The sequence below is a fragment of the Lepidochelys olivacea genome, assembly GCF_965140295.1.
Source record: "Lepidochelys olivacea isolate rLepOli2 genome assembly, chromosome: 1".
In the NCBI taxonomy this organism is placed as follows: Eukaryota; Metazoa; Chordata; order Testudines; family Cheloniidae; genus Lepidochelys; species Lepidochelys olivacea.
In genome coordinates, this window is record NC_140411.1 from 117519042 (window position 1) to 117807399 (window position 288358).

General features: G+C 40.3%; 1 long non-coding RNA gene across 3 annotated transcripts; it reads right to left on the minus strand.

Annotated features, from left to right (window-relative positions):
• Nucleotides 1-37394: 37394 nt before the first annotated feature.
• On the minus strand, nucleotides 37395-236098 carry LOC311514932. Of its 3 annotated transcripts, XR_014709983.1 has the most exons (8): nucleotides 236014-236098; nucleotides 202180-202349; nucleotides 192710-192926; nucleotides 185203-185260; nucleotides 119773-120083; nucleotides 116078-116189; nucleotides 44596-44725; nucleotides 37395-37685 (listed from the first exon to the last, which is right to left on the minus strand). It is a non-coding gene; the product is annotated as an uncharacterized lncRNA (long non-coding RNA). The 3 variants fall into 3 exon arrangements; XR_014709984.1 differs by lacking the exons at nucleotides 44596-44725; nucleotides 202180-202349 and having other exon boundaries at nucleotides 236014-236097; XR_014709985.1 differs by lacking the exons at nucleotides 37395-37685; nucleotides 44596-44725; nucleotides 202180-202349 and adding an exon at nucleotides 109680-110203 and having other exon boundaries at nucleotides 236014-236097.
• Between the last annotated feature and the right edge of the window lie 52260 nt (nucleotides 236099-288358).

Here is a 288358-nt window from a genome sequence, read left to right on the forward strand (position 1 = left end):
TATTCCAAGGAGAATGTTGCATTCACAAGGTCATCAAACATCTGAATCCGATGTTTGTCAGCCTGCATTTAAAAATACTTCAGTGTTCAAAATGCTGTAGGTTATTTCTTTATAATTTCATATATGCTTAAATATACATGTCACACATAAGGAAAACATTATACATATAGATCAAATACATTTTTGGTTCCCTCTAAGCTAGTTTGTTTTCTTTCTTTCTCCCGCCCCCCACCAATGAAAAACATTTTTCTTATAAGTACATACTTGAGCACATTCTATGGTATTTTTCACAGCTTCTACATTTTTGACATTTCAGCCAAAGTTGCCAATAGTAGAAAGCAGAATGAAGAAGGTAAAACTACAATATTTAACTTTCTTCATACTGCACTACACTAAACAAAGAAGAAAGTCAGATAGCCACTCACTTAAAAAAGCACACACATTTTAAAAAAAACCCACCACAACTAAAAATGTTATTAAAAATCATAGTGATACAATGAGTTAAGAAAAAATGAATCACTGTAAGGTATAGATTTGTTCATTTCTTTTTCTTTCAAAATTGCCAACAAAAAATAAGCATTTGGAAGGAATACCTAAGGGAAAAATAAAGTCCTTTACTGGAAAGTCTTTCACTGAACATGGAGACTCACTGTGGATATTGTATGTGCAATGTATTGAAACAACTTGTGACTTGCATTCTGCTCTACTCAAAATAAAGTTTAACTAAAGCTAAATTCACCTTAAGTATGCTCCACTATATTAAAAAGATTTTACATTGCAAGCAAATGTAAAATATCCTTAAAACACTAATCATATTGTTCATACTGCCTTGAGCTCACCTTACAATAAACTTCTTGCAAATTATTACTTTGTGATTTTGCTTGCTTCTACCAGCATATGTTATTTGTCAAAGTATTCTGATTTATCGATTTGGTTTGAACAGCAAAGCACACAAGAGACTATAAGGAGTTAATATAATGTTTCTTGTTGTAGAATTAATCAGATTCATATTAGCAGTAGTAAATGTCATGTTGGCACCTTTTCTTTCTCACACATTACAGTTTCAAGTCTTTGCTATGAGGAAATAATGAAGTAAAGATATGCAGTGCCATATACCATGCATCTTTTTTGTCAGTCTGCATAAGAAATGAATTGTATCTGCTACTAAGGGGGTCATGGGGGCAGCAAGTTAAGAAGGATGCTTAAAGAAAGGACATGTCAAAGGAAACAAGAACTTATTTTTTTCAATACTTTCTAACAGTACTGCAGTTTTGGAATTGAAATGTTCATAATAAATACCCACCTATACTGAAACAGTTTATTGCTTTTCATTACTGCAAAGTTAACCCTGGTGACCAAATAACCTTGAAGTCCCCAATGCAAACTCATGAAGATCAATAAAAAAAAAAGGTCTAATGTTACAAGCCCTAAAATTCATGCTCCAGGAGGAGAGTGATCAGTGGGGAAAATGCTACTTTATTGGGAAGATAAAAAACTGAGGACTGGAAAAAGATCATGCCAAACGAGACCTGTATCTCATAAGGCTATCTCAGAGTATGCTTTTCTTTTTCGTAATGCCATTCTTCATGGTTAATCACGAAAGGCAAAAGATGAGCAAAAAAAATCCTAATTTGCCATTGACAGCAGTAAGAAAAACCATGTCTTAGACAGGCGAATGAAGAGGAAAACGTTTTGCTGTCTTGTGTGAAAACTTTAGATTTCCCCCAAACAAGTGCCTTTTGTCTCAGTAAATACGGCTACATAAGAGTGGAGGGAGGTTTCCCTTAGTTCAGGCAGAAGCAAGCTATCAGTCTGCAAAAAAATGCAGCTGACATTTGTGAAATGACAATGAACTGAAGCCCAGGATACTGAAGGTATGCAGTCCTACCTCTCTCTAATCACAGTGACATGAAATGCATGCTCAGGATACAGCAGCTTCTGCTGCTTTCCATCCTGTAGGTGACCCTTCTCCTAAGTGGAGCTCCTGATTCAACAGAGAGAAAGAAAAGAACCGCCGATAGCTAGAAATGGATGATGAAACAAGACTGAGTATTTTAAAAACTAAAGACCTTCAGGTTTGCATGGACACGCCCATTTGAAACAATAGTAGGTCAAAGAGCACTACAGAACTTTTAGGGCACGGTAGCAGGGTCCACATTGTGACTTAGTGCACGGCAGGCTACAGCACGGTAGATTTATACCCCAAATTTCTGCACACTAAGGTTATGTGTATACTACAAATTACTTCAGTATAATTTATGTCACTCGGGGTGTGAATAATCCACACCCCTGAGCTATGTAAGTTATACTTCTGCCGCTGATAAAGCTACCGCCTCTTGAGGAGGCGGGAGTTATTAAGTAGATGGGAGAGAGCTCTCCCATTAGCTTAGAGCAGGGATCGGCAACCTTTGGCACGCGGCCTGCCAGGCCAAGCCCCCTGGAGGGCCAGGCCAGTTTATTTACCTGCCGTGTCCACATGTTCAGCTGATCGTGGCTCCCACTGGCCGTGGTTTGCCGTTCCAGGCCAATGGGGACTGCGGGAAGCGGTGCAGGCCAAGGGATGTGCTGGTCGCCACTTCCCGCAGCCCCCATTGGCCTGGAGTGGTGAACCATGGCTAGTGGGAGCCACGATTGGCCAAACCTATGGATGCGGCAGGTAAACAAACCAGCCCAGCCCCCCAGGGGGCTTACCCTGGAGGGCTCCGTGCCAAAGGTTGCCGATCCCTGGCTTAGAGAGTCTTTACCAGGAGCATTGCTGTACATGATATAGTGCAGACATAGCCTAACTCTCCACGTAGATAAACTCCTCAGATCACTTTACAACACTCTAGCACTGTTAAAGAGCTTGTTATTTACACCAATATTAAGGCAACTTTACCTCTCAGGAACAGTGTAAAGATACCTTAGTGTAAATAAGAATCTTAGAGCTTTTTTAGAGGTTCATAGAAATCTTAGAGCTATTTTTAGAGGTTAACAGAAAAAGAGAACAGAGAAAATAATCCTCCTTGTTATATTTAAAAAAAAATATTGGAATAAACAGATTTTGATGAAGTTACCCCATGGATGAATCTGGCCCCTTATAACTCCCCAAGTTGATTTGGGCACAGAGCAGAAGCAGGCTAGAGCATATGGGCTCACACCCTGATCCAGTCCCCTTATGCTGAAGTAGTGGTTTCTTTGCCTTGCTTCTACCTCATGACCTGAATGGCTAGATTTCTCCTTTCATTCTCACCTACGCATCTCCAGCTCAGAGCCACTCAGGCTGGGAAGGGACGTTTGGCTTTATTTAAATTACCACTCTACAGGTATGATACAGGTATGTTTTCTGGCAATAAACAATGGGCACTCTGTATGCAATAGAACAGTATTTGGTAAGGATGTACTAAGTTCCCTGGACCTTTTATGTTCTCACTATATTTAATGGCTCCACATGACAGTGGCCATCCCTCACATTAAAGAAACTGTGAATTTCTCCAGCTGCTCCAAGTGTTGGCTAGAGAGAATTGCTCAAGAATGTCAAAAGCTGTGCTCCCTTTCCCCCAAATGTGCAGGATGGCATAGTTTCTCAAATGTAGCCATCGGGGCTTTTCTTGTGACCACAGCCTCCTGGCTGTGAGGGGGGGAGGACAAAGTAGCACCCCCTCCCCAGCCCTGTTGTTCATGGATGTTCTGCCTTGGTGTTGGTTGCTGGGGCCACCATCAGGGTTTGCCGGAGACACCAGGCGGGTGGCAGGCTTTAGCAGCGCAATTTCAGGTTCCAGTCCCAGGCTCCGGCTGCACGGCGGCAGGCCCCAGACTCCGGCCACATGGCTTTGAGCTGTGTTCCTGGGCCCTGTCCTCCAGCTGCAGGGCTTCGGGCTCTGGCCACAGGACTTCGGGCTCCAGCCCCCCTCTGCCTCCCCCAGCCCCCTTGGCCCCCATTACCTCCCGCAACCCTGCATCCAGGGCTTAATTTTCCCCTAAGCTTGCCAGGGCAGATTAAGTCTGCTGTGAAAAGTGATACTTGTATATTTGTTCATGTTACTTTTCCACAACAGACTTACTAGCTAGCAATAAATAGATTAATGATTTAGATGTGTATATGTGCATATTTATTTGGTTTTCCTGAAGCTAATTAAGTATTTTAGGGAAAAGTGTAAAAGCAGCCACCAGCAGCCACCAGCATGATTTGGTGGCCACACTCTAAGGCCACCAAAAATGTGTCTTAAGAACCCCATAGGGTATAATGCAAGGTCACTAGGTCAGCTATATTAAGTTCTCAAAAGTTATGCATTTTCCTTTGCCATCTACAAAATCTGCACACTAATATAACTGAGTATAATGTGGAGAAGCCAAAACGTGAAGTTACCATATACCATCTTTATTTTAAAAGCTGACATGTTTTCAAATCTTCCTCACTACCTATGCTGCCCACTTGCCAAAAAAGTGTTAAAGAAAGTGTAAAGAGGGGGCACTCTTGTGGTGATCATCTCTCAAACAAAGCAGAAGACTTTCAGTATCTTGTCCTTTCTCAGTCTGTGCTTTTATCTCAATAAATTGAGCATGGATAAATTTGTATCCCTGCTGTCTACTTCTAAAAACAGTCCACCTACAATTGGCTAGTGCTCATTACTGATACTGGGCCAGATTTTAGGTCTGGTCCTCCCTGCTCTCCATGCTGTCACTGCAACCCTCACCTACAGCGGCAAACTGTGGCCAGTGGGAACTGCAATCGGCTGAACCTACAGATGCAGCAGGTAAACAAACCAGCCCGGGCTGCTGGGGCTTCCCCTGAACAAGCAGCGTCCCAAGTTTGGGAAACACTGCATTAGTGGATAGAGATAGTTGGAAAACAGATTTTTCTGTACTGCAAAAAATTTGAGATTTCTGAATTTTTGCCCCCTGAATTGGAATGAGACACCAAAATTCTGAAATGTTCTACCAAACAAAATCCAGAAAAAAATCATTTTTGGGTTAAGCAAAGAGTTGTTTCAATAAACTAAAAATGTTTTTGTTTTGATTTTGACTATTTAAAAATATTCAAATATAAAATATATTAAATTTCAAACTGCAAAGTTGTTTCAAAGTGAAAAATCAACTTTTCATCCAAAAATGTCAAAATAGGATATCAATTTTTTCCCCAAATTTCATTTAAATGAAATTCTTTTGAAATCAATACAATTTAATGAAAAAAAATGTTTTGTCAGAAGAGGTTTTTCAAGAAATTTTGCTGAAACTTTTGTGCCCAGCTCTAGTAGTCGTTCTGAAAATCAGACCTAAAGGCCTTTCTTTCCAGAAATTGTAACTAGGTTAAACCAAACGAACTGCTGAATCACAAGTCAATGAATTACCTACAATTTATGGTCAAAGGTTCTGTCAGCTATATAGGGTCACAACCATTATGTAATAAAATTTGAAATTATTAAGGAATTTGCTGGGGAACCAATGTAAAGATTTTTAAACATAGAATATTGTGTTGAATCAGCATGGTATTGGTTAGAACAGAGTGCTGTGTTCCCTACATACTGCATGGTATGCAAAATCTAATAGAGTTAACCAGAAAAAAAAAGTACCCACTGTTAAGATAAATGAAAGCATTTATCAGTCACCTCAAGTCTTTCTTGAACAAAAGTCACCCTAGTGATATGCCAGTCATATCTTCTAATTACTAAATTTGAAGACAAAATAGTTGATAAATCAGATGTCACTGCAGCACCCAAACTCTTTATACTAGGAGATAGTCTCAAGGAAATATTATCAAAAGTAACTGCCAGGATGGTAGTCACATTCTGCATGCACTTGGTTTTATTTGGCTTTAAGTTAATGTCTAATAATTTTATTCATAACAGAATATAACATGAACAGTCAGAGCAGAAATCTTAGCTTGATAATTTGATGGCAACATGAGGCAGATTTTGGTGTTATATGCATAACAATAAAGCCCTGAAAATTAACACCTAATAGTCATGTAAATACAGAAAAACAAATAATCATAGCACTGTTAAGAAGAGTGTTTGAAACCTTCACTCATTCCTGGAATGAAACTTGAACCAAACCTCCTTCAAAGTTCTGAAATGTTCTGATAGATCCTACTCCCTCCCTCCCTCTACCCGCCCACCCCAATAGATATACACTTCTGGTTCTAGTGGAAATACAAAGAGAAAGGCTGTTATTGGGTTATTATGTGGCTTGGACTAGAGGCAGAAATGTTGGGAATCTTGCAAGGAAGCCTGTTATACAGTGTCAGGGAATTCAGATAATGATCCAAGAATTCAAACCAAACCCAAACTCTGAACCTCTTGAGATTGCACTGTACTTTGAAGGTGAGTGACTATATTCTGTCAGATGGGTCTTTGAAATGCTCTGCAGTGCACACATGACTCAAGAACAAAATGTATTTGGCCAAAGTAGTAGTCGGGGAATATACTGTACTGTACATGGCCCTCCTGGGTATTTCCAGCTGGAGCCTTAGGCAAGGTTTATGGAAATGAAAATCTTAGGAGCCTTTGCATTTTCCCCCCCCCATCTCATTTACAATATCAATGAAATGTTTGCCTCTGATCCTAGCGTGGGAAGGCAAAATTCATTTGTTGATTGAGGGCTGCACAAGGCGTTCTGTACCACAGAACCCACAGTAAGAGCGGCTGCATGGGTTGGACTCCATACCCCCAGCACACCGGAGAACTGAGGTCCGTAGGGTTTCAGAACAGGCTACTGCAGGGCAGCAACCTTCAGGAGAGCTGGGAACAGGTGACCAAAATGACAACAACATTGCACAAGTGAGTTCTGCTACATTGTATCAAGAGTGTGGGGAAATGGCTATATGGTATTTTCCCCCCTCACCTCCATTATAAAGGTCTCTGAAACATCAATGCGCGCCATATTGTTCCCCCACAAAAATTCACCAATCTTTCTGTGCCTTGTCCTTTTTGACCCACTATGGTTCTTCATGCCCAGCACCCCTGGAGGCTCCTCTATCTGGCAACTGTTCCTCTCAGCAAGAGTGGTGATAGCATGCTTTCCTGAAGCTTCAGTTGGCAGCAGATGAGTTGTCTTCAGGCCTCTGAGTAGGAAATGGGCAGGTTGGGTCTAGAATGGGTCCAGAATGGGTCCCTTTTGACTTTGAGATAGATGAGGTCTTCCATGATGGTTGTCAGTCTACCCAACCCCTGTGGTGCTAAGGGAAAAGGGAGAGTCAATCTAGTGAAGGGTGTTAAGTGATTAGGTCTCTCCTGGTTGATAGTGGAGCAGGGCTTCAGGTCCCCTCTCAGTGCCAGCTCATGAAACAGCAAGATGGACCTGGGTAGGAAGGAAAAGATGGCAAGGAAAAGAGGTGGCTGCAGCTCTCCCCCTCAGTGCACCAGCAGTTTTTCCCTATCTGTTTGCCTTTGCCTGTGATGCTAGAGGGGCCTACAGCAGGGAAATCAGGGGTAAAGAGTACATGACACACCTAGACATCTGCAGTATGGCAGCTGCCAGAGTGAGCACCCAGCTAGTCCCAGCCTCAGAGAAGGCTGAGAACTTTAGCAAACTGAGGCTGTGTGCTTAGTACTTGGGGCGCAGGCTGAGAATGTTTTTTTTCCCCACATTCTCCGATATAATCATTTCCTGTCCATTGTGAGCACACTACTAAAGATAATACCAGGCTGAGGATTTGGGGGTAGACACCCAGACTTAACTGAGTTGTTTAATAAAAAAATGGTTTTTGTTTGATTGCTTGTTTGTTTTGGGGAAAAATGAAGGAGGAAATAATATATTATTGTGTGGGAGGATCTATACATCCCTCTCAGCCTTTTGATAAAGAATTGGAGTCCAGATGTGTTTCTCTACAATCCTAGCAATTGGTTTATATCAGTTCATACTTTCCAAGATCTCACTGAAAGGAAAAGGGATGGAAATTTACTTAAAAGTTAAAAAAGAAAGCTGGGATCCTCCTTCACAGACTCAATGGGCAGCTCTTATCACAAGAGGTGCAGATGAACTCCCTCCAGCTCCTCAGTCCCTCTCACCCTGCAACTATTTAATGTACTTAGTAGCCTCTTCTGATCGGCATCGTCATAGCTTTTTTTTTGACTGTTCAAATAAGCTATATCAATTGGTTAAGTATTGTTTCAACCACATCTCTTCATCTGTTATTCCCTGGATCACCCTACTGCCGTTAAAAAAGAAAAAAAAAGAAGAAGAAGATGGATGCAATATTCACTTCCTTCCACTGTTCCATGGCAAATTCCACTGAAGTTATCAGTTCAGTCTCTTCATCAGTAAATTTCTTTTAGCATTCTTAATTAATGCTATATGGTCTTAGTGACTGTGTTATTCTTTAGTTTACCAGTTTGTTCCAACACCTGCTTTGAACACTATCTAGATTCATAGATATTAAGGCAAGAAGGGACCGTTATAATCATCTAGTCCGACCTCCTGCACAACGCAGGCCACAGAATCTCACCCACCCACTGCTGCGATAAACCTCTCACCTATGTCTGAGCTATTGAAGTCCTCAAATCATGGTTTAAAGACTTGAAGGTGCAGAGAATCCTCCAGCAAGTGACCCTTGCCCCATGCTACAGAGGAAGCTGAAAAACCTCCAGGGCCTCTTCCAATCTGCCCTGGAGGAAAATTCCTTCCTGACCCCAAATATGGCGATCAGCTGAACCCTGAGCATATGGGCAAGATTCACCAGCCAGATACCCAGGAAAGAATTCTCTGTAGTAACTCAGATCCCACCCCATCTAACATCCCATCACAGGCCATTGGGCCTATTTACCAGGAATAGTTAAAGATCAATTAATTGCCAAAATCATGTTATCCCATCATACCATCTCTCCAATAAACTTATCGAGTTTAATCTTGAAGCCAGATAGGTCTTTTGCCCCCACTGCTTCCCTTGGAAGGCTATTCCAAAACTTCACTCCTCTGATGGTTAGAAACCTTCATCTAATTTCAAGTCTAAACTTCCTGATGGCCAGTTTATATGCATTTGTTCTTGTGCCCACATTGGTACTGAGCTTAAATAATTCCTCTCCCTCTCTGGTATTTATCCCTCTGATATATTTATAGAGAGCAATCATATCTCCCCTCAACCTTCTTTTAGTTAGGCTAAACAAGCCAAACTCCTTGAGTCTCCTTTCATAAGACAGGTTTTCCATTCCTTGGATCATCCTAGTAGCCCTTCTCTGTACCTGTTCCAGTTTGAATTCATCCTTCTTAAACATGGGAGACCAGAACTGTGCACAGTTCTATGATAGTACCTTGTCTTTATTACCTGAAAATAGGAGGTCTGAGGTAGGTATCTTCTCATTGTTCTCTGTGGTGAAGACTGATGCAGAAGAATCATTTAGTTTCGCTGCAATGGCCTTATTCTCCTTAACTGCTCCCTTAACTTCATGGTCCAGAGGACCCACTGATTATTGTCAAAGCTTCTAGTTTTTTCATTACTAGTTATTTATTATTATTCACAGTTATTTGTGTTTCAATAGCACCTAGAGGCCCCAATGTGCTAGGCACATAGCAAGGGGCATCCCTTGCCCATAAGAATATACATTCTAAATATATTAGAACAACAAAGAGTAAGAGAATAAATAATGGCTCAGAGAGGGGAAGTGTCTTGCCTAAGATCACAGAGCAAGTGAACAGCACAACTGTGAGGAGAACCAGCTCTCTTGAATTTCCAAGCCATTGCCCTATTCACTAGATCACACTGTCTCCTCATAGATTAAAAAAATCAAAAAACGTTATTTAAATTGATTTTTAAAATCTTTTATTACATGTTCAAATTCCCTCTTTACTCTCCTAATTTACACGTTAAATTTACATGTTCAATTTCCATTTTCTGAAGGACACCTGTTTAGATCAAATAACCTTGAAACCCTTGGTATTTAACACCCCTTCTCTTTGTCTTCCTGACTTTTCCCCCCCCCCCCAAAAAGGGGTTAAATACATTCTGTGTTTGAGATTCATAAGTAGCTTTCATGCTGAGCCTAAGGATTTTAATTTACTCACTTTTGACCTCAGATTTTTTAAAATTCATCTTTATTGGGTTACGTAGGTCTCAGTTGAGAATGGCTTCTTCTCTTTTATGCTCTAGAACTAGCTCTTCCATGAAACAGTTAAATACTTCTCCAAACCTTCTCCCAGTCTGACATCTGATCAACTGGTAAATCACCTCTGAAAAATCAGGCCTTTAGGTACGTCAGACTGAGCCCCTAATACCTGAGGCATACAAAATCAGTGGTCATTACTGAAAATGTTAGTGTAGTTTTATACCCTTTGATCTCTTTGAACATTGTGCACCTAATATCTTTTTTGAGGGGGGAAGGGTGACGGATGAAGGAAGAGTCTGGTAGTATAATCCGATAGTACTACTTGTATATTTTAATTTTTATGATCGGGGTTTTTCTATCCATACAAATTGTACTATAGGGACTGCTATACTCAGAAATTTTATTGCATTGGATTCTATGGAAGCATTCAGGCATAGTGCTACACACCTACCTTTACAACCTAATCAGTCCTTCCTATATAGTTGAGCACTAGATATTACATTATCCCTTTTTATTGCCATACCACCATGGTTCGGGGGGGGGGGGCAGGGGAAAGACTATATCAAGTTTCTCTTCCACTGTCAGTTATTTTAATAGCTCTTTTATTTGAAGCTTCCAGCAAAATGATCAGCTTCCTCTACTTCTTTTGGAACATGAGTGCCACCTAAATATATTTTCTTCCCTTTCTGCTTTGTTTCCCTCCAGCCATGACACCACCTTTCTTGGCAGGAGGATTGGACAGGCAGTTCTGAAGAGGGCTTATTCTTCAATGTCCAAATATGTGCATCAAAGAATTCGTTCACAACAATATCACCGCTCACAATAACCACGTCTCCACTGACAATCATAATCAAAAAGAATCATCTGACTGGACACCCAGGAGTGGACAAAACCACACTCTTGATCATCGAATTGGATTGCTTCAGAGAAAAAAAAATGGACTGAGAAATTCTTAAACACCATATCCACTATAATTTCTCCTCTGCTGAGAGGACAGCCATACAGTCCCTGAAATCTAACCACCAGATAGTGATCAAACCAGTAGACCAAGTTGGTGCCATTGTAGTCCTCAACCACAATGATGATGTTAACAAGGACAACAGATGACTCTCTGGCAGACTGTCTGGTAAAGAATGTAAAGAAGATTCCACACCACAATTTACCCAGGAATGTAAGGGATATCAAATCTTTCCCTAAATGACCACAAGAAAAATTCTACAAACTCATTCCCCATGAACCCACCCCAGGGACCATCTACATGATTCCCAAGATACTCAGACAAGGGAATGCAGGCAGAACCATCATATCTGACCATGGCACGATTACTGAATGAATACTGGGACTCATAGAAGTCATCCTCAAACCACTCAACATTCAAATGGCCAGCTTCCTCCAGGACACAATTGACTTCCTCCACAAACTCCACGGTATTAACCACCTCCTTCAGAACACCAGTCTCTCTCTGAATACCATGGATGTCACTTCCCAATACACCAACATCCATCACAAGGATGGCATAACTACCTGCTTCAAATATTTACGAGACAGACAATGGACAGCCCCCCAGATATCCACCCCAAACACATCGCCAAATTCATCCATTTCATCCTCACCCATTACAATTTTACATTAAACAACACACACTTTGTCCAAGTATGCCAACCTCTTTATGGGCCACCTTGAAGAAGAATTTCTGGACAAACGCATCATGAAACCAATGAAATACCTGTGATTCATTGATGATATTTTCATCCTCTGGACAGATGACTTAAACTCACTCAGATTTCCACCACAACTACAACGACCACCACCCATCCATTAAGCTCCCTCTGGAACACTCCCACACTAGCATCAACTTCCTGGGCACCACAATCAGCTTCAACAATGGAACACAACAGACAACCTTGTACAAGAAACTCACAAATTACCACACCTACCTTCATAGACCCAGTATTCATCCCAAACACACTAAGAAATCTGTTATCAACAACCAAACACTCAGATTCCATAGAATATGCTCTGAGGAGACCACCTGGACTATGCACCTTAACACACTTAAAACTTCTTTTACCAAACAAGGACACTCCACCAAGGAAGTAGATCACATCATGGAATGGGCCACCCAAATACCCTGAGAGAACCTGCTTCAATACAGAAATAAACCCCCCTCTGACCTCACACCCCTAGTTGTCAGCTACCACCCCACACTTGGAACCCATATGGGTATCATCAAACAGCTACAACCAGTGGTGGGCTGGAGCTGGTTCACACCGGTTCGCTAGAACTGGTTATTAAATTTAGAAGCCCTTTTAGAACCGGTTGTCCCTCGTGGGACAACCGGTTCTAAAAGGGCTTCTAAATTTAACAATCGGCCAAAAATGGCGCCTTAGGCGCCGTCTCCGTGGGTGCTCCGGGGTTGGAGCACCCATGGGGAAAATTTGATGGGTACAGAGCACCCACTGGCAGCTCCCTGCCCTGCCTCATGCCCGGCCCCAGCTCACCTCCGCTCCACCTCCACCTCCTCCCCTGAATGCGCTGCCCTGCTTTGCTTCTCCACCCCCCCACAGCTTCCCACGAATCAGCTGTTTGTGCGGGAAGCTGGGGGTGGGGACTGAGAAGCAAGTGGCGGCTTCGCGCTCAGGCCCAGGGAGGCGGAGCAGAGGTGAGCTGAGTGGGGGGAGGGTGCGAGGAGGGCTGCCTGCGCCACAGCAGGTAACCCGAGGAGGGAGGACACAGGGGAACCGCTCCCTGCCCCAGCTCACCTCCACACCCTGGGCCTGAGCACAAAGCAGCCGCCTGCTTCTCAGCCCTCCCAGGCTTCCCGTGAGAACAGCCGATTTGCGGGAAGCCGGGGCAGGGGGCAGAGAAGCAGAGCGGGGCAGTGCGTTCAGGGGAGGAGGCGGAGGTGGAGCAGAGGTGAGCTGGGGCCAGGTGTGGGGGTGTGAACTGCCAGTGGGGGCTCTGCACCCATGAAATTTTCCCTGTGGGTGCTCCAGCCCCGGAGCACCTACGGAGTCGGTGCCTAAGGTGCCACTTTTGATGTGATCAGTGGGGGGAGTGGCTGCTCCCCCTGTTCCCCCCCCAGCTTTGCTACCCCGCCCCTAGGAGCCAGAGGTACCTGCTGGATGCTTCCTGGGAGCTGCCTCAGGTAAGCACCGCCAGGACTCCCCACCTCGCCCCCCAGAAAGTCCCTCTGGCTCTTAGGGGTGGGGTGGGCACCCATTACGTTGGCCCACGAGACCCTCCTGCCCAGTTCTGTGGGCAGTTAGGGGACAGGGGAGGGAGGTGGATGGGGCAAGGGTCTTGGGGGGGGTGTCAAGGAACGCGGGGGGTTGGATGGGGCAGGAGTCCCAGGAGGCAGGGGTGGGCCACGACCCCCTCGTGGGGTGAGGAGGGAACCGGTTGTTAAGATTTTGGAAGCTCATGACTGGCTGCAAACCATACTCGACGGGGACCCCATCCTGAAAGAAGCATTTCCTGTACCCCACTTCTGGCCTTTCAAACAACCCCCAACCTCTCCAAGCTCATCATCAGAAGAAAATTCCCCACAGACCAGGAAACACCAACTCACAGCATCACGAAACTCTGCCAGAACAGATGCAAAACCTGTAGACTTATCTCAATTGCTACAATGATCAACAATGTACCTTTCAAGATCCATGGATCCTGGCAGTATAAAACTGTCACAACATGTGGTGTACCTCATCCAGTGCACTAAATGCCTCAACAACAAGTATGTGGACAATCATTGTGCTCTCAAATAAACTCACACAAGACAGTCACAAAAGACAAAACACCCTGTCATGTGTGGGTGAACACTTTTCACAAAGTGATCACTCTATAGCTGACCTAGCAGTTCTTATCCTCAAAGGAAACCTGCACAACAATTTCAAAAGATGAGCCTGGGAGCTTACATTCATTACTCTGCTAGACACTAAAAATCATGGACTGAACAGAAACACTGGATTTATGGCTTATTACACAATCTGCAACTCACAAAATCCTCTCTATTTGTCCCATGACTGCAGAGTTGTTAATGGGCAACTTTACCTTGAATGGTCCCTGTCAAGGTTCCTTCCCCACTCTGAACTCTAGGGTACAGATGTGGAGACTTGCATGAAAGACCGCTTAAGCTTATTCTTACCAGTTTAGGTTAAAAACTTCCTCAAGGTACAAACTTTGCCTTGTCCTTGAACCCTATGCTGCCACCACCAAGCATGTTAAACAAAGAACAGGGAAAGAGCCCACTTGGAGATGTCTTCCCTCCAAAATATCCCCCCCAAGCCTTACACCCCCTTTCCTGGGGAAGGCTTGATAAAAATCCTCACCAATTTGCATAGGTGAACACAGACTCAAACCCTTGGATCTTAAGAACAATGAAAAAGCAATCAGGATCTTTAAAGAAAAATTTTAAATTAAAGAAAAAGTAAAAGAATCACCTCTGTAAAATCAGGATGGTAAATACCTTACAGGGTAATCAGATTCAAAACACAGAGAATCCCTCTAGGCAAAACCTTAAGTTACAAAAGGACACAAAAACAGGAATATACATTCCATTCAGCACAGCTTACTTAGCAGCCATTTAAACAAAAGGAAATCTAACGCATTTCTAGCTAGATTACTTACTAACAAGTTCTAATACTCCATTTCTGTTCTGTTCCTGGCAAAAGCCTCACACAGACAGACAGACCCTTTGTTTCCCCGCCTCCAGCTTTGAAAGTATCTTGTCTCCTCATTGGTCATTTTGGTCAGGTGCCAGCGAGGTTATCTTAGCTTCTTAACCCTTTACAGGTGAAGGGGTTTTGCCTCTGGCCAGGAGGGATTTTATAGTTCTGTATACAGAAAGGTGGTTACTCTTCCCTTTATATTTATGACAGTCCCTTACAATATGTGCTAAGTACTTATGCTAAACAATCTGTTCTACCCTGCACTGAGTTGTGGCACTGGGACTGCCTTTCCTAGACCAGAAGAAGAGCTCTGTGTGGCTTGAAAGCTTGTCTCTCTCACAAACAGAAACTGGTCCAATAAATATTACCACCATAATGACCTTGTCTGTCTCTCTATTCCCCACCCCCGCCACTCCTATGACTTCCAGGGACCTGAAAACATGCATCTCAGAGGTCAGAAATGGGGCACGATATGCTTACAGTATAAAACTACTGGAATAGGAAAGTGAGGAAATACTGCATTGTTTTAGGCAAGGAAAACAGTAAATAGTCTTATCTTTTCATGAAGAAAACAAAAAAGAATGTTCTTTAATCTGAGACAAAATGATGAAGTACAATATATTGTTTAAAAATAACATATTATATTGAAAGTGCTAGACAGAGAAAATACTAGATAATAGTATTTTGTGATATTCTATAGTACCTCCTCTGGAATGACTCATGATGTGGTCAGAGTCAGGTGCAAGTACTAGTGACTGACATTGTAGCTCAGTAACAAGTAGGGCAATTTAAACACCCTTCTTTTTTATTTATTAATTTTTTTTTTTTACAACACTGGTATTCAGTTGCTTGCCTACTATATATAAATGAGAAGGAAAACTGTTTCAGAGGTTAAGTGATATATTTTACAACATGAAGAATTAGGAAATACCTGGGTTTATTTTACATTTTATCTGATGGCATCTGTGATCCAAATGCCTAATTCCAATGAACGTGGAAGGAATTTCTGAGAGTCCATGGGAAATGCTCTAGCACTGAGAAGAGAATTCTAATAGAGTATAACACAAATGAACAGAGATCAAAAGTTTACAGTGTATGTGATAATACACTTTAGTTTTTGACAAGATACTAAATAAATAAAGGTCTTTTTAGGCCTAGTAAAAAGGGACTTTTTTCTTTGAGTTTGATTTAAAGTATCTCTGGTCTGTCTATTGTCTTCATGTAAACTTTTAATCTGCAGTGCCTCCAGCAAATTATGTCTATAGGATGTTTTCCAAACTGAACAATTCTAGAGGGATTCTGAAATGTCTTTATCCAAATAATATATGGGAGAAATCTGTTACTCGGGAAAGATTCAAACAGAGACATAAAAACATTAGAAAAACATTTTAAGTAAAAAGCCCTTTGAAAAAAAAATGGAGATTTTTTTCCCCAAAAAAGATCTAAATAATCTAAATCATTGCTGACTCTATAAAACATGTGTACAGAGGGAGTGGGAGAACATGAGGGAAGAGGAATGTCTAAACAACATATTAAAAAGAAACTACTAGACATGATTATCCCTAAGGCCATATTTTCAAAACTTTACCAACCCTTCAGTAAAACAATAAAATATGTATTCTAGATACTTTACTACATTCAATGCAACTTCTTAGTTTAGGATTTGGGGGAAAAAATAAACAGAACCCAAAAGCTTTAAACCCAGTTGTGATAAGCACCCCCCTACAAAATTTTTATTTCTTTTTTCCTATCCACCTCCATTCCCCAGATTCTCCCTTTAGCAGCATTTTCCATCTTTTTCAGCCCTCTCAGTTATTTCTTTCTTTATGCCCTTGTTTTCTTTCTTTGGTTTAAAATGTACGCACTTCGGGCTGCTCCCCCACCAGGAGTCAAGCTTGCTTAGAAAAATAATACAAACTACAGGCTATTTTCAGAATTACATAAAATAATTATGGTGAAAGAGCATTACTGAAGTCAGAAAGTACTCAAGAGTTAGGAAATGTCAGATTTATGGTTGCCCGGGCCCACTTGTGTGTCCATCCTGTGGAAAAAAGTAATATGTGATTAAAGATAAGCAAATCAATTTTTTTCAGTTCAATGACTGAACTGAAATTTTAAAAAAAAGTTTCAGGTCAAATGAAGCATTTTGTTTAACTTGATTTTGGGGGGGGGGGTAAGAAGAATGGGACTGTTTTGTTTTATTACATTTTCAGTTATTTTTCGCCCTTTAAAAAAAAATTAATCTACCTAAATTTGGGGCTCCATCTGGGCAGATCTCTGTGCCAGGTGGAGATCGAATAAAGTCAGTAGGGCTGCATATTGGTGCAGGAATCTGCTTGCATGGAATAAATTGCAGGTTTGGGGCCTTATTAGTTAAGTTTGTACCATCGAATATTGATACTAGTTGGTTTTTCTGTACAATAGCAGAACAGAATCTTAATTATGGTCTCAGAAATGCATTACTGCTTATATATAGGGATGTATTAAAAGAATGAGAACTCTTTTGTAAGTTTCAGAGTAGCAGCCTGTTAGTCTGTATTCACAAAAAGAAAAGGAGGACTAGTGGCACCTTAGAGACAAATAAACTCTTTTGTAGTGAGTAGTGTCTTTTTATGATTCGTTTGCACAGTGCTTAGCACAATTGGCCCCTGATCCTTGATTTGGCTCTCTGGGTGCCACCACAGTACAAATAATAAATGCTATTAGTATTCTTGCTCTATCTCCAGAAGAATATCCATTACAAAAAGTAAATACACTCATCAGTAATTACCATTGTTAAAATTCTAAAAAATGAAAAACAACAATAGTATTATGTATAGGGAGAGACGTAGCTTTGGCAATATTTTGTTAAGCATTGCTTTACTACAAAGCTCCGCATTGTGAGAATGGGTCATTTAAATTGCTTTTGATAAGAAATAAACTTGAAACAAAACTCTGTCTCCAAATGTTGTTTATTTTGGGTAAAGTTTGTGTCTAGATCTTAATTTTGGGGCCTAACTATTTTAAATGCCTCTTTCCATCTGTGCTGAAAATTGTCAAAAACTATTGTGTATGAAACATGAACCTAATATAGCTATTGTCTTATCTGAATTCTGATTAGCTTTTGGTTTGTACAAAAAACTATGGTTTCATATATACCTCTTTCTGGAGTCCACCTTGAATGCAGCATGTGTAATCTAAGCAGAGATGCACAATATAAGTACAGTATATCTACCTACATGATTTCAACCATTTATTTTTAGGCCTGGTGGTCTGAACTTGTAAAGTTTGGAAAACTAGAGCTTTGGAATACAAAAGTTAAATTAAGTGGGTTTGGTGGCAGAGCAATGGGATTTCCAATACTATTTAAAGTACTTATGAAGACTAAGTAATAATTTAGAGAGCCACTTTCTTACACAGACTATTTCAAATTTAATAAAATTCAACTATTTTAACTACAGTACTGTACATTAGAATGAAAAACTAGAGCTACTACAGCTCATTAGATGAATGATGCTTTAATACTTAACATAGTAAAATTATAGTGTACTACCATTAAAATATCAGTGAATTAGTTCAGTGTAATAATATAAACTGTACCACAACTGAAATTAGTTTACAGTAATGTAAAAGGCAGTAATCAATGACCCTCCCCCCGAAAAAATCTTAACCAGATTCACCATTTAGTCATCTTTTTTCATATCTAATAACCAATGTTTGCAAAATAGTATTTAATTATTATTATTTCTCTCCTTTTGGAACTAACGTAATCCTCAACACCATCAATAACTCATTTCCTTTTTCTAAAGTTTCTAGTGCACTGCAGAGCTCAAGTGGTCTCAAAGTGGCAAGTCTGACTTTGCCAGATCATGGAATTTCATTAAATTGTAACAAAAATTTTAGTTCTTGTGCAGCTAAAAGTAACTTTTAAAGCTATGCTTCTTTTGAAAGCATTACTTTCAACAGACAGTAGAAGCAGAGTGGTTACCATAATGAAATTGACTGATTTTGCCAATTAGGGGCTGTTGTGTGACTGTATCTGTCCATTTGCAGGCTAGCCAAGGATGGACCCAGAGTGCAGACACAGCAGTGTTTGATGTGGTGCTCCACAAATAGCAAATGGCCACTGCCATCCTCAAGAATTCAAAAGCCAAACCAATTTAACCAGGATATGTATTTTCAACCTGCAACATACAAAAACCTGTTGTCAGTGCATGCTCCCATCCCCTGTATGTGTACAGTATTATGGAGTATTGTAGTAGCCTTGCTGGTCCCAGGATAGTAGAGAGGCAAAGTGGGTGAGGTAATATTTTTTGTTGGACCAACTTCTGTTGGTGGGAGAGACAATCTTCTGAGCTTCACAGAGCTCTTCCTCCTCAGGTCTGAGAAAGTATATTTTAAGTACCTCTATATAGCTCGAAAGCATCTCTCTCATCAACAGAAGTTGGTCCAATAAAAGATATTACCTCACCTAGAGAATATATATATTTTCATTCTACATTCTCATGGTGCTATTACTGGCAGCAGGAAACCTATAGAAAATTCTATGATAGACAGATGAGTAACATCACTCTCCTTTTTGACTAATGGAAAAATGCTACTTCAGAATGCCATGACACTCTCTTCCCTTCCCACCCTCCCAGAAAAACAACTGACCAAAATGCTCCCAATTTTTGTGTAAGTTCTATTGGCTCAGACTACTTGAAACCTTGTAACAAGTAAGATACATTGGGAAGGAAACAGAAATAGTTTAAAAGTGAAGGTTTTCACTAGATAGCATTTTGTTAAGTAATTCTAATGGCTACTCTGGTCAACTTTTCCCTTAAACACTTTTGTGCAAGAGTTGGTTAGAATATATACATATATTAAAACAAATAATGGATTTTTGACCAAAAGGAAAAATTTGCAGAAAATATTCATTTTAGTTGAATTTTTTTTTAAGTAACGCCAAAAACTGAAAATCAAAAATTTTGGTTGGTAAAATTTTAGTTTCTAAAATTGATTTTTTTAACTTAAAACCAGAACATTGTTACTGAAAACTAATTCTGAAAATACAATTTTGTTGCTTTCATTTGTTCACTGAAAAACCAAAACATTTTTATGGGAATTTTTAAAAAAAATTATGTATTTAGAAGCCCCACAAAAAATAAGTGGCATATTTCAACGAGGTCTATTTTGTGCTTCTCTCAAGCTGCCCCATATGCATGGGAAAATTATTCTGACTAAATTCAATACACCTAACCACTTCTTTCAGAACCCTTCTAAAGACTGACCTCTGCCATGATGACATAACTGCACCTGCTGTTTAACAGGACAGCTGATGGCAGAGGAAGGATGGTCTAGTAGTTAGAGTATTACCCTGGATCCTGGAAGTTCAAGGTTCAATTCTCTACTCTGCTACAGACTTCCTGTGTGACCTCAGGCATGTAACTTAGTCTCCCTGTATCTCAGTTCCCCATTTGTAAAATAGGGATGATCATAATACCTCCTTACCGCAAAGAAGTGTTGTGAGGATAATACATTATAGACTGTGAGGCACTCAGATGCTATGAGAAAGTGGGAGCACATAAGTACCTAAGATAGATAGAGCTGTGATGGTCTCTCTTCCTTTTTCCTTCTACTTTATTCTTAATATCTCCCTTATGCCTATTTCCCCATTCCTTTTCCCAACCCATCTCTATCCCAGATAAAAATCAAAATCCCCATCCCATACTCTTCATCTCTTTAAGATTGTAAGTGGGGCAGGAATCATCTCTTATCTATGTTTGAACAGAATGCAACTCCATGAAGCTCCCAGCCTGACAGAAGCCTTTGAGTACTGCCATATTATAAATATTTTCTACTACTACATTATGGCAGCTGTGTGGTAAATGGACTTTTTCTCTGCATATTCTATCCTCCTATCAGGGTAAATAATGCTATATACTGGTAGTGTGACAAATTGCTGCCACGTCTATGTGTTCTTTTATCAGGTACCAGTATGCTTATCTTTTTATAACCTCATTTGTCAGAGAAGATTTGTTTCTTAACAAGTTTGCAATCTTCCAGATAGTGTTCTAAAAAAGTGAATTTCTATTGTATTTAAAAGAGTACCCTCCAGTATAATAACTAAATTATCTTACAGAGCTAACGAAGCCAGGCTGAGAGGGATTGTCAAAAGAGCCTAAAGGAATTAGGCATGCAAATCCCATTAGCTTTCCCCTTTAGCAATCCCAGCTCCAGTGTCTACAGATGAGTCATAGGGTTTAATTCCAGAAGGGACCACCAGATCATCTAGTCTTACTGACTATATATTACAGGTCACCAATGCCTCCCAGTACCCTTACACTAAATAAAAGAACTGCCATATTGGGTCAGACCAATGGTCCATCTAGTGCAGGATTCTGTCTCCAAGAATGTCCAGTATCAGAACTTCAGGGGGAGTGTGCAGAACAGGGCAATTCTGGAACGATTCACCCATCTTCCCCTCATGGCTTCTGGTAGTCAGAGATTCGGGTTGCCCCAAGCATGGGTTTACATCCCTAACCATCTTGGCTAATAGCCGTTGATGGACCTATCCTCCATGATCGTATCTAGTTCTTTTTTGAACCCAGGATATTTTTGGCAATCACAACATCCCATGGCAATGAGTTCCACTTTGATCATGTGTTGTATGAAAAATACTTCCTCTTGCTTGTATTCAATCTGCTAATTAATCTAATTAAATTAATTAGATGACCCCTGGTATTTGTATTTTGGGAAAGGGACATAACATATATGTTTATTCACCTGTTCTACATCATTCATGGTTTATTAGACCTCTATCATATCCTCTCTTAATTGTCTCTTTTCTAAGATGAACACCCATAATCTTTTTAGTTTCTTCTTGTATAGAAGATGTTCTATACCCTTGGTCATACTTGTTGCCCTTTTCTGAACCTTTTCCAGTTCCACACTATTGATTTTGAGATGGGGCAATGAGAACTGGATCCAGTATTCCAGGTCTGGGTGCACCATGGGTTTTTATAGAGAAATTATGATATTTTCTGTCTTATTTTCTATTCCCTTCCTACAAATTCCTAACATTCTGTTAGCCTTTTTGCCACTGCTGCACATTGAGCTGAAGTTTTCAGAGAACTTTCTAGGATGACTCCAAGAGCTTTGTCTTGAGTGGGAACAGTGTATTTAGAACCCATCATTATATATGTGTAGTTAGGGTTATTTTTTCGCAATATGCATTACTTTGTACTTCTCTCCACTAAATTCATCTGCCATTTCGTTGCTCAGTCACCCAGTTTTGTGAGATCCCCCTGTAGGTCTTTGCAGTCAGCTCTGAACTTAACTATCTTGAATAATTTTGCATTATCTGCAAACTTTTCCACTTCACTGTTCACTCCCTTGTCCAAATGATGAATGAGTATCTTGAACAGCACAGGTTTCAGTTCAGATCCTTGGGGGAACCCACTGTTTACCTCTCTCCATTGTGAAATCTGATAATTTATTCCTACCCTTTGTTTCCTATCTTCTAACCAGTTACTGATCCATGAGAGGACTTTCCTTGTTATCCCATGACTACTTAGTTTCCTTAAGAGCCTCTGGTGAGGGACTTTGTCAAAAGTTTTCTGAAAATCCAAGTACACTATATTGATTAGATCACACCCTTATCCATGAGCTTGTCGTCACCTTCAAAGAATTCTAATAGATTGGTGAGGTATGACTTCTTTACAAAAGCTATGTTGACTTTTCTGCAACAAATAATGTTAATCTATGTGTCTGATACTTCTGTTCTTTATTATAGTTTCTACCAATTTGTTTGGTACTGAAGTCAGGCTCACCAGCCTGTAATTGCCAAGACCTCCTCTGGCATTATGTTAGCTACTAGTCATCTGGTACACAGACTTGCTTCAGCAATAGGATGCATACCACCGTTAGTTCTACAATTTTTATCAATTTATTCTAAAGCCTCTTCTATTGACACATCAGTGTGGGACAGTTCTTCAGATTTGTCACCCAAAAAGAATAGCTCTGATGTAAGTATCTCCCCACATCCTTTGCAATGAAGGCTGATGCAAAGAATTTGTTTAGTTTCTTTGAAATGGCCTGGTCTTCCTTGAGTGCTCCTTTAGCACCTCAGCCATCTAGTGGCCCCATTGCCTGATTCTGATATACTTTAAAAAATTCTTAGTTAGTTTTTGCATCTTTAGCAAATTGCTTCTCAAATTCTTTCTTGGCCTGCCTTATCATACTTTTATGCAACCTGCCAGAGTTTATACTCGTTGCTATTATCCTCATTAGGTTTTCACTTCCAAATTTTAAAGGATGCCTTTTTGCCTCTAATGGAGGCGAACTCCAGAACTCTACTGTTTAGCCATGGTGGCATTCTTTTAGTCCTTTTACTGTCTTTTCTGATTTGAGCAGGGGGTTGGACTAGATGACTTCCTGAGGTCTCTTCCAACCCTAATCTTCCATGATTCTATGAGGTATACATTTAGTCAGAGCCTCTTTATGGTGTTTTTAAATAGTCCCCATGCAGTTTGCAGGCATTTAACCCTTATGGCAGCTCCTTTTAATGTCCATCTAACAAGCATCTTCATTTTTCTGTAGTTCCTCTTTCTAAAGTTAAATGTTACTGTTTTTTTTTAAAATATTATCCCTCCGCAAGGATGTTTAAATTTAATGATGTTATTGTTACTATTATCAAGTGGTTCAGCTATGTTCTCCTCTTGGACCAGATCCTGTGCTCCACTTACAGCTACATTAATTGCCTCTCCCCTTGTGGGTTCCAGACTAGCTGCTCCAAGAAGCAGTCATTTATAATGTCTATAAATTTTATCTCTGAGGTGACACTTACCCAGTCATTATGAGGGTGGTTGAAATCAACTATTATGATTACACTTTCTGTTTTTGTAGCCTCTCTAACCTCCCTTGGCATTTCACAATCACTGTCACTATTCTGGTTAGCAATATATTTCTACCGCTGTACTCTTTTTGTTCATGGAACAAAGCATGGAATTTCTATCTATAGAGATTATGCGGTACAGTTTGATTAATTTAAAGATTCTTACCTTATTTGACTCAATGCTTTAACATTTAGTGCCACTCCCCCACTAATATGACCTATATATTTTATACCCTGGTATCACCATGTCCCATTGATTATTATCAATCCGTCAAGTTTCCAGGATGCCTTTTGTATCAATATCCTCATTTAATGTCAGCAACTGGAGTTCACACATCTTAGTATTTAGACTTCTAGCATTTGTACAAAAGCATTTGCTCAATAGTGCCTATCTCTACTTTACCAGCTTCTTTAGTGGAATATAGAGGTCCCCTTTAATAAATTCATCCCTAAGGGATGCCTCTGACTGAACCATGTGCTCCTCTGAACCTGTCGGCTTTCCCCCAGCCTTTAGTTTAAAAAAATCCTCTACAGTCTTTTAAATTTTATTATGTACCAGTAGTCTGGTTCCACTTTGGTTTAGGTGGAGCCCATCCCTCCTGTATAGGCCACTCCTTTGCCAAAAAGGTTACCAAGTTCCTAATAAATCTAAATCCATCCTCCTTATACCATTGTCTCATCCATGCATTGATACTCTACAGTTCTGCCTAACTGGCCCTCCGCATGGAACTGGAAGCATTTCAGAGAATGCTACCATGGAGGTCCTGGATTTTAATATCTTACCTAGCAGACTAAATTTGGCCTGCAGGACCACTTTCCTAATGTCATTGGTACCTACCGTACCATGACCACCAGCTCCCCCCCAGCACTATCTACAAGGCTATCTAGATGTCTTGTGAGATCTGCTACCTTTATACCCATCAGACAATTCACCATGCAGTTCTCCTGGTCATCACAAAGCCAACTATCTATATTTCTAATAATTGAATCCCCCATTACCATTGCTTGTCATTTCCTAATAACTGGAGTCCCTGCCTCAGTGCAAGAGGATACCATGACATCTGGAAGGTGTGTCCCAACTATTATTTTCTTCTGCTCTAGCTTGGTGCTTTGCTGCCCGAAGACTTTCATCCTGGACAGGAGATGGAACTGCTCTACTATGTCCCTAAAAGTCTCCTCTACGTACCTCTGTCTCCCTTTGCTCAGTTCAGCCACTCTGACCTCCAGAGCTCGCAGTATGCATTAAGGGTTGTGAGTTGCTTGCATGGCATGCACATATTGCACCTGTTTGGAAGGCAGATAATCATCCATGTTGTACTCATTGGAATTAACTAGGTAGCCCCCACACTGCTGCTGGTCTTCTGTCCCCATTTTTACTCTTGGGACTTTTTTATTTAGCCTACTTCTAGGTATATTTGTTAAGTGGATTGATTTTCTGTATTTTATCAGTTGCTTTTCTTGGGGACTTGGTGCCTTTCTAATTGTTAAATCCCTCAGACTCCTATGCCTGCAGCCAAACTCTCCTTATCTTGGCACTCAGTCACTATGCTCTGCCTCACTCTGTCGGGGGCTCTCTCTGTTTGAGAAGGGGCATTTGCAGGCAGCCTCCCAATTTATAGCTGTAGCTAGGCCACATGCCCCTCCCCACTTACTATTTATTATTTGGGTCCTGACCTCTACAGGCTATCACTAAAGAGTGATTTACTCAGATGCCACAGTGCCTCGCACCTTCATGGGGGCTTTGAGTCACCAGTGCAGCCTCTCTGACCAAGCTTTGAAATTAAGTTTTCGATCTGGGTAAGCTTTTAAATTTCAAACTAAGCCTTTAAAATGCTTAGCCTGTAAAACGCTATACTAATAACAGAGAATGCTCAGTGCCACCCAATGCAGAGATCCAGATTTTGAACATTTCATAAAGCAGAAGTGTTCAAATATATAGTTTTTATTGACTCCAGGATCAAGATAGAAACCATTAGTTAAATTTGGATCCACATCTAAGATTGATTTTCAAACACCCCTAAAATTTGGGAATCTTCCAATCTGAAATTGTGACTCAGGCCCAGATTGAGTAATGTCTTATTAAACACATGTGTTTTTTAATGTGCTGTATAGGACAGAGTGGAAGAGAAGTGGTGTCAATAATTTTATAAGGCGAGGTGCTGATGCAACTCCAGTCAGTCAAAGATTTTGATACGTGATTCATTATTAGAAGTGTTTATTAAGGTGTGTTATGATTGTAGGGAAAAGTGCTGGTCCTGGTCCCAGAGAAAGCTATTAAGTCCCATGCACTGTCCCCCGTCCCATGTCTATGACACCACCCCTTCGTATTCCTGCAATTTCCTCAGACTCGGGCAAACCCATTCCCCTTCCTGTTGGAAAGGCTCTCTGGTCATGCCTTCCAAATAGTTGGGGAAGCCTGTAAGTAAAAACGAAGCACAATTCTCCAAATAGATAATGGAGGACAGTGCAGCCCACTGGCACCAGTTATATGGGCCCACAGAGGAAATCTGGTATGCCATTCTGGCTAGCAGTCTGGTTTTGTCCAGGTATATAGTGCTCTCTGGAAGAGTGGTCTCGTATAGCTCCAAACACGGAATGTGTTTAAGTCAGTGGTTAGGATAGTCTGTATAGCCTATTAGTTATACAACCTGCTCATATTTGAATCCAGCACACTAACTTGCCTTCATCAGGTACCAGACTGGAAGACTAAGTGTCCCAGGATACAGAAAAAAGCCCTTCACAATGATTATCCTTGTATGGAAGGGCAATAGTGTGACCAGACATCCTGATATTATTGGGACCATCCCAATATTAGGGGTTATGTCTTACATATGCAACTATACCACGGCCATTCCCCTCAAACAAAAGTATCTCAGTTTTTCCACACTTGCTTTGTGCTCACCCTAAGTGGCAGAATATTTATGAAGTTTTCAAACTGGCTAATTAAATACTTAATCAGGCTATTTATATGTTGGGTCTGGGCTCAGCAGTAGTTAATATTCACAAGCCAGAAAAATACATTATTAAATTTTACACCATCATATGCTATCAAAATTCTGGTAAGTGTGATATTAAAACTTTCACTTGGAAGGATACCTGTGATGCTAGTATATAATGAATATCTAACAGGATTCTGCAGTAAGTTTGAAAAAAGTACTAGTAAGGCTTTTGTATGTAATGGTCCATAGGAGGTTTACATGAAAGTTTATGTTGTGTCTGTGTGTGTGGTATTTCATTTTCATTAAAAAAAAAAATACAAAGGGCCTAATCTGAAACCCACCGCAGTCAATAGAAAGAGGCCCATTTTGTTCAGTGGGCTTCAGATCAGGTCCAAAATGAGGAGGTTCATTCTTGATGGAGTCCTGCATGTGGCTTATGGTGCTGTGTATCAGAATGTAGTGACATCATTCAAAGAAGAATATCCCTGAAGCAGTCAAAAGGCTCAGAATCATTCTTGTCTTTAATGTTCAGAGTAATCTAAACACTTGGGTGAATAATCCAAGGAAAGAATCTGTATTTACACTTCTCTAATTAGTAATTTATCTAGTCAATAGAATGTATTTTCAAAACTAATTTTTTTTTTACTGTAGGTATTTACATCATAGTAATGGCTGTACAGCAAACTACAGGGCAAATAGAGAATAAGACTTTCAGCAAGATTTATATTGTAATTCATATATTAGACAGACAGACACTCTCTCTCACTCTCTCTGGAGGGAGTACGTTTGGAAAACATGGTCCAAACAGAAGTAAATGAGACCTTAATCAAATGTAATTCTTTTAACAAAGTATTACCGATACAAATGTTGATAAAGTCAGGCCAGATTCTGGCCCAAAATGAGTTTAACTACCTAAATTATGTTAAAGTAATGATAGGAATCACAATGAAGTGAATATGCAGACTTTGCCATTGACTTCGATGGGAGCAGGATCAGACCCTCAAAAAGAAAGGAAATTAAGAGTAAAAATAAGGTTTTTTCCAGCCTTAGTTCACACTGCCCTGTACAACTTTGAACATGGGGAAGGGCCTGATCCAAAACCCATTGAAGTTAATGAGAATCTTTCCATTCAGTTCAATGGACTTTGGAGCAGACCCATAGTGAGGGAAGATAAGCCAAGGTAGCTGTCCAGCCTTTACTTTACATTTCTGTGCTTTTGGGAAATTTTAATGTTCTTCAGTGGTTAAATTTAATCTTACCTGATGCAGAGTTTTGCATTAAAAATGCTTAAAAGATTGAGAATTTAACTTATTTTGATCACAGCAAAAGTGGTAATATGTCTTCAGGAACTGAGAAGATGACACACCTGTTTCTGGAAATGTAGCACTTCATGACTATCAAAGCCAAGACAGATTGTCTACTAATCATCACTCTTCCATAACACAGTTTGAAGCATGGGTGTCAAAGAAAACTGGAGATGTGAAATAAAATTCACATGAATTACAAATTTTATTTTATAAGGTATATTGGCTTACCTTGAAATTGATTTGTATCATCGGTGTGTGTGTGTGTATGTATTTTTAGGGTGCTCAATATTTTGGTGCAGTATATGTGGTCAGTCACTACATAGTTACAATATACACTGAGTTATGACCTGTTCTCATCTATCTGAATTTCTTGTCTACAATAGAGAGCATATTAAACTGTAGTATAACATGTGTTCCTTTCCATTAATGTATCTGACTAGTAATCTGCCCATCCATGACTTCCAAACATCTGACATTCATGCTTTGGATATGTATTTGTATGCAGACCTGTATGAAAAAACTTCAGTGTTTGTCCTCTGCATAATTGGTATCTAACACTTTTTTTTGCGCTTTTGTGGTAGTTTGATAAAGGTATTCATTTCATTCATCCCCATCTTTTGTATACTTCATAACCATCTCCAAAACTTAATGTTTTCATTCATAGAAGAGCTACTACTGAGTAAAATGAAATGTTTTCCCCATGATTCCTATAAGGCAGAACCTTGAGTGGGGGGCAGTATAACACTAACCCTGTCCGACAGAGGTGTCCTGGCTCAAGGAAGCAGAACATCTCTCAGAGCTTGCAGATGCACACAAATAGTTTGCCTGCTGCTATTCCCTTCATGAGTTCAGCTTATTTCTTTGTGCTGACCAGTGCATCAGGAGGAGGAAGGCAAAGCCTACCTAACCCTTTTATATGGACTCTATTGCCATAGTTGTAATGGAATGCTAAACTGTATTATACCATTCACCCATTAGGGGTAACAAACCTAATTTAAACTCATAATGGTCATTCTTGATAGTGCATTAAAGATTCTTATAGCAAACATCTGCTCTTGCTCTCTTTGAAGGAAGCTCTGTAGTCAGTCCGTATCTGGTAGGAGAGTCTGACGCCATGTCATACATGACATGGCGTCAAAAGAAAACTAGTTCCAGAGGAGAACAGAAATAAAAGGAAAACAAAGGTTGCAGACAGAAGAAAAAAAGCAAGATTGCCAGATCTCATCAATATGCTACTCTTCAATGCCCCAGAGAACATCAGCTTTAACAAACCTTCAGAATGGACAGAGTGGAAGCAGTACTTTGCAAGAATTCATATTGCAATTAGGGCTGTCGCTTAATCATAGTTAACTCACATGATTAACTCAAAAAAGAATTGCTTAATTTTTTTTAATCGCAGTTAAATCACACTGTTAAACAATAGAATACCAATTGAAATGCATTAAATATTTCTGGATGTTTTTCTATGTTTTCAAATATATTGATTTCTATTTGATCACAGAATACAAAGGGTACAGTGCTCAATTTTCATTTATTACAAATATTTACACTGTAAAAATGATAAACCAAAGAAATAGTATTTTTCAGTTCACCTCATACAATTACTGTAGTGCAATATCTATTGTGAATATGCAATTTACAAATGTAGATTTTTGGTTATATAACTACACTCAAAAACAAAACAATGTAAAACTTCAAAGTCTACAAGTCCACTCAGTCCCACTTCTTGCTCAGCCAATCGCTAAGACAAACAAGTTTACATTTACGGGAGATACTGCTGCCTGCTTCTTATTTACAATGTCACCTGAAAGTGAGAACAGACATTTGCATGGCACTTTCAAAGCCGGCATTGCAAGGTATTTATATGCCAGATATACTAAACATTCATATGCTCCTTCATGCTTCAGCCACCATTCTAGGGGACATGCGTCCACGCTGATGATGTTCTTAAAAGAAGTGCATTAAATTTGTGACTGAACTCCTTGGGGGAGAACTGTAGGTCTCCAGTTCTGTTTTACCTGCATTCTGCCATATATTTCATGTTATAGCAGTCTTGGATGATGATTCAGCACATGTTGTTTCATTTATGAACCTTGTCACTGAAGATTTGACAAAATGCAAAGAAGGTACCAATGTGAGATTTCTAAAAATAGCTACAGCACTCGACCCAAGGTTTAAGAATCTGAAGTGCCTTCCAAAATTTGAGAGGGACGAGGTGTGGAGAATGCTTTCAGAAGTCTTAAAAGAGCAATATTTCTATGCAGAAACTACAGAACCCAAACCACCAAAAAAGAAAAATCAACCTTCTGCTGGTGGCATCTGACTGAAATGATAAAAATGAACATGCATCGGTCTACTCTGCTATGGATCATTATTGAGCAGAACCCGTCATCAGTATGGATGCATGTCCTCTGGAATGATGGTCGAAGCATCAAGGGATCTATGAATCTTTAGCGCATCTGGCACGTAAATAATCTTGCAACGCCAGTTACAACAGTGCCATGTGAACACCTGTTCTCACTTTCAGGTGACATTGTAAATAAGAAGTGGGCAGCATTATCTCCTGCTAATGTAAACAAACTTGTTTGTCTGAAGTAGGACCAAGTGGACTTGTAGGTTCTAAAGTCTTACATGGTTTTATTTTTGAATGCATTTTTTGTATACAATTCTACATTTTCAAGTTCAACTTTCATGATAAAGAGATTGCACTACAGCACTTATATTGGTGAATTGAAATATAGGATCTCTTGGTTTTTTACAGTGCAAATATTTGTAATAAAAAATATAAAGTGAGCACTGTACACTTTGTATTCTGTGTTGTAATTGAAATCAATATTTGAAAATGTAGAAAACAACCAAAATATTTAAATAAATGGTATTCCATTATTGTTTAACAGTGCGATTTTTTTTAAATTGTTCAATTAATCATGATTAATTTTTTTAATTGCTTGACAGCCCTAATTGCAATCAAACTCCACAAGAAAACGGGAGATATGCAGATATCTTCAATTTATGCAATGGGGAAGCAGGCAGAGCATCTCTTTAAGTCTTTGACTTTACTGAAGTCAGTCACAAAGATGGCTATGAAAGGGTTCTGGCTATGTTTGATGCATACTTTATACCTCTGAGAGATGTAGTTTTTGAAAAAGCATGTTTTCACTAGATAATGCAGGAACCAAGAGAAAATGTTGACTCTTTTATAAGAGATTTGCATGCGTTGTCTGAACATTACGATTTGGGGGCTGCAAAACATGAAAATATCAGAGACAGGCTGGTTATTGGGTTAACAGACAGAAACCTCCCACAGCAACTAAAATTTAAGACAGACTTAAATCTATCCAGAGCTATACAGGTAGCAAAGCAATCTGAACTAGTCAAACAGCAGAACAAAAAGGCAGGAATGTAACACCAATGTAATGCCAATATTTAAGAAGGGCTCTAGAGGTGATCCTGGCAATTACAGACAAGTCAGTCTAACGTCAGTACCGGGCAAATTAGTTGAAACAATAGTAAAGAATAAAATTGTCAGACACAGAACAACAAAAATTTTTGTGCAAATGTCAACTTGGTTTCTGTAAAGAGAGATCATGTCTTATTAATCTATTAGAGTTCTTTGAGGGGGGGTCCACAAACATGTGGACAAGGGGGATCCAGTGGATATAGTGGACTTAGATTTCCAGAAAGCCTTTGACAAGGTCCCCCACCAAAGGCTCTTACGTAAACTAAATTGTCATGGGATAAGAGGGAAGATCCTTTCATGGATTGAGACTTGGTAAAAGACAGGGAACAAAGGGTAGGAATAAATGGTAAATTTTCAGAATGGAGATGGCTAAATAGAGGTGTTCCCCAAGGGTCAGTCCTAGGACCAATTCTATTCAACTAATTCATAAATGATCTGTAGAAAGGGGTAAACAGTGAAGTGGCAAAGTTTGCAGATACTCATAGTTATGCTCAACTGCTCAAGGTAGTTAAGACCAAAGCAGTGTGTGAAGAACTTCAAAAAGATCTCACAAAACTAAGTGGTTGGGCAACTAAATGGCAAATGAAATTTAATGTGGATAAATGGAAAGTAATGCACATTGGAAAAAATAACCCCAACTATATGTACAATATGATGGGGACTAATTTAGATACAACTAATCAGGAGAAAGATCTTGGAGTCATCGTGGATAGTTCTCTGAAGACATCCACCCAGTGTGCAGCGACAGACAAAAAAGCAAACGGGATGATAGGAATCATTAAAAAAGGGATAGAGAATAAGACAGAATATCTTATTGCCCTTATATAAATCCCTGGTATGCCCACATCTTGAATTCTGTGTACAGATGTGGTCCCCTCATCTCAAAAAAGATATACTGGCATTAGAAAAGTTTCAGAAAAGGACAACTAAAATGATGAGGGGTTTGGAACAGGTCCCATATGAGGAGAGATTAAAGAGGCTAGGACTTTTCATTTTGAAAAAGGAGACTAAGGGGGGATATGATAGAGGTATATAAAATCATGAGTGGTGTGGAGAAAGTGAAAAAGGAAAAAGTTATTTACTTGTTCCCATAATATAAGAATTGGGGGGTCACCAAATGAAATTAATAGGCAGCAGGTTTAAAATAAATAAAAGGAAGTTCTTCTTCACTCAGCGCACAGTTAACCTATGGAACTTCCTTGCCTGAGGAAGTTGTGAAGGCTAGGACTATAACAGGGTTTAAAAGAGAACTGGATAAATTCATGGAGGTTAAGTCCATTAATGGCTATTAGCCAGGATGGGTAAGGAATGGTGTCCCTAGCCTCTGTTTGTCAGAGGGTGGAGATGGATTGCAGGAGAGAGATCACTTATCATTAAGTGTTAGGTTCACTCCCTCTGGGGCACCTGGCATTGGCCACTGTCGGTAGACAGGTTTCAGAGTAACAGCCGTGTTAGTCTGTATTTGCAAAAAGAAAAGGAGTACTTGTGGCACCTTAGAGACTAACCAATTTATTTGAGCATAAGCTTTCGTGAGCTACAGCTCACTTCATCGGATGCATACTGTGGAAACTGCAGAAGACATTATATACACAGAGACCATGAAACAATACCTCCTCCCCCCCCACTCTCCTGCTGGATACTGGGCTGGATGGACCTTTGGTCTGACCCAGTATGGCCATTCTTATGTTCTTAGGAACAACCTGAAATAACATGAAACTAGTTTAGAAGCTGTAAACAGACAAAACATCAGTGCTAAAAGTCACTACCAGAAGACCCTTGAGGCAAAGAGAAACAAATTTCAGGCAACCTACAAAGCATTTCAGACTAAATAAACAAGATGTGGAAAAATTCATAGTCCAATAGGTGTATGTTAGCCAAAGGTGCAAGGTGTAATACATGCACAAAATATGGACTTTTTGCAGATGTTTGCCATACCAAGGCAGTCAAGGAGTTGACTGATATTACATATCATGAAGAAGCATTGTTTCTGGGATCTATCACATGTGATAACAGAGAGCCTACTTGGAGAGTGAAATTGAATATTCATGAAAAGACTATTGACTTTAAAACTGACCGAGAAGCAGATGTGAGTCATCTCAGCAGGGATTTACAATCACCTATAATGCCTCCCAAAGTGGAAATCCCCTGACAGCTCTGCCTAGCCCTGGAGGTATTTTGAACGCATGGGACAGTTCACTACAGAAACAACTTACAGATACAGAAGCTATGCATTCAGAGCGCACGTGGTCAAAGAAACAAAGACTAAATCTTTTCAGCTGCAGCATGGCAGGTGTGATGGGCCTAATAAGAAAGGTGAAAGAATTCAATGGAATATTTCATGATATTGGACTTTTGAAGGGAGACCCAGTAAAAAACTTGAGACAATACTGAACCTTACAGTGTACAAACACCTCTGCCAGATAGATCCTGGAAGAGACTAGCTGCAGACTTATGTGAATTCAGAGGTCATCATTACCTGGTCATAATGGTCTTTTTTCCAGGTATACAGAAATAATGCACTTGAAAGACATAACATGTTGCAGTGCTATAGAGAAACTGAACTTTTGTTCATTTTGGTACTCCAGATCAACTAGCGATGGACAACAGACCACAATTCACACAGCAGAATTTAAGTCACACCAAATCAAATATGATTTTTATCATATTACTAGTAGCACACATTAGCCACAAGCAAAGAGTAGTTGATAGAGCTGTACAGACAGTCAAGAAAATCCTACAGAAAGAAGAGTAGGGAATGGATCTTCCAAGTTGCAGATTGACACCAATAACAGCTATTGGGGATAGTCTAGCACAATTCCTGATGGGAAAGCAACTCAGAACTACTGTGCTGATTCTGGAGAAGAACCTATCTCCAAAGTGGCCAAACATGAAGAGAATAGCCAAATCAGATGAAAAGGCAAAAAGAACTTACGCACACTTTAATAGCTGTCAGAGAACTTTCAAGTCTAGAACCTGGTGACCATGTTTATGCCAGATGACCAAGTTGTTACATGTATGGGTCATGTAATTAGAAAACCAGTATGATTCAGAGATACTTAACACACTGATCTGTACTGAACATTAAACACAGCATGATAGTGTAAATTTGTAAGTGGTAGGAATGTAAAACAAAAGGGGGCGATCTAATGGAATGCTAAACCATTTTATATTCTTCAACCACTAGGTGGTATAATGAACCATAAGCTCACAACAGCCATTCCTGGCAGTGCATTAGAGGCTCTTATAGTAAACACCTCTGGTGTCTCTCTCTGGGAAGGAAGCTCTGTAGCCAGAGCTTCTACAAGAACCTGACCTACTAGCAGCCCTGTACCTACTGGGTACAAGTTGTACATGGCAATAGTAATACAGCCTCCTTACTCTCCTTGGGGTGCCAAGCACCCCAGTGGAACAGAGATAGAGCAGTCCCAGGTTCCTTCCAGTGTAGGGACTGAAATTACAGTTGGCTCTTATGCAAGCTCTACAAGGGGGGTCATGCAGAAAGCTCCTTGCATGCTCTTCTCCCTGTACACTCAGCTAAGCACCTCGCACCATCTGGCCCCAAATGAGGAGAAAGTGCAGACTCTTTGATTGATGGTGTATATCAATGCACAGTGAATCCCTTTGTTATGGAAGCTTAAAATTGCACAGGAAAGTAATAATTCCTACGCAGTTCCTCCGGGAGACCATTTATCTAACTAGGTTTAGGTCAATAAAGAAAAGTATGGCACTGGAGTAAGAGGTGAGTCCTTACACAGACAGTCTGGTCATATGACTTTTAGAGAGATTGCCTTTGATCTAAGAATGGTACCCATCAGCCAGGAGGTTTCTGACCAATGGAGAGTGACAGCTGTTTAAAAGAATGTAGATCAACTGTGCCTGATCTCCCCTTCAGTTATGCTAGCGCAAATCTAGAACTTATCTGTAGAAATCTATGGAGTTCAAATGGTGTAAAACCAATGGAGAGAAGAGAAACATGATCATTGTTTGAAAATATTAGCAAAAGAATTCTAGCAAGATTTGACAGATATTTTGGTCAGGGAGACTAATGAAAATGAGCAATTTTCCTAAATATTCTGTTTTCTTGTGTAATAAAGTAATTTAATTTACTTACAGGAAAAAAGTGATACAGAAAAAATTTTTAGATGCATAATTATTTCTCTAAGGAATACAATAATTGTGGGATCTCCTTTTATGTGTTTAAAAAGAATGCCCTATTTTACCTAGTAGTTCAACTTCAAGAGAACTTTACTCAATAGTTTACTTCAAGCTCACTAGTGCCTCAAATTTACTCTTTCATCACTTTTCATATTTTGTGCCTCTTTAGTCATCATCTCCCCACATCCCTTTCCCATAATGTCTTATGACACATCTGGCCAATAGCTAATTCAGTGTAGGACACCAGGCAACTAGCTCCAGCACATCCTCTTTAAATTGCGTGCCGTCAAATCACTTCTCCTTATTTGTTCCAGAAGGCTGATACGAAAAGACATAATGGGATCTCATCCATTGAAATCATTGGCTAAAACTTAGACTTATGATGTAGCAAACCAAAAAGGAAGGGTGAAGATAGGAAGTGGAAAAGGGGGGCAACCACATCTTCATCTGCTAGAGAGTTAAATGAACAGTTTAAATTCAAATAATGAACATGTACATCACAAACACCTTTTGACTAAACTTTCCTTGTTTCCACTAACTACCATTACTCAAAACTTAAACACTACATATTGTAAGAGCTGGGCAAAAATTTTCAAACAGATTTTTTTCTCATGAAAATACTTATTTGGATTGACTGAAAGCATTCTGCAAATTCATGCCAACTTCACCACATTGTTTTAGCGACAAAAGAAACAATATTCTGAATAAGCTGAACTATTTAATTTTGATATTTTGATTCAAAAGGATTTTCATTTCTAATTTTATCTCCATTTTATTTTAAAAAGTAAAAAATCCGTCAAAAATTAAAAGAAAAAATATTTAGTTTGATCTGAAACTATTTATTTTTGTTTCAATGAAAAGTTTTCATTTTAGGCTGACATGAAACAATTCCTCCTCTACCCCGATTATTTCTTTTAACTGACTAATTGGAAGGGCCAGTCCTCAGCATAAGGGATCAAGTTTTCTAAAGAGTTCATCTCCCATTTCGAGGGATAAATGGGAACCATTGGGTGCTGAGCTGTTTGAAAATCCAGATGAAAATCCACTTACCAAATGCACACACTTACCAAATCCATTCATAAGTCATTAGTGTTAGCATGGTTTAACTACAGAAAAACAGAATCCTGCAACAGAAGTCTTCAAGATTTACTTTTCAATACTATTGGCATTACTTATCTTAATATCCATTGCCCAATGAGATAATGACATAGTTTAGGGCACTATCAGATAGTGATAACTAGCTCTACACTGCTGCAAGTCTATTTCCTAAACACAGCTATAATACAGATTCAGCAGGAAGTTCAGAGTTTTATCAAGTTTTTCCACTAGTGTCTTGTTAGTGTCATAAATCATGAATTATTGGCTCCCAATGCCATTGTTATTATTCTTGGAGTGTGCATTTTGATGTATGTACTACCATTTCTGACAACTCCTCATCTTCACCCTTATTGTCCACTTGTCTTTAGATTTAGCACCAATAATAAAAGGGCTCAATTATGAGCCTTCTTGCATGTCTACATATGGACATAAGGGAGGAAGCGCTCTTACTCCTCTGCTCAGGCTACCGGCATCACTAGAGCCTGTGCATGGAGGAGTATTGGCACTGGGAGGCTGCAAGTTTCCCATGCCATGCAGGTGTTCAGCGAGTAGGGACAGCCTTGGTTCTTCCTCACTCTTCAACATGCTGATCCATGAAGTGGGGGAAGTAATCTGTGCTAGATTCTTTCAAGGTAAGGAGAATGAAGAAATTCAACAAAAGCTGCCGTGGGCCATAAGGAATCTAATCTTCTAGGGAATGATTTTCAAACCCACAAATGGGAGTGAGGAAATGTTTAAAGGGAGCTAGATGTTTGTTCTGTGGTGGGGGCTCTGTAGTCAGTTCCCCCTTGGTGTGGAGACCCTGCCTACTGCCGTGGGGAGAAATGAATTCACCCAGACATCACTGCAATACCTTCTTCAATAACAATGAGATTTAGCAGCAACAGCCACTTTTAACAGCAAGCACACAGTCCCAGTGCACCCCCCCACACACACACACCCCAGTCCCTCAGTAACCAATCAGGGGCTTCTTTCCCATTGGACTCTGGCCGATTCTCACATGCTGTGCAGGGGCAGAGGGACACATGCTCAGGCTGCCCTCTGGTTGCTGCCTCTTTTCTTAGCCTGCTGTGCCCCATCTGCAGTCCAAACAGTCTCTTCCGCATCCCATCCTCCAGTCCAAGGATAGTCTATTTTTTGTCAACGTCCAGATTTCTTGGTCAAGGTATAGTCAAGGTCCAGACTAGAGAAAATAATAAAAACCAACAATAATGAGTAAACATGATTTTGTGGTGCATTCAAAATCTGGCAGTCTGGATTTGGCCCGCAGTCTGCCTATCGACTATCCCTGTTCCAGTCCTAGGGTAGCTGCAGGGATGAAAGTCAGTCTAGGGACTTACCAGTACAGGGCTGGGCTGGGGCTGACTCTGCCCCCAGAAGGGGCGTGGCCTCAGGCAGAAGGGGCGGGGCTGGGGGAGGTCAGAGCCAGCCCCGGCCCACCCTGTACCAGCAACTGCCTCCTTCCCCCTCCCGGGGTAAGGGCAGCAGCTGGGGGCTGTGGCAGTGGTTTAAAGGGCCCGGGGCGGTAGCCGGAGCCCTGGGCCGTTTAAATCATCCCCAGAGTCCTGCTGCCGCTTCCCCAGGGCTCCGGCAGCAGGGCTCTGGGGACTGGGCTGCGGCCGCCACCACCACTACTGGAGCCATGGGGAAGCAGTGGCAGGGCTCCGGGGATGATTTAAATGGCCCAGGGCTTGGCCGCTGCTACCGCCCCGGGCCCTTTAAATCGCTGCCCCAGGGCTCCGGCAGCAGGGCTCTGGCAGCAATGTAAAGGGCTGGGGGCTCCAGCTGCTGCTGGGAGCCGCAGGCTCTTTAAATAACCGATCCACCCTGGTACGGCGCACCAGCTCTTGCTGGTACACCGTACAGGGCGTACCGGCTTACTTTCACCTCTGGGTAGCTGGTAGCAGAAAGTAAATATGGGATTTCCTGCCAGCTTCCTAGCCAACCAGGGTTCTGTGGGGATGGAGATGGAGAGACCCGTTTCTCCACTTTGCCCATCACTAGGGCTTATGGTCAGCCTTGACAGCACTACTGTTATCTGAAGTGAAAGTTTCATGCATTCCATAGTACCTATGAAAATTTGCCCACTAAATGTTTGGTTTAAGTTTGATGAATCATGGTAAAAGTATTTTAAAATGGTGGGGAGTGAAGACTTATACATTCACACTGAAAACACAGAAAAAAATAAAATAAAATTCATCATGCAATTAGACATTATTGACTGTCTCTATAAAAGAGAGACTCGAGGCTGGAATAGTGGGTGTGTTGCACATCTGAATTATAGTTCTTCAGCAGAACTATATGGGAACACCTGTCTACATTTTGCCTGGCTCAAGCTGTTAGATAGTTTTTCCACTGAAATGAGCATTGACTTCACTCCTTTTTCTCTAAAAGAAAAATTTCAAGAACACCTTCAACCATACAAAAATTCTCTATGCAAAAGAATAAATGAACACAATCCGATATCAGGAATTACAACATTCAAAAACCAGTAGGAGAATACTTCAACCTCCCTGGTCACTCAATAACAAACTTAAAAGTAGCAATTCTTCAACAAAAAAAACTTCAAAACCTGACTCCAGCGTGAAACTGCAGAACTGGAATTAATTTGCAAACAAGACACCATCAAATTAGGCCTGAATAAAGACTGAGAGTGGATGAGTCATTACAAAACCTAATTTTACAATACGAATTTCCCCCTACTGTTTCTCACACCTTCTTGTCAACTGTTTGAAATGGGCCACCCTCACTACCACTATAAAAGTGATTTTTTCCTCCCTTGGTATTCTACAGTTAATTGAATTGTCTCGTTACACTTACCCCCGACCTGATGAGGCAACTCCCATCTTTTCATGTACTATGTATAAATATAACTGCTACTGTATTTTCCACTCCATGCATCTGAGGAAGTGGGTTCTAACCCACGAAAGCTTAAGCCCAAATAAATTTGTTAGTCTCTAAGGTGCCACAAGGACTCCTCGTTGTTCATACAATATAGTAATTAATACAAAAGTATCATAAACCCTTTACTGCTAATTATACATGTGTAATCTGTCACATACATATGGAATTTCTTCCTCCAAATGGGGAACTGAGCAAACCACCTTCCTTAGTCTGACTCCTCTATGCATGTTATTGTTGATTAAAGTGATTCCCCCCCCCCCGCACAATTCAAGGGAATAGAAGCCATCAGAAAGATGCTGTCAGACTAGTCCAGATAGACCCTATGGGGTCTCGGCAGAGAAATCTGCCATGGACACATGCTATGCACCTGGAGCACAGGGCCTTGAGAAACAGATCAAACACATTGTCATAGGCTATGGTAGGCCAATTTCAGATGCTATTGAATCTGAAGCAGAGATATTTGATGTAAGCATCTCCTATAGGGAAGCCAGAAAGTTTTACCTCATAAGTGACCCAGGGAAAGTCTACACCTGTGTCAGCTGACTTGGGCTTGCAGTCTATGGGGCTGAAAAACTGATGTAGACATTTGAGCTTGGACTGGAGCCTAAGCTCTGGGACCCCATGAGTCCTCCGAGCCCAAATGTCTACACCTCAACTTTATAGCCCTGCAGCCCGAGTCAGCTGACAAGGGCTAGCTGTAGGCATTTAATTGCAATGTAAACATACCCCCAAAGTCCTTTACCAAAAGGAGGAGAGGGTGAGAAACTTAGAATTCAATGGTGGTGAAACCAAGTAGAGACATAATAAAGAAATGGAGGTACCTCTGCTACCAATGTTGTAAGGATTCCTCAACTGTGAAAACTGATACATCTGATGCAAATATGAGATGCAAAGAATGTGGGCATTTTATTGCCGATACAGTCTTGATGACCTTACTCTAAATTGTGCTTAAGATAGGATCCCACAGATGAATCTACCCATAGGTGAAATAAACTTGCTCTATAAACCACACAAGGGCATAACCTCGGCTCTAGGTAATTCAGGGGTTAAAATACAAATAGTGTTTGAACCTACAATTAAAAAACTCTAAAGGTTACTGGAATATGTTTCCTACCATCATCATCATGGCAAATGAATCCTAAACGAACGTAGTCTCCTTGCAGATCAAGCACCAGCTGGATCAATCTCGAGTTAGGTCCTTAAGGTGTCTGGCTGGATATTCAGTTTATGTCCATCATTGCCAATCTTATCATGCTATTATGGGATAGGCTAAAATACCACTTCATCACAAAAAGAAAAGGAGTACTTGTGGCACCTTAGAGACTAACCAATTTATTAGAGCATAAGCTTTCGTGAGCTACAGCTCACTTCCTCAGATGCATATCGTGGAAACTGCAGCAGGCTTTATATATACACAGAGAATATGAAACAATACCTATTCCCACCCCACTGTCCTGCTGGTAATAGCTTATCTAAAGTGATCATCAGGTGGGCCATTTCCAGCACAAATCCAGGTTTTCTCACCCTCCACCCCCACACACAAATTCACTCTCCTGCTGGTGATAGCCCATCCAAAGTGACAACTCTTTACACAATGTGCATGACAATCAAGTTGGGCTATTTCCTGCACAAATCCAGGCCCCACAGTATGCCAACATTTTTATGGCTGATTTAGAACAACGCTTCCTCAGCTCTCGTCCCTTAAAGCCCCTACTCTACTTGCGCTATATTGATGACATCTTCATCATCTGGACCCATGGAAAAGAAGCCCTTGAGGAATTCCACCATGATTTCAACAATTTCCATCCCACCACCAACCTCAGCCTGGTCCAGTCCACACAAGAGATCCACTTCCTGGACACTACAGTGCTAATAAACAATGGTCACATAAACACCACCCTATACCGGAAACCTACTGACCGCTATTCCTACCTGCATGCCTCCAGCTTTCACCCTGACCACACCACACGATCCATCGTCTACAGCCAAGCTCTGCGATACAACCGCATTTGCTCCAACCCCTCAGACAGAGACAAACGCCTACAAGATCTCGGTCAAGCTTTCTTACAACTACAATACCCACCTGCAGAAGTAAAGAAACAGATTGATAGAGCCAGAAGAGTTCCCAGAAGTTACCTACTACAGGACAGGCCTAACAAAGAAAACAACAGAACGCCACTAGCCGTCACCTTCAGCCCCCAACTAAAACCCCTCCAACGCATTATTAAGGATCTACAACCTATCCTAAAGGATGACCCAACACTCTCACAAATCTTGGGAGACAGGCCAGTCCTTGCCTACAGACAGCCCCGCAACCTGAAGCAAATACTCACCAACAACCGCATACCACACAACAGAACCACTAACCCAGGAACTTATCCTTGCAACAAAGCCCGTTGCCAATTGTGCCCACATATCTATTCAGGGGACACCATCACAGGGCCTAATAACATCAGCCACACTATCAGAGGCTCGTTCACCTGCACATCCACCAATGTGATATATGCCATCAATGCCCCTCTGCCATGTACATTGGTCAAACTGGACAGTCTCTACGTAAAAGAATAAATGGACACAAATCAGATGTCAAGAATTATAACATTCATAAACCAGTCGGAGAACACTTCAATCTCTCTGGTGACGCAATCACAGACATGAAGGTCGCTATCTTAAAACAAAAAAACTTCAAATCTAGACTCCAGCGAGAAACTGCTGAATTGGAATTCATTTGCAAATTGGATACTATTAATTTAGGCTTAAATAGAGACTGGGAGTGGCTAAGTCATTATGCAAGGTAGTCTGTTTCCTCTTGTTTTTTCCTCCCCCCCTGATGTTCTGGTTTAACTTGGATTTTAACTTGAAGAGTGGTCAGTTTGGATGAGCTATTACCAGCAGGAGAGTGAATTTGTGTGGGGGGTGGAGGGTGAGAAAACCTGGATTTGTGCTGGAAATGGCCCACCTGATGATCACTTTAGATAAGCTATTACCAGCAGGACAGTGGGGTGGGAATAGGTATTGTTTCATATTCTCTGTGTATATATAAAGCCTGCTGCAGTTTCCACGATATGCATCTGAGGAAGTGAGCTGTAGCTCACGAAAGCTTATGCTCTAATAAATTGGTTAGTCTCTAAGGTGCCACAAGTACTCCTTTTCTTTTTGCGAATACAGACTAACACGGCTGTTACTCTGAAACACTTCATCACAGATGCTCACACTGGAGGAGGTGGCAGGGGGAGGAAGGAAGGGTATGTTACAAGCTGATATTAATATTTTAAAGTTATAAGGACAGAAATGGCATGGATTTTTTTCCTGCTATAAAGAATAAACTATGCTCCCTGCTGGTCAAAGGAAGCCCCCCCCCACCTCCTTCATAACAGCAGTAGACTCAGCTACAGCCCCATTTCTGTTCACATCAATAGGTCACATATGTTGACCCTCACTTTCAGATAAAATGAATACGTAATGAAAAACTGAATTCATGCTGTAAAAGGGGTATGCAGGTGGGATGTGTCCACGTGAAAAACTGTATGTAAAGGCATCACCAGGGGGCTATTATTATATATATAGACTATACAAATATATATATAGTCTATTGGTGTGAGCATTCATCAGGAGCTCACAGCAGACCAAGTATATGAACAAGGGACCTACAGTTTCTATATTTGCACTTATTTTAGCAATTACTGTGCTCAAAGGTGCAGAGCTGTTTTTCAGTAGAGATGCTCTGTTAAATGGATAAACACAATCTGTTCTGTGAAGCCAGACAAAGTCCTTGAAGATCACTTTAGATGCAGCACAAGCCTAGTGCAAAGAGTGAGCTGAGGCCTTGATCACTATGCTGAGGGAGTGGTTGAATTAGACTTCACACATATACATTCAAAGTAGGCTGTGCGGATTCTTCATCTCGGTATGGCCAGGGTGAGGAAGATGTTATTGCTGAAACTTGCCTGTTACAATGTGCCCTGAGAAATGGAGAGTCTCAGGGACCTTTGATTATAGCAAAAGTGAATTAGGATTCCTAGGCTGAGGAAAAGACAGGTCTTGAGATGGGATCTGGAAATAGTCAAGAGTAACAACCAAGGAGTTGGCTTCAAAAAGGAGCTACAGAGGAAAAGGTAAAGTTTCTATTTTGAGTGTGCATTTAACATAACCTTTTATTCTGTTTGCAGCCCACATGATGACGCAACAGATTTATATTCCCAGATTTTGAATCACAAAAACATTAATTCATCTTTTAATTATTCATTTAGGAGTTTCTTCGTTGGGCTCTCAGGAGTACTATATTAGGCATTTCTTTTGAAAAATGAAGATTTAGATTGTAAGAAGAATGAAGATTTAGACTCTTTTGTAAAGCTACTGAGGATTTAAAGTGAAAACCACATAGAAATAGACAAATCTTTAATTGGACACTCATATTTGGGGTACAAAAGCACAGATTGAAGTTTCATATTCATTGCACCTATATATTAAAACTCATATAGTCCTTTTAGATTAAAACTGAAATATTACTACTACACATATAATTAGAAGCATTAAAGAAAGATAGTCTCCAACACGATTCTTGTATGCAAATTGAATAGTTGTTTTCTTTACTTAATTCAGAAATATGCAAAAACAAAGGAGTTCTGTCAGGTTTTGAAGTATTTGACTCCCACTTCTGAGCAATCACCAGGAGCCAAACACTGGAAGTGAAGAGCTTTGGTGGTGGTGTTATAAAGAGGGGAACTACAATACAGCTTGATGCTGATGAGCCAGGTGAAGGCAGCTTGCATTGGAGAGACAGTGTTATAATGAAAAGCCTTATGCAGAAAATGGAGAGCATGATCTCTCTTACGTCTGAAGTACTAATGTTAGTTTAGGTTTGTCCCAAATCATAACCCTTTGCATAACAATCCGCTCACTCTTTCTTGTCTGTCCTGGTAAAGAAAACCACTCATCCTCTTCCCTGCTCCAGAGACCTGAATGGCATTAGATTCAAGTGAGGTGTGCAGAAGGGAACAGAACTGGGCAAAATCTGTTGAATAGTTGAATATTCACTGAAAAAAATGCAGTTTCAACCAACTCAAAACTATGTACAAAGTTGACGCAGTAGTTTTGGCTGGGAAAAGTTTGTCACTGCCAGAACACTATGTGTGCGTGTCCCTCTGTATCCCCATTTATAACTTTCACCCTGTGGTTGGGGCGCTCACCTCAGATCTGGGAAACCCAACTTTGAATCCACACTCTGAAACAGGGCCTTGAGCTCAGCTTTCTCTTCTCTCAGTATCATGACCAGACTCAGAAGGTCCATGTTCCCCAAAGAGATTATTGAGGGGACACCTGTTAAATAAGGAATGTGGGGAGTTAGGCTGGAAGAAACTCAGCAACATGAATAGAGCAGTGCACAGCGTTCAATAAAGTTCAACTTCAAGTTAATTAAGCTGAATCCAAGTTCTTTGCTAATGAAACATGATGGCAATGTTTAAGTTATGAGTTCTCTGCAGTGCAGTAGCTGGCAGCATGAGCCATGGAACTCAGCCTGAGGCCCTCCGGCACCCTGGATTTTGCAAACACAAACCTAGCCCAGCAATGGACTGGAGGTGGAGGAGTTCCAGCTATACACAGACCTGGCCATGCAGGAGGAGGATAACAACGGCAAAGTCAAACTATTATTTTACCTTATTGAGGAACAATGGAGAAAGCTCTGCAGCTCTCTGAAGCTCCCCACTGCCTCAAGCCTCACAGAAGTCCTGGGAATCCTGGGGATAAATTGCTCTCCAAAGCAGAACCTGGAGTGACAGTTGTTTCATTCATTTTCATTTCAATCTGGAGGGGAGGGGATAGACTCCTATAGGACTGCTTTATGCACACTGGCTGCTACTTGCCATTCTGGAGACTTGACAGACTCCCTGATTTGGGACAGGATAATCTGTGGCACTTGGGATCACAACCTGTGGGAGCAGCTACTCCAGGAAGGCGATCTCACATCAGACAGATGCTTACACAAGGGGCTTGCAGCAGAAGCCTCAAGAGAAAGGATGAAAGTCCTAGGAGGCACAACAGCCCCAGCAGTACATGCCGTGAGACAACAGCAAAGTAGAGCAGATGGCCAGGGTTCCACACGCATAGCGAGATGAATTTACCATGGCAGACAGCACGAGTGGGTAAAGAAGTGCCCCACCCTAGAACAGCATTGCAAGGAACGTGGCAAGTTGAACCATTTTAGTAGCATGTGCAAGTGCAGAAGGTCTCAGAAATATTCAGTCAGATTTGTACAAGAGGTGGATGGCACATCCCCAAGAGCAAGCATTTGTTGTGCTGAAACAAATGATAATGGGCACCCCTGTCCTGAAGTACTACCACCCAGGAGAGCTACTGACACTCCACTGTGATGCACTGGAGAAAGGATTGGGTACAGCTATTTTGCAGGCTCAGTCACTTATACCAGAAGAACCCTGTTAGAGACTGAGTGTGGGTACTCCCACATAGAAAAAGAGCATCTGGCTGTGGTATTTGGAGTGGAGTGATTCCATCAATACATCTGTGGCCACCTAGACCACAAACCCCTCAAGATAGAAGGGTTTAACATGATTAAGTGCTCCAGAGAAATTGAAGTGCATGTTGATAAGCCTCCAGCACTACTAGGTAGAGATCAGATATTGAGCAGGATGATTACTGGTATTAGCTGACACCCTGATCCTATTGGGATCCAGGAAGCGGGCGGGCGGAGCTCGTCCACTACAAAAAGATCCCCCCCCCAGCCTAAGGGGGAGATCCACAGGGCCTGGAGAGCCAACTAATTACGGGGGACAACTAATGAAAAACAGGGACGGGAGTGCGGTCAAAGGAAGGGAGCTGGGCATATACACTAGCATCAGAGAGTGGGCAGGAAGGGATTGTCACAGGCGTGCACCACTTACTGCTGGTCGGCACCTCCTCCTGGTCACTCTGGGGATTAGCTCTCAAGGACAAATCCACTGTCCACAGTTTGCATGCCATTTACTCTGTCTCTCCCTCTGGTCTCAAGCTCCTCTCTCACTCCAGGACTTCCAGCATCTCCTTTGTGACTTAACCCTCTGGCTAGGTCACTCAGAGTTCCCCCTTCCAGGGTACAATCTATCAGCAGTCCTAGGCAGTCTTCCCATTAATTCCCCGAGTTCTGTGTCACCCCCTCAGTGGCTGATAGGGGAACCCAGGCCTGCCCTCTTCTCCAGGTTCCAGCCCAGGGACCCTCAGCTCAGCAGTTCTGAGCTTCCTCTCTCCACCCTCTCTGCTCCTTCCCACACTTCTGGGTCCCCTCCTTTCTCCGGGCATACCAGCTTCAAACCTTCCTCCCTCTTCCCAGGAAGCGACTACTGGCTGCTGCTTACCTTCCTACCGTGGTTCCCAGAAGCTCCCAAATACACCTTTCTCTTCCCAAGGCATGCCTACCCTTTCTCCCCAGTTGCCCACTCTGTGGGCTGCTACCTGGCTTTATAGGCTCCATGCCACTTGTGCAGCCTGTTCCTAATTAATCTCCTGCTCTCTGGCTCCTGTTCCAGGTGCAGCCTGTGGAGTTAATTGGCTTTCTTGGCTCCCTTAACCCTGCTCAGGCCTGTGTGGGGTGTTCATCTCATCAGAGGGATCAGGACATAGTGCAGCATGTTAATGCAGTTGATCTCCCAGTTTCAATAGTAAAGCTGACAGAAATCAAAGAGGCTACAGAAAAGGACATCCAATGACAGGCAGTCAAGAGAGTGATACTACTGCAGGATGGCTAGAAGACAAAAGCCAAGTCCCAACAGGAACCATGAAACTGACAAGAAAGCTGAGCAGCTGTTCCCTGCTCCCCTGTAGAGCTGGGGGGCTGAACCCTGCTCCAGCTGGGGAGAGAATGGACCCCACTCCCAGTGAAAAGTCCTGGCGGTTTTGGACCCTGCTCCCAGCTGGGAGCCAGGAAGCCTTGTCAATTTCATAGCTCCCTGATTCGTGAAATTGACAAGGCTGTCCAGCTGCTAGCAGGGAGCAGGCATGGGGGCCCAAGAAACTGGGGCAGCTGGACCCCAGTCCCCAGGGGTGAAAAGCCCTGGGGCAACTTCCCCTGGCTCCCAGCAGGGTATGGGGAGGGGAGAAGCCCATAGTGGCTTCCCCGCTCCGAGTGGGGGATGGGGGCAGCCTGTGGGGAGCCCGGGAGCCTGTGGGGTAGCTGGGCTCCCAGCAGAGAGCTGCCAGTGGACCTGAGAGACCAGGTTCTCAGCTCCCCACACTGCCCTTCTTAGGTCAGTGGAAGCATTCCTGGTGAAGATGTGCACCACCATCCCAAACAGAGTGGTGTGGGCATATAGGTCAACTTACTTTTCTAGTGTAGACATATCTTGAGAATGACTCTGTTGTTTGATGATTAAGGCACTCACCTGGGATGTAGGATATGTAATTTCATATCTTCTCTCTGCCCAATGAAGACAAGGGATTTGAATCCACATTCCCTACTTCCCAGGTGAGTGCCTTAATCACCAGGCTACAGAGTTGGTCTCTTTGGCACAATTAACATTTAAGTATTTCTACAAAGTGGAACAGCTTCAAGAGGAGAGTTTGAGAGAAATTCACCCCCGGAATAAATAATAACCTGATGCTAAGGATGCTCCCCTCAGTGGGGAGAGAGTTGACTTCAAGTCCTTGTTCCTGAGTGGGGATTCAAATGTGAGTCTCCTACATCCCAGGCAAATGCCCTAACCACTGGGCTACAAAGGGAGACACAGGTGCATGTATGTACGTTTGCTGGCCCAAATGGACTTTTCCAATTTATTGACAATTTACAAATCTAATTGACTCTTTCCCCTGATTTTTCAGTTTGCTGGCCAACTCGAAACATCAATTATTTACAAAGCCACAGAAGGGAATGAATCAAAGGGTTCTGGTGAGCAGAAAGACAACGAGGTTTGATTTTTAAGTTTTTCCCTCGCCAAGTATCCTTAATCATTAACCTGCGCCCCATCTTCTGAGATCAAGTTAAAAATCTGGACCCTGGCTATGTGAAAAGTATTGGTATACTTGGCTCCTTCAAGTCCCCCATCTCCATATGTGCTTAAAAGCTCATATAATCCAAGCTGCCTCTACACCTCTACAAAGCATTTGATAAATCTGGCTGTGATTAAGGATATATTTCCATTTTAAAATAAACACATTGAGAAATCCCTTTTAAAGATCAAGAGATCTCCAGTTACAAAATAATAATAATAATAAAAAAATCACTTAGATCATCAGTAGTCCCTTTGGATGCCTTAAACAGTATTTACTTACAAGGCTACATAAACTTTAACATCTTTCAGTTTTACTTCCCGAATATGTTTTGCACGGTCTTGCAATATAATTATATAGGTTTAATGTTATGGACAGATGCGGTGTGTGGTAAACCTTTTATTAAATGTTAAAATACATGTTTCTTATATAGTATGAAAATAGAGGAAGGTGTCAAGGTCAAGCATCTCTTATGTGACATCACAATATGGCTATAGTTATAATTTCTTCTTTCCCTGTGGCTAGAGTATTTTGCAAATGTGTTGGACAAAGAAAGCACCCCCATTAGAGAGAAAATTATAGACCAGGCTGAAAGCTCTCTACTTTATACTGTTGTTCAAGCAGACCTAGGTGACCAACTTTTGGTTTTATCACTAATAAAACACAAAGAAAATTACATGGCGCAGTATGAACTCCTGTGTCAGACACCACAGAACAGGCATCTACAGGAAAAATATACAGGCTGTACATATAGTACACACAAGCCTGTGCTGTGTGTATATATATAATATGCTAGATAGATAGATAGATAGATCTATTAGACAGATAGCTGCCCAGAGAGAGAGAGAGAGAGGAAACAATAGAAATATAAAAGGGGAGGGGGAGACCTCCTACCGGCAGTGGTTACAGAAGGAGAAGTGAATAAAGTGGAAATGCTGTGCTTACCAGCTCCCACTGTTAGGGCCAGAGAGGGTCACTGAACTGCAGTTCATTTCCTATTCCACTCTCTGACTCCAACACTTTGAAGACTGCTGTAGGGATGTAATCTTTCTTCTTGCGCTCCAGTGAAAACCACACAGAAAGATCAGTCATTCGCCTACTCTGTAATTTCCCATCTTCCTCTTTTCATTTGTGTGTGTGTTTTAATATGATTGTTCAGACCATTATTGCTTTGAAATAATTTGCCATTCATACATATTTAGTAAAAAAAGAGTAATGTATTAGCTGATCATTCTCTGCATTCTATGTTTTACATGCTTCAATTAAGTAAGTTCCTCCATTTTTCAGTTGCATATTCACCATCTCCTTTTTGGGGGTTCAGTTCCCTAGAAAGGCTATTTTCTAAAAAGTTACATGTTCATTTGAACAGTCAATATTATTTAGCACTAAATCAAGAAATCACCTACCTGTGGAGCACAGCTCCGAGAGTGTAAGAACAAGTAAGACTATGGGGTTCTAATATGGTGAGTGCCACATATTCACTTCTTTTCAATGTTGCCTCCAAACCTTACTTGCACTGAAATTCCAGTTCTCCTTAAATTAAATGAGTTGCAGATCTATTGAGAGACAGAGTAGGTAAGAGCCCGGCCCCTTTTATAGTACTCTGAAGCTGGCCTTCTGAAAAACAAAGGTAATGAAATGGTGGAGCACAAGTAAACCAGAAAAAGAGGTACAATAATGAATCACTCACTTTCTCGCTTGGACTCTCACTTGAAATTCTTACTCTAGAAATGCTAAAATATATAGTGCAATAATGCCCTTCAGTGAGCAAATATTGCACGCTAGACCATTTACCAAAACCAGGGAAAAACATCTTTTTAAAGTATAAACAGTATGCAACAGAAAATGGTATTTAACCAACTAAAGAAATACACAAACAAGATGCTGAAGTAATTATTTAACCACCCCACTTAGATATATTACTTTTACAAAGATATTGCCCTTTTGGCTCTTACTTTAATAATATGCATGGTCTTCCACCCCTGGAATTTAATCCTGCAAAGTGCTGAGCACCCTGACCCAATCCGGCAAAACACTCAAGGCATCTGCTTAACATTAAGCGAGAGTAGTTCCCCTGAAGGTGCTGTGTATATTGTGAACTCTTATGTTCACATTTGAAGTTATGTGAATAATTGCTACTTTAAATAAGAATTGTAGTGATTTTTAGCAACTAGTGAAATAGCTGCTGTGGTGAAGGGAATGTCTCTGGCTCACCGGTTACTTAACTCATGACAGTAGAGTCCTGGATATACAGTTAGGGTGCAATTCACACCGGTGCAGAGGGCTCACTGAAGTTAAGGCCTTAAGGAGAGCATGGAGCTGTGTGCAGACCCCTTGCCCAAAGCCTAGTGAGGTCAATGGGAGTCTTCACATTGACTTCAATGAGATTTGGATCAGGCCTTGTGGAAATTTCTCCCTCCAATGAATTTCACTATATGTGTTTCCAGATTATTTTCAAAAGCAGGAGGAAAACATTAAAGCAATAGAATAAAAACAAAATGTTAGTGGCTTTGGTGCTCACAAATATCCTCAAATAATAGCAAAAGAGCTGCCCCTTTTCTATTTACTCTGAAGTCTTCTCTTGTGCTGCTTTAATTCATTTAGTTACATTAGGAAATCATCTCTGAAACCTCTGGAACACCTGAAATATTCATTCCTGTGGCACAGCAGCAGGCTCTTAAGACAGGTTTAGTAGATGTTCTTAAAGTTTTTACCACCCCTTGTCAAAATAAATCAAATTGTGCTAATCTCCACAAGCACTTTAAAAGGATTAAAATTACGGGGAATCATTTTATATACCAAATTACTTTGTATATTTCTATTCTTTTGAATGAGAGGGGGGAAATGAATTGAAAATCAAAAGAGGGAATTGCTCTTTTGATACAAGCCTTTTCTTTTCTACAGGCATAATTAAATAGATCTTAAAACACAAGAGTGAGGCAGAATGGGGGGGGGGGTAAGGGGAGAGGAAGGATGGAAGGGAGGAAGATGGGGAAAACAGAGAGAGTTCAAAGGCCAGAAATTAAATGTTTACCTCTCACTCTTCTAGGGGTGCTGGAACAGTTTGTGTAGTGGGGGAGCTGAGAGCCATTGAACCAAACTGTAAACCCTGTATATGATGGAAACCACTTCAAGCCAGTACCTATGCACTCTTCTCTTTTAAAGGCACATCAGATCAGATTCTCACCCCAGCTGAGGATTGCCCTAGTTTGGAGGGGTCTCCTGATGATGTAGATCTCTTCTAGTTTGCGTCTACTGGCTGGCTACTCTCTCTCCAGTCCCTGGTGCAACTGAAGGCCTTGCTGTCGAGGCTGGGGGTGGGGGAATGGTCAATTAGAGCACTGCTACAGTCTAGCTAAGGTGGTCTAACTGATACTGGGCCAAGACTACAAGATTAGGGAGCCATGACGGGCTCCACAGCTCAGCTCTACTTAGCACACACTTGGCGCAGCTGAGAATTTGGACCATTGCCAACAACTCTTCTTGTGTTTTACGGCAGTATATATTTAATTGTAAGATGACCTCCTATAAATAGGTACTAACTAAATAGACTTTTCCTTGCATGCAGACTTTTCCTTTTCCTTTGCAGATAATATTTTCCTCATTTTTCTATCCATGGATCTTTCCTGGTGGGTCCAGGTCAAGGGGTTTTGAAATTTCTCCCCCGGTTCATCATGACAAGCACTGATTTCTTGTGCTATAAATATATAGACTATAAATGCTTCTGCCTTCTCTGGCTAATGATAACAGTGCTAGCATGTCCACAGAGGGTAGGAATCTGCATATAGGGCCTACATATAGTACAGCTCTTAATTCACCAAGGAATGATGGCCTAAGAATCTCAAACATATATTCTGTCCAGGCAAACAAACAAAGGGAGTCTCAGAGAGACTTTATTTGAATAGGTTTTATCTGGGCTAAATAAAAAGTAAACACCCTATGTGATTTGCTTGCTTTGACTGTGCAGTTTCTCTGCAAAGGAGAAACTTAGTTAGAAGGGGAAAAAGTAGGAAACTTCAGAGCCAGAGGGACAAGCTGATCCTCCACCCCCCACCCTCCACAAGACTCCAGGACCCTGATATTCACACCACAGGATACAAAGAACTGAGCGCTGGAGTCAGTGGGACTTTCTTATGTCCTACAAGGAAGCAACTGGGTGCTGGAAGGAGAGAGGATTTTCCTTTTGCCTTTGAATCGCTGGAGTATAGCAACCTATCAGGCCTTCCTCAAGCAGGTAGGGGAAAATAGAGACAGTTGATTGGAAGTGTGGTTACATGGGGGAGACTAATGGGGAAGGAGGGACATGATCTGAGAAGCAACATAGATTTGGAGGTCTATCTGAACCATTCATGAACTACAAACTTTTTGAGGCCTCTACATCACAGTTTCTTAGATGAATGTGTGCAGTGTTTCTGCTGTGTTGTGTGCCTGTTCTTATAAGTTTTAGCAGTGTTGATGTTGGGTATCTTTATATACTGTGGGGGGGGGTTCAGCAAATATTTGCTTGAATAAAAACTTCTGAATTCTCTTTGGCTCTGCCCTTTCATGTTTGATTGCCACTAATGTTCTCGTGATTAAGTTTAGTAGAAGGAATGTTTGCGGAAAGAGCAACTTTTAAATGAATATTAGAGAATGTTCACAGGGAGCGAATTTTGAACTTGTAAATGTGAGTAATCACAAGAGAAACCTGATTCTAAGTGTTATAGTTAACCAATCAGGAAAGAGAAACAGAGAAAAAGGCATGAGAAGAGTGGGAGGGGTATGATGTACTATTAGTCATGGCCTGAGAAAACAATAGAGGAAAGTATCATTTAAACAATGACAGGCCTAGATGTCCCTCTACCCATTATTTATTGCAAGATGGAGATGGAGGAGTTGCCCAAACCCCACATACTTGACGAAGAATCCAGAACAGATAGTTAACTGAAGGGACTGGGGAGATGAAAATTTTGAGCAAATGTTGCAGTTCCCGAGGAGCTGAAGGCAGCTAATACAACATATCTGAACCCGTAATGTAGTTGATTCACTGAATCACAACTTCAGCAACATCCACATTTTCTCCACACACATACAGGCCGGTGGAGGTCCAGACTTGAAAAGGGACCTCAGATATTCAGAAAGAAACATCCATGATAGCCCTGTGAAATAGGAAACTGCAACTTCAGTGAAGGTTCATATATTATATATATATATATTCATTTTAGAAATTTCTTTTTAGGGGTCCCACTCTCAGCCATTTTCCTTACTTCTTCCTGCTGATAAACACTGTAGAGGTGGAGTGATAAATAGAAGTGGAGAGCACTGCGCAAATACTCCATGCTTACAGAAAAGGAGGAAAAATCAAATAAAATTTAAGAAGACCAAGGGGAAATGGTTGGAGCTGGTCATTTATACTGCATGTGACTAAAAAGTCCTTGCCTTCTGCTTCTGGGGAGGTAGGGTTATATAGTTCTTGCTGTACTGGAATTTTTATTCTGGCACAGAAGAGGTGATTTATGACAAGTGACAGTTTTATTTTCTTATACAGAAAAACCTTGCCATTTAACCCTTTTCGAAGAACACAGGAAGAAGAAACAGTGACACAGGAATTGTAGCATTATTAATGAAGTACCATATCAGATTAAAGTTGAATCACTTCACACAAAAGAAAAGAGGAAAAAAGACATTCTAAACAAAGTGTCTTAAGCGTGCACATACACCATAAATATGATCAAAATATGAAAAATCTGCCTGGATGCACTAACAAACAAATAACTAAAAAGGCTCTTGCACCCGCTATTTTAAATTAAAACATGCGTGCACACATACACAGAGGAAAAATAAGCAAGGACATTTTTTCCGATAGCCAGTTTCAGGAATACAACTGTTCTCCTGTGCTAGCAGCTATTGCCAGCCAAATAAAATATCACTGTTCCACTAGGAAATGGCTAGCTAAACAGAAAGTGCAATGAATCTGCAGCTGATGAATATAAGGATTTCTCCATGAAGTCCCCTATGTCAAAAATTATTATAGAGGCTTTCTGTAATTTAGGACATTCCCAAGACTGGTTACTCAGTGTTATGTAAATGACAAATGGCCAGAAAGAAATACCTTGGAACAGATGAATAAAGCATTTGGTTCATAGGGAAAGAGATCAATATAAGTTTAATTGGAAGGCTCGAAGTGTTAAAATTATAACACTTTAGTAACCTTCAATTGGACATTATTATTTTAATTAGCAAACACTAAAAAGGTACTTTAAAAATGTAAAAACAAACAAACAAAAAAAGAGCAATTCCCTTGATTCTCCAAGGAGTGAATTTCACCTCCAGTTACAGATAAAAGGTTAAGAAATTGATGGCCAGGTGTGTCAACACAGTAACGGACTAGTATGCTCATCCTTTTTCATTCACACAATATGCTATGCTAGGGGATAGAAAAATAGCATGCGGCATTTTAAAACTGACTCAGCCATGTTCTAGTGCCCCAAACCATGCGGTAGTTTTCTGCTTTTTTCCAGAGATGGAGGACTTAGTGTGTTATGCTTTCCAATGGGGTTACACAGGGCCAAATTTGTATACAGGCTTTCCTCCTCCCTCTCCACCCCCACATCCCCTGTGCAAGGGCCAAACACAACAAGGCTGGGGCGGGGGAGGAAGAGGCAAGGACACTAAGGAATGGTGCTTGTGTGCACTCCCACTGCATGCTGGGAGGGAATTCAGGCTTCTGAGGGAAATAAAACAACTACAGTGTCTCATGACTGAGAATGGAGCTATGGAAGTGGCTACCTCCATCTTCCACATAGGGCAGGAAAAATCTCTCTACAGGGAGGGTCCAAGATGTGCATGGATCTCAAAGGCCTGATTTGACCTTTGTTGTTGTAGCCATGTTAGGCCCAGGGTATTAGAGAGACAAGGTGGGTGGAGTTTTTCTAGCTTGAAGAAGAGCTGTTTGTAAGCTTGAAAGCTTATATCTTAGGCTAACAGCAGTTGTTCCAATAAGATACATTACCTCCCCCACCTTGTGTCTCTGATTTGACTTTTTTTTCATTCCTTATTCAAACAAATGCCCATTGAAATCAGTGGGAGTCTGAATAAAGAGTAAATACCAACAGAGGAAGAATTTGGCCCTGTGGAAGGAAATTCTTTTAAAATTCCTTCAGAAGCCCCATTTCCCTGAGCTTTATTTGTCACATTTGTTTACATGCTATGACTAGCTCATTCACCACTGGAACATCTACCCTCTTTAATTCCTTCAAACTATTATGCATAATACTTGGGTGAGATCCCTTCTCAATAACAGACATTTATTTTATTGTTCTTATTTTACACCTTTTCAGATATCTGTACCTTTGGCCTCTCTGTAGCCTTCTTACTGCCCTCCACGATACTTGCTCCAAAACCCCTTTAATAAAAGATGGCGCAAGCACCATATGGTATTCCAAATGCTGCCTCCCTAGCTTTTCATGTAGTGCTCGGATATTTTCTCTGACTTAGTTTCAATACCTCCATTTATACATAACTCCGCTTTGTTTGCTTTATTTTTTAAAAAACTTCTGTTAAGGCACCAGGTCAAATGCTTTAGAATTTTATCCAAATACCACCCCTATCCCTTTCTACTGAGCATACAGCCATAGAGAGTAGCCTGAGGGAACAAGACGCATTTAGAGCTGCACTGGACTCAAAATCCAAAAAAAGATACTATCTTGTGGACTAGATTATCACTAGAGCTAAGTGAACCATACGTATAAAATAAGACACTTGAATTATACCAAACTTTGTTGGAAGTTGGAAAATGTTCACTTGATTTTTGTTCACCTGCTGTTCACTTCCTGGACTTGGTCAGGAATGGAATGCTGCAGTGTTAGGAGAAATTATGTTCTTTTGACAGTTTCAGCTGAAATGGAAAACAGAAAACTGGAGCTAAAGGATGCTCCTGGGGTTAAGACACTGGATTGGGATTGCAGAGATGTGGGCTTCATTCCTGGTTGTGCCACACACTCCTTCTGTGATTTTGGGCCAGTCATAGGAACAAAGAAAGCATCAAAATGGATCTGTTCAGTCAGTGGTTTATCTAGTCCAGTATTGTATCGCTAAATTGCCCAGTACCAGCTGCTTCAGAAGAATGTGCAAGAAACCCCACAGAAAGCAGTTATAATGTACCCACATTCAAAGTTTCTTTCTTTCTCCATTAGTTAGTCGGTGACTTTTGTGCTGAAGCATGGAGTATTGCGTGCATTCCAAAAAACTCTTGTGTTTTTATGAAACCTAACACATACTGCTTACTTCTTTGGCTGCTATCAAACATTGAGCAGAGGTCTTCACTGAACTGTCAAGTTTTATTTTTTCCTGAGTTGTTACAGCTGTTCTCTCTTGTTCTGCTCTCTTGATCAATGGGAATTTTCTCGACACTGCCATTTTGTCTGGCCATTGCCCAGAACTGAATGGTTTTACAATGTCCCAGAACTCTGTAACTTTGTAAGTCAGAGCATACTGTTGTGATGATGGCACCCAATTCTCATAGTCCTTTTTCTCTCCACACTGGTCACATTAACAGTGACTAAATGTTTTGTTCAAATGCTATTCGTCCAACAAAATATAGTTCTGTGGTCAGGGAATTGTTTCATTGCCTATGTAACACCTTCAGCCCATGGCCACTATGAGCCATGCTGCTGTAAATTGAAGATTAGATTATTGTATGTACCTGTAGCAGGGTGACTACCCTGCTCCTAAAATAGAAGGGGTTGAAAGCAGCCCTGGAGAGGGCTGTGGCTGGGGATGGCTGATTGGGGAAGCAACCACAGCTGGGCCACGCCCCAGTCAGGGCCCCCCCCCCCAGCTGACCTGTATAAAAAGGCTGTGAGCCAGCAGCCCAAGGAGAGAGTAGGGTGTGCCTGACAGACAGGGTACTGAGGGTGGTGCAGTGCTGGGGAAGGAGCAGGCTGAGTGGGGGTGCTCCAGGCTGGGAACTCCCCAGGCTGTAAAGCCTGGTCCAAGGCACTTAGAGGTACTGGGAGGCAGGTCTGAACCCCCTTGCCTATGATGAGTGGCCTTTACACTGCAGTCTGCTCCAGGGAGTGGGGGTTTGGTGATGACTGGCAGTAGCCCAGACTGAGACAAGGTGGGGATAGTGGGTTGGGGGTTCCCCAGGAAGAGGAGACCCAGAGGTAGAGTGTTGGGGTGCTGCCAGGGTACAGAACCCAGAGAAAGGGGCACTGGGGTCTGTGAAGGACAGGGGGCCAGAGCTGTGTGGATCAGTGGCCTGTAGAGGGTGCTCCAGGCTGGAAAAGAGCTAATTCCCAACGACCAGCAGGAGGCGCTGCAGGGGTGAGTCTGCGCTCCTTTACAGTACCTAACAAAAGTTAGGTCCTGGAAAAGTTTCCAGTGGCTACACAATGTTGTTGCTAGAGTTCTCATGCTCATATTGACATCATCCTCCCTTTGATCTTTTCCCAAATCTCTGTTGTTAATAATGGGAGATCTGCACATGGATCAAGGAGAGAACAAAGCCCTTATTATTGTATTGCCTGCCAATAAGTGCCTGCCAACACTCTTCAGCCATCTTTCTTTTAAAGATTGTGGAGCATACAGAGGAATTTCCACTCTACTTACAAGGCCCAAAAGAAATATGCCCCATTTCACCTTGGGGATTTGTCCAGTGTTGCAGAGAAACAGAATTATGGGGAACCATCACCAAACATGTAACTGATTAGGTGCCCGGCTATCACTTTGGGTCACATTTTCATGCCTCGATTCATGTTGAATAGCACCTTCTGCACAAGCAGTCCCCAGGAAGTCAAAGAAGACTCTGGAATACAGTGCTATTCATTGTGTGTAAAAAATATCAGAAAATTGGTCCTTTATTGCTATATCCTTTTCTAACACTCTTCATCCATCTTTGTTTTAAAGATTGTGAACCAGATCCCTGTTCCCAGTCTGGCCACTTTGCATTTTTCAGGTGTCAAAAAGTGGCAGGATTCTTTCTCTACCCAGCCCCTGGAGAATTCCCTTGATGGATGAGAATTCACGGCAGGCATAAAACTGATAGAGGCAACTCCTATACCAGCTGTTTCCCCCAATTTTGGAATAAGGGGTGTGTTATAGAGGGAGGGAACAGGGGAGGTGCCCTAGCATAGCTGTGCTGCACTATATTGATCCTCAGCTGGTATAAGGTCTCTAACAGCCCTTACACCAGGGCATAAATTAGAGCACCCAATGGACTACTCTAACTACTGCCAGGCTGAATGCCACAGAATCAGGGAGAATTGATTCCTCATGTGTTGCGGGCTGTTAGGGGCAGAGCATGTGTCTACTTATCTGTTTGAAAAGCACACGGCATACCGTGGATATTACAACAGTGTAAGCAAAAATTATTATTGATAGTAATATTTTGGTACCCAATGAGCATGAAAAGTAACTTCACTATTGTCACACTAGTTATCCTGAACTTCTTATGCAACAGCCCAGTGCTGCTTGGAATTGTGCTTTATAACGGGGGAAGGAGGAGCTGGAGCCCAGTGTACTCTAGGGTAACAGAGGCGCTCCAGAGGGAACTTTTAAATTCAGTCATGCCAAGGCTCAGAAGACAGGAGTCTGTCATTCCCATGGGGACTCAACAGCTAAGGAACGTGAAAGCATTTTGGGGGTTCACAGTAAAGAGAAGCCTAAAATATCACAATCAACTCAGCCCCATGCACATTCCTATTCCTTATAAAGTTAGCTAACTAATCAGTAACACTGCCCATCAAATCTCTCCAAAGACAGTAAACTCTGGCTGTAGCCTAGTTAAAATCAACAGCTCACAAAGGAGTGAATAACTCAAAACTGCATTTCTCTTCAGGGCTCTTAAAATTATTGTAGAGTTTTTTTGGATTTTAGAAACCAAAACCAGCACACTAAATTTAGACACATAGTAGAACCTGAATGAAATACAATGGATAAACCAAAATTCCCAACTTTTAAACTCCACACTTCAGAGATGGTTACTCCCGCCTCATTTACAAACACAAATTCATAAAGTGCTTTACAGACGTGTCCAAACCAACCTCTGGATACTGGATATTCTTTGAGGGGAAGACCAACAACAATCACTATGGCCTCTCTCTTCCTTCTTTTACCCCATCTCTTCTTTTTCCTGCCCAAACCTTATCTTTTTACCTTTTTCCCGGTCACAGATTCTGAGGTCTCGTACCTTTAATCGTTCCACCTACCATTCAATATCACCCCCCCCTCAATGCTTATGTGCCTGACCCCCCTTTCCCTCCCTTTTTTCTAGCCCCTTTGCCCTCAAACTAGAAGCATGTCCTGCGTTTCCTCATCCTCAAAAAACTGCCCCATGTTCCTATTGCCTCTCTATCTACTGCCCAGTTTCCCCTTTAAATTTAACTTCTAACCTCAACCTCACATAAGGATGGCAGGATCTATCCTTTCTTTCTGATCTCATATTGCTTGCTTGACACTGGAAAACCTTTTACTCAAAAAGTTACTACTAGGGTAGCTGACTGATATCAGACAAAGAATATGAGGATTCAGGAATTTTTGAAGTCTGGATGAGCTAAAAGAGTTACCAGATTATCATCCCTTCTATCAGAATAGAGAGGCAGATGCTGAAATGTTAGTAACTGAACAGCTTTTTAAAGACAGAAAAAAAAAATCAGTGGAATGAGTTAATTAGATAATGAAGGGGATAGATTTAGTAATTAATTCAGGTTATATAAAGCTGTTGAGAAGACGCTGTAGATAACTCATTGAGAAAGGCCCATCAGGGGCCTAAATGCTTCCACCCCCCCACCAGCCCCTCCTCAGTATGAAATCTTTTCTGAAATACTACTAGAAATTTTGAAAGAAAGTCTGTTCTGATATATAGTAATTGGTGTGCAAAGAGATATTTTTCTCATTTATGAACCACCTACTTAAGCCATTTGTTCTGGCAAAGGAGGGTGAAATATCTTTGCTAGAACTGTGCAAAATATAGTACTTGATCAGAACCATGCCGGGGGTATTTGTTGAGGCAAGGAAGGAAATGGAGAAGGGTAAACTTACAGGCCGAGGGGGTGCCCTTAATGTCACTGTGAAGTAGCATATTGGTGCAGGCTTACCCTTTTGGTCATCATACACCTATGTAATGAGCTGTTGGTGACTTGTGTTGGCTGACACATGGGCACCACAACTTCCCCAGCAATAACTTCCATTAGACATGGGTCTCAACCAAACCCCTGCATACTGAGTATTCTTCAATGGTCACCACCGTGCTAGGCATACCTGAAATCAGATCTCACCACCGGAGACACTATGGACATGAGCAAGCCTGCTGCCTTACATTGCAAGGATGACTTCTTTAAATGGAGGAGAGCTGACAGAATGTAACCTTCCCCATGGAGAGAAAAAGGTTACTACAAGTCATGAAGGGATTCAATGTGCCAGGCATGAAATTAGAATCCCAATAATATATATTACTTTGGTAGAATTTTAAATTAAGGTAACCTGTGTAAAATAAAATAATTGAATTGGTTTAAAATAAGTGATCAAATATGTTCCAAGACAGGGAATTATGTATACATACAATACTTTATTTTAATATTGTACATATTGTATTACAAATGTATGCACAGATCTGAAAATGGATTGGAGGCAGGCAGAGTGCTGGGCCCATGGAGAGTCCTCCCCCTGAAGTTAGGGTTGCACCTTTATAAAGCATTAAAAGTAATAAGAAATAAACAGGACTCTTCTAAAGTTATAACTGACTTTATACTAATTCATTACAAAAAAGTTTATCATCTGTTATCAAGTACTTAGGAAGGTTACCTTCATTTAAAGTGTTACCATAATTGAAGTGTAAAAGATCTTGGTTGTTCTGAAATACCTGGTTAGGAAACAAAGTACCTCGTGCATGATAAATCAATGCTTCCAAAACCACATTGTGTCATATGAATCTCAAAGAAGCACAAGCTTTAAAATTCAGATCCCACACTAATGCCAAGAAACCAAGGAAGGCCATTTTTCATGGGATTCCACCACGATAATGACCACAGCAATGGCTGAGAAACTATTACAGATGAGCCACACTGAATGTGATATGAGTTAAATATCTAAAGTACAATTCATCAGCAGTGCATAAATAAATTGCAGAGGGGGAGAGGGAAAAAAGGTATTTTATTCTATTGATACATTTAGTAAGTCTCCATAACCCATTTCCTTTTTCCAGTGATTTTTCTGAGCCAAACATTCAAGACTTAGTTGAAACTGAAGATAATGTTAACACTTTGTCAAGCATTTGAATCGCTTCCAGCATATTGTAGTATAATCCGCTGTCCACAAACATCCCCTTCATTATTGCCTAATTACATGCAAATTTCATAAAATGAATGAGTTTTAAGTACTTGTCAATCTGTCATCCTAGGAACCACTGAAACATTTTGACTGCTAGATAAATAATCAGCAATAATCACACTATGCAAATTTGATATTTTCTGTACAATTATCTGAAACCATAAATAACTGGACACAAAGACATTTGGCATTCTCTCAAAGACTTGACCTACAGGGTTTTTTATTCCCAACAAACATGCTAGCAGAATTTTTAAAACTCTGACTAGATAAATGTGACTAGTAGGAACATTATCAGCACTAAGTGTATTCTTATTTTGTTTTATTTTTATCTAGGGTTGGGTTCCTTTCTTTAAGATTAACTGCATTAACTCATAATTGCATTTGTGTTCAAGCTTCTAGTTCTCTTCCTTTTTGCATTTCTTCTTTATTTCTTAATCTTTATCTTTGTCCTTGTTTAATTTTTCTTTTCAAGTAATCAAGAAAAGAGATGGGAGAGGACCTGTTAATATTTTTTTTCCATTGTAGGGCTTTTATGGTGGTTTTTATCATGATTCATTTTTGACATTTCTAACACACTCCAGGCACTTCAGTAGAACCAGTACCAGGAGACTAATTATCAGCATTATAGACAAGCTTGGAAATGTATAGATAGCCCATGCAGGTGAACTTGCAGAATCTAGAGCTACTTCTATTTTCTATTTACTGTGTGTGTGTGTGTGTGTGTGTGTGTGTATGGATGTGTTTGTGGGTGTGTGTTTTGGATTCTTAAATACTGGCTCAGAAATTGATGTTTTCCTATAAACAGTAATAAAGCTCTCAAAAACAAAACCACGTCAACTAAAAAAAAGAAGACAACTGAAAATCTGAAAAATGAAACATGACTAAGATGTTACCATTAGTAGTGGCATAAACTACTGGCAAAATACTGAGGCCAAGAATTCGGTGAATAATTATAAAAAAATTATTGTGCAGTATTGCCTTGATTTTTTAAAAATGAATTTGCTTTTACTCCATTAACGTGATTACTGTTCATTCCCTAGGGAACCAACTTCACCAGAACAAATATCTGCAAAAATCAAGTTTTAAATTCAAGTGCCTGAATATTTACTGAAAATGAATCTCAAATGTGATAAGTAAATGACTATGTGATTTTCAAAATTTTTGAATTGTTATTTTTATATTTGAATATGCAATACAAAATTCACACTGTTACTGGTTGGATGTACCAGCCATTCAGCTGAGTAGCAGACCCAATGCTGCATTATTTGTGTAACAAACAATACAATACACATTTTGAATTCTCAGTCATCTCATTTAACTGTTCTCAAATTATTCATTAAAGAAATTTGTGATTAATTTTGAATAATGAATAAATTTGAGGATTTCATAGTTTGTTCATGGATAACTCATGATCTGTAAAAGGTGAAATTCATCAAATAATTGATTCTTTACAAAATATTCACTTAGCGTACAGTATGCTATAGGAACATTTGAACAGCCCAATAACTTCCTCTCTTATGCCTCTAATCTAAAAACGTGTCTGTTATATTAATTTTTTGCTTCTCACAAACAAGAAATTAATAATAAAGGTCCCTGAACACAACACTAGACTCATCAACCTCTCTTTTCTGGGAAGATCAGCTTCTAGCAAGACAAATAGGTAATAATACTCTTATTTACACCATGCACAAAATTCTGGCAAATATGTGACAGCTTTATGAGGTAAAGTCTAGTGCACTTGAAATGTAGCTTACAGGTTCAAAATCATCTTACTAAAACCCGCTTTTTATCAGGGATCTTAATGGAATAACTTTCTATCATCTTACCTATTCAGTATTCACATATTTGAATTCAATAGAGGCATGTGGAAATGTGCATCTGCAAACTGTTTCAAGGCTTGCAGTGACAGCAACAAATGCAACCAATAGATGTACACCTGCTGGATAAGAAAAATGAAATACGCATCATAGCTGACTTTCCCAAAATTCTACCAATGCCAATGACCCATTGAATGGTGATTATTTTATAGGATGTACAAAACCACTGCAGACTACATAGCAGTTTATAATGCTGACTGTTTTGGGGTCACCCAAGGTGAATAAATACTGACAATTCTGGATGTAGAAATATTCTTGTGATAAATACTCCTGGGGGAATTCTGCGCCAATGCACAATGCAGAATTTTTCAGAAATCAATATTATGCACACAGAATTTCCTTTCCCCCCACAGAAATAGGCTTCAGAATTGCTGGCTGCCACTAAGGGCTGCTGGACTTGGCAAAACCCAGCTTGCACATAGAAGACACTGCTGGGGGGAGCTAGAGGGTTCCTGGCCACTGCAGGTCTGCGCATGCCCTGGGAGAAGGAGACAGTGGTGCTCAGGAAACTCCACACAAGCCTGGGACTGAGCATCAGGCTGTTTCTTCCTCTGGATCCCTGGGCTCTGAGGGGTAGGGAGATAGGTGTCTGGTCTGGGGAGGCCCTACGACTCTGCCCTGGGGGTGTGGGTATCTGGCTGGGGGGGGACATGGCTGGATTTTGGAGGGGGAGGGGCAGAGAAACAGAAACTGGGCTGTTGTAGGGTTTCTTTAACTCTCTACTCTGTGAATTTTTGTGTGTCTGTATTACAGACATACCTGCTGACTGGTATTTTGAAATAAATTACCAAAATAATTGAAACTGGCATGATTATATAGTATTATTTTGACAAATAGAATTTGCAGAATTTTAAAGTATTGTGTGCAGAATTTTTAATTTTTTGGCGCAGAATTCCCCCAGGAGTAGTTAAGAACTCTTCTGTGCCTTGTGCATATTCCCTATATCAGGGGTTGTTAAACTGTCTCCAGCCTTTACTCCAAGCCTTCATGTGTTTTCTTGTCATGAGCCCAATTCCACAGTCCTTTGCTACTGCATATGTCTAGTTGTATATTTTGTAAGCCTAAAATAAATAGGATCAGTTCAGTCAGGGCATTCCAAAAGTGGGAAGTGGTATGGAAGAAATCAGCAAAGGGAAGGTTAGGGTGTGGTGAGGCTGGCATCACTGGTTGAGCAGATGGGATGGAATAATACAGGGATTGGCAACCTTTGGCATGCGGCCCTCCAGGGTACACTCCCTGGCGGGCCAGGCAGGTTTGTTTATCTGCCACATCCACAGGTTCGGTCAATCGCAGCTCCCACTGGCTGTGGTTCACAACTCCAGGCCAATGGGGGCTGCGGGAAGTGGCGCAGGCCAAGGGATGTGCTGGCTGCTGCTTCCCGCAGACCCCATTGGCCTGGAACGGCGAACCGCAGCCAGTGGGAGCTGCGATCGGCTGAACCTGCAGATGCGGCAGGTAAACAAACCATCCTGGCCAGCCAGGGGTCTTACCCTGGGGGTCCACGGGCCAAAGGTTGCCGATCCCTGGAATAGTGTAAGAGCCAAAAGCACATAATTAGGAAAGGGTGAGTTTTATGAGTCAGTTGAGTCTGAGGTGTTGTGCAGTAAAAAAATCACATGTTGGACTGGTAGGAGGGAGCTCTTTCTTCTCTCATCTGAGTCCTCTGTCATCAAGAAGAATACTTTTTTGAGGGAGGATGGGGGGTAGCTTTTTGTGTGGGTGCAGCCTTAGTTATGGCTCTTTAGCAAATTAGACCAAATTAGACCAAATCTTAGAACAGTGCTCTAGATCAGCAATAATATGACAAAAAATAACCTGTGAGATTCACTGTGAAAATATAATGCTAGGATATTTCAACTTTCACTTACTGTTATGTAGTCAGAAAAAAACAATTGTGTGTAAAATTGATAGAATTTTATTTACATGTTATGGTAGAATTTAAACTGTACTTTTATCACCAGTTGCATGGATGAGCACTATTTTTCAATACTCATTCCTAGTCACCTGGCTTCATTTCAAAATCCAGTCATAGTGTTAACATGCCACCTGCAAACTCTTTTTGCCTTTTCAGCTTCATCAAAAATAATTATATGGGGAAGATCTCTTTCACCAAGAACTGATCTTTGACCTGTGCTTACAAGTCCCTGCCCATTTCTTTCTGACAAGTGAGAAATAGTGTTAAATGAGAGGTTTGGACTGATGTTCTTTTGAAGGCCTTCATCATTACAGTGCTGCGGTTTGTGGCATTATACTTAGCCGTTGGCTAGAATTTCCACCATAACTCCCTAATTCAAAAGGGATTGATAACTCAGAAGATTAACCCTCTTGATTCTGATTCAGACAGCATTCAGCAACCTGGTGGCCTGGTTCACATGTGAATGACACGCTGCAATTTTATAAGCAGTTAACATTCATGTGAGAATATAAAGCATAACACCTTGTCTTCAGTCACATAAGTGTAAGGTTGGTTTATTGTGAACTCATACATGTTGACTCTCCTCCTTCCTGCCCCGCGCTGCTCTAGTTTAGCATCACTCACATCAGTCACGCTAGTGCAACAGAAAACAATAGCAGTAGCATGGTATATTAACAGTTCACTAGGATGACATGGGTTCCTCTCCATTCCTAGTATGTACAACACTCAGGAACTACAACTGACTGCCCCCGCCCCCCCAAAATGGATTTTTTTTTTAAAATGGTGAATTTTTTTTGTAAATAATTGAAACCTGCTGGGAGATGTTTGCCGGGGTTATTCACCTCTGCCTGATCTTCCTGGACAAAAGTGCATGCACAACCAGAATCTGAGTCCCTTGGCTACTGTTCCTCCCAACCTAACTGGTAGTACTCAAGACCGAGCCTTTCCTGCCCATAATAGGCAGCAGGTTTAAAACAAATAAAAGGAAGTATTTTTATACTTCACAATGCACAGTCCACAATGCACAGTCAACCTGTGGAACTCCTTTCCAGAGGATGTTGTAAAGGCCAAGGGTATAAGAGGGTTCCAAAAAGAACTAGATAAATTCATGGAGGATAGGTCCATTAATGGCTATTAACCAGGATGGGCAGGAATGGTGTCCCTATCTTCTGTTTGCCAGAAGCTGGGAATGGGCAACAAGGGATGGATCACTTAACATAAGAATGTAAGAATGGCCATACTGGGTCAGACCAAAGGTCCATCTAACCCAGTATCCTGTCTTCCAACAGTGGCCAATGCCAGGTGCCCCAGAGGGAATGAACAGAACAGGTAATCATCAAGTGATCCACCCCCTGCCGCCCATTCCCAGCTTCTGTTGGAATTATGTTTTCCAATGTGCATTACTTTGATGATTACATGCTCTGTTCATTCCCTCTGGACAGGATATTGGGCTAGATGGACCTTTAGTCTGACCCAGTATGGCCATTCTTATGTTCTAATGGATAGTAGATGATGATAATGAAATAGGGGTACTAGAAAATAGCAGTCTCACAGGTAGCTGGTCCCTGTGAGTAGAACTGGACCCACCTCCCCTGTGTCAGAGTAGGCAAGTCCAACCCAACCAATTAAAAGGAGTTTAGGCTATACCGGGCCTAGAAAGGGCTGCCAGGGGGCAGGAAATGGAAGGTGGAAGGGAGTGATTGAGACAGGCTGTGCCTGGGGAAGGGAAGCTACAGTGGAGTGGAGAGAACTCCCATAGTGGATTCTTGGAGCAGGGCTAGGTGTTCAGGGAAGCAGCCCTGGGGCTACTGCTCCAGGAAGGGAGCAGGGCTGACTAGGACTGGGAAGCTGCCAGGAGCAGAAGGATCAGAGACCTTTGGGAGGAGTGAAGAAATACTTCCTTTTGTTTATTTTAAATCTTCTGCCTATTAATTTCATTTAGTGACCCCTAGTTCTTGTGTTATGAGAAGGAGTAAATAACACTTCCTTATTTACTTTCTCCACACCAGTCATGATTTTATAGACCTCTATCATATGCCTCCATTGTTAAGCTTTTCTCTAGTTACAAGTTCATGATGCATGACTTCCTCTGATTAGCCAGTGGCAAGATGGGGAGAAAGCATGCACAGAAGAAGTGCTACCAGAACCGTAGCCTGGGAAAGTAGCCTATCACATCCATGACTCCCATAACCAGAAGTCCTGAAACTTGATCTGAACCATGAGCATGGTTCAATTTATGTGTGTGTTTGTTTTTTTATTTTGGGTTCTTGACTTCTTCTTAATGGCCTTATTTTCTGAACTCTGTCACGGTTCTTTCTTTCTTTCTTTCTTTCTTTCTTTCTTTCTTTCTTTCTTTCTTTCTTTCTTTCTTTCTTTCTTTCTTTCTTTCTTTCTTTCTTTCTTTCTTTCTTTCTTTCTTTCTTTCTTTCTTTCTTTCTTTCTTTCTGTGTTTGATGTTTTGATGGGCATTCCATAACTGGAGAATCCTTCTGAGTATGTACATATAATTGTTTTCTTTTTGTTAGTCTATTAGTTTTCCCTTACTTTAGATTGCTTCATTTCCTAATGGACACCAGGTCAATCTAATACCATTATGTTGGTTCTGAGTTTTGAATACATGCACGAGACAAAGCATTCCACTTCATGTTGAATTTTTCTTTTCTAGTAGTGATCAGTGTATATGTACGTCTGTGTTATACCCCTCTTCCCACTGCCAACTATATAATATTAAGATCTTGTCAAAACTCAGAATGTTTGTTCCTGCTGTCATTCAACAATGCCACAGGAGCCCCTGGTTCTAGGGAGGTAAAATTGCAGGGAAAATCCTACTTGACCCCTGCAGCTCTAGTCTAGAGCATGGCCTACGGCTCTGCAGGAATAGAGTTTAGTTGCACTTAGAAGCTATGTGGAGATGGGGCATGCTGAGTGCAGAAGGAATCTTCAGAAAATTAAGCTGCTATACTCTAACGTGTTTCTATTTAGAATGTGTGAACTGAGATTCTAGGGAGGATAGAACTTGGCCAAATTTGGGTGGATTTTCTCAGGGATAGCAAAAGACACATCCCTGACACCAGAGTGACGCTCTTGCCAAATTTCAAATCCCTACTGCAAAGCATGAAGGTGGTAGAGCTTCACAAAATGGTTGTCAGATTTTTTTTAAACATTGGCAGAACAATGTATTTGTGCTTAACCTCATTATGAGAAACAATGGAACCATTTTAGTTGAAACTTTCCAAAAATTTCAGCCTGAGGCAGACACACGGCATGGAAAATTTCACCCCAAATGTTTTAAGCCTGCTAAAGTAATAAGTAATTAAAAACAGGATCTTATACTGCAACATTGCAGGCAACCTAAATTGTAGGTTCTCTACCTGATCCACCTATAATAGACATCTTTTGCAATATATACCATGCATTCAGGCCTCTTGCGATAATTTTTCTTAATACTCCCAATATATATTCATAATCTTGATCTCCAACTTCTCATAATATAACATTTTATCAAAACACTGCTTTATATAGGTGGAATTAAATTTTGGTAGGAGATGCTAAGTATGTGCCAACTTAACATGAATTGTCTTTTGTCTAAGAAGGTTTTGATGCCATTTTCTTTTAGTATCCTTTGCTACATTCAGTGATCCACGGAGATACAGGTGGTAATTATTAAAAATGTTTTCTTCTGTTCCTTTTGTATTGCATGCATTTTTTATGAAGCTGTCATTGTTAAATCTCTCAGTGTCCCTCAATTTCTTATGCCCAGTCCTTTTTTGTCACTAGTTAGCCTGTGGAGGCAAATAATATGCACAGAATTATTCTGTCCATCAAGTTTTCTCATAGTCAATATCCTGACAAGGATCACTGAGTGTTTATCAGCTGAGATATGGATAGTCCCATTAAGTAGTCTCCTGGTTACATTATTCAGAAAGTTCTATCTCTCTAGCCACAGTTGACTGGATGTATTTATGAATGCTCTTTAGTTGCATGAAACATTTTTTTGGATATGATACTTGTTGCACACCATATATATATATATATATATATATATCATGTGAATCATGTCAATGCCTTTGTTACTTATAAGTTGTTACGTATTTGAGACTGCAAGAATGAGGTTTGTCCTATGGGCACTGTAATTGTGCACTGTATGTATCACTGTATGGATGATGTAAGACATTATGCACTGTTGCTATAAAGTTTAAGTTTCATTCAGGTGGAACTACATGGATTTTCTATGGAGGAGGATCTGGGCCAATAATGACCTAGACTGAAATACTGATTTCACAGCAAATAACTGGGATTTCTTCTCTTTAATTTCAGCTACTTTTCAGTTGATTTGGCATGACTTTTAAAGGCACACACAGTAGTAGACAAACTGCATTTAGGGACAGTATATCATTATTTATTTGCTCCAGTGTGTATTCCCCAACAAAAGCAAGCAGTTCTTTGTCTTCAGTGGGAAAATTCACAGTGATTCAGCACTTATTGAATGCATTAGGTGACTGTGCGAGAGTAAGAGAATTGTGGTTGTGATGGATAGCCCTCTTTGCTTTAAGTTTTGATGAATTTTTTTCATCAAAATTCAATTTTTGACTAACCATCTCCTCCCCACCATTTTTTTCTGCCCACCTCTAGTCTTGAAAGATTAGATAGACTTTTTCTGCTGCCAGTGTTGAGGAATATGTAAAGACCTACAATATAAGTCTTTACTAAATCATTTCTGTAGTAATTGGGAGATGATGAATGTGAGCTCCCTTTTGTCTGGTGCTCATAGATACTGAAATAAGAGATTGGGTTGAAGTGCCTGATACTGCATTGAAGTCAATGGGCAATTTTACTATTGACTTTAATAGACACAGATTGAAGCCCTAAATTAACAACATGATACTGGAATTTTCTATGGACACAACATTTTAGTCACAGTCCTATGATTTTTAAATTAGGCTATGTATTTTTTTTTTAGTCAACCACTTAGAATGTTCAGGAGGATAAGAAATTCCATTTCACAAAAATATATCTCTAGGATATTATCCACTAAGGAAGGAGACAAATTGTTAATTTAGCACATATTTTCCCACATTTTTTCTAAGGAGAAAAGAGAGGCTGGTGGCATGGAATGATGCATTACTGTTTAATTCTGAAATAAAAAATACATACGGAGAAAGAAAATCTTACTATTTCTTCAGAGGTACACAAAAAACTTGCATCCGATGAAGTGAGCTGTAGCTCATGAAAGCTTATGCTCAAATAAATTTGTTAGTCTCTAAGGTGCTACAAGTACTCCTTTTCTTTTTGTGAATACAGACCAACACGGCTGCTACTCTGAAACCAAAAAAACCCTTTGATGGGCTATGAGCATGGAAACAGGTTAAAAATGAAATATTTGTATATGCAATATCTCATTTTACATTACGAACATTTGTTTCTTCTAAAATAAAAATTTATTTCCTAAGTGGTTTCATTTTTAGTACATTTTTATCAAAATTATATGAACTGCTTTCCATGAGGTCTGTGACATGGCAACTGTAAGCAGCATCTATCCCTTTACCATGGCATTCCATTTTTGAGTCATACTATAAAAAAACCAATAAGATTATTAAAATCACAATGGCCACAATATTAGAGATTTCTTTTTAGACAAGAAAAATGAATGCAATTTACTAATTGATAGAGAATAAATTGATAGAGAATAAAAAGGTATATAGTATTTACAGTATGTCTAATTTGCTTTCATTGCTGAATCCTAGTATGAGAAATGTCCCACCTTCTTATACCAAATACAAACCCGCCCACCCCCTCTGCTCGCATGCACATACCATAATTTTTCTAGAATATCTCTGAAAAATCTATTGCAGGAAATCTGCCTTTGTTACCATTCACTCACATTGGACTGGCCACGGAGGGTGGCCTGGTGCCAGATAAATCAGCTACATTCAGCTTCCACAGTTACTAATAAAACCATGTATTTTTTTATTTTTTATGTTTTTGGAGGGGGGTGGGGGAAGGTTGTCACAGATTCAGAAGCTAATTAAAGTCCATCTTTCAAACAGCTTCCTTTCAAAACTGATCTAAATGTAGTTTCTAGCTGCTAAACCTGTGGGACTTTTGTACTGGAACGGCAGATGAGCTGGGTTATCAATCACATAAACCTCTATTAATTTTATCACAACTCTGATGGCTGTTGACATTAAATGGCACAAATTTGGCCATTGTAGTCTCTGAGGTAGTGCATCTTCACATCCTATCAAATGCTAATTATATTTTTGACCTTAAAGACTAGACAAAAAATTCATCCCCTTATGCAGCCCCCATTCCTTCTCCCCATAGCAGAAACACTTTTGAACAGGCCATTTCTCTGACCACACTGCTTTGCTGGTGGGTTTATTTTTTTAAAAAATGTATTTTAGCATTTGTATAAGATTTCAATAGCTGTTCTAGTGAAAGGGTAGATACACAGTAGTGCGGATATTAGCGTTCGCTGAGATGAAGAGAAGAGACTGCTTGATGATGAAGACATTTCAAGGACACCACTGTTATGGAAGAGCTTTCTCTCTGAGTCAGTCAGTGTTTCAGATTGCTTAATTACAGCAAATTCACGCAGGTAACTGTGATGAACACATGGAAAGCCATTAGGAGGTCTCATCTATTGTTTAATTTCAGAGAGGAAAAAGATAATTGTTGAAATGGTGAAAGAGCATTCTGTACAAGCTTTTCATAGGATATCGCTACTTGTCAGTCACTGAGGAAATCCTAAAATAATTTGTGTCATTTCCATATTAATATTAGACATATTGTTATTCAACAAAAAGGCTTGGACATCTCTGTTCCAAGGTCAGCTGAGGAGTAATTTTAGATGTTCTTGGAATTCAATAGGATATTGTGTGTCTTATTTATTTGGAATTGCTGCTGTTCCTCCTCCTCCTCCGCCCCACCATTGCTGGAATTTTAGTTTCTTTACTATAGTTTTTATTTGACTGACAATTAAGCTTGCAGATATGCAGTGTGTCCCTTACTAGTTAATATGACAGGTGTTTATTACATCCAGCTATTGCTTCTTGTTGATAAAAAGAGTGTGAATATACTGGGTCTGTGTGACAATTTTCCCCCTCAGACAGTCAGGCTAAGCTTTCACTGAAGTAAATGGGAGTTGCAGGCATGGATCTAGGGGAAGAATTTGGCCCTGATTTATCGGGCGGGGGAGATTGGCATAAACCACAAAGTTAGAAGCCAGATGTAAATTAAGATATGAACTCTTCATAGATCAGGACTGCTGAGTCCAAGGATTTGTTTGATAATAAAGATAGGATCCATTTGCAAAATGTGGATCCACATTTTAACAGCCACAAAGGTTGGAGTTGTTCACATTTGGATTGAACATAAGAACAGCCATGCTGGGTCAGACCAATGATCCATCGAGCCCAGTATCTGGTCTTCTGACAGTGGCTAGCGTCAGACACTTCAAAAGAAGTGAACAGAACAGGATAATTTATTGAGGGATACATCCCTGTCATCCAGTCCCAGCTTCTAGCTGTCAGAGGTTTAAGGACACCAAGAGCACGGGGTTGCGCTGCTGACCATCTTAGCTAATAGCCATTGACTGAGTTATCTTCCATGAATTTATCTAATTCTTTTTTTAACCGAATTATATATTTTGGCCTTCCCAACATCTCCTGGCAATGAGTTTCACAGGATGACTGTGTGTTCGTTGTGTGCAGAAGTACTGCTGCCTATTAACTTCACATGGTGACCCCTAGTTCTCATGTTATGTGAAGGGGTAAATAACACTTCCTCATTTATTTTCTCCACCCCATCCATGATTTTATAGACATCTCTCATATCTCTCCTCAGTCAATCTATTTTCCAAGCTGAACAGTCCCAGTCTTTTAAATCTCTTCTCATACGGAAGCTGTTCTATGCCCCTAATCATTTTTGTTTCCCTTCTCTGTACTTTTTCTAAATCTAAACTATATTTTTTGAGTGCAGAATTGCACACAGTATTCAAGATGTGCATGTGTCATGGATTTATATAGAGACATTATGATATTTTCTTATTATCTATCTGTTTCCTAACGGTTCCTAACATTCTATTAGCTTTTTTGACAGTTACTGCACACTGAGTGGATGTTTTCATAGACTGATCCATAATGACTCCAAGATCTTTCTTGAGTTGTAACAGCAAATTCAGACCCCATTATTTTGTATGCATAGTTGTGATTATATTTTCCAATGTGCATTACTTTACATTTATCAACATTGAATTTCATCTGCCATTTTGATTCCCAGTCACTCAGTGTTGTAACACCCTCCCCACCCCCACTCCGTAACTCTCCACAGTCTGTTTTGGACTATCTTGAGTAATTTTGTATCATCTGAAAACTTTGCGACCCCACTGCTTACCACTTTTTCCAGATCATTTATGAATACATTGAACAGCACAGGTCCCAGTACAGATCCTTGGGAGAACCCACTATTTAACTCTCTACCGGGAAAACTGACCATTTATTCTTACCCTTTGTTTACTGTTTTAACTATTCCCTGATCCATGAGAGGACCTTCCTTCTTATCCTATGACTACGTACTTTGCTAAAGAGCTTTTGGTGAGGAACCTTGTCAAAGGCTTTCTGAAAGTCTTAACACACTATACCCACTGGATTACCCTTGTACACATATTCGTTGACCCCCCTCAAAGAATTCAAGTAGATTGGTGAGGCAATATTTCCCTTTATAAAAGCCATGTTGACTCTTCCCCCAACATATTTTGTTTATCTATGTGTCTGATAATTCTGTACTTTAATATAATTTCAACCAATTTGCCTGGAGCTGAAGTTAGGCTTACCGGCCTGTAATTGCCAGGATCGTCTCTGGAGCCTTTTAAAAAAAATCTTTGTCACATCAGCTATCCTACAGTCATTTGGTACAGAGACTGATATAAGTGATAGGCTACAGAAACCTGGAAATCCTGGACATCCCATCATCTCAGGCATTAGCACCCTGACAGCAGGATTGTCTGGCTATGTAGACTCTCTCCTCAGGCCCTACGCTACCAGCACTCCCAGCTATCTTCGAGACACCACTGACTTCCTGAGGAAACTACAATCCATCGGTGATCTTCCTGAAAACACCATCCTGGCCACTATGGATGTAGAAGCCCAACATTCCACACAAAAATGGACTACAAGCCGTCAGGAACAGTACCCCTGATAATGTCACGGCAAACCTGGTGGCTGAACTTTGTGACTTTGTCCTCACCCATAACTATTTCACATTTGGGGACAATGTATACCTTCAAATCAGCGGCACTGCTATGGGTACCCGCATGGCCCCACAGTATGCCAACATTTTTATGGCTGATTTAGAACAACGCTTCCTCAGCTCTCATCACCTAATACCCCTACTCTACTTGCGCTACATTGATGACATCTTCATCATCTGGACCTGTGGAAAAGAAGCCCTTGAGGAATTCCACCATGATTTCAACAATTTCCATTCCACCATCAACTTCAGCCTGGACCAGTCCACACAAGAGATCCACTGCCTGGACACTACAGTGCTAATAAGTGATGGTCACATAAACACCACCCTATACCGGAAACCTACTGAACGCTATTCCTACCTACATGCCTCCAGCTTTCACCCAGATCACACCACACAATCCATTGTCTACAGCCAAGCTCTATGATACAACCACATTTGCTCCAACCCCTCAGACAGAGACAAACACCTACAAGATCTCTATCAAGCATTCTTACAACTACAATACCCACCTGCTGAAGTGAAGAAACAGATTGACAGAGCCAGAAGAGTACCCAGAAGTCACCTAGTACAGGACAGGCCAAACAAAGAAAATAACAGAATGCCACTAGTCGTCACCTTCAGCCCCCAACTAAAACCTCTCCAACACATCATCAAGGATCTACAACCTATCCTGAAGGACAACCCATCACTCTCACAGATCTTGGGAGACAGGCCAGTCCTTGCTTACAGACAGCTCCCCAACCTGAAGCAAATACTCACCAGCAACCACACACCACACAACAGAACCACTAACCCAGGAACCTATCCTTGCAACAAAGTCCATTGCCAACTGTGCCCACATATCTATTCAGGGGACACCATCATAGGGCCTAATCACATCAGCCACACTATCTGAGGCTCGTTCACCTGCACATCTACCAATGTGATACATGCCATCATGTGCCAGCAATGCCCCTCTGCCATGTACATTGGTCAAACTGGACAGTCTCTATGTAAAAGAATAAATGGACACAAATCAGACATCAAGAATTATAACATTCAAAAACCAGTTGGAGAACACTTCAATCTCTTTGGTCACTCGATTACAGACCTAAAAGTGACAATTCTTCAACAAAAAAGCTTCAAAAACAGATTCCAACGAGAGACTGCTGAATTGGAATTAATTTGCAAACTGGATACAATTAACTTAGGCTTGAATAGAGACTGGAAGTGGATGGGTCATTACACAAAGTAAAACTATTTCCCCTTGTTTATTCCCCCCGCCCCCCGCCCCGGCCCACTGTTCCTCAGACATTCTTGTCAACTGCTGGAAATGGCCCACCTCGATTATCACTACAAAAAGCTTCCCTTCCCCCCGCCCCGCACCCGTGCTCTCCTGCTGGTAATAGCTCACCTTAAGTGATCACTCTCGTTACAGTGTATAGGGTAACACCCATTGTTTCATGTTCTCTATGTATATAAATCTCCCCACTGTATTTTCCACTGAATGCATCCGATGAAGTGAACTGTAGCTCACGAAGCTTATGCTCAAATAATTTTGTTAGTCTCTAAGGTGTCACAAGTACTCCTTTTCTTTTTATAAGATGGTTAGTAGTTGCAATTTCATATTTGAGTTCTTCCAGAACTCTTGGGTGAACACCAGCTGGTCCAAGTGACTTATTACTGTTCCATTTATCATTTTTTTTCAAAACCTTTTCTATTGACACCTGAACCTGGGACAGTTCCTCAGATTTGTCACCAAAAAGTATGGCTCAGGTGTGGGAATCTCCCTCACATCCTCTGTAGTGAAGACCGATGCAAAGAATTCATTTAACTTCTCCATAACAGCCTTGTCTTCCTTGAATGCAACATTGTCCAGTGCCCCCATTGGTTTTTGGAAGGCTTCCTACTTTGAGATACTTAAGATTTTTTGCTGTTAGTCTTTCTGTCTTTTGCTCGTTGCTCTTCAAATTCATTTTTGGCCTGGCTAATTACGTTTTTACATTTGTCTTGCCAGACATCATGTTCCTTTCTACTTTCCTCAGTAGGATTTGACTTCCCATTTTTAAAAGATGCCTTTCTCTCTAACCATCTCTTTTAGTCTGTTTAGTCCTCTTACTTTTTTTCATGTGGGGTATACATACAGTTTGACCTCCTATTAAGGTGTTTTTAAAAAGTTTCCATGCAGCTTGCTGGCATTTCTCTCTTGTGAATGTTCCTGTTAGTTTCCATTTAACTAGCTTCCTCATGTTTGTGTAGTTCCCCTTTTAGAAGTTAAATTCTACTGTGGTGGGCTTTTTGATATTTTCTACCTTACAAGGATGTTAAATTTAATTACATTATGGTCACTGTTGCAGAGAGGTTCATTTATTCACCTCTTGGACCAGATCCTGTATGCCACTTAGGACTGCCTCTCTCCTTGTGGGTTCCAGAACTAGCTACTCCAAGAAGCAGTCATTACTGGTGTCTAAATGTTTTGTCTCTGCATCCCATCCTGAGGTGACATGTTCTCAGTCAATATGGGGACAGCTGAAATTCCCTATTATTGGGTTTTCTATATTTGTAGCCTCTCTAATCTCCATGAGTATTTTACAGTCACCATCGCCATCCTGGTCAGGTGGTTAGAAGAATATCCCTACTGCTGTACTCTTATAATTCAAACATGGAATTTTTATCCATAGATATTCTATGGTACTGTTTTATTCATTTAGGAATTTTACTGTATTTGACTCTATGCCTTCTTTCACATCTTGTGCCACTCCCGCACCAGTGCAACCTACTCTGTCATTTAATACCTTCACCCATCTTAGTATTTAGACTTCTTGAATTTGTATACAAACACCTGTAAAATTTGCCAATATTTAATTGTCTGCCTTCATGTGATGTAATTGAATGGAACTGTTTTTCATTCGACTGCTTCTCTTAAGCTCCTGCCTGTACTTTATCAATTTCTATCCTCCCTTCTTTACTAGGATATAGAATATCCTCTTTAATAAATCATCCCCTAAGGGATGTATATGTCCAAAATGTGTGCTGTTCTGCACCTGTCAGCTTTCCCTCAGCCCTTGGTTTAAAAACTCCTCTATGATTTTTTTTTTAATTTTACATGCTAGCAATCTGGTTCCAGAACACATTGAGATCCTGCAGTTCTGCCTGTCTAACTGGCCCTGCACATGGAACTAGAAGCATTTCAGAGAATTCTACCATGGAGGTCCTGGAGTTTAATCTCTTTCTTATCAGTCTACATTTGACCTCCAGGACCTCTCTCCTACCTCTCCCTATGACACTACGGCTAAAGGCTTCTCCCCAGCACTGCACATAAGGCTGTCTACATCAGGCGTTCTCAACTATTTTCTTTCTGAGGCCTCCACCTGCTATAAAAACTCCAGGGCCCAATGGGGTGGGAGGGGGGACTTGGGGCTCTGGGCTGGGGGAGGGCCCTGGGGCATAAGCATAGTTTGATTTCTATTTTGGGGGGCAGGGACTGGCGGGGCTTGGGCCATCTCTGCACAGCAGGGTCCAGGAACGCAGCACCATCTCCACCCCCGACTCACCTCAGCAGGCCACCCAGCCTGTCTGGGTTGTGTGTGGTGGGGTTCAGCTCAAAATGTTTGAAAACTGCTCAGGGTGCAAGGAGAGGGAAGCTAGGGCCTGTGTGCAGGCAGGGGGATAGCTCAGGGTGGATGGAGGGGGCAGCTAGGGGCTGTGTGCGGGCAGGGGGGTAGCTCAGTGTGCAATAAGAGACTAGCTGTGTGCCAGGAGGGCTCCCCTGTGGTCACTGCTCCCCAAGGCTCTGCTGGCCACAGAGTGGGGTCCACCTGCCTGTCTCCTGGCTGCGTGAGCTGAGGAGCAGTCACAACCCCAGGCACGAGCAGCAGACAGGGGAATGTGGTGGCTGCCTTCTCCATGACACCAGCCAGAACAGCAGCTGCCCACACTGCCCAACTCCAGCTTCCCACCTCTGACCTGGCCAGGGGGTGGGGCTTTGGGGGCAGGGAGAGGAGGAAGTGGTATGTGTAGAGCTGCCCCCAGGACTACGGATTCTGACACTGGGGTTTCAGCCCCATGCAGGGGGTGCCAGGACTTGGGGTTTCAGGTCCGTGCCGGGCATTGGGCTTTCGGCCCTGCTGTGAGGGACTCTGGGGCTTAGGATTTCACCCCTGCGGCAGGGGGTGCCGGGCTCTGGGTTTCAGCTGTGGGGTCCCACAGTCCTCCAAAAGGGCTCGCGGACTCCCAGTTGAGAAGCAGTGGTCTAGATGTTTCGAGAGATCCACCACCTTCACACCTGGCAGGCAATTCACCGTGTTGTTCTTCCAGTCATTGCAAATCCAGCTATCTACATTTCTAGTAATCAAATCCCCCCATTACTATTACCTGTCTCTTCCTAATAACTGGGGTTTTTTCCTCAAGGGTGCTACCTGCAGTGTGAGAGGATGCCATGACATCATCTGGAAGGAGGATACCAATTATGGGATTGTTTCTCTCTGCTTCAGCTTACGTTCTCCTTCCCTGAGACTTTCATCCTTCTCCACAGCACAGAAGCTGTCACACTGGGGGTCTCCTCTGTGTACACTTCTGTCTCCCTTAGCTCCTTCAGTTCAGCTACTCTGATCTCAAGAGCCTGTACTCAGTCTCTGAGGGCCATAAGTTGCTTGCACAACACATGCCACCTGCCCACAAGGCAGATAGCCACACATACTGCATTCAGTGTAATAAACTGGATAGCCCCCATGCTGGTGCTGGACTGCTGCCTTTATTCTTGTAGGGTTTTTTGTTGTTGATTTGTTCTTTGTGTCACTTTTTTTCCTTTGGTGGTGGTGGTGGTGGGCAGGGGGGACACTTACTGGCCTAAATTTAGAGAATGTTTATTAGGTGTTTCTGGCTATCATGCTCCCTCTTTAAATTGCCTTGCAAAACTCCCGTTTGCTGCTCCTGTTCACTAGTTCCTCTGGACATGTAGGAGCTGGTTTTTAAACCCCTATTGTCCATGAGTTCTGGTTGGGTCAGGCGTAGATCTACCCAGAAGGTAGCACGTTATGTAAGGAGGAGAATTTCACACCCTCTTTGTTCTTTAGTGTCATAGAGGACATGTATATTCTTCATCATTTGGTGCCTTTATATGTCCATCTGAAAGATGACCTTGCTTAACCAGAAGATAGGGGCTTGAAGAAGAAATCCTTGGGTAAGCTTCTGCAGTCTGTGTTATGCAGGAAGTCAGACTAGATTATCATAATGTTTCCTTCTGGCTTTGCAATCTATGACTCTGTGTATGGTCTTGGGGAAAGAAATGAGAGCCACTTTTCTTACCATCAGCTCCTGGTGGCTCTCACAACAGTGGCAACTATATAAATCTTAGCAAAGACTGAATATCAGCATTACATCTGGCAGAAAGGTGAAACAGTTTTGTATATGGTCATCGCTGTTACAAAGTGACCACTTGCCAACAGTTGCTACACGAAATATCTGAGAAACCACAGTTATTTTCTGTTGTAAACATAAGGAATAATTCAGAAACTGTAGAGTGCTAACTATTGCAATTTCATAAATTACCAGCAGTGACCCCTGTACATATACAGAGGTGAAAGAGGGATCACGGATGGGTAAGTCACATACAGATAAAATGAGTGTTCCCATAATAAAATGGTAGGAGATTTTTAGCCATTGACCTTTACAGTGGGATGATATACTCATATGTTCAGAAACTTGAGAAGAGAATGGGTACTGTGGGTGCACTTAAAATGATTTCACCATTTTGAAATATAATAGTAAGTCAATATACAGATCAGCATGGGATTAACATTAGAGCCAGTAAAATTTCCCAAACACTAACAACTTTTAATTGTGTGATGCACTATGAACACACATACACTAAGAATGCTTCAGACATATATGAAAATATTAGTCTCTTATTTAGTCCAAATTTTCACCAGTGTAACTCCATTGACTTCAGTATAGTTGCCAGAGACCATGTGACCAGGCTGGTAAAGCACAAGTCTAAGATTCAAGAGACCTGGGTTCAATTTCCAGCTCTGCCAGTGGCCTAGTGGGGTAGTCACTTCACCTATGCCTCAGTTTCCCCATCCATTAAATGGGGGTAATGATCCTTATCTTTTTCCTGCAGTGCTTTGAGATCTATGGTTGAAAAGCTCTATGACCTAGATATTATTGTTAGGTTTACTGGTGTGACTCACAGCATTGTTTGGCCTTTAAACTTATATTTAAAAGAATCTTTAAAAGCTCAAATGTGTGAGCTATATCTTACATTAAAATTCTTATAACGTAATGAGGAAAAGTGTTTTTTACAGTAAACAAAGCCTGCAGAGAAACAATATTCAGCCATAATTAAATATTAAGAATCAAGAGGCAGTTCATTTCTGGGGAATTATTACTGCATGTCGCCTAAGTCATTATGAGAGACACAAGCCTGAAGAACTTCAACAACTCAAGAAACGGTTTTAGAAATTTCCATTTCATTTTTTTAAGGAAAAAAGATCATACTGCATCATACTGACAGTGACACAAGGTATGATGACACCATTAGCAACCACTCAGAAAGCTGGATATAACACAATAAACGTACAGTTCCATTATAGTCTATCAAATGCATTTAGATTCTGGCACTTCTTAAAGTTTATTTTTCAGGTAATATATTGTAACACTTTCTTTGGAATGTAAATATTAGTTTGGCATATGCTATACAAGCAGAGAAGTAGACAGTAGAATTCTTTATGATCTTTAAAGATATTATTTGTGCCTGCAAAACATTAAGCATCTCCGTTGCTTTTTATTCAAAATTCCAACACTGATTAGTCCATGTTAAGGACTAATTCCTTGCCAAATTTCATTAATTTGATTTTAAACCAACAGCTGAATTATATGAAGGCAAACAAGCTTCAAAACAGGTAAACTTCTGTTATTCATATACATTTAGAAAAACAAAAACAAATTATTTTTTTCTTTAAATGGTCAAATTATAGCCCAAAGCACAATTTTTATTACTAGCTCACAATACCATAAACATAGGGCTTTATAAATGAAAACCTTGACAGACCCTTAGCTATAGTGGCACTAGAGGGAATAGCTATAAACAACATTTTTATTCCTCAAGCCTACCTTACCCTTGAAAGTTTACACTAATTTCCTGTAGTTTTGTTAATGTTTTAAGCTGCCCTTCATCTCTCCCATCCAGACATACCACTCAGATTCTTCAACAGATATAGTCAACAGCTTCTGTTCACACCTGACATCAATTTCCTTTGATGTTCACAGTCTAAATGAGAATGCTACAGCAAGCTGTATTTGTGAAGTATACAGGATGCCTTTAAAATGATGGCAGGTATTTTCCTCATTAAAGCAGCCATAACAGATAGTCAGATATGATGCTGTCCCTCACCTTCTTGCTAATTAATTACTATGATTGCAACCCAAATAAGATCAGGCAATTAAATGTGATAACATTTCAGAAGCAAAGAAAATGTACAACAATCTTGGAATATTTTCCTGTAGATAAATAAAGTTGATCGTAGCAAAATTAACATACAAATGCACTATTCTTCAAAAAATTGCATGAACTAAATAATCTAATAATTTTACTTTTAATTGAAACATGAGTTAGTATACAGGCTCAAACCATAAGCAAGTTACATATCTGTTTATAGTCTACACAGCTAAAGTCTGGATTCTTCAAAGCACAGCTCTAAAGAACATTTTCAAATATGTGATATCTACTGCTAAATAAATAAATAAATAAAAAGAATATTTTCCCCCTAGAAGACTTCTGAGTCAAGATTTAGTGCCTTGCATTATGCTCTCCCTCAGCATCCCTTGGCAGTAACAAAATGACCCATTGCATCCTGCCTCAATATCTGGCACTATATCTAACAGCAACAATTAAGCACTTTAGTCATGTGATTCTGCTAAAATGTTCAGAAGAGAAATTGTTCATATTGTTATTTAATTTCCCATTGTTCCGCTTCAGGGTTAACATGTGTTATGCTCAATAGAACCATTCAGACTTCTTGGAGTTGTTGGTTCATGCTGTCTGTAGACTCAAACAGACACCACTGGATCAATTTGCATTCAGGTCCTATTTTGAATCTTTTCTTTACAAACATAAGGGCTAGTGATTTATTCTTTTTTTAAAATGAAAACTTAGGTTCTAAGCCTGCAATTCTGCCTCCATATACGTGCCTACATAGCCATACTATATAGTGGGCCCTGACTATAAGAACCAGATAGAAAGGGCCAGATGCTCCTACCAGTATTTTCCATACTTAGTGTATCCTTTGTATGAATGCTCTTGACCTGTGCAATGTGTGGGGGAATCAGGTGCCTCTGCAGCACTGTCTCTCCTCATCCTGGCCCCATAGAGCTCTGTCAGTAGAGGATCAGAGGCTGTGGAAGGGGCAGCCTCTCAGGATAAGGGATAGGGACAGGAATGAAGAATACCAATTATCTCCCTCCCTAGCCATACCTAAAAGTCAGCAGAAGATCAATTCTATTTGAGGCTGCTGTAACTATTTCCCAGGCCTTTGAAAGAGTCCTTCCATTATATCCTTCCACTCCTCTGCTTTCTGTTCTTTCCCATTGGAACCCTTGTGCTCTTGAGCAGAAAGCTCCGTAAGGTGTACCACAATGAACAACATGCGGTCCATCATTATCGAGTCTTCTTTCAGAAAAAAAAAAAAACATGACACATCCTGTAGCAACAAGGTCTCTTCTTCAGATACACTGATCTCATCTGCATCATTTTCTAATTAGACTACATCAGGCCTGTATTTTCAGTACTCTAAAAGGGCTCTATGTTTTTTTTGTGCCTGCTCTTAGTCAAAGTGCACAAAGCAGACTGATTTCTGGGCAGCGGATTGCCATAGTCTAGCATTAACCAAAGTGGCAGATTGTGACCTCAAAGCTATGCTGGTAATCCTATCACCTACATGGTATCTTTTTTTTTTTTTGGGGGGGGGGGGAGGGCAGATTTTTTCTGTCCATCTACCTTGCTTTTTCATTATGCCCGAAAATGACTAATAAAGGCAAATACCAGCAGAATAATGTTTAAGTACCATATCTAAGGAAGAGACTTATTGCAATATTCCCCAGTCCACTTGTAAGAGCAGTGAGTCTGAGACTATCAGGGTGATCTAACCACAAACTTCACAATTAGGCCAATGGATGTGCATGTGTGACAGTCACCACACCAAGGATTGAACTGGGGAACCTCCAGAGCTAAAAGCCAGGGCTCTATAGCTGTGTCTGTACAACTCATATCCTCTGTGATCACTCTAGAGAGGAATCTGTAACACACACTCACCAGTGGGTTACTCATGCACTGTGTCAATTAAAGTAGTAAACCATGCTGTATGTCAGAGAACTGAAGACCGGTACATTCAACAAATGTACTTGGTATATAGATGAAATATTGCTGTATAATGCCTGATTATAACAGTACCATGGGACAGGATTGCATTCTAAATAACCCTGGCCAGAGTGCTTGCATTACCCCAGTAACACAAGGTTGACAAGGAGATGTAACCAAACCTTTTGCAGCTAGGAGTGTGTAAAGCTCCTGGACAGAGTCCTAGCATAGAGACACCAATAAAGAATTGAGTCTGTTTTCCTTTCTGTAATGTACACCCACTTCAAGACCCGCAGCAGTGTGTAAATGTCTCTTAGTGTAAATGAGAATTGGGCCCATACTTTTTCACACCTCTCACATATATTTAATATTGAGAATTAGGTGGGTAAATGGCAATGGGGTGAGATCAAGCAAGAAAATCTAGGGCAGTATAGGTATCGGAGAAAAATTCACAGGGAGCTGGAGAGGCAGGCATAGGAAAGGGCAGGAGTCATGGTCAAAGATCTTGCCTGACCAAGGGGTTGCAGTATCACTGCAGCACTGCAACCCCTTGGTCTACATGCTTGTTCCTGATTCACCATTAAGCTGCATATGAGTGTCAAAGGGGTAAAGCGGGGTTTTCATGAACTATTCATATCCTACACATTAGGCCAAGTTACTAGCAGTAGTTTAACATTCCTTGCAAGTTTTGCTTTAAAACAGTGGCTAAGGACATGTTTATAAGGCAATTACTTGAAAAGACAGCTTTGCCACCCTCTCTGACCTCCAAAGTGAACAGGCTATTGCAAAATAGAAGGTTCAGTTTAATAATGTAGTATGCTGTTGCACTTCCATATTCATGATCCCTGAGAGGAATGTTTCTGTGAAAATAAGCAAATATTCATGAAAGTGAAATTATTCAAGTTTAGTTTCAAAATAAAAAAAGAACAAAATATTTTAATGTAATATATGGCTTAATTTTATTTAAGTATTTTTTCAGATCCTACTGTGTGGTTTTATGGAAAATAATCATTAAGAAGACTGAGCCAGATGACAAGGGCCTGGATTTTCAGTGTCCTTTTTTTTTTTTTTTTTTTTTTTTTTTTTTAGGACAGAAGATCTATATGATGTCATAAATCAAACTCATATCGTCACAGGCCATGGTGGATATGACAGAATGATGAAAGAATTTGCAAAGCAATAATGGAGATGTCCCAAGGGAGTCTGTGAGACTTCACACACAGAATGTCTTCCTAAAGCTAAGAGGCCAAACTCAAAACGTATTTTTGTCAAATTAAAATGAGGATTATTCACTTTGAGGACAAAGAGAAGAGGATTTCATAGATATGCAGCCAAGTGTTATAGCCTCATACAAATGGCTAAGTATACACAAGAACCATTTGGCTAAAGTTTGTATTCTGTAATCACTGTCATTCTAAACATGCAGTCAAGATTGGGTATCAGTTGATAGATATTTTTGCTGCTTCTTCCTGGACAACATCTCTAAGATCCTGCCTTTTCTCCTCTGTCCACAAAATTAAAGTTTTTGTCCAGGTCCCATGATCTCACATCTAGACTACTGCAAACCCGCCTTTCTGGTCTCAACAAATGCCATCTTGCCATTCTTATTTAAAAAAAATGCCACAAAAGATCATCTTTCTGGATTCTAGCTCTGAACGTGTCACTCCCCTGTTTGGATCCCTACACTGGCTACCCACTTCCCACTGCATCAGACAAACTACTTGTCTTTTACTTTAGGACCCTTCCTGGCATAGCACCTCCACTTCAAAAATCTTTTTGTTGTTTACACTATCTAGCCATGGACCCCCCATCTCTCGTCTCTCAATGATTCCAGCCTCTATCACTCAACACTCCAATTTTATTTCAAACACCTTTGTGCTTCCTCCCAGGCCACTCCTCATCCCTGGGAAGAAATCCTGTAAAAGTACAAGCCACCATTCAGTTATTCTCCTTAAAACTCCCTCTCCTTTGATGCTTGCAAAACAACCAGCAAAGGCTGGGTAGCTGGGTTGCTATCACTGCTGCTTATTTTGCTAATCATAATAATCTGTTTCCTTGTGCCCCTTTTGCCTGTTAGTTGTATCCACCATCTGTCTCTCAACATGTACTTAGATTGTAAGCTTGTTAGGGTAGTTCAGTGCCTAGCACAATAGGCCCCCAACCCTGATGAGGCCTGTAGATGCTATTGGGATATTTATTCTAGCTCTGTTATGGTATATGCTCTGTATATCTTCCAAAGTGACAATGGACTTGAGCTAACTGTAGATGTTATTATGGAACTTGAGATAAGATTAAAGTATGTATGATTATCCTTGGTAAATCTCATCATCCATAAAGCCAGGAGCTGAATAACCTGCAAACAGTGCTATAAAATGTGCGTGCAATATGGATAAGTGAAAACAACACTAATGACAGGACTTCTGGGGGGGACCATGTTTACTCAGTAAAACAGCAGCTAAAATGATTAGGGGTATGGAACAACTTCCATATGATGACAGATTAAAAAAGACTGGAACTATTATTCTTAGAAAAGATATGACTATGCAGGGTAGGGGGGTGGGAGGAATATGATAGAGGTCTATAAAATCATGAATGGTGTAGAGAAAGTGAAAGTGTTATTTACCCCTTCAGGTAGCACAAGAACCAAGGATCAGCCAATGAAATTAATAGGCAGCAGGTTTAAAACAAACATAAGGCGGTACTTTTTCACACAACACACAGTCAACCTGTGGAACTCGTTGCCAGGGGATGCTGTAAAGACCAAAACTATAAATGGGTTCAGAAAAGAATTAGATAAGTTCATGGATGACAGGTCTATTAGCCAAGATAGTCAGGGATGCAATCCCATGCTCTGGGTGTCCCTAAACCTCTGACTGCCAGAAGGTGGGACTGGACGAGAGGAGATGGATCACTCGATAGTTTTCCTGTTCTGTTCATTCCCTCTGAAGCATCTGGCATAGTCCAATGTCAGAAGACAGGATACTGGGCTAGATGGACCACTGGTCTGACTCAGTATGGCTATTCTTATGTTCTTATTTACTATTCAGAAATCAAATAAACATCATTCTTTGGTCTGGATTCAAGATAGGTCTAACAAATTCTGCCACTAGGAACCCTGGTATGGAGGAAATTTAAAAATGGCGTATTGGCTTTTTAGCACCTAGAAACAATTGGCACTCTTGTGAACAAACCAAGAGACCAACAACCGTAGTAATCACCAAACAAGAAACATATGAATGCCAGGACCTCTCCCTTTAGCCACAGTCTTAATTCTAGACTGTGGTAGTTCAGCTTCTCCCCTGATGCCACAGCCTCTTCCTAGCCCTAGTGCCCCCAGACATAGGGCTTCACCTGCCGAGCTGGGCACGTGCATGGGGGGGCTCAGAAAATGGCAAGGCAGAGCTGCCAGAGCATAGCTTTCTGAAGGGCGGGTGCATAGCTCCATCCTGGATTTCAGGTGCCCTACTGATGCTCTGGGCCGCTGTGACAGCACTACACCCCTGCTCAGATTTGGGTGGTCCTGGATGCTAAGTGGGTGGGCCCAGACCCACCCGTGGCTACGCCCCTGCCAAGGAGATACTATAAGCCCTTTGACTGAAACTGTTGACTACGAAATCCTGAGAATGCTGGATTTGCGAGCTCTTCAAACCCCCTTCTGGTTACTTTGTACTGCTCAGGCAAGACAAATCAGCTAGAAAGCTGCCTCTAAAGAGGCACTTGGGGATTCCCCCCAGCATATGGTTCATGAGAAGACTGGAGTGGGCTTGGGATGGGAAGGAGTATGACAGAAGCGCAGTGTGCTCCAGTGATTCCTAGCTGGTGAAATGGTCCCTAAAGAGCAGTTACTGTTGGCATGACTCAGAACAGCCCTTCAGATGTTTTAAGTGATGCTAGGGTTGGCAGACCCCTGGTCAGTCCCACAACTGGGAGCACAGAAAGGTGGTCTAGAACCACAATTCTTCCTCCTGATCCTACAATGAGACATCAAGGCAGAAAGTTTGTTCTTTTCTATGAGGATAATTTGTGCCAACTCACTCCTGAACATTGCCATTTAACCAGGGTGGTTTTAATCTTTCTTTTTTTTCTCTTGTATTTTGGCAGACAGCCCCTCTGTGATTAGTTTGTTTTCAGTTGAAAAATAGATCTGAGGACAAGCATTGGTGAAATATGTGCTTGGAATTCAAAATAAAGCATTTAAAGATTTGACACAGTCACAGGAAATTACTTCTTCCCAGCAGCAAAGCTAAAATGGCAAGTGAGATTTGGTGATCCCATGGAAAAATACCCTCCTCACCCCCACAGTTCTCATGGAAAAAAATAATTCCACATTATTCTACGTGAATAGTCCTAAACAATTACAAGCTGCCATGTTTGGGGCATGTAGTAGATTAGTAGTAAACAGTAGATTAGTTTAGTATTTCTTTGTAAGGGTTGTATGATTAAAGCACTGATGGATATTCTTGGGTATTTGGAACTAGAGGTTTGATTCTGATCTCACTTACTTCAGTGTAAATTAGGAGTAACTTGAATAAAGTTAATGGTGTGTGAGGTCAGAATCAAAGCCAAAGAGAATATCCCTGAGCACCAGAATTCAAACAAAGAAGCAGAAGTATATTAACTATATACTAATCTGTTTGACACTTTGGATCAATTGCCTCTGAGGTTTCTTAAAGTCCCACAAATCAATTTTAGGAACAAAGAAGTTCAAGTTGTTTTAGTGCTAGGTTTTCTGCTCTATAATCAAGTGTTATCTGTTTATCAGATTATTATCTCCAGGCTGGTTAGGACTCTAAAGGGTAGGATCCAAATTCATCCTTAGTTGACCCTACTGAAGTCAATATATTTACACCAAGGATTTAGCCCTAGGTCTTCTGTAAGGGAACTCAGTTGAGCCTGTTTTCTACCTTTCTTTCTGTGTCAGTGTATTTATGTCTAGTTGTGTGCTATCTGCATTTTTTACAGGCTGTTTTTTGTTGTTGATATAAACACAATAGAATAAATACAAAAAATGTCTCTGTTGGCTTTCTAAATGTATATCTAATTGTTCCCAACCTACAAAAGAAGAGGTAAATTGTTACCAATAGCAAATGTTCTGATCGATCACATTTTAAACCACATTCTCCTCTGCAAGATAAGATTCCAAATAAATGGGTAAGATAGAGCTGGTTTTATACTTTATATTACCAGACTACCTTCTATAGTACCATTCTTATTACATTTGTTTTAAATACACTTGATCTGATATATGTGGAATTATTATGGACCGTACTTGGATAGGTTCAAATTAGTGCTGGGTGAATCTTCAAAAGTGTGGGGATTTGGTTCTGGTAAGCATCTTGTGTGTTTTGCCAAAGTTCATTATAAAACTCGTTGGTTTAAAAGATATCAGGCTATGAATCTTGTAAGAGCTGGCTTTCACACAGAATTTCCAAGGCTCCTTCATTCTGGCCAGGTCACACATCTGTCAAGAATGGTTTCTTGTAATATTTCATTGTTCCAGTTTAGGCATCTGCCTATGTCCAGGAAAAAAGAAAAAATAAACTCAAAAAAGTTAACCAAACATTTTTAAAACTCAGAAAAGCCTTCAATTAACATTCAGTGTGAAGGAAAACATGGGTTGGTTCCTATTTTATTCAGATGGTTTTGTCCATTCCCGCTTCAACTAAAAGGCCAGTTTCTGGCCCATATTCTGATCCCTTCTTGCCTCTCCAAGGGCTGTAAATCTATGTATGAAGAGGCATTATATATCCCCTATAGAGACACTTGAGGATTCCTCAGCTAACACTGGGCCAGCATGGCCATCTCTGTGCTACTGTCTTCTGGATCCTCCACCAGGCATAGGAGGTGTATTGGGATTGTACCATGTAGATGTGGCATGTGCTCTGGTGGTCCTGGATCAAGTACAAGATGGTGTGGTTTACAGTCTCCTTGTTATCTTTTCTCAGTTACACCAGGGACTGAATCAGTTTGTGGACACTGATGTCATTCATTCATTTTCCTCTTCACCTGGCCCGAGTGGTGGTCTGGCAGAGGTGAAGAGCTAGTCCACAACCGCCCTCCTAGCATTGCAGCAGATTGACAATTATTCGGGGCTCTTCATTACTATATCATTAGTCAACAAAGTAGCAAATGCCGACTCAGGCACACTCAGTGCCTTTTAATATTCAGGAATCAGGATTTTCAGGATATTTCTTTAATGAGTTTGGTGATCGAATTCCTAAAATACATTCTTCTGCTGGACAATGTATGTTTTCCTTCCAAAGATATTGTGCTTTCAAAAGTTCTGAATCTGGAACTAACTTAGATATAAAAACCTTTGATAAAGGCCAGTAGTCTGGCTACTCCATACAATAGGATCCCATAACATACTTCTGGTAAGATTTCCATCTTACTCAGGCTTGGCAGAATTCAGTTTTATTTTATAACTTTGGCAGATTTTTAAGCATTTTTTCATTTTTGTTGATTTAAATTTTCATAATGTGGGGAATTATGAGGGGGGCTCATACTAATTATTTAATGATAGCAGACATTGAGATTGAAAGGGTTAAAGCTTTCTAACAGTTAAAAAACAAACTGCCAACATCGTATATCAAAACATACAAAGTAAATATCCTTAAATCAAACTCTAAAAAGTTCTCAAACAGCATTTTTCTTACTTTGTCTATCTGTAAATTTCAATTATCAATGGATATGTGTTTGCATCAGTTTGTCTGTGTACAGTGAAATCGATGTTTACTGACATTTATCAATAAAAATCTAATCTGCCTAAGCCTAATCTTATTTAATAGTATAATGGTAATTTGCTGACATTGGACTGCTAATTTTCCTCTTGGACTTGCCAAGTCCCTACATAACTCTTCTAAACAATATGATTTTGGGGGGAGGGGCTCTTAAAGTCTATACCAGGGTCCTCAAAATTGCCGTGATCAGGGATGGAGGCTGCATCTGCTAGTATGCTAGTCTGAATTCCTATTATTTCCTAATTATTTAATAAGAACACTCAGCCTAACCTAAGTTTTCAAATGCACATTCACAAAATCCCCTTTTACAGCTATTCATTGAACTGGGTGTCACAGTCTGCTTACAATTAACCATTTATTTTTATCACCAAAAACCCATTGGCAATAAAGGTAAAGTCTTCTTGACCACAGTGCCAACACACAGAATGTTTTAAACTGGAGATGAGAATGGAAACTGATTATCTGATTAATTTTGCCCAGCACATATCTAGCCTGGAAAAGTATTCTGTGCCTCAAGCAGTGCTGTGAAAATGTCCCAATTAGATGCATGGCTGATTTTGCTTTGGTTCATTATTTATTCAAAATGTTGGCTGCTGGCTTATTGTCTTGTGGTCTGACCCCTTCCCCTTACCTCCCTTAACGATTGTGGCTAATATTAGGAATACTATTTACTCTTTTTAAAGTTGCGTTTCTTTTTATTCTCAGCTATCTCCACTGACATGGCAGATGCCCTGGGTAAGAGGAACCAGGAAATGAACTTGAAAACCTTACCCCCAGGTAGGTCTGATACATCAAGTGATGTGTCGCACTGCTGAGACAGCATGTTTGAATATGGAAGGAAAATCCTATCAAATAAACTTTCAGACCATTTAAATGAAATGGTGCAGGAAGGGCTGAAAGCAGAAGAGATTTCCATCAACTATTTAGAGAATGTCTTCCCTGGTGGGAGAACTTTATAAGCAAAATCTAAAATCTTACTGTAAATTGTATATGTCTGTTTCACAGCATTACTTTTTCCTTTGCCATTTGGCTTGGATAACCTGACCCACTGATATGGAGTCAGGATTTCTTTCTGCTGTATAAAGATCAGTACTGATTTGGTCCCTCTGCTCTCATCTTTTCTATTAGAACTTCAGTTTGTCACTACTCTCTTGAAACTCCATTATAAATCTTAAATATCCTTCCATTGGACCTGCTAAAAAGAGCGGCTAATGTAGCCTCTGTGTTGTTGGCTTCATCCTGCGTGTTTATTTCAGAAATGTCCAGTACTAAAAACCATCCATGTGAAATACAAGGGGGTAGAACAATTTCAAGTTTTCCACTGAAAGTAAGGACTCTGTGGGAGGATTAAATGAATTCTTAACTCTCCCTCTCCTCATTCAAAACACATGTGGTTGGCCAGCAGAGTTGTAGGAATTTTAAAGAATAATACCAGAGCAGGGTGGTAACTGCAAAATAAAGTCCATGACTTTTATTGGAAATATACAGCAATCTGATTGAGTTCATGACTCTTTTGTGTTCACTTTCTGCAAATGAGTTGACTATTCAGAATGTACATGGAAACAAAATTTTAAATAACTATTGAAGAATATTCCCGTATGGCAAGCTTTATAAATTTGCAACTGTACGTGTTCACAGCCTGACTTCAAGAGTTACACTCACCAAAAAAGGAAGAGGAACAACCTTCTGTGACCTAAATATCCAATTGCATCTAAGCAACCCAACTCAGATTTTGAATAAAATTACTTACAGCTAACTGCTCATGCCCAGTCCACAGGTCAATGGTTATCAAAATTATTTGGTTGATAATTTCATATAATGGAAAAATGTAAGATAATTGTAAGCTGTCTGCGTACAATTTGTGACTATACAAAATAATGCAAAAAATCATCACCAATTATTTGCTGGAAATTATATTCTCAGATCTAGATATAGGTCACTTCAGAAGTATGGAACCACTCATAGAAGGGAAGAAATCTGTCCCCTGACTTCAGTGTGAGTTGCAGGCACTCAGCACTTTGCAAGATCTATTTCTATGTTGCCATGAAAGATTCTAAAAACACTCAAAATTTAAGGGAGGTTCCTAATAGTGAACTTGACACACACACACACACACACACAATGCATATCTGATCCTTAAAATAAATGGATTAAAAAACTGAAATGGCGCTCTGTTATGAAATAAAACCACAAACTTCAAAGTCTTTGGAATTTCCAAAATTAGCTGTACATTTTGTTTACAAAATTAAGAACTTGTGGAAAAACATTAAAAAACAAACAGTTTTCAGTTACAGTACAATCATTTCACTTTAGGGAAATATCTTAACATATCCTGTAGCATTTCTTTTTGAATCAGCATTAAACAATTTACAGATACTTTTTAGAAGTAATCTATGATGAATGTTCCCTTTATAGAAAAGGTTATCAAGTAATTAATAATCATGTTTCAAAAAAATTAATGACCTCGTGTTTCATATAGCAGATCCTCTGGTATCTGGTATGTCCAGCCCTTGTCCATATCATATATTCAAAGACATTCTAAGCAACTGGTGTCCAGGAAATCAGAACTGTCAAAAAGAGTTCTCCCTCCTCAATATGAAATTCCTTCTCAAGTTACTTTTTCTTTACCCTAACCTGAACCGTTCAAAAATGGAAGGAGCTTTTGCACTATAGGGTTCATTCTTGTTTCTCATTAAATCAATAGTAGCAAGAATGGGGCTGGAAATATATACAAAGCAGGTTCCCTTCTGACATCACTTTCTAGGAAAAAAATCTCTTTCTATTATTTGAGAAGAACTGCTGTGGGTCAAGTCTGACACCACTGGTTTTTAACATGAAATGCTTACTAAATATCTTGAAAGTCCTGATCTTGAAAGAGAAGTACCCAAAAAGTTAACTAACTTCTGTGTGAATTCTGATGCATTCCACCTTCCATGATCAAGCTTTAGATGAGGTATTTGGGAAGAAAACTAGCTTTTTAATGACTTTCATGGCTATTGTGATGAACGGAAGAAAGAAGAGCAAAGACTAAAGTTTCTCAGTCAAATTCTTCCGGTCACCATGGCAGCTTCTTACACCTACCTTCCTCCTCCAGTCTCCCCCACCGCACCCCAAACATCATTACTTTGGAATTCACCAGTAAATACATGGGAGGTTTGTATTACTGGGCAGATGCTCCAGCTCGTTCTATAGTACCTCTGGAACATACTATTCTATTAATAGAGGTAAAGGTGCTAATAGAGAATGGAAGAATTAATTAAACAGGCAACACCTGTGAGTAATTCCAAGTGTGTTAATGGGACATTCAATATCAAAATTCTTTTAACTAGATTAGCTTCCTTTTTTGCATTAAAAATATAATGGCCAAATCCTGAAAAATGCTGAGTACTACAGCCAAAGTGGAAGTGAATAGCCATTGAGGTCAGGGCTAGGATCTAAACTATTGATAATATATTTTAATTAACATAACTTCTGTGCCCCACTTTGGTTTTACCTAGGTTTTAAAATGCAGGAGTTCTTCAGTTAAGACGTACAATTATGGTTTTGAGCCTATTGACTGGTTATGTGAACTATTGCAAGATTACAATTTTTCAGGCATTAGTACTAGTTGTAAATGGTCACATAAACCAAAACATTGAACAATTTAGCTTATTACATATTATATCGGGCAAGCTGAATGCAGTAGATGATGGTGAATTTTGAGACAGTTTATTGATCCTTTTTCATTAAAATTTGAGGTACACTCATAACTGACAGTAGGCAGAACAGTTTTCTGTTTTACAGTAAAGTGTCCCATGTATCTAATTATTAAAAATAAAATAGTAGTTACTGCAAACAAGGCATTTAATATTTGGTTGTAAAGGATCAATGCAACAATTGTACAGTTCTAATTATAATTTTGGACAAAAATATTCATAGAACATCAGCGTTCGAAGGGACCTCAGGAGGTCATCTAGTCCAACCCCCTGCTCAAAGCAGGACCAATCCCCAACTAAATCATCCCAGCCAGGGCTTTGTCAAGCCTGACCATAAAAACTTTGAAGGAAGGAAATTCCACCACCTCCCTAGGTAACGCATTCCAGTGCTTCACCACCCTCCTAGTGAAAATGTTTTTCCTAATATCCAACCTAAACCTCCCCCACTGCAACTTGAGACCATTACTCCTTGTTCTGTCATCAGCTACCACTGAAAACAGTCTAGATCCATCCTCTTTGGAACCCCCTTTCAGGTAGTTGAAAGCAGCTAACAAATCCCCCCTCATTCTTCTCTTCCACAGACTAAGCAATCCCAGTTCCCTCAGCCTCTCCTCATAAGTCATGTGTTCCAGTCCCCTAATTATTTTTGTTGCCCTCCGCTGGACGTTTTCCAATTTCTCCACATCTTTCTTGTAGTGTGGGGCCCAAAACTGGACACAGTATTCCAGATGAGGCCTCACCAATGTCAAATAGAGGGGAACAATCAGGTCCCTCGATCTGCTGGCAATGCCCCTATGTATACATCTCAAAATGCCATTGGCCTTCTTGGCAACAAGGGCACACTGTTGACTCATATCCAGCTTCTCGTCCACTGTAACCCCTAGGTCCTTTTCAGCAGAACTGCTGCCTAGCCATTCGGTCCCTAGTCTGTAGCGGTCCATGGGGTTCTTCTGTCCTAAGTGCAGGACTCTGCACTTGTCCTTGTTGAACCTCTTCAGATTTCTTTTGGCCCAGTCCTCTAATTTGTCTAGGGCCCTCTGTATCCTATTCGTACCCTCCAGCATATATACCTCTCCTCCCAGTTTAGTGTCATCTGCAAACTTGCTGAGGGTGCAATCCACACCATCCTTCAGATCATTTATGAAGATATTGAACAAAACCGGCCCGAGGACCGACCCTTGGGGCACTCCACTTGATACCGGCTGCCAACTAGACATGGAGCCATTGATCACTACCCGTTGAGCCCGACAATCTAGCCATTCATCCAGGCCATACTTCTTTAACTTGCTGGCAAGAATACTGTGGGAGACCGTGTCAAAAGCTTTGCTAAAGTCAAGGAACAACACGTCCACCACTTTCCCCTCATCCACAGAGCCAGTTATCTCATCATAGAAGGCAATTAGATTAGTCAGGCATGACTTGCCCTTGATGAATCCATGCTGACTGTTCCTGATCACTTTCCTCTCATGTAAGTGCTTCAGAATTGATTTCTTGAGGACCTGCTCCATGATTTTTCCAGGGACTGAGGTGAGGCTGACTGGCCTGTAGTTCCCAGGATCCTCCTTCTTCCCTTTTTTAAAGATGGGCACTACATTAGCCTTTTTCCAGTCGTCCAGGACTTCCCCGGATCGCATGAGTTTTCAAAGATAACGGCCAATGGCTCTGCAATCACATCCACCAACTCCTTTAGCACTCTCAGATGCAGCGCATCCGGCCCCATGGACTTGTGCTCATCCAGCTTTTCTAAATAGTCCCGAACCACTTCTTTCTTTACAGAGGGCTGGTCACCTCCTCCCCATGCTGTGCTGCCCAGTGCAGCAGTCTGGGAGCTGACCTTGTTCATGAAGACAGAGGCAAAAAAAGCATTGAGTACATTAGCTTTTTCCACATCCTCTGTCACTAGGTTGCCTCCATCATTCAGTAAGGGGCCCACACTTCCCTTGACTTTCTTCTTGTTGCTAACATACCTGAAGAAACCCTTCTTGTTACTCTTAACATCTCTTGCTAGCTGCACCTCCAGGTGTGATTTGGCCTTCCTGATTTCACTCCTGCATCCCCGAGCAGTATTTTTATACTCTTCCCTGGTCATTTGTCCAATCTTCCACTTCTTGTAAGCTTCTTTTTTGTGTTCAAGATCAGCAAGGATTTCACTGTTAAGCCAAGCTGGTCGCCTGCCATATTTACTATACTTTCTACACATCGGGATGGTTTGTCCCTGTAACCTCAATAAAGATTATTTAAAATACAGCCAGCTCTCCTGGACTCCTTTACCCCTCATGTTATTCTCCCAGGGGATCCTGCCCATCAGTTCCCTGAGGGAGTCAAAGTCTGCTTTTCTGAAGTCCAGGGTCCGTATTCTGCTGCTCTCCTTTCTTCCCTGTGTCAGGATCCTGAACTCGACCATCTCATGGTCACTGTCTCCCAGGTTCCCATCCACTTTAGCTTCCCCTACTAACTCTTCCCGGTTTGTGAGCAGCAGGTCAAGAAGAGCTCTGCCCCTAGTTGGTTCCTCCAGCACTTGCACCAGGAAATTGTCCCCTATCCTTTCCAAAAACTTCGTGGATTGTCTGAGCACCGCTGTATTGCTCTCCCAGCAGATATCAGGGTGATTGAAGTCTCCCATGAGAACCAGGGCCTGCGATCTAGTAACTTCTGTGAGTTGCTGGAAGAAAGCCTCGTCCACTTCATCCCCCTGGTCTGGTGGTCTATAGCAGACTCCCACCACAACATCACCCTTGTTGCTCACACTTCTAAACTTAATCCAGAGACACTCAGGTTTTTCTGCAGTTTCATACTTGAGCTCTGAGCAGTCATACTACTTCCTTCATCCTAAGTTGAATACAACACACTAAACAGATCATATTTAAGACATTTATAAATGTATGTTTTAGATAAGAATTGAATAGCCATCACAATTTTCACCACAGCATCTATCTGATACATCTGCACAGTTATCTACTTAGGATATTAATAACATGACCGTCTCCATGATATCTGAGCCCAGCCAAAGTTATGGAAAGTAAGCAGTAAGTCTAAAAGTTTGTATGCTCCCTCCAGCCTGATGCTATAGTCAGACCCACTGAGGAAAATTTAGGGTCCTGGTAAATCTTGTTCACTGACCCACCCCCCCCTTCCCATTTCACCCAAGTTAGATATTTGGGGGGAACCCTCCACTCAGGGCCCCGGTACAATTCTCCCCTGCTTCCACCCACTCTCGTCAGTCCTGGCTATGCTGAGTAGAGTTGGTTGGCATTTTTAACTTGCAAATTTTTTTTTAATTTTCAGTGAAAAGTCAAAAACCAAAATATATCAATTTGGAAATGTTGCCACAGTGCCAAGTGGGAACTATAGTTTGGATGCCTCCTGCCGCCATTCCCTTCTATAGACTGGATTCCCTGGTCAGATCTCCATCCCCCATGGTGACCTACAGTCTTCTGTCTTGGTGAGGAGATGTGATACATCATGGGTGTCCTGGCTGTGGTAAATCATGGGATATGTAGAACAACTGGGAACCATGCCCCATAGAGGACAATCAACATTCTTTTGTGGTGTTTTTGTTTTTGATGAAAAAAGTAAAGTCAAGGGAAGAAGAAACTTTTCATGAACATTTGGTTGAAAATGCAGTGTTCCATAAAAAAACAGTTTTGACATAAAATTTTCAACCAGTACTAGTGGGGAGGATGGGTACATGTTTTCCTTCAATTGATGTATCCGATTCTCATTCTGAGCATTTATTATAAGAACGCTGATGTGAAGAGATGTGACTTTTACATTTAGTTCTGTAGGCGGTTGTGTGTCTAGTGATTCTTGTGTCAGGGAGTTCCAAATCTTTGGTAATTCTGATGAAAAAGATGCAGGTGTTGAGAAAACTCAGTCCATCAGAGTTTCATCCTATGCAGAGTGAAGCACAATGTCTCTGAAGAGTGCATTGTCATAATATGTCATTTCCACAGTGTTGGACAGCCTGGTCCTGCATTTCTGGTGCACCCAACATTCCCACTGAAGTTAACAGGAATTCAAATATGCAAGGAGTGCAATGGTTGAGAATATGATAAATATAATACATGAATATGTGAGATTATGGAGCATGTAATAACATGAAACAAATAGGTATACTGTGTCACATTCTGTATGCATCACATTACAAATAGAAATGGTTTAGTCACAGATGCTATACAATTTAATTTAGTTTCAGAGTAACAGCCGTGTTAGTCTGTATTCGCAAAAAGAAAAGGAGTATTTGTGGCACCTTAGAGACTAACCAATTTATTTGAGCATCTGATGAAGTGAGCTGTAGCTCACGAAAGCTTATGCTCAAATAAATTGGTTAGTCTCTAAGGTGCCACAAGTACTCCTTGTCTTTTTATTTAATTTAGTGAAATTCTCAGCTAGCACATAATAGCCTACAAAGCAAAGAATTAAAGGAGAAATCCTGGTGCCAGTCAAGTCAATGGGAGTTTTGTCATTGACTTCAATGAAGCCACGACTTTGCGTTATATATGTTGTGCTCCAAAACAGCAAAATTACAATATGTAAATAGATCACAGCAACAATACAAAACCAAAAACAATCCCTCCCCAACAAACTAATGAAACTAAAATGTGTTCAAACATGGTGCATTACTTCACACCCTCTATCAAACCATTGGAATTTTAGAGATCACTAATATGCATTAGAGCTGTCTGGAAATTGGAAATACTTTTTTTTCAAAAATGCAAATTTTTTCCCAGAAAAAATCTTCCAAACCAGGACAAATAAGTCAAAAATGTGATGAATATTTTTTTTTTGTGGGAAGGGATTTTCAGAAATATTTCCTTTTGGGCAAACAAATATGGAATACTTTTGCTTGCAGGCTGCTCCCCTGGAAAGCTCTCATCAACTTCATTTTCTCCCTGCAGGCAGAAAGCGAAATTGAGAAAAGCAGGCCGATGGGCAGCCCTCATTTCAATTTTCCTTACAGAGAAATAATAATAATAAAAAATTCCTGGCAAAATGTGGAAAATTTCAATTTTGCAAAGAGGCCAATTTCTGTCACAAAATCCTTCTAATGGAAAATTCCCAATCAGCTCTAAAATGTGTATCTGTATGGTCACCACATGTGCTTTTTTGCAGGCAAACACAAATGCAAAAAAGGAAAAGAAAACCATTACTTGAATGTTTTGGTTGTTCAGTGCAATATGATAACTGCAATACAGTAATTGTGATGGAGTTGCGATGGCACCCTAGAATTCACAATCCCTCTATGTTTTACTTTAATTAACAGTCCAAAAGTTATTACGTTTAACGTAACTGACTAACGTATTAAATTCCTACTTAGATTAGCACATCTTCAACATGTCATTAGCATTCATGATTCTCCAGTCCAAGGTGCTGCTGTTTCACTCTCTATGCAGAGGCTCCCCCCACATAAGCCTTTCTCATTTTTTAAGCCCCAATTAAGCCTATTTTCAGGCTTAAGTGATGAACAGGTCTTGTGTGGGCACATTGCACAGGAGGGAAATTCACACTCTCTGAACATAACACAGGGGGGTACTAGCTGGATCAAGACCACAGTGCAAAGGTACTATATATCGTCATTATGGCGATGAGGGGATCAAATATTACTTTTTGTCCCATAGTCAAAATATTTTAATAGATAATTTTCTGCCTAGAAGGACATTTTATTGAAATGAGGAATTTTTTCCCTCTAAATTGTGTGCTGACCCTATCTCTCATTGATTGAATAAGATGAAAACAAATGAAAAAAGGAAACCTACATAAAACTATGTTATGAGAGAAAGAAAATTAGCAAATGGAGATGGTCACACTGCTTGTATGCTAAACCCCTTTCACATTCCCTTTGTCTGTCTTGTCTATTTAGATTGTAACCTCTTCAGGCCAGGAACCTTCTGTTACTCTGTATTGTTATTGGCACAATGAGCCCTGTTCGTGGTTGGTCCTTAGGTACTGTCATAACATCAACAACAACAAAAACTCCTTTTTAGAAACTTAAACCTAAAGGCAGAGATTTTCAGAGGAACTACTGCATGATTCCCATTGAATTTCATTCATAACACGGCACCTACCCGCTTTGGGCTACTGTCAGAATCCTAGTCACATTAGTTATTTTTTTGCTGGTCTGTACTGTTTTAAATTCATCTCTCTTATTTCTAGGCTGATCTATTTGTTTACATGCATTTCCTTATTTCAGAATTGTCCTGGCCACCCACTCCTATCTAGTGTAGGCAAATTTAGTACCCAGAATATTATTCTGTATATTTTCAACTGATTTTCGTGATATTTGAAAATACATAGAATATTTATGTCAGTCAACATTATCATGATATCCCTTATAGAAATACTCATCTTATGGACATTAACACTTGCTTAAGGTATAGTGAAATGCAAATGTGACTGCCACCATCTTCTCAACATACCAGGGATTGAACTGGGGACTGCCAGAACTAAAAATATAAGGGGCTAAAGCTTGAACTAATGCTTTGAAGCTGGGGTAACAATTCCTAGCCTTGCACAGAAGAGGACCTCTAACTCACTGCCAGTGGGTTATAACGGTGGCTCTCTACCTTTTCCAGACTACTGTATTCCTTTCAGGAGTCTGATTTGTCTTGCATACTTCCTAGTTTCATTTCACTTAAAAACAACTTGCTTCCAAAATCAGACATAAAAATACCAAAGTGTCATAGCACACTATTACTGCAAAATTGTTGACTTTCTCATTTTTACCATATAATTATAAAATAAATCAATTGGAATATAAATATTGTACTCACATTTCAGTGTATAGTATATAGAACACTACAAACAAGTCATTGTCTGTATGAAATTTTAGTTTGCACGGACTTTGCCAGTGCATATTATTTAGCCTGTTGTAAAACTAGGCAAATATCTACGAGTTGACATACCCCCGGAAGACCTCTGTGTACCCGCCCCCCCCGAGGTATGTGTACCCCTAGTTGAGAACCACTGAGTTATACAACATTTTTTGCTTTTTTAAATATTTTGGGAAAAAAAAGAAAGGCACAGAAGTGCTGACTTTTGCACACATCTGCTTGTGGCAACACAAACTACCTTCATGTTTATTCTGTGAGACTATTCCCTACTCTTATGCATCTCCTCATTACATTTCAGGGTCAGAAGAAAACTATCCCAAACAGCCACTCACACTGAGGAAAGCAGTGATGATGCAGAAGCCATGTTTTTTCTTTCAGTTGCTGTTATAGAGTGTTTGATAAATATCAGGCTGCATTTTAGCATAATACTCGAGAGCTGAATATAGCATACAGATTGAGAAGACCAATTAATATGACTGACATCTCACCAACACAATAGATTTTTGGTAGGAGGAGAATAGGATGACTTCACTGGAGCCATGTGCCAGCTGCTCAGTGAATAGGTCACAGGCATAAGAAAGATAGCTTTCCTGTTGAAAATGTTGGTTGCATTGCTCATTCATCATTCACAGTCCTGTATTCTGTAAAGGGAGAGATAGGTGAAGCAGTCAAAGGAAGTCAGAACTGACTCCTGCTTTCCAATGAAGTCATAATCCTGTTTGAATTACATCAGTCACTTGCAATTTTACTGATTATGATGTTCAACGTCAGCACTGTTCCTTCAGTTCAGCACCAAATAAGCTCCATTGTGTTGACATACTATACAGTGGGATACGCATTCATTTTATGGTTACATTGTTATGCAATATAAGATATCATGAACATATGTTGTAGAATGTCACACACACTGCTTGTTGGGAATATATTGTATAGAAAAAGAAATATATAAGCCAATGTCCTGGCTGCTTGAAGAGAGGGGAAGGGATCTGCTTTGCACTCTGTCTGTTCTCTCACAAGAAGAGTAAAAGGAGCTTGTATCAGATCTGTGGCTTCCAAAAAAGCCACATGCAGCTCTAGAATCACAAGCTGGATAGCTCTGATTTAGACAGTGCTTTCATCTGCAAGGATCCCCAAATGCTTCACGAATCATTACATCCACCACTGAAGTGCAGCCACCTATGGAGTGAAACTTGGCAGCTGTTTAACAGCACCCATAAATCCCACACAATAGTTTAGGGAAATAATTGAGAAAGAATACTGCAGGTAGGAGTTAGGGCAGTAGAATGTAATTATGTAAACCAGACTCACACATCAGAGAGATGCAGATCATCCTAAACAAGTGTCAATGATAACTTTTCACAACACTACACATCATATATTTTGATATACCATTGTCATGGAGTTCACTCCAGAGTGGGACCTTCTGCTGGCCATCTCGGGGATAGCTCTCTTACCCAGCACGCCCTCTCCTGCTGGTGCCTCTCCTGCTGCCTTCTCTGCCTGCAAACCCATCTCAGCACCAGAACCACAGCATCTTTTCATGACTTAGCCCTCCCTCCATGTCACCATCCATGTTTTCCCCTTCTGGGGAGAGGGGTGAACTGGGCCCACCCATTACTCTGGGTCCCAGCCCAGGGTCCCTGTAGATAGCAGCCTCCTGCTGCCTCTCCTTAATGTCTCTGCCAATACTGCTTCAATTCCCTGGCCCACTTCCCCGTGACTCCAGCACCTTCTTCTCCCTCTTCTCAGGGTCTCCAGCCCGCAGTCCTAGTAGCCAGCTAGGAGCTCCCTTTTGCTCCCCCAGTCCCTAACAGCAACTGCTCTGTCCAAAGTGCTACCTTCCTGCAGCCCGCTAGGAACACAGTCCTCTCTCCTTGGGCACCCTGCAGCCTGTCTCTGGCCCTGCAGCTTCTTTTATGTAAGGCCAAGGGGCCCCGATTGGCTGCTCCCTGTGCAGCCTCCCTACGCTGCTTTTAACCCCTTCCTTTCTGGTGTGAAACACACCAGCACAACCATGTATGTTTCAGAGAAAATTATTTTATAAATCTTGTGGAGGATTTTTGTTTTCATTATTATTTGAATGGGACTATTTGTGTGTCATTCCACCTGCAGAGACAGGTGTCTTAGTTATCATGAATTAAATTGAACAGGGCTTAGAGAGAGCCAGTAACTTCCCTGCCCTCCGCCCCACACACATACTCTATCCCTGAAACACTCACACGACCTAATTTAACATCTCTGTACACAAAACTCAATATTCTAAATACCAGATATCTCCAGACCTTCCACAGCTAGAAGCAGGTGCTGTGACACTGAGAAATCTGGAATCTCCTCTTTTCCACAGAAACAAAATCCCATTTCTACCCCTTAAGGACAATGACATAATGGACTTCAAGGTTATGATACTTTTACATACAGAAAAGGTCTACCACTCCATGACTTAATATGCTGCCCACTCTGGGCCTCGAACAGATGTAATTTTTGAGGGAAATTCTGCAAATAAGACAAAAAGGAGGAGGAACCATTACTACGGTAGGTTTCTTTTATTTAAAAAAATGGCTGCTGTTCGAAGTTCCTCAGGGAATTGAAATGTTGGAATACACTCAGGTGTAGGGTTTCTCTCACCCCTGAGACACATAATGCAAGGAATTAATACAAATAAAACATATTTACTATATTTTGAGATAAATTAGTTCACAGAGGGAAGCTGCATAGCTTTCTGGTGATGGCTTCTCACAGCATAAACAATGAGTTAGATGTTGGGTAAGCAATATAGCCACCCTATCACGGCAGCAGCTTCCAGAGATGTCAAGCACATCCACCCACCATCAAGACAATAAAAAGAGCTGTCCATGACCAGATGGCATGCTGATTGTTCTTGAGCTTCATAGAGGCTAGATGGGAAGCTCAGGAAGCCCCAATTAAACCACCCATGGCCACAATCTATCCCGTGAGAATGAAGAAGAATCTTTCGGGTCATATGCTTGTTCTGAGGGGCATGTGTGAGCTGATCCGAAGAGACCAGGGGATGTGGATCTAAGCTACCTATTTGGCCAGAAATGTGACATTCATCCAAAATATAGTCCTGTGTAGCCTGTTGCTTAGAAAGGTTGTATCTGATGTACTGTCTGAGAGGCTCAACTATTTCAGAAAAGGGGCATCTTTACTTAAGCCAGCAATTTTTTATGTGGCATTGAGATTGAATTGTGAGGTCAGCTGTCTTGGTAGTTGTCCACGTGCAGTAATGTGACCAGTATCCTGACTTCACGCCTAATTGCTGAGAGACCAATTCCAGCCAGGCCCGGAAGTTTGGAGACTGGAGTTTCAGTCCTTTGAACAGGGCCAAAGCAAAATCAGCTAGTGTCTAAAACATGCAACTTGGTATGCATGCAGCCCTCATTGAAAACCAGTGCCTTTGCACAGTTTGGGGGTTTTATTTTTAAATCACATCTCAGCATGCTCAGTGGTTTTAGCTAAGATTTTAGCAGAGCCTAATAAGGCTCATCCCATTTTGTAAAAACAATGCCCATTGTCTCTGCACAGTCTGACAGGAGTTGCTGCTTAGGCAATTTGCATGGGGTGAATGTAAATATCTCATTGAAACTAGAGACTGGTACAAGCCTCATAATTCATATCTTCGTTTTGAACCCATACACCCTTACTGTGAAAGAGCTGTTTGGATGTTTGGTTCAGCCTATTACCAAGATAGGAGTCGTTTTCAGAATTGTAGATATAGATGAGTTTGAAATTTTGAACATCCCCAAAGTTTTCTTTAGGTAAGTGGTTTTAGCTCAGGCCCATCTCTAATTGAAACACTTACAACAAAAATGTCCAAATACTCCATTAAGGCAAGTAAAATGTCATTAGTGTGGATTTTTTTTCTTTCATTAACTTCATCATAAAAGTAAAGGGTGGGCGAATAGATTTTGTTCCTGGGCTGGTAAAATTTTATAACAGTTTTGCAAGGCTGTTTTCTCCAGATAAAGAAGAACAGCAGCAAAAGAGGAAACTTATTGTTCCACATTTCATTGGCCTGAGAAAGCTGTGAACTGCAGAACCTAACTAGGACCATTAAACACCAACATCAATAAGCAAAGGTAATTAAAAAAATCTTTTTAAAAAAGCCTGGAAATGAAATGAAAAATGTACACTAGTTAAATATATTGTGTAATTGCTGTTTACAGTATGTTGTCAAAATGCCACATACTGGGTGTGTGTTATGTGGTGATGCTGTTGGACGGTAACATTTTTCCTTTTACCTGATTTTATTTAGGATTACTTCAATGCAACTTAACATTGCACTAATTTGGCTTTTTGCATTTAGTATATTTATTTTATTTTATATATATCTCCTTCCTCCAAATTGACCATAAATACACAATAGCTAACTTTGTGTAGTGCAGTAATGTTGATGTATGACAGGTGTTTTTATTATTATGCATTTATATTGTTAAGAGAAGTGACATGTGTGATGAATCTTTGACTTTTAATTAATAACTTAAATAGGTAAATTAAATTGACTAATTTATTCCTACTCCACAAAAACAATTATTTGGCATTTGCTGGTGCCTTTTTATAAACGGTTGAATGTAATGCTAATAAAATAATAGTGTCTGGTTGGTGCATCAGGCAATGGAACTACATAATTTGCCAAAGGGACAGGTGCTAACAAGTGTTTTGTTTTTCTTTGACAGAGTGGTTACTGTGCAATGAATATTTGACCTTTGAGTTAAAGTTTTTGTTTATAATATAATGTTGATAATATTGTGTGAGCAGATTTGCCTGGGCTGCTGAAAAAAAGCGGCAAATTTTTTCTTTTTTAATTTTGAAAGAAACAGTACAAAAATAAGAGAGATGCCCACTCCTTTGTATTTTAAAGGTTATAAGCATTAGACTGCTGTGCTTTACACACACACACACACACATACACATATGCACATTTACTCACAGGTAGCAAGGCATTATGCACTGAGTGCCATCCATCCAAAAACTAGGCTTTGTCATGACCTGCATACAGTTGAGCACCAGGGAAGCCATGAGCAGCCTGTCCCTCTGATTATATGGTCTGTGGAGAACAAGGGATTTAAAAGAAATGGAGCCAACATTAGCTGTTGGTTTAAGTAGAATTGGTTGGCTATTGCCAGAATTTACAATACAAAGGGACGTCCATTGCCTGCATTTGAAATATAATGGGGTCTTGCCAAAAAGCATGATTGGCCTGAGTCAGAGCTCCTTAGTACTATTTCTGGGAAAGGCACTTTTCAAAGGAGGGACTGGGGTTATTGTACACAGTGTAATTACAATGTGTGGCTAAGTACTAAATCCTTCTTTCCACAAAAAGCCACGAACAAAGCTGGCTGAATGGCTGCTATCTACTCTTCTGTCTGACTTGTAAAATGTGAATAAACCTTTTCCAAGCTTGACACTAATCACAGCATTCTATCCTTCTCAGTGCCTTGAAGATCCATGGGAAATGGAAAGGAGACAATACTACATGATACTTCTTTATTACAAAACCATGGTAGGGACTCCATCATACAAGTATAAAACACTTTTTATGATCAGCCTGATTTTTGACTCCTCCTCCTGACTTCCACAAGTGTCTTTCCCACTTCAACTATGTGCTCTCCTGTCAAAGAAAATGTTTTGGGAGGGGGGAAGAAGGGGCAGAGTTTGAGGAAGATTTGACCCATCCTTTATGAGGTATAATATTAAATAATAAATAATAACAATTAGAATAATTATATATCTACATTTTGCACTGTCTGTCTCAAGACCAGAGTGTTCTAGGAAGCTGAACTACCAAGTGTGATGACTAATGACAACAAAAGTAGACAAAGTGCAAAAAAAAATGATCATTTTGTTAAATTTCTTTTTACATATTTTCAATGAAATTAGAAATAATCAACTATCAAAATTTTGAAACTTAAAAATAATCTACCAGCTCTGTAATATTAGAAAAACACATCACAAAGGTGTGAAAATGTCATCAAAACTTTCTAGGTGATGGTCAGAAACTAAAAATATTCATAAAAGTTATTGAAAGTTTGAATTTTGGAAAATTTTGATCAGCTGTGGTCATGACACTCATATTTTTTCCCCTTCATGTGTTTAAGCAGCTCTGCTGGAATCTCAGGCATTCAGCTGCAGTGGGAGGGGCAAGCAGCAAATTCCTCTGCTATATCTCCTCCTGGGCACTTAGGACCTTTGTGATGTTTGTAAGCAGGCAGCCAGTCTCTCTCTCTTCCTCCTCTCTCAAGGTATATCTACAGTACGAAATTATTTCAAAATTATACTATTCAAATTTTCGGAAGCTATTTTATACATTTGGTCTTCTGTGTCCCCACTAAAGCATGTGAATTCGGTGGAGTGCGTTCACAGTTCCAAGGCTAGCATTGAATGTCAGAGTGGTGCACTGTGGGTAGCTATCCCACAGTTGCTGCAGTCCCCGCCGCCCATTGGAATTCTGGGTTAAGCTCCCAGTGCATGATGGGGCAAAAACATTCTCGTGGGTGTTTCTGGGTGTGTGTCATCAGTTGCTCCTGCCTTCGTGAAAGCTACAATTGTTTCATGCCTTTTTGGAGTGCAGATGCCATACTGCTTTCAGCAGATGGTGCACCGCTGCTCTCCTGCTACTATGAATACACCTCTCATTTCCTCTCATCTTCCTATGTAATCTCTACTATATACTCTTTCTCTTCCTCATCGAATGCTTCCGCTGCCAACTCTGCTTGGCCATCGTGAACCGAGCAGCACAGCTTCCGCCTCTAACTCTGCTCTCCCACTATTGCCACACTTCCCAGCTTCTCCATGTTGACTGTCCTGGGCTCCCACCTCCGTGAAAGCTACAGAAGACAACCATTTCCCACCTTTTTTCGGCTATCATGAACCAAACAGCACCTCTTCCGCTGCCACTCTGCTCTCCTACATTTCGCGCCCTTTTTCCAGGATTACCCATGCAGGCACCACAGCCATGGAGCTTGATCAGATCTCCGCTGAAGTTTTGACCATTGTAAATACCTTGCACATTATCAAGCAGTATGTGCAGTATCTGCAAAACCGGGTGAGGAAGCAATGACAGCACGATTACAATAGTGATGAGGACATGGACACAGATGTTCCTAGAAGCATGGCATGTGGCAATTGGGAGATCATGGTGGTGTTGGGCCAGGTTCATGCCGTGATTCTGGGCCCAGGAAACAAGCACAGACTGGTGGGACCGCATAGTGTTGCAGATATGGGATGATTCCCAGTGGCTGAGGAACTTTCGTATGCATAGGGCCACTTTCATGGAACTTTGTGACTTGCTGTCCCCTGCCCTGAAATGCAAAGATACCAAAATGAGAGCCGCCCTCACAGTTGAGAAGTGAGTGGTCATGGCCCTGTGGAAGCTTGTAACGCCTGACAGCTATCGGTCAGTTGGGAATCAGTTTGGAGTGGGCAAATCTATCGTGGGGGCTGCTGTGCTGCAAGTAGCCAATGCAATCATCGACCAGCTGCTATCAAGGGTAGTGACTTTGGGAAATGTGCATGGATTTAATGTGCTGGGGTTCCCTAACTGCTGCTGGGCGATAGATGGAACGCATATCCCTATCTTGTCCCCGGAACACCAGGGTGGCCAGTACATAAACTGCAAGGGGTACTTTTCCATGGTGCTGCAAGCACTGGTGGATCACAAGGGACGTTTCATCAGCGTGGGATGGCCGGGAAAGGTGCATGACACTTGCATCTTCAGGAACTCTGGTCTGTTTGAACAGCTGCAGGAAGGAACTTATTTCCCAGACCAGAAAATTACTGTTGTGGATGTTGAAATGCCTATAGTTATCCTCGGGGACGCAGCCTACCCCTTAATGCCATGGATCATGAATCCGTACACAGGCACCCTGGACAGTAGTATGAGCAAGTGCAGAATGGTGGCAGAATGTGCTTTTGGATGTTTGAAAGCATGCTAGTGCAGTTTACTGACTCAGTTAGATCTCAGCACAACCAATATTCCAATTGTAATTGCTGCTTGTTGTGTGCTCCACAATATCTGTGAGAATAAGGGGGAGACATTTATGGTGGGATGGGAGGTTGAGGCAACTCACCTGGTGGCCAGTTTCACACAGCCAGACAACAGGGCGATTAGAAGAGCGCAGCAGGGCGTGCTACACATCAGAGAAGCTTTGAAAGCCAGTTTCATGACTGGCCAGGGTACGGTGTGACAGTTGTGCTTGTTTCTCTTAAAGTTACCCGCCCCCTATATATAAGAAAGGAAATAAAGTCACAATTGTTTAAAAACCGTTCTTTATTATTTGTGCACAAAACATTGAGAGAAATCAGAAGCCAGATGGGGGAGGGGTGGTATTGGGTTAGGGGGGTGGTGGAAGAGGGAAAGACAAGTCCAGAAACCAAATTAAAATTTAGGATATGTCAGCTTTCTGCTGCTTGTGCAGTCCTCTGGGGTTGACTGTGTGGGTCCCCATAGCCTTCCCCCCGCGTGTTCTTGGGCGTCTGGGTGAGGAGACTATGGAACTTGGGGAGGAGGGAGGGTGGTTATTCAGGGGCTGCAGTGGCAGTCTGTGGTCTTGCTGCCTTTCCCACATTAGATCCACCATACAGCAGAGCATGTCAATTTGCTCCCCCATGAGCTTGACCACAGCATCCTGCCTGCTCTCATCGCGCACGTCCCTCCTCTCTTCATATTCATGTAACACTTTAAGGGCCTCCACAATTGTCTGCCTCCACGTATTCAGCTGGGCCCTATCAGTGCGGGAGGACTGCATGAGCTTGGCAAACATTTTCATCCCGAGTTCATTTTTTCCGCCTTCTAATCTGGACCAGCCTCTGGGATGGAGTAGATAGGGGCCGCATTGAAACATTTGCACCTGCTGTGGGAGGAGAAAAATGGAGGGTAGTATTTTAAAAGATACATTTTAGAGAATAAAGGGGACACTCTTTCTCAGTGAAACAGGCAATTCATAGTACTCAGCACATGTTCTCTCTGTACAAGGTCTCTTTTTGCCTCTTATGCTGAAGTGCCTGCCACTTTGGTGTGAGTAAGCCATCACATGCGGCCGAGCAACAGTATTCAGCTTGCAGGCAGCCATGGTAAGCTCTAGGGTCACGCTTGGTTCTGCTTCTTCTGCATTCATTTCAATCCTTTCAAACTGCAGGGCCCCCTTTCCCATAGCAAGCAATGCCTGGTGGGTTTGCCCTATAAAAGGAGGGCCTGCGGGCTCTCTGGGATGATCGCTTCACACAACACCCGCTCCCTCCCCCCCTCCCCCACACCACATGGCTCCGATGAGGCTCTGAGCAGGGATGAGCCCTTTAACCTAAATGCGAACAGCCCAGCATGGCTGGGTTTCCCCCCACCCTGCACTGCGTGGCTCCGGTTATGCTCTCACCAGAAGTGTCTTCTCCAGGATCATGGTCCAGGAGCATGCCTTGGGAGTGCATGGAGGCTATTGGTTCCAGCGTTAAGAATAGTTCCTGGCTAGGGGGGAAAACAGATTCCCCACTTGCCGCCTGTGCACTGTCCTCCTCCTCCAAAAACTCATCCTCCTCGCTCTGTGCTACTCCCCCGTTGCAGGTGTCCATGGACAGTGGTTGGGTAGTGGTGGCGTCACCCCCCATAATTGCATGCAGCTCACGGTAGAAGCGGCATGTTTGGGGCTGTGACCCAGAGCGCCTGTTCACCTCCCTGGCTTTTTGGTACGCTTGCTTGAGCTCCTTGATTTTTGTATGACACTGCTCTGTGTCCCTGGAGTATCCTCTTTCCATCATAGCCCTGGAGACTTTAGCGTACATATTTGCGTTTCTTTTTTTGGAACGTAGTTCTGCCATAACAGATTCATCTCCCCCACATGTGATGAGATCCAGTACCTCCCGTTTGGACCATGCTGGAGCTCGTCTGCAAATCCAGGACTGCGTGATCTCTTGTGATGGTGGACTCTGCATGGTCGTCTGTGATGGTGGACTGTGCTGATGGTCACCTGTGCCGATGGTGACCAAACAGGGAAATTCAAAAGTTCCCAGGGCTTTTACTGCCTACCTGGCTAGTGTATCAGAGTTGAGAGTGTTATCCAGAGCCGTCACAAAGGAGCATTCTGGGATAGTTCCTGGAGGTCAATAACATCGAATTGCGTCCATAGTACCTGTAACCCAGAACTACGATCTTGATTTTAGCGCTACTCCACTTGCCGAGGTGGAGTACAGAAATCGGATTAAAGAGCCCTTTAAATTGAAAAAACTAGTTTGGTCGTGTGGATGGAATCAGTTTTATTTCAAAGTAACTTGCCTAATTCCGAAATAACCGCGTACTGTAGACCAGGCCTTTGTGGCACTGGTTCCCCTCCAGCAGGGGGCAGAACAGTATAGAAGGCATGGAGAGAGCGAGGAAGAAGGCAGCCAGCAAGACTCACAGGTAGGGCCTAAAATCACCCTTCCACCCTCGTTGCCACAGTAAGTATGCAGCCAGACTGTAATCACCCTCCTGAGGGGACACTGGAGGAGAAATCTAGTTAAAAGCTTTACAAATACTAATTAGTCAGGAAGACACTCCTTAAATAGGCACTCTAGTTTTTGACCTGGGGCCCAAATGCATGATCTCCACATTTCGCCACATCCCTACTGTTGGGAACACTGGGGCATGGCCACTAGGTAACTCGAGGGGATGGAAGACCACAAGTGTCGATGAAGCCCCCTCGCACTAGGCCCCGGTGTCCTTGCCCCCCCCCCCCCGCCTGGAGGCACTCGCAGCAGCTCTGTGTGCTAGGCCCAAGTGTCCTTGGCCCCCCCCCCCCCCCCCCCGCCTGGAGGCACACACAGCAGTTATGCTGAGAATCTGCAACTGTATGTTGCAGAGTCAGACTGCCTGAAACTAAGCAAGGCCAAACAGGGGAGACATGGAGACGTAAGTGAGAGTCACAAAGGCAACTTTGAAGTCTGGGTCTCCCAGTCACTGGAACAACTTAAGTATATTGTTTGTTTTTTTTAAATCATATCTATAGTTTGCAAATTCCATTTTAAGTAGACAAAGTCCTAATAGGTCCAGAACATGCTGAACATTCATCAAAAACAAAATTAGAATAGGATTCTGTACCACAAAAACAAATTAAAGCCATCTGCCAATTCTGTAAAATATTTCATTTAAAGATCTTATAATTTTTCTTGTAATCTGAGTATAAAAGACAAACTAACCCTTAAACAACCTTTTTTTTTTTTTGATGTGTTTAGTAGGCATCATATTTTCTAGTAACTCCTAACCATCCGAGAACTATCTCCTAGCTGACGTTTTGCTTCAAAGAGAACATTGGTAACATGTTTGCAGGGAAGGGCCACAATTTTTGTATTATTTATTAGTTTGTTTTAGGTCACCGGAGAGCTTCTGAAAGACACCTTTTCCCTTTTATCTTATAAACCGTCAGAGAGTTCTCAAGTAAGCACAATTTACAGTTTGTCATCCTAAAATAAAATCAAGATATATTCCTAAATTGATAGAAATTGCATAGCACCAAATGAGAAATAGGGATTTTTTATTCTCATTTATACATGCCAGTCTCTATGTCTATAAACATATGTTTGCACATACTGTGTATTGATAGATTAACATATAAAATTACAATATTGCATTTGCAACACTATACTTAACGGTGTGTCTGCATTTTTACTTCAGGGTTTATATCTCAGCCATAAAAATTGTCTGTAGGCTGAAACTTGGCATAGATTGTCAAGCTAGGATTTTTCTATTTCTTTATTTTTGCAAAATTAGAAGAAAATTTCCAGGGAACAGCCTCTCTCTCCCCATCATTTCCTTACTCCCTTGCAGAGTCAAAAGAGGCTTGGGGACAGATCCTGAATGGTGTCAATTGGCATAGCTGAATTGAATTCCATGGAGCTATGGTAATTTTCACCAGCCCTCTGTGTTTGGAAATAAAGTGTTGCAATCTACTAGCCATTAAAGTGGAATACATCATTTATCTATTTTTTTATCATTTAAAGAACACATTATTTCCTTTAAATAATCATCATTGTGCATGAATGGACAGCTTTGCTTACACAAAAATCCATACTGAATTTTAGCACAAAATATTAGGATAAATTGAGTAAGGAGAAAAACTTGGAGGAGTAAGTTGGGAGTAAATTGTAAAGTATTAGGAGTAAATTGAGTAAGGAGAAAAGGAGGTCATCCCTGACCCCCCAGTAGTTGCTTTCTGTGTTTGGGAGCCATGCAAGGAGTTTGAAGAGGAGGGATCATAACCCCAACAGACTCTGTGGATGCACAGCCATTCTGAGGAGGGGAATACAGCCAATAGCAGGAATATGCTCCAAGGAAACATTACACATATTCCTGCATTGGTAGGGTGGTTGGGAAGCCTGTAAAGCAACAGGTTTCTGTTGTCTCCCATAACCAGCCCATGCCTCCCCTCCTGTGCCTTGTGCATCATCTTTCTGCCCCCTGCTTCCATGGAAAAGGGGCTAGATTTGCCCCTTTACTGCATATATGTGAAAATAATACCAGCCTCAAACTGACACGGTTGCTCAGATCAATGCTTTGCATAGTTCAACTGCTACCTCCAATTTGCTAACTTTACATGTTAGCATTTATACTAATAGAGCTTAATAGTTTAAAAGGAAACAGTGTGGCCTATTGGGTGAAACCCTGACTTTGAAAACATCACAAAGTGCAATGCAGATTTACTCAGAAGTACATAGAAAAAAGCTGTTGAGGACAGTTAGGCACAGAACACATATTTCTGACATGACTGTTTTTGTACACATATGTCGTCAGCCGGTAAACAATAAATGTATGTAAATACTGTACATAGAACACATATAAATAATCAGTATACCCGGCATGATAAATTCTACCCTCTGCTAATGGATGTGGGCCCGGGGAGTGGAGACTGAGTCTCCCCCTGTATCAGGTGGTAGGCAGAATCGCAGAATCCTACCATAGCTCAGAAGAGTGGGACAGAGAGGAGCCATGCCTGCTGATAGCGGGGGGCAGAGTGAGGGCAGCTGGCTTCAGCAGTGTTACTGAGCCGCTTAGTCCGTGTGAGCTTGCTCAGTGCAAGCCAAGCAGCATGTGTTGCCTCTGGAGTGGGAGATAGCTAGAACATGTTACTTTTCCCCATAAAGTGTGATCTGATGCAAAAGGTGATGAGTACAGCCTCATAGCAGGTTAGTGCATATGCTGCAGTATGTATTGGCCGAGAACAGAACAGGATGCACTTCGCTCCTGTTCAGAAGCAAAGCACAGTGTGTGCCACATCACAAGTCTCCAGCCTGTCGGGAGGTATCTTGTTCTTTGCCAGTGTGCGTGATCAGACTCCTGGTGCCAACTACCTCCAACAACAGGCATTATTAGCCTTAACATGTAACGTATGTGCGCTCAATAGAATAATGCACACAGCTCAATAGGTGTAAGGCATGTGCTTTAATACAAGCCTAAGTATTGATAGAACAGAATTGCTCATTCAGACTAAATAATGTGTTGCATCACTTTCCATAAAGCATTTTATTTGTCTTCATTCAACATCAAAGCCTCAAATAAATCCATGTATCTAATGTATTTTAATTAAGCAGAGGGCGGATAAAGAGTTTTCCTCTCAAAATCCCCAGTTGCACTCTACTGCTCTCATCAATGGGAGTAGAACTAAGAAACCTCCTTCACTGTTAACAGTAATTTTAGCTAATTCATTTTCATTTCCATTTCCATAATGGTGGGATATTGGTTCATTATTGACCAAAATAGCTTTATACGTATAATAAAATAGATCACCAAGACCAACTGTTTGCATGTAGCACTTGAGTTTTCCCTGGAGGTCTCATCAAAGAACTGACCCAGCCTGATCCACTTAGCTTTGAGATCACAGCACACATTTTATAGATTGGCCAGTTGTAGAATCACAGAGCCTGTGAGGGTTTGCTTGGCTCTCCAGCCCCAGAAGCCATGCAAGGGGGAAAAAAACAATTGTCAGGCTGCGGAACATCACAAATAATGTATGACTTTTCTCCTATCCCATGACTTAGAACAGTAGTTTCATGTCACATTGTTTGGTGGGTAAGTGTTGATTATGAAATACTGTAAGTCACTAAGGGTTTGGGTACACTGCAATTAAACACCCACTGCTGGCCCATGCCAGCGGACTTGGGCTCATGGAGCTCAGGGTGCGGGGCTGTTTAATTTTGATGTAGATGTACTGGCTCAGGCTGGAGCCCGAGCTCTGGGATCCTCCCATCTTTCAGGGTTCTAGAACCAGGTCTCCAGACGAAGCCCAGATGTCTAGACTGCAGTTAAACAACCCCCCCAGCTTGAGCTACATAAGCCGGCATGAGCCAGCCGTGGGTTTTTATGTAGACTTACCCTAACTATTCAAGAGAGGAAGGCAAAGATGGGCTTATAACCAGAAAATAATATTTCTAACAAAACATTCGCTTTCCCATATGAAGCTGATTAAACATTTTTCCTAGAGAAGAACAAACAGCTTCCCCCCCCCTCCACATCAGCAAACTCCTTTGACCACACCAAATTAGTCCACTGTAGAGGCAAAGCTACTCCGTACTCATTAGTTAGAAATTGGACTTACACAATGAGTAAAATGGTAATAGTTGTTGGACTCCTGGCTCTTCTGTCTGCTTTCTCAGAGTCTTCAAATGGAGCCAGTATACTTTCCAGGAAAATATAAATTAAAAATCCAAGCAAACCACTGTCCCCAAAGTCATTGCAAAGTCACTTTCAGCCATATTCTACCTACCTGTTAGGTCATGTTCTGGGTGGAAATCAGTTGTCCTAGAATGATGTTGGTCAGCTCCTTGAAGCATCCTCCAAAATGTCTCCATTATCTCCTTTAATGAGGGCAGGCTCATCTGCGAGTGATTGACATTACAGAATTAACTCACTTGTCAGTTTTAGGACAATTAACGTTAAGAGATTAATCTGTTTAAATGAGTTTTTCCCCAATAACTACTCTTTGACATCAAACAAAGAGACATGCTAAGAACAAGGAAAGACTATAGAATGTTTCGGGAAAGACTTTCAAAGACACAAGGGGTAATTATGCAACTAACTGTCATTGAAAGTCATCGGTAGTTGGGCACCTCACTGTAATTTGTCCTTTTGAAACCCTTCCTCTAAAACGCTACATTTTTCGCTTTATTTAAAAAGGTCATTGCTCAGATACCACAGTGTTGTGTGTTTAAAGGAAAGAAACAGATGGATACATAGATAATCTAAGCATTTCTTTAGAACTGTAAATTGTCGTATGCTAGTTATACTGAATTAGATAGTCCCGTAAAACATTCATAAATAGTTCCTCTTGAATAGCTACCGAAAGATACTTTGAAATCACCTGGTAAAGAGGTGGGGCTGGGGTGGGAGGAGGAGGCAGGATCGTGGTGCCTAGGGACAAAGGTTACCCTGTACCTCTTTTCCAAATGGACTAGTCCTATCAATTCATAACGAGTTTTCCTTTCAACATCCCCAGTTGCACCAATGAATGGTGCCCTGATGGACTAGTCTGTCAATCAATCAATACATTTAAGGATCACGTTCAGTATCCCCTACTAGAAGCAAATTATTTAGCACTGTACAACAATTTAGAATACCACTACAACCTTGTAGTTAGCTTCAGTTACATGAAATAACCAAAGGCAGGTTACAGTATGAAACAACACTCTATGTTTATAAAACAGTAACAGCGTGAAATGTTAAATGAATAGTTTTTGGTCCCAATTCAGATCATACTTCACCATGTGCCTAATTTTAAGCATGTGAATAATTCTTTTGAAGTCAGTGGAATAAGTCACATGCTTAAAGTTGACACATGCTTAAGTACCATGTTGGACTGGGATCTGGAGGAGTTATATAAGAAAACACAGGAAATTGCCAGTGGATGGTGGTTTGATTTTTTAAGGATTATATATATATATATGCATGGACTCAAGGACAAAACTCAAAGGACAGTCAGTAAAGAGAAGTTGCTGAGAATAATAACTAGCTGCAGTCTCCATCCTTCTCTTTAGCATAATATAATAATAATAAAAAACTTTGGAGGTCTGTCCTTGACACTGTAGATAAAGTTGCACTGAAAGTTCCCTTATAAACCTTATTTTGACCACTTTCCCTAACTTGCATTTAGCAACTTTAACTATAACTCAGCACTTTTTGGGTTTAGGTAGCACTGTAATGGCACAGTGTTCTATAAAGCACAGAATAGTTTCTAATGTAAAAGCCAAAGCCTTCTCCCATTGAAGATGATGACAAAATTTCTATTGACACCAATAGAAGCAGGATGGGGCCTTAGGAGAACACAATTAACTTGGGCAAAAGCAAACACAAAGCAATAATTAAAGTGTGGGAGAGCATGCAGACGTCACTGGCGAGCAGGCCGATCAAGAAGGGCATCATGAACAAAAGTGCTTTAATTTGAGATTTGTAGGAGAAAAGGGATTTCAATAACTTATAAGTTTTAAAGCAGGATATGAAGGAAAGTGTGTGACAAGGAAGTGGAAGGCTATTTGAAATCTAGGGAAAGCAAGGTTGGAAGGTGAGAGTGGGAAAAGGAGACAAAGGGAGAATTAAAAAGAGAGAGACTATGTAGATCACAGGGAGGAGGAGGAGATGAGAGCAAAAATTTAGTCAGAGGCAAGACTGTGCAGCCTTGAATGTGAGGCTGTGTAGCTTGAATTGCATACAGTAAAATACAGTGAGCCAGTGAAGATACTTAAGTTGGGAGGAGATGGGTTAATAAAGCCCAGAAACAGAACTTTCTAACTCAGCTCTCATTTCTTGTATTAATTTAGCCTAAGTTCATACATCTCACATAATGCACCTATAGTAAATATTTAATGCATGGAGGAAAATGTTTCTCTGACCCACTTGTGCAGAGCCAGATTAACCTTTTTTGGGCCACGGCGCCTGGACCGTGGTCCTATCCCCCCTCCACCTGGCCACCGCTTGCACGGGGTTGGGGGCACTGAGAGGAGTGAATAGCAGATGGGGCCTTGGGAGGGGAAGAGGTCGAGCGGGTACAGTGCCTTGGGGCAGAATGCAGGCGGAGCAGGGGGCGGCGGGGCCCCTTCTGAATATGGGCCTGGTGCCATTGTAAATCCAGTACTGCACTTGTGATCAATATGGCTTAAAACATGAGGACTCATAGCATATCTCTCTGGCTCCTATGAAAGATGTACATGTAAGGTGCATGTGGTCTGCATGTGTATGTACAGTACACTTCTAAATACTGCACTGATCTTTCTGAAAATCTACAATGATCGAAATTAAAAAAATCTTCCAGCAGGACCCTTGGGCCCTTGTGGAGTCCCACTAGGGTGACCAGACATCCCAATAATAGTGACATTGTCTCAATATTAGAGGCTTTATCTTATACATGCAACTATACCCCCCCCACACTGGAAAAAATGTGTCCTGATTTTTCACATTTGCTATCTGGTCACCCTGAATCCCTCTGACCTCAATGGGATTCTGCAAGGGTTCAAGGGGCCACACTAGTGCTTCCTATTGCAGAATCATAGCAAGAACAAAATCAGCCTCTTGCTTTAGGGAGTGGAGAGTTATTTTGCTGACGAGTGTAAACCAAAGCAATGATGGGTTTTGCAAAGAACTTTCGATGCTTTACAATAAATCTGGATGTGCTTAAAAATCCCGTAAGAGTTTTAAAAAAAAACCTGGATGTGTTTTCTCAAGTAACTATTTAAAGCATATTAGAGTTTATTTAATTGCACTGGGATTTTTCAAAGCATATCAGGGCAAAACAGCAGACTATAGGCCCCAATATGCTAATTAATAGCTAGCTAGACCCCTGAAATAAACCTGCAACACTTCATTAATCAGACAGTAATTGAATTGGCACAGTACTTCTGTGCAAACTATATGTAGATTGAAATACCAGTCTTGACAAGGGTGAGGGTAACTTTCTCCACAATAGTATGTTTTTGGACATTGAATTTACATTGTTCAGTGGGCAGTTGGCCTTCATATTTCAGTTTTCTGCACAGAAAATCCCAGATGACTGAGCCCAGTGAAATATTTCACATGCTGCCATGGTCTTTGAGGTAAGTACTTTTCAATGACCACAAGTTCAGCTCAGTGGAAAAGAACAAATCAGAACTGATTCATTTACTTTCTTCATCTAAAGACATCTGCCAATTAATGTTATTATAAAATAACAGTGTTGAACAGATGTTTCATTTGCTAAGTTTATATTTGACTGTTTGAAAGCTAACTACCTGGGGATTTAATTGACAAATACTTACAGCTTTGCTTATGAAAAATGAAACAATAAATTTTCCTGCAGAATTGATGAAGTATAAGTCTGGATATTGATTGCCCATAGTAAGAGCTCAGTGAGGAGCTGATTACCCCTGAAGGAAGAGAACAACAACAAAAAGGTACTTTAAGCTGTTTCCTCTGAAGTGAGCATTCAGTACATACCCATGCTGTTGTGTGAGCTTGGGCGAGTCACCTGGCCTCTGTGTCTCTGTTCTCCTTCCCATGGAGGTCAAAGGGATTGTTCACAATCTTAAAGTTAAGTACGTGTTTAATTGTTTGACTGAACTGGGTCCTGAGTGCCTGCCAGTTTTCAAGCCTCCATCATCTTCTGCTGAGGTGCTAGAGCTGGTCAAAAAAGGTTGCAATTTCTGTTTTGTCTTAGCTGCATTTTATTCACTCCTATGCTTGCAGCCATTTTGATGAAGCTTTCAGAAAAAAAAAAATCCACTGCAAGCAAGCATATCAAATTTCAGCTGTAAAGTAAGAGAGAGAAAATTTTAAGTAACTTAAAATGACCCATGATAATGAAAGCAGTTGGGCATCCTTAATTAATTATAAGCATTGACACTTACACCAGCTAGAATGTCTGTGTACCCACTGTACTTCACAACCCCAAAAAGCTGAATTCCCATGCCAAGATGAAACCAATAAGCGATAGTAAAAAGAAATGAGTAAATCTTAATGTATTGTATATGCCTATGAAGGAACCAATAATGAATTGATTTTGGGTGAGAGGAAACTAGGAAGGCAAACAGCTGTGATACTCACATCATTTATCAGAGGAAGCTACAGCTCTTTGATCTAAAAAACAAAGAAAACTACCTACTGTTTTTTCAACAAACAGTTTAAACCGATTAGGTAGTTTGAACTTCCATGCCTGTTCAGAGAAACACTATCCTTGGAGCTGGCTTGTTAATAAAAACTACTGTAACACGTTGGGGAATATATTCTCTAGCTATCTGATTTCTTCTAATCATTGTCCTCTTTCACTTGAGAATTTCCCATTATTCAGGAACATATGGACTAAACATTTCTTCAGTAATCATGTCTGAACAAAGTAATCATTCCCTCATTAACCAATTATTCCTCAGAATCAAATGAAACAGACATATTTTCTAAGACAATTTTCATTAATAAACCCTACGGAACCATACCTAACATATCTCCCATTCAATTGGCTTAATTCAAAGACCTCAGTGTAGATAACAAAGAGGGATTCTTGTTTTACACTAACGGTAAATGATCTCAGGAACAAGGTTAGAGATGGAATGAATACCAGATTGAAGAAAAAAGAAATGTTAAAAGAGCAGTAATTACTGGTTAAGTTATTTAACCTTTTGTGTGCTGTGAGCCTCTCCAGTACGCTCAAAACTTTTAGTACAAATCTGTTGATTTCAAAGACACTGTAAGAGCAGTGGGAACACAGGCTGACCAAAGGTCTTTGTGTGATAGCTGGAGGGGTAGGGTGGAGGGGGGCAATTGGAGATGCATGTACACAGCTAAACAAAATAAAAAACCAAGAGAATTTTTCTAACCACCAAGGAGGAATACTGACTGCTGCTGTGGTAGCACTGATATGATATTTCAGAAACCACTCACTCAAAGTGTATCCACATGAATCTTGGAAAACTGTATGTTATTTGGATTTTTAAATAGCTGATGACAAATCTGACATCGAGGAGTTAAAAGAAGAGCGTATCTAGCGCATTTGTTTTTAATTACTTGTTGCACACAGTAGTTTGAGACACATGTTCAGATACCATTCAGTTCTATGACAGGGCAGAAACTTCTTTACAACACTAGAAAACAATGTAATTTTATCCCAGCCTCTTTCCTTTGACTACTGAAACAGACAGTACTGAAATACAATGCACTCCCTCTTAAAGACATTGCCATGGACTCTGCATTCTTCCATTCATTTCTCTTTTCTCAGCCAGAAGTACGCATGTACCTATCTGAGAGTTATGTTGTAAGGTTAATTAGTTAAAGAGCCAAATCCTTCAGCCCTTACTTGGGTAGAATTCCCAAGGACTCAAGGTGATGGCCCATAACTTGAGAAGCACTTTGAAAATGTAAAGCTCTACTTAAGTGCTACATATTATCATCAGCATCTATTTCTGATTTACAATCTGTAGTCTTCCTGATGTCCATATAACTTGAATATCTATTTGCAGTGGAAAACAACAAGTATAACTGAATTTTTTACCCATCAGATTCTTCACCATTCTGTCTCCAGTATCTTACAATTCTATATTTTTTATTGCTATCTTCACTGGGAACAAAGAACGTGTTATTTAGTGTTGTAACTTCTGGCCCAACTGGTACCAGACTTCAGATTGCCACTCTCGAGAACAGCTAGGATACATACACCAAAAATATCTTCAAAGTTGTTCATCTAGCCTAACAATCTGTTAGTGGAAGGGTGCTGATTTCAAAATCCTTAACATTAATTTCATTTCTGTGTCTGTAAGTTGGAATGTTTCAGCCTAATCCTTTGTTAGACATTCATGAGCGCCAGTGACAAAATCGCCAATGGCAAAATGGTGATGACAGCTGTCATTCGATTGAGAAAGATGTAAGAACAGTTTTATTCATTGCCCCTTGAGCTCAGGATCTGGACACTTGATACATGACTACGGTTTTGTGCTTGTAATTTTCTGTATATAGGTACCCCGTCACCAGCCAGATGATTCACAGCTGTCATACCTAAAGGATTCCTAGATAAAGTCAATATATACTTTTTTTTTAAAAGCACAAAACATTCATTTCCATATCTGGTTTTATTTTTGAGATAACAACAGTAATAATTTATCCTTATACTTTAGAGGCATTTTCCTCACGTCATTATAGTGTTGTCTAACAGAGTCACCGAAGTTCAGGTTCAGCCATCATTTCTGTGAAAAACAAATAACTGGCCTTCAAAAATCTACTCAGGTATGAAGTTTGGCATACATGGCCTTACCATGAAAACAATTAAAACAAAAACTTTGTTTAACGCAATTGGCTATTAAATCAGGGCAGGGCAAAAAATATGTTTGTGGATTCAGAGAGAGAGATTTTTAACACTCCAAAGTCTTCTCTTATAACACAAAATTAGACAGATGCTTAGTCCATAATCCTTTTAATACCTGAATTTTCAGAAGAGATCAAATGGTGCGAGGTAGGATAGTAATGAAACTCCTAGTGATGCTTATAGGAATTGAGTTGCTAAATCTTTGTATACCAATTTTAAAATTTAAGATTTTTTTAAAAGTAAATCTTGATATATTGGGGATTTATAATCACCTGCTTGGTACATTGGGTAGACAGCAAATAAAATACGTTTTCAATACACCTCCATGACATGTACTAGTTACGGATGCTATAGTATTACATATTTTATAGATAAATTATGCAGCTACTAATTTTTTAATTAATTTTCTACTCACATATTGTACCATAATTGTTCCAGGGTTATTATGACAAACTAAGATCCATAATCTACACATTAAGTATCCTTAATAGTGTACATTGATATGATGGACTTTAATGATTTGGAAAGAAAACATGTCAATGGTCCTGGGGGGTTAAAGACTCTCTATATACTGATTCATATGATAGATTGTTACAGTTCTGAAAGCCTCCTTAGGGTCTGTCTTGACAAAACTCCAACCATACAGACATTACAAGAGAACCCATTGCAACACATCGTGGCAAACACCTACTAATGCCTTCATACTATGGATTCAGGCTCAGATGCCCTATGATGCTTTGTATGACACAATCTTGGAAAGGATTACTAACATACACTGGTAAGCAGGTATGTGCATATGTGCTTTAATACATATGTGCCTGCATGTATGTATGGTGCAATACTGTTCTTTCAATATAAAAAGGCTAGGAAACTATGTAGGCCAGTCTCTTCTCTGATTTAGCATATGTACCCACAATGTCTTTTTATTCAAAAGAAGCTTGCACTAGTTACTCCTGTTATTGCTTTTTCTTTGTGCACTGAATATTCTGTTTTGTATAGTGATTGATTGTACACTTTGTTTCATATACTGTACTCATTATAGATATTTTTCTAACTTCTTTTGTGTCTGGCCGTTTTCTAGCTTATGTTGATGGTGTTCGTTTCTTTTATTTGGAACTAAATGTAACTTGATTCCTCTAATAAGGCCCCAATCCAGCAAAGTACTTAAGGATGAGTTTAAATTTAAGTACGTCAGTAGCCTCTTGACTTAATAGCATTACTATGGTCACCATTAAAAGTCAGCTACCCAATAGGCCAGTATTGACTTTGTTACGGGGACTATTAAGCCTCATTGGGGTCCCCTTTAAGATCATCTTTTCCAAAGAGCAGAGAGTTTCCTTAACACGCCTAATAAATTAAGAACCTTGAGCCCAAGCATGATTGACCTTTACTGCAACTTTTCCTATTTTAAATTGATATGGCATGGAGGGTGTTAAAATTCGATAAAATACAGCTGGAACGAGAATAAAACAAATGGAAAAACTCATAACTAACCATAGGTTACCAACCTAAGAGCGGTTTCAGAGTAACAGCCGTATTAGTCTGTATTCACAAAAAGAAAAGGAGTACTTGTGGCACCTTAGAGACTAACCAATTTATTTGAGCATAAGCTTTCGTGAGCTACAGCTCACTTCATCGGATGCAACCTAAGAGCGTGAACTACATATCAATAACTTAGAGGGCAACATAAAAACAACCCACCAAGCCCCTTTGCTTAGCCTCTAAGTCCTCTCATTCTTTCTGTAGGAAATTCTAAGAACAGCTGTCAAACTAGTCCAAAGACTAATGAGAGCTGAGTCAGGTGTTTGAAAGCAGCAGTTACACTCATTTCAGAGAGTAGGTTTCAGGTGACAGTGTAATAACCTGAGGAGAGGCTGCTGCCTGAAGTTTCTTGTGGATATATACAATATATTGTTGACATTTTTCCAAATAGATTTTGAATGCTTCAGTATCAGAGCAGAGTTCAGCCATATAATCCAGTTTTTGATTATCATATTTAGCAAGGTGTCTTGCCATGTACTATATTTACTAACAGGCTGGTGGCCAAGGTCAAAACAGGACATATCCTTTCCCAGGGCCAGCTCTAGGTTTTTAGCCACTCCAAGCAAAAAATTTGCCACCCCAAGCTCTGAGAGCGCAACTGTCCAAGAGAGGGGAAAAAAAAAAGTGTCCAGAATGCCGCCCCTGGAATTGTGCCACCCCAAGCACGTGCTTGCTTTGCTGGTGCCTAGAGCCGGTCCTCCCCTTTCCATTCTTGATGAAAACAAGTGCTTCATCTCCAGGACTGTACTGAGGAGTCTTCCCTATTCTCTTTGTATTGTTTTGATGAAAAAAACCATCTTATTTGGAGATCATAGAAAATTATGCATGATATGTAGTTATTTGAAGCAAAAGCACTGACAACATAAACATGGAATCCCACAACATTCTATGCCATTCTTTAGGGTAAGAATGTTGCTGGCCCTTAGGAGAAGAGGCAGGATGGGGGAAGGGGATAGAGTGTAAGCAGCCTGAATCCCACCCCCTCTTTGCGCAGTCCACATAACAGCAAATCACAATTGTGGTTCCAGTGCTCAGGTGACTGCTCTTCCCATGCACCCTCTTAAAGTCAGGGTCTCACCTTTATTTTTTGTGGTCTGGAGGAGAATATTTTATTGATTGATATTTTGGATCCTTTATATTGACGTTACAATTACAGTGTCTTGACACATATAGGGACACATCTTTCTTCAAAATTAACAATATTAAGCAATATATTGTATATTGAACATTGTTATATCATTAAATTTCCCCCTCCTTTTTTTCAAAATTATTTAAATATAACCTTAGCATGATAAACCATTCAACCATTCAATGATTTGGGGAGGAAGTTGGATGCTTTCCAGGATGGAAAGAAGAACAGGAGTAGCTTCCTTATTTCTGGTCTGAATCTTTTTAACAGGCCAATCCTCAATAGACATCTCTAAGTCCTGTGCAAGTTCTATCGCCAATATTTGTATTTATTTATTTCAGGATGGTTTTCCTTTTTTTTTTTTTTTTTACACCATTTAGTAGTTCCATACCACACATATGAAAGAGCCTGGCTGTTTTGCATTTTGCATTCCATGCAGATACCTGGGACAATATTATGTATTTTAGTATATAGAGATGGAGAAACATACATCTGGTAAACTAAATAGTACTGAACTTGAATTTTTTTTTAGTATTAGAACCAATATTTATTGTCTTCATTATCTCATTCCTTTCTTTTGCTGTTATCTCATATTTACAGTCTGCACTCTATCACTTAATAAATGTATGTGATTTGTCTTTTTAAAAACACAGTCACAAGATGTGTTTTAGACATAGTCTTGATTGCTCAAATTTCAAGGGTCTAGCCCTTAACTTTTTTTACTAGGAATTACATTAGTTTCAGATGCACACATCACTGTGTTCCTAGTTGTGAACTGTGTGCGTATAATTTTTACCTGGCTCTTGCAATGGTCCTTATGTGAGGGTTCTAGCAAATGGGTTTGGGAATCTTGTTCCTCTCTATTCATCAGTGGTCCACCCTATATGGAATATACTAACTGCTTGCCTATAATAATAATGTAATACCTGGCATTTATCTGTAATTTTCTGTCCTCACTATAACTGTAGACAGAATGATTGTTGGAACAGAGCAAGAACTGGAATTTACCTTTCATGGGAAATTCTGTGATTTCTAAATTTGTTTTGTTCCAAATTGGAATGAAAACAGAATTTTCACAAAATAAAATTTCAAAAACTATTTGGTTGTGGAACAAACGTTTCATTTCAATTTTGACTTTATTTTTATACTATAAAATAAAAAATGAAAAATCATTTAAAAATGAAAAATCAAAAACCTCCATTCTGTAATTGTCAAAGCAGAATGTTCTGACCTTGTCAGAATGGTTGTTTTCAACTCTCCTCTGCCAACATGAAATTTGGTGAAAACTAACACTTTCCTATGGGAAGTTTCAGTTTTGACAAAACAGCATTTTCCAATGGAAAAACATTCCAACAGAAAAATTTTACCAGCTCTAGTGATTGTTTGTTTCTGTGCAGTCTTAGTCTCATTACAAAGGGTGAGAACAGGTTGTTATTTGACTCATTTAATCTGTTTTAAATTCACTATCCTTGAATACTCTCATACATTAGAGTCTGATGCATGGAAACCGAATCTCAATCACTTGGAAGTTCATAGAAAGTGAACACAGAAGAGGCATGAACACAAGAAACCCATTTCTAAACTGAAGTGAATATTCATGACTCCCCCCCCCCTTTTTTTGCAATACCCATTTAACTTTCCAAAATATTCACTGTTTATAAATAAATCAAAAGAAGTTACATCTATATATACATTATATATATAGTATATATACTATATACATTAAGTTTAGTTTTCAGTTAGTGTGGCTAATTTTAGAACTGTGCAAAAATGAATAAAAATATTTTCACAAAACTTGGCTCAGCTTTCCATTTTGTTACAGGCAATGTGGCATCCACAAAATGTTACTTTTCTGTTCACCCTGAAGAAATGAGAAACCACCTTTGGCTCGAAATTTTGTATTCATGAACTTAAGTAGAAGTAATGTACAACTTGTTCACGATTTTTCTTCTGTCTATTGTAGGTGAGCAGAGTCAGAACAGAATATTGTTACGCTGCTGGATGTGGCTATTGCTCATCTCCTCTCTACCCAAGTTCCTCAAAGCTGATTCACTAAGCGTGCTCATACATACAGGGTGAAGTCCTGTCTCCACTGAAATCAATGGGACTTTTTGTCTTTGACTTCCCTTGGGTCAGGATTTCCCCCCAGTGTCAGTAGTCTGACCACTGGTAGGTTGAAAGTATAAGTTGAAGTATTTTTCAAGTTGCAAGTTGAAGTGTTTTGCCTAGAATTGGGCATTTTTTTTTGAAAATAGGTTTATTTGCTGTAAAAGGCAGTTTCAGACCACCCCAAAACTACTTGTGAATTTATGTTGCACTAGCTAAATAGTTTTGACTGAATCAAAAAACTGAAATGTTGAAATGAAATGTTTAGTTTCAACCCGACTCTAAATTTTTCCTTCTAATTTCTAAATTCACAAAGTGAATTCACAAAGTGCCAGGGTGGAAAGGAAGATCTGTCTTATAAAAGTTAGCCCAGGGATTAGGGTGCTCTCCTGCAATGTGGGAGACCCAGCTTCAAATCCCTCCTCCACATCAGGCAGAGGGAGGAATTGAACTGGGTCTCCAACATTCCAGAAGCATACCTAAATCACTAGCTACAGATTAGAAGGGAGTTCTGATTTCAGTAAGCTGAAAATTTGAGGAAAAAAGTTTTTGGTTTGACCCAAAACAAAACTTAATTTCGATTTTTCAGAATTGCCAGCCAACCAAAATATCCATTATTCACCCAGTTCTAGTTTTGCCCATGCCGTTTCCCTAATGAAATTTGAACAAAAGACTATCAACATACTAGCATTTTGATCAGCTTGGCATGAAAGAAGAGGACCATGGGATGTAAATGATAGGATTTGGGCCAGGCAAGAAAGAGAAAATTCTGCTTCACTTATCAGCAAACAGCACCAGCACCTCTGAAAGCAGAACAAGCAGACAAACGAGCGTAGTCCCAATTGCACACAGAGTACAGTGGCAGCAGATATGTTAGACTGTTTCTCTAGCAGGATCCCAAACTGTACCCAAATCATTACTTATTCCTATGACATGTAGATGGCACACAGGAGTCATGATGATGATCCATAAAAACTATAAAAAAATGGTAAATGTGCACAGGAACAGCATCACATAGACAGAATTTCTGACCTACTTCCCCATGATCATCCTTTCTCACTATGTAGCCAATGCGTAGCCAAACATTACTGAGTCATACTCTCTGTTGAAAAAAACACTGCACAATACAAACGAGAAGGGAAGTAAATTTCACACTCCATGCAAGCACATGTGTTAATGCCGTCCAGAATTTCTTTTGCTTGCTTGTGAATCCTAACCTGAAATAGTTGTTTTTTCTCATTAAAATATTCTTACCCTGTTTCTACAACTATAAACACCACTCTGAGATACAGCGAAAGTCATGCAAATCCAGTATTGAATATCCCCAAGTTACCTGTAAGAGCACTCAGTAAACCAGTCCAATAATATAAACACTACCGGTAAATGCATGCAATAACCGTCACCAACATGGTCCAACCACATATAAATATAGTGATAGGGACAATCACAATATTTGAACATGTGGATGCTTATTCAAACTACTCCAAATAAACCTGGAAGTTGAGGAATGTTAGGATAAATCCTGTTCAGACACATAGGACTAGGAGGACCTAAGGCCATGTCAATTAACATGGCAATGGAACCACACATCGTCAGTTGATCTTGACTTGGGTCTAAAGAATTTCTGATTTCTTGGTCATTTGTTCTGGCATGACCCTGATTACCTTCAGTACTTGGCTATTTCTGGGATCTGTCCTCCATTCTCTTTGGAGAGACGGTGCTCTGAAGTTTTATTTGTTTCACATGTACAAATGTGTAGCATGTACACCTCTCCAGAATTACTCACCCTGGGCAAGCTGGGGTGGAGGAACATGGATCTGTAGCCACTATGTTTGCACTGTTTCATATTTAATAAATATCATGGGCAGAAAGCATGCTATCACAAAACTTATCCATTAGTGATGTTAAAAAACTGCCTCACATGGCATCATATGGAGGTGCTCCTATCTGCATACCTCTGATAATGAAAATAGAAAATATTTTATATACTGAGAAACAGATATGACCTGAAATATCCATGATACACAGATTTTGAAACAGAGTTCCAAATATGATGTTATTTGTGCATTTCAGTGTTTGTTATTCATATTCATTCACATTCCTAGCAGGCATATGGGCAGAGTCTATACAGAAGCCAGCAGAGAGGAAGAAGCAACTAAAATAAACAGATGGGTGGACAGGGAGGAAATAATATTAAGTAGTTAAACCCATAATATACTCTCTAGAAAGAAAAATAAAAGGGCTAAGAGAAAAAAAAAAGTCAAGCAATAGCCCTCCCTGCCTTTCTCCCAACACACACAGAGAAAGTGATAAGGCCACTGAGGGAAAATTATATGGTGTCCATAAACAAATACAAAGATCATAAACATTAATGTGGGAGGAAGAAACATATATACAGGGGTCAGACTCCACTCTTTGTTACACTGATATAAGTGGAGAGTAACTCCATTGATTCTTTCATAGAGTTCTTCCAGATTTATACTGATGCAATTGAGAGCAGAAGCTGGCCCCCCAAAAGGATTTGATTTTAACCAAAACATTATGATGAAATGAAAATTCAGTGGAGGGCAAAGAGTGATGGATATAAACTTCAGCTCGTCAAATAATGAAAGACAGATTCATGAATAAGTGACTCAAATTTGATTTGTCGTTATTGGTGCAATCATGCTATTTATTATTCTCCTAATCTCAGTTGAAAGTTTCAGGCATCCAGTCAGGGAGCAGAAATAATGCTAGAACTGGGTGACATTTTTCAGATGAAACTTTTTTGTTGTTTAAAAATGCAGATTCTGGTTAATCAAAACATTTTTTCAAATTTGTGTTGAATTTGGCCAATTGTGATGGTTCAAAAAAAAAACACAACAAAATTCCAAAATTTACAAACATCAAATATTTCAATTTGATAGTTTCAAATTTTAAAAAGGTAAAGCCCCCTCAACATTAAACATTTTGTTTGGGGTCAAACAAAACATCTAGTTTGAGCCAAAATGAAATGTTTGCAACTTTCCAGTTTGGAAAACAAACAAACAAAAACAACCACCATCCTTGCATAAACCCCACCCCTCTACCTTCCTAAGAGCAGCAAAAGTCAAAAACCCTTTTTTAAAAATGTAAGATATTTTTGGGCCCCTGTAACTCACATACATTTGGTCTTCTAATATTTGAATGTGGAGTGAGAAGAGACCATAAACCTAAATGTCAGCAACGACTGGGAATGCTGATGTTTTAACAGACTGTTACCTTGAAATATGCAAAGCCCACCTTTCTAGAATGACTGGGGAGAACCTTGTAGAGATCTTGTCCCCTTTAGCCCTTCGCTTATCTCCTTCCATGGGAAAGGGTGATTTATCCCTTTGATATTATTCCTCCTGTTAATCCAGTGGTTATCTGTATTGGAGACATTGGGAATACAGTGGTCTTTTTGAAAAATAAAATAAATGGAAAGGGAGATTAATAAATTAAATGTCAGAACCCTACAAATGACTGGACCTTATCCCTAATACGTAGCATACCATTGTCCCCTTTTTTACTTTTGATTTTAAATATTTACAGTCAACTCTTTCCATCCGTTTGGCAAATACACTGATTGTTTTTTCTATTCAGAAGAAGCTTAATACCAACAGAAGAGGCCTTATCTGTTCTAAAGGCGGTGGAGTGCCCTGGTGATTCAAATCCTTAACATTGTTCAGCATTACATTTATATTTTGAATATATGTATCCGACACCATAGCAAATTGCCAATATTATTTTTTGGAACAGGCGCAAACACGCTCACTGAAATCATGGGTATTTTTAGAAATAACCATCTTGCCTTTCACAATATATAGAGTTGGTTATTGTTCATTTTATACATTTTACCGTGTGTACGAAACTCCCTGATTTTCAGTTTCCTTTGAGGAGTGGCTATTATATGTTCATGCGACTAATACCCTCCAATTCTGAATTAAATGCTTTCTTATTCTACCCCTGGGTAACACAAGAGTAGATTTGCATAAACCTGTCCTTTTGGAGTCATTTGTTCTTCACCTAAAGATGAGTAAAGAAATTGGAAACAGGGATTTTGTTGGGTGTAGTTTTACTGTGATATATGAAAAGTTGTACCTATATTTATAAACAAATAAGACATTATACATTATGGGGAATATCCCCCCTTTGATGTCCAAGCATTACTGCCATTTGTAAGAATTACATGTGCATATCAGTCAGAGAATACAGCACTTCATTTCAGTTCAGAAAACATGGGGATAGGTCTTTATTTGCTTAATTATAATTTGGCCTAAAAAGAATTGGTATTGTCTTACAGATGGTCACCTATGCTGGAAGCTCATGAAAGAATCCTAAATTGTGGAATGATTACTCTAAATTTAGGGAAGCATCAACTCCCTAATGCTAAAGGTGGAGCCATGCTGATAAACATATTAGTATTTCTTAATTCAAACACCTGTTCTGCCTGAAAGATACATAAAAAAGCTCTTATTTACTGCTTGCATCTCCATTTCAGATTTAATCTCACTATAAATTCATCTCATGTTAATTTATGTGCAAACAAAGACACACACATTTTAAATATCTGAAATGCTGGAAATAAACTTATTTTTAATTTTGTGCTTGTTTTCCATTTGTCAACCAGCAAATGAAAGGACTGAATAAATCATGCGCTAATTGCCAGCGGTGCTAAATTTAGGGTGAGATCTGGAATCCTTTTGATCAAAACCGCTGAATATGAAATCGTCCTCAGCTCTCTAGGCAACTTTATCCGCCTTTCTATTCTCCATCTGTCAGTCACCTGGGAATTTGTGAACTATTCCATATGTCAGGCTTGTCAATCACAATGGAATGTGGGAACTATCTGCCTACTGCATAGGAATTCTTGTTAAAAATTAATCTGCTTTAAGCTGGAAGGTCTATATTTTGAATACCATATTGTTTAGGGTTTCTAAACATTTTTACCTGTATAAGGCTAATGAGAAATTGTAAAGGACATGGTTATTCACATATCTTTATAGGCTATTTTATATATACAATTTATATATTAGTCTGGTTTTGAAGTTTACATTGGTTTCTGTCATCCACTTTCAGTTGCTCAGAGTTTTCTCAATCAATTCCTTAGGGGCTGAAATTTTAGATTCTTTATCTTAGCCCAAAGATGACTTTTTTTAGGTATGAGTAAGATTGGTTTAGCCATTTTTGAATAGGTGATCATGAAAAAAATCAATTTACCCCATGTGTTCTGACTGAACTTTTCTTCACAATTGGAGCCAGAAACTTAAAACTTGCCTTGTTTTGTAGTGTGCATTAAACAAAGCACAACAAGTATGAAGAAAATTGTTTCAGGAGTTTAAAAATTTAGGTAAGTTTCAAGTTGACATTTTTTATAAAACTTTGTATTAGAATTTTCTGTTAGTTGCCTCTCTGCCTTCATAAAGGATACTTCAGTTTAGGACAGTTTTCATTACATTTGGACAGGACATATTCATTTGGTCTTCCTCAGTTAATGATGTATTTGTTACAGATACTTCTTCCTTTAAGGAATCTTCTGTCTTGGTTATGTACATATAAGTTTAAGTCAAATCAACAAAGGATACACTGCAACTTATTAGCAATATTCCATATAAAAATAAGGGAGATGAAAAGTACAATCTAGTGCCAAACATCCAAAAATCCAAAAGCTTAAATTTCGACTCAGACATTTTTCCTGATGTTTTGTACACATTTTCTTGTTAAATTAAACCTTAGCGAGTTATTCTTTTATTTACTTTAGATCACTAAATATACAGGATCCATATATACAATACAATGGTGAGACAGAGGTGAACTCTTGGGTGAAATCTGGCCCTGTTGAAATCAATGGGAACACTCACACTGACTACAATAGGGCTGGGATTTAATTTCTTAAATTTTGGAATGTCCTGATTTATGAATGTTTGATTTCTCAGCCATATATGTTGTTTATTAAGTATAAAAAAAATGAAATACACATGAAACATTAAGGACCCAATCCTTCAATCACTTGTGAGTAACTTTATTTATAGTTGCCAGTGGAACTACACATGAGTTGTTTCTTCTGTGCCTAAGCATTTGCACTGTTGAAAAGAGAAAGCAAAGGCAGGATATTATAAAGTAAAATCAAAGTATCTCCAACAATGTTAACTCAGCCACACTGCAAACAGGCAGTATTTTCTGTTCATGCTTTTTTCAACAATTCTTCCCTTAGCTCCTCCCTTGCTGCTAGCTGGTGTGAGAGTGGGAAGGGTGGGGGGACAAGAGAAATGTCTTCAATCTTTTACAGGGTGTAGCATAGATTTCCTCTTGTACTCACACAGTTCCACCAGCTGACGCACTCAAAGCTCCACCCATTCCCTACCCAACCCTGACCTCTTGCAAACAATGAGTAGCAGCATACCCACCAAGTCTGCCTGTCTCTGCACCTTGTGCTCTGATTCAGGCAAGCCATACAGGGCCATGGTGATGAGTGACAAGTAACAATCTTGACCAAAGCATCCAAATGAACTTTGATGTAGGAAACTTAATCTTATTTCTGGCTTTCTTTGCACTGAAAACATGGCATTACTGAACATAACATTATTGCATTTAATTTGTATATTTAAAGAAAAAAATCAAGTATTTTATATTTAATGTGTGTGTTTTGCACACACACACAAACACACTTATACATGCTTGTATGTCATTTAGAAACTTGGAATCACTGTGTTATCAAAAGAAAAATGCTCCCTAACCTAAAATATATGTTAATATGCTTAGATACACTTAGCAAAATTGCATCTGAGTTTATCCTATATTAGACATCAAAACCTCATTAATGTAGATACACATATTACCAAATTCACGGTCCATTTTGGTCAAATTCACCATCATAGGATTTTAAAGATCGTAAATTTCATGATTTCAGCTATTTAAATCTGAAATTTCACAGTGTTGTAGCTGTAGGGATCCTGACCCAAAAAGGAATTGTGTGCGGGACACGAGGTTATTGTAGGGAGGGTTGTGGTACTGCTACCCTTACTTCCGCACTGCTGCTAGTGGCGGCGTTGCCTTCAGAGCTGGGCAGCTGGAGAGCAGCGGCTGCTGGCTGAGAGCCCAGCACTGAAGGCAGAGCCACCTCCAGCAGCAGCACAGAAATAAGGATGGCATGGTATAGTGTTGCCACCCCTTTTTCTGCGCTGCTGCCTACAGAGCTGGGCCCTCAGTCAGCAGCTGCCACTCTCTGGGCAGCAGTGCAGAAGTAAGGCAAGTGCAGAAGTAAGGGTGGCATGGTAGGATATGATATTGCCACCCTTACTTCTGCCCTGCTGCTGGTGGGGCGCTGACTTCTGAGCTGGGTGCCTGGCCAGCCGCCCAGCTCTGAAGGCCGCTCAGAAGTAAGGGTGGCCCCCCCAAAAGAACCTTGTGACCCCCCTGCAACTTCCTTTTGGGTCAGGACCCCCAGTTTGACAAATGCTGGTTTCCTCTGTGAAATCTGTATAGCAGAGGGAAAATGCACACAAAATATTTCATGGTCCGTGACGTGTTTTTCATGGCTGTGGATTTGGTAGGGCCCTACATAGTATCTAAGGAAAACAGTAGATGTTTAACAAAGGTATGTTTCAATGCATTCTATTCATACTTGCATACTTCCACACAGCAAAAATTAGTAATATTAAAACTGAAATAAAGGGTAGCACAGTTTATTCCTTTCTTTATGCTGTTTCTCTCTATATAATCTGCTAAACCATACAAAATAAGAGCTACCAAGCTTCATGTTCAGTTTTTTCCTGCAACATTATCAAAGTTTCTCAATTACATTTGTTATTTTTTTTTGTGGTATACGAGTCTCTGTCAAGACCTATGTACACTCCATTTTTTTCTTTATCTGTTATTTTTGTCCAACTTTTCCCCTACTTTTGAAGCTTCAGATATTTGCTGACATACCTCCATTTCATTATTAAGGTTGCATCTTTACATGTAACTACTTAAATATAAAAACTCCCCAGAGATTTCCTGGAAATACTTGGCTGCTTTGGATAATACCCTACATCTGTCTATCAGCCCAAGGCCTTCCGATCATTTCAGATTCTGAGAAAAGGCATGGTGTTAAAATAAAACAGTATACAGTAAATAAGTATAATGTATGTGCACACAATACACACATTGGGCCAGATCACAGGCACCCAGCACAGGAGAACAGGGCCCACAAAAGTGGACTGGCAGGAACAAGTCTGGTACCAAAACACAATGTATGACATCCTCCTTCCATACTGAAACTGACCAATTATTTCTCGTCCTTATTTTCTCTCTCTTAATCAGATTATAACCCACAAAAGTGTTCATCCTCTAAATTTATGACTACTTAATTTCCATCATAACCTTTTATTAAGGAGTTTATTAAAAGGCTTTTTGGAAGTCCAGTTATATTTTGCTGACTGGTTCTCCTTTGTCCATTACCATAGTGATTACCTCTAAGAATGCTGATAGGTTGAAAAGGTAGTTTCCCTTTTCAGAAGTCCAAGATGCTCTGTGCCTATCAAATCATACCGATCTAAGCATTTTATACCTTATTCTGACCCACTTAACTTATTCTCTGCTGCCTTCATGTTAACTAGTGCTTGACATGGCACAGAGTGCCCTAACCTGGTGTTTCCCTAGTTACTACATTACCAGCAGCGGTAGAGCCCTTTATGCCCAACTGCTGTTGGATAGGTATGGAAAAGCAGCCTGACACACCACTGGAGGAAAATGGGCCTCTTGAAATTAGGTCAGTGGTTCATTGAACCAGGATGCTCTGTCTGGTTGATTAGTTGATGTAGGTTTCTGGCCTACTTTGTCCCTGCTGGCTGGTCTAGGCAGGCAGAGTTAGGAACACTGGTCAGCACTCAGAGGTGCAGCTGACTGCTGTGAGCATTGTTGAAAATAGCAAACACAGAGACTGGCGTCTCAATAGCCATGAGCTGATAAATAGCACGGATATTCACCATACCTAGCAAGTCTATTATGCAATTCACACATTCCGCATCCAGAATGTTACTCTGACTTTATGCAATTTTTCAGTGGAATTTAAGAATTTTCAAAAATTTCCATCTCATAAATTTATAATAGGTTACTAATATTTCAGCTCCTGGAATGTCATTCTGAGTTAACTGGATGGTTTTGGTTTGCATTGTTCTTTAATGAACACTTTACAATAAAGCAGATTTTTAAAAATAAACAACTGAAATTAACAAAAGATGCTTTTGCTCTACCATTTTCTGTTCTAGAAAGAGAATACCAAGTTGTCACAGCATATTCCATGAAAACTGGAATCCAACTATATATTTCTTCTCTCCTGTTGTATTGTACCTGTTGTAGTAATGCCTTTTGTACTTCACACTCAGGTTATCACATAGTGTTTTCTAAATGCATGCATTATTCTAGGTACCATAGTGGTAAAGCAGTAAATATGTGGGCAAATTAGACAGCTTAATGCTGAAAATATAATTGTTCACTCAGGACTAGATTCACAAAAGGAGCTAAGCACCTACCTGCCACTTTAGGCACCTAAATTCTAGAATCAGTTCCCACTGGGGTTCACAAAATCCTCACACAGCTGCCCCTGAACCATGTAGGTGACTAAGAATCACTCAGTGCTTAAATTTTTGCAACAAAAATTCCCTACATGCTTATGGCCATTATCTTTGAAAACTCATGGCGATCGTGGGAAGGCCCGGACGACTGAAAAAAGGCTAATGTAGTGCCCATCTTTAAAAAAGGGAAAAAGGAGGATCCTGGGAACTACAGGCCAGTCAGCCTCACCTCAGTCCCCGGAAAAATCATGGAGCAGGTCCTCAAGGAATCAATCCTGAAGCACTTACATGAGAGGAAAGTGATCAGGAACAGTCAGCATGGATTCACCAAGGGAAGGTCATGCCTGACTAATCTAATGACCTTCTATGATGAGATTACTGGTTCTGTGGATGAAGGGAAAGCAGTGGATGTATTGTTTCTTGACTTTAGCAAAGCTTTTGACACGGTCTCCCACAGTATTCTTGTCAGCAAGTTAAAGAAGTATGGCCTGGATGAATGCACTGTAAGGTGGGTAGAAAGTTGGCTAGATTGTCGGGCTCAATGGGTAGTGATCAATGGCTCCATGTCTAGATGGCAGCCGGTATCAAGTGGAGTGCCCCAAGGGTCGGTCCTGGGGCCGCTTTTGTTCAATATCTTCGTAAATGATCTGGAGGATGGTGTGGATTGCACTCTCAGCAAATTTGAGGATGATACTAAACTAGGAGGAGTGGTGGATATGGTGGCAGGTAGGGTTAGGATACAGAGGGACCTAGACAAATTGGAGGATCGGGCCAAAAGAAACCTGATGAAGTTCAATAAGGATAAGTGCAGGGTCCTGCACTTAGGACGGAAGAATCCAATGCACCGCTACAGATTAGGGACCGAATGGCTAGGCAGCAGTTCTGCGGAAAAGGACCTAGGGGTGACAGTGGACGAGAAGCTGGATATGAGTCAACAGTGTGCCCTTGTTGCCAAGAAGGTCAATGGCATTTTGGGATGTATAAGTAGAGGAATAGCGAGCAGATCAAGGGACGTGATCGTTCCCCTCTATTCGACATTGGTGAGGCCTCATCTGGAGTACTGTGTCCAGTTTTGGTCCTCACACTACAAGAAGGATGTGGATAAATTGGAGAGAGTCCAGCGAAGGGCAACAAAAATGATTAGGGGTCTGGAACACATGACTTATGAGGAGAGGCTGAGGAAACTGGGATTGTTTAGTCTGCAGAAGAGAAGAGTGAGGGGGGGATTTGATAGCTGCTCTCAACTACCTGAGAGGTGGTTCCAAAGAGGATGGTTCTAGACTATTCTCAGTGGTAGAAGAGGACAGGACAAGGAGTAATGGTCTCAAGTTGCAGTGGGGGAGGTTTAGGTTGGATATTAGGAAAAACTTTTTCATTACGAGGGTGGTGAAACACTGGAATGCATTACCTAGGGAGGTGGTAGAATCTCCTTCCTTAGTAGTTTTTAAGGTCAGGCTTGACAAAGTCCTGGCTGGGATGATTTAATTGGGGATTGGTCCTGCTTGGAGCAGGGGGTTGGACTAGATGACCTCCTGAGGTCCCTTCCAACCCTGATATTCTATGATTCTATGTTTCTGCCTCTACGCATGCACACTGCAACCCCATGCCAGGTGTCCCGATGCCTACCCTCAGTGTGCTAAACAAAGCAGGAGAAGATAGACCTTCCTCCATCTAACTTACCTGTAGGGCTCAATCTGATACGTGAGCCCAGACTTCATTTACTGGATCGGGCCCCTATAGGTGAGCTTACACAAAGCATTGAGGTGGGAGGGGGGGCAGGGAGGACAAGTGGCGGGGGGACAGGGAGGACCAGCTCCCTCATAATTGTTAGCCCAGAAATGAGGGTACTCACCTTAGATGTGGAAGACCCCAGTTCAAGTCTGATTGAGGGGAAAGAGGAATTTGAACAGGCATCTGCCATTACTGAGGTGGGTGCCCTAACCATTGGGATAGGGGATATTCTGATGTGGGGCTCCCTCAGTCTCTGCTAATAAAGCTGTTCCACTGAGGATAATAAATACAAGAAGTCTTTAGAGCAGTGGGCCTGGATGGTGTCTCCCACAGCTCCTAGGTGAGTACTAGAGGTATGCTGAAGACTAAATTTTAGGCCCGATTCAGACCTCAACTGGACCCAAGCCCACACAACCCAACCTGAGCCCAAGCGGGTCAAGTCATTTTCTGACCTGATCCTTCCCCCAAACCTGAGTCAGCACTGTCACCACCTCTTGCCTGTGGGGTCGGCCCAGTGGTAGCCATGCTGTGCTGGCAGCTTCTGTATGTGCCAGCCGCTGCGAGCCCTGCTCCGGCCATCTGCCACTGCCTGATGCACTGTGTGCGCACTGTGGAGCGATAGGTGCTGCGATTCCTCAGCACGCTTGCTCCACAGCGCACACAGTATGGCAAGGTGGTAGTGGCTGGCAGAAGTGGGGCGTGCAGCTGCCACCAAAATGACTCCCTGGACAGGATGAAGAGAGCCGACCCGAACCAAGCCCGAGAAGATGCGATGGTTTTCCCGCCTGACCTGGCCCTGACACCGGTAGTCAGGTCCGATTGGCTTTGGGTCGGGTTGCAGGGCATTAGCTCTAACAATCAGCTATAGAGTCGTTCTCATTCTCTTTCTCTCTAGCCCAAGCCAGAATATCCCATAGCCCTGTTGGCTGTAGCACTCACCCGAGAGGTGGCAGATCCCTGTTCAAATCCCTGCTCACCCTCAAATGCAGGGGGGGCTCGGAGAAGGGTCTCTCACATCCCAGGTGAGTACCCAACCACTGGTCTAAAAGTTACGAGGAAGCTTCTCTCCCCTTCCCCTTCCCCCCCCCCACTTCTTGCTAAAACAATGGAGGTGCCTAATACCCAGAGAGGGTTTGCAGCTGAGAATCCCAAGTAGAGGGAGGCATCTCCCTGCAGCCCCAGACCTAGGTACCTATCTCCAAGAGAGGGGTAGAGCTTAGCAACGCCGGCTAGCTTAGGTGAGGAGCCTCCCAGTGAGCTGGCTTTTGTAAATGCCATTGTGAAGTACCTCACTCTCCCCATTCATGGTATAGGGAACTTAGATGCCAAACTCAGGCTTTGCGAATCCCAAGGCACTAAGTTCCTTTGTGAATCTTTCCCTCTGAATGTATGTCTACACTGCCCTCCCTACAGCAGCGTGTAGCGTACATACACTATAACTCTCCCCTCCTCCCGGCAAAAGGGTATAAATAGCAGTGTAGAGAGTAAGGAACTGCTTAGGTGAATAACGACATGCCTGAATCCTGTGGGCATGTACCTGACTACGTACCACACGGTTCTCTTCTGGCCAAGTGGTGCCTCCCCCATCTACATTACTATTTTTTTGCAGCGTAGAGTCTTGCTGTTTCCTTGCTGCTGGAGCCTTTTACTGACACAGGTGAACGGTCCAGCAGCAGGGAAAAGAGTCTGGCAGTGGGGAAGCAGCTGGGAAAGGCTCCGGCAGCTCCCAGCTGCTGGAGCTTTTCCCCACTGCGGAGGCCTGCTGGAGCCTTTCCCTGTCCCAGGGAAAGGATCCTGCAGCAGCGAGCTGCCTGAGGCTTTCCTTGCTCTGGCAGCTTCCCCCTGCGTCCGGAGTCTTTCCCCACTGCATCCACTCTGCCAGAGCCTTTCACTGATGTGTGTAGCTGCACGCCACAGCGTGGACACCAGCCTGGTTTTCCCTGTGACATGTAGCTACACATACCTTACACACCAGTGCAAATGGTGTGCAGTATAGACTTAGCTGAGTCTTGGACATAAAAATCTGTTTATACTGAGAAGATATTTCCCACTGAGAAACAGGAGCTACTCCTTACTCCTTTAAAATATTATTATGGACTCTAAAACGTCTTTAAGATAGCTAGCTAGAGAGAGATTTAAGGGGCATCTATATGTTTTAAACAGAAGACTGCCCCTCTAACAACACCGTCCCACAGAACGACACTGTGGTGTAGCCAGTGCGTTTTGTGAATAGTGGAAATATGTTCTCAGTGAAACATATGATTTCTTTTGAAAGAAAAGAACAATAGGGCTATGACGCCGCCACTGTCAACATTGGCTTTTACTGTTACTGCTAGCAGCAACTGTTGTCTGAAAAGGGAGCAAGCAGAACTTTGCTATAGAAGAGGCTGTAACAGATGGTATTCAAAGAGCAAATATTTTTCAGATTAGACACCCTTTTCGCCTGCACCCAAAAATATAAGCATCCCAGGGCTGAACTTGATTTCTCCATGAATTCTGAATCCTGATCGACACTCACATTAAGTTCTTTCCCCTGTTTGATTGTTGGAGGCTGTGCCCCTTCTGACCATTCCAACCAACACCTGGATAGCCAGTGTAGATTCTCCATCACCTCTGACCCAACATGCTTTGAAGAAATTAGCTGATGATTCATAAACTCATGACACTAATAAATCTAACTGTAAAAAAATCATTTTTCTTCTATTAAATTAAGTTTTAAAAACATTATAGAGAAGTTATTGGCCTTATTTTTCCTGACGTTTAAACAATGTTATATACACATTAATACTCAGCGATCATCATTAAAAGTCAACATTTAACAACATATTTTTTTCTGATTTTATGTAAAGGACCAGAATGTGATGTAGGAAATAAAACTGATGTGCATTGTACACACACACACACACACACACACAGAATTGTTGCTATGAAGAGTCAACTTTTGCCAAGAGTTGAAATGTGTGTGAAATACCAGAGCATTTTCATAATTCCAAATATAAGTAAAAACAGGTCATAACTGATGATTTATTACTATAACCACGGTATATCCAAAATACACCGTCATTAACATTTGAACCCATCTTTTTTTTTTTTACTTGTTAAGGGTAAACAAGTGCTTGCACTGCTGCCTAGCACATACTCCTTTGTGCTAGTTTCACTAATTCTCAGCTATGAGTAAATTTCACTTCAACTTCTGGCTGAGAACAATGGATTGGCATCAGTGTCAGAAGAGTCCCTGAGTAAGACCATAGGAAGAAAGATTTCACTGTGCAAACACAGCCATATTATTTAACTTTGGTGGATAGTTGCTTAAAAAAAATTACTGTTGCTTAGCCCCCTACCTCCAGTGTTTATGTCTCCCATTGTGGAATTCTGCTCAAAGCCTACATTCCTTTTTCTCACTATAGTGGAGATCTTCAAAAGATTCCCACACATGGCTTGAGCTTTTGCCCACTCCCAGGGCTGTCCCTCACTGTCCACTGTGGTTATCATGCTCACGCAAACTCTTGAGCAGTTTTTGTTTTCTTCCACTCTAAGTGATGGTCTTTGGACCTTATTCACCATCTACAAGATATTGCACTTTGTTTGGAAATTGACTTACATGAACTCAGAACAAGATATTTTTATTGTCAATAAACTTCATATTTTTGTTACTGCTTTGTGTTTCAAAATTTCATGCTTGGATTCTGCTAATAACTACTGCTGCATTTATTTTATAGTTTTATTTTGAGGTAGGCTATCTTGTCTTTTTAAAGACAGTAGAAGAACACTAAAGCAATACTTTGAAAAATGCTACAATGTATAAATAGCACTTCTGAGAACATAAAGTAAGCTTTGTTGAGTTATCACACAGCAGATCTAACAATATACTACAGATCTGTACTGTCAACAGGAAGAATTAAAAAAAAACCAAGCACAACAGTTCTACAAGAATTCTTCTTAGGAATGCTTCTTAGGAAAACCACTCAATTTGCTTGTCTCTCTCTCAAGGCCAAGGCATCTCATCTTTGCACAAATAATTTTCTGCAGTGAGTAACAGCAATACTTTTTCAAGCAATTTTCTGTTTTGTGTCATAACAGACTTTGTGTTGTTGTTTCCAGAAAAGTTTCTTGCATGATTTTAAAAAATCTCACACTGGGTATATTATCAGTGTTGAGCACAGAGTAAAAATACTTTTCTGTATTAGCAATTATTGATTTTCTTGTTTTACTAGATTGCAAAAGTGACTCTTTTATTACACAAAGTCTTGAGGCTCTTCCCTGTCCCCCCAAAAAGAAACCAGTTCACACAATGACAGCTACTTCTAAATGTGTAGCCAATTGCTCAGTTACTCTAGCCAATCCTCAGACTTTGGCTTCAGTATAGAAGACCAATTAAAACAGGAACACTGGCAAGAAAACATAATAATGCTTCCTTCAATTTATTACTTACGGTAAATGGGTTACAACAAAACAAAAGCCTCTAACGGATTCTGGGACTGATGCATTGCTTCTGTACTGTAGATAATTAAGTGTTTTAGTGGGAAATTGTTCATAGGATGGATATACAATTAGACAAATTTGTTCACATATCATGTTTCATTGAAGTCTGTATGAGCTTTCTATACTTGGCAATGGGTCCTGATCCTAGATACTTTTATCCCTGATTAATTGTCAATATTAGGCAGGAGTTTGCTCATTAGCTCCTTGCAGGGCACATCTCAAATTGCAGCAAGCTCCATTTAGAGATGATATGCTAACTGTTAATAAACTACACTGTTTCACACACACACAAAAAACCAACTCACACACTAGCTGGATATACATACCCGTACATTTTCTATGAGAACTGAAAAAATACAAATTATTCTCTTGTATACACAAGTTGTGGCTGCTAGTACTGTTAACTTATTAACTTATTCAGGGCTCCCTAGTGAATAAAAGCATACCAACATAAATTTACTGTGTATTATTCATGCTACATTTTAAAGTTTTCAATCTGTCATGTCAACGGCTTTAAATCATATCTACACCGATGTGCTACACCGGCGTCATTTTTAAACACAAAGAAGTAAATTAGAGAACATCTTGCTGCACAACAGACATTTATTTTGTATATTTCTTTCCAAGGACTCATTGCCTTGATAGAGAGATTGAAGGATGACAGAGAAGTGGATATATATTTGCATCTGATAACTCATACTTTTTTTACGTTAGTTTTGCTTTCAATCTAGTAAAGTTATAGTTCTCTCAACAGTTCACCTTCAGCGGCAAAAGCCTGTTCTTCCCCATTAAGTAGTCTTATCATAACTAAAACTTAGCATATCTAAAAATTAAGCACACTTTATTGGCATAATTGGTCATGCTCCTGGATTTTGAAACCATTTCTGATAGCTGCAGATAGAAGTCATGTGACATTATTAGTACAAGTCTTTGCCCAGCAAACCAACAGGAATCAACAAGGGGTTACACAAGTGAGGCAGCAGACCATGTACATCATCCGATTATTTTAGGTGCTGACCACAAAACAAACAAACCCCAGTAAAGCACCTATTAGATCTTCACAAAGGTATCAAAGTAGCAGTAAGGGCTATTTTTTAAGCATAAAACAATAAACTTATGCGGGGACCCTTGCTGCTTTCCCTGTTCAGTGGGACAATGCTGCCTCCACATTCTCTGATGCTGTTACTACAGTTTAAGGATGCTGACAGTGCGAGACTTATACCCTGAGGTCTTCTATAGCAGAGAGACTAAAGAGAGAATGCCAAAAGTCTTCTGTCATGGAGACGGGGTTTGCAGGGAATTCTGATTAAGAAGCAAAAGTTATGGAGTTGCTCATTCAGTACTTGAGTGCTGGACTAACGTAAAAGGAATAGGATGCAAAACAGCTATGCAGATCTCTGTAGGGAAGTAAAGGAAAAGCTGGAAGTAGGGGAAGGGAAACTTCTCTTCAAGTATCTAGAGCTGGCACCAATTTACTTAACAACTTTCAAAGTATTTACTAAATATGGGCTTCCAGTATGACAAATAATGACACTAACTCATTTACACTTATCCAAAGGAAAAGATAACAAAGACAGCTTGAGTTGCTAGTTTCACAGTCAAAACTCCTACAGTCTTCACAGGCCAAAGGAAGAGATGTTAAGAGTAACAAGAAGGGTTTCTTCAGGTATGTTGGCAACAAGAAGAAAGCCAAGGAAAATGTGGGCCCCTTACTGAATGAGGGAGGCAACCTAGTGACAGAGGATGTGGAAAAAGCTAATGTACTCAATGCTTTTTTTGCCTCTGTCTTCACTAACAAGGTCAGCTCCCAGACTGCTGCGCTGGGCAACACAGCATGGGGAGTAGGTGGCCAGCTCTCTGTGAAGAAAGAAGTGGTTAGGGACTATTTAGAAAAGCTGGACGTGCACAAGTCCATGGGGCCGGATGCGTTGCATCCGAGAGTGCTAAAGGAGTTGGCGGATGTGATTGCAGAGCAATTGGCCATTATCTTTGAAAACTCATGGCGATCGGGGGAAGTCCTGTACGACTGGAAAAAGGCTAATGTAGTGCCCATCTTTAAAAAAGGGAAGAAGGAGGAACCTGGGAACTACAGGCCAGTCAGCCTCACCTCAGTCCCCGGAAAAATCATGGAGCAGGTCCTCAAGGAATCAATCCTGAAGCACTTACACGAGAGGAAAGTGATCAGGAACAGTCAGCATGGACTCACCAAGGGAAGGTCATCCCTGACTAATCTAATCGCCTTCTATGATGAGATTACTGGTTCTGTGGATGAAGGGAAAGCAGTGGATGTATTGTTTCTTGACTTTAGCAAAGCTTTTGACACGGTCTCCCACAGTATTGTCAGCAAGTTAAAGAAGTATGGGCTGGATGAATGCACTATAAGGTGGGTAGAAAGTTGGCTAGATTGTCGGGCTCAACGGGTAGTGATCAATGGCTCCATGTCTAGATGGCAGCCGGTATCAAGTGGAGTGCCCCAAGGGTCGGTCCTGGGGCCGCTTTTGTTCAATATCTTCATAAATGATCTGGAGGATGGTGTGGATTGCACTCTCAGCAAATTTGCGGATGATACTAAACTAGGAGGAGTGGTAGATACGGTGGCAGGTAGGGTTAGGATACAGAGGGACCTAGACAAATTGGAGGATTGGGCCAAAAGAAACCTGATGAGGTTCAATAAGGATAAGTGCAGGGTCCTGCACTTAGGACGGAAGAATCCAATGCACTGCTACAGATTAGGGACCAAATGGCTAGGCAGCAGTTCTGTGGAAAAGGACCTGGGGTGACAGTGGACGAGAAGCTGGATATGAGTCAACAGTGTGCCCTTGTTGCCAAGAAATCCAATGGCATTTTGGTATGTATAAGTAGCGGCCTAGCCAGCAGATCAAGGGACGTGATCGTTCCCCTCTATTTGACATTGGTGAGGCCTCATTTGGAGTATTGTGTCCAGTTTTGGGCCCCACATTTCAAGAAGGATGTGGAAAAATTGGAGAGAGTCCAGCGAAGGGCAACAAAAATGATTAGGGGTCTGGAACACATGACTTATGAGGAGAGGCTGAGGGAACTGGGATTGTTTAGTCTGCAGAAGAGAAGAATGAGGGGGAATTTGATAGCTGCTTTCAACTACCTGAGAGGTGGTTCCAGAGAGGATGGTTCTAGACTATTCTCAGTGGTAGAAGAGGACAGGACAAGGAGTAATGGTCTCAAGTTGCAGTGGGGGAGGTTTAGGTTGGATATTAGGAAAAACTTTTTCACTAGGAGGGTGGTGAAACACTGGAATGCGTTACCTAGGGAGGTGGTAGAATCTCCTTCCTTAGTAGTTTTTAAGGTCAGGCTTGACAAAGCCCTGGCTGGGATGATTTAATTGGGGATTGGTCCTGCTTGGAGCAGGGGGTTGGACTAGATGACCTCCTGAGGTCCCTTCCAACCCTGATATTCTATGATTCTAAGCTCAAACGCACTCATGATACCGGAGTGCCAAAACAGTGGCCATTACTATATTACTCATTACTCAAACTATCTTCTAAACCAAACAAATGTTGCAGGATTGATTGGTGGATGGGGTTTATGTGATCAGAAACGGGAGGTGACTGAACAATTTGCTTGAGAGGCTGAAGCACTTTCCAGATTGATGTGTTTGTGCTAAACATGAAGCCCCATGAACCTTCCTTAATTCATAACTGCAATACCTTCTCTCCAATTCTTCAGCATTCTGATTAAACAGGTTTTACAGTTATTTCTGCAGTGAAGTTGGAAAATCTGGTGTCATGGGAAGAAATAACCTACTGCTGCTGGACTGCAGATTGACCTGGGTCCTTTTTTGCCAGAACTTTTTTTAAGGACTAGCAAGAGGTAGACATTCCTAGGTGATGCATAGAGAAAGGATGCCTGGATGGGAGGCTCACCAATCCTCAGTGCCCCACTGCTTATACAGATTATAATTCAAGCTACAGCTGAGATGCTAACTACTGATGATCAGGTAGAATCTTCTGGTCTGGGTACTCATGGCTACTAAAGCAAAATGGTGTGAACTTCATTCATTGGGACTTTTCCAGGCAGTTAAAAACCTGGAATTTAAAGATTGCTACAGGCCTCAAATGACCAAAAATGTTTCTAAATTTGTGACTGATATATTTTTGGGTGTCTAGACTCATTTGGAAAGTACTAAATTATAACTGGATTGCCAGTTACATGACAGTGTATTCTAAAATGAAGTGCTTGAGAACATTTCTAATTACTGCACTCTGAGAATACTGCGATTCACTGAGAAAGTTGAACCAGAAATTATTATTAGATATTATTATGGGAGATTCTGATGCCTCTGTTGATGGGAAAATGCTTCCTTCACTGAAGCTTACTGATGCAATCTCCTCTTATGAATTACCAAGAGTTCCACATTCCACTGAAATAAATTGAATTAGCCATAGATGTCTTGGTTATATTTTCCACCAAACTGATGTTGGTTTTGAAAACTCTACAGCACATTTTTCACAACTTTGATTGTGAAATATTTAGCCTATCAACCAATATAGCTGGGGAATCAAAAAGTAATCTTGAGTGACTAAATTTTCAGGTGCCCCACTGGAAATATTTTTAAGGGCTCTGATTTTCAGAAAGTACTGAACACCTCTGAAAGTAAGGCCCAATTAAGGTGTTTCAAATTGGAAACTGAAAATTAAGGTACTCAAAATCTCTATCATTTCTGAAAATCATTGCTGGTAACTTTATACTTCCCTAGATCTTTTCCAAAGATTTTTTCTTGGAACCCTTTTCCCCTGAGGATGGATCTGTAGGTCATATCAGTCAGGATAATATAGTAAATATTTGTCTTTGTCTAGAGAAAAAGCTTAATTCTTAGGATGTCCCTTCTCTCCACCAGCACAAAGTACTGCTGCTTTTATATTTCAAATAAATGCCAGGAAGCAGGCAATAGAAGTGTTTCACCATTTTAAAATTATTCTATTTTTTTTAAACAGTGCTGTACTAGATTTGAAGACTTCTGCACTAGACTTCTGTTTTGCACATTTTTCACGCAGGATGAAAATAATTAAAATAGCAGAAAGCTTTCCTTCATTACAAAACAGATTCATCCCCTTTACAACTTGTTTGACAGAGCAAGAGATTGCATAATGGAGAATCTGCCTTTTGTCTAATCACTCAAATGCTTTCACACTCCATGGATTGCTATAAAGCAGAATTTGCTTGTACATTAATGGAACCACCTTAAATATTCTGGAAGTAAATTATTCATGCATCATCTTCTTCTTTAGGTGACATCTTCGATAAAGAGTTTGTCGACCATCACCATCTATCTTTCACAGTAGTGATAAAGTTGTAAAACTTCCACTCGCCTTTGGATACCAGTAACTTTGGCAATGTTTTTGACATAGCTGACTCTCTTTCTTCCTCTTCCTGGTTTGTCTGTGATCTTGCCTGATAGTATGAGTACTGGAATCAAGTTCCTCTTGGATAGGTGAGCAATGTGTCCGCAGAGACATGTTATTCTCTTACCTCAGGTCTCAAGTAATTGGGTTAAGAACATAAGAATGGCCATACTGGGTCAGACCAAAGGTCCATGCAGCCATATCCTGTCTACCGACAGTGGCCAATGCCAGGTGCCCCAGAGGGAGTGAACTTAACAGGTAATGATCAAGTCATCTCTCTCCTGCCATCCATCTCCACCCTCTGAGAAACAGAGGCTAGGGACACCATTCCTTACCCATTCTGGCTAATAGCCATTAATGGACTTAATCTCCATGAATTTATCTAGTTCTCTTTTAAACCCTGTTATAGTCCTAGCCTTCACAACCTCCTCAGGCAAGGAGTTCCACAGGTTGACTGTGTGCTGTGTGAAGAAGAACTTCCTTTTATTTGTTTTAAACCTGCTGCCTATTAATTTCATTTGTTCTTTTAAAATTCATCTTTCTCATCACCTCATCATTTGCTGATTTGGTTATTAGCTAATTTTTAATGTTCTTCTGTAATGCAAAAACTCAAATGCTCTGAGACATCTCTCAGTGTCCTTTTTAAATGTCCAGTTCTCACATCCGTAGAGGAGAGTTGACCATATGTTGCACTTCAGATTCTACTGTGGACGTGTAGCTTTAGTTTTTGACAACTCAGAGGTCTTTGGAAGTAGCTGAAAGCATCTTTTGAAAGCTGTATCCTTCCGTTCTCTTGATTTCTTCATCACATCTTCCATCTGATGTTATCAGAATCCCTAAATAGGGGAAACTAGTTGCTTATTTCATCTTTTGATAGTCAAGAGATAGAAGTTAACTACCTTGTACATTACTTTGTTTACTTATTTTTTAAGTTCTATTTCAGAATAAAATCTCTTATGTGTACATTCCTGCACTCCATAGAATTGTTGCTGTTGTAGGGCAGCAAGTGTGAGGTATGTGTGTCCACTGATTGTCATTCCATGGCAAGGAGAGAGAATAGGAAGGAAATATTCTCACGAATTCTGCAGGAAAAGAATAAAGTCTGAGGAAAGAAAGATAGAGAACATTAACCCGAGCCTCTTGGGCTATTACAAAAAACCTTTTGAAAAGAGGATGAGTTATTTCCACCGTAGCTGGTTGTACAATAAGTTTCTGCCCAATTCTTTGCATGATCAGCACTGATGGATGCTTTAAAAAAATCATCTTAGTCCCTGATCTTCTCCACTGATTTTCAGATTTTGATTACCGAATGCAGGATAACAAGACAAAAATATATAATACATATAATCATGTGGAAAAAAGAGAACACTTAGTTGTCTACCAACATTATGTACTGATCACCAGCTGAAAGGGAACTGATATTTTGTGCTGCAAATCAATGAATGGTCTACTGAGCCCTCAGCTAGTGTTTTGTTGGTATGCAGATTTCTAAACAAATAAACACTCTTTTTTTTTTCAAAGACACCTTGAAAACATGATTGGGCATGGAAGCTAGTGGAAAAAAATATGAAAAAATAATAGTGTACAAGTACTGCCTTGTTCTACATGGAATTATCATTCCAGCATGTGGGGGCAGTGAATTAAAGGTCTGTGCCCCTGCTGCATAGCCCACCACACAGGGAAATAGGATTTTCCTTTAGCCATACCAGAGTGCTGGCATAACTCCTAAACACACAAATTGTAAGGTACCTTAAAAATTGATGGCTAGCTCCTCAGCTTTAAAAATCTGATTTGTTCCTGTTGAAGTTTCACCACTCATTCTGGTTTCACACTCCCTGACCTACCAGGAGTCTTCTATATGTCTGCTAAAATATAGTTTAACTCTCACACGCACCATATTGGCAAAGGGGATGCACAAAGACAGAGAACCTTCTTACTACAAGCTGCCAGGAAGGAGAGAAAGCAAGAGAGGGAAGGAGTGGAAGTGTGCAACAACAACAAAAGAAAAAGAAAAAAAAAGAAGCAATTCATTCTCCAACTGTCCCAATCTAAGAGCTGTCAGCTTCTCATGCGAACGGTCAGCTCCCCATGGGAGTGCTCAACCCATGCTCAACTCTTGGAATATTGAAATTAATTGAATTTGTAGTACTAAGAGAGATCATATTGGTGTAATCAACAACTTTTGAAACCTTTTAGTTTCCAAATTAGCAGCTAACTGCTAAATGACTGGCAATTTTACTGTTTCATCCAGGGTATATTCCAATTATCTACTTGAAAAATTAATATGATTGTTATTTCATAGATCCTAAAGCTTGTTCTCTGAGGAAAAAAAATACAGGTTCTTGCTGGGAAAGCTTGGTAGGGTTTTACATGAATTCCATGAACCAAAAATCAAAATATCTTCTGACTTGTATCAGAATTATACTTGATGTTTACTATTTAGGATCACTTCAGATAAACTATTCTTAGGGCACGGTGGGGTCATGTGGTCTACAGGAGTTTGATTTCTAAAGTGTACTAATATGTTGTGAGTTAACTGGTCCATGTAGACCTTGCTGGTGTGCTTTAACATAGCACAGTTTCAAACAGCACTATGTTAAAGCACACCAGCAAGGTCTACACAGACCAATTAATGAGCAACATGTTAGTACATTTAAGAAACCATAACCCCATAGAGTGCACTACCCAACCATGCAGGCAAGCCCTTAGGTTTCTGTTTTTTTTTTTAAACCAACAAAATAGAATTCTTGTCTATAATGTCACTGGAAGCACTGCTGGTAGTATTTTCAATATTCATAACATTTATATGGTGATGGTTGCTGGTTCAGGGACATGTTGTATAATCAAAATATTCTTGGGTTTCAGAAGTTTCCAACATGCATTTCTTTGTTTTGGGGTATTTCAGGTAGTGTTCCACTTCCCAATTGTCAAGTGGCTCCTATATCACATTCAGGTATGTGTACATAGTTTCCTTAGTTAGTGTCTGGGATTCCCTCTATGTGCAGGAAAGAGGCCTCTCTCTCTCACACACACACACGCACACAAACACTGAAGTCTGTTCTTTACTATTTTTTTATTATTGTTTGCATGCTGAGGTTTAATCCAAGACTAGAGGTGAAAATGTGAGAGAAAAGTATTAAAATTAAACCCAGGAAGTACTGGAAATCTCATCAGAAAGTCTGTTATTATGAGATCCCTTTGCTGTCTTTCCCACCAAACAGGTCACAATAAATTAGGCAACTTCTGAATAAGAATCCATTCATATAAACTAATCTTCCTACCTGTCTAAATTGCCTAGGTGCAATGCATAGTACTCAGGCTTATTTCACGCCTCTTTCTCATTTGTCACATACTGTAGATCATGCTTTTGAAACTAAAAAACAACCAGTGGGAATACTTGTACAGACAGGTGCTTTTCAATTCAAGTTATAACTGGTGTTATAACTGGGCAAAATTCTTCTCACTAAAAAGCTTGTGAGTGACAGTAGAATCACCAGGTTTATACAGTGTCACTCCATTGACTACACTGGAATTAGTCCCAATTAACACCAACTTTAGTTAAAGAAAAATCAAGTTTCTCTTCTTTTTTCAATTACTTATGCTTCATCATCTAACTTGACTAGCTGAAGGTGTTTACTCTGGGATGAATTCTCCTTTGCATTGCTCTTGTTGTGTGATATATAAGCTCCTTTGAAAAGTGTACATACTTTTCCAAGATTTAGTTGAATGATCTCAACAAATCTGCACAGGCAGTGAAAACTCATTTCTGAGATCCCAAAGGTACACTCTCTCCAAATCTACTCAGGGTAGCCAAGTACGTTTTGTATTGTATTTTATTTTGGAGGAATGAAAGAATCAAGAAAGAGATCATCAGGAATGAGTTGCAGAGGGCCATCTCTGTCACATTCAAGAAAACATGGCAAGACAGGAATTATGTGCTAATCTGCAATAGCTGAGAAGTTTGGCCTGTCTTTGCTTAAATCCTGTAAATCTAGAGGCAGAATAATTGCTCATCTCTGTACTTTTCTGGTGCAAAATCTCCAAGATCTGTGACACAGAGAAAACTTCTGGATTTTAACTCTGGCTTGGTTTGATTTTAACCCATTAGACAATGCATCTGTCCAACAGTTTGCTCCTCAGACTCTCATTCCTTTTTTCCTACACAGTCTTCCAGAGGACTTATGTGTTCCCACTAGACCAGATCCTTGGCTCGGGTACATCAGCAGAGCTCCATGGAAGTCAATAGAGTTACACTGATTTTTACTAGCTGAGGAACTGCCCAGTGTAAGTCAGTTTTATTTAGGAAGTAAACAACAAAAGCTTTGTTCTGCCCTCCAAAATCATCAGTTATCCCAATAACTCAAGTGAAACATGTAAAATTATATAGCTGTAGAGTGGACTTTTCAGGTAAGTTTTCTATATTTCTAACAGCAGGTACAGAATAGTTTTATCTGTTACAGTGCATGTTATGGTCTCGTAAGAGACTTTTATTTCTTCATGTTGCATGTGCTGACAACCGGCCTCAGAGAATTTGGCAAAGATGGCAACTTTTACTCTAAGAGACTTAATATGACAATTGACTCTCAACATAAAAGTTTAACTGTATCAGGAAAACAGAGGTGAGAAAAATCAAAGCACCCCAGAACATCCTATCTCAGTTTAGTGAAGTGAAGGGGAATCCATCACAACTCTTGATAAGTTGTTGCAGTGGTAATTACCCTCATTCTTTAAAAATTGCACCTTATTTCCACTCTGAATTTGTCTAGCTTCAACTTCCAGCCAGCTAGATTGAAGAGTCCATTATCAAATATTTGTTCCCTTGTTGGTACTTACAGACTGTGATCAAATCTCCCCTTAACCTTCTCTTTGTTAAACTAAATAAATTGAGCTCCCTGAGCCTATCATTATGAGGCATATTTTCTAATCCTTTAATCATTCTCATGGTTCTTCTGTGAATCCTCATGTCTTCCCCATTTTTACCCTCTCCTTTTAGTATCGGGGTGGCCAGCATATACCTCGGCCTGCGCCGCTTCCCGCAGCCCCCCTTGGCCTGGAGCGACGAACGGCGGCCAGTGGGAGTCGTGATCGGCCGAACCTGCGGACGCGGCAGGTAAACAAACCGGCCCGGCCCACCAGGGGCTTTCCCTAAACAAGCCGTGGACCACAGTTGAGAACCACTGGCATACAGTGTTCCCCCAAGTATAGGCACTACAAATGTGTCTGGCTGATACACAGGCCCACAGATCACAGTCTAGAAGCCATTTGCTCACGTTCCCTTATGCACCTCTTGAAGGCCAGCCACAACCTTATTCTTAAAGAGCAGCTGTCAGAAGAAGCAGGTTTAAAATGCACTATTCCAGAAGCAGTGACAAAAAAAATACAGATATAGAATACATTTGTAAGTGATATGTGTAGTAGACTGGATGGTTTAGAGCAGGGGTTCTGAAACGTTTCCATAGTGCAGACTATAAGCTACACTACATCAAGGCCACCAGGAAGTGTTCCACTGAGGTCCAGTGTCCACAGACAAGCCTGTATTTTAGGCTCTGTCTACACTGGAGCTATAAGGTGTAAGTTCCTGTTTGAGGAGATGCCACCAAGCAAATGTGCCTTAACCTTAACAAGCCAATTCTATAAACTCCTTCAGTCTTTGGCTTCTGTGCAGATGTTGCTAATAAGTTCTAATAGTGAAGGCGGGCAATGGAGCTAGCACCTAAAAGCACAGGGGGCTAGCTTCCCTGTGTATAATCCTGTCCGAGGTAGCTGTGGCAACACTTCTATTTTTAGCTCACTAGCTCAATCACAGCTAGTGTGGCTATGTCTTCCTGAGCTGGAAATAACACCTTCCCGCTCCAGTGTAGACATACGCTCGGGGAATTGGTAATAGGATACTGAGCCATTCAGTGCTGGCCCATCAACTTCAATCCAATCCAGATTAATAATGACCAGTTGTCATTACCATTAGATAGCTATTTAAGGACCTAGGTAAAATGAGTTGGTAGTCTTCGTTCTCGTTCTTAGAGTCTGCTTGCTCTGCTTCCCCACCTTCACTATTAGAACTTATTAGCAACATCTGCACAGAAGCCAAAGACTGAAGGAGTTTATAGAATTGGCTTGTTAAGGTTAAGGCACATTTGCTTGGTGGCATATGAAGCATGCACTGTAAACACCCATGTTGTTCTATAAAGGACTTCAGTCTCCAGAGCTGCAAATCTGTGACTTTTTACACACACACTAAATTGATTAAAATTGTATTTTTAAATATAAAAGCTCACACAGAGTACACAAAGTGATCTGTTATGAATATAAGAGTCAGAAGTAATAGCAGAAACAGATACAAGAATGTCTACAGTTATGTCACAGTTTTCAGAAATGCAAAGCTGGTTTCTTTGACATAGCATTCTATTTTGGGTCCTATAGGCCCCTTCATGGTCCCATCTGATTGCCTTTCTCTCAATAAGTTTTTCTGTCTAACACACACATTGACACAAAAAAAACCCCAAATTCCAGTAAAGTGAAGCTGTTTTCTTTATAGGCTGTAAAAGAAGAGATTGTTATTATATTTTACAGCTATAGATAGACAGGTAGATGGATGGGAGGTGCTCAGATATTACAGTCAAACAATAGATATTTTCTACAGTACTTAATTTCCCATTTAGATCCTGAAGTCTCATCTTCCATAGCAACACCTAACAGTAGTAGTGTGGCATCTGACCTTACACTGACAGGTTTCAGAGACCTTACACTATAAACATTCCTGCAACAAGCTTTGCCAGTGCTGATTATAGACCCGTTGTTTTGCATCAGGTTATTTTTAGGTAAGTTCAGGAACTCAACTATTTTTAAAAGAAACTCACTTAATCCCCAGTAGCTCCTCATCCTCTGAGTTGTATATTCCCCCTGGGTCCTTTTATGATGTCTCTGTAATGTGTATACTAATATGGATGACACTCTACAAAACAGAATTTGAAGACAAAGTGACATTAAATTCCTTTATTTTGTCCATAAAAATAAAACGGACGTATTTCATAAAGCTAGTCTTAGTGTTTTTAATAATGACTAGCAGTTCTCCAGATTTAGGATTTCAAAGTAGATTGTACATATCCACTTCTGTAAAAATTAAAAAATAAATCAGCAGTTTTATTTTTAAATCTTATGACCACCAGTTGCACTCTTCTGTGCCTAGCTGCATCATATCCTTTAAAAAAATAATGAAACAATTGCCCATCAGCTAGTTATTCCTTGAGTGCCATGTTTTGTTTGCTGGCACAGACTTTAGGTTACATATTTTATTATGTACCTCCTGCACAGTCAGGCAAAACTTTGCTACAATTCACTGTGTGCCAACTGAAAGCTTCAGTGAAGATTTTTTTAAAGTCGATCTCCAGAGAAATTAGAAGTATTCATTTCATTTTCCCTTTTGGAATTTAATAATGCTACTGCTGTACTTTTTTTTTAAAAAAACTGAGAGTTTACCTTATGATTTGCAAATATTTTGTAAGCTTGAGACTAAATTCTGGACTTATCTGTAAAAAAAGAGAAAATGTAGAACAAACAAAATAGGTCTCCTGACAAAGACTTTCAGAAATAAGCTGTAGCTTTGTGCATTTACTTTTGCCATGAACAATAGTAAACGTAAGATAATTCAGCCTTTACAACCCATGTAGAAAGCTGTATCTGTCTCATTTTCAACATTAGGCAATACACGAAACCCACCTGGGGATCCTGGGAAAGCCCATTCAACCCTTGCTTTATGCTTCATTTTGTTTCTCTCCTCCCACTGCCAGGCCTACATGAACTCTGAAGGACATACAATCCTTCTAGTTTTCCCACCTGTAATGAAATATACAAGAGCAAAAGCCCTATTAGTAGAACTCAGTTACAATTGCTTTCTTAACCCGTTAGGGGTGTATCAGTCATAAAATGTGGTTGCATGTTCTGTACTGCACATTATTAAGTGCACCACAAACCTGCAAGTACTTTACTTTCTAAGCTACATTCTGTTGTCCCTACGTTGAATAACCCTAGCCCTATATGAACTAGAAAAAGCAATTGACAGGGGCAGCTTGTGCCCCAATGAAATGACTTACTCTTTCCCGAACATTCAATGGAATGAGCATTTTCAACAATATTTACATATGTTGGGATATTCAGCTCTACTTTTAATGTACACAGTATTGCCATTACGGACATATACACACCTAAACAGTACACAAATTGGCTTATGATATATAAAGTGCATATTCCACATTATTGTAAAATTTTATTTCCTATTATAAAATAAGGAGTAAATGAATCCTGTGTTGCATAAAGTAGTTTGTGCTCAAGTGAACTTTACTAAATACAAAGTTTCAGGAGCAGGTCTGTTTGAATCATTAACTTTTCAAAAGGCACCAGTTCCCTTCTGTCACTAATGACATGCATAACAGTTTAATGTAATGCTACTTTTAATTATAAGAGCCCTTTCTTTTAAATATCAAATTTCCCTCTCTAAATTGTCCTGAGTTCTCTTTACAGTCTCATCTGTCACTGTAAATGTCATCACTTTATTCCTCCTTTGGATGCAGTGACAGGCCCACTCTTATCCACAGCTTTATCTCTTTTTCCATCCTTTATGGTACTACAAAGATCCCTTTTTCATAGTTTACAGCTGTATCCGCTTTCCACACGTGGCAAATGATTGCCTCGGTAAAGGTATTTTCTGTTTCAATCTTGCATTTTCCCAAGGGAGAACAAAAGGGACAAGCTTTCTGGAGTTGGTTTCACTGAGAAAATTGTTTAGAATTGCCTCATTCCTCAACAGATTAACGAATGCATACAATCCCAGCTTAAGTGCTATTGTACAGCACAATTTGTCCATTATACTTTGTCCTTTCCATTTAGAAAACCCCCTCACCAATTAAAGTAATACAGCCTTCCAATACCTGCACCCAATTAAATCTGAGCTGTATTACCTGCATTGATGCAGCTGGTCACAGATTCCTACCACTTACTAGCATTCATTAGGCCTATTCATTATAAAGGGGCTGGTGGCAGGAATTCAAGCTACTGGCTTTATTCAGGGCGCACCAAAATTATTAGCTTTCAGCACAAGGCCCCAATAAGAACAGGATTAAGTGCAGGGAGAGGGAATTCATACAGTAGCAAAATATCATTGTTTCCGCTTTGCTCAAGTCTCTTCAACCTCAGTGCATCAAGGGCATACAGTAAACATGGAAGAGACAGTCAGTCAGGATTGAAAGATAACAGTTTTTCTTACTTCCTTTTATATAAGCCCCAGTTTTGTTTCTTGTATCTCTTTCCCCTCCCCTCCCATCTCCTTATCCTGAGAGGAAGCAATAGGTATTGTACAAAATGATCAGACTCCTTCTTACAGATGTGGCTTGATCATTAAGTACTAAAGCTTCACTGCTGTAGGCTGGCTCAAAACTGTTTAGGAACACTGTTTGATTTACCAAGATTAAATACACTCGCTTTCTAGCAAACATGGAGTTGCTAAAGCCTAGACGTCTGGTACACTGTGTGAACTGTTAGGGGCATATTAAATTCACAATGTACCGTATTAGGTTATACAGTATAGTGGGGTTATGTGGGGTCAGTTTCACTAGATGCAAAACTCATTTTGCTATTTTGAATAATTTAAAATGCAATAACAGCCGAGGATTTGAGTAAAGACATACACTGTAATCAGAACTTCTAGGGTTTTCTAGGCCGTGGCTATGGTGGGCAAAGGGGTCATTCCATAAGCTGTTTGGTTGCATTAAGGAGAGAGGTAAGACTTCGAGGGTAAAATTAATGTAACCTTGTCTGTGGAAGTCCCACAAAATTGTTTGTCTAATGCTGAGCCTTAGCTCTGCCCACTGTAGTGACATCAGAGCCCTGGCTGCTGGATATTTCTAAGAACACAGTGACTAGGGAGATTACAAAGACATGAAAGAGAGAAATGATATTAGTAGTGACTAGGGTGCATGTAGACCCTGAAAACTCGATCTAGCCAGTTTTAGGAATACTGAAAACATACAGCTCATATCAAGATCAGTGACATATCCATATCCATAGCATTTTTAAGGTGGGGAGGATATATATTAGTGTTTTCCTCTCAATTAACTTCTAGGCAATTTCTCAGCTAAATACATAACATCTTTGGCAATGAGCCAGACAAAACCTTAAGACCCAATGCTACATTCTGCACTTATCCAGACAGCTTAGAGTTTCATGCAGTGAACTGGATGAGTGCCAGTAACTCCCACCATAAACCTAGCAGTAGGAATGCTATATATTTTTTTTTAATCAAGAAACTCTACTTTACGCTTCCAAGAGCACTTGAAAACTGCACTATTTTTAAAGTTCCTCTAACACAAAATAAAAGAAAGATTTAACCTGCTATTAAATTAACCCAATTAGCCATCTATTCCATGTAACCTTACACTTTTGATGGCATTAAATCAAACATGCCAATATGGCAGATTTTTTGTGATAAATTATGGAAATTACACACTGCATGCTAGACAATAAATTTTTCTAAAGCTTTTGCCCTATTCTTTCTCTCTGGAAGAAGATTATTAGAACAGAGATGTTAGAAGGACCCCTCTTCCTTTATCATGCTGGGACAAGCCAGTGTGCATTTACATTATACAAACCAATAAATAACAAAGATGCTATCTGTAATAAAGGTAGGACATGGAGGAGTGCTGGTAAGACATGTTTCTATATACTGGTCCCAGTCACATGATATGGGTCACATGACGGGTGTCAGTGTCTACGCACTCCAGGGGCTACTGTTACATCCCCTCCCCCTTTCGTCTTCTTTTTGAAAATCAGATGCAGGTAAGACATGCCCCAGAAACCAATGTAACCAATTAATAGCATACACAAATAGAAAAGTGTAGAAGAAAGAAGGCAGGGTATTGGACAACTGTCAGAAATTGCTGTCTCTGATGCTCAATGGCTTTCTGGTCACATGGCCTTTTCTTTTTCTCAAGACAATTTCTTCTGCAGTGGACTGGTCACTGCAGTGTATCTGATCCCTTGGATGCTGTGTTTGCTGCTGCACCTGGTGTTTCTCCATTTTCAGTGACTTCAGAAAGGGCATAAGCACTATCAATAGTATATTGGATGTCCTCAGGAAATAGTCAGTGCCCTCCTTGGTTTCGTACAGCTGTCTTCTGTGGAAGTTACTTTCAGAGATGGTTGTGACATACAACCTTGTTGCAGATGGCATACCTGCTGCTTTGGCAGGTTGCCATCCACCTGTCTGTTTCAAGTCTAACATCCTCTCCCACTTGCATTGTGGGTAGCTCTGTGCCCTACTTGTAGTACTTCTTCTGTTCTAGTTCCCTGAAATTCACGTTTCTTTTGTAACTATCAAGATTGTCTTCAGCTCAAGAAAATTGTGAGATGTTAATACTAAAGTTTTTGTCCTGCTTATACGTCTCTGAACTAGTGCTCCTAAGTATTCTGAGGGGTGTTTCTACTTCCTAACAAAAATGGGGAAAGATTTCCATGAAAAGTTAAATTTTTTTAAGTGTCAAAATTTTTATATTTTGAATGTCCCACCCAACTTCAATTCTAATACTAAGTATTGAGCCCTCGAACCCATTGGGGTGCTTTCTTTCTTTTTTAAAATCTAATTATTTGCTACTTGCACATACTTTTTTAATAGGCTATTGGACAGTGCATAGTAAGGGCTTGAAATAGTGTGCTTGAAATGATATGTCAAAAATGATTGCCAAAATGAATCACTTGTGAGCTATTATTTGTTATTAACTCTTCAGAAATCACAGAAAACTGAGCAAAGTGACATCTGAGCAGAATACACCATAATAGATAATCATTCTTTTTAATTCAGAGATCTGTTCCAAACCTAAAATAAGGTCGATCTGGAATATCATGTGGTTGTGTTGGGTTCCCCCCAGGGTGCTGTCTGGAACTGGGGTACCACTGAGCCCCCCAACCCAACAGCCTGGACTCCCACTCACCCTGTAATGCTGTGACAAGCTGCAGACATGCTCCCAGTCTCACACTTTCACCAGCACACAGCTGTAATAACATACAGAAGGCTTTCTGAGCAGCCCCTGCATAGGAAGACAATACAGTTAGGGCACTTACCAGCTTCTCAGCTTTCTCCTTTCTGGAGAGTAAACCCAAAATTATACCGTTTTGCACTACACAGAGAACTGTACAGCGTAAGCTCATATAATTCACCCTCTCCCTTAACGTGGAGAGAGATATGCAACAGCTTTCTGCCCCAAGTATGATTTCCACACATTGGTTTTAGACAAAACAAAAACAAGTTTATTAACTACAAAAGATAGATTTTAAGTGATTATACGAAATAGCAAACGGATCAAAGCAGATTACCTCACAAATAAACAAAAACACAATCTAAGCTTAATATACTAAAGAGATTAGGTATGAGTAGCAAATTCTCACCCTAAATGATGATTTAAGCCAGTTGCAGAGCTTCTTAAAGGGAAAGCTGCACTTGCTTGCAGCTTAAATCCCCAGGTATTCATTTCACAGGCTAGAAATTCTTCTACCCTTGGCTCAGCCCTTTCCCCCAGTTCAGCCCTCCTTCCTCAGGTGTTCTCAGGAGCCTCTTTGGGCGGGGAATCAGTAAAGAACCATGATGATGTCACTCCCCTGCCTTAAATAGCTTTTGCATATGGCGGGAACCCTTTATCTCCATGCTTGGTTCCCACGCCCAGTCAGTGGAAAAACACTGGTATTCCAAGATGGAGTCCAGTACCAGGTGACTTGGTCACATGCCCCTGAAGGGTCATAGCAGCCATAAATCATAGGCTGTTTGTAGCATTCTCAGGAAGTCTCCCCGGTAGGAGATTAGCTTCTTCTAAGACCTATTGTTCTCCCTAATGGCCCATCCCAGCCAGCCATCTAGACTGATTGCATTCTACCTAGTGGGTGTTCCCCAGATGTAAACACATTTGTAATAGATGCATAGACAATATTTCTAACTTCAGATACCAAAATGATACATGAATACAAATAGCACAATCATATTCAGTGAATCATAACCTTTTCAATGATATCTTGAATAAAATACATCTTAGTGATACCATAATCATATCATATCTATCTCTACAAAGAACATGGGGTGTAGTGTTACAGTGGTTTCAGTGTCTCTTTTGCAGGCAGTTTCCTATAGATTCAGTGCAGATTTCACACTGGGATGCTTAGTCATGGATGGCAGTATTCATGCCTGGCCGGCACAGGACATCTCAGGACATCTGTGTTTACCTCTCTCAATACTTAGACACTATGGATTATACCTTATATTTTTACCTCAAACCTTGTAGTAGTGGGGCACAATGTCCTTTATGCAGAATCCCATCACATGCAGTGATTTAATCTCTGCAGTCCCAATACATGTTGGAATAAGAAGGTCCCAGTCCCACCAAATCTATGGCTTCTTTATGCGGTGGGGCTGGAGATGGCCAGAGTGTCCTGTGCTCCACTATCTGTGGGCTGTGAAACTGTCCACAGGTAGCTAGGTGTACTTCTGTATGTCAGTGCAGCTGTCAGAGAAAACACATATCAGAGAAAGAAAAGGAGTACATGTGGCACCTTAGAGAGTAACAAATTTATTTGAGCATGAGCTTTCGTGAGCTACAGCTCACTTCATCGGATGCATTCAGTGGAAAATACAGTGAGGAGATTTATATACACAGAGAACATGAAACAATGGGTGTTACCATACACACTGTAAGGAGAGTGATCACTTAAGATGAGCTAAGACCAGCAGGAGAGCCGGGGGTGGGGTGGGGGGAAGAAAACCTTTTGTAGTGATAATCAAGGTGGGCCATTTCCAGCAGTTGACAAGAACGTCTGAGGAACAGTGCGGGTGGGAGGGGGGGAATAAACCTGGGGAAATAGTTTTACTTTGTGTAATAACCCATCCACTCCCAGTCTCTATTCAAGCCTAAGTTAATTGTATCCAGTTTGCAAATTAATTCCAATTCAGCAGTCTCTCGTTGGAGTCTGTTTTTGAAGTCCTTTTGTTGTAATATTGTGACTTTTAGGTCTGTAATCGAGTGACCAGAGAGATTGAAGTGTTCTCCGACTGGTTTATGAATGTTATAATTCTTGACATCTGATTTGTGTCCATTTATTCTTTTACATAGAGACTGTCCAGTTTGACCAATGTACATAAAAGAATTGGAATTAATTTGCAAACTGGATACAATTAACTTAGGCTTGAATAGAGACTGGGAGTGGATGGGTCATTACACAAAGTAAAACTATTTCCCCATGTTTATTCCCCACCCCCACCATTCCTCAGACATTCTTGTTAACTGCTGGAAATGGCCCACCTTGATTATCACTACAAAAGGTTTTCTTCCCCCGCCCCCGCTCTTCTGCTGCTATTAGCTCATCTTAAGTGATCACTCTCCTTACAGTGTGTATGATAACACCCATTGTTTCAAGTTCTCTGTGTATATAAATCTCCCCACTGTATTTTCCACTGAATACATCCGATGAAGTGAGCTGTAACTCATGAAAGCTTATGCTCAAATAAATTTGTGAGTCTCTAAGGTGCCACAAGTCCTCCTTTTCTTTTTGCGAATACAGACCAACACGGCTGCTACTCTGAAACCTGACATATCAGAGAGGTTCAAAGACGGTTTCAAACTACCTTTGCTCCTCTCCTCAAACTCTTAGTTGCATTTCTAGGCTGCATCTCTTGAAAAACACAGCACCTGGTCTGGCCCCAGAACTTTAAATTCTCTTCTGAAACGAACAGGGGAGTTGAGTTGCTTGAAGCAGAGCTGTAATGTGTTTGCATTGGCTTTTGTTGCTACGAGGTGCATTAATGCAGACTCTACCAATTTCTGCTTTCTTGTGACTGCAACCAATCCCCAGCTGAGAGTTCAGGAGGCTATCTTGGAGAAGACAAGAGTAGATAGTTCCCAAGTGAGAGGAGAGATGTCACAGTTTCCTGGACAATTGGAGATTAAAAAAAATCCTTGCTCACTACTGTGGGAATCTGCTTGTCTATCTTGACACTGAGGTTTCCCACAACATAAAACATGTGTGGGAAACCTCAGACAGTGGTGTTCCACAGACAGTGGTGTTCAGATGGCTCACCAGTTCTTCCAAGTGTTTTTAATCTTCCTGTTAACATTATTTGTCTTTTCTGAATAGAGCTGGAGTCAACTTTTCCAGGTGTTGGAATATGATGGTGATGGCAAAGGCTGTATCAGAAACATGCAATTGAGTATCATGCACACGTTGACGAAACTTGGGTCTTTGGAATCTCATGATCTCCTTAAGTGGTCTCACTTAGATGTTAAAGAGGAGGGATTCAACAAATATCTACTTGGATGATGGTGAGCAAATGCCTGCCATGATTGTCTAGACTACGGCTAAGACTAATGAGTGAATTCACGGTAATGTTGCCCAATTCAGTCCTGCAAGGTTTTATATATGTCACCAGTATTGTACACCCAATGCTGTTAGAGGCTAGAGAGAGGCCTAACAGTATCAGTATGGAAGGACCATTGGTTCACTGCCAGGAACTGATCTGAATCCTGGTTGTGTAGAATGCAGGAGCTGCCAGAGGATAGCTGAGGCTTTCTCACTTATCACAAGGGCCAAGTGATCTTAACAAGATTTCACAAGCCAGTACAGGCAGGGATCCATTTCAGAAGCAATGGGTTGGACATTTCTGAGAAATTCCAGGGCTTCACTTTGGGTAATCAGTCCAGTTTCTGCCTGCATAAATGGGTACAGTTGTATACTATAAACAGTATACAGCTGTATACACACCCACACCCACACCCTATAACCCTACTACCTTCCATCTCTACTGGCCATTTGGGCCCCAAATGAAGCTGGTTATGGGAATAGTTTATAGATACGGGGTTGTTAGGCTACTGGTTGCTCCTCTTTTCTGTTCCCTGGCACTTGGCTCAGGTGGCACAAATAAAGGTCCCCCAACACCACTGTATAGCATGTAATCTTCTGGTTAGTCAGTGGAATTGGAAAAGGGACTGGAGTTACCAGGCAGAAGGTGGAGAAGAGAGTTTCATTCAAAGAGGGTGGGAGCCACTACCATAAGCTTTAAAATTGTATGCCCCCCCTCCTCCATTTAGCTTTTTACTTAATAATGGTTGCAAGGCTCCCACCTCACTCTTCTCATTCTTTCACAGAACTTGCTTTCTTCAGTCAATGCTGCAGAATCTTCCCTCTAGATCCCATTTCTTCTTCTATCTCAGGCCCGCCATTTTACTACCAGCCATCAAGCCTTACCTTCAATGTGAATAACTGGCATACAGCTGCAGCTCCTCCCTTAGGAAGGCAAGTGCAGCTTCTTTGTCAACCTGCATAGAATTTGGAGGGAGGACAGGTTGCAAGAAGGAAGAATTTGGAGGAGGCACTAGGGAGTCAGTCTTTGTGCACATGGCTAAAATGCTAGCTGTAGGTGCAGCATCTCTGTAGACAGTTCTCTTAATAAAGATCCAGATTAGCTGTACAAGCATCGTGTCCTTTCATGTCATTACTCAACATGCAATACTTAAAACACAGTGGCAGCGATCAGTCAAATGAGACCCGCAGCAAGGAAATGTGTGTCATTAACAGGCAAACAAATCTAGAAAAAAGAAAAAACAGGCTCCATGGAAGATCTCAGATCACCAGGAATGCTGGATTTCCAGACCAAAAATCTTGCACAAGCATGGAAGTAGTGAAAGAAAGAATTGAGTCTGTATACAGAGTTGACCATCAGAGACAAAGATGAAAAAATGAGGGCAAATGTTGTTTACTATCTCATTGGGGGAAAAAGGATAAAAAGTGAGTCAGACACTGTTGCCAGGATTAATGCCCGCAAGATGAGCAACTGATAAAAGTAGTTTGAGAGTCCTGTGACCCCAGACAAAACGAAACTGTTGAGAATATTTTTTTTAAAAAACACCAGGAAAATCAAGAAACAAGAGGGAAGATACTTACATTACAGAGCTGATAACTCTCACATCCACATGTAACTTTGGCGATATAAAAGATTCTTGAATTCGAGACATGATTGTTTGTTAGATGCCTGATTCCATTTTACAAAAGAGATTTTTGAGAAAAACAGATCTAACCTTAAAGAAATGCCTCTAAATAGCAAGTGCCGCTGAAGTGTCCAGGGAAAGGCTCAAAACAATGACAGCTGCTAGTGCAGAACAAGTACACAGGCTCAACCTAAAGGAACCAAGGAAATAGGGCGGAGAGAGACTGACTGAGAATGTCGGCATCATGGTCTAGCGTACCTACTGTGGAAAGTAACACAAAAGGCAGAAAGTAAAACACCCAGCCCCTCGGCAACAGTGCAACCACTTTATGTCCCAGTGCCACAGTTACTCCAGGAATTAAAAAAAACCCATAACATGCAGTAATTGAGGATGCAGAGATCTTCAAGAGGAAGATGTCTTCTGTGTGACTTTAGCAGATCCAAAGACTCTCAATGTGCATATATTGCAGAATAGAATCATAGAATATCAGGGTTGGAAGGGACCCCAGAAGGTTATCTAGTCCAACCCCCTGCTCAAAGCAGGAACAATTCCCAGTTAAATCATCCCAGCCAGGGCTTTGTCAATAAGAAGAAGGACATCAGCTGTTCAACGGCCATATTTGCAACTATGCTATTAGATCAATTAATCCAGCTGGATTGTGGAGCTGGCTGCAAGGTAATCCCAGTAACAATGATAAGCAGAAATAGCCAACTGGAGAAATGTGACCAAAGTAGGTCTCGGTTAAAGTAATTTTGTATCTCACAAACACAACAATGGAACAAAAGGAACAGGAGTTTCTACCCATACAAAGCTGGATCTCTTTGGCCATTCACCAGAATAAACAATCTATGGCTGCTGCAGTAGGGGCCTACATAGCAGCTTGTGATTTAAGGGCTTGTCTACATGGTGCATTACTCCACACCAGAGAGGTATACACTGTAGTCTGCACGTGCACAGCATGTACTAACTGGCCTATGTGGACCTTGCTGGCATGCACTAGAAGTTCCCTAGTGTATGTTAATGCAGTCCCGTTTCAAGTTAACATGGGCCAATTAGTGCACAGCATGCTAATATGGACTAAAATTTATACCCCGCTGGTGCAGACTAAAGCACTGTGTAGACAAGCCCTCATACATTTCAATGGTCAAATGATTTTAATCTTTGTAGGACATTCATTCATTATCTTTTCATTCAGCACCATTTAAGATCAATGGTTTCGGGCATCGGTTTAAGGCAACTCGCTGCATATGTGGTAACATATCGGATAAAAGGAGGTGTAAATAAAACAACAAATGGTGTTGCAGAAGGAGAAAATGGGGCAAAATATTCCAAACCCCTTCACCACTAGGTTATCTCTCCTTGAACCTAGCATAAAAGGAACAAGGACCAGTGAGTGCCCAGGTTCAGGTGCTCAGGCCACAGCTGCAAAAAAATAAATAAAAAGATTCAAGCACACAGATGGTATTAAGAAAAAGGAGACTCCAAGGCCCCTTCCTTAAGCTCTTACTATAAATCCTGTTGCATATATTTTATTTGGCAGCAGGCTATTTCAGTATATAACACTGACATTTTTCAAGTAAGTCAGCCATGATTTTGGACCCAAAAATACTGAGAAGATGACAGTGTCTTCCCCTTAATTCTTCATTCCTTATTAGTCTCTGTGATAATAAGGGGAGTTTTATTTTAATTCTTATTTTGAAAGTTTCTGAAGTGAAACAGAAGTGGAGCTTTATATTAAGAGTAAAAAAAAACTGATCAAGAATTACTAATACAAAATCACTCAATTAACACAACTTTTGCACATTGGTGATGCCATTAATAATTCTTTCACAAGTGTGGAAGCAGGTGTCATGATAATTACAATCAATAATGGCTCTATCCTCTTTGAAATGGATTATCATGGCTCCGTCCATAGTTACTGAAAGACTGCTACAGCTATTCAGATTTCCACCTGAGCATTTTCATTCCTTAGAAAGTCTCTAAATTAGATGGATGTTATGAGTGTGCAATTTTATTTCACAGAAAAATTCAAGCCACCAAAACACCCACAGCCTTTCTTCAGCTGCTATACCAGCCTAATTTCTGGGGTAGAGTTTATTTTGTGGTGGATTTTAGGCAGTGGCTCTTCATAGGTATGGATAATATGGAACATTTCAATCCCAACAGCACCACTCTATGGCATGCAGAAAGGAAAAGGCTCCGGTATGTAACTGTTGTCCACATTCCTCATCCTTTCACTCCCGCACCATAGTCTCGGAGAGGTCCTTCCCCACCCCACCCTGGATTTGGATCTGTGGCCACCAGAGTCATATTAGTCCCATAGCCTTATTTTCTTTTGTCACTGTAACAAAGGTGAGCACATTAACCCATTGCAATCACTGACCACCCAACCTATTGTAATTAAATACAAATCATGAGATAATAATCAAACTTTTACCACCAAAAAATTTTTGAGGCTAGATATGGGATTTAATCAAAATCAAAATTCTTTGTGGGAAAATGTCAAATATAACTACATTTTCCCAATTTGTATAGGAAAATTCAAATTGAAATGTTTTGTTTCAAGCATCAACATTTCAAATGTTGAACCATTCTGATTAAAAGTTTTGAAATTTTTCATTTCCAAATAGAAATTTTTCAGAACTTTTCCTTCTGTGAAAGTTTTCAATGTTTAGACTTTTCATCCTGTTTAGGAGAGAAAACTAATATTGAATATCAGAATTTACTGAGTGATGGGATTTCTGTTTTGTGAACAGCTCTGCAAGTCATACTGTTTGTTAGTGTGGTAAAGAAACCTATAAATGATATCAGATTTCAGTAATGTGTCACTTGTTATGACGGAGTTAATAACAGTGGATGATTTGCCAGAACACTGAAGTTCAGCTCTTGCTTCTCTGCAACATTTTTGGAGGCCAATGGTGAGTGTTACTGTAAGTTTAATATTAAACACATAGCTTATAGTCGCAATGCACTTTTAAAATAGACTATTAAATTCACAGCATTAATTGCCAAGTAATGAGGAAGCATTGTAATATATGTGAGCACAACAAGACAAAGGTTGCACATGCCGTTAAAATGTTTTCCTTTTTAAATATATTGACACCCACACATTTGATAATAATGATAGTTAACACTTATATAACACAGCTTCAGTGTAAGGATCATAATTCATGTCTTCAGTGTAAGGATTCGTTAAGATTATAAAGACCTTTGTATCTGCCATGTATATAAGCAAATGTTTTTACTGCTTTTGAACATGGGGAAACTGAGGCAAAGAGCCATGTTGATTTGCCAAAGCCCACACAGCATCTCAGTACCAGTGACAGAACTAGAACTCAGGAATTCCTGGATCCCACCCCTGAACTACCCTCTGAGTCAGCAGTCCTGAACCACTGCCCCAGCCAGGTGTTAGAACCAAACCGCTGGTATTGCCATTCAATGGCATTATAACATTCCAAAGAACCCCACTGCCAAGCAATTGCCAAATACAGTTGCTTCTGATCATTAGAGGGCAAATGCAGCATTTTGCAAGTGAAGGGGGTTTAGGTTTTGCTGAGAGTAAACTGTTCTCTTTCTAACCTTAAAGCGGCATAACATTGCTATGCACGGTTAGTTTCCGCATTTTCCATCATAACTGGCTGCATTTTAAGTGATGGATGAAGGGATTTCAGTACACTTTGCCACAGCCAGACTCTGTTTATTACCTAAATTGGCTGTGCAGCAGGCCTGTTGATAGTTGACTCACTGCTTGGGAGGAGGAGACAGAAAAAGGGTCCTTTATAGCTGCTGGAGAAATGAAGATTTGTAAGTAAATTATGCAAATGAGCTAGCTTTCCTCCCAGCAGCTCTCAACATATGCTCAACGCCTACGCCTTCTCCTGGGGAGTCACTACAGGTAGACCTGGTCAGAAAACTGATTTGCCATCCCACAAAACAAACAAACAAACCCAAAAAACAAAACAAACAAACAAAAACACCAAACCATCCTGAATCTGGACAAAAAGTAAAAAATTCTAATCTTTTTGCAGAATGAAATTGCCCTAAAAAATGGTTTTGGGTCAATCAAAACATTTTGTTTTGATCAAATCAAAATATTTCATTTCGATTTTGACCATTTTTTAAAAAGGTGTTATATACAGCTTAAGCAAATTTTGTGGTTTGGAAATGAAAAATTGAAGCTTTGCATTCCAAAAAATTGAAAAGGGACATACTGAATTATTCAAAATGTTTTTTTCCAAATTTTTTCAAAACTAAATTTTGCCAAAATTGATCCAATTTCACACGCACACACACACACACACACACACGTTTGTTAAAATGACATTTTTCCAATGGAAAATATTTTTTCTAGGAACACTTCAACCAGCTCTAACTGCAGCCAAATTGTACTCTGTGAAAAGTGGAATGGCATTCTGGTCTTTTGTCTTGGTGGTGGTGGTGACACAGAGGGATAGTGGTGTCCTCTCTGCAGCTTCTTCTCCCAGTCACTTGTACCAGGGTGCAATTCAGGCTAATGGGTCCTGGTTAAGAACCCTGGCTCAAAGCACCATGTTGAGGCTATTAATCTGGCAGACCATTTTAGGCTTCATAATCCATTCAGTTACTTCAGCTGTGTGGCCTCCTTCCAGCTTGGATTGTGGGAAGACACTGCCTCCCTCAGCCAGGGCCAGCTCTAGGTGTTTTGCAGGTGGGCCTGGGGCTTGCAGGCGGCGCTGGAAGAGGAGGGAGTGATGTCACCTTCTCCCAGCACCTTCAGGGGCTTTACCCCCTCCCCAGCCCGGCTGCACAGAGACGCCCGAGATAAGGGGTGGCACAAGGCAGCGCAGCAGCCAGTGCGTAGATGAGGTGGCGCAGCCCTGGCTCTCCGGCAGGACTCGCCCTCTCCTCCCCAGGTAGCAGCTGGGCCCTGGCAGCTCAGCATCCCGGGGCTGGGGCTTCCCCTTGCCGCTATGGCCGGGGGCACGGCACCCTCACCCCGTCTAAGTGGCGCAGCTCCGAGAGCACAACTGCTTCGAAAAAAAAGGCTGGCCGGAATGCTGCCCCTGAAAATGGGCCGCCCCAAGCACATGCTTGCTTTCCTGGTGCCTAGAGCTGGTCCTGCCCTCAGCATATAAATGTTATATATTGAAGTCAGGCTCAGAAGAGTTATGTTCCTGGAGATCCTTTCCCAATAACAAGGATTCCTGACTATGCAGTTCCCTGTTGCAGGCACTGCTGATGCCAGTATGTGGATCATAGTTCATTCCAGGCCACTGGGCTTTTTCAAGGAACAAGTTGTTGCTTAACATGAGTAAAGCTGGCAGAATCTGATCCAGAGAGTTTTCCCACTTGGATCCTTTGGAATGAAAGCTGCCCTCTGCATTTAAGGTATTGTTAATAATATATTCTGTGTGTGTGTGTGTGTGTGTGTGTGTGTGTGTGATTAGAGCTGATGCATCTGAAAGCAGAAACAGGATGAATGTGATCCAATTTACATTTTAAATATATCAAAATTTTTAAATGTAAAACAATGCACATTAAGGAAAATGTCAAAGCAATTCATAATATAAAACCTGTTTAAACGTTGCAAGATACACCCATCATATCAAGTTGTTACTCTTTCAACATTGCATTGATTGACAATTTTATAAATTCTCATTTCATATTAATATTCAGTGCTCATATTGCATGTGGACACTATGTGAACATGAATGTTCACATTGTCATATTGTTATGACAATAGGGTTCATTTTTTATAACTTCCATAAATTTTCTATGAAGCTATAAACTAGCTTTATCACTGGCATTGTAATTTTCAGAAATGCATTAAATATGTTGTGTAGAGTGCATCAACATAAAAGAACAAAGGGACTATCTAATTGTGTTTGTTTATGTTATGATATATGTATATAGATATTTAGTATGGTATGTTTTATGATTCCTGAGAAGCACTCATAAGAGAATGCTTTAAAAGAATGTAAGAATGTATATTGGTTAATGAATTTAAACAGGTGAGGAATTGCAAACAACAATCATATGAACAGGGTTCTGTGTCATACAGTAGAACTGACACAAGAGTTAATTGAGTGAACTGTTAGACTTTTGCATTTGGTTAAGTAATCATGATAATATTTGATTACAGAATGCTGCAGACAAGGTTCTGTTGTTTTATAGGATGAGACACCACCTTCAGCCTTTTGGAACAATCTACCGTAATCAGTGCATACAACCTAGCTACTGGCTAATCATCAAATAGTCCTATTCTTTCAAAAATTTACTTTTTTCCAGGAGGCAATTGGCAGTTCCAATGGGATAAGTTGTACACACTTTGCTTTTAGAATTTTGTCACCTAATGCACAGGGAAATACTTTAAAGTTTAATGTTCTACTTGCTAGTTCATAGCATGTAGAATTCCTGCTCAAGCAATGCCTTGAGAGAGAGAGAAAGAGATGTTAGTATGTCATTTCTTGTGCAAGATAAATGAAAGAAACCTCCAGGGATTTTGGCAAGATGTGGCTGTCTAGGTACCAGCATGGATAGTTCAGACATCCATTTACTGGAAGTTCAGACACCACAAAAGGGCTGTAATTCACTAGACAACAATTTTCCTTGTAATCAGTGGGATCTTACCTAGGACATCAGTGCAGTAAAGTGGGGGCAATTTACATGATCCTTCAGATTGTTTTGGTGACATAATTTTCTTGGGCCTGTGTAATTATGTCTCCAATTATCAACTGGGTTATGGACTGTCATTTTTTCAGTGACAGTCACAAAGACATAAACTATAGCATTGTTATTCACACTAGGTAAATATTATACATAGAAAATAAATTCAATTAGTTTGGGTTGACTACCAAGCAATCCTAGCAGTGGCTTTCACTGATCTTTTGGCAGTAAACAATTTAGTTAGCCAGCAGTGATCACTCCTTACAATATATGGTCATCTCTGCAGGTAGTTACAGAAAGGTTGTACTCTCCAATAGCAGGCCATTTTTTTCCTCTTTGTGACTCCTTTCTCTCAATGTCATTTACGACCCATGAGGCAAATGAAAGTGTAGTTCCTTCATCATTATTACCTAGCTGAGTAAGTACTCAATCCATTTTCACTCACATCTGGACTGAATACTATTTTGCTGTCAGCATTAAATCCATTTAGGATTCAAATAAGCATGATATCCTTTCTGGCCTATGGAAAACTTTTGGCAAATGACATCCCATTTTTACTAGTGATTTCTTTTACAATTTCTTCTTAACAATGTTTTGTTTGGGACAAAGTGACCCACACCTTTCCAGTAATATTCACAGATGCCCATGTATGAGTGTAGCTCATCTTTTCAATCTACAACAGATGCTTTCCCAAAGTCAGGTTTTGGTTTGGTTTATTGCACTGTAACAAGTCATCTAAACTATGTGACAGAGTGTACACCAAATTGGTAGTTTTCACCTATGACAGTGAGTGCATGATGCTTCATCATCTGTAGTATCTTTTTTAAAGTTGCATTATGTTATTCTTAAGTTGTTCCATCACCTTGAAAATTCTGTGCTTCATGATTTGGAATACAGAGGCAGATGAAATATGGTAATTACAAAGGGCATACATATGCATCTGGACAATCCTTCAGACGTTACAAATGCTGTGCAATTTCAATACTTCAGTCAAAGTTATTTGATGATATACAGATGATAGTCCAATATAGTGAACACATTAGTAGTTTTCAGGATGGTTACTTTTATTTTGGAGGGGCAGGGGGCTATTCCAGAGTAATTTATGACACTGATGGCAGCAGCAAAGCTGCATTGGCCAGTTACTGAGGGAGAAGATGGAGGAATGTGAATCCAACAGTCCTTCCATTCCCTCCCCGCTCCTCTCCAGGTTGGGAAGATGCTCTGTTTCCTCCTTTGTAGCTGGACCCATTATCCAAGTAGCCAGCATAGGTGTTAAAACGGGATTCGTGTTCCCTCTTATGCCTTTGTTAAGGTGTATAGTCCAAGCAACAACCTAGCCTTCATTTTGTAATATTTTTGTCAACTTGTGCATTTGGGAATTTGTTACTTAACATAATTCCTGTTGAATGTGTAGGAGACACTGATGTTGTATCTTTAATGGTTGCTTCAGTTCTTTTAAGTAGTTCAACAGTCTAAGCAAGGATTAAATCATTCTCTGCTAGTAAGAACTCTCTACCGTTGGAATTATTTTACTTTTCAATTGTGATCTGATCACAAATACTTTTCTCATATAACCTGTCCAAATTACATGCAGACACTAATTCATATAAAGCAATTCTCTAGTAGTTGGTTCTCCAGAATTTTGGCTTTCCAATGGAAATAGCAACATTCTGCCACAACATAAGACCAAAATGCTCATGAAGAGCAAGAAATGCTTTATCCAGGCTTGTTAAAACAGGTGGAACATGTGGCATGGCAGGTAAGTTGTAAAATGCCTTTGTCCTTCAGTGAAGAAAAAGTGCTTTTGTCCTGCTGAAATGAAATCACTGTTGATCACCGTTGCAAGTGATTTCTATTGCCCTCTTCCTGACGTCACACATGTCGCTCTCACATCCTCATCCTTGGTAACTTCAATTTCCATACTCGCGTCCTGTCTGATTCTCTAGGCTCAACCTTTCTTTCACCTCTTTTTCCCCCTGCAACTTCAGATCCATTCTCCCCACTCACCAAAATGGCCAGTTATTTCATCTGCTCTTCATCAAGGACTCTCCCCCTCTACTCTCCCCATTGCTGAATTCCCTCCTCTGACCACATCATCACTCACCCGTTCTTTGTTCTTCTTGCAGATTGTAGGCTCTCTGGGACATAGCCTGTGCCTTCTGTGTTTGTAGACCTTCCTGTACAATGGGGTCTCACTCTTGCTTAGGACTTTTGGAATATAAATATTTAATAGCAATTCACACGATGTAACTTCCACTGGTAATGAACTAGCTGGCTCTTTAGCATGGAAGTGAGGAAAAAATGCAGGTAAAGTATTGGTCGCTGGGTTAATTTTCTGTAGAAAGATGTCAAAGCAGCTAGACAAAAGCAGGAGAGGTTGTCATTGCTGGAAATGTTGTACTGACAAAGCAAATAAGTAGTTAATGAGATTAGATCTCATTCTTTACTCAAAGAAACGTCTCAAAAATATAGCTCTCCAGTGCCTGGTTATTTTCTTTTGCCTGTATCCAAATCCATTCCCCAAGCACTCTTTGATGGTCTTCATTACTACGTGACATTATGTATTGTAGTACCATTTTGGCTCCATGTCTGAGGAAGGTACATTCATGTACATCATGAATTTGGCAAAAGGGGTGATGTGTGTGCACAAAGTCAGAGACCCCAAGGGGAAATCCAAGTGTCAATACTGTATGCAGATTCATGAGTGCAATGTGTTGGTGCAGAAACCCAAACCAGTAAAAATTCTGGCTGCTCAATTACCAAATCTTGCCAGGCCTTTTAGCAACTGCTGTAACTAAAAGTGTTCTAGATCAACAGATTTTAAAGCCTGAAGTGAGTGTCAGAGGCTAGTATGACCTCCTGAATAAGACAGGCCATAAAATTTCACCCAGTTCCCCTGCTTAAAACCACTGATCCCCACCTGAGTCCATCAAGCATTCATGTCTTTTTTGTGCAGATACAAAATAGTGAGGCACTTGTGGAATGTTGCCAGGCTGCAAATTTTGCAGTTCTAATTTCAGGTCTTCAGTGATTATAAGTGTCTAGATGTGATATCTGAATCTTGGTGAAGATGAGAGACAGAATATGGAGGATGGTGCCAAGATCTACCATCTGATTTGGATGAGGAGCTTGATAGAAGTGTCTCCTCAGATCCTAAGCCACCAGCTCCTATTCAGTTCCAAAATCGAAGTACAGAGAAGATGGCTTCTGATGCACATCAATTCCAGTCCTTTTACACGAGGGCTGTGCTCTAGCTTCTGACTCAGTAGGGTATGTGGTCTTGAGCCAATCTATTGCATTAGCCCAATGAAGTGCCATAGATCTAACACTAGTGATTGCTCACTCAGTGCCATCTTCATTGTTGTTGCTGATGATACTTGACATTGTATCCAAGCTCCAGTTTTGCACCAAATTTGTCAGCAGCAAAGCCATGTGGTGGAGCTCTTTCTCAGACCTGAAACAATGAGATCCCAATGATTCCTCAAAGCTGTGCTTACTAAAGCCATAACATCTAGGTGCCTCCTTGGGACTCATCATTAGCACCAAGTAGAAAGGTAAAACATAATAAAGGTATCTACTCAGAGGAAAGTATTTTAAAGGTTTGTCAACAAGTGAAACACTATCCCCCACCCCCAGTTCCAAAACCTCAGGGATACAGGGCAGTATCCCTCTTCATAAATTTGGTCATGGTGTTATGGAAGTGTGGTGACACCTACCACCTCCAAGGGCTAGCTGCTTGCAACAGTTCTGTTTGCATGCGATACAGCACATGGAAGCCAAAAGAAGGGACCTGAGGATGCAATTTAATTCAGGGAACCATTTCTAGGTACAACAGAAAGGCAAGCATGCTTCGTGCCGGTAACAAACAAGAGAGCATCTGTGGGTGAGATTACTCTATCCTTAGTCACAGTAAGTATCACTTCACTCTGTGAGCAGTCCCACTGAAATCAGTGGGGCTATATGTGCAGCCAGAGACTGTTCCTGTGAGTGACCTTGGCAAACTCTGGTCCTGCATTACATCAGCATTAGTGATGTAATGTGTAACTCTAACAATGTCAATCAAGCAGAAGACTATGATTACATATTGTGATATTTGTCCCTCTGTCAAAAAAAAATATCTTGGACTATCCTTCGCAGATTCAACATTTACCCACACACTATTTACTCTGGCTATTTTTAAAGTGTTCTGCACAAGAATGAAAGAAGTACAATAACTGAAAAGTACAATGAGATATGGATTTCTGAAAATAATTTTAGGCCATTCAGTCCAGCTGTGCATTTCTTTCACTGGTTCCTACACACAAGTTGTCAATTATGTGAGCAGACATGATTCCGGGAAACATTTAAACAAGATAAGTTTTCTTCAAACCTCTCAATATCATTTACATACAGTTCTGGTCCTTTGTATTAGCTTGGCTTCCTTTGAGACTGAAATGAATAATTTTTACTACAGCTATATATCTGTAGCTGGTAAAATGGTGATGAGTTGAGAAAATGGACAAAAATGATGTACCGGTATGTACATTCTAATTGCATACAAATGGCAACTGTACGTTATGGTTCTAACTGACATGCTAGTAAACAGCCAAAATACCAGCTTTAACCCAAATGTCTTGCAGTGGTTTACAGATCTTTCTCCACTCCCCCTTTTAAAATATGTGCTGCCATAAAATTTTGCCAGTGTGTTTCCTTAAATCTTGCCTCCCCCTGCTGGTTGTGCAAAATGGAATGTATATAGAATGAGTAAAAACACTTCATAAAAGATTGATGACACCCATGCTAAGAAATCAAGGTCACAATCCTGCAACTGGATTATTGTAGATCTCCGTATCTGCACAGAGACCCTTTGACTTCAGTAGAACTCCACCTGAACACAGAGTCTGTCTGCACAGATCCAGTTGCAGGAGCAGAGTCTAGGAAACTACATATATACATTGAAGTCTCATTTGAATCTGGACACACCTAAATTGACTTTACATTTTTCCTTAAGTTCAAAACCATGGTGTGATGAAATCTGATCACAAAAGATATACAACATTCCCACGGTCTACACACATCTTGGTAAAGTTAAAAACGCACATTGGAAGAGCACTATGTTCGATTCCACATCCAACAAATCATCACTGAATGACTCAATATATAGTGAAAACATGCATTGCACTGTAAGTTAGTATATTTAGTAAGTTATGAAAAATATATTGAGCAACCAGCATTTTATTCTTGTAAAATCTTAATTGCCCTTCAATATGATAGTTGTATTTATATCCCATTTTCACCGATTTGTTTTGTGTCCTTTATGTTTACAGAATGACTACATTAATGATGAAAATGTTTTGCTAAATCAAACATATATGAACCACAGGAACTATAATTTTCAGAACTAGGTCTACATGGGCTGCAATTTACATTAAATTGCTATGTTTTGGTTAAATGGCACCTTAGTTCCCAAGCAAGTCTTTGAATAGTTGTTTCTTTAATTATTATTTAATTTTGTGGTTATGACTGGTTTTCATTTAAAGAGGGTACTACTGACAAATTCAATTAAATGAAAATAGAGGACTTAATGGTCCATGCTAATGATTCATTTCATACATAATATTTTATCATTTTCTGTGCAAATTTGTAATGAGTGCTTAGCTTGTATTAATAAATGCTTACATTTAGGCTATATAAAGTATCATGATTGAAATACTTTGCAAATATTTGTTTATACATGCTTTAAAAACAAGTAAATGTTTCCTTGCAAATAGTTTTATTAGCATATATGTTTTACAAAAACTGATACCTTGGCACTGAGAAAGAATAATAGACAGAGAGATTTAATAAAAAATCCCTGGGAATATTGTAATAGACTATGATATGCCTCTGGTATATTCAGGAAAGCAAACTTTCAATAATTATGACAATTCTTTCAACAAATGATCTGATTTTGGAACTTTGAATGAAGAAAAAAAATTATGGAATATTGCCTTTCCAGATATTTAAACTGACCAAATGATCTCTCTGTTGCACTGTGGAGACTGAAATTCTGGTTTATTTTGTTTTAAAAACAGATGTTAAGTCTTTTCAATAAATACCTGTTACACGTGGTTGGCATTTTTTGTCATTGTTAATGAAGATCTACTATCTTCCAAAGTGAATGGTAGTTGTGACCCTAAGTGATTTATGTGCTTTTGAAGTCTCACCCAGAATCTTCCCCACTTGAGTTTCAATCCATTATGCTTGCTGATATTCTGGAGGTGCTAAAGGATGTATGGGTTGCAACCTGTTGGTTAGATTCAGGCCCCTGAAATTCAGCAGGGAAATATTGAGGCTATTATTGGAGATTATTGTCAATGCCTTCTTATGGAGAATGATAAAGTGCCAGCTTTCTTAAAGAAGGAATTATTAGATTCTTACTTAGGAAACCAGCTCTTGACATTGATAGTATCTCTAAGTATACTTATTTTAAAAATGCCTGTTTTGGGGGACTTTCCATTGACAAGGTTATTGCAAAAGAACTTTCCACGTCTTTTTAACCCGAGCGAATCTGGTTTTAAATTTCCTTATAGTATGGCACTGCATTGATAATATCGGTTGATTTTCTCCCAGTCACATGTGAAGATCAGGTGTTCATGCTTATTTTAGATCTATTAGGTACATTTGACCAACCAGCGATGGTGACATTTTTGCAGACTTTTGCAAGGTCCAAAGGAACATTTTGCAAGGGTTGTTTACGTGGCTCACAAATTGTTGTATTTGATACTTGGTCATCTACCCTTGCAGTTTTCTCATGCAGAATTCTTCAAGGCCCCATGCCTTGTCATAGTAGAGTCGGCTGGAAAATGAGATTTTGTTCACTGGAATTTTTTTAAATTTTTGTCTAACTTTTTTGGTTTTTAGATGAAGAATGAAAAATTTTAGATTTCAGTTTTTTGAAAAATTGAAAATTGAATTTTTTTGAAGAAAACAGACACTTTTCATGAAAAATGTGTTTAGTCAAAACCCTAATTTTACATAAACAAATTTTAATGGAAAATATTCAATCAGCACTATGTCATACCTTGTATTCATCTTGTACATGGGAATGTACAACCACCATGACACCCTTTTCAGAGTCTTTTTCTTTTCAGAGTCTTCCCAGAATCGACTCCCCCAACCTATAAGAGTACCCTACATTCTTAGTTCCTAGATGTGTATATTTACATGTAGCCTCATTAAAATGCTTGTCGTTGCCTTGCACCTAGCTTATCAAGTAATCTCTGTATTCAGTGACCTGTACTCTTCATTATTTACCATTCCAATTTTTGTACCATCTGCAAACTTTATCTGTGATGATTTTATAGTTTCTTCCAGGTCATTAATAAAGTGTTAAAAAACATCAGACTAAGAATCGATCCTTGAGGGATCCCACTAGAAACACACCCATTCGATGATAATTCCCTGTTTACAATTACATTTTTAAACCTATCAGTTAGTCAGATTTTAATCCATTTAAGGTGTGCCATGTTAATTTTATATATTTATAGTTTTTTAATTGAAACATCATGCAGTACGAATTCAAATGCCTTACAGGAGTCTATTATACTAACACTAATATATTTATCAAGCCAACTTGTAATCTCATAAAAAAATCATGTTACTTTGACAGGATCTATCTTCCATAAACTCATGTTGACTTACATTAATTATATTACTTCCTTCAATTCTTTATTAATCTAGTCTTGCATCACATAGGTGCCAACTTCTCCTGGCACTGGTGGGTGCTCGCTCCCCCTGCCCAACTCCACCCCTTCTTCACCCCTGCCCTGCCCCATTCCAACTCCTTCCCCAAAGTCTCACCCCAAATCCGCCCCCACCCTGCCCCTATTGGATTTCTTCTTCAAATCCTGGCCCCAGCCCCGGCCCCACCTCCTCCCACATCCTTCCCACAGCTTGTTATGCTGCAAAACTACCCGGGTCATTCCATTTACCCTTTTTAAATATAGGCAGAACATTAGCTTTCTTCCACTGTTCTGGAACTACCCAAAACTTATTAAAATCAATATTAACGGTCCAGTGTACTCCTCAGCCTGCTCTTTTAAAACTCATGCATGCAAGGTATCTGGACCTGAGGGTTTTAAAATATCTAACTTTAGTAACTGATGCTTAACATCCTCCTGCAATACTAGTGAAAAGGCAATAATGGTACCATCATATGTTATGACTACATCATCTATTTTTTCCCAAACACAGAACAGATATATTTATTGAACACTTCTGGCTTTTCTGCATTACTACTGATGATTCTATCATTTCCATCTAATAATGGACCAATATCATTTTTAGAATTCTTTTGGTACCTAATATACTTAAACTTCTTATTATTATCCTTAACTCTACTGGCCATATATTTCTCCTTGTGTCCCTTTGTTTCCCTTATCAATTTTCTACAATGCCTAGCTTCTGATTTATATTCATTACTATCAACCTTCTTTTGTTATATATATTTATATAGCTGCCTTCACTTCCCCTCTAACCAAGTTTTTTTAAGCAATATGACCTTCTTCCTCAATTTTGGGATTGTGGCTTCTTGGGTATTTAGTAATGTGTTCTTAAACAATTCCCAAATATCATTCATATTTTTCTGATTAAATTCTTCCTCTCCGTTGATTTGGCTCATAAATGTTTTGAGCTTTGTGAAATTGGCCCTTTTAAAGCACTAAGAGTGTGTATGTGTGTGTGTGTGTGTGTGTGTGTGTGTTTGTGTGTAAGAGAGAGAGAGAGAGAGAGAACTAGTCATCACTTGATCACATTTATAATTTGCAAACAGAATACAATCCAGAACAGTGATATATATTCGGTTTGCATATTATAAATATGATCAAGTGATGATCACACATACCTAAGTTACCATTAATTTTTAGTTGTGTGATCAGTTCCTCTTTATCTGTGAAGACAAGCTTTAATATAGAATTCCTCAATGTTGGATGCAATGCTTTTTGAGTTAGGAAATTGTCATCTATAATATTTAAAAATTCCAAGGATGTTTTAGTACAGGTAACATGAGACCTTCAGAATATGTCTCTCCAACTGAAGTCCCCTGTGATCATGCAGCTCTTTTTCCTACACATTATAGATAGGTACATAAGGAGCTGGTCATCCTGTTCCCTAACATGATTTGGTGGTCTGTAACAGACAACAACTAATACCCCATCTTGTGCTTTATCTGTTATGACATTAATCCATAAGATCATTTTCTTCAGAGTTATCAGTGACTCAGAAACAGGAAATTCCATTTTTAATATAGAGTGCTATTCCCCTCCCCACTTTGCCCACTCAATTCTTCCTAAATAGGCTATAACTAGGACCCTACCAAATTAACGGCAATGAAAAACATGTCACGGACCGTGAAATCTGGTTTCCCTCCGTGAAATCTGGTCTTTTGTGTGCTTTTACTCTGTACTATACAAATTTCATGGGGGAGACCAGCGTTTCTCAAGTTTTTGGGAGTCTTGACCCAATAGGGAGTTGCACGGAGGGTCATAAGCTTATTTTAGGCGGGTCATGGTATTGCCACCCTTTCTTCTGCACTGCCTTCAGAGCTGGACAGGAACAAAGAACGGAGGGAATTCTTAAAGGATGGGGGACTCGGTCCTGGGAAGCAGTGACTGCGAAAAAGATTTGGGGTGTCGTGGTGGTTGTACATTCCCATATACAAGCTGAATACAAAGTACGACATAGGGCTAATTGAATATTTTCCATTAAACATTTGTACAGTATGTGGCATTACCTGTTTCTGGCATTTCAGAGCTGGGCGGCTGGCCAATGGCGGCTGCTGACTGAGGGCCCAGCTCTGCAGGCGATAGCGCAGAAGTAAGGGTAGCAATGCCATACCATGCCGTCCTTACTCTGTGCGGCTGCTGGCAGAGGCCAGCAGCCGCCACTCTCCAGCTGTTCAGCTCTGAAGGCAGAGCCACTGACAGCAGCAGCGCAGAAGTACGGGTAGCTGTACTGCAACCACCCTACAATAACCTTGTGACACCCCCCCCACACACAACTCCTTTTTAGGTCAGGACCCCTACAATTACAACACCATGAATTTTCAGATTTAAATAATGAAATCATGACATTTATGATTTTTAAATTCCTATGACCGTGTAATTGACCAAAATGGACTGTGAATTTGGTAGGGCCCTTGTTATAACATTGATTTTAAAATTCCAGTCATGGGAATTATCCCACCAGATTTTGATAATACCCAATAGATCATATTTGTGTTAATAAATAAGCAATTTCAATTCTTCTTGTTTGCTACCCAGACTCCTAGCATTGGTGTATAGGCAATTAAAGAATTTCTTTTCTTCATGTCCTTTATTTCTTCGATTCGTTTTGTTCTCAATATTTCAGTTTCATTCTGAGTACTCTTATCTTACACTCGCCTCACTCATGAGGTGAGAGGGTCCCAGAGCTCGGACTGCAGCCTGAGCCCAAAGGTCTACACCAAATTAAACAGCCCCTTTGCTCAAGTGGCTGAGTCAGCTAGCCTTGCCAGCCAGCATGGGTCAGCCGTGGTGTCTAGCTGCTACGTAAACATAGCCTTTGTGGACTACAGAAAGTTGATCGAACCAGTTTGGTATACTTCTCTGGATACTTCATCACAGTCTGTGTCATTTTTTTTTATTCCAGAAAAATGTACTAATGATTTTAATTTTAAAAAATGTAACAATAGAAGACCACTTCAATTATTTTAAGTAGAAAAGAGACATTAGTGAATATGCGTGGGCTAATTAACTTTCTCTGAATACCTCACTGTGAGTTCAGAAAGCTTCAATTACAAAAATTAAGCAAATCAAAAGAAGAGATTAATACGCCCAGCATAATGTAGAACAGCCTGAAGTGTGAGAAACATATTAATGGTTACTCAGAAATGGTATGATTCCTTTGTGGATTCTGTCAGCTGCATAAAAACCAACCAACCAACCAACCAACACACTTTAAAATTGAATGAATGTTAATTGAAAAAAATACCCATTACCTTGCTAGTTGCAAAAACATTAGAGCCAAATCCTGGTCTTGGTGGCTCATGTTGTATATATCCCAGGCTGGGGCCACATAAGTATATTCTGAGTGCTTCTGCGTCCGAGGCAGCATGCAATGCAGATGAAGCTGCTCTCTAAATCCAGAGTCATAGGACAAAATCCTGGCCCCATCAAAGTTAGTGGAAGTTTCCATTGACCTCTATGCAGGCCAGGATTTCACCTACAGATTCTATCCTACCAACTGCCTTATAGGGCAATCAGATTTCTGGGGGAATGATGCAAGATTGGATGAGGATGATTAAAGGATTAGAAAACATACCTTATAATGATAGACTCAAGGAGCTCCATCTAGTTAGCTTAACAAAGAGAAGGTTAAGGGTGACTTGATCACAGTCAGTAAGAAACTACATGGGGAAACAAATATTTAACAATTCAGTTAGCAGAGAAAATTATTGGAAGATTCAATGGCTGGAGTTCAGACTGGAACTAAAGTGTACATTTTTAACAATGAGGGTAATTACCCACTGGAACAACTTATTGAGGCTCAGAGTGGGTTCTCTATCACTTCACCTTTTTAAATCAAGGTTGGATGTTTTTCTAAAAGCTCTGTTCTAGGAATTATTTTGGGGAAGGTCTATGGCCTGTGTTATACAGGAGGTCAGACTAGATGATCACAATGGTCCCTTATGACCTTAGAGTCTATAGATCTATGAAGGAAAGGCAGTGACTTCTCTGTGCCTCAGCCTGGGAGCATAGATTTTAGACATTGAGACAACCAAGTAGATTTCTTGTTTCTTCTTTCTCTCTCTCTTCAAATTAAACATAATCTAGTTCCTCTTTCATCCCTCTCTCTCCCCCTTTGTCTCTCCAGAGGATCTGTATGAGGCTTACTACCCCCTATATTTTCCACCCCAGCAAAGGAGATTGAAAGTATCAAATATGCAGCTGATTTGGAAGCGGGGTGGAAAGAGCAAACACCTAATCTCCAAGAGCCCTTCCTCTCATGAGCACCGCTGTGTGCTCCAGACAAATAATTCATATAGTTCTATAAATTACATGATACAATTAGAGTAAGAAAAATTCACTAGCACAAAGAATTTTGCAATCTAAGGGCCCAGTTCTACAACCTTTATATTGAGTAGTACTTACATGCAAGAGTATCGAGGTCAATGAGAGTATGTGTGTGATCCAGTATTACTCCATGTTCATATAGGTTTCTGAATCAGGCTCTCAGACAGAGAAGATATTAAAAAAGAGACAAGACATGGGACTACAGTTCAGGCAAGAGTGGGTGTGTAGAGACGATTCATGGGAAAAAACTTAGAGGGATTTTTGGAAGAAATGAAGTTTAAGGAGAAATTTGAAGGTGTGAGCATAAGGCCCAGCAACTGAGAGATTGTTCCAGGTACTGGGAACAGCTTGACTTAAAGCATAAAGCCACGGATAAGAAAAAGAGAGGAAAGAAACAGAAGAGCACTTGGGAGGAAGTTGGGAGGCAAGAACTTTCTTGCATGCATTTCTGAACCAAGAGGGGAGCAGAGGCTAAGAGATGAAAGATAAGCATGAGAATTCTCCCAGGAAAGTGCAGTAGAGCAGGGGAACAATCACAGAGAAAGCCCATTGCTTCCTCAGAGCTCTGAATGTGATGGGAGAAGGAAGACAAGATGTGCAGTCTACTGGAGGAATCTATTTCAACGTTGCAGAAGGTCACTGCTACTGGGGTCAGTGTGGTTCTTAGCAACTCTCAACCTGACCCTGAGACAATTAAGATGGACTAGATCAGTGGTTCTCAAATTTTTTTTTCACGGATCCCATGAAAATTGCTGAGGGTCTCGGTGGACCACCTAATGATCTTTCCAAATGTTGTTTGTACCATTAGCTAACTATTGTAAAGCGCTTTGGATAAAAGCACCATATTAAAAAAAACCTTAATAATAATTCACGGTTTTTTTGTTCTACAAATAAAAGCACATAACTCATTTTAATATCAGTAGTCTTACCTTTCTAATGCGATAGATGTACCCTCTCTCCCCTGCCACGGCAGCCCTCGAGCTGAGGCTGGGAAGGAAGGGGATATCTGATATGATACCACATAGTAATATGTTTCTATATCTTATTTAGAAGAATAGCCAAGTTTTTCAAAAAGGATGTCTACATTTAAGTTTGTAAATCCTAAATTAGGTGTTTAAATTAGAGGCTTGATTTTCTCAGCTGCTGAGCAATCCCAGCACCTACTAAAGTTGGCCTATCTGTTGGCACCAGCTTTTGAAAATCCTGGTTCAATATGTTACATATATCATTAATGCACTGTATGTATGGATAGCTATATGCTGTACATATACTCTTAATATTTTCATTGTACACAATGTGCAAATCCTGATTTTAGAAACTAATAGATGCTAACGTTTGTACCAATCAAGCTTGATGGTATTCTTTAGCCAGCATCATTCATGTCCCCTTATGGTACACAATCAAATGCGCATAGTCAAAGTCAATTTTAAATTATGGATCTGGTTCTCCTCTTACTTTCACCGGTGAAATTCCATTAGCCTCAAGTAGAGTTACTCTTGATTTACTCTTGTATAAGTGAAAGGAGAACCAGATTCTTCAGTACTAGATTATTTGAATGAATAAAAATGGATTAATCTGAGCCATTCAAGACCCCTCAACAAAAATAGTTACCAGCTGTCATTTCTGATTTTCCCTTAGAACTATTATTACAGAAAAGGAAGATATTGATATGACTTATCCAAATGGCACTTCATGCTATCCATCATTAACCTGGTCTTAACACTCAACCAATCGGGCACCCCTTATTCAGGCAAAATTCCCATTGATTGCAGTGAGAGTTTTGCCTGAGTAGGCAACACAGGACCAGTCTGCTAGTACGGAACAGGGATGGGTTTTATTTATTAAAGCAATAACGTTTGCTTAAGTGTATAAAGAGCACAAAACGCAAGATATGATAAAACTCATCTGATCTTTTGCCTTTTCCCATCCAAGCTTCACATCCTGCATTTCGACTCCAGGGATTCTGTCACCCGATACATACACAATAACATTTCTCAAAAACTCTGCCTCTGTGCTGACCACCTATAAAGAGATGTTCTTTTCAGTGAGGCCTGGCTCTGCACACAGCCAGTAAGTTTCTGCATGGTTTGTGCTGGACAATGTTGTACAATCAGTTTCAAAATGCAGAGCCGCTCAGCATGGCCGCACGTGTGCAACCTCAAAGGGTGAAAGAAAATGGGACAAGGCAAGGGTCAGTGCCAAGTCGCCATGCACGGTTGGTGTACGGGTGAAGTGGGGTGGAACAAGGCTAATAGAAATGATGGGATTTTGTTTTCCCATGCTCTGACAGCAACTCATGGAAGGCCCTCCTTCTCTCACACACAGAGGCTGCAACGTGCACTGCCTCTTAGCGAACAAGAAGGCAGCTCCATAAAGGGCAAAGTGCAGCTCAGTTACAGACCCGAGGGCAACATGTGCTCAGTGACAGAGGGTGAAGGAAACACTGAATATACCAGTTCATACTTCAGACAATATTGTCCTACTATAGGTTTCCTTTTAATCCTCCGAATTTATTGTGTCCAAACAGATTTTGCTAGACCAGCAATAAAATATTAGGGAAGAAAACAATGCTGGTCACCATGTAGTGGTGATCATTATATATTTTTGTTAAATCATAAAATTGAAGCTGGAAAAGCATATGCTATATTACATATATTCAATATTTGATGCAATATATTTGTATTAAAAATCAATAAGGACTTTAAACAAAAATGTGCACCTTATCTTTTTTCTTTAGTATGAACTAAGATCATGGAACAGATTGTAAGTAGGGTTGCCAGTTTGGGTTGGATGTATTCCTGGGGGTTTCATCACATGACATAGTCTTTAATTAAAGATGCGTCTTTAATTCCTGGAGACTCCAGGAGAATCCTGGAGGGTTGGCAACTCTAATTGTAAGCAAGGCAAATTACACGTCTGTTTACAGTTGTGTTCCACGTATTCTAGATATCATTTGTAAACTATTCCCCAAAGAAATATGCATCAAACTTTTGGAAAAAAATATAATCTGATGACAATCTGTTTTCATTTAATTTCTTTCAGATGCTGCATGATATTCCATCTACTTAGATTCATTTGTTGTACTGTAGTGATGTACTGCTTTCCCATCACTGCCCATTTGTTTTCTTTTGTTCCTTTCTGCTTTAATTTTCATTAACTATATTACTTGATTTGATGATACAATCACAATGAAGAGAAAAACAATCCAAATCTGTTTGAACAGGATTTTACATTTCCTTTGTAAGCACTCTAGTTCTGACGAAACATAAAGCCAAATATATTTTCACACTGTAGTTTGAAAACTGAGTACTACTCCGAATTCCTTTACTTACATGCTCATTTGATTTGTAAGTTTTAGTTCTGAAGGAAGTTTGTATGGATGACTTTTAAATAGTTTTGCCTGCATGCCTTTACTCTTAAGATACACATCTTAAAACTGCAGGACTTTTACAAATACAGGTTTTCCATCTCTGTTCTAGCAGTATTATGGGGATGGAGCAGATAATGAATTACTGGGACTTTTAGATGGAAAGATAAATCCAACTTTAACATTCTGACGAGTAGAACAACCCATGGCTAGTGCTCAAGGGATCGTGTATGACTCCTATGAAATGCTTGTGAAAGGTTAAAACGATTAACCATATTGTGAGACACAGCCTTGTCTAAATTGGCATAGCTGAGGTGACTATAATGGTGCTACGACGCTTCCAGCAGCTGAAAATCTAGCCTTCTGTGAATTGAATAGCACTCATATTTTAACCACTCACATTACTATTAATAACAGCAACATTTTTTGTCAACTAGCAGCATTTAGTAAGTCAAAGACAAAGCCCCCACTTCTCCATCTCAGAACATTACGAGCATGATTCTCCTCTCAACCAGTGTAAATTAGAAGTCATTCCACTAACATCAATAGGGCTACATGACATCAGTGTAGGGTAGAATCTTCAGACCCTTGAAGACAGACACAAGGCATACATTTGAAAACATTATCTCTCAAATATTTGAATGCTGGTCTAGTAAAATTAATATCATTGAGCATATTCTTTTTGCTAGTAACTGTTCTACTCTTGAAAACCAAATAGTAGACTTGTAAGGCACAAGCAGAACACACTCCCTGGTGAAACTGCCTTATAGTCAATGGATGTATTTCAGTAGGCATGCATTTGGCCAAAAGTGTTAAAGGAGGAAACCAGTAATGCGACTATGTAAGCTTGGTGTATTAGCACGTAATATCTGCTTACACAGCTAATTAATCATCATGATTAATTGTACGAAACAGCAAACAAAATATTTCCGGAAACCAAGATTACTTGCCGGTAGTATAAAGACCAAGTAAACACATACATATGCAGCTTCTAATACAAGATGAGGATCACTGGTGAGGCAGGTTGCAGAGCTTGAGAAAAGCAGTAGTTCAGTGGAAATGCTTTTGGCAACTATTGACCTTTGAGTTCCTAACCTAAAGGGTACAAAAACACCACAATGTTCTCTGGCAAGTTTTCTCTGATCTAACCTGCTGGAAAGGGGAAAAAATATCCTGAAGCCATTTTACATGCACAATTTAACAATTATGTGGTCAGAGGAGGGTTGATTCTGTTAAGCTGATGGGAACTGTAGATGTTTACAGGCTTTATGCATTAAAAAGGAATCTAAAAATCTAACACAGCATAATCAATATCAGGACCTATTCTCCTACAATGAGATAAATTATATCTAGTTTTGTACTGTGAACACAAAACTAGAAAGAAGAAGGGGATTCAAGCTCCTGATAAAATCAAACCAAATTAATGTAAACCTCAGAATCCACAGGTCTGAATTAAAGGTTAGAAAGTTAAGGAGGTATTAATTCTCACATTTAAACTCTACAAAGAGCAGTGTTAGGGAAATTTATTTTAGTTTTTAAAAAAAACAGATTAACAAATTATTGGAATTGAGAAAAAACAAATAATTTCAAGTTTATTTCATACTCCAACAGAAAGTTTTCTAATCCATACCCAAAGTTAAATTGGGGACACGATTGCAATCAAGTAATAGAAGCACAAACTTCAATGATATCTTAAAATTTCTATTTTCACTAGTAAAGAGAATTCTCAATTTAAAGTGAATTCCTCAGTGGAAAATGTGCAGTGTCATAATTTTGATTTGCCAGCCAGCTATCTGCCCCCAGCGAGTTTGTAATTTTTTTTCCTTTTTCTAAGTGGCTGATTCAGTTATGAGATATTTTCTTCCCTCCTTAACAAATCCACCATTTCCAAGCTTTCCTAGTACTAGTTAAGTGGTAGATGTAAAGAAAACCACAAACCCTCCCCCGTCAAAGCGTCACTTCTAATTGGTGGTTTCCACATTCTGCATAAATTCCTCAATCAGATGTTAAACTACAGCATGACTGATTGGGTCCCCTTCATCCTAACTGTTCCCTGCTGACTGGCACTGCTTTCCAACTGCTGCAGGAAGCAAGACAAGCAGCAGCAACATCTCTACTGTTTTGGTGGGTCTCTGCTACCACCAGTAAAACAGCTGCTCTCTCAGTGCTTACTGAGTGTCCTGAGCACAGCTACCCCATTGAAGAATTCATCTGTCAGAGTGGCTCAAACAAGAGATGTTACTGACATAAAATAATACGTATGTGTTGGTCCATAAATTGGAATATTGCTCCAAAATCAACATACAAATCCTTCACATTGCTTTGGATATATACACAGAAGAGCCTGAAAAAAGTGCACAAAATAAGGTGAAGAAAATAAGCCCCTTCACAATACTTAAACCTATTGCACACTCAGGGGAAATATATGATAATGTGGAGACAGTAATCTGAACAGATCAGGAGGATGTGCTGTACATCACTGAAAGGGGTTAATAAGGATGCATGCTGGAACTCTTAAGCCACCCTATGTATTTCATGCCCAGACTTTATCCTATGGTTCCTATTCAGCAAGGACATATGCCTTGTACCACCTAAGCATGGTTTTAGCATATTTTAAAATGGAATGACATTTAAATTACACAGAACTGGCAATCACCCAACAGGATTTCTCAACACGCACCATGCTATCAGGCTGCTACTGTGCGGAAAGAATGCACAATTCCAAAAGGAGGCTGAGGAGGTAGGAAGAAAGGGGAGGGCCTTGTCTAAATCTCAAGTTGCAGCAAATTCACAAAAATTCAGAGCTTAAAAAACATTAAAAGGTGGGCATGTAAGTTAACCCTGGTACTATGGAAGATAAGGGAGCATTTCACGGACCTTGGCAGTGTAGGGAGCAGGGGGAGGAGCGGTCATTTCTAGAGAAGTATGAACTGTTTTTGAACAATTTCTCCATTGTACTAGGCAGAAACAGGCTTTCCTTCAAATTCACAGATAGATGTCCTTTTGTTCCATGTTTTTCTTGAACCAGCATATTGAACCTAACCTCCTGTTTTTCAGCAATTAAGATTGATGCTCCTCATTTTAGCATGTGAAAATCAAAAGTGAGCTCATTGTTTCATTGCCCAAAATGCTGCAGTGGCACCAACAGTCCAAGATGTGAAGGTCAAAACTTTACAGGACACAGGTGCAGTAGCACCAGCAGCAGCCTCTGAAGCATCAGCCTGAGCCATATGCACTGGAGGAAATTGTTCCATCCTGGGCAATGAAATCAACCATTGCCTTAGCATTTTAAATGGATGGAGGCCAAATCTATTGATGAATGCTATGTAAAGGGTACTTATATTTAAATTCCATGAGTTATTCTACCCCCTCCATAGACCATGCTCTCAGATTTGTTCATTGTTATTTTTTGTATAATGCCCAAAGTGTTCTAGGTACTTCATGGAAGTAAGGAAAGATGTTTCCTCCCACAAGGCACATATAATAACAATTAGGAGCAGAAGAGAGATTAGGTATGTGACGCAATAAAGGGAACAACTGACCTAGTGGTAATGTTCAGCAGATTCATAGATTCCAAGGCCAGAAGGGACCATTGTGATTATCTAGTCTGACCTCCTGCATAACACAGGCCATAGAACTTCCCTCAATAATTCCTAGAGCATTTCTTTTAGATAAGCATCCAATTTGATTTAAACATTGCCAGTGATGGAGAATTCACCAAGACCACCACATTCCATTGTTTTTTTTTTTGTTTTTATTCCTCCAGCTGTGTCTCTTATCACTGTAATTTTATGAACTTTATGTTGGGGTTAGCAGGCCTCCTGGAAAAAGTGAGTTTTAAGGAGGGACCTGAAGGAGGAGAGGGAGTAGGTACCAAAGACTCAGTCAAAGAGGGCTATCTGGAGAAAGACACCTCCTTGAGACTAGGAGGACTCATTTGCTGAGCTTGTGTTGCTGGGACATTCAGGAAGATATTGCACAGGTAGATGGAGATGGAAGCCTACATTGTAGCCCAGTGGGCTAGTTTGCTTTATTATATTCACAGCTACTGTATATTTACTACTTTGCATTATATTCAGCAGTAATGCAAGAAACCTACAGGCCTGTATCCTCTAAGACATTAACTTCAGCAACTTAGCATCAGGTTTGAGACCTATGATCTTTGAACAGATAAACAGCCCAACAGAAAACCCCCATGTATTTGGGGAGTAAATAATTCAACAACAGAAGTGTCCTGGCAATGAACTGGCATACATAACATGTACATGAGATACGTTTAAGGCTAGCCTGCTTGCTTGCCTATATATATCTCTTTTCTTAGAAGTTTCTTATAGGTCTGATTATTTGTTTTATTATAATAGGTTTATATTAGGGTATATTTTGGCTGTAACACAAGGGACCTGCAGGCCACATCTTGTATGGTGAGCTCAGGCAAAGTTAGCATACATATGTCTGGGACCTTTCACCTAGATAAATGGAGCTGAAGCAGAAGGTCTGTGTATGATTGTGACCTTTAACATAGAGGCTGCATTAAAGCAGGTTCGCATAGGGGCTTTCCTAAGTTCATACCCTTTTAAACTGAACAGATACACCACAACTTGGAACTTGGAAAGAAACAAATAGGATAGAAATAACAAATGTGATATCTAACCACAAAAGGGCCATGGTAACGAATTGATGTATATAATAAATTGCGATCATTGAAATACTAACCTATAGGAAAAAGACACTCCAACATTAGTGAGGTGAGGAAATACAAATAAGAAAAAGGGAAAACTCCCCTACTGAATATGCATCAAGCATAATGGCGCCAGCATAACATATATAAGTGGCATCCCTGCCTAGAGGCAGTAGGAGAGAGAGATGTAGTCCTTGGGAGTTGTCAGAATGATGGCCACTGGTGGTGATGGGGAAGGTGATGGTGATGAGGAAAAACAACAAGGAATCCGGTGGCACCTTAAAGACTAACAGATTTATTTGGGCATAAACAACCCACTTCTTCAGATGCATGGAGTGAAAATTACAGATGCAGGCATTATTATACTGACACATGAAGAGAAGGGAGTTACCTCACAAGTGGAGAACCAGTGCTGACAGGGCCAATTCAATCAGGGTAGATGTAGTCCACTCCCAATAATTGATGAGGAGGTGTCAATTCCAGGACAGGGAAAGTTGCTTTTGTAGTGAGTCAGCCACTCCCAAATTAATGGTGTTAAATTTGCAAATGGATTTTAGTTCTGCAGTTTCTCTTTGAAGTCTCAGAGTAGCAGCCGTGTCAGTCTGTATCTGCAAAAATAAAAGGAGTACTTTTATCTGTCTGTTTATCTGTCTATCTATTTTATATGTCTGTGAGGGGAGGGCTCCTGCCTCATACTGAGAATGAGGGGAGATCAGCAGGTTATCTCAAGTGCTTATATACGAATGCACAAAGCCTTGGAAACAAGCAGGGAGAACTGGAGGTCCTGGTGATGTCAAGGAATTATGACATGATTGAAATAACAGAGACTTGGTGGGATAACTCACATGACTGGAGTAATGTCATGGATGGTTATAAACTGTTCAGGAAGGACAGGCAAGGCAGAAAAGGTGGGGGAGTAGCACTGTATGTAAGGGAGCAGTATGACTGCTCAGAGCTCCGGTACGAAACTGCAGAAAAACCTGAGTGTCTCTGAATTAAGTTTAGAAGTGTGAGCAACAAGAGTGATGTAGTGGTGGGAATCTGCTATAGACCACCGGACCAGGGGGATGAGGTGGATGAGGCTTTCTTCCGGCAGCTCGCAGAAGCTACTAGATCGCACACCCTGGTTCTCATGGGTGACTTTAATTTTCCTGATATCTGCTGGGAGAGCAATACAGTGGTGCATAGACAATCCAGGAAGTTTTTGGAAAGCGTAGGGGACAATTTCCTGGTGCAAGTGCTAGAGGAGCCAACTAGGGGGAGAGCTTTTCTTGACCTGCTGCTCACAAACCGGGAAGAATTAGTGGGGGAAGCAAAAGTGGATGGGAATCTGGGAGGCAGTGACCATGAGTTGGTTGAGTTCAGGATCCTGACACAGGGAAGAAAGGTAAGCAGCAGGATACGGACCCTGGACTTCAGGAAAGCAGACTTCGACTCCCTCAGGGAACGGATGGGTAGGATCCCCTGGGGGACTAACTTGAAGGGGAAAGGAGTCCAGGAGAGCTGGCTGTATTTCAAGGAATCCCTGTTGAGGTTACCGGGACAAACCATCCCGATGTGTTGAAAGAATAGTAAATATGGCAGGCGACCAGCTTGGCTTAACGGTGAAATCCTAGCGGATCTTAAACATGAAAAAGAAGCTTACAAGAAGTGGAAGGTTGGACATATGACCAGGGAAGAGTATAAAAAAATATTGCTCGGGCATGTAGGAATGAAATCAGGAAGGCCAAATCACACCTGGAGCTGCAGCTAACGAGAGATGTCAAGAGTAACAAGAAGGGTTTCTTCAGGTATGTTGGCAACAAGAAGAAAGCCAAGGAAAGTGTGGGCCCCTTAATGAATGAGGGAGGCAACCTAGTGACAGAGGATGTGGAAAAAGCTAATGTACTCAATGCTTTTTTTGCCTCTGTCTTCACGAACAAGGTCAGCTGCCAGACTGCTGCGCTGGGCATCACAACATGGGGAATAGATGGCCAGACCTCTGTGGAGAAAGAGGTGGTTAGGGACTATTTAGAAAAGCTGGACGTGCACAAGTCCATGGGGCCGGACGAGTTGCATCCGAGAGTGCTAAAGGAATTGGCGGCTGTGATTGCAGAGCCATTGGCCATTATCTTTGAAAACTCGTGGCGAACGGGGGAAGTCCCGGATGACTGGAAAAAGGCTAATGTAATGCCAATCTTTAAAAAAGGGAAGAAGGAGGATCCTGGGAACTACAGGCCAGTCAGTCTCACCTCAGGCCCCAGAAAAATCATGGAGCAGGTCCTCAAAGAATCAATCCTGAAGCACTTACATGAGAGGCAAGTGATCAGGAACAGTCAGCATGGATTCACCAAGGGAAGGTCATGCCTGACTAATCTAATCGCCTTCTATGATGAGATTACTGGTTCTGTGGATGAAGGGAAAGCAGTGGATGTATTGTTTCTTGACTTTAGCAAAGCTTTTGACATAGTCTCCCACAGTATTCTTGTCAGCAAGTTAAAGAAGTATGGGCTGGATGAATGCACTATAAGGTGGGTAGAAAGTTGGCTAGATTGTCGGGCTCAACGGGTAGTGATCAATGGCTCCATGTCTAGTTGGCAGCCGGTGTCAAGTGGAGTGCCCCAGGGGTCGGTCCTGGGGCCAGTTTTGTTCAATCTCTTCATAAATGATCTGGAGGATGGTGTGGTTTGCACTCTCAGCAAATCTGAGAATGATACTAAACTGGGAAGACTGGTAGATATGCTGGAGGGCAGGGATAGGATACAGAGGGAGCTAGACAAATTGGAGGATTGGGCCAAAAGAAATCTGATGAGGTTCAATAAGGATAAGTGCAGGGTCCTGCACTTAGGACGGAAGAACCCAATGCACAGCTACAGACTAGGGACCGAATGGCTAGGCAGCAGTTCTGCGGAAAAGGACCTAGGGGTGACAGTGGATGAGAAGCTGGATATGAGTCAGCAGTGTCCTCTTGTTGCCAAGAAGGCCAATGGCATTTTGGGATGCATAAGTAGGGACATAGCGAGCAGATCGAGGGACGTGATTGCCCCCCTCTATTCGACATTGGTGAGGCCTCATCTGGAGTACTGTGTCCAGTTTTGGGCCCCACACTACAAGAAGGATGTGGATAAATTGGAGAGAGTCCAGCGAAGGGCAACAAAAATGATTAGGGGTCTGGAACACATGACTTATGAGGAGAGGCTGAGGGAAGTGGGATTGTTTAGTCTGCAGAAGAGAAGAATGAGGGGGGATTTGATAGCTGCTTTCAACTACCTGAGAGGTGGTTCCAGAGAGGATGGTTCTAGACTATTCTCAGTGGTAGAAGAGGACAGGACAAGGAGTGATGGTCTCAAGTTGCAGTGGGGGAGGTTTAGGTTGGATATTAGGAAAAACTTTTTCACTAGGAGGGTGGTGAAACACTGGAATGCGTTACCTAGGGAGGTGGTAGAATCTCCTTCCTTAGAAGTTTTCAAGGTCAGGCTTGACAAAGCCCTGGCTGGGATAATTTAATTGGGGATTGGTCCTGCTTTGAGCAGGGGGTTAGACTAGATGACCTCCTGTGGTCCCTTCCAACCCGGATATTCTATGATTCTATGATACTTGTGGTACCTTAGAGACTAACAAATTTATCTGAGCATAAGCTTTCATGAGCTACAGCTCACTTCATCGGATCCGCATAAATGTAGCACAAGTAGAGGAGGGGCGCTAAGGGACGAGAGCTGAGGAAACATTGTTCTAAGTCAGCCTGAAAAATGTTGGCATACTGTGGGGCCATGACAGTGGCTAACATTTCAGATTGTTCTACAAGGAATGGTGTGAGTATATGGATGTGCAGATGTACATTCTGTAATATCTCTATCTACCTTACCAAGTTGGTGTGTTTGTGACTGTGCTAAATGTATTATTAAATTATATTTGTAAATATAAAAGAGTTCCTACATTGTGAGTGTTGCAATGTACATCAGGGTTCCCAGCTATATAATAATTTAAATAATACTGGGCCTGATCTTGGGGCAAGAATCTGTCAATCCTCAAAGTGATAACTGGGGATTCTTAAATAATCAATATAATTAACACATAATCTAAGATCAGGTTACAATATGTAGATGGAAAATGGAGTGAAGAGATAGATCTGCAAGTCATCAGTACAGCTGCCATAATTGAGCACATGATATCAAATGAGATGTCAAAGGAAAGAGGGAGAAGAGACTCAATGACAGAGCCCTGAATTACTACGATGAATAGTGGGAGACAGAAGATGATACGTGAAGAGCAGTCACAGAAGCAGAAGAGTGAGCATCTAGGTGGAGGTTCACAATCTCCAAAGCCACAAAAGATTGGAGAAGGATGAGAATATAGAAGAAATTTTGGATTTGGCTTCAAAGGACGTAATTGGTGAGTTTGACTGGGGCAGTTTCAGTGGAATGGAGAACATGGAAGCCATGTTATAGGGATTACAAGGAATTCATTGCTACATAGACAATGTTTCTATCTTTCCAATTAAAAGATTAAAAGATAAAGACAGGGAAATAAGCACAGGATGTCAGCAAAGAATCCTACAGCTCATTTAAAAAAATGTTTTTGTTATTAACTCACAAACTCACTCTTAAATATGACAAATGCAGTATTAGAAATAAACTGATTTCCCAATATAAACTGTACTTTTGAAATCAAGTAAAATGCCTTCTGTGTTGTTTAAAAAAGTCCTAAATCTGAGAAAGAAAACAAAATTGTTTTTTATATTCTCAGTGAAAGTGGAAACTTACTAACACATCTGTAATTGCCAAGGGGCCTATTCATAAAAATTTATACACTTCAGGATGCCCATGTCATCACTACCAAGCAAGTACTTTGCTTTTCTGAAAAACACCTGCACCAATATACAACATAAGTGGCTGTATTAATGTACTCATCTCTGAATATTGGAGAGGGCTTCTTTCTGGCTATGTAAATACTTCCTTAAGTGGGAATACAATAGCAAAGTAACAAAGTATATCCTCTAAGGATCAAGCTAAAAAATGTTGTAATGCCTTTAAAGATATTTTCTTTTTTTCCTGCTTTGCAGACCACCCTCGTGCAAGAAGTCAAAGGAGAAATGTGTTGGAACTTAATTACCTGTGGTACTGAACCACCTATAGATTTTTAAAAATAGCTGCCTCTCACAGATACCCAGTATGAACCCAGTGCTTTTTTATGTGCATCTCTCATGCCCAATTAATATAATAAAATGCATCATGTACCTTTTCAAACTGCTGGAAGAAGCCCAAAATAGTCAATAAAATACTAACTTTAACTCAGTGTACAGTGTGCTTTTTCACTGATCCCTAAAATACTGTATCCACCCTTCTTTGCTTCATCTCTGCTTAACAAGCAACTAAATGACGGTCAAGCAAAACACATTTCCATCAGGTCTACTTGACGTACTGCACTCAAGGTAGAAATGGGAAACCTTCAAGTTTCCATGGTTCTGCTCTGATAAGCACCCAAAAATGTGGATGCTTATTCAAGCCGACTGAGTCTTCAAAAGTGAGTTGGAAATCTTGGAAGTCACTCTTGTGAGTTTATTGGTTATTCCCGTTTCCACTTAGACTAGAACTACCATGATAACCAAGTGGCAGAGTGGCATACAAAAATAAAAAGCAATTTTCAAATAATATAGATAAAAATTTTCAAACCATAGTATTAGCTTGGCTTCAGTGTTGGATGAAGGTTTCAGTCAACAACTAAATATATGTCTTTACCAAGTAATGTGAACTCCTTTTTTGGTTGCTGTATAAACTCTTGTATTTGTTGTCTTAGCAATGGCAGAAAAATCACACATCATATTACAGAGGGCTTTTTTCCAAATATTTATTTTCTTTGAAAGTTCTGACTGACAATGTACCATGAGAGTTTAAAACATTTGCTGCCCCCATGGAAGTCAATGGGAGTTTTACACAGTGACAGAGTTAGGCAGAGTACTTTTGAAAATCCCCCTTATCGTATATTTGTTTTGATAGCCACTCAAGAATTGGTTTTTTTATAACACATTTTTAATGCTGAACCTTTATCTAGACCCTTTTTCAGTCACACTGGCATCTTCTTATAGGTTGAGTTTTTCATTTGTAATGAAACTGTTATCTTGTTAAACCTTAGATATGGTATCCCTCTTGCTTTAAAAGTTGCTTTATTGAAAGCTACTTTCCTTGTGTATCCACAAACCTATTCTTTATTAGTAGATGTGACTTGAAGCAGGACATTGTTACTATAACTAAGTTTCTTAACTACCCTCATATGCTCATTCCGTTCTTCCCTGTTAGAATGTAGATTCAAGATGGTTTCTCCTCTACTTTGACTTGCTATTACTGTTTCTTGGATAATGAAAAATTCCACTACAGAAGCTAAAAAACTCTTACAGGATCCCTATACCATTCTATGTGTGGCTATAAATCTCTTTGCTGATCCATATTTATAGTAGGTTTATTTGTAAATTCAACAGATGTTTGGACAGCTACTGTCACCTTCAGGACAGTATTTTGTGGTGGTGAACTACTCAATAGTTGTTCTATGAATATTTTTATCACTCTTTTATAGTTCTGGGGGTCTATTACAGATGTTAATTGAAGTTCCTTCTTGTTTTTTGATAATCTAGCCATACCCAAATTATTCCACTGATACCCTCATCATTATCAAATTCTATGACACTGGTTTTGTAACTGTTTTCAAAGCAGTGCCACATACTTTAGAGTCTCTTTTTTATCTCTGTGTGTATATATATAATACACTCACACACTATATCTATCAGTATCTATAAATAGATACAACTTTAGTGCTGGCAAAAAGTTGATTATTTGTCCACTGAAAATTTAATAAGAACTGCCATGCTGGTTTAGATCAATGGTCCATCTGGCCCAGGATCCCAGCTTCTGACAGCAGCCTGTGACAAATGCTTCCACAAATACTGGGCAAGTTAGATCAGTTTAAGTTGAACTATTCTACCACATTTGAAGTCAGTTGGAAAAGGAGTTCTTGAATGACCCTAAAAATAAAGGTGTTTATCAGAGTTCAAAGGGTCCACTAACTTTTTTGCTGGTGAATCTGGCCTAAGATTTCTAGGGGCTTAAGAAAATAAACTAAACACGAATTATAAAAATTGACATGTCTTAATAAATTATTGTCTAAGCTAGTCTAAGCAGACCTTTCAAAACTATACATCCAAACCAATACGTTATATTACATTTCCTCATCCTGACTAGAACCTTCTTTCATGACTTTATCTCAAACAAACAAAATAAAACTCTTTTCACCATCACCAAAAGGAAAAAAGGAAACAAGGTCAAAATTTGAGTGTCAGTGCTGTATACACAGGAAGATATGGTTCCTGATCCAAGAAGCCACGGGACACAAATAAGATACATATAATGCAGTTTGGACACATATGATATTTAAAGATTCATTTGTGCTTATGGTGATATGGGCCCTTGACGGAGCACACGTTGCCTCCTCTCCTCTCAAAACATATGCCTTGAGATAATCAGCAGTTCCATCTCATCCATTTACCAGAACTGGATTTATTATAATGGATGAACCCTTACACATGCTCCTGATCCTCAATGGCCAGATTTATAAAAGGGCCCAGCATGCTGGGTGCTGAGCATTTCTGAAAATCTGGTTCTAAGACCGAGAAGCATTTTCAAGGCAAAGTCAGTTTGCGACTCATGAATGCTACTGAATCTCACAGGTGAAGATATTGTGTCATGCAGGACTTGCTTTGTTCTTAGTGCATTGTATATAATCTGAAGCTATTCAAGAGTGACCATCTTCCTGCTTTACAGATAACTGAAACTTTTCACAAACAATATCAATAACATGAGCTCAGGTTGTGCTCCATTTTACAGTTCAGCTGTAGCAGGAGGCACGAACTATTTTGATAAAGTAGCAAATATTCCAGTGCCAGAATTTAGGACTCTAGCGGAGAATGAAGAGGCAGACAATGCTATCTATTTATAGTACATTTGCCTGAATCCCCTCTTTTGTACACAACAGCCATGGTCTTTCATGCAGAACCACTGTAGATGGACAGCTGTGTGTCTAAACATCTGTGATGAACAGAACTCAGATGGGAGCTTAAAAAAAGAGAAAACGGCATCAACATATTCATAAGTTGGTTTGGGAACAATGAAAGCACATATTGTAGGTCTGAGGGAAAAAGGCAGAATCAGCTTGTAAAAAAAATAATTCTCTATGAAATTCTTTTTGCAGATGTCAGCATAAGCTTGCTGCCTGACTTAGTGCAGCAATAAACTCAGAAAGGAGACAAAAGAGGTAGCCTTGACCAACCAAGAATCAGTGGTCTGAGAAGCACCATGTATTCCTGAGACTCAAAGTCTAAGCTTAGATTGACCCAGAAGGATAACACCTGCTCAGGGGAGAAAAAAAGTAAAGCAAAGCAATTGTATTAAAACAACTTGTAATAAAACAAGATTGGATTAAAGCCAAATCTACGGCAAATAATAATTTCAGCCTTTTGAACTTTCATCTTGGCCATCTATATCTCAGTCTCAGCTTGGCTTCCACTAGTGAGACAGACATTCTGATAGATTAGATAGATAGATAACAAAAAACAAACCTTCCAGGCACTGGTTAGTACTATAGAGAACTCATACACCAATGTTCTACTTCCTAAATGACAAATTCTAACGTCTTTACTTATGTTGAATGCTACCTTATGCCTCAAATAGCCCCAATGAAATTGGGTAAGGGTGAGAGAAACAGCTCTAAGGGATTCATATACTGTGTTGTTGACACCAAAGTCCTGTAGAATACGCTAAACAAGAAAAGTAAGCTGGTTTCATCTTTCTCTGGATGATATATTTAAATTATTTTAAATGACTTTTAGAGCTATCTATAAACCTTTAGCTTTTATTATAATACCTGAGTCAGATAGACATGCTCTCTATCCTTCTGTCATCAGGGCACTATTTCCCAAGATGATGTATGATGTGTCCATTTTTTTTAAAAATGGTGATCCATTTCTTTCAGATTTCTCTTTCCCTACTGATGAGCAATTTCCTGGAGTACCCAGTGGAGCCCTCTGTAGACACTGAGGGCCCTATTATGCTATCATTTTTGTGCACATGTAATTTTAATTGTCTTCAATGGGAGTGGCATGCATATAGCTGATGGGATAAATTGGGCTCTAGCATACTAATATGTTTTCAAGGAGAGTTTGCAGAATCAAAATGCACATGTGAGCACACAATATACATTATACAAAGAAACAAAGCGGATAATTGGCTATCTTCCTTTACTGGATCAAAACATGAATTCAATACATAAGTTTTAGTGTCAAAACGGAAATTAAAAAGATGCAAAGTGAAGGACAATCAAAAAACTTGAAAGGTAGTATATTATAATTAATGTGTTACTCCATTATTTTACTTTACATAATTCCTTTCAATAAAGGACAAACATTTTCTATACAATACACACACATACTCTCTTACTGAAACTGAGGAACTAATTCACAGTTAATATTGTTATTTTACAAATTTTACCTCTTTCTGTTTGTGAATTATTTGTGAACAGACTGATTTTCTCAAATGTATTTGTTATCCAAAATTAGTGCCTGAATAATTTATGTGAAAAATATTTGGACTATAGCTAGTTTGTGAGTAGCCCATTGAATTAAAAATATTGATATTCAGGTGTTGAGCTGCTTTCACTGGAGATACATGTAACATGGTAAGTTTAGAGTCCATGAATAATAACCTTGACTCTTAGAAACAGATTTATCATGCAAACACACAATGTTACACATTCATCACTCCCTTCGTACCAATAGTCTGCAATATTCATTTGGGACCAGATTGGATTCTTTTCCAACTCAATACCTACTTAGCCTACCTTGGATTTGTGGCCTGGTGTGGAACACAACCCCCGCTCTTCAGATACTCCCTTCTATGAGCAAGTGAGCGAGTAGCATCTTGCCTCCATCTGCTCCCCCCACAACTGGCCAGATGCAAAGCTGGCAGATAGAAGCACTCTTTCAATGGTAACAGGCACTTACTTTCTCCCTAGAGCACAAAGGGGAAAAACTGTTACTCTGAGTCATGCTTTCTTCCTGGGGGGAGCTTGTGGGCACCACCTCTGACTGAAGGCTAAACTCAATCTAGTCCTTAAAATCCAGTATTTCCTGTATATTCCTTTGCTAGATGATTCAGTAAAAAGCGAACAGAAAAAGGGTAAGAATACTGTCAAAGCAAATTAACTTAAACATTCCAACAAATATTCTTGGTAACTCCCCCTCCCCCAAACTCTACTGATCATTTTTCATTTTGTTCACCAATAAATGCAATTGGAATGCACAGTATGGGCAGTTGCCTCATTCAACTCATGACTTTATTCTTCAAGGACATAACGCACATCATCTTACTGCCAACATAGTTGAAAATTAAAAAGAGAGGAGAAAGAGGACAGAGGATAACAATGAGACAAATTAATGAGTAAGGATGTGGCCTTTCTGACAGCACATATGGAAAAATTCAACAAATTTTGTTTTGTTTTGTTTGTTTGTTTGTTTATGGATATGCAGTTTCACATCCATCTATAATTGGCTGAGCAAAACACAATTTGGAATTATGCAGAACTCTACTTCTTTACGCCACAGTCCTCAAATATGAATGAAGTTCCAATTAAAAACAGTTTCCAGGTGGTGAAGTTTGGATTTGGACTTGAACTTCCTCAAAGCGTAGAATGTTTGGATGGGGGGTTGGGTTGGGTTTGGGCTCTTCTTTAGTAAAAATAGGGTGACCATCAAATCATCAAAAATAAGGTGATCAGGACACTTTTTGTGGTACCATTTTTTAGGGCACTAAAATAGGCAAAAAGACAACAGTACATTTTATTTGTTGACATTCACTATTGTCAGCTTCTGACTCCACTGAAATATGTGCATATTTTTTGGAGCAAAGGATATTTTTCTGTAATTTAGGGTTTTTCTACACTTATATTTTATAGCGCTCTAACTTGCTGGTTCAGGTACGTGAAAAATCACCTCCCTGAGCGCAGAAAGTCTGAGCGCTTTAAAGTGCTAAGTGTAGACAGGTTCTGAGCGCTGGGAGTCACACTCCCAGTGCTTGGAGCTAATCCCCTGGTGGACATGGATTACCAGGAGCACTGGGAGAGCTCTCTCCCAGCGCTTGCACGTGACCACACTCGCACTTCAAACGGCAACACGCTTTGTAGTTTCCAGTGGTGTTCTGAGTGAGTTGCTTATAAGACATTGAGCAAGTTCTGTTAACATGCACTGTGAGCAAAGGAACAGCTTTGATAGTGTCTACATTCATTCCACATTCCTCTTCACTCCAAACATTGTCAATCACACTGAACACTCATTCCACCAGACTGCTTGTTCCTGGTAAACACACAGTGAGATTTTTTTAAATTGGTATACATCTTGAACAGCCTTTTTGTAGTTAGTTAAATATATTTTAAAATTACACATATTTTGATTGGTGAAGGAGAAAACTGATGACACTTCAGGTGTCATGAAAGACACGGGGCAGCACATCATATGAAAAACAAGGTCACATGATCCTTTTAGTTATAATGGATTTCTAGTGCATGAAGACTAAAAAGTAATATGGAAAATGTATATTATTAAAGCAATCTATAATTTTTATATATGACAAAGAACTCTGAGAAAATAATGAATAAGGGTTCCATTATTCATTATCTAGGGCTTGATTCAATAAATGAAGCTTTTGGCATATAGATAGGATGTAAATACAAGTTTAGAGGAGACTCCAAACTCATATACCAGTTATTTGCTGCCTGGGCACTCACTATAACTTAAATTAAATCCAATAGGAAAAAAACGATTATTTAAAAAAATTCAACTTTTCTGAGGCAAAATAATATTTCTACAACAAACAGCCCCATAATATTCAAATTACTGTAAACCTACTTCTTTAAAAAATCTGATTAAATAAAGCATTTTGTTCAGTTCTCATATTCACTTTCCCCAGTCATTGATTACAGGATGCAACAGCTGAGTGAGGATATTCATCTTTGTTTTTCCACAATAGAAAACTTACAGAAAAAGGTCTTTCATTTTTTAGATTTAAGATGCTACTGCTATACTTACTATACAAAAATTCAGGACATACTAGGAATATACTTTTTGTTAAACAATAAATAGATATAGTATGTAATGATTTTATTTTATGGAATGTTTTTTCCCTCCACATATGTTCAGTCCAGTTTCCATATAGCTACTTGGGGAAGTGAGCTGTAGCTCACGAAAGCTTATGCTCAAATAAATTGGTTAGTCTCTAAGGTGCCACAAGTACTCCTTTTCTTTTTGCGAATACAGACTAACACGGCTGTTACTCTGAAGCAGGATATATACCATGAATTGTCCTAAATCTTTTCTAGCTCTCTGAGTCTTAATTTAAATTTGCATAGTTGATTAACTCTTTTGAACTGTATCAACAATGTTTGTTGCATTTCAGTCTACTTTGTGCTAAAATTCATTATTACTTGTTAGGCTAATCAAGCCATGCTGTTATAAAATAAGCCGAAAGAGCAAGCAAAAGAAAAATGCAGATTTCTACTGGATACGTTACAGAAATCTGCTGTATATCTTGCTTTAATGTTTTATCATAAGAAATAAAAATATCAGTGGTGGTTTCCTGTGGACAACTAATTCATTCACATGTGTTTAGTTTTAAGTTCAGACAAAATTTATCTATCCTACAGCAAGAGAAGACTGTTCTTAATGGCCTAGCATCAATGCCTTTCTTTCACTTACTCTTGTTTTCATATATTTTAAAATATAGGATAAAACTCCGATTGAATTCAACAGGAGTCCTGCTGGAGTAAGGACTGTAGGGTTGGGCCCAAATATTGACAGACAGCCTGACTTCTAACACTCACTTACCAAAAAACATCAGTCTTCCAGAGAAGTTGAAACATACAATTTAACAAAGACATCTCTGCAATAAATTAGACTTCTTTCTACATATCACTCCGTTTGCAGCCTGACTTGCTAACTCTTCATTTCCAGATTTCTTATATGTACCTGGTTGTCTCCAGAAAGAAGCACAACCTTTCATTAAACTGTTCTCTGTAGGCAAGATCTGAATAGAATCAGGGTTTATCCCAGAGCTGCCATTCACTCCTGTGACCATGTCTTTTTTCACCTTCTATCACGTGCCTTTAATGCTTGTAAAATGCTTTGAAATCTTTGCATGAAAAGCACTTTATTTAAGTACAATTTATTATTTCTTCATGTAAGCTTTGTTATGGAGCATGGTTTTGCCAATGCAGAATAAAGTGGGAATATATATGTATGTATGTATGTATGTATGTATGTGTGTTTTCCTGAAACTCATATGGAAAAGCTATTCCTCATCACACATCACTACCGTGCTTAATAAAAAAGTTATCTTTCTTTATTGAGTGATAGATAACCTGGTGAAAACTTAACATAAATAATACATTGAATAATCATATAATCTAAATTCGTCTTGGATGAGACTTCTAATTTTATGCCTTTCTAGTTGAAATCACATTCTGTCTCATTTTAAATTTCTAAATGAATGTCAATGTAGAACTTCCCAGAGGTTATGCAGTTTCTCAATGGCAGAAAAACATTCCTATTGAAATTAGTTACTAGTTCCCATAAACTGTAGCTGATGATAGTTTATAATTTCTTACAAATGCACCTGCTTTATCCAGAAAGTAAATAATTGTTTTTCTTTAAAGTATCAAATACATAATTTATATTTTCCCTATTACAAAATTACACTTCATGTTTCTAGTACAGATATTACTGTTATGTTGTTTTTTAATTCTTGTAATGCCCACAATGTGGTAGGCATTGTCAACACACTAACGCAGGAAAACACAGATCCACACCCTAAAAAGCTCACACTCTTAAGAACTTGCTTGTCAGACATCTCTCTGACCAGGACAGATAATCTGAAGTCAGTGAAGCTATGTGGATTTACATCAGCTGAAGATCTGTGTCTTTGTTTGGGACAAATTGTACGTGACAAGGAAGTAAGCCTGTCCAGGCCCCATCACCACCAATGAGGACTGCAATTGGGCGGCTGTGCCTATAGCAGCGGGACCTTGCCAGCCAGCAAGTCAGCGCTTGGCCAGAAGCACACCTCCACCCTGTCCTTGTGTGTGATGGTGGTGGGTTTTGGTTTTTTTTCAATCTTTAATCTCATCTATTTGTCACCCACCCAGGAATCTCTCCACACTTCTCTTCTACATAATGTATCTCTAAGATATGGCCTTTCCCATCCATCCAAACAGCTAAGGCTCTTGCCCAGGTTCTCATCACTTCACATCTCAATTACTGCAACATTCTTTTTCTGGCCTTCCCAAATGCAGTTTGCCCCTCTCGTATCTATTCAGAATGTTGATGCAAAGACCATTCTCCTGGCCAACCACTCGGGCCACATTACCCCAATCTTTGCATCCCTTCACTAGCTCCACATTCTCCATCACATCAACGATAAGCTGCTTGTCTTCACTTGCAAAGTCCTTAGTGGCCCACGCCCACCCTACCGATCATCTCTCATTCCAAGATGTCAGCTCCTGCTTCCCATCAGCCCATCGCACAAGCCTGCATTACCCACTTGTTACATTTTCAAACAAGCACATTTGTGCTTTTGTTCATGACATCCCTCGTGCTTGAAAGGAGCTCTCTGTAGCATTCGCAAACCCTCCTCAAAACTCTCTTTTGCCATGATGCCTGCACAAAACCCCAAAAATACAAGAACCCCCAAAACCCACAACTTGACAGCGGCTAGGCTGCTGATGTTCTGAGGCCACTGCCTATCATGCTGACCAATACTGTTTCCTTGTCAGCCTGTCTGTATCTGTCTGTTGCCTTTTGTCTTATACTTAGATTGTAAGCTCTTTGGAGCTGGGACCATATTTTTCACTGGTGTTTCTACAGTGTCTAGCACAGTGGGATCCTTGTCCACAAGTAGGCCTTCTAGGCACTATGGTAATACAAACAAACAAAGAACATGGAACAGTTCCATACTTTATTATTGGTAGTATTCCTGACATATTGTTGAGTTAACGCTACATTTTGTATTATGAAATTTAAATCTTTAATGGAATCAAAATAACTGTAGGTGCTCTTGAATACAAATTAGTCATTGAAATATCACTGTCAGACAGATCACAATACAAAGGTATGTACGTATATATGTATTTAAAAGCAGAGAACTAAATTATCTCACCAATTTACCGGATGAAAAGAAAAAAAATATATTGTAAGTGGATAACGATGAGCAAAACTGTTTCCTCAAAATCAAACTTTTTACCACTGTGAATGTGCATAAGCATTATCTGATACTCTATGCTGAGACATCAAGGCTACATCTATATTATTCACTATTTGTTGCAGCAGCATATCGTGTACATATAGCTACACGCCCGTGAAAAGCACTCTGCGTCCACACTGCTGTGTGTAGCTACACATGTCAGTGAAAAGCCCTCGTAAAGGGGAGGCAGTGGGAAAAGTCTTCAATAGATCCTCACTGCCAGAATCTTTCCCTGCAGAGGGAAAGGGCACCAGGAGCAAGGAGCTGGCAGCCTTTCCCCACTGCCTCTCCACTGCCAGAGACCTTCCTTGAGTGGTACTGGTACCTGTCCAGGCTCTGTTGTACACTTACCTATCTTTCCTATTCACATGGCATCACTACATCAAACAGTCTTAACAGCTTCAGGACCAGAAATGTGTCCGGATACAGCATGCAGCATAGTATGAGTTGATTTAATTGTACAAAGAAACACTGAAGCATGAAGATGCTTTTCAAGTTGGAGGGCCTGATTTCTCTTTCAGTTCACTAGTTTAAATCAAGAGTAACACAATTACAACATGTAAAACCAGTGTGGGATCAGAATGAGGTCCACAGCATGCAGAACTATTTCATCATCCACTGAAACAGTTCTAGTTCAACTAATTAGAAATTATAACGGCTTAATACTTTTTGCCTACTGGAGGGAGTGCTGTGGCCTCTGGAATCTCCCCATCACCCATTTTAATCTCTTCCCCCTCCACCATAATCTTTGATATAAGGGCCTACCCTTTAGCCAAAATAAACTAGGCATATTTCCTTCACAAGTCATCCTGAGGAGATTTTCCACATGCTCTTTCCTTACCTAAGGGCTGAGTGAGCTGTTCACACAACATTCCAAGACCTTTTGGGGGAGTAACACTCCCATTCCAGGAGCTTGGTCTGAGATGTGCAATACCAAGATTAGGACCCTAACCTTGGTTTCTTATGTAACAGTATCATTATGTAATAGTATGACAGCATGGAACTAGACTGCTGGAATGACTATTATGCTACATTTTAATCTTCTAGAATTTATGTTTGGTGAACAGTAAAAGGGAGAGTAGCTGAGAAACGATTAACTCTTCACATCCTTTAGGAATGAGATACAAGAAGTAAAGCTAAACCCTTTTGCCAGCTGAGGTGGTATTCTTCATCTGCCAACAGGCAACAAAAAGTCTATCAACATAGAATGAATCATTTTTAAAAAAAAAACAAACCCAATGATATATTTATATAGTTTCTAAATAAGTTTGTAATTAGCATGGATCAATCCTGATCACTCCTTGTGGACTGATAATGTATTATAACTTATGCATATGGCAAAACAAAAGTAAAATGCCACCTATTTCTTAGATAAAAATTAAGATAAGATGAGCATTAACTTTGTATTAGAGCTGTATGAACTCTCCCAGTTCTGTTTCTGACAATATTCTGAACCTTTCCCTTCAGTCTTGTTCACATTCTAATTTCATGCTCAGTTTGCATTCAAGCAACATAAATGATCATGCTTGCATTCACAGGAGAACAGACTCCTTCATTCCCATTTGTAGATTGGGATCCTGCAAATTACATAACAATCAAATAAAGTGAGGCTGTTTGTGGGGACTTGTGAGCTGGTACCTATTAATTATTACGGTTATTTATTAATTATTATTAGTAGTATTGTTATTATTAAATATAGTGACTATCTTCTTGTGCTCCAGAATTCAAAACTTTTATTTGACAAAAATGAAGGCCCAGATCCTGGTCTGTACTCTATTCATTTTTCTCAATTTCCGCTGAAAGAGATCTTGAACCAAAAGTTACAGGCTGCCTTCCCATTAATAGGGTTCACTTCTCACTTGCATTATACTGCATTGTGGCATCCTCACTGATATAGTAGCACCTAAGTAAAGGTTTACAGAGTCTTTTTCTCATTTCAGTTGCTTTGCCATGTTGAGATTTCCCAGACAGCACCATTCCCAATTAGTCATCAGAGAGGCTTACACACATCAGACAGGAGAGGAAGGATTTTTGCAAATTAATTCACCAAGCATTACTCTGCTTGCCAATTGTCTGGTTTAGTCATAGCCAGAATTGCTCAGATTTTCTCTAGCTCTGGATGCAACCTTTCAGTGGGGAAAAGATGTGCAGTACTCTACAACTGATGGTCAATCCCTCTCTTTTCGCTCTGCTTGAGATTGTTCTTTCTTGCCCTCACTACCAGTGCAAACTTGTGATTATGGTTAGTTATATGTGCATTCATTCCTTCACTACAGTCATTAAAAAAAAAGTCATCTGCTTTGATATCCACACCAGACAAACCTCTCAAGGCTTTCGGCTATCTCTGTAGATACCTTCTGAAACACTTTCTTTACACTTCTGTACGGCATCATGAGCCACTGATATCACCCAAACAGGATCTGGGAAGTTGTCAAGTAACTGCTTCCTGTGTCCAATTTCACTGGCCAGAAGCCATCCTCGAGGCCGGTGACTGAAGAAACGTCTGTGTTTGCTTGACTTGGCAATATTTCAGTGATTGTTGGCAGGGAACAGTATGAGCATTTTAGTGTGTTATTGAGATCTTTAGGTTTGATGCAGCTCCCCAGCTTGTCTGGCTTTCTAACTCCCGCCGTACTTCTGATCCAGTCAATTGGCCTTGTGACTTTTTTCAAACATATCTACTCTAGTTCAAACAAATTAATTAAGGGAAATCCTATGGCCTGTGTTACAAAGGAGGTCAGATTACATGACCACAATTGTTCCTTCTGTTCTTAAAAGCTATGGCCTGGATTCACAAAGGACTAGGGCACCAAACTGCTACTTTAGACACCTAAATCCTAAAGTCAGGCCCCAATAGAATTCACAACCCCCCCCCATTCAGATATCCCTGAACCCTCTAGGCATCTAAAGTTATTCAGAGCCTAAATGTTTGCAATAATTAAATAATTTACTGGAGCCAGAAAGGAATGGATCCTGGTTCTCCCCACCTCCCAGGTGAGTTCTCTAAAACCAGCTGTCATAAATATAAAGGGAAGGGTAAACCCCTTTGAAATCCCTCCTGGCCAGGGGAAAGCTCCTCTCCAGCCACTCCCCATCATTGAAGTTCCATTTCAGCGAGTAGCTGTGGATATTCTGGGTCCTTTTCCGAAAAAGACACCCAGAGGAAAGCAGTACATACTGACTTTCATGGATTTTGCCACCCGATGGCCGGAAGCAGTAGCTCTGAGCAACACCAGGGCTAAAAGTGTGTGCCAGGCACTAGCAGACATTTTTGCCAGGGTAGGTTGGCCCTCCGACATCCTCACAGATGCAGGGACTAATTTCCTGGCAGGAACTATGAAAAACCTTTGGGAAGCTCATGGGGTAAATCACTTGGTTGCCACTCCTTACCATCATCAAACAAATGGCATGGTGGAGAAGTTTAATGGAACTTTGGGGGCCATGATACGTAAATTCGTAAATGAGCACTCCAATGATTGGGACCTAGTATTGCAGCAGTTGCTCTTTGCCTACAGAGCTGTACCACATCCCAGTTTAGGGTTTTCCCCATTTGAACTTGTATATGGCCGTGAGGTTAAGGGGCCATTGCAGTTGGTGAAGCAGCAATGGGAGGGATTTACACCTTCTCCAGGAACTAACATTCTGGACTTTGTAACCAACCTACAAAACACCCTCCGAACCTCTTTAGCCCTTGCTAGAGAAAACTTACAGGATGCTCAAAAAGAGCAAAAAGCCTGGTATGATAAACATGCCAGAGAGCGTTCCTTCAAAGTAGGAGACCAGGTCATGGTCTTAAAGGCGCTCCAGGCCCATAAAATGGAAGCATCGTGGGAAGGGCCATTCGTGGTCCAGGAGCGCCTGGGAGCTGTTAATTATCTCATAGCATTCCCCACCTCCAACCGAAAGCCTAAGGTGTACCATATTAATTCTCTAAAGCCCTTTTATTCCAGAGAATTAAAGGTTTGTCAGTTTACAGCCCAGGGAGGAGACGATGCTGAGTGGCCTGAAGGTGTCTACTACGAAGGGAAATGTGCTGGTGGTGTGGAAGAGGTGAACCTCTCCATGACCCTTGGGCGTATGCAGCGACAGCAGATCCAGGAGCTGTGCACTAGCTACGCGCCAACGTTCTCAGCCACCCCAGGACTGACTGAACGGGCATACCACTCCATTGACACAGGTAATGCTCACCCAATTAGGGTCCAACCTTACCGGGTGTCTCCTCAAGCTAAAACTGCTATAGAACGGGAGATCCAGGATATGTTACAGATGGGGGTAATCCGCCCCTCTGAAAGTGCATGGGCATCTCCAGTGGTTCTAGTTCCCAAACCAGATGGGGAAATACGTTTTTGCGTGGATTACCGTAAGCTAAATGCTGTAACTCGCCCAGACAACTATCCCATGCCACGCACAGATGAACTATTAGAGAAACTGGGAAGGGCCCAGTTCATCTCTACCTTGGACTTAACCAAGGGGTACTGGCAGGTACCGCTAGATGAATCTGCCAAGGAAAGGTCAGCCTTCATCACACATCTCGGGCTGTATGAATTTAATGTACTCCCTTTCGGGCTGCGAAATGCACCCGCCACTTTCCAAAGACTTGTAGATGGTCTCCTAGCGGGATTAGGAGAATATGCAGTCGCCTACCTTGACGATGTGGCCATATTTTCGGATTCCTGGGCAGACCACCTGGAACATCTACAAAAAGTCCTTGAGCGCATAAGGGAGGCAGGACTAACTGTTAAGGCTAAGAAGTGTCAAATAGGCCTAAACAGAGTGACTTACCTTGGACACCAGGTGGGTCAAGGAACTATCAGCCCCCTACAGGCCAAAGTGGATGCTATCCAAAAGTGGCCTGTCCCAAAGTCAAAGAAACAGGTTCAATCCTTCTTAGGCTTGGCCGGTTATTACAGACGATTTGTACCGCACTACAGCCAAATCGCTGCCCCACTGACAGACCTAACCAAAAAGAAACAGCCAAATGCTGTTCAGTGGACCGGAAAGTGTCAGAAGGCCTTTAACAAGCTTAAAGCGACACTCATGTCTGACCCTGTACTAAGGGCCCCAGACTTTGACAAACCGTTCCTAGTAACCACAGATGCATCCGAGCGTGGTGTGGGAGCAGTTTTAATGCAGAAAGGACCTGATCAAGAATTCCACCCTGTAGTGTTTCTCAGCAAAAAACTGTCTGAGAGGGAAAGCAACTGGTCAGTCACTGAAAAAGAATGTTATGCCATTGTCTACGCTCTGGAAAAGCTACGCCCATATGTTTGGGGACGGCGTTTCCACCTGCAAACCGACCATGCTGCACTAAAGTGGCTTCACACTGTCAAAGAAACTAACAAAAAACTTCTTCGGTGGAGTTTAGCTCTCCAAGATTTTGATTTCGACATCCAACACATCTCAGGAGCTTCTAACAAAGTGGCTGATGCACTCTCCCGTGAAAGTTTCCCAGAATCAACTGGTTAAAATCGTCCTTGAGATGTGGAAAATATTGTTAGTCTTTATGTACTTGGTAGTATATTTAGAGATGCATGTGTCTTATTAACTCTGTTTTCCTAGAGCTCCAGGAAGAAATCCCAGCCAGTGTTTCACCCTAGCTGAGATTTGGGGGGCGTGTCATAAATATAAAGGGAAGGGTAAACCCCTTTGAAATCCCTCCTGGCCAGGGGAAAGCTCCTCTCACCTGTAAAGGGTTAAGAAGCTAAAGGTAACCTCGCTGGCACCTGACCAAAATGACCAATGAGGAGACAAGATACTTTCAAAAGCTGGGAGGAGGGAGAGAAACAAAGGGTCTGTCTGTAGTCGTCTTGGCCGGGGACAGAACAGGAATGGAGTCTTAGAACTTTTAGTAAGTAATCTAGCTAGGTATGTGTTAGATTATGATTTCTTTAAATGGCTGAGAAAAGAATTGTGCTGAATAGAATAACTATTTCTGTCTGTGTATCTTTTTTGTAACTTAAGGTTTTGCCTAGAGGGGTTCTCTATGTTTTTGAATCTAATTACCCTGTAAGATATCTACCATCCTGATTTTACAGGGGGGATTTCTTTATTTCTATTTACTTCTATTTTTTATTAAAAGTCTTCTTGTAAAACACTGAGTGCTTTTTCATTGTTCTAAGATCCAAGGGTCTGGGTCTGTAGTCACCTAGGCAAATTGGTGAGGCTTTTTATCCAACATTTCCCAGGAAAGGGGGAGTGCAAGTGTTGGGAGGATTGTTCATTGTTCTTAAGATCCAAGGGTCTGGGTCTGTAGTCACCTAGGCAAATTGGTGAGGCTTTTTACCAAACCTTGTCCAGGAAGTGGGGTGCAAGGTTTTGGGAAGTATTTTGGGGGGAAGGACGCGTCCAAACAGCTCTTCCCCAGTAACCAGTATTAGTTTGGTGGTGGTAGCGGCCTGTCCAAGGGGTAATATTTTGTACCTTGGGGAAGTTTTGACCTAAGCTGGTAAAGATAAGCTTAGGAGGTTTTTCATGCAGGTCCCCACATCTGTACCCTAGAGTTCAGAGTGGGGGAGGAACCTTGACACCAGCCTACAGCATCATTCTCATGTTCTCTCTCATTCTCACACACCCAACGATTCTTTCATTATTTATCCACGGTGGAACAGCTTCAACAGGATAAACTGAGGGAGCCTCACATGAGAATATCCCATAGTCCAGTGATTAGGGCCCTCAAATGCCCTTCTCTACTTCAGGCGGAGAAGGCTTTGAACCAGGGATCTCCCATATCCAAAGTGAGTAGCCTAACCACTGGGTAAATGTTAGGAGAAGGTTTGCAGCTGAGAATCCCAAGCATACAGATGTACTTCTCTGTAGCTCGGACTTAGGTGCCTATCTCTGGGAGAGGAGGAGCTTAGAACACACCACAGCCTGGCACCTCCCATTGTCCAATTTAAGCAAGGAGCCGCCAAGAGGTGTTGGCTTTTGTAAATCCCATTGTGAGGTGCCTATCCCTCCCCACTCACCGTATAGGGAGCCTAGTTGCCAAACGTAGGCTTTATGGGTACCACTGATTTTCAAAGTGCCTAAATGTTAGGTGCAGTGATGCTGAGCATTACCACACCTAAGTTTCTTTGTAAATCTAGCCCCATGAACCTATGAATCTTGTTCCATGAGATTTTCAGTTTTTACTGTGAGCTCTTTTAAGGGTGCTGGTACCAGTACTTTATATGGCTGATGTTATATTGCCTTAACCTGGCACACTTGGAAGGCACTCATGTCCAAGAACTAAGTCCCTGTGATCTTATAATAATCAGAGGCCCTACCTTAGATTGTTGATTTTTATTGACACACTCTGAGCTGTATTAGCTTCTTCCATGATCACTGTAAATAGACCTATGTCTCAGCTAAGAAGCATGATTTCTGTACCACTTCTGCTACTTGAAAATTTAGGCCACATACTCCTTATTTTCAGATATCCAGGTCAGCCTAAGGGTTTTGAGGAAGAATAGCTTTAATGTGATTCCATGGCACTGCCAAAACAGATTTCCATCTTGTTTTATTTTGCAATAATCTGTACCGTTCACCACATTGCATGATGAATCACAGTCCATTTGGCAGAGGATTTCCTGAGCTAGTTACTTGCCATTTCTCATGGTCACCTTTATGAATCACATCAGTTTCCTGTAGGTTCAACTGCACCTACATGAAGTATATTACTGAGTATGGATTCATGTGAAGTGCACTTTTTGCTGTCTTCAAAGACCATGTAGCCAATGTAATCTGAAATCTCTTGGCACTCTAACCCCAGCGGTTGTATATCATCATATAGTCCAAAGTTCACATACGAATGTGAGCTGTCTCATCTTGTGACATTCTGATGAGTGTGTTCTCTCTGTCCTTAGCCTATTGTATTAAACAAATAGCATTCATATATAACATTTACCAGTGGCATGCATAACATTGTCTTGTTCTGCATCTGATGATCTGAGAGCCTGACAAATGTAAACAATATTTTACTATATATGTTATACATTACCTTAGAATCTCTCTTTTCCATTCAGTTGCCTCCTTGAGATTTCCCCTTCTGACAAAATAATTAATAATAATAAATAATAAATTCTCCTCCTCAGCAGCCAAATCTCCCTTGCATTCAGCGATGGATAAGAGTGGAAAGTCACTAACAGCCACCTGTCCTTTCTTTCTGGTCAAAATTTCTTATTTCACACCCAGACTCTCAACATCTCCATTAGATTTTCAGGGTTGAGAATGACGAATTTGTATGTATCTATGCGATATCATGGCTTAAAAATGTGCAAATCCACACAACAGTTCTTATAACACATTTCAGCAGAGGTTTGCAAATAATAACAACTTTACTGAGCACCTTGTGCCATGCTAACAAACAATGTCACCTGTAATGCTCTCTGGTTATTGGTATACAGTCTTAATAAGATATTAGGATAAAAGCTTTTAAGCATGAAACTAGTATGAATCTGAAAAAATAAAGTGACAAAATCTAATGTATATTTGCACACACAGATAGGAATTTTTTTCAAAATTTCAGGAGATTGAAAATTATTCGCAGTGCACGTATGAAGAGATTGAAATGCCACTTCTGCAAAATAAACATTTGTATCCTGAAGGGAAAGGTGAGGCATGGATGTTTGTCTCCTAAAGGCAATACACTCTAGTACAGAGGTTCTCAAACTGTGATTATGTCCGCGAGCTCCATTCAGGTGGTCCTGGATAGTTCCCTCTAAAGTGCGTGCCTGGGTGGTTGCACACGAGAGAATGAAGGGCCACCCCCCTAATTAGTGGAGCCGCGCAGGTGGGGTTCCACTAATTAGGTGCCTGGACCCTGGAGAAGACACACATGTAAGGTGAGGTGATGGCCTTGGGGGGAATAGGGGGTAGGTGGGAGGGGGCAGTGGGGTGAGAAGAGGGGGTGGGGGGAATTTGGGACATGTAGGGCTGAGGCAGTCAGAGAAAGAGGCGACTTTCCCCAGCTCCAGGGCTGCGGTTGCCAGCGAGATATGCCCTCCTTCCCAGCCTCAGCTCTGTGGCTGCTGTGGCGGGGGACAGACCCACCTCCTTCTCAGCCCTAGCTCAGGCACTGCTGTGGTGGGGGAGAGACCCCACTCCTTCCCAGTCCCAGTTCGGGGGCTGCCGTGGTGGGGGAGAGAGGGCACATCCATTGCATCAGAAAGGTAAGACTACTGATATTAAAATATGAGTTGTGTGTTGTAGAACAAAAAAAACATTAATTATTATTAAGTTTTTTTTTTATATAGCACTTTTATCCAAAGTGTTTTATAATAGTTAGCTAACAGTTCAAACAACATTTGGAAAGATCATTAAGTGGTCCGCCAAGACCCTCAGCAATTTTCAAGTGGTCCATGAAAAAAAATGTTTGAGAACCACTGCTCTAGTAGATTAAGCAGAGTCCCTGAAGCCAGAACCCCTGCCATATCTGTCATTGTCAAACCTTAAAATTTTGAACTTCCAATATATAATGCTTTGCAACTACCAATTATGCCTTAACAATTATTTTGTGACTAAATGTTTCTGATGTGGCATAAGAGATTGTACTTTTAGTTTTAGTAGAGATTGAATATGGTCCATGATCATCTATTGTAGGGTGATAAGTATCAGAGGGGTAGCCGTGTTAGTTTGTATCCACAAAAAGAACTAGGAGTCCAGTGGCACCTTAAAGACTTAACAGATTTATTTGGGCATAAGCTTACCCACCAAAGTTTATGCCCAAATAAATCTGTTAGTCTTTCAGGTGCCACCATACTCCACATTGTTATTATAGAGGTGGACTGCATGGAAGTTAATACAGAATTTCTCTAGTTTAGAGGAAGCCTAAACTAGCATCAGAATTGACACTGTTGGCCGGAGGACTGTGATTGTCTGTAATGTGGCATGGAAAGGGTGACCTCACAGGTCTCTTCCATGTCTAACTTGGAGTCATAGAATCATAGGACTGGAAGGGATCTCAAGAGGTCATCTAGTCCAGTCTCCTGCACTCAAGGCAGGACTAAATATTATCTAGACCATCCCTGACAAGTGTTTGTCTAACCTGCTCTTAAAAATCTCCAATGATGGAGATTCCACAACCTCTCAAGGCAATTTATTCCAGTGCTTAACAACCCTTAATTTGTGTGACAATAGGATGCATTCAACATTATAATAAACTGAACTGAGTTTTAGAATGTCTGGGCTCAATCCTCAGTTGTGCCAGAGAGAAAAACTAGGAGCCTTTTGGCCTGCAAGACAAGGCTGTTCTAACTTGTACACACTCAAGTACACATTCTGGAGGGCTGAGTAATTTCTCTGACTTTGTCAAAACAAGTCATAAACAATAAGTGAGATACATGGAGGTAAAAAGAAGAAACACAGCCTGCAAGCCTGTGGACCTCAGCAGGATTCATGCCCTAACACAGACTACAGCATGACACCTATGAACATGTACAGAAACTGATTAATGGGCTGTCACTTTATTTGTTGACTGGTGAATTATTTATACTTATAAACTGTTTAATAATGTACAGCTGATATCTTAACAAATTACAGCTGAAAGTGACAAGGGGAAGGTGGCATAAAAGTCTAACTTGAGATCAATTCCCCCTTTTTCAGGGCACTTTGGAACAGAATTTCTGCTGACTGTTCTCAGGGTGGAAAAAAAGAGACAGTATGTTGATTTGGTATTACATGTTAAAGAGAAAGAACTGCATATTTCAGTAATTAAAGGGAAAAGTTGCTTTAAACTAAAAAGAACATAAAATTACTCTGAAGATATCTACATTTCCATATGAAATGAAAATCATTGTCTTTTTAAAAAAAAGACTAAATAAAAGCTAATTACAGTGTTTGTTTTTAAAATTTTGTCTCAAAGCATTTTATCCATCTTTTCTTGCCACAAAGGATTTGGATATGTATTGATTTTGACCTGAATAACACATTTTTACAAAAAAGCAGAGTCATCTTAATATGAAGAGGTTATTTTGTATCATGTCAGGACGGAAACAAAATTACCATTTATTGGCTCTGTGTGAGTTAAACTTAGAGAGAAATATAAATTCTGATTCTTAATGAAATCCAAACCCTAACCAAGAGAAGTTTTAGCAGAGCTGAACTAACTGAAAACAAGATTACCATAACATTTTCTGTGCAGGTAAACAGCATTTCATTCAAAATGGACCCTCCTTTCCAAATATTTATATAAAGAAAAACTAGTTTAATAATAAAAACCAAAATAGTAAATTCCATTCTTTAAGCAGGAATTTCCTGGGTATTAATCTCCACCATTTCCCTTAAATACCACAAGAATGCTGTGTCTGGTAGTATTATACTATAGTGAAACAAAAATGCTACACACACACACACACTTCCAGAGATTATTCTACCAGAACAACAATATACATCTTCCAAAGCAGCATCTGCACTGATAAGGACATTTCAGCTGGAAACTTCATTTTACTTTGCTACATTCAGGAATTCGGTGGGAAGAAATAAACAAAATATAAGCATAAACTAAAAAAGAAAGAAAGAAATGTGGTGGGCTAGCCACTGTTCAGGTCTCCTGGCATGCCTGTAGCACCACATGTCCAGATACAAGATTACATTCATCGGTGCATGGTGATAACATTTGAATTAGACTTTCCTTTAAGCAACTATTTTGTGCTCTTCCCTCAGAGCTGCACAGGCATACTGGCCCAAATAGTACTCAGTCTACCTTCCAGATCATTCTTTAGGTAGCTTTGGGCTACTTTGTGGACCCAGCAACTAGAACCCGAGTCTGCAGAGCCTAGCCTGCAGAGTTGCCCCAGGAAGTTACCTCGGCAACTGCACAGACTTTGGCCACTGCATTCCCAGACTTTGCCTTATCTCCTGATCTCTGGTCTCTGATTCCAGCTTGACGCTGACCCCGATTCCTGCCTCTCTATTCTAACCTGGTACTGCCTCTGATCTCCAGTCTCTGACCCTGGCCTGACTCTGACCCTGACTCTTGTTTCAGGACCTATCCTTGTGATTTCTCCTACTGTGGCCTGGTGATTCATGTCCCTGGTGAGCAGATCTCAGCCCAGCTGTGACCGCTAGGCCAGGCTGCCTACACCCTGATTTTTTATACTAGGATTCAAATTACCTGTACAGCATATGCTGTGGAACTCTGTGGCATGGGATTTCCCAGTGATTGACTCTTTTCTGATTCAATCACAGCATGTCTCAAGGGGGATCTTTGTATGAACACGCTGCCAGCTGAGCTGGGGTCAACAAGTGGGCACTGCTGGTCATCTGGGAGAACTGATAAGATTCAGGACCAACAGAATCCCACCAGATATTTTCACTGTGCCCTCAGACAGGGCCATTGCTAATACCACTGCCTCATTTTTGGACTTGCTTCTACAACAAAGGTATTTACAGAGGCTTTTGCAACGGTAGCAACTGCCCTCAGAGAAAACAAGATCTTGGTGATTCCATACCTGGATGCTTGGCTAGCAAAAGGACCATTGCAGTGCCCCATGCAGTTCTGTATCTCTTCTATCTGGGTCTAATGAAAAACAAGGACAAGAGCCCTCTGGCCCCCTCTCAATGCACCCTGGGAGGCCCCAAACTCAGCAAAAGGAAAGGCTTGGCTAAATCAAGAGCACAGATGTATTTTCCAAGGTCACAGCTATTCAGATCCTCTCTCATCCCACAGGATACCCTCCATCTCCTGACACTGATGTTATCAGTGTTTGCACTGGTTCCATAGGTGAGACACCATTCCAGATCACTTATTCACTCCTTCATCCCTCTGTAGGATCAATGATTCCAGCATCTGTCATATCAGTCCGTCTCCTCAAAGCCAGGGAATCATTACAGCGGTGAGAAGATGCCACCAACTGAACTATTGGCGTTCCCCTAGCTGACCCACACTGGGTATTTATTGCTGTAAGTGCTCTGGTCTGCAGGCAAAGGATCGTATGCTATAGGTGGAGTTTAGTGACAACAACAAATAAAGAGTAATGCCATTTTCTAGAGTGGTCAGAAATATATACCATGACCAGGGAAACATAGGTGCTTCTGTGATGGTTTTCAGATTGTATTTCACATATAATTTATGATACAGGTGCATTCCTTGTTTATTTTCTGTTAGAGAAACATGACTTCTCTTGTTAGAATTGAAACAGAAATAAACTGTCTGCCCATTGTGCCGAAATTGGTCACTTAAGCAAAAACCACATATGATATTTCTTTTTTAAAACAGTAATTTATTATATTGCTTATATCACATTATCTCCCCGCTTCTTCTTCACCTTGCGTTAACGAGACATAATTTCTTTGCTACCAGTGAAGCTTGTGATGTTGTACTGAAATGAAAATTAAAACTATGCTCATGGTTACTAATATGCCTTGACAGTTACAGTAGTGGATTATATACTAGCTGCTCAGGTATACATTCTCCATGTAATGCCCACAGTTGGATCCACTTAGAAAAGTTCATTGTTCCTGATGGAATATACAAGTGCATGAAGAGCAAATTTAGTATTATGGAAAAACCAAGTCATCTCACCATAAATAAAGTGGTCACTAGTACTTCCTTAGAAGCCACTTTTAGGCACTTTACCAAAACGTAACCAATTTTCCTGAAATTTCCCAATCATGCTTATCTTCCGAAAGATGATTATTTATGCATTATGTATGTATTTGAATTATGGGAAATTAGGCCAACTTTGTAGCCACATAAAAATCAGAGATAATTCACATTAGTAAACTAGGAAATAGAACATTTTGGAACATTACCTCTGAATATTATTTAAACTTTTATAATCCATACCGGCCAACCCTATCTTGAAAACAGGGTGGTGAAAGTAAGACTGCAGCTTGGGTCTGCCTGGGGAGGACTGCAGGGGCCCTTGCTGGGCAACTACAGTGGAGATTTGTGTTAGGCCGTCTGATTGCTTGCTGCATCAGACCTTAATGTCCCCTTCCACTCCCGAGCATGGTCTCTATGCACTCCCTTCAACTCTAGCAGTGACCATACAGCCCAGTTTTGGTTACATAGAAATGAAGAGCCAGGTTTCATCCTTATATTGTAGCCACAACAGCTCACATTGACTCTCACACACAGGGGTGCAGGAATAATTTGTATAGTGCGGATCCGGGAGCCATTGAACCAAACTGTAAACCCTGTATATGACGGAAACCACTTCAAGCCAGGGGGTGCTGCAGCACCTCCAGCACCCCTAGTTTCAGCACCTGTGCCCACACATGTTGAACAGGAAGAGGGATGTAACTGGAATCTGAAGCACTACACATGAAAAGGCTCCCTAAGCAGATGAGCAAACTCCCACTGTTAACATCTTGGGTCTCTTATGTAGGAAATGGTAGAGTCATTTAAGAGAAGTCCTGCCTATTGCTGTTATAGTCCATAGGCATATATAACTCTGGACTTATCTCCATGCCTATATTCTATTTGCTAGAACCATCCTCTCCTCTTTTCCCAACCATTGTAGAGTTCAACTGAGACTACAAAGCCCTTTACCTCACATACTATACCTACCACTTCCCGCAATTTTATTAGTAGCTGCAGACAATATTCCATTCCCTCTGATGGTTAACAGTGAAACATACAAACCTCATATTTTTGTATACTACACAAATACTACCACCCCCCATTCTTGGCACATTGAGCCAAGAATCCAATATACTGCACCCTACACTTCCCCATTTCATACATACACAAAATCTTTAGTCTACCTAATCCATCCTCCCCATTTTGGTTCTAAGATACAACCTTCTACAAAATGTGCTGATATAATCAAATAAAAAGATTAACAACACTTTTGACTTCTAAAGCACTGTCCACGTAAGGATCTCATTGGTCTTTCAAATAATGAATTAAGCCTTAAAACACTCCTTTGTAGTTAGCATGATTCCCATTTTACAGATGGAGAAAATGAGGCACTGATAAATTTAGTAACTTGTCCAAGGCCACGCTGTAAATCTGTGGCAAAGCCAGAAATATAACCCAGAACTCCTGACTCCCAGTCTTGTGCTTTGACTACATGACTACTTTTCCTCTCCAATATACAATTTTATCTTGTCTGGTCTACATAAATTGATGTCCAAATTTGATGGATACAAATTTGTCCATCTGAGACAGATTGTAGATTGTATTACTTTTTTATTTCCAGTCAATGGAAATATAGATTGAAAATTATCTGAAGTGACTACTCAAGGGATCAGGGAAATAAATGGTTGCTTAATAGAGGTGGCCATCTAACAAAGGTGATCTTCTAAATAATCTGTATATAGTTCAAGATGCTTTGGGACGGTCTCTTAAGAAAGTTTTATATAGGTTTCCTTGTACCAGTACTCTTTAGATGGATATGTGGGTAGAGCATCCTATCACCTTTAGTTTTCCATGGAGTTATACATTTTATACTGGAATAAGTGGGAGAAGGATCGAGTACTCATGGTTAGAGTTAAGGATACTGATAAACATCTTGACTCAGAATTTTGTGTCTTCCAAATTTATTTTTCTTCCTCATTATAATGTTCTGATAATATTTCAAATTAATGATATCCCTTAAGGGGAAGCTTGCAAAGTCAGGGGACATAGCTTTCTTGGTGGCAAGAGGAAGTTAACTTTAGAACTTCCTTCCACCAAAAATCAGGTAATCCCTGACTATTTCCTTTGATGGTAGCATTTAGAAATTATCCAAACACTTTAATATGTACCAGAGTCATTACTAATACAATTAAAAACACTAATGGAGTATTATAAGGAAGTATGAAAAATACAGTTTTTCTGGTTGTTGCTCTGTGTGATGCTGGAAATTGGGTTTCCAAAATATGGGTTAATTAATAAATTGCTAGGGATAGCACTGGTCTATTAGAAATGAGACCAAGTCAGGAGATGATTCAGAAAATGGATGCGTCTAAGTTCTTCTTCCCTTCCATTTCTGTCATAGAGACACCTGCCCTGCATTTCCAAATATTGTGGCACAGGTGCATGACCAGGGCTAGATTCAGAAAAGGACTTAGTTGTTCAGAAAGCTCCAGCTCAGCTGCCCTGAGCCCCATAGGTGCCTTCACTCTCTCAGCACATTAAATTTTGCAGCAAAAGTTCCTTAGGTGCCTATTTTTCTGCCTTTGAGCAGGTGCCCTGCAGCCCCACACCAGGCATCTGAACACCTGAGCCACAGAGCAGTGCGCAAATGAGGAGAAGATAGGTCCTCTGCTTAAGTCGCTTGTGGGGCCCAATCCAGAAAGTATGTTCAGACCACACTTACCAGATCGGGTCTTGATATCTGTGATTACAGCAAACAGCAGGGGAGAGGGACAGGAGGACCTCTCTTATAACTTTTAGCTCAGTGATTGGGTACTCAGCTGGGATGTGGGAGACCTCCAGTTCAAGTCCCCCCTTTGCCTGAAGGAGAGAAAAAATTTGAACAGGGATCTGCCATCCTTCAGGTAAATAGCCCAGCCCCCTGGCCTATGGGATATTGTCTGAGACTCCCTCAATATCATCTATTGAAGCTGTTCCACTGTAGATAACTAAATAAAAAAAGTCATTGGAGAAGGGGGACTGGCTCTTGGGTCTCCCACCTCCTAAGTGAGTACTCTAATGTCCAGGCTACAGAGTCATCCTCACACTTTCTCTCTGGCCCAGTGATTCTTTCATTATTTATCCACAGTGGATCAACTTCAACATGGGGAAGGAGAAAAGAGACACACACACATACAAGAATGACTGAAGCCTAGTGATTAGACCACTTACCTGGGAGGTGGGAAATCCAGTCCCCCAGTTCTATATTTTGTTTGCAAATTATTTAGCCGCAGTGGAACACTTCAACAGGAGAGATGTAGGCCTGTGGGCCATAGCACTCACCAAGGGGTGGCAGAGTCCTATTCAAATCCCTTCTCAACCGCAAGTGCAGGGGGCACTTGGACAAGGGTCTCCCACATCCCAGGTGAGTACCCAAACTAAAAAGTTATAAGGGAGGTACTGCTCCCTTACCGCTGGCTTCTTGCAAAAATGGCTGATAATTCCGAGCAGAGGGCGGCACCTCCCTGCAGGCTGGATTTAGGCACCTCTCTCTGAGAGGGAGTAGGGCTTAGCACAAACGCCTCAGTTTGGCATCTCCCATTGTCTATCTTAGGCAAGGAGCCACCTAGCGAGCTGCGTTTTGTGAATCCGTTTCTGAAGTGCCTATGTGTATAGGGAGCAGAGGGTGCTCAAAACAATTTGACTCCCTAGGCAATACTTAAGCATCCTACTCCCCTCTTCATAGGCCTATGGCACCAGATACCCCTCAGTGTTGATGAATCAAATTTGAGTGACTGGCATTGTGACCTGGTGCACAGTGTTACACCACCATTCAAATTTGGCCTAGCTGCCCCACCTTCATGGAGGAGCAGCCAGGACAAATTTGCTGCCCTAGGCTGCCGCCTAGTTTGCCTATAGCTAGAGTGGTCCTTGATAGGGAGCCTAAGTGCTGAACTCAGATTCTTTAAATCCCAGTGATTTTCTAAGCACCTAAGTTTCTTTGTGAATCTAGCCCGCAGCATATGACTGAAACGCTGCTAACTTGTTACTAAACATATAGCACAGATTTTTGATCTATGGTGTGAAATCTTGGCCCCATTGATGTTGATGGCAAAACTCTCATTAATTAATGGGGTCGGGATTCCACTTATAATGTCTAGTTGGTCATCTGTTTTCCAGTACCCGATTCAGAAGGCAGTGGGGCTTTTTAAGAGAATTAGTAGCAAACATGTTGCTGTCTTGCTTCCTAGAAATGAAACAAAAATACGGTGCACTTCTATTATCACTGGCAGCCAAGTCTGTCCTTTATCTACTGAAATACAATTCTCCATCCTTTATTTTTGTTTCAGCAACTTTTTTTTACATAAAATAACAAAAATGTTATTAAAAATCAGAACTGCACTATCATTTATAGCACATGCTCTACTATCGCCAAAAACTATGGGTACCTTCCATAAATTGTCTCAAACTTTCCTTTCTAGCCCTCACGAGTGGTTAGTGTGACTGAAAAAATAGTCAACCTTCCAAGTCCTGTATCCTACCATATGTAAGTAGACTCTTTTTTCCCTAAGTACTTTTTTTTTTTCCATTTACAAGATTTTGTTTCCTGAGACAGTGTTTCCAGAGAGCATAAAAAATTGGACTGGACAAAGCAATTAAGACTATATTGTCAGTAACAATGTTCCCTGGCAGAGGGGAGGAGTAGATGACCTAATAGGTCTTTCCCAACTTTAATCTCTATGGGCCTGTGATTTTCCAATTCCTTGTATAATTCTTGGCATACTGTGATATATAGAATTAAAATGGAGACAGCATGAGTCATCATCTACATCATATTGGTCTAGGTGGTAGGAGAGTAACATGGCCTTTAACTTTAGCTCTCAACAACTTGTGTTTAATTTGACTGTGTGTGACAGGTCCCATGGCAAAGCATCCTCAGGACAGCTTGATACCTGCTATTTTGGGAATGATGCTCCCTCAGTCTATTTAGATGTTGACCATCTAGATGTATAACCATCTCTAAATCAGTTTTCTTTTGGAAAGTGAAGTGAAGAGAATCAGAGTCTGGTACTCCCTTTGCTTCACTGGGTGAGGAGAGGCAAGTCTCGGGTAGAATAGAGGCAGCTGGCTCAAGCCTACCCCTTGTTGGTTCTGGAACAAGGTAATCCAACCATCCCCAACCAGACCATGGGTAATGGCAAGAAAGAGCATTTGAGGCTGAGGAGGAGTAAAGGGAGGAAAATGGATCACTCATCCTAGAAAATCCAAATTAAATATATATTAAGGGTGAACATTTGTTTATTGTTCAGGGATCAAAACCTTAAGCCTTCACTCTGTTTTTATTCTGTCCCTAGCCATGTAAAATTGCCACATAATTCAGGGGAACTGAGTAAATTGAGTAAAATCTGAGGTCCCAGTTGCACCCATCCTTACAATTATCCACAGGAGGAGCCTTAGTGACAGGAAAACTCATTGAGTTTTCCCTCATAGTTTCCCTATAAATATTTTTGTTTGGGAAGGGGCAGGATTTAGTTCCCACCTCCTCTACGACAGAAACAAGCAATCCAGTCTTCAAAACCTATAGAACTCAGGGATCCACTGAAGGGGCAGGGCTTTGTGCCTCCAAACTAGATGTAAGGCCCCCTGCTGCTCTCCCCAGTTCCATGACAGTTCAACTCCAAGGTGCCAGGCTGCCTGGATTTTCCCAATCAGTGGCTCATTCCACTTAAAAAAGGGGACTTCCCATCATAACAGGGGCTCCACTATAGCTTGAGAATGGGCAGTGAGACTCCTGCTTTCCATGTGACAACGGCATGATCCCCATGCATAAAGGGTGGGACTGATCGAGCCCTGAGTAAGCTCTCTAGGATTTGGCCCCAATTCATAGTCAGAAAATTAAGCTATGAAAGCTTAATGAAAGTATTTGAGATGCATCACACCCCTACTAAAACAGAATATGAATCCAGTGAAAATTGTGTAATAACCATGATGGCACAATTCTCTTTTCTCAACAGTCTTCTTTGAAGTGAGAGACAGACACCATGTCGTTGAAGGAGTTACTACTGTAATTAGCATTTAAAAAATGCTATAATAAACCATTTCAGAATAAAATTAAATACATAATCACTAATGGTCTAAAACATACAGCTGTTCTAGAGAGGGCCAAACCCCTCCTGTGAACTATTCCATTTCCTTTAGCTGGCTCAGGTTGCTTTTTGCCAATCTGTGTAGGACTTTGTGGGGGAGTGCGTGGTGTGTTTTCTTCTCTCACATCTGAGAGAAGTATCTGAGCATTAAAGCTAAATAAAGTATCTGAGCATTAAAACTAAATAAAGTTTTCCTCCATCTCCCATTTTTTATAATATTAAGTGAACAATTTAGTTCTGCTGTTAAGGAATCAGTTGAATAAACATCCAGAAGAGGGGATGAGGCAGCCTACTTAAAAGTCTACTAGATTATTTCAAGATCATTTCAACTGCAGACTGGGTAAAACAAAATGATTGTCAAGGGTAAAGACCTTCTGAATATGAAAGTAAATAGATATCTCACACAGCTCTAACTATGCACAAACAAGGCTGAAAATCACACTAGGATGATCAAAATGTGATATTAATTTAAAAATTCCAAAAGATTTCACCATGATTGATGGCATTACAAAGAACTAGCAAAGGAGGTAGGAAAGATTATTATAAGGTTATTCCAGTGTAAGTCTTTTTCATCCTGAAAACATTTTGGAATTAGTATGTAACAGAGTATGCAGCATCGTCCTGAGAAGAAAGAACCAAGTTAGAGTGAAGTCTGAACAGAACACACCATTTACATTGCCACAGACCTGCACTTTCTCATCACTCCCTATCCTTCCATGGGAAATAATATGAGAAAAGAAATACCATATTTACATCCTAGAATTTAAGTAATTAAAAGCCAGCATCTGAAATTGAACTAATGGCCTGTCCCAGGGCTCTCAGTCATCCTTGCAAGCTCCACCCAGCAGACCAAAGCTTGAGAGCATCTTCAGGTCTCTGAGTCCCTGGGGCTGGGCATTAAAATAACCTAATTGTGTTCGGAGTCCCCAACTGCTTCCTTCCAGGCATCTGTGGAGTGGATTGGCATCAACCTCTGAGGAGACTAGTCTCTCACTCTTCTGCCAGCTGGAGAATCAGTGCTGCATTTGAGGCTATTAGAGGGACAGGCAGTTAAAGGAGAAAAAAGCAATGTTACCAAGAAGGTATGAGAAGTGCTTACGTACAAACATAGGCTGACTTTTCATTGTGGTAAATTAAGCGATAAAGAATATATGCTTGGTTTGAGGGTGGGCAGATTGCCACAAAGGGAAACAAGGAAACAAACCCATACTTTATTTATTATTTAAATAAATAGTTTTGTACTGGTTGCATTTTCTTCTCAGTTTTCTGATAACAATGAGTCCATTTTCCCATCATTCCTTAATATCTATATTGTTTAGGACTTTATATAGTGTATGATTAGTTGGCATTGGTACTGTTCAATCTGTGCTAATCTGTATGCATTTATATTGTGTGAGTAGTTCTCTAATTGGTTTTCATCCAAGTAATCCCACAGAGAATAAGGTTACATGCTGAAAAGGCTGAGGTGAGAGAGCGGTTAAAAGGGGAGCACAGACTCTTTCCCCATCCTTATTAGGAATGCTCTGCACATCTGCATTTTCTGAAAACATTTCTAAACTCCCTCTGTGAATAAGCATAAAGTCTACATGACAGCTGGGGGGGCGGAAGCGGGGAGGAGAGGAGGAGGAAGGCAGGGGAACGAATGAATAATTTTTGGACAGCCCCACCCATTTCTGCATTCCTTTCTTGATGCGTCACTTATTGTAAGTCTAGGGTTGTGAAGAAATATATTTAAAATACAGAAAACTATTTAACAGAGAAGAGAGTCTGATTTAGATTAAATGAGTTGAATTCAGACCAAAGAGTTCTTCTCAAATGTTAACTCTAGTATAATTGTAATAAAACACAAATTTGGGTGATCTTTTCTAGGACCAACTTCTGTTGTTGAGAAAGACAAGCTTTTGATCTTATTCAGAGCTCTTCTTCAGGTTTGGGAAATATAGTCAGAGTGTCACAACTAAATACAAGGTGGAACAGATTGTTTAGCATAAGTAGCTAACACATGTTTCAAGGGAAAATTCAAGGTGAAATGGCCCGTTAACACCTCTTCAGACATAGGGTGGGAAGAGGGAAAAAACCTGGGCTGAGTGGCTGTTAAGTGGGTTATAGATTATTGTAATAAGCCATAAATCCAGTGTCTCTATTCAGTCCATGATTTTTAGTATATAGTGAAGTTATGAATTTAAGATCCCAGGATCATCTTTTGAAGGTATTGTGCAGGTTTTCTTTGAGGATGAGGACTGAGAGGTAACATATAGAGAGATTGTTTTGTGAAAAGTATTCATCCACAGGTGACAGGGTGTTTTTGTCTTTTATCATTTTTCTGTGTGAGTTCATTCAAGAGTGTAGCGCTTGTCTGGTTTCACCCACCTAGCTGTTATTGGGGCATTTAGTGCATTGGATGAGGTACACCGCATGTCGTGATATGCATGTGTGGGATCCATGGAGGTTGACAGGTGTGTTGTGGGGGGTGCTGATCATTGTAGCAGTGGATATACGTCTGTTGTTCTGGCAGGATCTGGTACAGCTTTGAGTTGATGTGTCCTGGTCTGTTGGGAGCTTGCTTCTGCTGATGAGCTTGGAGAGGTTGGGGGATTATTTAAAATCCAAAAGATGGGTGTTGCAGGGTATGCACACCTCGTCCCCCTTTGGAGAGGATTGGGGGGTGATGGCTCTGTGGTCAAAGTCCACCAGACTGTCCTTGGACTCAAGGCAGGACTGCCTAATGGCCAGAGTCAATATAACTGTCCTTGGGTTGAGGACTGTGCAGCCTAATGGCAGGAATCAGTAGGCTGCCCTTAGGGTCAGTGCTGTGTGGCCTGATGGCCGGAGTCAATAAGGCTGTGCTCGGGTTCAGGGCTATGAGGCCTAATAGCCAGAGTTGGGGCCACTACCCGGCAGTGGGGCAGGGGGTTGATTGCCAGAGTAGGGGAGCCCGGGCTCTCCATATTCCACTGAGTCCCAGCCCAAGGCCCTGCCAGTGGCAAGTGTGTTTGCCACTGAGTCAGTGGGGATCCTGCAGCAGCACCTTTCCTGGGGGTTACGGGTAGCCCTTCTCCCTAGGTCACTTTCTAGCCTGTCTCCTAAAGCAGCAATCCATATGTCATTGGGCTTTCCAGTCTCCTTGGCACAGGTAGCTCCCTGGAACTCTGACTCCAGCTGGATGGGTTGTAGGCAACTGGGCTCCTGTCTTGTTCTTGGGACCTCTGGCTCTGATGGTCAGGGGCTGCAGTGGCTCCTGGGCTGGAGCTTCCATCACTGAGCCTCCATCACTGAGCTGGGCTGCTCCCTTTTATACTGAAGCAGCAGTTGGAGCATACCCAGCACGGTCTGGGGGGCAGGACTTCCTCTGTCCCTTCTTACTTAGTGTGTGGTATGCACACTCCATCACAGGGGGATTCAGGAAAGATTTTTTTCATGATGGGGTCCCCAGAGGTATGGGTTGTAATTGTTTGACAATACCCCATATAGGTTCCAGCATGGAGTGGTAGTTGACAACTAGAGGTGTGCAGTCAGAGGGGGTTTTATTTCTGTAATCCTCTCAGGATATTTCAGTGGTCCATTCCATGATCCAATCTACTTCTCTGGTGGAGTGTCGTTGTTTGGTGAAGGCAGTTTTAAGTCTGTTAAGATCTATATCCCAGACTTTTTCCTTGGAACAAATTCTGTTGTATTTGAGAGCCTTACTATAGATAACAGATTTCTTGGTGTGTTTGGGGTATTTACTGGATCTGCAAAGGTAGGTGTGGTGATCCGGAAGTATTTTGTATATAGTTGTCTGGAGGGTTCCATTTTTGAAGCTGATCCTATAGTGGGAGTATTCAAGAGAGAGTTTAATGGATGTGCGGTGTATATTGAAGTTGTGGTTGAAACCTATGATGGAGTTTAGGTCATCCGTCCAGAGAACGACAATATCATAACTTATGCTAAGCAATCTGTTTCACCTTGTATTTTGCTGTGACATTCTAAGTATGTTTCCCACACTGGAGAAGAGCTCTGTGTAAGAATGAAAACTTGTGTCTCTGAACAAAAGTAGTCAGTCCAGTAAGAGATATTTTCATACCCACCTTGTCTATCTAATATCCTGGAACCAACATGGCTACAACAGAAAAGGCAGGCCAACTTTTTCAAATTTGGCTGCTTACTTCCATATTTAGGCATCTTGCCTAAAAGTGGCCAATATTTCATGGGTGCTCCTGAGCACCCAAAACTCCCATTGAATAGGAGCTGCAAGATGCTCAGAATTTTTGAAAATGTGGATTATGGAGCTTGAATTTTAAGAGAAATTTACTCACCACAATGTCAGACATTTATTTGTGCAAAGGATGAATTAATGTGCAATTTATCAGTGTTCTGTTGGGTTTTTTAAAAAAATATTTTACATGATCTTAGTCAAATAATTACTGAAAAATGTTTGGGGGGCAGGAATTAGATTTTTTTCCCCTTAAATACATAACTGCAAAGCTTACCTCTGCAGAAAAATATTGCATTTCAGTTTGCAAACACACATATATAGTAACTGTCTTTTAGATCTGCATATACTAGATTTTTCATTTGCGATCTTGAGGTTATGATGTAGCCTTGCTTAGATGTATTTTCCCCTCTTGGAAAGCTTAAGTCAACATGCTGAAAATTGCAAATATAAAACACATATTATACACATTCCCACCTGCATGCTGAGAGAGTTAGAATATTTATTTTAAAAACAAAAGATTTATTTACAAAATTCACAACTTTTAATGACAGCATTCTGCATGAGTCTTTTTGAAAGCAAAGCCTATGGCTATTCCATTCTTACTAGTGGGGAAATATAATTGTAATCCATGAGGCTGCACAAACCTCTTTCTACAATTTACTGAATCAGTATAGTATTTTTAGAGAATTTTCTGGATTCAGAATTAGTTACCATACAGCCGAGGATCTGCCTTACTCAACACCATTTAGAAATCCTTACAGACAGTTTCTCTTTGTCCTGGGCTCCACTTCGATTAGCTGTTTTAAAATCCATGCAGCCAAAGATTCTCTGGACCTGCTAAAGTGATGGAAGAACCTAAGCCTAATGATGTTTTCTCAGATAAACACTACCAAGATGACTTTTCTCTCCTGCATTCATTACCTTCTGGTTTCCACCCCTCTTAAATTCTTTAAAAAACTTCAGGATGACATATTAAAATGTTGATATATGACAGATACAAAGTTTAGGTTGATCTGCATTATCAGAAAATAAATAAATAAAGCCATTGGTGCCCTGGCACTTCCAAATCTACCCTTTACTATTTGGCAGCACATTTGGTTCATTAGCTGACTGGTGCAGCAATGGCCCCAGCAACAAAGATGCTCTGTGGAACAATCGCAAATCCTGGATATCCCACTTGAAAAGATCACTTTTCTTTCATACTCTAACTTTATCGGCTCTAAAATAATTAATCCATTTGCTCATCAAACAACAATTATACAGGCAAGAGTTGCCAAAATTCCTTATAACCTTCCATTCCCATCTCCCTCTTGAAAAAATCCATTCCCCCCCATCCCCTTCAGAACTTGTCTGACTTCATACTGCAAGTGGGCTCTTCATGGTTTTACTAGACATGCCCAGTTTCTTGATAAGAACGGGAATCTGTATTCCTTTGATCACTTAAGGCCTTACTTTAATTCCATTGACATACCATACACATTCATATTTTTACAGGACAGTAATACTTCAATGATCAGATTCTTATCAAACTTTGAAGAGATAATATTTAATATGTTCCTAATACAGGGAGATTATCTTAAATCTATAGAATACTTTTAAAAGATCAGGATCCTCCACACAGATATCTGGGAGTGGATATTAAAATACTCCACTGATATTCACATTACATTTGGGAGAAATAGATTCATACACCTGATATGGAAGTTTGATTACCCAACATCAACAACTGCACATATGACAATGCAGAGATTATACAGAACACACAGAACTGATCGTGAAAAACATTAGGGCTTCAGTTATGTCCAAGGTTCTTTCAAACATATGTAGTGGTACTGTAGACTTAAACATTTTAGAAAATGGTCAAAATGCATGCTAGTATGATTTTAAGGCTTCCCATACGACTATATTCATAGCCTTGCTAAGTGTTGGTAGCAATACAGATTTATTTTTTCCTCTGTTTTCTTTTGATGGCTGGCAGATTTTCTATTGCTGCCCACTGGAATAATCCACATGTTCTTTTTGTGTTTATTAAAGTATGGAACATCTTTACGACAGAGAAACTTACACCTCTCTTTTTTAAAAAATCCATATTATCTTGCTACCTGGACACAGTTTATTACCTTGACTGAGTCTGTTATATGCCACAAAATCAGAAACTTGTCCTTTGACTCTGATTAAAAATTGATGGGAGTTTGTTATAAGTTTTGTTTCATTTGTATGTGATTGCATGTCATCTTCCTTCGTATTTTGGTATTTGTGTATTAATTTCATATTTCTGCTAAATGATTAAATATTTTAATAATTGCTTCTGTTTGCTCCCCCCGAATTTATAGAAAGTTGTGTTATTTATTTAATATAGGTTGTTTCCAGTTTATACCAAATAAAAGAATGTACCGAGTATATTTAGAAGTGCTACATGATGAAAACTGCATTTTTAATATCCAAAATATCACCACACAACACTGAATTTACAATCATCCATGGTAACCTTTATTGCACATCTAATTATTTTTTAATATCAAACTTTTTTGTTGTTTTATCTGAATGTTTGTACACCAAACTACCTTGAGAAGGCTTAAATAGAGTTGGTGTATAAAAAAAAAAGAATTTGTTTCTGTCAAATAATGCATAGGCTCAAGGGCCATTTATCTTCGCTTAGTCACTTAGTTTATTTTGCATTAGAGGAACTTCTCATTTAATTTACCAGTCTATCATAGGTAACTTTTTCAATATGGAGCTAAAGGTCACTCTTATATGTAAGGAAAATTAAGCCGATGTTCTTGGTTGCCTTACAGTTCTCCTAGTTCAACTACTCCAATAAATGAACATGTACAACAAGCCGAAGGGCTTTTTATTACAAATTTAATTCATTTCTCTAGACAACTGTGAAATTTGCCATTGACATTAGTCATTACCCCAAGGCGAACTAAAAGATGATCTCAGTTAATAAATGATCCTTAACAAGGAACGCTCCTATCTACTGTGATATTGGCACAGGCACATTTTATTAATGCAGGACTAGCTTCCTGCCAGAACACGAGCGTTCACGACTATTTGGTGTGCTTGTTTCCTCTTCCTGCTCCTGATATTAATAATTATGCATCGGGATAATTAGCAACACAAAGAGACAGTACTATGAGCTTGCAGCTAGATTTTCAGCACGTTAACCTTCTGGGAAATAAAGAACAGAAGCAAAGAGTCTAGCCAAATAACCAATGCAGGTTGATTTCACAGTGTGTAAAAGGCTAATTATCTGTGAAAAGTCTGACCTCAAGTAACAAAATTACACAAATGTGCAGGCATTTTATTTTAAATAAAACTCAGACCCACTAGTTCATAATGTGAAGAACCAGGCTAACTGTCTCACAGAACTGTTGGTGTCTATATGTATGTATACATATAAAAAAGTCGAACAGGGAAATAACGGTTTCCTACAGTAAATGTTAACTAGTTATCCAAACACCTGCATAGGTATGGTAAAATAAACTTTTGTTTCCACAGCCATTACAATGTAATATATATATATATATATATATATATATATATATATCCAGTATGTGACAGAAGTAGGTTAAGTGCATTTTGTTTACTGGAGACAGGCTACAGTAAAAAGAAAAAAATATTACTACTTCTTTACAGATACCATGTGTAATTCATTCCAATATAAGAATATTTATCCACTAGCAATAATAACAAACCACAATTTTTGTCATAAAAAAAATAAATTGTATTTGCAAAAAGCAAACACATTACGGAGTGTGTAAAAATGCAATATTCCCATTTTCTAGTCAGAGTTCCAATTTATTGAAGTAACAGAGCAGAAAATGCACTGACAGCTGTTACATTTTATTGCGAATTAGTATATACGTTTTATATCCAGTGAGCAAATGCATGATACATTGTATTCCAGTAATTGCCACTGGCTTTCCAAATGGAAACTGAATGATCTTAGTGCAATTACACTCAGGAGAGTAAATGTAACAAGATACAGTTCTACATTATAGCTCTTTAACAATACCAAGAATTTTGCTCTTTAAAATCATATAAAAAGGTCATACTATCTATTTATCTATCTCCACAGAAATAGATAATATATACATACATCTATATCTACAGACTGTAAGAAGAGTGTTGTTGCTATTCTGGTTTAAATTAAGTTATCTATGTCACAGCCTACAAGATTTAGAAACTTCCTAAGAAAGATGTTTAAGTTTTCAATCACTCAAGTTATTTCCTCAGCATCAGTACTTTTCTCTTCTCTCTGTAGGTGGGGGGAGGTGGGGAGAATAGTTGACTAGCATCAAAACATCTAATTTCATATCTGAACCACAATGTTGGCTATTCCTTCACCACATACTTTCAGTTGATACTCTCTTTTCATAGACAATAAAACATTTGTTTTTTAAAGGTTTAATACATTTCCTTCAAAGATAATCTTTCTAATGTTTGCCACTGTAGGGTTTCTCTTCAGAGACTCTCACCTGTGGTATTAATAATCCTAAGAGAGTCTCTATGCTGAGAAATAAATATTTGAATTGCATTAAGAAATTTTTTTACACTAACCTTCATAATATATTTTAAACCATTTCGTTGGACAACCAGTCTTGTGACAGCTCCTGCACCTTCAAGCTCTACGGTGAAGCATTCAGTAAAGCCGGCAGTCTCCTCCCCTCTAGTGGTTACCAGCTCTCTTTGCAGCAAACACAGAAAGTGAAAGACCTATAGAGGACCACCTCAGGGCCATTTGTGTAATTTTCCTAAGCTTACAGGGGGAGAAAAAATAGACCAGGCTGTCTATCACTGAAGCAAATAAAATTTATCAGTCATTTAAAACAATATGTTAGTGGTGACTAAAACTTAATCAACACCAACCTGCTGACATAGATTTGCAATTTGAGCACGTTATTAGTGATCGAATTAACAACATGTCACAACTTGTATTTGATTTATTAGAAGAAACTGACTAATGCAACAGGATTACAAACAATGAGCAAGAAGGCAGGACGACTGTGATATGATACAACTCTTGAAAAAGTAGCATTAGAAACTATGCCTCTCTTTGATTTCATTTTATTGCAGATGCTTACAGATTCTTGCTGCACCTATTTACAAAATAAAAAAAGCCACGACTTAGCATAGGCTGAGAGTATTAAACAATGACTAGCAAATATTCCTAATGGCCTGGCTCATCCAGTTCTGCATATCTATTACAAGACAAAGAAATAAAACAAGCAGTTGTCCAGGTTCCTTAAGTGTCCCCATGTTAAAAAAAAATGGGTTCTTTCTATTTGGAGTAATGGCCTTTTGGCAGACTGCTTCACAATACTGCAAAGCCACCTTTTTAAACGTGTAAGAATTGCTTGCACATGCAACTGTGGTACCCGTGGGTAAATTAGCCCCATACAGAGTTCTAGTACAAGGCCTATGCTCCACTGAAGTCCCATTTAAGACCCCTAAATTGGACTTAAATGTCTCACAGGCCTTGTGCTTGCCCTCTTTTCATAGGTGAATGTCACCCTGTATGCATAAATATGGCCGTGAATGGTACACATTTGTACATGCAACCAATCACTTAATTTTTTTACCATATAACCCCAGTTAGGGTCTGTTCCAAAGCTCACCAAAGTCAATGGAAAGACTCCTATTGACTTCAATAGCTCTAAGATCAGGCCAGTGTACAGTAACCAATAGGATTTTAACTTGTTTTTCAACATCAGACAAAATAAATTATATTTGCGGGAACACAGGAAACAGAGACGAGCACGAGCTGCACAATTCAGACCTAGATTAATGTCAACGTTCAGAAAAAATGGATCAGGATTTTGGATCAGGCCCATCTTTAATTTTGAGTGATTTGTTACAGCTCTACCAAAAAACCTGAGAGTATTTTTCATTGCCCACTGCCCTCCCCGCCCCCCCACTCCAATTTAACACACATACACCCCACCAAGGAAATTCACAATTAAATTGTTAATTCTTGGGCCCAATAGAATACAGAAAGAGGCTTGTTAATGCTGCACTAATTGGTATACTTGGCTTGGCAGTCTCAGCAGGGAGGCCAAGGAGGGAAGGAACATGGAAACTCAACTAGCCTCTCACCCGCAGAGCGGTCTGTCACTCCAGGTTGTGACAGAGGCATATTTGGACATGAAGAAGTGAAGAGAAAGCCATATGCCACATGTGCTGTTTTGGTTCACAGGCAGAAGTCTACAGCTTCCAATGCTCCACTTCCACAAGCAGCGAATTCATGTCAATAAGTGGTTTGTTGGTAGTGCCCCGTTTGCCTACATATGAGCACAAGTTTGGATTTCCTTTATGACTTTTTCCTTTTATTAGTAGCGGCGTTTTATAATTCAGGCGCTACCTTAATGGAGAGAATACAAACTCCTTCATCACCTATTCAATCTCCATAGAAATTCATGAAAAAAACTTATCAAATTGAGTTCTGCAGACAAGACAGTACAACTACAGTGTTTATACTCTGTGGAACAGAGAGGCTGCTCCCCCTCTACATCCCTGGGGTGCACAGCATGCCAAATGGGGCAGGGAAAAGGTGTGTCCATGGGCCTGTCTCCACTATTCATACTGGTTTCTCAGAGAAGGACCAGGTTCTGCACCTCATATAAATGTGGATGCTCCTAGTGTTCCTTTTGGCATGTATGGACTCACCAGAAAGCAGGGGTAAAGATGTGATTGAGCCTTGATTGTTTACAGACATTTCTATAGTATTCAGCACTTCAGTACCAGAGTGCCTCACTAGATTATAGATACATCATTACCTTGAGAAGGGCAAGTTTCCTTTTTCTTCTGCCTCCTAAATCAGATGAACATATACTTGCTTCATATAGACTGGATCCTCTGGATGCTGATAAGATTTCTGTAGAACCCTGTAAAAAGAAAGATTTGATAAGAAGGATACATTGAAAATGTGCTGGATTAGAACTGAGGGACTGGAAATCAGGAGCAAAATGTTAACAGTGATGGTAATTAATCATTGGAACAGATCATCAGGGGAAGTGGTGGATTCTCTGTCACTGGGAGTCCTTAAATCAAGATTGGTTCTCTCTCTAAAAGACATGCTCTAGCTCAACAACAAGTTACTGGCTCAATTTAGGAATGACTGGGTGGAATTCTATGGCCTATGTAATGCAGGAGGTGATACCAAATGGTCAAAATATTCCCTTCAGCCTTAAATCTATTAACCTAGTTAGAATGCATAATAAACAAATCAGGCTTGAACAAAGTTACCCAATTCAACTGAGAAGTTTTTTTGGTCAATGCAATATGAACGGAGATTCATGCGAATCTGCTGATGCTGCAAATCTAATGCAATGTGGTTCTACTCTGAAAAGGAACCATTTAAAAATGGCACTTCCATGTTGCCAGATTCTCCATCCCTTCCTGATCTCTGCTCAGTGCAGGAATAGTTTATGTTGGCAAAAGTAGCCCCATATTCTGGAATCATCTTGGAGCTGGTTCAGTCTCAGTGCAACTTAGAATAGCCTCAGTGCTGCTCTAAATTGCATGGGCTTTTATTGATCCCTCTTGGATATTATACCAATGAAAGAATGGCCAGAGCTCAGCACATTTCAGGCACCCCTTCTCTCTCCCATTATGTCCCAGCATGTTGCCTACACTGGGAATAAAGTGACAGTCAGAGCAGAAAATAGAATCTACCTCCTGTTCTGTATTCAGAGTCATGTCTGCTCACTGAGTCCATAATAATGTGTTACTGCTTTTACTCCTGTAAACCTAGCACCATAGAACTAAGACAGCTAAGAGAGAGTGAGTTTGTGCCTCAACAGAATTCTCTACTAAATTCAAATAAGTTATGGGTGATGGTAGATTCTCCATTGCTGACCATTTTAAAATCAAGATTGGATGTTTTTTTCTAAAAGATATGCTCTAGGAATTATTGTGGGGATGTTCTATGGCCTGCGTTATAGAGGAGGTCAGTATAGGTGATCACAATGGTTCCTTCTGGCCTTGGAATCTATGAATAAATGAATGTATGAATCTATTCCCATGCAAACTCTTTGGATGTAATGGAGATTCACAGGCACTGAAGGCATTATTCGGCCTGCAGTGCAGAACTTTATACCTTACTGGTGATGATCGGTAGATGGAATGAACCAAACTTAACTTTTATTCTCTAGGTAGAGTTTGAATGAGGGAGTTGGAAATAATTGATACAAAAAAACCACAGAACCCCACAATTTTATTTTAGATTAATTTTTCAGAGTAGAACCACATTTTAGGATAATAGAAATAACAAGATAAAACAGAACAAATATTATGCAATGGAATGTATATAGTCACTACACCTCAAAATTCTATGATGAGGTCAGAAGTTCCTGGGGGGAAAACACTGAAGAATGTAAACTGAAAATGCTAGGAAACCTGAATTTGAAGGATTTTTTTAAAACTTGTCAAGCACAAACCATTTTCCTGAAAAAGCCTTCACTCAGAAATTAATTTAATTCTCCTGCATACAAATATAAAAAAAAATCTACTATGTTGTGCTTCGTTAAGCTCTTAAACTAATCTTTTAAAAATATACATTCCAAGATTTAGAGACTGCAAAGTGTGCATAAATTTCCTCACACAAGTAGTCCCATTGAGACGACTCAGGCCAGATCTACACTACACAGGTATATCGTTTGAAAAATCCAACCCCCTGACCAATGTATTATACTAACCTAACCCTCTGTGTAGACAGCACCGTGTTGATGGGAGAGCTTCTCCCATTGACATAGTTATCGCTTCGCAGGGAGGTGGATTAACTACGCCAATGGTGTAGTTTTGTCTTCACTAACGCAATGCAGCTGCACCGCTGCAGCGCTATACATGAAGACAAGCCCTTAGATGAGTCAATCTGTGCAGAAGTGGAAGTCACTGAAGGATTAGGGTGCACATTTATTATGTATCTATTATGTTGAATGACTTGAATATAAGAGATGTTGGTGTAAGCATTGGTTGAGCCTTAATGGAAATACTACAAAATGACCATGTAAGAGTTTTATATGGGATTTCTGACACTTAAGACGGTTTTCTTTTGAAACACAATTTACAAATAGAAATCTAGTTTATTATACATTTCATTTCCAATTAGCAGATCCACAAGTGTCAGAGATATGGAACCATTTAAGAGTCTACAATAACTATGCATAATATACAATATGTATATACTAAAGGAGGCACAGAAGTTGCAACATAGTAAAGAATTGGGCAACGCTTTTTGGCTCTGGGAAATTTTCAAAAGATACCTTCACTTAGCAAAAATATCAGCACTTAATATTTGGTATTATTTTACAAATTTGCTAGTATTTTCGCAATATTTCCCAATTCATTTGTAGCTCATTCATCTCAGAAAGTCAGAAGACTGCACTGACAGACAAAAGATTCTCCTTTTAATTAAGCTACCTGTAAAATAGGCATAAAGCTAACACAATTTTGAGAGTTAAGGCTCTAATTCGTCAACTTTATTTGTCCACATGAAGCCCCATCAGAATTAATGGTGCTCTATGTGGACTCAGGGGTCTGTCTGTATGTATGCTTTCACAGGATCAGAACACAAATTTAGTTATGTCTAAATTAGAAACACCATATAAGCTATGCCAATAAAAATTCAGGCTTCTAGCTCATCAATGTTTGTTACCCCACCTCTGATAGTGGCCAACTCTTCCATATTACACCTAGCTTAGAGTCAACCATGCATGATGCTGAGTATTTCCTGGCAAGACATTAAGCCCCCTCAACTCTCAATGAGGTCCACGGGAATTGAGGCTGCTCAGAATCTTATGGGATAAGCTTTAAATTGTACTGTGGAAGAAACCATGTTCACTGCAATAAATGAAAGCCCCTCAAAACATGAGATTTGATTAATCTTATCCTACCCTGTATGGTCACAATATTAATGATCATTGAATTTTCCAGCCATTTATAAAAACAGCAAATATCTAATCTGACTAAATGGCCCAACCAAAATGAACTACACAGGTGGACTGAAAACTATGTGAAGTAGTATTTATTTTAATTAGTTTTAAATGTAGTGGCCATTTAGTACATGAGTTATTAAATTATATAATCACTTGGTAAACACAGGACACTGTTGCTTTATGAATTTAATGGGGCAAAAGGATCAACCCCCTTCATTTCCTTCCAGAGTGGGGTTTGCAGAGAAGAAACTGACCAAAGGAATCATAAGCACATACTGGTAAGTAGGACAGCAATAGTAGCAGGAAAGAGCAGTTCTGTTTCTCAGCCATTCAATATATGCCATATTGCGAAAATTTGACTTCATCCAGCTACTGCTGTGGCCTGAAGAGAGACATTTCCCCAGGTTCTGCATTTCTACCACTCTGCACAAGGAAATGAATAAGATCCAAATTATGTCAGAGGGAGAAAGAGAAACATGTTTAATATAGTTTTTGCAGATGAATGAGGGGGCGAGGCCAAGAAAATGATTATAATATAGTGCTGCAGAAGCATCATAAGTATTTTGTTCCCAAGTTGAACTATCATACGTAAAAGGGCACATTTGCTTCAGTATTGCCAGAGCACAGAAGAATCCAAAGGTCCTTATGTGAACTGGCCAAGCTCCCTAAATTCAAGGGAGAGGGGGGGAAAAAGCACATTATGATGATTTATATAGTGCCATAATTTTATACGCTACATAGACTAAATGGTCAGTGCCAAACAGATAACAGGCCCTTGCTCTGACAATCGAAAGGCCTGCCCACTGACTGCAAACAGCACAGGACAAGACAGAACATGGAGTGCAGTGAGGGTGTTAGAGTTAGAATGCTGTAAATTAGAAAGACACACATTTGTAATTGGCATTGCTGACAAAGAAGTGGCTCTAAAGTTACAGATGGAGTCAGAGCTGATGCTGGAACAAGCAGCCTAAATAGCTTGTCACTCTGAGCTCATTAAGAAGTAAAATGCAGATCAGGGAACAGCTAAGCAGCTGGGTCAGGTTGTTCATTGGCTAATTTAGTCTAAACAAGAAAGAGGGAAGAAATGAAACATGTTCCAGAAGAGTAAAAGGAAGCAAGGCACTAGCAGAAGTGTAGGGGTGCCATCCACTTGCTGCAGTCAGAAGCACAGCTTGGAAGAAAACTGCCAAGCACACAGTAAAAAATGTGCAGGAAATAACAATAAATTGAGTTTTGACAGTCTCAATCTTGGCGCCCAAGAGCCAAATCTTGTATACATGCCAGAGTTAGACACTCAAATCTCCCAAAGCTGAAGATCAGCACAGATATCTGCACATGCACTGGAGTAGATGCATGCCTAAATTGAGCATGTGCTGGTGGGTACACTGAATTTTGAAAGTTTGGCACAAATTGTCATCATTTTCGGGAACTGAAATCTGAACCATCACCATGCTGTCAGAATATCTCAAGAGGAAACAATGTAGAGCACTCTTCTCACAGAATTATAAGCTACACATCCATGCTGTGGAAGCATAACTCCAATACAAATTTACTGTCAGGATCCTCCCTTGGATCCACAGCTCCGCAGCCTCAACCAGCTTTGAATCTCAATGGCAGCACTCTGGGAATGATATGATCCACCCCGATCCTACCTTCAGCCTATCTCACCCAGTGAAGACTCCACTCAGCCCCCAGACCCTCCACATGCAGGTATCTAGATCCCACACATGGACCTCAGGGTGGGCTCATGCAGGCAGGTGAGCACCATGAATATCTAATCCTCCTTTCTCACTCAAGGGGAGAAAATCTAGTTTTTACTTCATCTTGATTCAGGTAAACTTCATGGAAGGGAGTAGGACTTTGCCTAAATGAGGACTATGAAAAAAGAATACAGACCAGCTGGAACCTCAGGATCTGCTGTACCTAGATGAAGCTGTGGATCAATTTTAAGATTTTTGTGTGTGGACCAAACAGGTCTCACTTGTCCATATGTAATTTTAAAAACATTTTTGTGGAGTTTTAATAAGGAGCATTATTTTTAGGAGGAATTTACATATGAAGGGGACATGGATAATTATGACCTGGTATGATTCTGTGGAACAGTATCTGTGCAGAAAGCCAGGTGAGGGGAGGCACCAGAACCTCTTCCCAGAATGTCATGGCCTTGGGATCCTCAGGGATCATGTGACATCTGTCAGACTTGGGGACAAGTGCTGCAACTTCATGAGAAATCGCCATGGAATCCTGACAGGATGTCGTGAGGAGATATGTATAGAGCAGTGTTTCCCAAACTTGGGACACCCGGAAAGCCCCTGGTGGGCCCGGCTGGTTTGTTTACCTGTCACATCCACAGGTTCGGCCGATCGCGGCTCCCACTGGCCGTGATTCGCTGTGCCCGGCCAATGGGGGCTGCGGGAAATGGCGCGGGCCAAAGGAGGTACTGGCCGCTGCTTCCCGCAGCCCCCATTGGCCGGGCACGGCGAACCGCTGCCAGTGGGAGCCGCGATCAGCCGAACCTGCAGATGCGGCAGGGAAACAAACAGGCCGGGCCCACCAGGGGCTTTCCCTGGACAAGCGGCGTCCCAAGTTTGGGAAACACTGGTATAGAGACTTATTATTGCTATTTAGTTGTATTATTGTAGCACCTAGGAGTCCCAGTCATGGATCAGGACCCCACTGTGTTCAGTAACATACAAACACAGAACAAAAAGACAATTCGCAAAAGACCACAGTTTACAATCCAAGTATAAGATGAGAGACAATGGACACATACAGATAGACCAACGGGCGAGTACAAGTAAATAATGGGACAGTATTGGTCAGTATGATAGGCTGTGATGTCAGCACACTAGAAGTCTGACTGTTTCTACCCAAATTCCTACTCCAAAGTCCCCTTCCCAGGTTTTAACGCCTCATCTTGTATTTTGAATATTGCCAGTTTCCCTGTATTTTTCTCCACATTTCACACTTGCTTTTATATATTTACATTGACTAAATATGTCAATGCTTCTAGAAAGGCAAAATGATATTTAGATTTGACAGAAAGGGAGTTAAAAGTTGAGAGCTTTCTCCTGTGTGTCAGCTGTTATAATGTTCTATTATCCCTGCAGGGATGGAGAGAAATTCTTGTAAATATTACTTATTTAACAGAATATTCTTAAGCAATCTATCAAACTACTTAGTGAAATCACAGGAACAAATCATGAGAGACTTGTGAATTAAAATGATTAAGTCTGGTTTAATTTCACTAGATCAGGACATTTCCCCAACACCATAATAAGGATTTGGGTTATATATTCCTGAAATAACTCCCGGATCAATTTTCTGACATCATGCCACAATTCTTTCAATGTAGGATATAGCAGGCAGATATAAATGTAACTCTTTATACCAAGACATTCCTTCTATTATTCTGTTATGAATGTTATGCTTGTTTTTTTAAAAAAACTCTTGCATTAAAATACCTAATCAATGTTTTCCATACAAATACTTTCCATAATGAGGAAGTTGTATCAGATTACCTCTATTTTTGTACAAGAAAACATATTTTACTATTAGAAATTCTGTTTAATAAAAAATTAGTGACTAAAGTGAACAAGACCAGGGTAAAATTCTAAATCCTTATAATGGAACCCTCAGGAAAATGACTGGGTCATCTTGGCATTTTGATTTTTAGAGGCACAATATCACTTGGTTTGCGATAACTAAAAACGTGTATCGAGGTTACGTAGCTCCACCCAACATGACATAGAGAGATCAATGTTAAATCAGTGAAATTATGTGAGAGAAAGACACTGATGAAAATTGGTGAAGATTTTTATCAAGCCTTCCCCAGGAAAGGGGGTGTAGGGCTTGGAGGGATATTTTGGGGGGAAGACGTCTCCAAGTGGGCTCTTTCCCTGTTCTTTGTTTAACACACTTGGTGGTGCAGCATAAGGTCTAAGGACAAAAGGTAAAAGTTTGTACCTTGGGGAAGTTTTAACCTAAGCTGGTAAGAATAAGCTTAGGGGGTCTTCATGCAAGTCCCCACATCTGTACCCTAGAGTTCAGAGTAGGGAAGGAACCTTGACATGGTGGGCCAAGGTAAGTCAGCAATGGCACACAGTGAGTAAGCAATTTTCAGTTCATATAGTAGACACATCAAAGGACAGGATGGCCTTGTGGGTAAGCCACAACACTGCAACCCAGTAGTTCTGGATTTTAGTCTCATCTTGGCCACAGATTTGCCATGGAATCCTAGCTACACATTTTCTTCAACAGGCTCAGCATTTTGTCCTTACCTTTTAACCTTGGTAAGTCAGCGAGGCCAAAATTTTCACAAGTGCTGGATGCATCCATTTTTGGGTGCCTAGTGCAAAAGTGTCTCAAGCTGGGCACCCAAAAGTGAGGCACCCCAAATTAGTGGGCACTTTTGAAAAATCAGGCCCCTCTGTCTCTCTAATCCTCACCTTCCTATATGTTCAATGGGCATTATAATACTTACCCATCTCACAGAAGGAGCTGAAAATCATTAATATTTGTAAGGTACTTTGAAACTACTGGATAGAAAGTAGGCTACAAATGAGAACTTTTGTCAGCATTACAAATTAATACAACATCTGAATTTGTTTCAAGAAAAGTCTCTCTCTTTTTGTACTATTTGTTCATATTGGCAACTTGTGTGATTATGTGTATCAAAAGTTAATACAAAAGAGATGTATTAAATAAATAACAATGCTCTAATTGCTCCAGTAGGAAAATCAGTACATTGACTTAATGGATGATACAGTAATATATTAAAGTTATGAAAAATACTTTCTATGCATTTAATATACTGAAAATATTTGAAGCATTTAAATGAGAGAGTGGAAGTTCATTAGCTTTATTGAATAAAACCATCCTGGTAGTAGCACTTACAGAGCTTTACATGTTTTATATACCAAGTCAGTTTAATGCAATACATTTCTCAGAGAAAATTCAGCCACAAATCTCTAACAAGTTGTGGAAATCTTCTAGAAATTGTGGCTCAGGCTCCAGTTTAGAAAAAAAAGGAAGCATGTGCCTAATCCGATTGAAGTCTTTCCTAAACCTGCTCACATGCTTAAAGTTAGCCCTAGTCCACACTTCAAGATTATACTGATATAACTATGTCAGTTGGGGGTGCCACTTTTTATCAGTATAGTTAAAGCAGTCCAACTCCCCGCTACTTTAGACAAAGTTATACTGGTATATAAATAGAAAAGGAGTACTTGTGGCACCTTAGAGACCACAAGTCCTCCTTTTCTTTTTGCGAATACAGACTAACACGGCTGCTACTCTGAAACCTGGTATATAAATGTGATTTATACCAGTATAGTTATTCCCACTTCCTATTTGGAAATAGTTATATCATTGATTAAAGGGATACAACTCTCTAGTGTGGACAAGATCTAAGTCACTTGTTTAAATACCATGCTGAACTGGGGCTTTAGTCTTCAGATTTTTTCTCATATCTCTGAACACGGCCCCTGAAATATGGATGGTCTGCAAAACCTTTTGGCATTCTCTCCACTTTATTTTAGGAATTGCCATCACAATAGCCTGCCTCGGTGTGATGAACAACATAACTTGGGGCAAACGGATTTAAAAGCAGAGCTGGATGGAAACTGGATTTTCCACTTTGCAGGAAATTCTTCAATTTCAAACATTTTCTGTTCTAAGATGCAATAAAAAATAACAACAACAAACAGAACAGAAAAAAAATCAAAATTTCTGATGAAATGAAATTCCAACAATATTTCATTTTGGTTAGAAATGTTTTATTTTGATAAAATTGAAATGTTTTGTTCTAATTTTGACCTTTTAAAACTTTTTTAAACCTTTTTTAAAAATATAAACACAATTAATTTAATTTTGAAAAGTTGTTTTGAAATGAAAAGTGAAAATCTTCCTTTCCAAAAAATGTCAAAATGAAACATTAAGACATTATCAAAAGGCCTGGTTTTGTTTCCCTCTCTCCCCAAAATGAAGTTTTAACAAATCACATTTTTCTAAATATTTCAGTTTCAATTAAAATAGTATTTTTCATCAAAAAATCATTTCAACAAAACAATTCCAACCAGCTCTACTTAAAACTCACTTGCAATGGCACAAGAGGATGTAACTGCACTCTGGAGGAATGTTCAACCCCAGGAGAGGAAAGGTAATCTGACTCTGTTGCCTTTCCTGAGGTTTCTACTACTCTGGGACAGCTTAGACTTGTGATCAGGGCATCTTGTCCAAGCCCCAACCTCCCACCTAGCCATCAGTGTTGATGCTGTCATGATTGGTTCCAGGTCCCTTGGCTGAGCTGGGATCATAGGTGACTTGTGCTGCTCCAACCCCTATCTAGTCAGACTTTCCCTCAGAGAACCCTGCACTCTGGGATATGCTAGTAAAATTCAGTGTAACCCAGGGATGAACTAAACCCATGACTGTCACAGTTATCACTTCACAACCATGACAAAAACATTGTTTTACTGGAATTAATCTTTAATGGAATTAAGTGTTTGTGGGTTGCCTGGCTTTATTTTGCACAATGAAATGAAAGGAAATTGATCAAAACAGATCTTAAAAAACTCCCAAATTCATGATTCTGGAGTTATTCTAAACTGGAAAACCAAACTAAAATCTGTATGTTTCTAATCAGAGAAATTATATCTGGCAGTTCAATTATATGTGCAGTTACTGATACTTCAGGCAGAGCAGATGTAAAAATCCACAGTGTTTCTCACTAGTTCTCTGAAACTGCAGTGTACAGTTATAGGTCCAAAATTAATTATTTTTACCCTTTCAATTTCATCATAAGGAGTTACTCTCTTTTTATGAAAAAAGAACAGGAGGACTTGTGGCACCTTAGAGACTAACACATTCATTTGAACATATGCTTTTGTGAGCTACAGCTCACTTCATTGGATCCGATGCCACAAGTCCTCCTTTTTGCGGATACAGACTAACACGGCTGCTACTCTGAAACTTCTCTTTTTATGGTACTTTCCAGTCTGGAAAACCCCAGACTCCCACATCAGAAAAGGCTAATGTAGCACTTCTTTTTCTCAAGAATGTTTTGCCATTACTCCACACAATAGTTATGCTAACCGATATTTTATTATTATATTATTATTTGTGTTGCAGTAGCACCTACATGTCCCAGTCCTGGAACAGGAACTCATTGTGTCAAGGGCTGTTCAAACACATAAGAAAAAGATGATCCTTGTCCCAAGGAGCTTACAATCAGATTAAACCTAGAAACTGGTAAATTGTTTCAGACAATCGCAACAGTTCTCTACAGTTCAGCAATATCAGTGCTTAAGATGAGATGCAATAAACTCCCTTCCTCAAAAGACTGACTAGAGCACATCACATTGTTTTTCATTATACCATGTTATTTGTTTGCTTCACCTTTGCCTTGTCCCATTAGCCACCGTTGGCGGCGTTGAACCCATAGAGCTTGTGGGATTGACACAACTTCTACAAACTGGCTGGCTAGGCCTGACATTCCTGGTTTGAAATATCTCGAGTTTAGTAAGGCTTTTGATACTGCCTAGCATGACCTTCTCCTAAACAAACTAGGGAAATACAGCATAGATGGAACTACTATAAAGTGGGTGCAAAACTGGCTGGAAAACCATTCCCAGAGATGTTTCAGGGTAGCAGCCGTGTTAGTCTGTATCCGCAAAAAGAAAAGGAGGACTTGTGGCACCTTAGAGACTAACACATTTATTTGAGCATAAGCTTTCGTGAACTACAGCTCATTCCCAGAGAGTAGTTATCAGTGGTTCACAGTCAAACTGGAAGGGCATAACTAGTGGGGTCCTGAAGGGATCAGTTCTGGGTCAGGTTCTGTTCAATATCTTCATCAATGATTTAGATAATGGTATAGAGAGTACACTTATAAAGTTTGTGGACGATACCAAACTGGGAGGGATTGCAAGTTCTTTGGAGGATAGGATTAAAACTCAAAATGATCTGGATAAACTGGAGAAATGGTCTGAAGAAAATAGGATGAAATTCAATAGGGACAATCTCTTGGCTGGAAAAGTGCTGTTTCTTTATGCCTTGAGATTCTTTTTGAATTTTACTGAGGTAAACTAATGAAAAGCACCATTTCCCTTCCATCACTTCTGTTATCAAAGTTTGACAGCATGCCAAAATAATTGAACATGAACATTTAAGGTTGCACCCAAATAACCATGAAGTAGCAGCTACAACAGATACCGCACTGGAAACACCTGGGAGATACTGGAACAGCACCTGGCCCACCAGTCCTTTTCTCACTGTCCATTTCCTTCTCCAGCTTAAAGGCCTGTAGCTTGGGTGGGCCTCAGTCCTCAAGGTGCATGGTTCAACTAATGATGATGATGCATAATGGAAGGTTGTTACAGTTGCACAGGATAGAAATTGATTTTACCCTTTTCCTTTACAAAATAAGGATAGACAATTACATTAAAACATTAAAAAAGTGAATTAGAATGCAAAGTTGAGCACTCAAAAGTTGAGAAATGCCAAAATTAAGGTTCCCTTAATCTCAAATTAGACCATTAAGACTGCACCAACACCAATCCTTGTGAGGCTCCATGAAAGTCATGGGAAAAAATCAAGTGGGTTAACTTCCTATTGTGGTGGGAAAGAGGAGTCCTTTTTACTTTCTGCAAGATTCAGTTTTTCATCAGTAGACGAGGAAACCCTCTTTCCCATGAGGTTTAAGTGACAAACATTACTAAAAAAGAAAAGGTTTAAGAATGGAATGTCATATTTTAAGGCCACAAGGAAACACTAGATTGTCTGGTCTGACCTCCTGTATAGAACATGCCACTAGCATCTCACACTAAACCCAACAACCAAAATTAAATCAAAGTACTACAGCCCACAGGATACTAGATTATTATGCGCCACAAGGGGATAATGGAGGTCCCAAGGTGCACAAATACCTAAGGCCCCTTCAATAGCAGGGAAATGATTAAGTGGTATATACCCAGATAATCCTGGCAAATGACCTGCACCCATATGCTGCAAAGGAAAGTGACTCCCCACTGCCAATCTGACCTGGGGGGAAATTCTTTCCCGACCCCACATACAGCAATGCGTTCCCTGTACAATGTGTTCAGTATTAATTAACCACTTCCAAGTCAGATGGCATGTGGGGAAAGAATATCCTTGTGGAACTTTCTTTTCTTCTTCGAGTAGCATCCCTGTGGCTGCTCCACTTTAGGTGTCGGTGCATCCCTGAGCCGCAGATCGGAGATTTTCGGTAACAGTGCTTGGTCAAAGCATGCGTGTGCAGTAGTCACCTTGCAGTGCCTTTGGCGCCTCATGTAGCACGCGCATGACCCAACCCATTCCGAGGGGGAATTCACTCTCCCCCACCCTCCTTGAGTAGGAACATGTCAGAGGCACCTGAAAGCATGGCAGATGAAGAAGAAGACTAGGAAGACATTTTGCCAGCTTATAACTCATCTTCCTCTGTTGACGAGGCTGTCGTACCACCGCCTCCAATGACAGTAGATGACCTGAAACAATTTCAGGAACACTTTAAAAGAGTAGCTGCCAGCCAGGACATTCTGCTTGAGGAGGTGCAAGAAATCCAGCACAAGCTGCTACAAATCCTACAGACATCCACTTCATACAAAATTGCATTCCCTATCAATGATGCCACAATGGATCCAGTGGAAAATATTTGGCAGACCCCCACAACTGTACCACCTACCAGCAAAAGAGCTGACAGAAAGTATTTCATATCTGCTAAAGAGATGGACTTTCTCTTCTCCCACCCACAATCCATCTCCCTGGTGGTGGAAGTTGCCAACCATTGCAGCAAACAACCCCAATTCCAGTCCACTCCCCAGGACAAAGAAAATAAATGCTTAGATCTTTTTGGCCAAAAAGTGTACTCGTTGGCGACAATCCAATTCCGGGTTGCCAGTTACTCAGCCCTTCTTGCAAAGTACAGCTTTGACAACTACAGTAAACGGCAAGAATTCCTTGATGTTCTACCAGAGGAAAAATGCCCCCAATTCACTGCCATCATGAACGAGGGACAACTAGTTGCCCATACAGCTCTACAGGCCTTGATGGATGTAGCAGACACTGCTGTCGTAATGTACAGGGCCTCATGGTTACAGTCGTCTGGTATTCCAAAAGAGCTCCAACTCAAGGTGGAGGATCTCCCTTTCGATCGTGAGAAGCTCTTCACTGCAAAAACGGACGACATCCTTCACACTATGAAAGATTCTCGGGCCACCCTGTGCACGCCGCCTAATAAGCAACACCAGTACATATTGTACCAAAAGGGCAGAGACATCTCTTTCCATCGCCTACGACAATGGCAATTTGACCAGAATAGAAATAAGCAATGCTCACAAAGACGGCAGGCTCCTCAAACTCAGTCCTCATCTTCAAAATCATCTACCACCAAGCCACAGTTTTGAAGTCTTGGTCGAGGGTCTGAATGACCTCCCCCGTAATACAGCACTGTCAGATACTCCTATCCAACGTTTTGGCCACTGCCTGTGCCCATTCTACCATGCTTGGGTAGCAATAACAATGGACCAATGGGTATTGGAGATTATAAGGTCAAGTTATGCCATCACCTTCCTCTGATATGGCAATCAGTTAGACCCTGAGCAATGTGTTCAGTATCAATTAACTACTTCCAGGTCAGATGGCATGTGGGGAAAAAATGTCCGTGTGGAACTTTCTTTTCTTTCTGTAGCAGGTAATGAGGAGGAAATAAGATAGAAAAGGACCCACAACAGAGAATACCTAAAGTGACTGTTTAGCTGTAAACAGAGAGACCATGGCCTGGATTGTTATATTTGCTTAACTGAATTCAGTCAGGTGCAACTCTCTAAATCAGAAAAGTTTCACTATGGTAAAACTGTAACATCCACAGCATACAAATAGAGATGTTAGATAAAAAACATAAAATACTTTCTGGAAGATTGCAAATGTAATACTACTTTTATTCTAAGAATCCAGAATGATAATACATGGTAACCAAAACCAGGAGAGACAAAAAAGGCTGCTTCCTAAGGCAGAGAGCACCACTTATCCGCACCTTGTTCTAGGCTAAATCTAGGCTGGGTTTTATCTTTTTTTTTTAAAAAAAGTGTAGCTTCCTTTAACAAAAACCCAAATATGATTTAAATGAATTTCTCCAGGTGAGAATTTATGCAAGTTTCAGCCCAGTTAATTTAAATATAAACTCTCTCCTGAGGACACTAATACTAGCTTATCTATATGAATGTGAATAATCTTACACAAACAGGGGCATAAGCCAGAATTTTAAATTAACCTCTTTTGGTGGGCCATTTTAAACACACACATCATATTAATAGAAATAAACTGCTGTACACTGACCATTTCAGTGAAAATCTGTGCTCTGTAGAGCCATTGGAATAAATGTGTCCACAAGTACTTGGCTGTGGTGGGGTCACAGAGCTCCTCCACCCCAAGACCACAGCAGGGAGAGTGAGTGAGCTCCTCCAGCACTGGGGCTAGAGGACTTCTGTGTCCCCACAGAATTCCTCTGATTCTCTGATTCTCCCCCATACAAACCCCTGCACACAATTAATTGTCTATATGAAGAAGCACAGAGGCAAAGTTGTTCAGGATAGATGAATTCCACTTTTTTTTTTTTAATATTTGGATTTTGTTATAACTAACCTGCACTGTTTTAGTTATATTTTAATATTTCACTAAAAGTTAATAAAAAGAATAAACAACTATACATTTTACAATTGTTTAAAATTAAACTGTTTGTTCTCATTATGCATATAGGGACTCTTTAAGGTTAAGAGTATAGATAGGCCCATTTTTAAAAAAATCATTAAATTATATAAATCAAACATTTCTCTCAATCCTCAGTGCTCCATCGTTTAAATGCTAAGTCTTCTTCTGACTTTGATATTTTACATAAGTCTGATAAAGCTGGGCTTTTGGTGGCATTTAATTTTTTTGAAAAAATATTGTAGATATATTTGAGACTAGACATTTAATGCATTGCTAAAAGTTTAGTTCTACAAGCCCAAAAATTAGCTCAAGAAAGCACTCAAACTGAGTCATCTAGAGACTTAACTATTTTCTTCTTACAGCCATAAAGAAACCTCAAAATAAGAGACGTGTTACTTGTAAAAATCTTTGACTTAATCTTCCTGTTGGGAGAATGGTGCACACAGTTGTTCCAAAAGTCCATAAAAACCCATACAAAATGTCAGCAACATACTTAAAAACATCGGGGTGAAATTCTGAATTTGTTGAAGTCAATGGGAGTTTTTCCAAATTACTTCATTAGGGCCAGGATTTCACCTCAGGTACTGTTATAACCTGTACAACTATTTGGGAATAGCTAAAAGGTAGATATGCACATAAAGAGTGTAACCAAGTTAATGAGACATTTGGACACAGAAGAACTGCATGTGTCTGTAGGGGTGGAAGCGCACTGTATGAGGAAAATAATACTTTCTTACTTCCACCTTTTATTTGTTTTGTCTACTTGGATTATAAACTCTTTGGTGCAGGGACTGTCTTTTATTATGTGTCTGTCACTGCATAGCACAATACAGCCCTGATTTCAGAAGGAGCCATTAGGCATGGCTACAACACAAATAAATATATAATATCACAGGTATGCAGAGTCATAAGGTGAATACAAATCTACCACCAAAACAATGGGAATCTAATGCTATCTGACAAAATAATTGGATTTTAGGTCCCTTTCCATAGGGATTCCATTGCTACTGAAAAAAGTTTAAGGCCAAGTCTAACATTTGGTCCATTGTACTAATTCTGTCTCTGAGGATACAATTCCCAACAGATTGCCTTCACAGAAGGGTGAGTCAAGACCTCAAGATTTGGACCACAAGACATGAAGCTTTTGGAAACCTTTCCTCTGACAGGAACCTTGCTGTATACAAGAATATGAGAGGGCCCAAATTCAATACAAGATTCTGAAACAATATTTTTCTCCCCTACCCCAAATCTGCTTATTCTTTTTCTAAAATGAAGACAGACTATTCAATGAAAAGCTCTAGTAAACACCTCTACTGGTTCTGAAGCTTGCAACAAGTATTCCTATACGCTGAGGGTACTTAGGATCTTTGGCAACTGAGTCTAGAGTTTCAAAGCATCCAAAATGTTAGAGAAAGAACCGGTCTATCCAGAGTTGACTGGACTTGATTTAGGCTTAGGCTTCCTGGGTAAAGACTAAGGTTAAGGAGTCTGTCTGGACTGAGCAAAGTCTGGCCATGGAACAAGAATTATGTGACATTTTGTTGGATCTGAGCCCGATTTAATCTTAAAGCCCTCCTGCCTAAAAAATTGTCATTCACAACTGTTGACATTTGTATTTCACCTGCATGGCTTCATTAGCCAATGAAGCTATAGTGAGAGGCATTCAGTATTTTTTTCTATATGGTTTCTAAAAAGTTCCATTAGCATAGCAGCTGAAGCAACAGCAACCCAACTCCACTTCTCTTGTTACTTAGGAGTAACCTGCTGACAAGAATTTTGATCAATAAAGTACTTATATACATTTGGGCTCAATAAAACATAAATTAAAAAATATTTTATTAACTCTTCTAATATTACCCCTCCTCTGCCTGTACAGAGAGGTGAGGCCTATTCCACAATCAAATTTACCCTGGCAACCACAAGAGGATGCAATGACTTCTCACCTATTTCACTAGAAATTCTGGTAGACTTCATTACAAACTTTCAGATAGTCTCTGTTGACCTCTAACACTTTGAACTGGAGTACAAGTAGCCCTGGAAACCCTGGAATACCTCATTGTTCTATTTGAAAAACCTAGGGAGCCAACTGGAAACATATGGCATATTTCAACTGGAATTTACATTATGGCATCAAGTTTGTTGTTGTTTTTACTTTTTTTTTTTGTAGAACAGCAAAATGAATTTACACAGAAATCAATTTTTAAAAATACTTTTTGTATTATACTAGCTACTCTACACATGTGGAAGTGAGGGGCATTCCCTGGATGGTTTTACAGCTTCCAAAATTAGTCCCACATATCACAGCCAGTTCATGAAGCCAGAATTTACTATGGAAAGCAGCCAAATAAGCACCAGGAGAGAGTTCACAACCAGTAATGTCCTAAGTAAGAACAGATGCAAACCTGCTCCTAGTTTATTACTTTCTCATTTTGTTACTCACAAAATAAAAATTAGTTCAAACTTTTCCTTATTACCTGAACCAAACCTGAATATTTTAAAGGTTTGAACCAGCTCAGTTAAGAGGTTATTTACACACAACTTGCTGTCTCTTGCCTTCCACATCAGATGGCTCTGAATGCAAACAAACATCAATAACCCCATGCCATCCTAAATTGCTACAGTTGCAGAAGAGTTGGAGGGCCCACAATACCACCTTTATACTAAGATCAGCACAATGTTCAGGGATTTGCTGAGCTCCTAGATCCTACTAGGTATCAGAGCAAACATACATTTAAGGTGAGATTCCAATCACTAAAACTAGGATGAGTCACAGAACAAAACTGCTGTTGACTAGGAAGCAGAAGGACAGTTACCTCCCAATATTTCTGCAATTAGGGGAATGCTTCAGAGCTGTGGTGGCGCAAGCTGCTACCAGGCAATACAAAAATCCAAGGCGTAGGGCTAATAGTGGGTTAAAACAAAAGGTATTCTAAATTCCTCTTATTAAACACACTCATAAACCTCCAAAAAAAAAAAAAAAACCCCAAACAAAAAAAAAAACAAAAAACCCACACAGGGAGAAAGATAAAGAAGAATACAAGGGCAAGGTTCACATTTCTCAGCTGGCTCTTCCTCTTTTAAAATCTATTGTTACAAAAGTAAAGATGTAAGCACTTTTACCTCAAGGGAGTATTTTTTCCCCTGGTTGAACTTTTCTATATATTCCCAAAGCCAAGCATTCAAAAATCATGAGACTGGCTTCAAAATTTATAAAAACACTATATTTTTGTGTTATTTTATTTACCTTCTGGTTTCTGAGACTCTCAGGTTCACTTAGGTCATGTATTTGAGCTTTTCTCTGTAACCATTAAGTCTAGAAACTTAGGTTTCAGAGTAGCAGCTGTGTTAGTCTGTATCCGCAAAAAGAAAAGGAGGACTTGTGGCACCTTAGAGACTAACAAATTTATTTGAGCATAAGCTTTCATGAGCTAAGCTCTAAGGTGCCACAAGTACTCCTTTTCTTTTTTCTAGAAACTTACTTTTTATTTTAAATGAGAGCTGAGAGTCTCATGCTTCCAGGAGCTAGGACTTTAAGAAGACCACCAAAAATGATGATACTCTAAATAAAATTATGAAAGTTGGCAATACTGATTTTTCTCTTGAACCTGTGCTTACTGAAGGACTCCATTTTAGATCAGTGTGGGCGAGGATTTGTGAGTGCTGCTATTTATACCCTCACACAGCACCATCTGGTGCTAGGAACACAGTTCTGCAGCTTCCCAGCCAGGAGTGGGAAATAAAGTTGATCCAAAAATATAACTTTTAGAATGTCATGACTGTTTAATAGAAATTTCAACATTTGGAAACATATTGACTACTCAGTCAATTGGTTGAGAAATAGCAAAAAGCTTTGGTGACAACTTTTGCAAAAATATTTACCAACATTTTTAATTTTTTCAGTTTTAGTGAGAAATTGCCAATGCGTAGTTTCTTGTTGCTGTTCGAGTGTTCTATTTTCTTGACCGCCAGTTTGTTTCTTCATAAATACTTCATGACCTTAATCTTGGTTTCCTTCTAGCCAGAGGAAACTAACATGACAAATTATTTTCAGTGGTTAAAACAAAATAAACACACACACACACAGGAAATTATGGGAGGAAGATAGAGTGGGAGGATATTTGGCAGAAGCAAAAGGGAGGTGAAGCCAAGGGACTGAAAAACTAGATTTGGGGTTCTAGAAGATTAATCCAGGTTAGGATTCAAGGCTAGCTAGACCTTAATTCCAGCAAGGATAGAGGCAGGCACTCATATTCAGTAAAATAGGGTTTTAGGAAGAGGTGGCGCTATGTAAAGAAATTATCCAACTGAGTCTTTGTTACTGGAAATTTATGTCAAATTATTTTACTTTCTGTGGAGTTTTACATTATAATACCCTACTTTTGACACATACAATCTACCCTGCCCTTCCTCCCATGACTCATTTTATGAGCCTACTTCTTAAGAATATTCTCTAATCATATGCAGCTTAAGTACCTAGTATCCTGGGAGTTACTTTTCAGTATTCTGAGTACTTCTCATATGTTAATTTATCTGTAAATCTGATAATTTACTACAATTATGGCATACAATATTTGTATAACTGCCATTACCCATTTTTATAAAACAAAGATTTCATCGACAGTATGTCCATCTTTATGCGATCATGAAATGTATGATCCTATTGGTAACATGCACATGTAACCCCCATTTCTGTAGTGGTCATCTATAGAGGGCTCTGGCAACCTTCCTCTGAATTTTCTGGGTTTTGTGAATTTAAAACTGAGTCTGAGTAATTATTACTATACTATTTTTTTCCATTTTGTTCCTATTTTGAGTCTTAATTAAAAATGTCTTTCCCTCCAATATTTCAAGAAAATCCCCCATACATTTGGAATCTAATTCGCCACGGCCTGATAGTATTTTACAATCACTTTGATCTAGTGTAAATGACTACCCATCTAAAGTGGAAGCAATGGAGAATCAGACCCCTGATTTGTGTTCCTTTCCAAATAAGCAGCTTACCGTTTATAGGCAGAAAAAAAAATCTAAGACTAGCCATGCATATTCCACTGTCATTTCATAGCAAGTAGTGCACAGGTTTGTGATGCTAGGAGGTAGAGTTTGTGCAGCAACTGATATAACCTTATAAAAAAAACACTGTTACAAATATAAGATCTGTGTGAATAAACATTGGTTTTATAGAGAGATGTAGTTGTTGCTATAAAAAGGGGTATTCATTAATATTCTATTATATAAAGAATACATATTTTCTATTCCAATATTTGTGACTCTTATTCATGAACATTGATCCCTTTTCTGGAACATTCATATAAGCAAAATCTTGTCCTCAAGAATGTCTTCAGAAAGAGAAAGTGTCAGGAATTCTAGTATATGCAGTATACTTGTAGACGTGTCCGTCCCAGGATGTTGGAGAGACAGGGTGGATGAGGTAATACCTTTTATTGGACCAGCTTCTGATGATGAGATAGACACACTGGGAGCTCTGTGTGACATGAAAGCTAGTTTCTACTTACAAGTGCAAATTTGTTTTTATCTAGTGTTTGCACCGGAAGTTAGCATATGTCTACCTTGAAAGTTCTATGTGGAATGGAAGTTCGAAGACAAAGGAGAGAGGTTTTGGCAGAGGAACAAATTAAATAAATAAATACCCAGGCAGTAATTGCAATGAGAGGTGAGAAGTAGTGTAGGTGAGGTGCAAGCATTATACATAAAAAACCATAAACACATTAAAGATTGTGAGCTGACTATGGTAATAGGGGCAGATAAATACCATACCAAACCAGCAGTTTAGGGCCATCCATCTGTGTAGGCCAGGAAGTGAGGAAGGGAAATGGTTGGCTTGGAACCAATGTCCTCTGATGAAGGTGGCATCAGTGGGTGTAATTTGCGTTGCATTGTAATGGGTAATTGCATAGGGCACAGAGAGTTGCTTGGGCCCTCCCAGCAAAGCCTTCATGTGGCCGAAAGGCAAGCAGCAGTTCTCAAACCACCCAGGCCAGAGCCCCGGCACTCTGGTAATTAAACAAACCAGAGAGATGGCCCCTGCAGTGCATTCTTTGCAAAGAGGACTGTGTAGTGCATGCAAATACAAATACTTTGTGGGAATGAGACAAGACTATTGAATGTAAACTCTGTTAAAAAGACAGTACATCTGGTGGAAAGAAAACAGAGATTTTAAAAAATAAAATACTGGATATAGTGACGTCTAAATATAATGCTCTTTCTTGAGGAATATATTAAAGGAAAAAAGGTTTAAAATGTGCTTGAATTCGTGTGGCCTGATTATCTTTTTTTTCTCCCCATAGTAATCCTACACCATTTCCCTGAGAGAATCAAAGCACTGCTCAGTTAATCAGGCCCTTTGTCTCCTGATAAAGATCAACCAATCAGGGAACAGGAAAAAATACCACATGACAAGTCACTCACAGTGAATATTGAATCACAAAAATGAAATACACCAACAAATAGCTTCTGTAAGCAGTCCCCAGAAGATTGTAAATTCTTTGGAGCGGGGATACGATCAGAGTCTAGTTTGGTAAGGTCCTGATCCCTGATTTGGGCCTCTGAACACTACTGCAAAAATATTTAATACTAATAACATATATTCACACCAAACATTTGTCAAACGCTTTGTAAAAATAGGTCTGCTTGCAGTCATTTCCACATCAGGAAAAAAGCGCTCATTTTTCCATTGCGAATTGTTCATTCAGTTTGACTGGTGGTGATAAAGACATAGAGAAGATGAGGAAAGGTCTCTTGTGGTAAAAGCACAGGACCAGACATCATGGAACCGAGGGTATATTCCCATCTTTGTCACAGATTTTCTAAGTATTTGTGCAGGAGTCACTTAATCTCTCTGGACTCAGTTTCCTTATCTATGACATGCTGATAATACTTAGCCAACTCACAGGCAAGTTGTGCTAAATTAATATTTCAGAATGCCTGCTCTGGAGCAGGATCTGGAACTCAGCTCCCTCTCTTCTCAGTTGAGTGCCCTTACCACTTGTTTATTCGGGGGTGGGTGGCTCTCGGTCTCTCCTGTTGAAGTGATTCCACTTTGTATAAGGACTTAAATATTCTTTGACAGAAAGTGATTGTGACTCTATAAACTGATGATGAAGGCACTCACCTGGGAAGTAGGAGATGTGGATTCATCCCTTCCAAGTGAGTGTCTTAGTCACCAGGCAATTGAGCCATTCTCACTCTTTGGCCCAGTGAATGCTTAAATATTTATACAAAGTTGAACAGCTTCAAATGAGATGGAGCTCAGAATAGCCTATAGCCTGGTAGTTAGGGCACTCACCTGGTGAGGGGTAAGGGAGACCTGAGCACCGTGAGGATGGCTGACAATGCTACAGTGGCATTCCCCAACACAAAGGGAAACCTCAGCCATTTAAACTGGCTTTAAATGGTCAATTATCTGGCCAATTAATAAGTATACAATTATACAATTATTTTCTATAATGTGTTAACTGTACATGCAGCAGTAGGTAAAATGTTTGGCACAAAGTCCCTGACAGAACTTCTGGCCCAAAGAGCTCACATTCTAGTAGAACAAATTCCTGTAATAAAATATTGGGGAGAGGGGTGGAGAGAGGTGGAGGATTAAGAAGGACTACTCCCCAACTCAGTTTGATTATAACAAAAATCTGGATCTGATAAACTTTAATATCTCCTTTTAATCCTCACTTATCAAGTCCATCGGACAAAACATTTCCAATTCTCCATAAATACTTGATCCAAGACTCTTAATTTCATTGTGCACTTTTCAACTCCTTCGTGTGGGTTTTAGTTTTGTTGTACCAATGGTAGCAGTTGACTTATTGAACTTGGACACAAACTAACTTTTTTTTTTAGTTCTACCAGAAAACCTCAGCAGACATTTTGATTTGCTGTTTTCATTGTGATAACTCAATTTATATATATATATATATATATATATATAGTTTCATGAACAACTTAGTTATTTGATTTTTATATTAATGTTTTTATATTAATACACTCAACAGAATCAATACCATGCTCTACTGACCTTAGGATTTTTACTGGTTCTCTTTTTATTCTTGTTCGCCCAATAAACACCAACAGTTCATCATACTGCCTACACAAACTTTGTTAATGTGTAAAGCTTAAGTCAAAACTAATTGAAAGCAGCTAATGCATAAGTACATTCTGGCAAAAATACTTCCCAACTGCAAAGCCTAATGTGAGCAGAACACAAGAATATAATCAAATGGTTTAATCAAATGAAGGCTTTTTCATTGATGAGGATTTTTTTTCCAAGAAGAAAACACAATCCCCCCCCCCAACCAGACACTGGGACCTTTGCATATTAGAAGTAGTAGGGCTAGATCTAAAGTTATTGTAAAAACAGTTTTAATGTCCCTTGCAGTACCACAGATATCTCTCCATCACTCTGACGCTATAGCTTTGTTTCTTTATAGAAGGATGCTTGTATTAAGTGCATTTCCTATATTGTCATTTAATTTTCCTATCCCTAATGTAATCACACACAAGCTAAAGCCAACTAAAGGTTCACCAAATCTCCTGTGAACTGAAGGTGCCAAGTTTTGCACAGCTCTACTTAAGATTCACATATGTGATCACTCACTTTGAACAAGCTACAATCACAGTGTTGGATCATATTAAAGTAGTTCTGTATTAAAATAAAAAATGAGTTTGATTCCCCATAGTTTAAATTCCAGGGTATTACTAATTAAGAGGTCTCTTGGTTTTTGGTACTGTTTCTCTCCCTCTATGTGTGAAACTTGCAAGCTGCTAATTGTGTTAGTACATTCTAAGACAGAGTCTGTTCTCAAAGAAATTCTTTGTAACAACAACTACTCACACAGAGAGAGACTCAAAGCAATACTCTGTAACAACAGAAACAGCACCCAGAGACTCCCCACCCTTTTGTTGTATTCATCTTGCTTTGTTAACAATTGTTATTAAAATAGAGATAGAGGATGTATGTGGATGGATGCTTGGTGTGGATAATAACTGAATGATCAGGGAGGTGCCAGCGTAAGAATCCAGTGTCCGTTGGCTGAAGAAGGCGTCAAGTGGAAATAACCAGAGGACCCCCAGAGGGCAGACTGGAATCCACCCAACAGCTTCAAGAATGGGAGAACCAAAGAACAAGATAACATCTGGCAGCATGGAGCCATCAGGAATGTGCCATCTGCTGGTTGATTCAGCAACAGCATGATGAAGCAATTCCCATAGATTGGCATAGGAAGAAATTCCTATAAAAATGGACTCCAGAAAGTGAGAACTTTGGGGTCTGATTCTGAAAACCAACTTCCAGGAGCATCAGATGAGCATCTGACAAGGCCCTGCTCCCTCTTCATGTCCAGGCCACCTGGCCAGTGGCTTGGCATGAGCAACTCTAAGGCTGGTAACTATGATAACAACCTTGCAGATCCTGTGTGTGTGTATGAATGAATGTGTGAATAAATATGAAATTGAATGGAATGTTATAACTATAACTAACTGCTTACTATGATTCTTTCTGTATTCACAATAAATGTGGCATTTTGCCTTTTCCCCTTTAATAAGATCCTGCTGGTTTTTATTTTATTGATATAACAACAGCAACGAAGGAATTTGCACCAGTTTAGAACAAACCTTTCTTCTTTCACTTGCGCCAAAGCTATTGGCATGGAATACAAAGTGTAGGATTGGCAACTCAGCACGGATTTAATCCAGAATTCAATTTGAAGCTCCATTACCTACAAGCCTTAGCCTTCCTACCACTTGAGGAAATGTCTACTGCTTTTGATAACAGAAAGGACCATATCCCAGTGGAAACACATAAAGTTGTGTGGTGGTTCAAGTAGAGCCATGTTCATGGTGAAATCTGACACACATTCAGTCATGGAACAACAAATTGATAACCCCCACTTTTCTCCCTAAACTCCAAGGATGATTCCCATGTATAGAAATCTGACAACAGTGCTCAGATAAAGAGCTCAGTCAGGGCTCAGACTAGAATTTGATTTTGGTTTTTTTCCACTTTGAAATGGGAGCTGCATGAGTCAGAGTTGGGTTCGGAAGCTATCCTAGCAAGGTTAACCCCACACTCTACAAGACGTTCATCTCCACTGTTAAGAGTTTTGGTTACAGGCAACGTTGGTAGATCACCAAAGCTCTACTCTTTCACAGACATTTTATTATCTTTTACATACATAATTATATTTGTAGCTTACTATTGTGAATTTCATATTCTAATTTCATTGCTCGGATGGTACAATTTTGTTATCTTTGTTAACAATATTGGTCAAATCATGCCCTCTGCTGCCACATACAGAGGAGATGAAACCTTCTAAGCAGCAGAGCTGGATTGTAGCAGCTTCCCTAAAAGACTGGAGGATGAGAAAAGAGGAACATCTGAACCCACTCACCCAAGCACCTGGAGATCGTTATCCCCACTCCCCAATATATATGGCGAACCTGCTTGAGAATTGAGGAAGAACTATTAGGAGGGCAGAAGTTGTTGACCAGGTGGCATGCTACTCCAGCTACCTTTACAGAACCACGTGTGCGGCCAACTGTCTCTAACTCCCTTTGATCTGTTGCTAGGCAGTGAATGTTTACTCTGTTCCTCTCCCATTGTCTCTCCCTCCCTCAGGGCGGGAGGCATTGAAACCATCATTGTCCTTTTCTGAAATTAAGATGTAGCATGCCATCAATTCACATTACACCTTATTAATTTTCACTCCAGTAACCTGTAATATGATACAATGTAAATACACCTGCTTTTTGGTGTCAGGATGTGGTTCTAGTAGGATGATGGTCCCATGTGCTAATCTCATCATTAATACTTTAGTGTCCCAGCTTTCACAAACTTGTTCAGCTTTTCTCTTTCCAGGCCCTTGACTGGAACTTTCTTTTACTCCTCATGTTTGACAATGGGGTGGAACTTTCTCATAATCCTTTCCAGCCCCCAAATTACAGTTTATTCTCCTTTTAAATTTCTTTGTAAAGCTAGCACCACAACTTTCTCATTTTGCTGTCTGCCTGAAACCATCAGCTGTATAACGTCCCAGGTGGTCATTACATACACCCACCAGCTAAGTATGCTTGTCAAGCTATCTTAATATTCCTTTGTCTGACAAGGATAATTTGACTATACCCTGATTATTTAGTCTCCTCCTTGCTGAAAGAAGAAGAGGGAAGGTCTTTCTCACCTTCATCAGGAAGTACACCACTCATTTAACATTACAGAAAAGCAGCTAGGTATCTTCAAATCACCTGTTGAATCTTCACCTTTGATTTGCTACTGCTCTATTTTAGTTTAGTATAACTTAATATACTATTGTATGCTCTTGTATCTACCAAGGAATCTATTCTATACTGCTATGCTTGATCCTAACCATTAATATTAATAATAAGAAATAGTAGTCTGTCCTAACTGGCATTTTTGATGATCTGCAGACGTGAATATTGATGTCAATGTGAGTTCCTTCTTTGTTCTGGAGAATGACTGAGTACCTGTAGCATGTTCGAGTGAGTAACATGATGGCATCTACATCTTTATCATGTAGATGCCATACTGATATCTTTCTCTCAATATATGCATGTATGTTGCAAAGTCAAGCACTCAGAAGTTAGGAAATGACAGAATTAAAGTTGTCTGTGCAGCCTTAATTCAGTGTCATATTAAAAAGTCTTTAATTGCATTACTTTGCAACCTGAATAGTATTTCTTTAACAATTTCCTAGGTTTCAAAAAAAGCAAATTGAAAAAATAGAAATTTCATCATGAGGCATCATATCAGCTCTCACACAGTTTCTCATGAGGGTTGAAACCACCAAACAGACCTCTGCCACTTGAGCTAAGACAGTAACTGATATCAGTAGTAAACAGCCACTGACTACATGGGCCAGCACTAAGAGAGAGATGAGACACTTTGCCAATAGATTTTGCAGATATTTGCTGACAGCAGAGGAATGGTGAGACTCAGAAATCCTCAATTCCATTCCAGGCTCTGGAGGGGGAGTGTGCTCTAGTGGAAAGCACATAGCTTTTTTTCTGCTCCCCCAATCCTCATCCCTTCTGCCCTGTCCCCTCTAACCCATCCCTATTCCACTCCTATTTCTTCCCTATGCCTGGTGCCTTGTCCCAGTCCCATTACTCTCATCTAGCTGATCCCAGTCCCCAATCCTCAGACTTCTCATCACAGTGCTAGTGTCCTTACCCAGACAGTCTTAGTCTCCATCCCATCTCTTCCCTCCACACAAGTCCCAGTCTCTTTGTGCAGCTATTACTGGTTCTTCCCCACAGCCCTGCTCCTTTTCCAATTACTTCTTACCCTGGCTCTGGCACCTTATTTCAGTCTATTTGCCCAGCCAATCCCAGTTTTCCCCCTGCATCCTGGCCCTTGACACCTTTTTATCCCCCAACTTCTTCTCCCACAACCCACTGTTTCCCAGTACCAGTCTTCTTGCCTAGCCAATTTCAGTCTCCCTCACATCCAGCTCCCAGTCCCCATTTCCTCTCCCTACCAACCAGCCTTTTCATCCCAGTGTCCCTTCTGCGTACAAATCAGGAAACTCCCTCCTATGTGCTGTCTGGGCCTACCAGGAGAACACAGGAGAGGTAATCTCCCTGTTTTCAGTTGTGGTGGCAGGCCCAGGCTCTGGCCACAGCAGCCTGGAGTTGCAATTGCAGGAAAAGTCCTGCTCAGCCATGGGAAGCCCTGCATTGAAGCATGCTTACTCTAAGAAATCTGTACTGAGCATTTGCAAACTGTGATTTTTCAAAGGTTTATAATTTGGACAAATTTGGGTAGATTGTCACAGGGGCAGCAAAAGACACACCTCTGACATAGGGGGCACTCCTCAGCCAAATTTCAAGTGCCTGCTCTACATAATGGGGGTGTTAGAGATACTTAAAGAAAATGCTGCCAGAATTTATTAACATGGGGAAAACAGTGTATTTTTTCCATAGCCTCATTCTTGGAAATGACTGAACAACTTTGACTTTTTTTTTCCACAAAAAAATATTCAGCCTGAGGCAGATATCCAGCATGGGAAAATTTCAGGCCAAATGGCTGAAGTCTGGCAAAGAAATAAGTACTGAAAACAGGGTCTTACAATGTGAAATACTGTGCAACCTTAATCATAGATGGTGCTATATAAGTAGAACCAATCCCACTGGGACATGGGCCATTTATTTTTCAGATGCATGTAACTTCATAAATGATCTGGAGGATGGTGTGGATTGCACTCTCAGCAAATTTGCGGATGATACTAAACTGGGAGGACTGGTAGATACGCTGGAGGGGAGGGATAGGATACAGAAGGACCTAGACAAATTGGAGGATTGGGCCAAAAGAAATCTGATGAGGTTCAATAAGGATAAGTGCAGGGTCCTGCACTTAGGACGGAAGAACCCAATGCACAGCTACAGACTAGGGACCGAATGGCTAGGCAGCAGTTCTGCGGAAAAGGACCTAGGGGTGACAGTGGACGAGAAGCTGGATATGAGTCAGCAGTGTGCCCTTGTTGCCAAGAAGGCCAATGGCATTTTGGGATGTATAAGTAGGGCCATAGCGAGCAGATCGAGGGACGTGATCGTTCCCCTCTATTCGACATTGGTGAGACCTCATCTGGAGTACTGTGTCCAGTTTTGGGCCCCACACTTCAAGAAGGATGTGGATAAATTGGAGAGAGTCCAGCGAAGGGCAACAAAAATGATTAGGGGACTGGAACACATGAGTTATGAGGAGAGGCTGAGGGAGCTGGGATTGTTTAGCCTGCAGAAGAGAAGAATGAGGGGGGATTTGATAGCTGCTTTCAACTACCTGAAAGGGGGTTCCAAAGAGGATGGCTCTAGACTGTTCTCAATGGTAGCAGATGACAGAACGAGGAGTAATGGTCTCAAGTTGCAGTGGGGGAGGTTTAGATTGGATATTAGGAAAAACTTTTTCACTAAGAGGGTGGTGAAACACTGGAATGCGTTACCTAGGGAGGTGGTAGAATCTCCTTCCTTAGAGGTTTTTAAGGTCAGGCTTGACAAAGCCCTGGCTGGGATGATTTAACTGGGAATTGGTCCTGCTTCGAGCAGGGGGTTGGACTAGATGACCTTCTGGGGTCCCTTCCAACCCTGATATTCTATGATTCTATGATATTGCAGGCACTGCCTCTGTGATATATTGGGATATGACAATATCAAATATGAAAACAATGTGTGGAAATGCTGGCAAAGTGATTGCACAGGTCTTAAGGGCAACCTATAGTCCTGCATTCCAGACAGCTGCCCTGCCTGGGAAAAGTGTTTGACATCTTGATGAGGACCATCACTGGGCACTCTCAAGGATGTAATCTGGGGCAATCAAATCAAATTTGAATGACTGTCAAATACCACCCCTCTCCCCAAAGGAACAGTGGGCTCTCTATGCAGAGTCCAACAAGGGAGGACAAGCATGAATGGCGATCTGGAGCTTGTCATTCTGAGCACATGGCACAGAGAAGGGGGCCATATTTAAGAACAGGGTACTTACTGCTCTGTGCAGAGGGTTAACCATCACCACACATAAGAAGGACTTGATGAAGACAAAGGGCAGGAGGGACTCTGCCCAACCGCAAATACTGAAAAACCATGGACTTACAAAAGGGGTGAGCTCAGAATAAGGGAGGGTGCATCTCAGGACTTTTCAAAGATCTGTAGCTCTCAAGTGTTAAGAGTAAAGACATTGTGTTTAAGAATCTCCTTTACTAAGCCTGTGTTCCTTGCTTTTTTGCCATGTTGTCACTGAATGGGTTTTACTGGAAATCCAGAGTGCACACCACTCACGTAGAACTCAGAGGGAGCATGTATAAGCAACTGGCAAGGTGGGCTTAGGAGATCTTAGGCACTAGTTTCAGGGTCTAGATACTCAGACAAGATGTCTGAGTCTGGGAATGAGCCCTAGAGAGCCAGAGCTCAAAACAGTGATTAGACTCTACCCAAGGCCTATTGGTTTGGAAGCAACCTCAGACCTCGTTTCACTTGCAACAGACTGGCCACTATACAATAGAGTACCGGGACAGTTTGTAACAGTCAGAAAACAGTTTGAAAAAATATTTTACAATCCCTGTTTATTTTACTACATTGCTTTTGTTGGTTTGTTTGTTTGTTTTTGATAGGAGGTAAGTACACATTCCAGTTGTGACAGTGTGTGTGTGTATCAGTGAGAAGAGTACCATTCCAGAGGTGACTGGCATGCAGGGAAAGCAGAAATAATATTAGCTGTAGAGCACTGATTGGACATGGATACTGAACAGAGCTGTGTTTGTAGACCCTCGCATCTGAGTCTGCTGAGCATTTTTTCTCTGAATTACTTTAGAGGTTATGGATTATTATCTTTCCTGGAATTGTGGTCTTCATTCCTATCATCCAATTATCTTCCACTCTTCTACTCTCTGTCAACTTGTGTCACATGACAGCATCAACTGCCACTACCTATGTGCCATGCAAGAGAGATATTGGACAACTAAGCTGGTGGCTATGGTCACAGATGTTCTGCATCTCCCTGGCTGTAAATGAAGTTGCCTTTGCGGCATTTGGGTAACTATCGCCTCTTCCTTAAATGAAAAATAGAACACCTTAACGGAAAACAGAGTCACTGGTTGCTTCTCACATTGCAAATCTGGATGAATTTGATGGGATCAAATTCTAATACTAATTCTAAATCTAATTATCTAATGCTACGTACATCATTTATATCTTGGTGCCTTGACAGGGTGCCGGTTATATTTCTCTATTTTGGAATAATAGTAGGAACATACATTTCCTTGGCTGTTTTCACCCTAAAGAGGTTGATTTGGCTCAGATGTGTGCTTGAATGTGTAAGGAAAATAATGTAATGCACATGCTCATTAATATTTCATTTTATAACTTTATTTCTAAACTAATTTTGCAGAAATCTAGCAAAAGCACATATTCCTCATGGGGTATTATGTGTGTACCTCATGCCCATCTTTTTCCTCTATTGAGTTCAAAACAATTCTGAGTGAAATAAAAAGTGAAGCACAGTATTAGAATATCATTGGCCCACCCTTGGATAATACAAAAATCACTGAACATGTTTTCCTTGTCAAATTCTCCACAACAATTCACCTTTAGAATAAGAATAAAAGTGAAAAACTGGCTCCAAAGAGATCACTTCTCTGGAAAGATAAAGATGCCTGAAACCAGAAGTTTAGAATAAAAACTTAGATCCAGGGCTGGCTCCAGGCACCAGCTTTCCAAGCAGGGTGCTTGGGGAGGCATTCCGAATGGGGTGGCAGTCCGTGTCCCGCGGCGGCAAGTCGGCGGCAACCCCGCCGCTCTTCCTGCCGCGGTGGCTTTTGGTCAGCAATTTGGCGGCAATTTGGCGGCGACTGCTTGGGGCGGCAAAATTGGTAGAACCGCCCCTGTTTAGATCACATCCTTAACTATAGTGTTGATTCTGAGGGCATGTAATACATATCCATATGAAAAGAGGATATGCATAATATAAGTTAAATATAATATTTACACAAATATAGATTTGAAGCGATCTATCTTAGACCCAATGTTGCAGCACAGATTTTATCACAAAAAAAAGTTGCTTTGTTGAATCATCCTAGGAAAACGAAAGCATGTTTTGCATTCATTCAGTTACGTTGAGTTTATATTTTAACTACATGTATAGCAGCACTGAAAGATAGGTTCTGGGCCCACATCTTACACATATGAATAAATAATGTTAAAGCTAATAAGATCTCTGAGAGAAAATGATGATTGTCTTTAATCACTAACCTTAAGCAGCAGCAAACCATATTATCAAACACCTTCATTTCTTATAAAACTATCTATCACACACAATATAGACCTGATGAAAAGGAAGGTGGAAGTAATCAGGACAGAATGCCAATTACCTCATTACTTGTCATAGCACATTGTAACTGGAAATTGCTTCTTTCAGGTTCTGTTTGCTCAGGCAATTACAATAAACTCTCTGCTTGACATGTTGTTTGCACAGATGTAGTGCATTAATAAACATGAGGGCTAATCTGAATTATTGAACCAGCCGCAATAATTCCAACAAAGGATTTATAATAAGTCCAAGAAAGCTGAGGTATCACTGGAATTCCCTGTAAGCAACACTGACATACTTTATCACATGTAAAATCCTCAAATTTAATGTACAGTACTGGAATATGTCCCATAGGTATTTTATATTTTCTAGTACTTTAAGCCCTCTGCAACTTCTATTATGAAGGAGACTGAAGAATGTTTAGGGAAATGGCAATATCACAGACTTACAGGAAAATTACTTTATTTGATGTATGTTTAACACACCTTTCAGACCCTTATTACTCAGATTCTGCATCAAAACACAAATAGTTCCACATTAAATGCTCAGTGTGTCAAAACAAAGGGACTCTTAATGCAAACACCTATGAAATGAGTGAGGGCTATATATTCATTCTTTTAAATTTTGACCTGAGAAAATTATGTTGATATACACTGTAGATAGAATGGAAAGTAGAGTACTGTAAGGAAACCTCATCATGGAATGGTTGTTCCATTGAGATCAATGGAGCTGAAATTCAGTTTGATAAAACACTGTGAAGAGTGGTAACAATACACTGGGTAATTTTCAAATGTGGGCCACCTAGTTACTGTTTAACCAAAGCAATTGAGTTCATAGTGCATCCAGTTCCTGGTCCCACAGGCATGAAGTGCTATGTCTGCAGCATTGTCTATATGGTTCCACTGTTCAGTGAGGTGCAAGAGTTGGGAATCATATGAAAGGATCACCATCCCCCCACCTGCTACAGTGCAAAGCTCCATGTGGCCTCCGTGAATACATACCATCATGCAGAGTGAATTTAGGTGTGGAAGTGGTGAGGAGCTGGGAAAAGGTAGTTATTCTGCATTAAGGGAAAGTGCATTTGTGGCCTGGTAGAGGAAGATCCTTTCATTTCTTACTCCTGTGGACCTTCTCAGTTACTTAAGTTGTGTGTTGAGAACAGGGTTCAGTCTAAGTACCTGACTAAATCATCCCCTCTGCCTTTGTGTGAGAAAAGGACCTGATGGATCCTTGGCTGGGACATAGGATTGTGCATCTGTATGTGAAAAAAGGAGCAACCAGAGGGTGCAGGGGGAAACACCAGGGGCATGCATACTCACTAGGGCTGTTGATTAATCGCAGCTGATTTCCTTTGTTTTTCTTTTTTCAGCTCTTCCCGGGAGGGGGCGTGAGGGTGAAAGGGCTTGAGGGTACTCCACAGGAAGGAATTCCCAAGTGCGCCTTCCTGGGTTCTCAAAGGGGTTTTGCACTTGGGTGGTGGCAGCATCTATGCACCCAAGGTAGGAGAAAAGCTGTAACCTTGGGAGTTTAATACAAGCCTGAAGTGGCCAGTATTAATTTTTAGAATCCTTGTGGGTCCCCACCGTCTGCACTCAAAGTGCCAGAGTGGGGAATCAGCCTTGAGACCTGTTAAATACATCTTGTTCCCAGAGGCTATACAATGTATGTACTGTGTTTATGAAACATGAACACTTAAAAATGAAGGAAACCTGATCAAGAGGGAGAGAAGAGCTATTGGGAAGAGCGAGAAAAAAGAACACTCAAGTCTGCTGGTAGGTCACTCATTAGGATCAGCATTATAAGATGTATTATGTCCTATGTCCTAGACCCCATTCTCTTGCATAGGAAGGCATAACACCAGCCTCAAAGAATCTCTTACAATCTAAGAACAAAAAGAAATAGCAAATAGTGGGGAGAGTAACACCAGCAAAATATGCAACAATTTTATATACATAAAATACACACACACATACACACACACAAAAAAGAATCCTACTACAACCTTAATTCTGGCATTTCCTAACTTCTGAGTGCTTGATTTTGCAACATTAGTAATGTTCTTTTAATATATATTGTGTATAATTTCCTAGGTTTGGAAAAAAAAAAGAAAACTGGAAAAACAGAAATTCCATCATGTGGCATCATATTGACACCAGGGTGGGAATTTTTAGATCCACCACGCAGACCTCTACCGCTTGATCTAATGGAGTAACAAAATAGTAGTAGATTGTTATCCCCTATGTGGACCAGCACCACAAGGGGATGAAACTAGAGCAGATTGGAGACAATAATTTCATTTTGTGGCAATTTTTGAGGTTCCAAAATTTGTTTTAGTTCCACATTGGAGCAACATCAGAACCTTTTGAGAGTTGTCAAAATGTCCATTTTGGGTCAAATCCTGACCTTTTGGTTCAGTAAGTAGCAAAGTGTGTGTATCCCCTAGAAGTGAGGTCATTAGCCTGGGATGTGGGAGACCCAGGTTCAGGTCCCTACTTCAGGTCCCTGACACAGAAAATATATTTTTTTTCATCTCAGATCACTCTCAATCATGCAGAGCAGAGACTTGTACCTAGATGTCCTATATCTGAGACCATTGCCCTAACCAACCTTCCCAATGAAAATTTGTTGACACCGATACATCTCCACAGTTTTTCAGCTTATACAAATGACAGTTCATTAAAAATGTTCTGATCAGCTCTAGATAAGATACTTTGTTGGTGGGTTTCACAGATTCCAACAAACATTTCACATATTGCAAGGGACAACCATGAGCAGATCAGTAATGACTACAGGGATCTGGGAGTGAGGGTGGAAACAAGGAGCTGGGCATAGGTTGTGTTCTTGTCCATTCTTCTGGTTGAGGACTGCTGGGAAGCAATGTAGTCTATCTAGTGAAGAAAGGGAAGAGTAAGCATTGACTCACCAACCTAGTGAGGAGGAAATTAAATTAGGTTCAAAGGGAACACGTGACAAAAGCCCTCAAGATTATCGGGTATAGCTTGTTAAGGAAGGGCAGGCAGGACAAAAAGGAGGAGGTGTTGCATTGTACATTAAGCATGTAAACACTTGTTCTGAGGTCCTGAAGGAGGTCAGAGGCAGACCAGTTGAAGATAAAAGGGGAAAAAAACAGCAACATTATGATAGGAGTCTACCATAGACCTTCAAATCTGGAGGAGGAAGTGGATGAGGCATTTCTAGGATAAATACCACAAGACTTGGTAGTGATGGGGGATTTTAACTACCCAGACATCTGCTGGAAAAATAACGCATTATAACCCAAAATGTCCAATAAGTTCTTCCCTCTTCCCCTCCGCCCCCCTGCTTCTTCTTCCCCGGAAGGTGGAGGAAGTAAACAGGGGTGGGAGGGAGCCATTTTATACTTCATTCTGACGACCAGGGAGAAATTGGTTGTGAATCTGAAGGTGAAAGTGATCACAAAATGGCAGCTTTCATAATCCTAAGAAAAGGAAGGAGTGAGCAGCAGAATAAGGACAATGGACTTCAAAAATGCAGACTTCAACAAATGCAGAGAACTTGTAGGGTAGGGTCTTGTGAGTAAAATATCTAAGGGGAAAAGGGTTTCAGGAGAACTGGCAGTTTCTCAAAGAGACCTTATTAAAGGCACAAGAGCAAACTATTCCAACATGAAGAAAAGATAGGGAAAATAGTAAGAGATCAATATGGCTGCATCAGGAGCTCTTCAATGACCTGAAAAATCAAAAATAAATTCTGCAAAAAATGGAAACATAGAAAAAAATGCTAAGGATGATTACAAAAGAATAGCGCAAGCATGTAGGGACAAAATCAGAAAGGCTGAGACACAAAATGAGTTACGTCTAACAAGAGACACAAAGCTCAATAAGAAAAGTTGTTTTTAAATACGTTATGAGCAAGAGAAAGATGAAGAAAAGGGTAGGTCTGTTACTTAGTGGGGAAGCAGAGCCAATAACAGACAGCATCTAGAAGGCTGAAGTGTTTAATGCTTATTTTGTTTCAATCTTTACTAAAAAGTTAATTTTGACCAGGCTCTTAACACAGTTAATATTAACAACAAAGAGGAAGGAACACAAGCCAGAATAGAACAGGTTAAAGAATGTTTAGATAATTTAGATATTTTCAAGTCAGCAGGGCCTGACAACATTCACCCTACGGTACTTAAGAAACTAGCTGAAGCAATCTCAGAAACTTTTGTGATTATCTTTGAGAACTGATGGAGGTTGGGTGAGATCCCAAACAACTGGAGAAGGGCAAACATAACACCTATCTACAAAAAGGGGAACAGAGAGGACTGGGAGAATTATAGAACACTCAGCCTAACCTTCATGCCTCGAAAGATACTGGAACAAATTATTGAACAATCAATTTGTAAGCACTTAGATGATTATAGGGTAATAAATAATAGCCATCATAGATTTTTCAAAAATAAATCATGCCAAACCAACCTCATTTCCTTCTTTGATAGGGTTACTAGCCTAGTGGACGGGGGGGCGGGAATCTTGATTTCAGTAAGGCTTTTGACACAGTCCCACATGACATTCTCATAAGCAAACTAGGGAAATGTGGTTTAGATTAAATTACTATTAGGTAGGTGCATAACTAGTTGAAAAAATATACTCCAAGAATAGTTATCAATGATTCTCTGTCTAACTTGGAGGACATATCTAGTGGGGTCCCACAGGGGTATGTCCTGCATCTGGTACTATTCAATATTTTCATTAATGTGATGGAGAGTATGCTTATGACATTTCTGGATGACACCAAACTGAAAGGGGTTGTAAGCACTTTGGAGGACAGGATTAGAGTTCAAAACAACTTTGACAAATTAGAGAATTGGTTTGAAATCAACAAGATGAAATCAGTAAAGACAAGTTCAAAGTACTTTAGGAAGGAAAAATCAACACACAAAGCCAAACTGAGGAATAGCTGGCTAGATAATAGCACTGTTAAACAGAATCTGGAGGTTATAGTGGATCACAAACTGAATATGAGACAACAATGTGATGTAGTTGTGAAAGATAACATCATTCTGGGGTGTATTAACAGGCATGTTGTATGTAAGATGCAAGAGATAATAGTTCCACTCTACTCAGCACTAGTGAGTCCTCAGCTGTAGTACAATGTTCAGTTTTGGGTGCTCTACTTTAAGAAAAATTGGACAGAGTTCACAGGAGAACAACAAAAGTGATAAAAGGTTTAGAAAACCTGAACTATAAGAAAAGGTTAAAAAAACCTGCCATGTTTAGTTTTGAGACAGGAAGGCTGGAGGGGGACCCCATAAAAGTCTTCAGATGTGGTAAGGGCTGTTTTGAAAAGGATGGTGATCAATTATCCACTGAAGGTAGGGCAAGAAGTAGTTGACTTAATCTGCAGCAAGGGAGATTTAGAGATGAGGAAATTCTTTCTTACTGCAAGGATAATTAATCACTTGAACAGGTTTCCAAGAAAGGTTGTGGAATCCACATCACTGGCGGTTTTTAAGAAGGCTGACAAATCACTGTCAGAGATGGTTTAGGTACACTTGGTTCTGCCTCAGCTGTGGGGCTAGACTAGATGATCTCTTGATGACCCTTCCTGCCCATTTTTCTATAATTCTATTATATTTGCTGGGATCAGAGTATTGGAGAGATTCAGGGATTTTGACTTCCATTCCAGGCTCTGGAAGGGAGTGTGTTCCAGTGGGCACAGACTTTTCTGCTGATTCCCTCCCAAACTTGAGCCCTTCTCAGTTCTCCCTTTCCAACCTGTGCTCCCAACTCACATTCCCAATCCCAGTTTTTCCTGCCCCTCCACTTCTAGTCCTAGTCTTCTTTTCAGGTCATTTGCAGCTCCCCTCTTCTTCTCTTCTCTTCCCCCATGCTCAGCAGCCAGTTGTCCAGTTCCATTACCTATGTTCCCATCCACATTGGCTCCCAGTCAGAGTTTTCCTCCCAGAATTTCTCATTCATTCTCCTTGTACCCAGCTCTTTTTCCAAGCTTCTTTGCCCAGCCAGACTGTCTTCTCATGAGAGCTGTCTCTTTTCCCCACTGACTTCCCCTGAACCACTGGTTCCAAGTCTCCACCTTCCCGACTCCCTGTTCCAGTTTCCACCACCTTCTCCCAGGATAGTTATGACAATCTATTCCCTGACCTTCTACAATGACAACTCATGACACTTTTGCATTCAAATAAGGAAGCTTCCTTTTTTGTGTGCCTGGGACCAGCAGGGGGTTATTGAGAGCACAAGAGAGACAGTCTCCCTGCTCTCACTTCAGGTTCCTGAACCCAGATCCAGAATGCCCTGCAGTATTCCAGAGCTGCAACTGCAAGGAAAGTCTAGCTCAGCTCCAGGGTGGAGCATGCTCAAGGTGGATGGAATCTTTGGAGAATTTGGCTGTGAAAATCTAAGAAGCCACTATTGTGATTTTCCAAAGGCTTGTAACTTGGCCACATCTGGGTAGATTTCAATAGGGATGGCAAAAGGCACATTCCTGACTCAAAGACTACACCCCTGCCAAATTTTAGGTCCCTTCTCCAAAGCACAAGGTTGCTAACAGTGTTAAAATACAAAGTTGCCACAATTTTTTAACATGAACAAAAAGTATTTTTCCCCTTGCCTCTCAGAAATGGCTGAATCATTTAGGCTGAAATTTTCTCCAAAATGTTCAGCCTGAGGCAGAAACCTGGCATGGAAAATTTCAGCATAAATGGTTAAAGTTTGGCTAAGTTATAAGTCACTGAAAACCAGATCTTATAATAGTAAGTGTCAGGAAACATTAATAATTGTCAGTGCTCACAGCCCTGCCTATAATTTAATATATATATTATAAGCCTGATTTGCAGAGGTTCTGAGCATATGCAGTTCATTTGGAATTGCAAGTGCTCAACATTATATAAACCAATGCACGACATACATATTTTTTATTCAATAAACATATTAGCTATACCCAGTTGCCCCTCAACATATCCATTATTAACTGGCTAATTCCTTAAAGGCCTCATATTAGAAGAGAGGAGGCCTTTGAAGGAAAGGGCATTGGCCTCACTGTTTTGAGAAGACATACATGGAGAGCTGTATGAGCAGTATGAAAGAAGGAGTGCAGATGATTGTGGGTAAACCAGACAAGTGGGTGGTCATGGTTAGCATCACTGGTTGAGTGGGGTGAGTGGGGCAGCTGAATAAGAAAGATACTAGCAGAGCTGGGAAGAGTCTTGAGGGTAAGGCCAAGAAGAATGAACTTAATGCAGGGAACAGAGGGAATCCAGAGGAGGGATTCTAAGAGGGGGTTGCATGAATGCCTGCAAAGGAGGAAAATCTTAGTGGCTACATTTTGAATAGGCCAGAAGAAGGTGATACAGGTATCAGAACAGAGAGGAGCAAGCTGCAGTAATCAAGACAGAGATGATAGTTTCATAAACTTTTAAGGACAGAAGGGACCATTAGATCATCTAGTCTGACCTCCTCTATAACACAGGTAATTAAATTTCACTCAGATACCCTATACTGAATCCAGTATCTTGGGTAAGACTGAAGTGTTGTGTGCCACAGGAAGGACCGAGATGCTGCCAATGCCTGGACAACTGCAATGGCAGAGAATTGAGTAGGTGAGATATGTATAGATGATTCTAGCAAATGATCCATGCCCCATGCTTCAGAGGATGTATTCTTTGTATCACTTCTGAGCACTGGTCCACCCCCTTGAGAGTCCAGTCACCAGCCCTGGCTAATCCCTGATGAGTCAGAAGAAGGAAAACAACAAAACCAAACACTCATTGTTACTGCCATTGTTGTTATACAGAGCTTCAAGTGTTATGAGCCTGTTGAGGGCAATGAAGAGCTTCCTGTTCTCACAATAGACCATGAAGGAAGGGAATGAACAGGGAGATTAATAGATTCACAGGCTCCAAGGCCAAAAGGAATGAGGCCCTGGACAAGAGTATTAGCAATAGATAGGAAGAAAAGGTCAGATATTAGAAACTTTATGGGCAAAGAAGCAGCAAGATATGGACAGATGTGGGTCCGGGAAGAGTGAATAGATGGAGATGGATCCCAGGTAACTTGCCTGAATGACTGTTACTGTCATTGTTATTGTAAACAGAGAGTGCAGGGAGTGGGGAAGGCTTGGGAGGAAAGGTGAGGAGTTCCACTTTGACCATGTTAAGTTGAGCTTGAGTCACCCAGGAAGAGATTCAGAGAGAGGCAGAGATTCAGGATGGATGGAATAAGAAAAGTCCAGAATGAAGAGGTAGATTTATGAGTCATCAGCCTAAAAATAAAGCCACATGAATTGATGAGATCAGCAAACAAAATATGGTGTAACTTTAATACAACTTTGTAAGGGACTCAAACACTCTAATGGTTGGTGTATTTTTGAAACAGAGATAGAGAGATACAATATGAAAAACCAGGGAGAACAAACACCTTTGACTCAGAACCTTTTGTGTCTAATAAAAGATAGCCCACGCATATATCATTTTGTCAAAAAATACAATGCATTGTAATAGAAGGAACCAGGAATTTCTTATACAACATTAGATACACATACAGGAGCAGCCATTAAAACACAGTATTTACCAACAATTATCACATTATAGTGTCTGAGAGGTCACACTATTTTCCTATATTTGGAATACGAATTAACTGCAGGATTCTGTAATTCCTTTAATGTTAGTTTATGCTGACTTTGTCATAATAACTGCTGTTCGGTATGTAAGATGGTGTACTGCAATGTAATATGGACTTTGCATCTAAAATTGATTGTACTATCATTGTGGAGGTACAGCTCCTAATATTGGGGGATAAAGCTTCATCAGCAACTAAGCACTACATTGTATTACTTATCTAGAGTTATTTTATTTGAACAGCATTAAACAGCATACAGCAGCACTACACAACACTCCAGGGCACTGATAAAAAACACCTTATTCCATTACAAACTACCTGGAAATTTTAGATAGAAAGACTGTAACTAGCCAACTGAAATTTAGCCAACATCCTACTTTTGAGAAAAGTGGCATGGGGCTTTTACAGCTTGATCATTACTCCTGAGGAAATTCTGCACCAAAAAAAAAAAATTCTAAACACAATTCTGCAAATTTTATTTCTCAGTAAATAAACGTAGAGGCTCCAGCATGGCAGTGGGGAGCACAGGCCATTTGCTGCATGGAGTTGGGAGATCACCCTGAAGCCCCCACCCCTCCCAGGACATGAACTCCGTGGGGAGGCTACACCCAAGCCTGACACAGCACAAGGGCTGGGTCTGCCCCAGAAACACCTCAAGGCCCTGCCCCTCTGTGCCAGGGGTGGGAAGGCAGGCTCAGCCCAGCAGGATCCAAGTGTGGAAGGGTTTAGTGTGGGGAGATCCAGATGTGGGGTGAGAGGGTTCTGGGTAGGGCAATCTGGGTGCAGGCAGCACAGTGGGGAGTCCAGGTGTGTGTGTGTGTGGGGGGGCGGAATCTGGATGCACAGGGGCTTGTTGGGGGGCGCTGGGTGCAGGGGCAATGGCACTCTGCAGGCAGATCCAGGTGAAGGTGTTTGGGGCTCAGCATGGGAGGCTGGGTGTGGGGAGCTCAGCGGGAGTTCCGGGTCCTGGAGAGCTGGGGGTTGGTGGGGTTGGGGTCCGGGTGCAGCTGTTTGGGTCTCAGTGGGCTGGGAATCCAGGTGCAGAGGGCTTGTCAGTGTAATCCAGCTGCAGGCGGCGTAGGGCTCGTCATGGTGGGGGTTCAATGGACCTGCTTAACGGGGGAGCCCCAGTGGCTGCCAAGAGGCCGCCACATGCTGGGCTCCAGCTTGCCCCCCATTGCCCCATCTCCTTCCCCTTCCTTTCCCCACTGCTTCCTGTACAACCCTCAGTCCCACATCCCCTCCCCCTGCCTTATCCCGTCCCCCTTCCTTCCTCACTGCTTTTTCCCCACTCCCCCACTCCACTTGTCCTGCCCAACTGCAGGTATTCACCATTGTACAGAAAACAGAATGGCTCCCAGCACACATAGGAGGGGAGCACAACCAGCACTATGACCAACAAGGTGGTGTCCAGCTGCAGTCAGCTAGCTAGAGCAGCACCCTCCCTCACCTGGGTAGCTCTACACTTGCAAAAATGAGGGGAGGCAGAGGCACATGATTCCACGTGCCTCCTCACTCCTCACCCCGGTTTGGGGGGAAATACCCCTCTATCGCCTCCAAACTATGCCCATGGTCATCCCCAGCTCTGCCACTGCCCTTCGACGGCTGCTCCGGATGCTGGAAGCCACATGCTCATGCTGCTGGGGAGGGGTGTGTGACCGCTCTTGCGGCTTCCCTTTGCTTCCCTGTCATTTTTTGCAGGGAAGCAAAGAAATCTGTGGGGGACATGAATTATGTGTGCACGCAGTGGCACAGAATTCCCCCAGGAGCAGATCAAGAACTGTCTGAAGTCAGTGGGAGTATTGCCATTGACTTCAGTGGCTGCAGGATCAAACTCTTAAGGCTAGAAGACAGTTGGATAGTCTGCCCTGAATTTGGTGAAGTGCACAGGTGAGCTGCCCCAAGAGCATACCAGAGAACCAATTGTGACTCAGAGATTCACAGTGTTCCCCTTGGTTCTTTCAGGGAGAGGTAAGAAGTGAGTTACTTTGCCACTTTTCTTAGAGCAGAAGGGTTAGAGCCAGAGCACCTCCCATTCTTTGCCCTACTCTCCTTTTCAGAGCAGAAAGTAAGTATCAGGCAAATACTCCCTGCTATCCCCAGTACAGCTGGAGTTTCAGTCTGAGGAGGGCTGAGGACAGTAAAAACACTGGGGGTGGGAGGGGTCTGAGTGTGTGGCTGAGTAAGGGTTGACTAGTGGTTAGGAGTAGAGGTCCGAAAAATCTTGTGCCTAACTTCTTTTCATAGAAAAATACAGATTCAGATCAACCAAAACAATCTGCAAATCTGGGTCAATTGAGATGAATTGTTTCAGTAAAAAAGGTTTGTTTTGGCATTTCCAAAATGAAATGTTTTGTCTTTTGTTTTCAGAAAAGTGTTTCATGTCACAATTTCCCTCAATTTTATTTTTTTTTAAAGTAAAACAATTTAAAACCCTGAAAAACCCCCAAAATGTTTGCCAAAAAGGTTTTAAAAAAATTTTCCGTCACTCTGAATTTCATTTTTTCATTTTAGCTACAGAACTGAAGTGTTGATTATTCGCACAGCTTTAGTAGGACTTCAGTTTTATTTCTCACCTGAAAAATTAGTCTTTTCATGGTGAGAGAGCACCATGGATCTCCAGTGTTGGATCCTTGATTCAGTGATGGGTCAGAGAGAAGGCTGGCACTTGCAGAATTGCTAGGCTTTCATTCAACTATTATCAAAGCCTAACCCTGCTTATCTTCTGAAGTCTGATTGCAGAATAACTGGCAGTGATGTGTTTGTATGGTGTGGTATTCATATTATTAATTATATTTTATTGCTTGCATAATTCTAAATATATGCAAGCAGCAATGACCATTTCTCACCTTTTGTTAATCTAAGTAATTCCACACATGTCATTTATCGCTAAAACAATATTGCATAAGTCTATATTTCCCACAGAGTAAAATATGAGATTGCACTGCTGCATCAGCAAAAAGTCACCTTTTGATGACACAACTTTTTGGATATATTTAAAAATAGTATTGACATATTTCAGCTACATTTTAATACAAAAATGTGCAGCCAGTCATCTCTGCTCCCATTATGGATTTTTAGATGCATTTCCAGGATGATCACTTTGGAAAATCTGGCACCAAAAAGGCAAAAGGATATTGAGCTGTCTTGACAAGAACCAGATTTTAGCTGACTCGGGTCAAGATTTACAACTGTGGTGGTTAGTAGTTCACAAATCTAAAAGGATCACAGTCATTGAAAAAAAAAAAGATTTACCTGTGTAACTAATAACATTTTATATTAATATGAAAGATTTGAAGATCCACTTTTCACTGTTTATATTGTTTGCTCCTATTTTATTATTCTTTGTTTGCATTAACCTAGCATCTCTGAGTCCTAGTCATGGACCAAGACCCCATTGTGCTAGGTTCTGTACAAACAGAACTAGAAGATGGTCTCTACCCGCAAGGAGTGCTTTCGCCTGACAAAGACAGAAAGAAAGAAAACAAAACCTGAAGCTGAATAGGTTAATATTTCTAATCAATTTCACCTATTGTTTCTCATGGCTAAGGGTACGTCTACACTGCACACTCCTTACAGCAGTGTGCATGATACGTACACTACACACACCCCAGCATGGGTAGAAATACCTATCTAGCCAGTGACACACAGCTTAGGGCAAGTAGAGTAAAGACGCTCCTGACCCCCGGGGGTAGGTATCCTGCATGGCTCTCCACACAGCTCCCTGCCACAGGGAGCTGCCAGAGTCATTTCAGTGGCGAAGGGAAGACTCCAGCCCCGGGAAAAGGCCCTGGCAGTGGAGGAGCTGCTGGAAGCTTTTCCTGCTGCCACCCCCCTGCCAGAGCCTTACACTGATGCTTGTAGCTACACACCACAGTGTGGGTGCAGCCTGTTTGTCACTGTGGCTTGGAGCTACATGTACACTACGCAACGCTGCCGGTGGTGTGCAAGATAGACATCGCCTTAGTGATTCATGCATCGGAGTAGGACTCAGGAGCCATGGATTCAGTTCTGGCCTCTTCCAGAGACTTCCTGTATGACTTTGGCAAGTCATTTAATATCTCTGTCCCTCAATAAAATAGCTCTAATTATATTTCCCCTATTCACACCATTGTTAATATACATCAATTAATGTCTGTGAGAGTCCTGGATGCTAAATGATGGGTGCCGTATAAGTACATAGTAAGATAGAATGTAAATCACAGTAAGTACATAAGTAAATAGAATGTTTGGGTTTATCCAAATGACATTTTTTGCTTTATTCTTGCTCCTGCATAAGAGGAAGTGGAGAGCCCTATCGGGAAGGGAAGGTGCTCAGAACAGTAAGGTTGACAGGGAGCTCAGAATGAAAAGGTGTGTAAATGTCCATCAGATCAGCTAAATAAGTATTTGCTTTGGGCGCACGAGTACCTTTGTCCTCTCAATAAATCCCCTTGCTCCTAAAAATGGCTCAGGGATTCCGGTTCTAGATTCCTCCTTTCCTGCAATGAAGAGACAAACTGCAATGAAAAATGCTGCCATTAAAAGGTAAAGGGCCAGATTGTCAATATTTTATACTGATACGAAGTTATTCACAGCAATAGTCTCTTTGAAGTCAATAGAAATACTCTTGTAACTGCTCACCCGTGTGGGAAAGGTCGTCAACATCTAGCCCTGAGAGAACAAGGCTAAATATGTCTTTTTAATTATGGATAGATCCATGGGTAAGTTTTTTGTGGGCCTGATACTGCTCTCACTGAAATCAATGACCAAGATCCCATTGATCTGAGTGGTTCAGAAGCAGGACTGAACTCTTCAGGCACATTTTATTAGACTCTCATTAGCACAATTAGGAGTTGTATGCTCATGTATGGGAAGGTAGTCTGTATCCCTTGAAATTTTATAATCATCAGAATACATTTGAGAACTATTTTATATTGTTTTCAAAAACTAATGTCTTCCAAAAACTATACAAACAGGCTAAGTTCTTACATTTAAAAGGTACTAAAAATGTGGCAGAGTTAAACCACTAGCCAAGGAATCAAATATCACTGAAAGCTCTAACAATGCTCCCTGATAATCATTCCATTTTTAGAACTGGCCAAAAGGAGACAACCAAAGTGTTAGAATTTTCTTCTTTTTATTTGAAGTGACACGCCATAGTCTTTCTTATCAGTTCCAGTGTGTCAAAAATGTTTTTTCTACACTGAAACACAAGAGGGATGGTTAATGTTTATAAGAGAAAGATAGGATAAATAGAGGTACATAATATTTTAGAAAAATCTACTTTTTCCTGGCTAACTGCTAAACCTTCTCCAATAAGGGAACAGTTGCTGAAATATAATGCAAAGAGACAGTAATCTCACCTTTTCCCTATTTTGTAGCTATTAAAGTGTTGAGGTGCTAAAGATGCACTGTCTTTTGTGGCCTTCCTAAGAAGCAGATATGTGCGCACACTGTAACTGGAAAAGAAAGCAGAAATAGGACATAAACAAAAAGAAAAAAAATTGGAGAAATCATAAAATTAAGTGCCATCACTTCTGTTAGTTGAGAAGACAGTCTATTTACTGTAAAGCTGTATGTGATTCTGTGCATATTTCTTTGTCATTGTTTTGAGGTTCACTTAACCATAAAAAGGAAGTGTGACAACAAAAAGTATAAGAGGGATCACTGAAGCATAGATGCATTGATAATAAGCTTTCTTCAGGTTAGCCAAGATTAACTGGTGAAAACTTTCTACAATCATATTATCCTTTTCCTTTTGTACCTTACTGTAGGACTGTTTTCAAATATTTCACATATCTTATTGGGTTATTCACACAGAGATGGACTTTTTATGGTTGAATCTATAAAAGTTACATTAGGAAGTATTATTATGCAGTTCTGTTACAACAGATAAAAGGTGACAGTACATTTCACAAGTCCATTTGCCAGGTGTTTCTGTTTTCCTTTATTTGTTAAAGCTTTGTCTCAATTTTATTCAGTCTTGTCTCAGGGTCATTACAGATTCCTGTGGATGACTAGCATCTTCTCCATTGAAGTAAGGTGATTAGCAAATTAAAATTGTGGAATCCTACTTTGCACAGTGACATATATATTGGGAGGGATTAGTAAATGCAACTAATTGTGCAGGCAGAATAGGAGCCTCCAGGTGTTTGTCACAGCATTTGGGCGGTTAACAGTTAAAGTAGATTATCTGAACTCTTTTGTGTCCCTCAGTGCAATGTTTTCATAAGACAGCCAATTTCAAAACCTGAGGAAAATTATGTCCCTATAGGGTTTCTTAAGACATTGAAGGCATTCACATAATATAAGCAAATATGAGCAAAAAATGACTATTACATTTCCACTTATTACTGTTAGCAATATTAATCATGACTTTACAGCCTTTACATTCCATGTTCCATAAAATGAAATGTCGGTGGTATTATAAAGGTCTAAGCCTATTAAAAAACATTAATACCATCAATAAATATCACTATTTTCTCATAAGGCTATACACTGTAAGTTCTAAGTTCAACTCATCACTTGATTATGGTAAGCTTCTTCAGTTTTACTTGGTAATTGAGGAATAAGAAGAACCCGCTTCACAGTTTGTTTTCTCAGCTTAATCTTCAGTTTAATACTCATTGCAGCATTAACCCTGATTAGTTTTATTGATGTTTAGAACATTTGGGCCCAAGTGACCCATTTGTGTGGAAGAAAAGCATTTTCAACACAGCTGCGCTACTAGCCAAATGCCTTCAATACAATATAAAATACATATCCAATCCTATAGGATGTGATTCATAAATGTACCTGAAAGTGTTTCACAGCTTCATAATTAGGTATAAATAATCAAGTAGGCCGGCTGTACAGAGCTATTTCAGTGCAGTCACTGATGCTGCTGAATTCTGAAAAGAAGTGTTTCAAACCATCAGTGTCTCAAGCAAACGTGTGGCCTCCACCTTTTCAGAGCCAGACTTTTGTTAGTGCACTTCACAGCTCTGTTGCTGACCACAAGGGAGAGGACATATAAAGATATGAACTTGAATAAGTTGTCTGTAGACAATTCCTTTACACTCTTATAAACAAGCAATTCCAAAATCAATACATTGACTTACAGATAACTAATGCAGTTGTCTGCATGTTAAAGTGATCTGAAGCACATTCCTTTAGCTTCAGCAAATACAGGGATTGGTAAATGCTCTACCAATCTTTTTAAAGCATTCTAACAAGCAGCCAATATTTGTGCTTAGTTAGGAGTTACAGCAATAGAGATCCCTACCTGAGGCACTGCACTTTATGTTCCCCTTAATATCCTATAAAATGCTACACATTTCATGTAAAGCTGGTTGAATAATAATAAAAAATAACATCACAATATTTTGGTGGGTTTGCATCACTGGAGTCACTTTATTTGATGTGCTTGGATACATGGGCAACTACCAGCTGCTAATGGAAACATTTGTGAATTTCACATGACTTAATTGGTTCACCACACCTTTATTATTCAATTCAACCCCTCATAGCCCAGCAGAGTCAAACTAGCCAATGTGATTACCTCCTCACAATGTAGCTATAACTAGCTTGAATAACATACAAAGACCTCAAATGGGTCCCACCTTGGTGGATACAGGTCATGTTCCAAATCCCCCAACCAATACCTTCTTCATGTGAACAATTCTGAACAAATGACAGGTGCCTCCAGTCTGTGCCTGGTATAAAAGGACTTCCCTAACAACTTATGGACCATTCTATGGCACATTCACTCGCTGCTCTGCAGTGGCTAAGTTGCTGCCACATTATACTACAGAGGACTTCTGCCATAGGAAATGCCAACTGAATGGCATAACCATTCACCCCACCCAGATGGGTAACTAAACACTACTTTGGATGTTGGTCAGGAGCATATCTGAACCTATATCAGACAAATGAACTCCATTCCAAAACACTTCTTCATGCCTACCTGACGGAGATATCCCTTTGCTTCATCATCGTACTGCCCAGCCTGCAAATATTTGCAGTGTCCCATTTCTCTTTTCTTCTAGTCTAATCAGGCATTGTACTACGTCCATTTTGGAAATGAGACTTTATTAACAAGGTGATAGAAAACAAAAAACAACCAACCAACAAACTGACAAAAACCAGACAAACAAAAACAGAAGCAACAACAACTCACTAAGGCTGAAAAAGTCCTGGTTGACCTATGCCGGTAGCTAAAATGAGGTTATTCTCCCTGTGACATTAAGAACAGACCAAGGGCAGAGGGCAAGGGGTACCAAGATAGCAGATAATGAAAAATAGCTGGCTTAACTAATTCAAGTGTATCCCAATTCTTTGTCATGAAATGGATCTGATAAGTGTCACTGAAAAGGTCATGACTCACTGGTTAATAAAATCCTCACACAATGTAGGTGCAGGAAATATTATGGACATAAACTGAAATTATAATTCTTAAAATGTGTTTGCCAGCCAAGTGGGAGTTACTCCACCCTAGACAAAGGAATGCAGTTTTTCCACCTGGGTATTACTGCCAAAGTACTTTTAAAGGCAGTGAGGATGTTTTTACATATCATGTAAACAGATTCATCAAGCTAACAAGGGGTGGAGGCAAACCTCACATTATCACAGTGTGGGAGGAGATATACAATCACATATGTAATGTTCATGGAATTACACTGGAGAGGGCAGGACCTAAATAATTTGCATTTTAGCAGGATACTTCCTTCATCAGGAAACTCCATGTTGCCTTCCTTATGGCTTGGATGTACTTTAGTTAGGAGTAACCCTCAGAAGAATCCATTGAAAAGGCTCACTGGAGTATAAAAGAGGGGGGCAAAGAAACTCCAGTTATCTATCTTTCACCTAAGAAGACAAAAGTACTAGCCCTTTGACTTTGAGGGATAAATCCCGACTCAGGTGTTCAGTCAGCTATTTTGATGGAAATATGTGGTGAGGATTATACCGTGAACCAAGTTCAGCTTGTTAAGTTTTGGTTACTAGACAGTGTTTTATGTTTATTTCTCTTTTAACCATTTCTGACTTTAATTCTAATACTTATACCCACCTGGAATCTGTTTGGAATTAAATAAACTTGTTTTATTTTTAATCTAAAACAATCCAGTACTTTGTTTGAACTGAGCTGTTTGGTAACTCCAGTTAAAGTAACAAACTGTGGGATATTGACTCTTTAGAGGAGCATTGAACCTTAATTATTCCAGGGCAGGGCTGGACATTTCAAAATACATATTTTTGGGGGGAAATTTGGAGCTGTGGAGAGTGTGGAGTCACCTTACCAGTTGCTAACTAAAGTTGGTGGAAACCAGTGAATGTATATGATACTGAAGGTAGGTTCCTCAATACAAAGCATTGGACCAAAGCTGCCCAATAAATAGACATAAAGTGTATGCTTGTTGCTGACTGTGGCCATCCCAGGCAGAAAATTACAGTAGCAAAGCATTAAGGTGTAGGATTCATACAAGGTTTATGCGCTTGGCAACATTCAGGGCACACCCGGACTGTTGTGCTGGACCTGTGCACACACAGCTCCTTTCAAGGGCATCAACCTTGGAATCTCGCCCAGATGTCGTGAATCGTGGGAAGCCTCCCAGGACTGGGCTCAAGGCCCGAGAACAAGGAATGCGGTAGATAGAAACTGGTAAATAAGAATGTTAAACAAAGCCAGTGTATTCCTTTTATCTGTTGGAGAATGTAATGCGCGGGGGGAGAGAAAGAATAAAGGGGAAGGTGGAAAGCTGTCAGGCGGAAGCCCGTTAGCAGACCAGCCGCTTGCTTGCTAAAAGCTCTGTGCTGTCTTGTCATTGAACCGCCACATTAAGGCACTTAAGATTCAGGGT